This window comes from Sciurus vulgaris, assembly GCF_902686455.1.
Source record: "Sciurus vulgaris genome assembly, chromosome: 15".
Lineage (NCBI taxonomy): Eukaryota > Metazoa > Chordata > Mammalia > Rodentia > Sciuridae > Sciurus > Sciurus vulgaris.
The window spans coordinates 42,532,802-42,821,159 of record NC_136476.1 but is presented as its reverse complement, the minus strand read 5'-3'; positions in this window follow the sequence as shown (position 1 = coordinate 42,821,159).

The following is a 288,358-nucleotide window of genomic DNA, read 5'->3' as shown; positions in this document are numbered from 1 at the left end:
TTATACCTTGGTGCAACCATAAAGTCCTCTCAGGCAGAGTCAACATATACCAGAGGCTAAACACTACCTCCCAGAATTTCAAGAGGCAAACAATATCACAAAAAGGCTGGTCCTGGAGGGCCTCAAGCCTGCTGTGGGATTCATTCTGTTGAAATTTCAGATTATGAAAGTCATATAAACAAAGCAGTGACCTTTCAGTCTGCAGGATGCTGTGCCCTGTTGGTCATAATGCTGCAACCAAAGATTTACGGAGAAAGGCTGTGAGGGTGCAGATGAGAACGTGCAGCCATTTGCCACTGTTGGTAAGCCTGAGCGTAGCATCACTAATGTTGCTTTATAAATAATATCGGGCATGAAGCTCACTGTTTATTTCTAATGATAAGGCCAGGTACTTAGCAAAAAAGTTGGTTTGAGAAGCTCCCATTTTTGCACTGTGATTGAACTAATCATCAGATTGTAAAAGACAACAGGACCGTTCTCCCTGCCAGCACCCATCTTTTGTTTTCCTCACTGTTAATGTGTGGTCAATAGAATCTAACAGCACATATACTTCCACCAATTTTCATTATTTGACATTTGGCCATTGTTTTTCTTTTACCCTATGTAAGATGTACTCAAGGTTAAGTTGTATAGAAAATACAGACTTTTTATAAAGAATATCACTTTGAGTTTCCTTTCTTTCGTGTTCTGATATATAAGATTTAGGAGTGACTATCTCAGGCTGTAATGTCTTTTTCCTTTCTCCCCACACGGTCACATAAAGATAATTGCTATGAAGATTTATCTCAATTCACATTACGGCGATATATTATTATACTATGGTTGTGGGCTTTTAAGAAGAAAATACATATTTATTTAAATGCAAACACAATATGATCCTTGCTATAGTGGGTAATGGAATTAACATTTACATAATCCAGAGAAGGATGCTCTAACAGATTAGGAAAGCCACAAAATTTTTCATAACCTGTTTTTTAAAAAATGTGTGCTTTTTTAACAGAACAGAGAAACACTGCAAAAAGAAAATAACATTGTTTGAAATGGATTAACTAGCTTGGCATCTGGGTACATAGATATTGGGAAGATAATTGAAGAGAACAGTTACTGAGTGTCTTGAATATAGCAGAGTATTGTATTCTATTGTAATAGAAGTATGTTTTGGAATGAAATGTTTCTTTTCCTTAAGCGCCTTGATATACTGAAGACAATGATTTATTTGCAGCAGACAAATATGGAAAAGGGAATAATAGTTAAAGCCTAAACAGGTGAAATAAAATATTTGCAACTCTTAATAATACATATGTGAATATATATACAGACAGGTGTTTCATGAATGTACTCAGTGCATGGGGACGTGTCTTAAACATTAAAAGTAATCAAGTTTACCTAGACATCCGGATTTCTAGCTCCTATACTTTCAACCTTTTTTCTTTCTGTTACTCTGTTTTCTGACCCTAGTTGAGCATTTTATATGCTCACAAAACATTTACTATTATGAGACACTGGGGGATAAAAGATGTATAAAATATGATTCTTCACCTCCAGAAACTTACAATCTAGAGTAAACATCCAAAGTAAAACAAGATCCAGAGTGCAGAAACAGAGGCACAAACCAGAGCTATGAAGGGGAAAATCCAGATTAGAGAAGTTGTAGATAAGTGAGAAGTAAGATTTCTTAGGTAAAGAGGAGAAGAAAAACCAAGAGCACAATGAATTTCCAATATTTATAGCTTGATAAGGGAACTGCTTTGTAAGCTACCTTCAAATTATTTTGTTCTAAAGATTACATGGATTAAAACAAAGGAATAACTTGTAAATAATGACCACCAAATTAATTTGGCCATGGTCATAGAAAACCAGAGTGTAATATTAAGGTTTTCTATATGCAAGAAATAGAAAGGAACTGGTAAAGGTAGAAGGTAGAAGGTACATAGTAAAAGAAGGCAAAATAGAATGTGCTGGATGAGAGTTTTTAAATACCTTCATATGTTCTCCTTTCCCAGGCCTTAGAAATAACTGAACTTCCAAATTTTGTCATATCACCAAACTTATGTGATTAAAAATATTCCCCAAGAAAGAGAAATAAAGACAAATAAATTAATGAACCAATGGAAGTGAACAGATAAATAAATCTAAGGAATACAAAGAAATTGCCAATGATAAAAATTCTCCCTAGGGATTTCAAGAAAAAAATCACAAAAATTAGAAAATATATTTTAATTATTATATATAAAGATTTTACACACCAAAATTTATGTGACATACATAAGCTGATTTTAGACAGAGTTTTATAATTTTAACTGTGTATTTTACTTTAGAATAGATGCTAAAAACCAGATATCTAAGCATTTATCTCCAAAAGACAGAAGCAGCAATTTAAATTCAAAGATAGCAAAAGGAAGAAGCTGACAAAATAGCTATTAATTACATTGAAAGAATCCATAAAATACAAGGGATCAGCATAGTCAAACACTCATGTATATATTTGCTTATTTGAAAAAAAAAATCTAATAAAATTGATAAATCATGGTGAGACTATGAAGAAAAAGGAAACAAATGTCAAGAATAAAGAAGGGGAGATCATTATAGGTTACACAGATGTTAAGATAATCCTAAGGTGACACTCTTTACTAAACATTAGAAAATTTAGGTGAAACAAAGTTCAAGGAACCTACACTTAATAAATAGATTCAAGATGAAACAGAAAACCTCGAGTCTTATATTCTGAAAATATATTTACTCTAATATTAAAAGTTGCCTCACAAAAGAAAAGAAATCTCTGCCCAAATAGCTCCTCAGCACATTCTACCTAACACTTAAGGAAGAAATTATGTCAATCTTCCACAAACTCTCCCAGGGGGTAGCAAACGATGCTAACTTGTCCAAGTTATTTTATGCAGGATTGAGGCCAAAGCACAATTAGAAAGAAAAATTGATAAGCAAATCTCTTTCATGAACAAATGGAAAAACTTTAAACAAAGCAGAGAAATTCAAGCCAATAGCATTCAAGCAGGTTAAAATGTCATGAACAATTTCTGTACAAGCAATGTGGAATAATTTTTTCAAAATCAGTATAATTCACCATACAAACACAACACAGGAAAAAAACAGCATAAATGCTGTAAGGCCTCTGATAAAATTCAATGTCATTTCCTAATTTTTTTCAAGGGCTTACATGGAGTATTCGTAAAGAAATTTGAATCCTTAAACAATGTTGGTGAGAAAACAAAATGGCATAGATACTATGGAAAACAGTATGGCAGTTACTCAAAAAAATAAAGAATTAACATATGATCTAGCAGCTCCACTTTTGGGTATTTTCTCAAAATAATAAGGAAACAAGGATTTCTGTACTCATGTTCATGGAAACATCATTCATAATAAATAAAAGTTGGAAGCAATCCAAATGTTTATCAGTGAATGAATGGATAACCAATATCTGGTATATACTGACAATGGAATGTTATTCAGCCTTAAAATGAAAGGAAATTTGGATACATATTGTGATATGAATGAAACTTGATGACATTAAGCTAAGCAAAATAAATTAGACCCCAAAAAACAAACACTATATAGCTACATTTGTGTGAGTTACCTAGACTACTCAAATTCATAGCAACAGAAAGTAGAGGGGTGGCTACCAGGGATTGGGGCATAGCAAAGTGAAGAGTTTGGTAGGTACAAAGTTTGAGTCTGTCAGATAAAGAGTTCTGCAGATGGATGTTGATGATCATTGCAAAACACGTACCTACTTAATACCACAAAACTGTGCACTTAAAATTTTTGAGATAGTATATTTATGTGTTTATCATGATTTTTAAAATTTTAAGTTGAAAAATCTTAGCTAATTGAGAACAAATGCTATACAAAAATAATAATTTAATAAAGAAAATAAACATTTCATTTCATGATGAAGTGTTGGATGGTCTCACGAAAATAAAGTTGTGAAAATTAGAAAGAAAAAGTAATCTTATTCATAAAAGTTAACTGTATATAAAGAAAATCTTAAATATTCTACAACTACTTTACTAGTACAAATGACTAATAAAATTGCTTGATATAATGTCAATATATAAGAATTGATTGCATTTCTACATATCAGTCAATATTCAGAAATAAAGTATAAAAGGAAGCCATTTACAATATCATAAAAATATCAAATAAACATGAATTAATCTAGAAAAAGTGTAAAACCTTACACAAGAATTATGAAACACTAAGAAAAGACCTAATAAACAGAATGATAAACTACTGGTAGAAGTTCTAATGTTGTAAAGATAAATTCTCAGGCTCATCTATAGATTCAATCCCAATAAAAATCTCAATATCTGTGTTTAAATACTGACAAGTAGATTCCAAAATGTATTTGGAAATGCCAAGGAAAAGAATAGGTGAGAAGCTCTTTTAAGAAGTTGACAGGTATTATGGTACCCAATATTGTAAGTTATTTTAAAGCTACATATTTAAGAAAGTATATTTAAGATCAATAAAACAGAAGGACTGGACAAGCCCATGAAAATATGAACAATGGCTTTCTGATGGGAATGAAAATTGATATCATTTGTTTGGAAAACTGGTTCATCTAAACTAACAAAGTTGAAGATACACATATCCTATCAATCAACAATAATTATATAACCAACCAAAATCTGTAAAATTGTGCATCACAAGACAAAAACAATAATATTCATCACTGCTCTATTCTTAAGAGGTGAAAGTGTAAGAAGCAGTCCAAACACTCATCAATAGTATAAATGATTTTTTAAAGTGTGGTATTATCCAAAGGAATAGTATGCATCCATAACAATATGCTAACAGCTATGTGGGACACTATGAACAACCTCACAGAGATAGCACACAGTAAACTAGGCTAGACATAAAGGAATACATACCATATGGTTCAATTTAAGTTTAAAATAGGTAAAACTAGCATCTAGTGTTAATCAATGCATATTGAAGTGATGAAATTACAAACATAAGTAAGGATGTTATTAGCAACAGAGATATATCGATGACTAGGTAAAGGCATGAGGGGGCTTTGTTCTATCTTGGTAGTGTTTTACTATTTGATGTTGGTGATAAAGTAATCATTTTGCAACAAATAAAGAGCTATGTATTTTAATTAGTTTTTAATATTTCAAGAAATGTTTAAAAATTACTCGTAGAAAGCATGAGCTATTTCAGTTAAATCAATGTAAAGAGAATGACAGTATTTAAATAGTATGAGGGAATGTTGGCTTCGTTTACTAAAACCCTCTGTTACATTTTATTACTGGTCCTCCTGGCTATTAGAGGAACTGAGAGACACTAGCAGGGATTTATTGATACCTGAAAAACTCTAAAGTCCTAAAATGCCATCAATTTTTGCTCCAGAAATGGAGTTAGATTACACAATAAATGACTGGGGAGGAAGATTTAAATGTCTTTTCTTCGGCAGCTGCTACCTTTAAATTTCTTAATTGTGAACAAATATTCCTATTTCAAGGTCCAAAAAGATGATTTGGAAAACTCCTGACTCCTCTTCAGAAGAATGTAACTCTTGTCCCCAAAGACAAGAGGAGGGTGACTCCTTTCTCAGGTATGGAAGAGTCTATGGACTACAAGGTGCACACCATAGGCAACCTGGTTTACATATGAGCATGGAATTCTTCAAGTTCAGCACACAATTGACAGAGCTGATAAAAGCCACAAATAGTGGAAATATTGCCAGAGAAATGCAGCATTATGCTACCACTCAATGAATCACTTTAGCAGATACCCTCCCTTGCCAAAGTGAAAAGTATTTCTATGACAGTTCAACATATTCTGCCCCTTTGTTGTTTTTTAGGCCTCATCCCTCAGAGACTGCTTGTGTGGGTCATAACCCATTCAGAACAAGTCCAAGTATCAGCTCTACTCAACCATCAGATCCTAGGTCTACTCCAGTGGATGTTCAGATATTATTACACTGCTGCTCAGATGAAGACTGTCTAAGGCTATTCACAAACAACTGGGTTGCCTCCAAAGCAGAAAAATTCATTAATACTCTCCTAAGCTAGGAAGAGAAATAAGGATGGAAAATCCCAGCTTTTCATTAAAACAATACACTTATGAAAACAAGAGAAATGCATTTGTTGTGTGCACATTCTATGAGGTGTAATGGACATGTGGTGTGGAGTGGGAAGAAGCACAAAAACAGAAGTTGATCACAGGCAACCAATCACACAGAAACTGGTGGGTTATAACAACAGAAACCGTTTTAGACAAAGTGGAATGACGCGTGACTTAAATTTACAAACCCCCAGGTCCACACTGTATTCTGAAACGATAGGAGGGTAAAGTCAAGTTAAGAATGCCTTCATTTGTTTAACAACCAGAAATATGTTCCTTTCTTCGGGGCAAACCTATGGAGGGTTAAGCTGATCTGCTGTGCTGAGCAAACAGAGGGCTGCTCACCAACAGCATCTGCTGGGGATTTGGGAAAGCTGTTTTCTCTTAATAGATACCATTTTCCATTTTTATTTCTTATGGTGTGTAAACTCTTAAAGAAATGATGCATTGCACAGAAATTCATCCACAGCTGAGAGTGCAAATAAGGGAAGAAAAACAAAATCATAAAAAGACATTAAAAGGTACATTTTGGAAAGCAAGTTTACTCAGTTTCTTAGGCAATGAAGCATTCATGTTTTCAATTTTAACAGAGAGGCAGAAAATATGAAAACAAAGTGATTCCTAGGGGAAAGATACGCTTAACGTGGCTGAGGAAAGTTGGTTATTTTTAAACTTCTCCCCTAAAGATAAAGGGAGATGGTGTAGCTGTAGGTTTTAGATGTCTCCTGAGAGTCGGCATTCCTGCTGTATGTGTTTAGGAGGTGAACATTTGCTACACTATTTAAGAAGGAAAGTGCATATAGGATAGAGCAACAGGAAGCATGAACACCATTAACCATCCCATAGCTGAGAGGTCACTGTTACCTTGCACAAGCTCCACACAGCAAGGCTCTGGCCAATTCTGGAGAGCTCTATAATTTGAGAACCAAGTGGCTATGGTTCAAAAGTAATTCTCTGAAAATCAGGATGTGTTGCTGAAAATGCACACCTTTTTAATGTTTACACATATTTAGATGCCTGATGTGTAATTATAGCATGTTGGTCTTGAGAACACTCATCTAAGCAATTCCTTTTTTGCCTGAGGAATGAGGTTGATGAAATTTTCAGACATTAAAGCATTTTCTCTGCACCTACTAACTGACGCATAATGATTTGGAATTCATTGATCTCAGCAAAGCTTAAACATAAAATGAAGAATGGTAAAATATCTCCTTCAGTCTTTCCTTGCCATCTTTCAAATACATAGGTGATTTTTTTCTCCAACTAAAAGCACTTTAAACACACACATTTATGGCATAAAGTGCTAACTGGAAGTCATTGATTTTCAAATTGGTTTTACTTATAAAAGATTTGAATATCCAAAAATGTATGTCCATGCAAACATTCCCTTTTTAACTTTTACAAATTATATTTTCTAGATAAATAAGTACCCTATTTAAGAAAGTGTATTGATTTTATTTACACAAGTAATTAGTAATATTAAGCATATTGTTGGATCTACTTTATGCACTTGGTTCAACTAGATTAGTGTAATCTTTTATTTGTTCCACTTGAGAGCATAGTATGTTCAACTAACAACAACTCAATAACTGACAGCTGATGTTTCTTGGAAGTTTATTATGTGACATATATAGTGCTGTAAGTTTTACATGCATCATCTCAACAAATTTGTACATGAACTTAATAAGCATGTCATTTCCTCTTAAAAGTTTAATTTTGACAGGTCAGTATCTAGGTGTTGGTAAAGCTGGAATTTGAACCTAGATTGGTTTGATTATAGAGATTGTGTGTCACAAACTATACTCTCTATGGACACCTAAGTTAAGAGACATACCAGGGTAAAAACTTGCCCTGTTATAAAAAGAGACTGCACTGGGGCAAAGACACTAAAGCCAGTCTTGTTTCATTTAGACAACCAAAATTCACTGAAGGTACCCTCCACTTTAGAAAAAGGAGCCAAGGACATTTATAATGTGGGAGTACATCTGTCTGTAATCATCATGTTTATTTGAAAAAGAAATTAGGAATTTTTGAGGGGTACAGCACCTAAGTGCCAAAGATTGTTCTCAGAGATGTGGTGAGAGGTCCCCAAAATGTCTGGTCTTGGTACAGATGGTGAAATAGCCACAGCTTCAACAATATTCTAAATTTCACATGACACATGCAAAATCTTAACAAAAAGCAAAGCCAACTTACCAGAGCAACTTGATTTCTCTTCTATTCAAGAAAAAGACAATGGCAGAGAATCAAGTACAGAACAAAGACAATAGCTCCATGCTCTGAACCTCCTGCAGCTTCTGTCTCCAATCTTCAAAGTAGTGCCACCTCATTTCCCTGTTTTGTACTTACAGGTAACAAAGTATAATTTCTCTCTTCCAAGAAATAACAAACCTAGTCACAAGAGTTTTACAGTTTTTTCTTATAACAGTTATCGTTATTTTAACCCTTTCTTAAATAAAGGAAATTTAGTCAATAAGAATACTTCTCTTCCTACAAATAATGTTTATTACATATAACGTATGAGAAAGATACTGGGGATTGAATGCAGGGACACTCCATCACTCAGCGATACCACCAGAACTTTCACTGTATTTTATTTGAGTGTTCAATACCATTTGACACCAACATTGCAGTTTATGTTCTTTGTGGTAATCAGCACATATCTTTGTCTTCTTAAGACTCAGTTCCTGTATCTTAAAAATGGGGAAAATGACTAAGAATATCATTGTAGATTAAAATTGCCAATGTATGTGAAGTACTTGTCATAGTACCAGCAAAAAAAAAAAAAAAATTTCAAATATTATTATCATTACCCAAAAGTAGACTGATTATACTAGTTGAAACTATCATTCATTAAAGAGAATCCAAAACTTATGGTTCTGAGTTCTTAAATCTTCATCTAGAAGAGTGGAAATTTAATCCTTTCCTCATTCTCAGGAGTAAAATTTGTTAGCCACAGATTTAAGAACATGTTCATAAACATACCACGAAAAGGAAGAGCAAAGATTCTGGAGCCAGACTGCCTTGATTGAAACTGAACTTCACAGCTCATGAACTGTATGAATGTAAACTAGTATTTGGCTTTCTCTTTGCCTCTGGTTCTCATCTGCAGTATGGGAATGAAAATAGAACTTCTTTGATACCAGCTTTGTGGATTACATAGTATCAACATTGCATTTAATTATTCTAAATCATATTTATAGAGCATAATTTTACTTAATATCCCATAAATACATGCAATCATAACATCAATTCATACTTAATCATAAAACACTTAGAGTCTAAAACAAAATAATCTAAAACATAGTAAGCACTCAGTAACAAATAGCTAGAGGTAATTCTGTACTTCCAGTTGCTTGTTCATTTTTACCACCAAGTGTGGATTGCAAAGGAGATTCAATGGAATTGATTCAATAAGAGCTGACACTAGTATTCTGAAAACTCTATTACACTTGTTAGGTGTCAAGATAAAATTCTGCATCATGTTAATATGATATGCATAGATTATGGTTTAGGAGATTGGGTAAGCCTTGTAAAGGTATGGTATGGTATACAATAAAATCCCTTCAAGAATAGTTAAAAATGAGTGTTATGAGTGAATGTTTCTAGCTTCTTGGTACGATGAACACAGATGGAGAAAGTAGCACCTCTCAGAAGTCTCACAAAATTTCTCTTTTTTTGCACCCTATCCTTTGTGATTTAAAAGCAAACTTGGAATACAAAGTCCTTTCCTCTTATTTTCTCATGATTTATAAATCAGAGCCACATTGAATCTGAACAGACCTCTAGTTCTCTGGCCCATTTTCTTGCCTTCAAGTAGACAAATGTCTCCAAAACTTAAGACAGCTTTTTTCAATCTTCCTCACAATGTTATTTATAAATACACCTATTTTCTCCACTAGACTATAATTTGCTTGTTGATATCTCTCCACTACACAACAGAGTTTAAAAAATCTTTCACATAACAAGCAATCAACAACGGTTAATTGAACTGCATTCATTTATTCATATCACAACACCCCAAGCCCCAAAATATACCCGCCACAACATAGACATGGTACTTTGAAGCACAGGCAAATATGGAATTCTCTTTCAATGCCAATGAAAAATAAAGTTGTAACAACAGTGATCAAAATAACAACATTTAAGAACCACTAGACTGCTGAGTCTTTTACACGTCTCTTGTAGTTTTCTAAATTTCTTTATTTTCCTAAAAGCTAGGAAATTGTGTTTTGCCTAAGATAAGCCAACATATTTGAGTCTGTTTCATAATTCTGCACACATGAATTCTAAGCAGCTCAAAACTGGCAGAACATATCCTTCTGTCTGATGCATCACTTCTGCTCAACAAACGAAGACCCAAACAATCAATGGAAGGATCTGTGCTCTGCATAAAAGCAGGATGAGGAGGAAATAACACCGAGGTGCTTTTCTTTTCCTTCAGTTTTATTTCTGTCTATATATAATGAATGTTTTTATATAACTAGTACTTATTAACGCACTCAAGAAGTATTTAGATACTTCTATTCCGTCAGGGATAGTAAGTCAACTAGTAACTGTGAGGATGGATCAAATGACGTCCATTCAGAAAAAAATTAAAAGCCAAAAAACGGAACATTTGACATTCTGGAGGGTGAATAAGGCGTTCATTCACAGTAGTCTAATATAAGATATAGAATATATGGGAGAAAATTTCACAAAAGGTGCTATGACAAATAGAAGTAGAAGGAGGTTGGTCAAGAGGTACAAAGTGTACAAAATTACAATTAAGAGGAATAAATTCTGGTATTTCATACACAGTAGGGTGACTAAAGTTAATAATATAGTATTATATAAAGTTTGAGCATCCTTAATTTGAAATCCGAAATGTGCCAAAATCTGAAATTTTTGAGCACCATGATGCCACAAGTGGAAAATTTCACACCATGAAACTGTTTCATGCGCAATGTTCTTTTTTTAAATAATGCATTAAAGTTAACTGCAGGACTGGATGCAGTGGTGCACAATTGTACTCCCAGGAGCTCAGGAGGCTGAGGTAAGAGGATTGCAAGTTTAAAGCCAGCCTCAGCAATTGTGAGGTACTAAACAACTCAGTGAGACCCTGTTTCTAAATAAAATACAAAATAAGACTGGGGATGTGGCTCAGTGGTTGAGTGCCCCAATACCAAAAAAAAAAAAAAAAAAATTATCTGCAGACTATGGGTGCAAGTAGTACATAAGAAACTAAATTTGGTGTTTAAACTTTAGTCCTATCACTAAGATATCTCCTTACGTATATATAAATATCCTTAAATCTGAAATCTAATGTACATCTACTTCCAAATATCTCAGTGTCCCTCAGATGAGGGACACTCAACCTAAATTTTAAAATAGGAAGAGAGGATTTTCACTGTTTTCACACAGAGAGCAAGAGATGTTTGAGGTGATAGGTATGCCATTTAACCTAACTTGATCATTACACAATGTATATTGAAACATCACGTTTTACCTCTTTAATCTGCATAATTATGTGTCAATTAAAATGTGTAAAATAAAGCTTACAAATGTAAGTATTCTATATGTAATATTCAGGAACATTTTTTTATTCAATGTTGTATATCTAAGGAGTTTTAATGTTGTATGAAGTTGAAATTAACACACTTATGCTATATAATGTGCTATCATTTATATACTGTAATTAATCCATTTTAGTTTTCTGGTGTTTTTGAAGCATCTTTTTAAAAAAAAAAAAAGGAAGGTGATGATGGTATGACAATTCAGGGAGATCACCATTCACTAAGAGGACCAGGAAATCTTATCTGGAGCAGAAAACATTCAACTCATGCCAAGAAATACAGAGAAAATATTTTTCTTATCTACTCCACAGTTTTGCTCTAAAATGTAATTACTCCGGGCTTTCTTGACCAAGTAAATAAGTCATCATTTTGCTTTTCCAGCAATGATGATAAACAATGCTCTGATTTGTGTAGAAGCTTTATGTAACTCTGATATTCACTTTTCTAGGAAAACTTTTTGCATTTCACGTGGTCACTGGGCTTGTGTTTCGTTAATCTGGTCACACACTATAAATGCACAAATGACTGTATGGAACAAGACTATACTTGTGGAAAAATTACTTACTTAGCAATTAATGAGCCTATTTTCATTGATGCCTGAGGCACCTGAAAGAATGATGGGAACAAATTGAGGCAATTTATTTAGAAAATGCAAAATTGTTCACATGGATGGTACTTGTTACCTACTACCTTTTACAATAAGACTCTTAAATATACTTCAAAAACTACAGTGAAGTATGAAAAATATGAGGAATGAAAACATCAGAATCATGGAAAACAAAAGCATTTGCCCTAAATTCAAAACCTAGAAACCGTAATATGATCAATATTTAAGAGTAAGTCCTGCATGTGATGATACAATGAAGGAGGAACTGAGAAGTTAGAGGTGTTTACCCTACATAAATTAAAATGTATAATAGTATACAGGGAAGAAGAATAAATATAACAATAATTCATATGCTTAATTACAGCTTTGAAATATCTATAGATTTGATTGACAGGATAGATAAAATGAATATTGAGATAATGGAACTGTGTCTGTTGCTTTGAAAATTCCCTAATATCTTTTTCCAGGCATTAAAAAATACTAATGATTTTAATATCTTATCTAAAATCTAGTTCATATTTTTTTTTTCCTTTTGAGGAAAATTCCGTCCATAGCAGCCAGGAACAGGTGTTGAAGAATGCTTCTCAGGAGTGAGTCATGTCTTTTCATGGCTTCATGCTTTTGTTTTGATGTTTCTGGAAATGTGGTAGAAAAAGTTTTGACATACTCCTCAATCTGGAGGTTGGCATCTCCTGACCAAACTCATGGTATTGATATAGCTTATTGACTTCCATAACAGAGGAAGAAAGTGTCTATTCCCAGATATTACCTAAATATTTTTGAAGACTCCATGTCAAAGCAGTATTTGCCCCCTCACTATCTTATACTGCTTCATGTCCTGCACTGTATAGACTGGGCTCTAAGAAATCTGAACAGAAATGATTAAAGCTCCAAATACAGAGTAGATAAAAATCTTCAAATTTGAAATAATAAGTGTACTTTTAAATTTTCCTGGTACTGATTCAAAAAAGTGATTGCTCCAGTATGTATTACCAAAAATGGATAAGTTTAACACATAGGAGGAATCAACAAACTCCACACTACAACACTAAAAGCAGAGAGTCTAGATAATATTGAACTAACACTGATGGATACATTTCTGTTTGTTACTTCTAGATAAGAGTTCTACCAATTCCTAAGACATGTGGCAAAACAGTATTGTAACACACTGTTAAAATATTCATATAAGGGGACATGAGGTAGGACTCAGTGGTAGAACACTTACTTAGCATGTACAAGACCCTGGGTTCTATCCCTAGGATTATGAAATATATCTCCCTTGATTGATAGATATAAATATTAGGGAGGTATGCATATATGTGTATATATTATAATGTGTGTACATATTCATGTATGAATTTAAATTTTTCATTCCCACATACAAATATAAAGATATCTCCAGAGACAGTGATTTACAAAGTAGTTTAAGTTTATTGGCAAAACTCTCAAACACAAAGTCACTCCAAGTCTATTAGGTAGGAAATGTGATCCATAGCCTTTGATTTACTGCAAGAACATTGCAAGAATAAGGAAGGGATTTTCTTCCTAAATGGGCAAATACCTTTTCAACTTAGTCCCATTTGGTTGATGCTAAAATAGTCAATATTATATAATTGCTAAGGTATATACTACTGTGTATGAACTGTTGAACCTGAAGATCCAAGATTCCTAGAAATCTCTTTCTCTAGGCACAATAATGAATAAAACACTCATCTATATAAAAGTGAGTTAACTAGTGAATAAGACTAGGCAAGTAATTAATATTTAAATTGCAGCTTTGCTTTTGTGCTCTTATTTTGTTGTCAACGGGTACAGAAGCAGGAATAAAGACACCTCAAAAAATTTTAGTTATATTTCATTGTAATGTTTAAGAGTTACATTTCATGGTGATTTTTACAGAATTATGCATTTACAAATAATTAAAGGTCATATTGTTCCAAAATGTCAAGAATGGTGAGAGTTGTATGAAGGTTACAAATGTATGAAATTCAAAATTGTACTTGTAGTCAGGATTCTGGTGACCAAACTTGACCAGCTAGAAGAAAGTGCACCTTTAAAGTGATATGGTTAAACCAGGCTTATTTTTTAAAATTTCTGATTTTACTCAGATTCTAGAATAGCCTGGAATTATGTGGAACCCAACAATTTCTGAGTGAAAACTAAAAATTATATAACAATTCCGTCCCTACCACTGTTTGCACCTAAAATTCTGGCATTGATAATTCATCCTGAGTTATGAACTAAGAACTCTGCAAAAATAACCTGCCTGTGGAAATAGCCATAGAGTGATATGGAATATCACTATAATGTAGTGATACTGCACCTGAAAGTCTTCTTGTCAATTCAATATCAAAAATTTGAGTTTTCATATCCAGAGATAAGTGATTTAGTAGAAGCACTAGGTTAAGAAATGTATGCTCTCCAACAGCTGCAGATTTGATACCACATTTGAATTTTCCCCATAAGGTTTCATCCATGCTTTGCATTATGAGGTTGAACAAAACTACATGCATTTGCTGCAACTATGCCAAGAATATAAAATCATTTAGCTAAGTTCTATTCAATTTAAAAGAATTAGTTTTAAAATATGAGTTATAATTACTGTGGGTGCTGGCTAGCACTCCTTGATTTTTCTTCTGTAGCTCTACATTTCTTTTACCAACTCAACATGTTAGGGGAAAGAGTATACTAGGGGTATGTGTACATGCACATGGGTGTTCTCCTGCATGAGGACTGCTCATGTACTATTCAGTGGTCACACAAGTGAGTCTTGGCAGGGACACTCAGGGCCATAGCTTATTTGGACCAATTTCTTTCCACTAATGGTGACTGGAACCATAGTTGGCAAACAATGGGTTTCCATTCAACTCAGCCAATTTGGCTGTTGTGGAAATTGTCCATCAACTGCCAGAGTATCCAAGTTTGGTAATGTGTCTATTGAGGCCCTGTGGTTAGACTCTCTGTGAGGCAATATCTAGTGTAAAGCAACACAGGGCCCTGGAAGGTAAAAGATTAATTTCCAATTCCACAAAACTGCTTATTGACTTCTAGTTATGAATGCAGACTGACTCAGACACAGTAAAATTATGTTTGCCTTAGTGTTCTTTCCTGTTACAGCTAGAACATCTGTTCTCTAATAAATCCTTTTCTTTTTCAGTAGCATTTGATCCTGGAGTTATCATCAAGGAATTCCCCCCAAGCTCACATCCTAGCTGTCAAATCACCCAGAAGACTTGACATCTAGGTACATTTGAACAGCTGAAACAGAAAGCATCCGGTTTATTGCTCTGCTTCCTTCTTATAACAACTAAACTAGAGCTCCACCAGATATAGTTCAGATAAACCATCACAACAGAAACTTTTAACTAATTATTCTTCATATATCTCGTTAAGATGAAAAGAGGAAAAAAGACAAACTTTCAGATATTAGCTATTGTGTTTTGGTATTTATCTGTATCTAAAATTAAAAATCAAAATCTGTCTTCATCTGACTAACCTCAGAAAATAATTATACACAGTTACCTATGAAAAATTGACATCTATTGACCACATGAATTCTAATTTTCATTTATATCTGTGAGATTTTTTTCTCTAACAAAAGGCAGACATGATGGAATTGGCTTTTTAATACAAAACAGTTTTATCATGTTCAATAAAAGAATATTGCCATATTTAAGATGTTATCTAAGTCAATGTAAAATTATAATAAATTCTATCTTAGTCTATTACCTAGGTCACTTAACATTCTATAAGATATGATAAAGATTTAAATTGTTTATAAAAATATTCTTACAAGAAAGTGTTTAATAACATTAAAAATCCTAAATTTGTTCATTTTTTTTATTGTAAACAAATGGGATACATGTTGTTTCTCTGTTTGTACATGGCGTAAAGGCATACCATTTGTGTAATCATAAATTTACATAGGGTAATGTTGTTTGATTCATTCTGCCATTTTTTCCCTTCCCTCCCACCCCTCTTTTCCCTCTATACAGTCCTTCCTTCCTCCATTCTTGCCCCCCTCCCTAACCCTAACACTAACCCCTCCCACCCACTATTATGTGTCATCATCCGCTTATCAGCGAGATCATTAATCCTTTGGTTTTTTGAGATTGGCTTATCTCACTTAGCATGATATTCTCCAATTTCATCCATTTGCCTGCAAATGCCATAATTTTATCATTCTTTATGGCGGAGTAATATTCCATTGTCCTTGGCCTATACCCAAAGGACTTAAAATCAGCACACTACAGAGATACAGCCACAAAGTTCACAGCTGCTCAATTCACAATAGCCAGATTGTGGAACCAACCTAGATGTCCTTCAATTGATGAATGGATAAAGAAACTGTGGCATATATATACAATGGAATATTACTCTGTCATATTTTTAATTAAACAACCACTAGTACTAAATGGGTAGGAGGGAAGCTTGTAAATAAAACACCACTTGCTTGGCATGCATATTAATCCATTTTCTCAATTTAAACTATACGTATAAAGGGTCAGAGCTATTTTCTATCATCTGAAGAAATTTACAAACAATTCTAGTTTTAGCTTAAGTCCATATTCAAAATCCTATATTAGTTTACTTTATAAGAAATTACAACCAAGTTAAATAACCTGTCAATCCTTATAGAATTTCTATGTAATATTTCATAAGTACTTTGCTATTTACTTTCTCACTGACAAAAATATTTCATAAATACATAAACAAAGATGTTCCCATGTACTATGGTTGAAGATAAGGTTTTCCCTTATGTACAATTACAAGGTATGGTGAACAATAAAATCCAGTAATGTTTTAGGCAATATGGTAGGCTAGATCTGTGAAGAAATTACCTTACTCAGTACCTAACAAATAATTCTGGATAAAATATGGAAAACATTTTTCTAAAGTAAGGATATAATGAAGATAAAAAAAGGAAAAATATAAAGTCAGAAATTATGAAGTTTGATTCTATGTGAATAAGCAGTCTCTGAAGATAGCATTTACCTTAAGGAAATAAACTCCTTGTGACTTAAAGTTTTACTTTAAATAGCCACAGGCACTCAAGAGTAGGAGACAATGCACATACACCTGACAGACAGATCAGGTAAACAAAAAGTAAAAAGTCCATTTTCAGCTTTGTCTCTACCTAGACTGGCAAAAATAAAAATAGTTCTCCATCAGAATTCCTAAACCACCAGTGCACATCGATAGAGTTTGGGGATCTCAATTTATACTTCTTAAATAGATTGAATATTTCTACACTGAAATGTTAAAGTATTCCTAGGTTGGTACTATACACAATTGCCTGTTGGAATGAAACATACTTTTCTTGGTCAAGGACAACACTTTGTTTGTAAACAGAGGCCTAACAATCCATATAGAAACAGTTCCAAACAATGAATTTTTTTTTTTAATTTCTAGGACTTCCCTATAAACAACCATTAGCAAAAATAGTGAACTGTGAAATCAGACCAACAAAAATAATATTGAAAATGTCAGATATAGAATATAAAATAGATACTTAAAAAATAAAAACTCTTTCAATTATTATGGAAGAATAAATTTCTGTAAAAATGGACCAAGAAGATTGGGAAAAGTAACTAAATAGCAGTGCTATGATTTGGATATAAATTGTCCTAAAAGCTCCGGAGCTAATGCAGGTTACATTAGATCATAAGAATCATAATCTAATAACCAGATTAGTGCATTTGAATGGGTTGCTGGGTAAATATGTAGAAGGGTGGGGCATAACCAGAGGAAGTAGGTCATTGGGTACAGGCTCTGGGGATTATATTCTTATTGCCCTGGTTCTCTCCTCTCTTCTCTCCCCTTCACAGCCTCCAGGAAGTAAGTAGCTTTCCTCTGCCATGCCCTTCTGCCATGATGTTCTGGCCTCACCTCTGATCCAGAGCAATGGAGTCAGCCAACCATGAACAGAGACCTCTGAAACTATGAGACAAATAAAATGTTTTCTCCTCTAAGCTATTCGTATCATATATTTTTGTCAGAGAAAAAAATCTAAGTAAAACAAACAGTTAAAAAAAGTAATAACTGAACGCGGACAGCTGGGAGCACCGTAAAGGAGGCCGCTCGGCACAGCGCTGGGACTCGGAGCAACCACTGGGGCTCCAGCGGCTGCCCAGGGGAAGAGTGGCGAGGAGAGCTGTGTGGACTCAGGACACCGGGGCCTGCCCTGAGGAGGAGGAGGAGGAGCGTGGCCACTTGGATTTGGAGTGACTGCACCAGAGCTACAGGCGGTTGCCAGAGGAGAAGCTGCGCGGCGAGCTGTTTGGACTCAGAACGATGCTTCTGAACACCGGGGCCTGCCCTGAGGACGAGGAGGAGGAGGAGGAGCGCGGCCGCTTGGATTCGGGGTGACTACACCAGAGCTACAGGCGGTTGCCAGAGAAGGGGCTGCGTGGCGAGCTGTTTGGACTCAGACCACTTCTGAACACCGGGACCTGCCCGGAGGAGTAGGAGGAGGAGGAGGAGGAGGAGCGCGGCGGGGCGGGGTGGACTCGCAGTGACTGCATTAGCGCTCCAGGCGGCTGCTCAGAGGAGAAGGCGAGTGGTGAGTTGTTTGGACTTAAAGCGACAGCTCCTGAACACAGGGGGGCTGCCTGGAGGAGAAGCGTGGTGGGACGCTTGGTCTTGAGTGGCCGCACCAGAGCTCCAGGCGGTTGCCCAGAGGACCCGTGCTGCGGGTCACGTGGACTCAGAGCCACTCAGAGCGACCGCTCCTGAACACCCCGGGGGTTATCTGGAGAAGGAGGAGGAACGGGGAGGGTCACTTCGACTCGGAGTGATTGATTGCCCAGGGCTGCGGGTGGTTGGTGGAGGTGGAGGCACACAGTGAGTTTCTTGGACTCCTAGTGACCGCACCGGAATACTGGGCGGCTGTCTGGAGGAAGAGGCGTGTGGCGGGTCTCTGGGATTCAGAGCGATTGTACAGGGCCCCAGGTGGCTGCTCAGAGGAGGGGCCGCATAGCCAGGCGATTAGGTGCAGAGCAGGGTCCCAGGATGTAGGAGGCTTCTTGGTGGAAGAGCCGCACAGAGACAGGCTTAGGGCGGAGCGAAGGTTCCAGGCCTGCGGGCAGATTCTCTGAGGAAGGGCAGCCTAAGGAGAGTCATCTGCAAAGGGTGAGGCTCCCAGGCCCAGGAGGTAGGGCCGGGCCTCTGGGAACTTTGCAGAGGAAGGCAGCCCAGCCCAGGCGGTAGCTGTAAATTGAGGGGAACCTCTAGGAGGGAACTGACCAGCGAGACCTCCCCACCGGGTGAGTCTTCCCTTCAAACCAGAGACTCAGGCCCAAACAGGCCTTGCCTCAGCCCACAGCCTAGGTCCCCTTTGGATGACCATTGGTCAACAAGTGGAGGCACCTCTGCCCACTAGCAGGGATTATACCCCACCTGAAGGCCACCACTCCTACAGAGGCAGCTTCCTTGTGGAGCACCGCATTATCAACTTCCTCCAAGACTTCAGCCTACTGAAGGCTAAGGGGGGATATATATAGAAATCTTCAGGGACATTGTAAGTCAATAGAGGAAATCTGCAATATCTCAGCGGTCCACTGATACCTGAACAATATGAGAAAACAAGGAAAGAAAATGCTGCAAACAAATCTAGATGTTACATCAATAAAACCCAGTGACAGCATGGCAGAAGAAATGACAGAAAAGGAGTTCAGAATATACATAATTAAAATGATCAGAGAAGCAAACGATGAGATGAAAGAGCAAATGCAAGCATTGAATGATCGCACCAATCGACAGTTAAAAGAGCAAATACATGAAGCAAAAGATCATTTCAATAAAGAGTTAGAGATATTGAAAAAAAACCAAACAGAAATCCTTGACATGAAGGAAATAATAAACCAAATTAAGAACTCCATAGAAAGCATATCCAATAGGATAGAACACCTGGAAGACAGAACCTCAGACATTGAAGACAAAATATTTAACCTTGAAAACAAAGTTGAACAAACAGAGAAGATGGTAAGAAATCATGAACGGAATCTACAAGAACTATGGGATATCATGAAAAGGCCAAATTTAAGAATTATTGGGATTGAGGAAGGCCTAGAGAAACAAGCCAAAGGAATGAACAATTTATTCAATGAAATAATATCAGAAAATTTCCCAAATCTGAAGAATGAAATGGAAAATCAAGTTCAAGAGGCTTATAGGACTCCAAATACACAAAATTACAACAGACCCACACCAAGGCACATTATAATGAAAATACCTAACATACAAAATAAAGACAGAATTTTAAAGGCTGTGAGAGAAAAGAACCAAATTACATTCAGGGGGAAACCAATACGGATATCAGCAGATTTTTCAATCCACACCCTAAAAGCTAGAAGGGCCTGGAACAACATTTTTCAAGCCCTGAAAGAAAATGGATGCCAACCAAGAATCTTATACCCAGCAAAACTTACCTTCAAATTTGACGATGAAATAAAATCCTTCCATGATAAACAAAAGCTAAAAGAATTTACAAAAAGAAAGCCAGCATTACAGAACATTCTCAACAAAATATTCCATGAGGAAGAGATGAAAAACAAAGAAGCAAATCAGCAAAGGGAGGAATTATCCTAAAGGAATTGTCAAATAAAGGAGGAAACAAGTTGTGTCAATCATACTTCCAGAATCTATAAAGAACTCAAAAAACTTTACTCCAAGAATTCAAATAATCCAGTCGACAAATGGGCTAAGGAAATGAATAGACACTTCACAGAAGAAGATCTACAAGCAATCAACAAACATATGGAAAAATGTTCAACATCTCTAGTAATAAGAGAAATGCAAATCAAAACCACCCTAAGATTTCATCTCACCCCAATTAGAATGTCGATTATCAAGAATACGAGCAACAACAGGTGTTGGCGAGGATGTGGGGAGAAAGGTACACTCATACATTGCTGGTGGGGCTGCAAATTAGTGCAGCCACTCTGGAAAGCAGTGTGGAGATTCCTTAGAAAACTTGGAATGGACCCTCCATTTGACCCAGCTATCCCACTCCTTGGCCTATACCCAAAGGACTTAAAATCAGCATACTACAGAGACACAGCCACATCAATGTTCATAGCTGCTCAATTCACAATAGCCAGACTGTGGAACCAACCTAGATGCCCTTCAATTGATGAGTGGATAAAGAAACTGTGGTATATATATACAATGGAATATTACTCAGCCATAAAGAATGATAAAATTATGGCATTTGCAGGCAAATGGATGAAATTGGAGAATATCATGCTAAGTGAGATAAGCCAATCTCAAAAAGCCAAAGGACGAATGATATCGCTAATTAGTGGAGGATGACACATAATGGGGGGGAGGGAAGGGTTAGTGTTAGGGTTAGAGTTAGGGTTAGGGAAGGGGGCAAGTATGGAGGAAGGAATTACTGTATAGAGGGTAAAGGGGTGGGAGGGGTGGGGGGAAGGGAAAAAATAACAGAATGAATCAAACAACATTACTCTATGTAAATTTATGATTACACAAATGGTATGCCTTTACGCCATGTACAAACAGAGAAACAACATGTATCCCATTTGTTTACAATAAAAAAAATAAATTAAAAATAAATAAATAAATAAAAAAATAAAAAAATAAAAAAAAACTAATAACTAAAAATAAAATATTAAACTATGAGTTAAATGGAATTCAGAAAAAATTATAAAGAGAATTAGTGACCCAAAAGTTCTAAAGAAGGTATCCAAAATGGAGAATGAATACACAAACACAGGAAAATAAAAAATAAAGAAAAAAGAAGGAAGAAAGAAAGAAAAGATAAACAATGGAAATTTTCAAAGAATGGTTAGGACATGAAGATAGACTGAGGAGGTTCAACCTACTTGTGCCTGAAGTTTTAAAACATATATGAATATTCAATAGCTGAGAAAATTAGAAAATTGTTGAAGGAGAAGAATCTTCTGAATCAGGAAATCCAATGAATTTCCACAAGGATAAAATTTTAAAAATAAACCTTAATCATATCACAAATGACTGAAAAATAGGTGTGAAAATAAAACTCATAAAATAGCCAGAGGAAATAAGGGAACTTTGTAATACCAAGGAGTGATAACTTTACCAATGCCAACTTTTCAGCAACAGAAATGGAATTGATGACCATGACATGTCTTTAAGATACTTAAGAAAATTTATTTATTTGGTAATACTGTTTTCTAATGCCAAGAATAATGACAACTTCTAAAGAATACAAAATAAAAAACCTAATGATTTTAAGATTCTACCAAAGAACAAATAGGTGAGTTAACTCTTCCACTAGATACCAAAATTTATAAATAAGCTAGATAAGTAAAGAGTGAGGTACTAGCATCATTATAGACAAAGAAATGGGACAAAGCTGACACCTCAGAAATGGACCTTCATGGAATGGAGGATAGAAACATTGTACTGGAATTATTTATAATTCTTTTGTGGGAAAATAAAATTTGATTCCTATCTCACACATAATGTAATATCATTGTCAGGTGAATTCAAGACTTAACCATAGTGAGTAAATACTTAAATATTAATAACAAAAAAAGTAGGGAATATTTTATCCTTGGGAGAGAAGTAGTCCTTAAAAAGATATATAAGTCACTAATCATAAAGGAGAATATTTTAAATATTCAAATATATTTAAATTAAGGACTTCTATTATCAAAAGACTCCATAAATAGTGACTCAATTCAAGTTAGAGAGGGGGAAATACTTGTAACTTACATAACAGATAAGTCTTTCCTCTCCATTTTTTGGAGAACTCCTTCAAGTCAGTAAAAGGAAGATAATGCAATTAAACAATGGGCTCATAGAAGAGGAATGACAAAGGCATACAAGAATATGGAAAAATTCTTCAACCAATGTAGGAAATAAGGGCATTCCAAATTTAAAACAAAAAATAAGTTCACCACTATTTTATTTAAGAGTAAAAAGTCTTACAGAACCACCTTTTGGAAAGGTTTCAGAGCAAGAGGAACCCTTATACATTGCTGGTGAAAGTTTAATCCCTTTTGGAATTATTAAATGGGTTTTAATCTAGACCTAGTCATTGTACTTCTAGATATTTTCTTAAGAAAAATTTTACATGTACATTTGAAAATGTACCAAAAAATTCAAAGAATCATTGGTCATAATCCACATATAAAAACAAGCTAAATATACCACCTCATCCAACATGGTATATTTAGAAAATGAAATACTGTACAGGCAATGAAAATGAACATTATAGCTAAAATTTCCATATGGATAAATCTCAAACACATTGTGCTGAGAGAAGCAAATTCTTTTTAAAACTTTAATGCTATTTATGTGAAGTCTAAAAAACATAAAATTAAACAACGTTTTACTCAAGGATATATGCAAATATAGTCAATTATAAGGAAAAACAAGTAAATGATTTTCATAAAATTAAGGAAGTTATTATTTCTGCTAGGAAAGTTAGGGAATATGATTAGGAAGTTCCCAAAGTATATCTAATTTTCTCATACTATTTTATATCTTAAACTATGTAGGAGGTATATAAATGTTGGTTTTATTATAAATGAACTATGAATGCATTATATAGTTTAAATATGATTATTATTCAAAAATAATTTTTCAAAGAATGTAAACTTTGCTCTGAGTTTTTCATGTATTTTCCATTTTTTCTGTACTTTGAGATTCCAAATCATGAAATAAATCCAAAAATAGATATATTTTATGTTACTTAAGTATATTCATATTATTCCTTTCTACTTACAATCAAGGGTCCATATTGAAAATATATACTATTTGAAATTTTGATGTTATCTCAAACTACACTGCAATATTAGTAATGAAATATTCTCTGAAATATGTAATTCTATATTTCTAATTGCAAAACATTGTCCATTTTATATAGTGATGCACTATATTCTTTTCTAATGCAAAATCTCTACATACTTTTATGATTGGAGCTAAATACCAGAATTCCTTTTTAAACTATTAAAAATTATACATATGCTAGGACATATCTAATAAAAGTACCAATCTTTTCTTGCCCCATAGCCTAGACATGACTTTTTCTCTTGCCCATCATTGTAGAAGAATTACAATTTCACCTTCACTGGGTGGTCGCAGCCATAGGACTGTTTCCACAAAGATGATTTTAATAACATTGGAGGATCCCCTCACCAACGGTTAAGATTTACATATTTCATGTTCATGGAATCATCATTAAAGTAACATTTGTGCGTGCATGTTTGTTCACACATATTTGTGCCTATGTGTAAGTATACTTTATGATTGTCTATAAGGAATTTGATCAGGCTTGACTTTTTCTATAAAAAAATCAGAAGGTAAATATTTTAGGCTTTGGAGCTACACATCTTTTACCATTGCTACTCTACTCTGCTATTGTAGCACAGAAGCAGTTATACATAATAAATGAACAAATATGCCTGAAGCCTAATAAAACTTTATTTACAAAAAAGGCAATGAGCTAGATTTGATCTATAATCTAGATAAACTTCTCACTTTTCTAGAAACATAACTATATATGTATTATGCACTGGTTGCTAAATAATTTCAATTAAACTTTCATTTGTTAACGGTACCCATCACTCTACACCAAAAAGAACCTCTTTTAATATAAACACAGAATTCTTTCCTAAATCCAGTTGTTAGTCACAGACACCAACTGCTCTGTCTAATGAAATACTTTCCCTAAATTTTATCTAATTAATTTTGGACCCAGGGACTCTCTACCACTGAGTCACATCTCCAGCCCTATTTTGTATTTTATTTAGAAACAGGATCTTACTAAGTTGCCTAGGGCCTTGCTAACTGCTGAAGCTGGCTTTGAACTCACAATCCCCTGCCTCAGCCTCCTGAGCTGCTGGGATTATGGGCATGTGCCACTTTGCCCAACTTTTATACAGTTTTAATTTGAATTCTATCTAGTTAGGGAGAACTTCCTTATACTCACTCAGTTTTCACATGTATGCATGAGATATTTTTGTCTAATCTTTTTTCACTACCAAATTATAAGCTTCATGAGGGCAGAAATCATTTTTATCTTCTTAACTACTGTGCACTCAGCACCTAAGATAATGCTTGGGAGCAATGAGATAGTAAATATGAATGAAATGAAAAGATAACCTGTTTTCAGAGAATCTATTCTAAAGCTAATCATGTCTTTTCCACTTAACATTACTACCTTCAATTTCTTGTACAATAATGAAAAAATTACCGTATCAAAGATAGACAGTCCCTGACCACTCTTTCAGGCTCATCCTTTGCTCCAACACAGCCCCTCACTTCCATCCTTAAACCCATTCTCTGCAGCAAGATACCAACACAAAGCCCCAATCTCCAAAATTCTGCAATATAAAACACTTACTTTTTGGCCTTATGCCCCAGCTCTGTAAGGTATTTACACTACCTCCTTCCATTCCCTCCTCTGAATGAAATAGTTTTCTATCAATATTCAAATCCGAGAAGAGTTCTTTCATATAGTTGACCCCTCTACACCATTTCTCCTCTCTTCTTTAGAACAACTTCTGGAACCAGCACAGATTGTCCTGTACTGAATTCACATATTTGCTTTTCTGTTAGTCAGACCATACTCTAAGTCCTTCAGGGGACTCAGACTTTGATTCACTCATCTGTTTAAGTCCAACATAGCACAGTGTCTAAAAGAAAAACTATCCCAAACCACTGTCAAGGAAGAAGTCAGCATTCCTGATAAAAAGCTTGAGCAATTTTATGATGAGTTTTAATGGAATTATAAAACTAGTTCTGAGAGATTAATTACATACCCCACCCTGTCAGCTGTCACCACAAATCTAGTAATCTTTCACCAAATATACTCCAGTTTCATACTTAAATTAAATATTGCTATGTAGTTATTCTATTTTCTTAGAAAATGCTTGCACCAAGAATGAGTCTTTGAATTGGCCTGCTGTAGGGCTTTACTACAGCAGCAAAACTGCAGTGGTATGATTTTAACACATGTTCTTGAAGTGTTCTTACAATGGGGCCAGAGTATGAGGTTAAGCTTAAGTTGGTGACTTTGAAAAGAAAAGGACTGTTCACCCTATGCTTAAGATAAATGGCAGGAGGACCTCTCCTTACCATATCCATTGCTCAAGACAAATAGCAGTATAGCATAGAACCATAGAACCAGTGCAGGTATTTCTGTCTGGCCAAAACTGCAAATCCAAAATAACAGAAGCCCTCATTTAAATCCATTTACATGTTAAAAGGTACTCTCAGCAGGAAGACTTAACAAGATTTTAGGTACATTTTTGACCATGTGCAATTGGCACAGGCATGAAAGACTGCTATATAGAACATGAATATGTTAATCTTTGATTCAAAACACATATATGCGATCCACCCCTTGAATTCCTTACTATGCTGTCTATAGAGTAGACACCTTGCTATGTGAATCAATGCAATAAATAATTCTTACTAACCCTCTTTTTTGTTAGCCGTGTTTGATTTCTATCCTTCATGAGCTAAAAGACCTACTGAGCCAATAACAGCAGGAACTTTTGGTAGGATCTCAACAAATATCTGTTGAAATGAATAGCATCCTTAAGTAGAACTACTCTGAATTTACAAATATTCTTTACAAAAACCTAAGAAATACATACAAGATTGAAAACTTTTGCTAACCCTGCAGAGCCCTGTCCTGTATACTCTATTGGGATGCTGAGATATTCTTCTTCAATATAGGCAGAAATGCTAGTTTACAAATGACCCAGTGCAAAACATTGTACCAATGCTTGTAAACAAAGCTAGATGTTCAACCTAAAAGCAAAAAGCACACCAACTCTAATTCCCCTATTAACTTCCTCACCCTGTGAAATTATTCTTACAATATTTTAATTTCACTGAGTCTGAATGAGAAAGGAATGTGGCTGCTTCAGCAGATGGCTGTCACAGGCTGCATACTACAATTAAGAATTAGTACACAAATGGAAGCATCCTAATACAGCATAAACAGTTTGTGAATACCAATGCCACCTCATTTTAGCCACTAAGAAAATATAAGACTAGTTGGAGAAATAATAGGTTAGTCATTTTCAATGACCACCTGAAAGCCTTGTCTGAGTAAATCAATGTTTCGATTCCAGGTAAGGGGAAAATGTTTGCTTTCTTTTATTCAAGTTTTGCCCATCTGTGCTGCCTGTGATGTCGCTGGCCGTATAACAGTATGGGGCCCCCAAGGGTTGCCAAATGTTCCAGCATATGCAGCACTTGGTATATCCAAGGAAGGGCATTCCATTGACACAGCATGGGCTCCAATCAACACAGACAAGTTGTGCAGAGCACACTCCTGAGCTAAAATGTAATCTAAGTACAGTCCATTTTCCACATCACCTAAGTCACCATTCTTCACTCTTAGCCTTCATTTAAAGTGTAAAACCTCTGCCAGCATACCTTGTCTCTCTCTTAACTAACATGATAGCAAGAAGAGATCTGAAGTCAGAACTTTGCAGAAAACTCAGGCAGTGTCATCTCCATCAGAGGCCTTGGCTTTTAAGCCCTTTTTCTCAGATGGAATGCAAAAAAAAAGTCCTTCATGAACATATGGCATGACTATTACAGATATAAAAAGAAAGTTTCCTGATAACCCTGAAATCATATACTACATAAACTGGTTAGAATAAATTCTAAATTTTCCTCAGAATTTATTCAGTTAAGATTGAAGCTTAAAAAAATAAATTTTCAGAGCTCCATTTCTCTTTAGAATGAAGGTCACAAATTTCTTCAGATAACTGTATTACATGATGAAAAAAAGTATGTTTATTTTAGGAGACTTCAACTGAAGTCCCTTTTGAGTACAAAAGAAATTAAAGGCTTTGAACATGTAATTGTCTTTCTGGGGTCCCAATTTATTCACCTATAAAATAAGAAGAAAAAACACCCATTCTAATTACTCCATAGAGTTGTGTGGTAATGCTCAAACACAGATAATTCATGGAAGCAGATTGTGAAATGCATAAACTGTTATCTCTGTGTAAAATGCAATCACCCTGGTCTTTAAGGGAGAAGCAAAAATTTGCATTGAAAATTAAGTGACCATGCCCTGCTCTAAACTCCATCTTCTGCAAATTGTGGTTTCCTTTAAAACCCAATTGAAGAAGTTTTTTTCCTTCATATTTTCTAGTGAGATCCATACTTTTGAGGGTAGGTGCATTTTTCGTGCTATGACCTTATGCCATTACATTCACATCAGAGCATAGCAACATGCCATCAGTAACAGCTCAAGAAAGCGAGAGATGATAGCAGTCTTTTGGCCCTTAACAAAACCCTTGCCTCTGTGTAACAGAGGTAGCCTTTAGAGGTTCTTCCTTTTGGCTGTACCATTTTTCAACCCTGTTAAGGATCTGAGCAAGTAAGGTGAGTTTAGGTGACAGAAAGGCGATAGAAGAGGATAAAGAGAAAAAGGTTGGCAAAGGACATACATTCCAATCTCTAGAAAGAAAAGATGTCAAGGAAAGGAGATCTTGAGATTCCACAAATTGAGAAAGCTCAGACATAGACTGGGTTTGGGTCCTTCCAGTGCAAATCACAATGGGGCCCAATGTCTAAATTCAGAACTTTTGAAAAAAAATTAGCAAAGAATCAGAAGACTTGGCAGAAAGGATTCTTGCAGACATTTTGTTTACTTTAGCTCCTAGACAGTCTGATTTGCTATTTAATTTCCAAAAACTTTAATAGTATGTGGGGGCAGGGCTAGAGTCTGGGAAGAGATAATCTTACTGTTTCAGAACTAGAGTCCCACAGACCAGGTAATCATCTGCTAAAGCCTCTCTCTGCAGGAGATGCTATTCACAGAGCTGCCTAGCTCTCCTATCCAAATACTCGCTCTGATAGACAGCATTACCATCATTATTTAGCATATATATTGCTCTTTACACTCATATATTGCCTAATCTCAGCAACACATCCCTAGTGAGCATTATCATCTCTATTTGCAGATGAAAAGAATACAACACACAAAGGTTAAGTGACTTACCCATCAAGAAACAACCATTCAGTGCTGCACAAGAAACAGGAGCTGAGGTCTGGACCATAAAACAACAGGCACCCCATCTACCAAATTGTAAACAGAGGGCTCACATCTCAAACATAGGAGGAAAGGGCTCAAGTTCACTTTTTTTAATGCCTTGCCTCAAAGGGAGAATTAAATCATTAAATCTTGGCTTATCCTTTCCACTTTTTCAAGATATCTTTTTTATCTCTTTTTATCCTGAGGAGGACTGCAATAGTAATGCTTTCAAATCTGCCACATATAGTCCCCTGCAGGTTTAGACCAGACCTATTGCTAATGGGAAAGTGTTTCTCCATCTCTGGCAAAACCCATCACTCATGCCCTCCCTGCAAGACACAGTATTCTTCTTTCAGTCCTTACTCCATTAAGTTGTAACTGATTAATACCAACCATCTCAAACTGCTTCAATCAAACACCCTTGTAAATGAGAGTTCCCATAAACATCATTGTGTGTGTGTGTGTGCGTGTGTGTGTGTGTGTGTGTGTGTGCGTGTGTGTGTGTGTGTGTGTGTGTGTGTATGAGAGAGAGAGAAAGAAAGAGAAAGAGACAGCCAGCCAGAGACATGGTTTCTCTGGAACAAAGAGGAGTCCTTCTTCCATAAGACTGTACAATAAGAAAAGGTAAGAATTATATTTCTAATTCATATTAATCCTCTATGTTTTTTAAAAGGCAGACTATGAATACATAAATGAATAAAATTTTCCAGTTTCTATTTAAGTTAGTCTTAGAACTTAGTTTAGTATGTCCCATTCAATAATCCTTCATGATGTTACTGACCAAAAGATAAATTCAAACTCCATAATTAAAGTCACCACACATGACAGCTTCGAATTGACCAGATACATTTGGACAAGTTCAAATTTCAAGCTGTTTAACTTTGGAAAAGTGATTCTCCAGAATCATGAGGTTAAAAGGAAATTCAGAGGTCATCTAGTGCCTCTAACTTGATAATAGCAATATAAGGATTGAACGTCCACCTTTAGTTTATCTCTGAGCCAGCATAAATTTTAATCTGGCAGCAGGTAACCTCCAATCTCCCTAAATAATCTCTGTGAAAAGTAGTAGTTCTCTGCATATGAATAGACTATGTATATCCATATATTTCACAATATACATTTGTGGTTTACATTTTCAAAATTCAACCTATAGTTCTCATGATACATTACATTACCTTTCTAGGAGGTTTTCCACAAAGATATTGCTTTGTGATTTTCCATCAAACACCATTGATACTGGTGTACTTTTGGCAGAAAGCCTTATTCCAAATCTCAGACTCCATACACAGGCTTTTAAGTGGTCCCATTAGATGGGTAAGTATTATTTCCCATGAGAAATGACTGTTTCAATATCTGTCTATCTCTGAGTTTCAGGTAACAGAAAGATAATGCTAAAGTAGAAAAAGACGCATTGCTTTTTTTCCCATCAAGTGAGAGGCTCTTGAATTTTCAATAGCAATTGTGCAGTACTATCCCTCTGATAATATCAAGGAAACGATTTTAGTTTCTATCTATTGATGGATTCAAGAATCAAGAGAAGAGCAAAATAAACATTTTAGGACCTACCATTAATATAACAAGGCCATGAGGTATACTCCAGGGTGATAAAACCTCTAGCATGACACACATATAATTCTGTATCTTTCTGCCTTAGTCCAATAGTATTTACAAGCACTGATTTTCCTGACTGCAACATTTTAACTGCATCTCGATGAACTTTGAAGGTAGTTTTGTAAAGGTGCCTTCTCTTTGGGAAAATCATAGATATGCACAAATGGAGACCAGCCCGCAGATGGAATGCATTGCTGGCAATGAATTTTCTGCTCCTTAATTTCATAAAGGTCAGAAACACTACTTTAACAGAGGCCTATTAAAATTCTGCAGAATGCAGCCTGTTCATCTCCAATGTCTAGGTAGTGGGTGAGGAAGGAGAAAGAAGAAAAAATATCCCACCACTTTGTACAAGGTTAGATTAGACCCTGTGTACATATAGCTATTTGTGGGGAGGATCAAGCCCTAAAGATTTTAATTTCAGTGAAGTCATACAGAGCTAATGGAGCCACTGGCGATCAATAGCTCCCACTCTCCTGTGAGGAGGAGAGATTTATTGAGCTCTCCCCACTGATCCTGCATCATGTACAGCCAGCAATGCTGATTGCTGAGCCCCTAATTCCTGCAGTGTGCAAATGACTGACTCCATTCATAGTAGCAGCTCAGCTTTCATAGCCAGTATAAAGTTCCTTGATAATCTCTTAATAATGGAAAAATATCTTTGCAACATTTAGGCTGAGGAAGGAAACCAATAAATCACTTACCTCTCTCCCTCCAAGTTCAGACCTAATTTAGGGAGAGATACAGGAGTGAGGATAGTGGCAATCAAAATAGCAGTTTTATTACCAGTTACCTGAATATAAGATTTCAGTTAGGTGCTCTCTCCTTATCAAGTCCTTTGGACCTCAAAAATGATAAAATGTGGTCTGTAGCACACTTGCCCAACTTGTTGCTGCATGCTCAAACATAAAAGTGGTACAATGGCTGTTAGACCCTCATTTCTCCAATCAAATAAATCAATTTTTCCAAGTAAAGGTAGGAGGAAAACAGAGAAATGTTTCTCAAATGTTGCTACCTCTAATAGTGAAAGTTATCTCATTGAAGAGGGTTCTTCCAACTACTGAAAATAAACATGTGTTTATGGATAGATACTTTGAATAAATTTATATTTGTAATTATCCACTTATTAAATGATAGTTACTCATGAGCACTAGAGAAAATGGTAAGACGGGTTCCTTACCAGATTACCAATGGTGATTATTTCTGCTGGTAATGTATACACTGTTGCCATATGCAGTGCCTTCCAAAATAAGCAATATTCTACTACTTTCCATAGAGATACTCAGTACATGCAGGAAGATATTCACGTGGTGGTTAGCAAATGTTGCACGTACCTCATAAGAAAACCCTGAATCATTTACTGCTCCTTTGCACATAAGGGTAGCTTGGGTGTTTGCCATTCAAATTAAATCAGTTAACGGTTTTCACAAGTAAAGCAGAATTTGACAATCCTGACTTAAAACACTATTGCAACTACTGTTCACTGAGCTGCCAGAAAAGGGCCATGGAAGTGTCAGTCAGCAACCAGATGGCTTCCAGATCCCAATACATTTGCTCTCCTTTTCTTTTCTTACAGGTATCATTGCCACTGCTTGTCAAGTCATACACTCAATACTACGCAATTAAACTCAGACTTTCTAAGTAACTTCTATTTATTAAGAAATCCTATCCCAGCTTTTATGCATTTAGAGTGCTTAGACTTGAACTTTCAGGTGAGTTTACTGAGATTGGAATCTATAATTTTTGAAGAATCAAAGATCTCTGAAACAAATGAAGTAAGCAAGTATTTTGGCTTTCATTCAAAATTAAAACTTTGTTTTTTTATTTTTTAAATTTGCAAATTCAAACTGACATTTTCAAAGATCAAAGATCAAAGAACAAGTAGTCACTTTGTTCTGTTCTCAGCAATTGAAAACATTAGATCGATATGGAATCTATTGCTGAAATGAAATCTTCAGATCAAGGGCAAATTCACTAAACAGCGCACTCCTACCTCCTAAGCAGGATGGTCTACAAAGGTCATATAATCAGGCACATGAAGATTGTCTTTTGTATGGTTTCAGCTACAGAAAAATACATGCTACATAGACATGAATTTGCTAGTAAAGCAGAATGATAAAGAATAGACTGAACTCCCAACACTTGAATAAAATATCTTCTAAACCTCTTTTTCCTCAAGTTTTTCTAACTCTAGAAACAATTAGAAAAATGTCATGATTTTGGATCTCACTTTTACATTTTTGAGCATAGTTGAGAAAAAACACTCTAAAAAGATGAGCTTGTTAATTTAAAAAACTGAAAGACTCCCTTTAATGTAGCTCACAGCTCAAACGGTGGCAAAAGTATTTTCTCTCTGGCTAATAAGAGCCTTCCTTTCATTATATAAATATGGTGGGTCATTATCTGAAAAGCAAAAGTAGAAAGTTCTGATTAAAAACTATTATTTAATGAGAGATTTGTTATGTACTGGCATTGAGATAGATATTTTCATCCCTACAATTCCAAGTTTAAAGATTATGAAACTGAAATTTTAAAAATCACACAACCTGTAGTCTACAGCAAGTGATACAGTCAAGGTTTAACTTCACATCCTTTGATTTCACAGCCAAGGTTATGCTGACCATTATACCAGATTAGCTGTTATCAGGTTAGGGTATTTCTCACAAAGTCAGATTACATGCTTAAATTATTCCAGAGGAGCAACAATAAGATACCCACAGAAGTGGTTTAATCATTTTGAGAATTAAAACATTTTTAAATAGAGCTCTATGCATATTGAAATTTGCAGTTATGTGTATTATTTAGTTTTTAATCAAATAGAAAAATGTTACAGATGGAAATTACTTCACTAGTTAGTTTTTCATAATAGTGACCAAAAATACCAAACACAAACAACTTAAAAAGTAAAGGATTGTTTGGCTCACAGTCAGAGGTTACAGTCCATACAGTTGGTGGACTCCATTCTTTTGGGTCTGAGGTGAGATCATCACAGTGGAAGAAATATGCTCAATTTACAAAAACCAAAAGCAGAGAGAGAGGGAGGGGAATAGTCAAGGACAAGATACCCAAGAGCATCCACCTAGTGACTTAATTCTTCCAACCATGCTCCACCTGCCTACTATGATCACCCAAAGTTTCATTCAAATTATTGATCCATCAAAAGGATTAATCCACCAATGAGGTTGGAGCCCTCATGACCCAATCCTTTTCTAAAAGCCTTATATCCTGTGGTTGAAATATTGCCTTTAACACATATGTTTTGGAGGGACATTCCAGATTCAATCCATAACATTACCACTTATTGAGGACCCACTATGAACCAAAAATGTAAGGTCCATTATCTTATTGAATCTTCATGTGAATTTTTGTTACAAGGCATTATAATCCTTAATAAAAGAAATTGAGACTTCTAATTATTAAATTACTTGACTAATGTAACAGTAAGGGGAATGAATGGTATACAAATGAAAGTTCATTAACTCCAATTCTAAGTTTTCTTCACTCCAATATGCCAGCCTTCATACAATCATATGTGTGTTTACTACCTTATCAGTAGTGTCAAGGTTACGAAATTTGTGACAAACAGCCAGGGTACAAATTACCTCTAATGACTGAAATAAGATTTTTTACTGTCATTTTTAATGTTATAAGATATAAAAAACTGTAATATTCCTTTTCTGCCATTTCAAAGAGAAGAAATAAGATATCAATTACTTTTCATTTCAAAAATGTAAATACTTACCTAGGCAATATAACAAAACCAGACAGAATATGATTAACCATTAATATATGGTATAAACCAAAGTATGATAGATATACATGTTGACCATAAAATTACTCTAAGAGGTTTTTTGTATAGATTGTATTTTAATTATATAATTATGGTCACTGGCATTAGGTTTTCCTTTTATGGTGATACATAAGTTTTCTTTTAAACAAAATTTTTTTTTTGATTGACCATTTTGGAACATTATTTAACAGTGCCTATTGAACCTGAATTTATATGTGACATTTATGATCTAGGAATTTTATTCCAGAAAGGTATACAAATGTACTGAAGATATACATAAGAATATTTTCACTGCAGCATTATTTTCAAAAGCCCCAACCCAGAAACTTATCAATTAGCTAGCTACAGTAGAATGCATAAGTAAATTCAGATATATCCATATAATGAAACATAACCAAGCAATGAAAATAATGACACAAAAAATAAATGAATCTCACAAATATTGCATGACACATCATTCTAAAAATGCAAAGAGGTAAACTAATCAATGTTGTGGAAAGTCAAGAAAGTGACAAGGGCATAATGCCTAAAAGAAGGCAAAAATAAATCTTCCAGGTGCAAGAATATTTGCTTCTGAATGTACATGTGTTTGTTTTATAAAAATTCATCTAGCTATATATTTAGGAGTTTTATATTTTTGATATCTCAATAAAACTTTAAGACTAAAATATAGTTGAGTTGATTTAAAGGAAATATTCAAAAAGAGAATAGCTTGTGGATTCAAGAATGTGACAAAACCTTTAAAACAGTGGTAGATAAAAGACAGGTATTTGAGAATTATTAAAACAGTTGTCATTCACAAAGGGATACACTACGCACAGTGGTAAGAACAAAGGCTTTGACACCCAGGAGGCCCGAGCTTCAATCCCAACTCCTCAATTTAGGAATTGTGACCTTCAGCAAGTTACTTCAACTCAGAGCATTTTTTAGGTTTTTTTTTTTTTTTTTTTTAATCATCTGCAAACTGGAAAATGAATACCTAATAAAATGTAAAACTCCTAGAAAACCGTAAATATCCAATGAATATTCCTTAGGTCTTCTGAGTAGCATTTTCAGTAGTGTTATTGTTATTAGTCATTCCTTCAGCACTCATTGACATACCCTTCCTTTACTTAGAAGCAACATGGTAATATCCTATGGGCACACACTCAACTCATGTTTGGAGGAATATTGTTGTGTTGATCATTAATGGCTTTATATCAAGCATTGTACTGAATGGAAAGATGAAATCAAGCACATATCCTGCTATGGTCTTTGCAAAAGATCTTATCAGACTGGTAATAAAGACAGGATTTTCCCTTTCTCTATTGTTCCTCTTCTACATGCCTTACATTGAAGAGGTGAAAAGTTAAGGAACAAATGGAAATTACGAAAGATAAAAGTTAAGCCCAAAGTAAGCAGAAGGAGGAAAATAATAAACTGACCAACAATAGAAAATTAACAAAGCCAGACATTGGTTCTTGGAAAGATTAAGAAGATGGTCTAACCCATAGGAATGCAGGTCAAGAAGAGAGAAATATAAATGATCAAATCAGAAATGTTAGAAATCCTATAATTATAGATACTTAAAAGATTAAGCCAATATTATAAACAGATTTATGCAAAAGTTTCAAAAACTTAGGTAAAATGGACAAATTCCGTAACAGTAATAACTTATAAAACTGATAAAGGAAATGTAAAATTTGTTTAGTTCCTATATCCATTAAAGAAATTCATCAAAATATTTTACAAGCCACATTCCAAATATGTTTTCTCTGATTAAATCAATCAAAAATTTGAGAAAACACAAACTTTTCTATAAAGATCTCTAAGGTGGAAGTACTTTCAAACTATTTTTCAAAAATCAGAGAAAAAGACAAAAACCTATCAAATATTTCATAGAAAAAGGAAATTACTGACCAATATCCTTCATATGCAGACTCAATGAGATTTTACAAATAGCAAATTAAATTCAATAATGTTTAAAATATATAGGACATCATCAAGTGGTATTTATCCCAGAATGCAACGTTGGTTTAACATCTAAAATACTATTATAAATACAATTCACCACAGTAACAGAATCAAGTAAAAATTCCATATGGTCATTTTAATTAAAACAAATGATAAAATTGAACTTTATTCATAATAAAAATTATCAGAAAATAGGAATAGAAGATTTCCATAATTTAACAAAGGACAACTATTACAAATAGTGAAAGACTAGGTGAATTTTACCTAACACCAGGAACAGGGCAAAGACATATACTTATAACTTTCATTCAGTATCATATTATTATTCCTATTTATTGACTAAGCCAAAGAAAATAAATAAGACATAATTTTTAGAAAGAAAGAAGTTACTATTTTATGCAGAACATTTAACAGTTTACAAAGAAAATTGTAAAGAATAAATAAAGCAATTACTAGAATTATATGAATTTATGAAGAACATGGGATACAAGGTAAACATATAAAAACCGATTGAATTTCTATATGTAACAGTTGGAAAATAGATTTACCATACCATTTATAATAGTGTATGATAAGTATTCTTAAAAATAAGTTTAAAATGCCAAAAGATTCCAACAGTATAAAACATTACAAAATAACTAAAATCATTTAAAGTCTACCTAAATAAATGAAGAGATGCATAGTGATTGTTTTAGAAGATTCCACATTATGTCAGTTCTCTCCCAAATTAATCAATAGTCATACAACTCTATTGTTATATTATAACAACAATCAAAATCAACACTTTTTTGTAGAAACTGACAAGTTGGTTCTAAATTGTAGAGATGGTATGAATCTATTAACTTAGATAAAATTGTTCAAAAAGGAATAATGTTGCAAGATTCACTCCTTTATTACAGTATTTAGTATAAAAATAGTAAACAAGATAGTGTTATTGTCATAGAAATAGAAATTTAGATCAATGAAATAGAATCTATACAAAAACTTACAAAAATATTCAACTAAAATTGTCAACAAATACTCTGTCTTACTCAGAAGAAAAACTTATTTTGAAGGGAGTTATTTGATAAATACATAGAAGAAAAATGAATTCTTGACACCTACCTCAGATCACATGTAAATATTAATTCAAGATGGCCAGATACCAAAGAAAATTATAAAATCTTTAAAAATAGATAATTTTTGAACTGTGTGAAATTAGAGATAGCCTAGGAAGATATCAGAAAAGCTAGTAAGCATGAAAAATAAAAAGGTTAGGAATGGACACCTTCAAAAACTTTGTCTCCAAAAGACATTTTTTGTAACGTAAAGGCAAGTTACATATTTTGAAAAAATTGCAATAAATATTTCTAATAAAAGATTTAAATCCAGGAGCTACATATTCCTACAAATCAATATTATAAAACATATATCCCCTAAAAAGGTTTGAACAGATTTTTTTCCAAAGAATTGGACAATAAACTTAGAAAGGCATTCAATATAATGTTTACAGGAGAAAATCACAATTAAAATCACAAAATGATGTTATTTTCTATCCATAAGAATAGTTATAATTAACAAAAGAAAAGGTGCAGTAACTACAACTTTCTTTTATTGCTAATGAGGTTTTAAATTATTCAACTATTTTTAGGGTTATTTGGTAGGTTTTTTAATACAATTGTTATGGTTTGGATGTGAGATGTCCCCCAAAAGCTCATGTGTGAGAAAATGAAAGAAAGATTTGAAGGAGAAATGATTGGGTTATAGACTTACCTAACCAGTGAATTGATCCCTGATGGAATTAAATGAGTGATGACCGGAGGCAGGTGGGGTGTGGTTGGAGGAAGTGACTCATTACTTGTGTGGCTATGGGGTATATATTTTGTACCTGGAGAGAGAAGTCTCTCTCTGCTTTCTGATCACCGTGTAAACTGCTTCCCTCTGCCACATTCTTTCTCCATGATGCTCTGCTTCACATTGAGCCCTGAGGAATGCAGCTGGCCTTCTATGGACTAAGACATCTGAAACCGTGAATCCTTAAACTTTTCCTCCTCTACAGTTGTTCTGGTTGGGTTATTTTAGCCACAGTGGTGAAAAAGCTAGTTGACTAAAACAACAGTTAAACACACATCTACCTTATGGCAAAATAATTTCTTCCTTAAGCGTTTATCCAAGAGAAAACAAATGGAAAAAGACTTGTTTCAGAATTTTCATAGCATCTTTACCCAAAGTAGCTCCAAATTTGAAACAACCTAAAGGTCATCAACAGTGGAATGAAAATCCAAATTGCAGTACAATCATACAATGAATTCTTATTCTGGGGGAAAAATGCTCTACTGATCCATTGATTAACACAGGTGTGTCTGCAAAATATTATGTTGTGTAAAAGAAGCTAGATCCAAGAGTATCATTGAATTTTTATGAAAATTCAAGAAAAGCCAAAATGAACCCATGGTATTAGAAATCATAACAGTAATGTTCTACTATGGACAATAACTTGAAAGGGCATAAGAAATCTTTGAGGTGATATAAAAGTGGTATAATTTAATTGGAGTTATGGTTATATGAAGTATACATGTATTAGATTCTTTGAACTGTACAATCCATATCTGTTAATTTTCCCTAATATATATATTAATTTAGTGAAAATATCAAACTGATTCTGAGATATTACTGAAGGAACTGAAAAGTGGTACAAAGATTCTAAAATGCCATTCTGTCAGTCACCATTGAAGTTATGTGCATTTATATGCTAACATCTACCAAATCAATTGACAGGTATATAGCATAGGAATGTAAAAATGTTCACCAAATACAAGTGCAAAAGTTTTCACAGCACCATCATTCACAATATCCAAAGTTAGAAGCAATTCTTATATAGTCCATCAAGTAGATTGGATTAACTATGGTGAATTCACATATGGTATTCTAGACATCATTGCAAATAAATAAACTACTGTGAATTCCACGAACAATGTTGAACAAAAGAAGCCAACAGAAAAGTGTACAAGTTAATGATTCCATTTCAAACACAAACAAAATCAATGCCTAGTGTTAGGACTCACAATAGCAGTTATCTTTGAAGATTAGGAGGACCATAAAGGGGGCTTCTTAAAGTTAGTATTATCCTATTTCTTCATTTGGGTTCTGGTTATGTAGATATGTTTACTCAGGAAAATTCACCTAGCTATAGATGGGTGATTCATGCATTTTATATGTGCCGTCCATCAATAAAAAGTTTATTTATAAATAAAAAAGATGTGCAGTAAAGCAGAGAAATACATTCCATGCTTTGCTCATGAGATGTCATTCACAGCTGTCATCAAACAAGGTGGCATGAATTCATCTGCCTAATGGTAAATAGAGGTTATAGGAGAGAGGTGTGATTTTAAAAATCTTGTTTGCCATGTACTTTAGAAGTAAGTTTATTTTTATTTGAGCATCTGGCCATTTCAGGTGCCCCTGGGGCAAGACCAAAATTTATAGTTCTGTGGTTATATAGGCCACTTGTTTATATAGAGAATTTTATGGCTTAGTTCCCCAAGCTTATGTCAGTAATGCTGTCGGAGTTTTCTCTGTTAATTATCCTCCGGGACATCAGTGTGCACACAGATGTCAATTCAGATGGGCCAGCGTGTATCTTTCTGGAAGCAATGGACTCTGAGTTTTAACCAGATGGTTGAAGCAAGTTCCCTTAAGGCCAAGCTCATTCTAAACTTTGTCTATGGATTTAATTTGTGAAGAGGGTTCCGTTTTCAATGTCTAATCTCATTTAACAAGTCATTAGCTTTTTAAATTCCTTCCTTATATTTCTTTTTTAATTTCATGATAAATGCCTAGATATGACTTAACTATTTTAAAGGAATTTACTATGTGTCAAGCACTGGCCTAAATCTTTTACATGTACTTAATTGATCTAATCATTATAACTAAATTATGCAGTAAGAATTTTAAAAATTGTTTCCATTAAAATTTTGAAAACAAGGCATAGGAGGTAAAAATCTTGGCCACAGACACATGGAAGACCAAGGATTTGATTCTAGGTAGATAGGTTCCAGAATTTACACTCTACGCTATTAGTCTACATTGATCTCAAGGAGAAGGATAGGCATTTGTGATTGTGCAGAAAACACTCAGCTATCAACACTCATTGCTGCAAATCATTTCATATTGATCAACTTATTTATTACTATGTCTCAGACTCCTTATAGTGTAGATAATAACAACATCTAAATAATAAGAACAGTTTAAAGATAAAATGTACATATAAAGCAGATAAAGCACTTCACATAGACCTGGCACATTTTAAGAACTTAATAAATATTAACCAGGATTATTATCATTATACTTATTTATGGTATTAAATTATTTTTCTGGAAACTAACACTTCTGCAATGTCATTTACAAAAAACACATAAAATTAACAACAAAAAGATGCAGCTAGAAAATAAATTTTGTACTGAGCCTCAACAAAATTCCCTGAGTCATCAAACATCATAAACATGAGAGTTGAGCTTGTTATTTTAAAGTTCATCCATTGCCAGATCACGGGTGGCCAACAGGACTTCTGTGACCATTATTTTTGAAAATCCAGTTCCTCCAATCATGAACAACCAGTATTTCACTGGGCCTATATGTTAAACAAAATGGAAAACCTCAGGGACATTTCCCAGAGTTCACACCTTTTTAATGTTATTTTTGTACTTTGTATTACTTTTCAACATCAGCAGAAATTAAAACCAAAGAACAATTTTTTTTGTTCTAATTAGTTTTTCATGACAGTAGATTGCTCTTAAGCACTTTGATATATCATACAGTTATGGAGTATAATTTCTCATTATTCTGGTTGTGCATGATGTAGAATCCCATTGGTCATGTAGTCATACATGTATATAGGGTAATAATGTCTGTTTCATTCTACTATCCTTCCTACCCTCCTACCCCATCCTCTCTGTTCACTCCCCTCTACCTAATCTAATGTAAACTCTATTCTTCCCTAGACCCCTCCCTTACTGTGAAGTAGCATCCACATATCAGAGAAAACATTCAGCCTTTGTTTTTTGGCGGGGGATTGTCTTATAGCAGATATTCTCCAGCTCTATCCATTTAGAACACATTTTTTTAAAACAGATTCCATTTTCTTTGGAAAAGTAATTCAACATGTAAACTTGTATATGAGTAAGATAATGTAATCTCACCTATTACCTCCACTTCACTGGAATATAAACACATGAAACTTTTTCTTTGTATTTAAGTTGGTGACTCTAACTTACTTTTACTAAATGCAAATGATGTGCTCTGGGAAAATTCTCTGCCAACTTCACAAGTTAATACAAATGGAACTGCTAATAACTCTGGCATGTAGGTGGACAGAACATAGAATTTCCCTTGTTCAAGATTCTCCTGGTTAGGTTTAGCCCTCCCAGCCATGGTGGGTGCTACACCTGGAATGGATTGTACCTTTACCGAGAGTTGGAGGAGGGGCAGGGTGGGGAGTGGAAGAAGCCTAACTAAATAGCACTTAAAGCACCATTAAAACTGTAAACTTTGAAAGAAAAAAAAAAAAAAGTCTCCTGGACTTAAGGCATGTCCAGATATCAGAACATAATGACAGTGATATGGATGGTTAATACTTTTTTTTCTTGCTGTCTTTCCCTTCTTGTTATCTTAAGTTTCACTGAAAACAGTTAATAAGGCAAATATATATGCCATATATATGTTATATATACATACATATACCTTATATTTATGTGTTTATATTGTATATATGTATTTATATATCTGTGTCTGTATATAGTTTATATGCATGTGTGTTTGTAAATACTTTTTAAAATAGTTCCTTGAATGTTAAATATTATATCCCTTACTCTCCCTCCAGAGGACTAGTGATCAAAGAAGTATCTCACTGTTATTGCTGTTGTGATTCATATTAAAGCCGGCTGTTGGGTATACTAGATATTTCAGAAACTGTGTCCTGAGTCTACATTTTACATTTGTCTAGTATGATGTTCACAATAATCTTAATAGGCTACTGTCATTAAATATCGGAAAAAAATGTATGACTTTTTCAAATTATACAGTTGGAACTAGAGATGAGATAGGAACCTAGATGTGCCTACTTTTAAAGAGAATGTTTGCTTTCCCCACTACCAGCACTACGTAAGTTCCTTTTTACACTGAAGTTTGGGTGAGTATTGATATTGCTTGTATTCAAATAAGGGACATCTGGTTGTGAACAATGTCAGAATTTGATTGTATTTGAGACAGCAAGAACTATCCACCCTCATCCCATTTTGTTTTCAAAACAATGTTATAGCTTGGATATGGAAAGTCTCCCCAAAGCACATGTACTTAAGGATTGTCCCTGGTATACCATTGAATCATGAGAGCTCTGACCTCATCAGTGATTAATCTACTGATAAGTGTTTTGGTTTGGATATGAGGAATTCCTGTAAAGTTCCTTTGTTCATGCAGGAATATTCCAAAATATAAAGATTAGATTATTAGAGCTGAAACCAAATCGGTCCATCCTAGTTTGAATGGGCTAACTGTAGGTAGATGGGGTATGACTGTAAAAGATGGGTCAATGGGGGTGTACCCTGAAAGAATTCATCTTCCCTCTGATCCTCTTCCCCTATCTCCCTCTGCTTCCCCACTAACCTGAGCAGAGCTGTTCTCCTCTGCCATGTCCTTCTACCATGATGCTTCACCTCCACCCAAAGCAATGGAGTCTGCCAATCATAAACTAAACCTCTGAAACAATAAGACAAAATAAAATTTTCTTCTCTACGTTATTCTTGTTACATATTTTGGTCACAGCAATGAAATTAACACATTAGCTGAAAGGACTATTGGGAGGTGATGGAAATTCTAACAGAAGAGTGGTGGAGGAAAGCTGCTCCACTCATGCTGGCAAATAAGCAGAGAGAACAAAGGGAAGGGGCTTCAGGGAAAATGAACTCTTCCGGGGAATGTCCCCAGTGCTCCACCCCTTCTACTATGACTCTAGTCAGGGGGCATGGTTGAGGGAAGATCACCGGGTGTCATAGTCCCCCTTGGGGACTATTTCTTGTTCCTGGTCCCTTCCCTTCTCCCACCACCACCTACCTTCTCGCTCTCCTTTCCAGTGAGGGCAAGTAGCTTACCTCCACCACGCCCTTCTGCTTCACTTCAGTCCCAAAACAATGGAACCAGTCGATAATGAACTGAAACCCTCGAAACCATAAGCCAAAATCTTTCCTCTAAGTCATTCATAACAGGTATTTTGGTCACAGAGATGAAATGTTGACCCACACACTTATCATGGTGCCTGAGTATTTTGGATACTTTAAAATATGTCAGTTAACTGAGCTGACCCAAAACATTTGTTTTGAAAGCAAAATTAAAGCAGAAGTGAGAGGTATCTCTTGGGAATAATCAGTGGATGTGAAAGATAAAGCCAAGGTACATAAAGACTGGCTGTACTTTATGATACATAAATTTAACTACGATACCATTAAATAAGATTGAAAATTCAAGAAAATAATTAAGTGTGATATGAGAAAAACAGTAGGATAGTGAGTTCCTATATGAATATGCTGATTTGTAGATGCTGTGGGATATTGCTGAGGGCAAAGGTTATCAAGGAGCTTAGGATGAAAGTCAAATATAAAGTAGTAAAGGGGTAGTCATTATCTCTTAAGACGCTCTTGGAAACCAGGGTAGTAGATATGGGAGAGAGGATAAAGCAAAAAAAAAAAAAAAAAAGAAAGAAAGAAAAAAAGGCAGCAAAAATAAAGCTAAAAATCTAGATTCCTTGTCTGCTGTTACATTATGCTTTCTAGCAAGCCCTTCAAAAGGAAACTTATTCGCAGAATGAGGTAAAAGAATAAGTATGAAATCATTAATGGTACTATCTTAGACATCAGTGAATAGCTAACCAGTCTTCAAAACACACTGCTCCTCCCCACCATGTAATCCACTGAAATACAGGCCAGCTAAGTATCCTTTCTTCCTTTTCACCCTCTATAATATTCAGCACCATCCGATGAAATGTATTTTACTTGTTATTTTTGTACATTTCCTCATTAAAATCACATCATAAGAGAAGGGAATTTTGCCACTGTTGTTTACAGCTTAGAATAGTATGTGATACACTGTAAGTGCTCAACAGATATTTGTCTTAAAAAGAGAATCAAAGGGAAAACAGGATAAAAAATTTCTGCCTACCCTTGGGTAGCAAGCACTACTGAAGTGCTACATAAAATTTAGCAAAACTGGTTTGTCCTGTCTCATTTCAACTACAGCATTAGCAGAGAGAGAAAAACTTGTAGAAGCAGTTAAAACACTTCTTATTAACATTGAAACATACAGTCAAAAGTCATTCTATTACACAGTTTCTTTATTCTAATAGAGAAGCTATCAGAACATAGATAACGAGAATTAGCTGGCTTGTAATTAGACTTCTGGGACACTAAAGGATAACTGTTTCAGTTTGAACAGCCTATACTGAATGCATTAAATATACTGTATTACATTGACAAAATGAAAAAAGGTGGCATTAGCATGCACTTAAGCAGTACATGTTTGTTGAGAATTTCCCTGTTCACTGGTGGTACAAGCTGTTTACAAAGCACTTGTACAAAATATCCCATCATAATGCATAGCACGGATGGGAGACATGCCTTGAAGAAATTGGCCTTCTAGAAGCAATGTTTCTAATTGGTGATTATCCACGATATTGACCCATGAGTTAAAATGGTTAGAAAGTGTTTCAGGTGATTCTAATACACTGATTTGTAGTTGATGATGTTGTCTTTTAGTTCAATGTGCTTTTCTCTGTAAGGGGCTTGATGTTAGGATGATCAGACTCTATTCTCTGACATTACATCACTCTCCAGCTTTCATTTTCTAATCTCTCCTCCAACCTCAGAGCTGCAGGACCATTATTCTAGAAGTTTGAGCCACAGAAATAACATCATATGCAGATAGAAAATCACTCTTTGAATATTCACACAGCACTCAGAAGACCAGATTCCTCTCAGCTGGCTGAGAAAGTGTTGAAAATAGGTCAAGGGAGCTCCATTTCTACCACCTCCATGGTGACGGCCCAGCCCAAGCCTGCAGCACCTGCTTCGTGGGCCCATGTTCTCCATGTTTCCATTCTTGTCCCTACTTTGTTTTCTCCACACACAGAGAAGACCATCTTCTTACCATGATCCATAAACCCTATGCAATTAAGTCTGAATCTCCATCTTCCACTTGCCTTGACTTACAACTGGGTATTTTGAACATCCTGGGCTATATTTCTTGTTCTCAAATTTAGAAAAATTTCATTTTTGCTTCAGATATTGCTATATTAACTTTTTTATTCTCCCTGAGTAAACAAGATTCTCGCTACTTATGATCAACAGAAAAGCTTCCAGGGGTACCCTTTGTCCATCTCTCTCACAGGTTTTGCCTTTTATACGCTCACCTTCAAATCACAATCTCAGGGGTTCAGGTCTTTCATCTGTGGGTTTAGAGGAAGAAAGAGACAGGCAAGTGGTCAGAAGAGAAAAAATAGGAGAGAAGTTAGGGAGAAAAGTGGTTTAGTCAGCTTTTCTGCCACTGTCACCAAAAGACCTTACAAGAACAATGGGGGGAGGAAAAGTTTATTTGGGAGTTCAGGTTTTCAGAGTTCTCAGTCCAAGGACGGATGACTCCATGTCTTAGTGCTGAGGTGATGCTGAACGTTATGGTGGAAGTGTACAGCAGAGGAAAGCAACTGGGAACATGACACACCCCACCATGGACAAAATATAAACCCCAAAGGCACACCCTCAATGACTCACCTTCTCCAACCACACCCTACCTGCCTACAGTTACCACCCAGTTAATCCCTGTCCATGTACTAATACAATGATTGCATTAAGGCCTCTCATAACCCAATTATTTCATCTCTAAACTTTTTTGAATTATCTCACATATGAACTTTGGTTATAGATATGTGTCCCTCCAAACAGAAAGACTCATTCTCATTCACCCTCTAAGTATCTTGTTTTGTCCTACACTGAAACCCAATCATTCTCTGCAATCTTTTCTTCCCAGTCAACCTTTCAGTTGTTTTAAAATAGTAACCTTCTCACCTGGGCAGACCCTTGCACCGTTTGTTCCAGGGTCCATGATTTTACTCTGTTCTTAATCCCTTGACATCTGGTTTCTTTCCTACTGTGTTCTAAAAATGAAAATTATCCTCTCTCCTGGTACCTAGGAAACTCAGGTCTTTCTCTTGTTTCTCTTTTTTGGTTCTGTTATATTTTATAATGGAGTTTTATATTTTATATTAGCTTTTTATTATTTTTATTTATAAGTGGAGAATGATATATAATGGGGGTGGGGGTGGGGAATGAGAGAAGAATGGGGAACTCTAAAATATGTAGAAGGAAGAGAGAGGGAGAGGGATATGAAAAATGGTGGGATGAGACCGACATTATTACCCTACGTACACGTAATATTAGCTTTTAATGCCACATAACAAATGAGCACAAACTTAGCAGTTTAAATCACAGTTCTGCACATCAAAATTCCAGGCTGAATTCTCAAGTTTTCATTGAGGTAAAATCAAAATGTTATCATCTAGATCTTGAGGTTCTCTTCCAAATCTATTGGCTGTTGATAGAATTCCTTTTCTTGTGGTTGTAGGACTGAATTCTCCATTATCATTCTAGCTGTCAACAAGGAACTGTGACCTGCAAATCCTTGTCACGTGCCCACCTTTATCTCAGCAGAAGAGAACCGCCCCACCTCACGTTGACTCCTTCTGATTTCCTCTGAGACTAAGAAAACTCTGATTTCAAAGAGCTCATGATTAGGTCAAAGCTACACAGGATGGTCTCCCACCTTAAGGTCAACTGCACCTTATATCTATTTATTTATAGGAGTAAAACCCATCATAACCACAACCTGGAAGATTATATGGAAAATCTTGGAGGAAATTTAGAGTTCTGCCACCAATGCAATCAAAGCCCAAAATTAATCTATTTTTTTTAAATAAAATTTGAATTCTGATAGAGTCAAACTCAGACATATATCCTCAATGAATCTTTTTACTGTCAATTTTCTGGAAACACAATCCACCTTAGCAAGGGTATAATACACATTAGGTCACCAAAGCAAGTATGACTAAAAAGCTGCCTTTTTTTGTTTGATTGTTTTTTCACTATTTCCTCTACTCTCTCATAGCTTTACTTTAAGAATGCTTCTTTAATGTCTTATTTTGGATTATTTATATCAAAATAATTAGTTTTTTGGGGTTTTGTTCTAATTAACTATACATGACAATAGAAAGCATTTGACACATTATACATAAATGGAATACAACTTCTCACTTTTCTGATTGTACAAGATGTAGAACCACAAAGTCATGTAATCATGTATGTGCATATAGTAATAAGGTCCAATCCATTCTACTATCATCCCTATCCCCATCCCTCCCTTCACTTCCCTCTAACCCCAATACATTTGTTCTTCACTAGCTCCCACCTGCTTATTGTGAATTAGCATCCACATATCAGAGAAAACATTCTGCCTTTGGTTTTCTGGGATTGGCTTATTTCACTTAACATGATATTCTCTAGCTCCATCCATTTACCAGAAAATTCCATAATTTCATTCTGCTTTAAGGCTGAGTAATATGCCATTGTGTTTATATACCACATTTTATTTAGCTATTCATCTGTTGAAGTGTATCTAGGTTGGTTCCAGAGTTTGGTTATTGTGAGTTGAGCTGCTATAAACATTGATATGGCTGTGTCCCAGTAGTATGCTGATTTTAAATCCTTTGGGTGTAAACCAAGGAGTGGATAGCTGGGTCAAATGGTGGTTCCATTCCAAGTTTTCTGAGGAATCTCCATACTGCTTTCCATTATGGTTGCACCAATTTGTAGTCCCATAAGCAATGTATGAGTGTACCTTTTTCCTACATCCTCACCAACATTTATTGTTTATATTCTTGATAATTGCCATTCTGATGGGAATGAGATAAAATTTTATAGTAGCTTTGATTTGCATTTCTCTAATTGCTAGAGATGTTGAATATTTTTCCATATATTTGTTGTTTGACTACATTTCTTCTTCTGTGAAGCGTCTGCTCAGTTCCTGAGCCCACTTATCAATTGGGTTATTTGATTTTTGGTGTTAAGTTCTTTGAGTTCTTTATACATTCTGGAGATTAATGCTCTATCTGTAGGGTGTGCAGTAATGATTTTCTTCCCATTTTATAGACTTTCTAGTTTTAAAAAAACAAATACTACTATAAATCTTGTAATGAAAACTCGTTATCCAGTTCTATACTCTTCTAATTCCATTCTATAGGGAGAGCAGACTTCAACTTTTAGCTTCTTTGTGTGTGCGCACATAAGACCTCCATATTTCCAAAAAGTTAAAAAATGATCACTCATGGTAGCACCAATTTGAGCTCAGTGAGAACATGAGTAGACTATCTGGACTGGCCTTATGATGTACAAAACCATGAATTAGCAAATGAGTGTTGATTTAAACCATGAAGCTTTTGATAACATGTTACATGGAATCTCAGACACTAACAACACTCTATAACACCACCATCAAAAAATAAATGGACAAAAGAAAGAGACTGGCAGTTTCCCTGGGTATCACAGGTACCCTAACCAATATTACATATTGACTCATGCATTCAATTGCATGCATTCAGTTGGACACTCAGGTCCAACTCTTTTACACCACCCCCGGCACATATTCTTCCTACCCCCGACCTTCCCAATACACTTACACAGTAACGCTTTACTTTGAAATCAGTGTTTGGTAGTCACATTAATATAACTAGGTAATTAAATTTATTGATGAGTCAAAACTTACCCTAGGATTATTTTTATTTTCTTATAAATGCTGTTCAATTTCTTATATAGAATAATCTTATTTTCTATTCCCTTAGTTGTCTATTTATCTTCAATATATTCTCAAACTCTTGAACAGAATATTAAGACTTACTTTCATTCGGTCTAACACCTGAATGTTAAAATTAGTTCTTGGAGTCCTTCCAAATCACCTGTTTGGGGAATATTCTTGGCCTCAAGCCCGTAGGCCACCAAGCATTGCTGAGAAGATGCTGAGCCAGCATTCCAGGGGAACCCACATCACTCAGTTTGCCAATCTGCGCCTTTGTTCCTGGCACCAGAGGGCGCCATCATCTTGGGTCCCTTGCATCGTTTTGATATTTTTCTCCCTTCATCTCGACTATACTGGTTTTCAAAACATTCCAATATAACACAGTTATCTATCTATACATGTCTATGTGTGTGTGTATATATATGTATGCACATATATACACACATTCAAATACTCTTAAGCTTTTGATGACATTTAAATTTATAAAGTTTTTTTCCCCCCCCTTGGGATTGTGCTGTGCTGTTTTTAACTAATATGCTTTATATCATTATCAAAATGTATATAATATGCTACTATTCTATGAAAACATAAGCTATTCCAAAATTCTGGGTACTTTTAGATAAACTTATCTAGAAAACTTTTTTTCAAGTTCCAAAATAAATTCCATAATATCTAAAAATATTAATACCTTGCCAGATGTGCTTGTGCACATCTGTAATCCCAGTAACAGGGGAGGCTGAAGCAGGAGGATCACAAGTTTGAGGATAGCCTCAGAAATTTAGTGAAATTCTCGGCAACTAAAAATTCTGTCTCAAAAACTAAAGTGCTAGGGATGTAGCTCAGTGATAGAGTATCTATGGGTTCAATCCCCTGTACCAAAATATATATATGCATATACACATAAACAGACACATATATACATACAGACACACATACACATAACTTGTAATTGACATCTCAAAATTCCATTTTTACATCCAAAATATCATTTCTGATGTGTTGAATTCTTATTTGCATTTTCTCGTTAATAATTTTTAGTTTGTAAATTTCCTTCATGTTACTAATAAATCTTTAATTTATTTTTTTTGTGAACAAATAAGATACATCTTGTTTGTACATGAAGTAGAGGCATATCATTTGTGTAATCATACATTTACATAGGGTATGTTGTTTGATTCATTCCATTATTTTTTCCTTCCCCGTACCCTCCCACCCCTCTTTTCCCTCTATACAATCCTTACTTCCTCCATTCTTGCCATCATCTGCTTATCAACAAGATCATTTCTCCTTTGGTTTTTTGAGATTGGCTTATCTCACTTAGCATGATATGCTCCAATTTCATCCATTTGCCTGCAAATGCCATAATTTTATTATTCTTTATGGCTGAGTAATATTCCATTTTATATATATATATATATAATGGAATATAATTTTTTTAAAAATATAAATTTAAATGTCATTATATATATCATAGTTTCTTTATCCATTCATCAATTGAAGGGTATCTAGGTTGGTTCCACAATCTATTGTAAATTGAGCAGCTATGAATATCGATATGGCTGTATCTCTGTAGTATGCTGATTTTAAGTCCTTTGGGTATAGACCAAGGAGTGGGGTAGCTGGGTCAAATGGTGATTCCATTCCAAGTTTTCTAAGGAATCTCCACGCTGCTTTCGAGAGTGGCTGCACTAATTTGCAACCCCACCAGCAATGTATGAGTGTACCTTTTTCCCCACATCCTTGCCAACACCTATTTTTACTTGTATTCTTGATAATTGCCATTCTAATTAGGGTGAGATGGAATCTTAGGGTAGTTTTGGTTTGCATTTCTCTTATTACTAGAGAAGTTGAACATTTTTTCATATATCTGTTGATTGCTTGTAGATCTTCTGTGAAGTGTCTGTTCATTTCCTTAGCCCATTGTTGATTGGGTTATTTGTATTCTTGGTGTAGAGTTTTTTTGAGTTCTTTATATATTCTGGAAATTAGTGCTCTATCTGAAGTATGAGTGGCAAAGATTTTCTCCCACTCTGTAGGCTCTCTCTTCACATTGCTGATAGTTTCCTTTGCTGAGAGAAAGTGTTTTAGTTTGAATCTATCCCAGTTATTGATTCTTGCTTTTATTTCTTATGCTGTGGGAGTCCTGTTAAGGAAGTCTGATCCAAAGCCGACATGTTGAAGGTTTGGACCTACTTTTTCTTCTGTAAGATGCAGGGTCTCTGGTCTGATTCCGAGGTCCTTAATCCATTTTGAGTTGAGTTTTGTGCAGGGTGACAGATAGGGATTTAGTTTCATTCTACTGCATATGGATTTCCAGTTTTCCCAGCACCATTTGTTGAAAAGGCTATCTTTTCTCCATTGCATATATTTGGCACCTTTGTGTAGTATGAGAAAATTGTATTTATTTGGGTTTGTGTCCATGTCCTCTATTCTGTACCACTGATCTACCTGTCTATTTCGGTACCAATATCATGCTGTTTTTGTTACTATTGCTTTGTAGTATAGTTGAAGGTCTGGTATTGCCATACCCCCAGCTTCACTCTTCCTGCTAAGGATTGCTTTAGCTATTCTGGGTTTCGTATTCTTCCACATGAATTTCATAATTGCCTGCTCTATTTCTGTAAGGTATGTCATTGGGATTTTAATTGGAATTGCATTGAATCTGTATAGCATGTTTGGTAGTATGGCCATTTTGACAATATTAGTTCTGCCTATCCAAGAACATGGGAGATTTTTCCATCTTCTAGGGTTTTAATTTCTTTCTTTAGTGTTCTGTAGTTCTCATTGCAGAGGTCTTTCACCTCTTTTGTTAGATTGATTCCCAAGTATTTTATTTTTTTTTTCAAAGCTATTGTGAATCAGTTAGTTTTCCTAACTTCTCTTTCTGAAGATTCATCACTTATGTATAAACATGCATTAGATTTATGAGCATTGATCTTATATCCTGCTACTTTACTGAATTCACTTATGAGTTCTAAAAGTTTTCTGGTGGAATATCCTGGTTCCTCTAAATATATAATCATGTCATCAGCAAATAGGGATAATTTGAGTTCTTCTTTTCCTGTTTGTATCCATTTCTTTGGTCTGCCTAATTGCTCTGGCTAGAATTTCAAGGACAATGATGAATAGAAGTGGTGAAAGAGGGCATCCCTGCCTTGTTCCAGTTTTTAGGGAGAATGGTTTCAGTTTTTCACCATTTAGAACGATATTGGCTGTGGCTTAGCATAGATGGCCTTCACAATGTTAAGGAATGTTCCCACTATCCCTATTTTTTCTAGTGTTTTGAGTATGAAGGGATGCTGTATTTTATCAAATGTTTTTTCTGCATCTATTGAAATAATCATGTGATTCTTGACTTTAAGTCTGTTGATATGGTGAATGACATTTATTGATTTCCGGATGTTGAACCAACCTTGCAGCATCCCTGGGATAAAACCCACTTGATCATTGTGCCACTATCTTTTTAATATATTTTTGTATGCGATTTGTTAAAATTTTGTTGAGAATTTTTGCATCAATGTTCATTATGGATATTGTTCTGAAATTTTCTTTCCTTGATGTGTCTCTGTCTAGTTTAGGTATCAGGGTGATATTGGCTTCACAGAATGAGTTTGGGAGGGTTCCCTCCTCTTCTATTTCATGGAATACTTTGAGAAGTATCGGAATGAGCTCTTTAATGGTTTTGTCGAACTTGGCTGATAACCCATCTGGTCCCAGACTTTTCTTCGTTGGTAGGCTTTTGATGACTTCTATTTCATTACTTGAAATTGGTCTATTTAAATTGTGTATGTCCTCCTCGTTCAGTTTAGGTAATGCATATGTCTCTAGAAACCTGTTGATGTCTTCAAGATTTTGTATTTTGTTGGAGTATAGATTTTCAAAATAGCTTCTAATTATGTTTTGTATTTCACTCGTGTCTGTTGTGATATTTCCTTGTTTATTCCTATTTTAGTAATTTGAGTTTTCTCTCTCCTCTTCGTTAGTGTGGCTAAGGGTTTATCAATTTTGTTTATTTTTTCAAAGAACCAACTATTCGTCAATTTTTTCTATTATTTCTTTTGTTTCAATTTCACCGATTTCAGCCTGATTTTTAACTATTTCCTGTCTTCTACTACTTTTGGTGTTGCTCTGTTCTTTTTCTAGGACTTTGAGCTTAGTGTTAGGTCATTTATTTGTTGATCTTTTCTTCTTTTACTGAATGCACTCCATGAAATAAATTTTCCTCTAAGTACTGCTTTCATCGTGTCCCAGAGATTTTGATATGATGTATCTTTGTTCTCGTTTACCCCTAAGAATTTTTTTACTCCCCCCTGATGTCTTCTGCTATCCATTCATCATACAATAGTGTATTGTTTAATCTCCAGATGTTGGAATAGTTTCTGCGTTTTACTCTTTCATTTATTTCTAACTTCAATCCATTATGATCTGAGAATACAAGGTAGTGTCTCTATCTTCTTGTATTTGCTAACATTAGCTTTGTGGCATGAAATATCGTCTATTTTAGAGAAGGGTCGATGTGCTGCTGAGAAGTGTATTCGCTCTTTGTTGGATGGTATACTCTATATAATGTCCATTAAGTCTAAATTATTGTTTGTGTTATTGAGATCTGTGGTTTCTTTGTTCAATTTTTGTTTGGAGGATCTGTCCAGTGGTGAGAGAGGTGTGTTAAAATCACCTATCATTATTGTGTTGTGGTCTATTTGATTTCTGGAATTGAGAAGGATTTGTTTGACGTACATGGATGAGCCACTGTTTGGGGCATATGTATTTATGACTGTTATGTCTTGCTGATTTATGCTTCCCTTAAGTGGTATGAAATGTCCTTCTTTATCCCTTCTGACTAACTTTGGCTTGAACTCCACATTATCTGATATAAGGATGGATACTCCGGCTTTTTTTGCTGAGTCCCTTTGCTGAGTCCATGGTATGTTTTTTCCCATCCTTTCACCTTTAGTCTATGGGTATCTCTTTCTATGAGATGAGTCTCTTGCAGGCAGCATATTGTTGGATCTTTCTTTTTAATCCAATCTGTCAGTCTATGTCTTTTGATTGATAAGTTCAGGCCATTAACATTCAGGGTTATTATTGAGATATGATTTATATTCCCAGTCATTTGGCTCATTTTTGTGTTTTGACACGACTTTGTTTCTCTTATATTTGACTGTTCCTTTAGGGTAGTTCCTCCCTTTGCTGATTTACATCATTGTTTTTCATTTCGTCCTCATGGAATATTTTGCTGAGAATTTTCTGTAGTGCCAGCTTTCTTTTTGTAAATTCTTTTAGCTTGTGTTCATCATGGAAGGATTTTATTTCATCATCAAATCTGAAGGTAAGTTTTGCTGGGTTTAAGATTCTTGGTTGGCATCCACTTTCTTTCAGAGCTTGTGAAATGTTGTTCCAGTCCCTTCTAGCTTTTAGGGTCTAGGTTGAAAGGTCTGCTGATATCTGTATTGGATTCCCCCTGAATGTAATTTGATTCTTTTCTCGCAGCCTTTAAAATTCTGTCTTTGTTTTGTATGTTAGTTATTTTCATTATAATGTGCCTTGGTGTGGTCTATTGTAATTTTGTGTATTTGGAGTCCTATAAGCCTCTTGTACTTGATTTTCCATTTCATTCTTCCAATGTGGGAAATTTTCTGGTATTATTTCATTGAATAGATTATTCATTCCTTTGGTTTGTTTCTATAAGCCTTCCTCAATCCCAATAATTCTTAAATTTGGCCTTTTCATGATATCCCATAATTCTTATAGATTCTGTTCATGATTTCTTACCATCTTTTCTGTTTGGTCAACTTTGTTTTAAAGATTAAATATTTTGTCTCCAATGTCTGAGGTTCTGTCTTCCAGGTGTTCTATCCTATTGGTTATACTTTCGATGGAGTTTTTAATTTGGTTTATTGTTTCCTTCATTTCAAGGATTTGGTTTTTTTTTCCAGTATCTCTTTATTGAAATGATCTTTTGCTTCCCGCATTTGCTCTTTTAACTGTTGTGTGGAGCGATCATTCAAAGCCTGCATTTGCTCTTTCATCTCATTGTTTGCTTCTCTGATCATTTTAATTGTATACATTCTGACATTTCTTCTGCCATGCTGTCATTGGATTTTATCGATGTAGCATCTAGGTTTGTTTGGGACATTTTCTTTCCTTGTTTTCTCATATTGGTCAGGTATCTACCCCTCTAGTAGTGAAACTATATTGACTTATAGTGTCCCTGTAGATTTCCAATAACTTGCCTCTTAATCCTCAGTAGCCTGAAGTCTTGGAGGAACTTGATAATGCAGTGATACACAAGGAAGCTGCCCCTCTAGGGGTGTTGGCCTTCAGGTGGGGTATATTTCCTGCTGGTGAGCAGAGGCGCCTCCACTTGTTGACCAATGGTCAGTCAAAAGGGGGACTAGACTGTGGGCTGAGGCATGGCTGTCTGGGCCTGTGTCTCTGTTTCCACCACCCTGGCGGGAAAGCCTCGCCCAATGGGGAAGACTCACCTGGTGGGGACGTCTCGTTGGGCAGCTCTCCTCTGAGAAATTCCCTTCCGTCCTCAACTACCACCTGGGCTGGGCAGCCCTCCTTTGTGATATTCCCTGGGGCCTGGAACTACCACCTGGTCTGGGGGGCCTGGCCCTGCGAAGCACTCTCTCTCCGAGCAGCCCTCCTCTATGAAGTTCCCTGGGGACTGGACCTACTGCCCAGGCCTGGGATCCTCACTCTGGGTGGAAGCCTCTTGCTGGGCAGTCCTCCTCTACAATGCTCCCAGTTGTCCGGGTTCACAGCTCCAGCAGAGGAGTCTCACTGGGCAACTCTACTCCATGAAGTTCCCCACATTCCAGGGCTACTGACCCATCCAGGGAGCCTTGCCCAGTAGGAGAGACTCACCTGGCGGCTCTGAGGTGGTCCCAAGTCTCTCAATATCTCCTCCTCTTGAATCCTGAGTCTTGTCAAAGGGCCTCCAGTCTCCTGTAGGTGTCTTAGGAAGGGAGCCGCCCTTCGGATGATGATGGCCACACCCTTGGGAATAATTCAAAATGCCTGCACCAGCCTCCAAAGAAGCTGGGGAGCTCCAGCGAGGGTGCGCCGAGTCAGCACAGAGGCAAGTGCAGTGTCCCTGTACAGTAGGGGGGCAGACAGGCAGGCTCAGCGATGGCGTCCAACCTCAGTATGGGCGTCGGCAGGCCGACTAGCTCTGCAATAATAAATCTTTTAAAATCTAGCTTTATGTGACTATGAAAGGGCTTCGTAAACTTTAAAGTTTTTATTTATAATTTTTTTAGCTACTTGTATTATTATAGCTTATTTATTAGAAAGCAAACTGTGGTACATCCTAATATTTAGTCTTATTTCTATATGAACTGCTAATATTTTCAGAGTATATTTAATAACAGATATGATGATGGAAATTCTTAGCTTGTTTCTGATTTGTATGCCCCCAGACATACTGAATTCTAACAACCAAGGTGCTGTTATTAGGAGGTGGAACATTTTGGGAAGTGATTAGGTCATCAGGGCAGACCCCTCATAAGTGAAAACTAGTGACCTTATGAAACAGGTCCAGAGAGCCGCCTTACCTCTCTCACAATGTAAGGACACAGCTTGAAGGTGCCATCAATGAAAGTGAACATGGGCCCTCATCAAACATTGACCTGCTTTAATCTTGGACTTTCCAGTCTCCAGAACCGTAAATAAGCAGTTGTTATTTAAAAGCCACCCAATTTATGGAATTTGGTTAGAGCAGCCTGAATGACTAAAAGGATTTGTCTTTTACTATTATTAAAATTTAATATATTGATGGATTAAAGACCATTACTGTATTTCTAACACATTCAAATATCAATAAACCACTAAATGTTATTTACCATTGTATTATTTGGCAGTTCATGCCTTTTCAATATGTAAAATAAGTCCCTCTTTCATTGAACTAATGTGGTTTAATTCATTACTTTTTCTTGTGATATGTAATAAGCTACTAAACATTATGAGTTAGTTTCTGATATAAAAGTTTTCGATTTATAACCTTAATATAAAATGTTTCATCTTGTTTTTGCCTTGAATTCTTTATTGTTTATATTAACATGTTCTTGTTTGCCTGAGATTCTGCCAATGCTTTGCCTACTCCTATTTTTAAGCTTCTGTGGTCAATTGGTTTCAATGCTCTCTTTGCCAGAGAATATGTAATTTCACAGAATCTGAAGGTCTTGTTTTCAGTTGAAGAATATATTCATAATCTTTGTCAAAATAGATGTTTCATCTTATTTTTTAAAATTCTTACTTGAATCTGTTTTATTTTTTATGTTATTAGATTCCCCTCAAAGTACTCCTGAGTCCTTTGTTAGGTACAGGAGGAAGTAAGAAAGTAAACTTCAAATTTTTTTTTTAAATGCAATATGTCATATCACTATAGATTGCCATGTCCCTTTGTGGACAAAAGGTTCAGTTTTCCTTAAAATCTCTGAGACACAATGATTGGCCTTCAGAATTTTTCCATTGAGGAACTGGGGAGTTCTGAGAAACATAATGGTTGGATTTCAGAATTTTCCACTGAGGTACAGGGAAGTTAGGAATTTTATCCACTATTCACAGCCCTCATTTGATGAGAGTTGTCACTGAGAGTGTTTATGGATAGTACACTTTTGCTGCTTTCTAAACAGGCTGAGAATGTTCCTGTGGTTTCAAAGAAAACCATGATATAAAGGTAAGAGACAGGAGTCTTGGTGATGCAAACTGTCACATGTGTGGCAACTATGGTGAACTCAGGTAAACCTAGAATAGCTAGGACATTAGCAGTATCTACTACTTATGGGTATCGTGTAAGTAGATGTTGCCCCCTTTCTCTACAACATAAACTCTGCATATACCTTACATTTAATTCTAAAAATGTTTACCATTAATATTTTAAATACATGACTGTATAGGTTTTCCAATTATTGTAATAAAAACCAACTTCAGTTTCAAAAGAAAGTAAGTAAAATGTGAAGAACTCTGTCTACCTTGTTCTTACTGCTATACCACCCATTTTTGAAAATAGAAGAGAATACAAACTGGAGTTTTAAGTCATTTGCTATTATTTTATCTTAAATTATTCTTCCATAAGCATTTTTAATATATATACCATATTAAATAACTGCAATTGCATCAATTCAAACTAATTCATTATTTTTCATTTGGTTTTTCAGTTGGTAATAATATAGCTACACTTACATAATGGTTAATTTGAACTGTCAATTTGATTGGATTAAAAGATGCCCAATTAAGAGACTTCTGGGTGTGTCTAGGAATGACTGGAATGTGGAATAGTGAACTGAAGTGGAGACCCTCCCTAAGAATGGGCAGCACTGCTCAAGAGTATGGTGGTTTGCATGGAATAAAAGTTGGAAGAACAAGGAGGCAGATGCGGATGCAAGCTGGACTCTCCTTGAACGGGTTCTTGATTGCTGCTTGGATCATCTGAGGATGTCAGACTCTCCCTTCTTCACTTTTCCAATGTGAACCCTGCCAGTGATTCTCCAGGTAGTTTCCAGAAGCCTTGGTCTCAGACTAAAGTAGCACTGTTGATCCCTCTTGTTCTGGGTCTTCAGCCTCTCGGATTGCACAGCTATTGGTTCTTCCAGCTCTCCAACCTGCAGAAGGCCTTTGTGGATTATCCAAATTCTGGTCGTATAAACCAATCTAATAAATATCCTCTTCATAATTATACTTCCTGGTGATTCTGTTCCTCTAGAGAACCCTAATACAACTTACTTTAAGCAAAGTTGCTTGTGTAGTTTGTAAGTAGACTTTTAATCTTTTTTGTTTTTCACTGAACTTTTTCTTTATTTACATATGACTTACTACTTTTATATTTCAAAATATTTACTAGACAAAATCTACAACCGACTTTCCTTACATGATTATATTCTGGATGTATGAATATGAGATATAGATATATAGGTAGGCATATATGTGTATATGTTACATATATATGTCTATATAAATATATACATACATATATAAAAATTTAAGTGAAAAATATTCAATATGTAAGACTCTTGAGCTATTTTCCATATGATATAGCTTATAAAATGATAAGTTGTTTTCAGATTCATGGTTGGGGATTTTTATATATTTTTGTTTTGATTAAACTTTAAATTTTTCTTTTACTATATCTTTCTATATTGTTTCTGTTCTTTTTGACATTTTCTTCAGGAAAATTATTCACATTTCCATCTCACCCCTTCCTCGGCCTCTTCTCTTTTTCCCTTTCCTATGCATTCTATGGAAACCTTTATGCTTTCCCCATAAAACAGTTGCCTAATTTCCTTTCCTTTTTTTTTTTTCCCCCCCTTTCTTCTGGTACAGGGAGGAGATTGAACCCAGAGCCTTACCTTACTAGGCAAATGCATTACCACTGAGATATATCATCAGTCCTTTTAAATTTTATTTTGAGACAGAGTCTAAGTTTGCCTGGCCTTGCCTCAAACTTACCATTCTCCTACCTCAGCCTCCCATGTAGCTAGAGTCACAGGGGTGCACCATTGCCTGCTTGAGCTGATTTTCCCCTTTTCCCTTATGTTTGTCAGTCCTCAGTTATGCTGCTTCTTGGTCTCCTATTTTCCATCCATGTTGTTAAAACCTTACAATCATTCTGTCTCAATCTGTCTGAATTGCTCTTGTTTTTCCTAAGTATCCTCATCCTGAGTTTATTGATCTACATTAGTCAAGAATTTCTAACCTATTTCTTTTTTTATGTCCTACAGCCTGTCTTCAATCATAATTTCAACATTACATATTAGGAATATTAACTAGTTTCTTCCATCATCACCTTTGTTTGGTTCTGACACTCCCACACTGCTTTCTCTGGGAAAGGTTTGTAAGGGATTTCCCATTGCCTTCATGTAATACTGTCCCATCTTTGATGTTTCTGGCATATGGATGTCATCCTCCATATCTTCCATCAAAAAATGCTGAATTTTCCTTCTGTTTTTATATTCTTTTGTTCATTTGATGGGCAAGTTGGGAAAGATAAGATTTATATACTGATGCTCAACTTGCTTCTCATCCATGATTCTTGCCTATTCCATATTTTGGATGTCACCATGCAGATGTCTCCTGAAGTCTCCATCTGCTTCTCATAAAAAGTCACTTTCACATATTTGCTTTTATACTCTGTATATTCAGGGAAATGTTCTTTTTGTTTTGGTCAGCATATTTCCCTCTCTCCCTTTTTAAGGGTTTATTTATCTTCTCACTTTTGAATGAGAAAAATCTGTATCAGTCCAGGACTTAACAATAACAGTGCAGGTGAAGTGCTGTCTGTAAAGGGCTTTACTCTTTAAATAGGAGTCATTTTGACAGCTTCTCAATCTCATCTCTAACTTGAACATCAAATTGCTCTGAATAGCATGTAGTGCAATTTATGATTCCTATCAAAAATTTATCAGCTCTGGGTTCCCAGGATTAAAATGGGTTTTTTTTTTTTTCCTCACTCAAAATGGTACTTTATCTGAGTAAATAATAGAGAGTAAGACGCAGTTTCCCCCTCTCTCATCCATACACAACATGCAAAACCATCCTGGCATACATAATCCTGTACTCTTCCATCCTGTCCCTGTTTCTAAAGCTTTTTAAATATGTGATTAAAGACCAAGTATGCAACACACTTTCCCTCATCCCTTCTACCTTTTCAGTACTTGGAAGGACAGTCACTGAATGAATATACACAGAAGAGCTCTTAATGATAATGGAACAGAAATCTCAATTCTAACTGGTTAGTGTTCAATGAATTAAATGTTTTTCCAATTCAACAGGTCATGGTTCCTCTGCATCTAGAATTTTTGAACTTCAGACCATAGTAATGAATAAGTATTTCAAATTTAGTTTAAAATATTACTATTGTTTTGCTTATTTATACACTTTAATGTAAAGCCAGTGCTAATTGTATCAGTCACATCTAGTCTTTATTGCACAAAATGTTATTTACTATTTGATAGTTCTGTCATTGGGTCATTACCTCCTAAAAACTTAACTGAATAACATCTGATATCCAGAGTGTGCTATGTTCTGGGCATATTAGGACAACTTTTGTTTGTTTATTGTCATTTTATTTATAGAGACAGTATAGTGGGGAGAAATAATCTGTATACAAAGCTATGTGCACTCACTATGATTTCACTCATACTGTGAAATTTGTTTCGTTTTCACTTGTTTTTATTTTACAGTACTGGGGATTAAGCCCAGGGGCACCCTACCACTGAGCTAAATTCTCATCCCATTTTACATTTTGAGACAGGGTCTTGCTAAATTTCTCAAACTGGCCTCCAACTAGCAATCCTCCTGCATAGCTGGGATTACAGGGATGAGCCAACATGCCCATCTTCTTTGTGCAAAAGTTTTAAAGAAAAAAGTTCTCACCTTTCCAAAGGACAGAGAGGCAAAACAGATGAAATTTGAAAGGTAAGTGCTAATATACGTGGTGGGGGCAATTGCGCTCAGAGTCAGAAAGGGTATTTGAAGCAGTAAGAATAATGCCAGATATACTGGAAGAACTAGAGCAACTTGTCATGACTGAACTATAAAATGTGAGAAATACCAGCCTCTGTTAAGGCTGGAAAAGCAAATGTTCATTAAAAATGTGAAACGATAAGACAAGTCCAACATAAAACAACTACAGTTTGTGACTAGTGCTATTAGTATTGTTTTACACTTTCTTTCAGAGATTAATCTGCTTATAATACTATCTGCATTTTAATAATTATCATTTAGTAAATATTTGTCATATAATTCATACTTGAGAAATATTCTAAATATTCCCAGATGATCATTTTAGTTTGAATGAGTAAAATTCTCTGCTTTACATTCTTCTTCTCTTAACCTTCAAAAATCTAGAAAAATTAAAATGACCTAAATGGTTTTGATCTAGGTAAAATAGGTCATGGATATTTAGCCAAATGTGTAGCTGTGTATTTTCTAGATCTAAAAAAATACACAATCATAATTTTTCCCTGCATTGAGAAACAAATATTAGTCACTGAATGAGGTGGTGTGGCAATGCCCAAACGTATGGCCTATGGAACCAGTCAAGAAAATTAAAAGTGGGTACACAAGGAGTAAGTAGGTCATAATGTAGTGGGCATAAACAAACTATATGGTTGATTCGATTCCACTGTAGGAGTGTCAAGGAGGAGAATGGCAGAACAATGCATTTTATATCAGAAGTATTTATAATATCAGAAAGATAGAATTTGACAATGGATGGTAGGAAGGTAAAGCACTTTGGCTAGTAATGTAAGGAATAAAAATTAAAAAGCTCTAATGGTCATCTGCAAAGGACCATGACTATGAAAACTAGGTGACAGTGAAAAGCAAAGGCAGCACTGTACACTCTGAATTGCTCCATCTCATGTTCAAAGGGGATTTCTAGTCCTCTATATTTTTGAAGGTTGAGGATAATAAATAGTGACAAACAAGTAGTACTAAAGCAATTCTAAATTATGTAGAGGAAAACTTTATGACTCACAAAGCAAAAGATCCTGAAAAAAGAGGGTATTATGTCTCTTATATAGCAAGAAAATATTAGTGACAGTATTTTAAGCTGCTGTGATTGAGAGTGACTTTAACAAAAATATCATAGCCATCTATGTCAAATGCCTGCTCTGGGTCGGGCACCAGCCTTGGCACTTGGTGATGTGATACCAGTAACCACAACAAACAAAAACTCCATCCATGTTGGACTTGATGTTCAGGTGGGAAGGGCAAAAAATAGTATTTTGAATAAATAAATTGTATCTTGTATTCATAGGGATAAATACTACACAAATAGAAAAAGTGGAAAAACATAGTGGAGGATCTGAGTGCTAAAATGGCAGGGAGGACAGATTACAATTTAAGGTTTGCCAGAATTTACTTTATTAAGAAATTTGTATTTCAGTGACTATTTGAAAGAGTTAGATAAGCAGATATTGGTAGAAAAATTAGTAGCAGGGGAACCAAAGATCAATATGACACGTGGATTGAGAAATTGCAAGAAAGGAAATGTTGGAATGCAATATAGAAGAGGAATAGAAGATGAGAGCAAAGAGAAAAGTGAAGATGTCTCAGTATAGTTAGGGCTTTGAGGGTCACTGTAAGAATTTAAGATTTATATTGAGTGAAAATGGAGAGCAATCAAGTCTTGAGCATAGGCATACACTCTTCCATTGCAGGATCAGGTGGCTTCTGTCCTTGTAAAAAAGAAAAAAACAATTGTTGGAAGGCAAATTTTGAAGCCAGAAGAATTGTCAGAAGGCTACTGAAGTAAACTTAGGCAAAAGGATGGTGGTTTAGCAAAGAGTAGCTGTGGAATTTGTATTAGATTCTAGATATATTATTTTTAATACAATGTTATCATTTGGAGTATGAGAAAGAGGTTAGGATGATAGCATTTATTATTACTTTTTAATGAACACAAAGAATGGAGCTGCCCTCACATGAAATGGGGAAGGCTACAAGTAGTGCCAAGTCCGGGAAGAAGATAAAAATGGTGTTGTAATATGTTGGTCTTGAGATTATTAGATATATGAGTAGAGATGCTGAATATGCAGTTAGATATGCCAGCCTGGATTTTGAGATATTCTAAGTTTGGTATGTAATTTTGGGTATCATCAATAAGTATACAGAAATGAGAGATAGGATTATATCACTAAAATAGTGAGGATCCAAAGTGATGCAAAGAGGGTCAAGGATTGAGCCTTGAGGCATTCCTTCCACAATTAGGAGGATGCAGAAAGAAGACTAAGCCAGTAAAGAAGACTGAGTAGTCACTAGTATAGTAAAAAAGTGTGACTGGGCGTGGTGGCACATAAACCTGTAATTCTAGTGACTCAGGAGGCTGAGGCAGGAGGATCACAAGTTCAAAACCAGCCTCAGCAACTTTTAAGGCCCTGTCTTAAAATAAAAAGAGCTAGGGATTGGGCTCAGTGGTTAAGTGCACCCAGGGTTCAATCCCCCATATCAAAAAGAAGAGTATGGGCGGCATTGTTGACCTTGAGGCAGTTACTACTTCGAAAGAAATGAAAGATGAAAGTTGCATCAGAGAGTTGAGAGAGAAAAGACTGATAAAGCACAGACAATACTTTCAAGGAATTTTGAACCCAAAAAAGGCAATGAAATAGGGAGGTAGCTGGCAGAGTAACTGAGAGTTTTCTCTCCTTTAGTATTAGAGGCAAATAGTTGTTTTCTGCATTAGCCAAGATTCAGTGAGGAAAGCAAAACCACCAAAAGTATTACAGAGAAAATGATTTTAGGAATATGATTATACAATAATGGAAGAAGTTGAGAAAGTAAGTATACAAAAAGGGTAGCTGGAAAGTCAAATAAATATATCACTAACCAATGTTCCTGAAGCATTGTAATGGTCAGGCAATCACAACTTGAGAACAAATCTAGAAAACCAGGAATGTCCAACTGTCAGAAGAGGACCATAATGAAGAACTCATAAAAACTAAGGAATTCAAAGTTTCTGCATCTGGTGTTGGGCTTGGGGTCACTGTTGGTTAGCAAGGCTTGTATCCAGAAAGAAGTATGGAGACGGGAGAAGTAGAAAAACTGGAATAAACCTGAATCTCTCATCTGTTTCATGCCAAAAGAGGGAACAAAGAAAATATGGAACATACTAGTATCTCTATACCTTTTACCACATCTACTCTCAGTCATTTTCAGAAGTAATATCTGATACTTTACTTTAAGCCCCCAAACATCAAATACATTTCTTGTTTTCGCCAACTTTAATCTTGAGCCATATAAGGAAGGGGTTTCGAAAACTTCACAACCTAGACAAACCAATCATTACAAAATCCAACATGCTGATCCAGTAAAGAGGACAGGAATTGATAACATAGGTAAGAGAAGAGAGGAGACCTGCAGTGAAGTCCTTGAGTAGGTAAAAGCACGTCATAGATAGTACACATGTAAAGGAATTACATTCAGACACACCAAAGGCATTCAAGTTCAAGAAAACTTAATTACAGGAAGTGACAATAATCTCTGCTTAACACAGAGATAACAATTATTAACATAAAACCTCAAAATCATATTAGACAAATTTTGGTATATTTTAGAAGATAATTGTCACTTGGCTAAACGCAAATCTTCATAAAAGGTTAGTTGCTATTAGCAAGAAATGTGTTGGTATAGCTCAATACCATGGTATATTACAAGAAGGACAAGAACAAAAATATAATTGGTTTATTTCTAAAGAATAAACAATTTCATACATGGGTCTAACTTCAACTGCCATCTATAATCTTCATGAGTTAAATTATTTTCATCTTATTTTTTGGCTATTTGACAAAACCCCACCCCTAAATTCTCAGAGGCAACTGTGATTCAACCAGACCCAAATATACTGGTTTGTGTATGTCACACCTCATCTAATCATGGTCCTTCTTTTAATTCTAAGAACCACTATTTCAAGTCATAAATACAGTAGCACTCCTACATTTCTCTTTCTCTTGTACTGATTCCTCATGTAGCTGAATTGCCCTGTTTCTCTTACCCCATACACATCTATAAACTCTGGGAACTTATTTAAATTAGTATACACCATCCTAGGTCAGGCAACCTAAAATTTTCTCCTGGATTATTAAAATTAGCTTCCTGTGGATGTATCTTTATCTTGGTCTCCCCATCCTCCCCTAGACCATTCTCCTCTCTGTAGCTAATAACTTCCATTTGGAGTTTTCTTTATTTTTTAGTTGAATCACTTGTTCATAAGTGACATTCTTAAATGGGATTTTATTGTTCTCAGAATAATTACTATATTCCTTAGGCAAGAACTACCATTATATGTGCAATTTGTTAAATGGGGTCCACAAGTCTACCTCTTCGATTAGGGATTATGAGAGGGAGGTTGCTATATTTATAACTGTTTGGTAAAAGATATCCAAGTGGCAAGATAAGTCTTTTTTTCTATAGCAATTGAATAGGAAAGATTATTGTCTATAATAGATATGTGAAATCATCAATTTGATGATTAAGAAAAATGTTTCTGCACAGAACTCAAAATTAGTGTATTATATAGTCTACAGAAGATGCTTAGGGAAGAGGAAAAAAACAGGTTAGTCAACATTAAATGAAGGTTTACAAAGTTAAATGTGTTTATTATAGAATGAGATCTCATAAATGCTAATATCTGTTATAAATGTTAAAGAAACATACTGATTATATAGCACTTGGCAGAAGTACTGAATGAATCATAGAACTGCTAGAACACACATAGGGATGCTACCTGAGACATTTAAGGAGGAAATATAAGTCTGACTATTTAAGGTTGAAATAGTCTGTATATAAGCGGAGCTTGAATTACTCTGAGTATGAAGTGGGGACTGCACGTGAATTGAATAATCAAGGAAAGTTTGTGAGACAGTGCAAAATTAGAGAACAAAGGAATGGAATCAGATAATAATGAAGATGCACAATGTCTTGTCCTATTCACAGTGAGGGAAGAGTTATATATCACTGAGTACCCCCTTAGTACTTATGCAAACAAAGTGAAGAGTTTTGTTTCCTGGCTGTTTAAGATTGACACTTAGTTTTATGACTTGCTCAATTACATCCATTATTATATAAATATAATAAAGTCCTTACATCCATTATTATATAAATAAGTTGAACAAAACCATATTGTCCCAAACTGTCTGAAATACTAGTATGACTTTTTTAAAATTAAATAGCAATAGAACACATTTAAAAGGGGACAAGCACTGCAAACAGCAAATTATAACACAGGAAAAAAAAACAAGTTATAATAAATAATACAAACTGTAACACAGGAAAAAGGAAACCTGCATACTTGAGAACCTTGTTTTGATAAATTAGAAGGAAAAAAGAGGAACAAAAGCATTTTTTAAATAGGCAGGACATTACCAAAACATTTAAAAATATTTTTGAGATCTTCTAGTTTTCAATTCCATGTATTTGAGGCAATAGGGCTGTATTTGCCACTTCTAAAAAGAAATATGAACCTAGGAAAATTTTAGTGGCCCTTGTAGAAAAATTGGTTAGATAGCCTTTTAGAATATTCTTGGACCATTTCCTTAGCTTTTCCAAATAGTATAGTGCCACATTTTTAAAAATATTTAATTATGAAAATAATGAACTGCAAAGGACAAAGACAATTTGGACACTCTTCACAACAGAGCCAATTTTCTGACTCAAAATCTGAGCATGAGTAGATTGTGTCCTACGTTTGTTTCCCACGATATACACAAACACACACACACACACACACACAAACAGACACACCCTTCTGCACTACTTTTTAAGTTATCTCATGGATCATAAATTATACTTTTGAATGTTCATCAGCTGGTATCTTTTGCTGCATGGAGAGGTTACTATCAGAATATGAAAAAGAGTTACAAGAATTCCCTCCCCCACCCTCTGAATCAGAAAACAAAACCAAAGGTAAATAGATTTTTTATGATTAAAAATGCTTTGTGTATGTACAAAAATCAAAATTCATATTTTATGCATGCTGACTACAACAAGATAATGAAAACCAAGTTGTCATGGGGACTTCCACCAGATGAAAATGAGTTCCTCAAGCAAAAGACAGTCCTTTGAAGAAAGATTCCAAAAATGCCAGCTCTTTCTAATCTACCATGCTCTCACCAAATTGTCCAAGTGCAAATGAGTTCTAGAATGGTCCTACCATGAACAAAGTAGTTTCCAACTTGCCAAACAGAATGAATTCAGATGTGCCCGAGTATGAAAGGAAGAACATCCATATAATGTGGTTTTTAATTACTTTTATGAGGAAAATTTAGGAGACATGTTTTTTTACTTTCTTTCAATCACTTTTTCTATGAGAAAATTCTAAATATTCTAGAACAACCGATGGTGGAAGGAACAACAACAAACACAAGGCAAACTATTCTACCAGATTTCACTAATCACATTTCTCATAGAATATTTTATCAGGGCTACTAACAAGTACAAAATGATCAATCTGAGTTTCACCTTCATTGACTTCTCAAAGTGCTTTTTCCCTGCAGACACTCAAACGAGCAGTGAAATAGTGCAAAGATAGACATCAAGGAGAGGGGAAGAGGTAATGGACTGTACGACCTCAAAACTATAGAATCAGTTCCTGGGTAATCGAGTGTTGGCGCAGTTGGCAAAAAAAGTCACTAGCTATAATTCATTCAGACTTAAAAATAAACTCTTCTTCCAATATCAAAGCGTAATGAAGAACTGAGTGCAAAAATGTATTGCCAATTTATGATTATAGCATTCAGTGATCCATCCAAGGACTAATGCTATACAATCATGAATATTAGAGAAGGGCATATAATGGGTACTAAGAACTCTTCTAAAGGCAGGTCTACAGCAGATAGCAATTATAAGATATCATGGATTAGCACCAAAAATACTTTCATTATTTTTTTAAGCAATGATGAATCAATTCAGTAGATTCAGTCCTATTGGTAAGGCATTGTACTTTGTGGGTACAAAGATACATTTCTGCCCTTGAGAGTTTAAATTACACTGGGGAATATGGGCATGTACCTAATAATCTCAGTAAGGAGAACTTTGGAAAGTTCATAAGAGTGAACAATTAATTTGAAAAATTCTCATATATACTAATAATGATATCTTCCTAAATGCCTACCAAGATAATTAGAATATCCAAATGTCGTAAGTTAAAATCCTTTTATAAAGCAAAATAAGACCACAAGAAGAGCTTGGTGCAGTGACGCATGCCTATAATCCCAGTCACATCAGAGGCTTAGGCAGGAGTATCTCAAATTAAAGATCAGAGTCAACAACTTAGTGAGGACCTAAGCAACTTAGTGAGACCCTATCTCAAAATTTAAAAAATAAAATAAAAATGGCCAGCAATATAGTTCCATGGTAAAGCATCTCTGGGTTCAAATCCCAGTACCAAAACAAGAACAAAAAGACCAAAAGAAGAAACATTACTCCATTCATTTTGAAACAATTTTAGTTTGGCATCTACTGCATGCCAAACATTCTGCTATGTATGGGGATACAGAATGAACAAAATATCATCCCTCATATCAAGGCAGTTACTGTGTAATAGAAAAATGAGACTGATATATACTACTGCACAAAGATTTTAAATCCTTTAGAGCATCCCTTATGTTAGCTTTTTTAGTTTAATTTTCTATTTAGATTGAAAGAGATATTCTTTTTCTATAGATTCAGAGATAAAAAATTATAATTAATAAGTCATACAGACTAAGTGGTCTATGCTGTAAATTCTCAGGAAACTCTCTTGAAGTCCAGACTCTCTGTCTGCATTATGCAGAGAAGAGACTATAGGGTTAGTAGTGCCCAAACACGGATGCAGATCAGAGTTCTTTAGGGAACTTTTAAAAATGGCAGATACTTGTCTCCTGCCATAGTCACTCATGAACTACTTTGCAAACCACTGGCTAAAGCCAGGTGGAATGTCTGTTTCAGGAAGAACAGAGTCATATTGAAAGAGGGACTTGCCTACAGACTAGAGAGGGTCAAGAACTGTGGAGGAAAGAAAAATATCATAGCTCCACATCACCTAATTCTTTCCCTCAGCTACCTACTTCTTGTAGTTCATTGCCTGTCTTTATATTTGCTGTCTCTTTCTATGAATGATCTGAGAGCCATACTTTATCAGGAATTAACAAAACAAGATGACAGTCCAGATTTACATTTCTATACATTAGGAAACTTCCCTCAAGTACAGAAGATTCATTGAGTCTAAGAATGGGCACAAGACATTGTGCCATATCTTCTACTAATTCACTTAGAAAAATCACGGAATTTCTAAATGGAGGAGGAGGAAAAGTAAGCAAATGATCCCCGAGTTCTGTATTTTAAAATTTAGTGACTCATCTTGACACTTTTGAGCATCTCTCTAGCTGAATAACAAGTATTACCAAAATAAGAAAAGATATCTCAACGTGCTTGCGTACTTATTTGAATCACTGTGTATTTGAGTTAATGTTTAACTTGATTTGTCATTCTTTCATTACACAAATAATAGGTAGTATCGATTATGTACTAAGTATTCTGCTTGCACAAAATATTCAGCATTTCAGGCTTGCTCCTTGTTCTATTAAATAATATTATTCAGTGAGGGATGGCCAAGTATGGACACTGTAGCATATAGCATGTAAGTGGAGAATACCATGGAGGATCATTAGAAGGACATGCAAATTCAACTTCATGAGGGTAAGGGTGTCAGGACAGTCAGTGAAGGATTTCTGAAATTTTGATATATGAGTCCATTAGTATTTATAGGAACTATTCAGTAGAAAAGGAAACAAAAAGTACATGTAATATTTTGAAGCATTCAGGCAACTGCTAAGCAGTTCATAGCAAAGTGCAATGTGGATGGCAGGGAGAGATGCAGACTGGAAGGGCAAAAGTTAAAGTTGTGTTAAGTTGAATCATATTAGAAAGAGGTTTAAACCTTGGGAGTAAATCAATGTTGTGTTTCAGTAAATACATTCAGCCTTCCAAGTTTAGAGTTAAGTTGGCACAGTAGAAAGTGCAAACAATTAGAAGATTAATCAAGTAATCCAGGTGAGTGAGGATGGAGGGAATGACTTAGAGTAATGAAAAGGAAGATGGAGAAAAACAAGTAAATGGAGTCGTGTTCAAGAGATAACACAGAACAGAGTTGGTGCTGTTTTAAATATCAGTTTGGAAGAAGATGAGACATTGGTTTAGGAAAGAAAATGAGGAAGAAACTAGAAAAAAATATTTTGGATATTTTGACTCTTCAGTGACCAGGCAGATAACCAGGTTAAGATGTGGAATAATCAGTGGGATGTATGTGTGCGGCCTAAAATCTCAAGAGAGAACAAGCTGCAGATACAGGTGAGGGAACTTTAACCCATGGAGAGCAATAAGAGTCTGGGAAAAGAATAGTATTGCTCAGTTTTAATTTACAAAGGGTATAGAAGAAAGAGGATCCTTGAAAATGATTAAGAAGGAATAGTCATGGAGATAGGAGGAAACTTGAGACCACCAGAGGGGAAGGCAAGGAAAGTTACCAGGAAGGACAGAGTGCCATATATTTCCAGAAGGTAAGATGAGAGAGTGAGTCATCACCCTCTGCTTAGCATTATACCCTTTCTTCTTTCTGATACCTTCTAATATGCACCTAAGCCTCTTTTCTACTCAGAAAATTTTTTGTTACTTGGTTTTGCTTTGTTTTAAACTCCAAATAAGATTATTTGTACACTTCCTCTTCCCTAATAGAGTCATTACTTTATACCAATTTTGCAGTTGGGTTTTTAGTGCTTCCTATTTCACAGCAAATTTAAAAGGGATAATTATGGTCATTGAGCCTAGATAGTTATTTCTCCAAAAAACATGAATTTGTCATCAATTAGAATTGCTAAACCATGCTGAAATCCAGATACAGACTTACAGCACTGGGCTATGGACTCCATGTGGTCAAGAAACATTTAGTTACTCTACCATCATATGCCCCAGTACTGACCATTACAACTGGCACAAATTAGATGATTAAGACATATTTGTTTGAAGAAGGAAGTTTCTGAAGCAACAGATAGAATTACCTGATATTTTTATTATATCACCTACAAAAAAAATTAGAGATTTTTGGAGTCCAGGGGGAATAACAAATGAAATGCAAAAATAGTAGTTGATTTGACAAAAATGAAGGAATTTTCAATATAAAATTGCCAAAATAAAAATACTTGTCTTCAACTTTTAGATTCATTCACACATATATTCTCCAACAAAAGTATTCAGCTAACAACTTTATTAAGGATTATTAGAAACTATAAGAGACAAATAATTAGAAAAGTGACTGACAAGAAAACAAAATGAGCACAGAAAGGGAAAACATTGTGCATTATTGTGGATATTGTAAATTGTTGTGGAAGCAACAATTTAGAATGACTCATTTGTGATATGTTGTGAATTAATGGTAGGTCCTCAGAAATCATGGTAGTCACTTTCTGAAAAGCACTGGATCCTAAACACCAGAGAATGTCATCTCCTCCTCGTCTCAGTTGGAACCTATTAAATAATATCTCTATTGCTATGATTGCAATCTCTGAACTTTAGTTATTTGTCTTATAGTATACTGCAATCAATTAAATGTTTTGGCATCTACATATTCTGAGTGGACAGAACTACTCTATCAGACCATAACGGGAAGTGAAATACAGAACTAAATCACTCCCTCTGAGCAATCCCCTAGTTCCACCAACCTCCAAATTTTAGAGGAATAAATGCAGGAACATTGGAAACCTCCCTAGCATGAAAATAAAATGATGCCAAGGGTGAGCAAATAGATAGCTTTCATCTCTATCAAAAGCAAAAAAAAAAAAGTCAGCTATAGTAGCTTAATATGTAACATTATCTCTTAATCAGAGGGATCCAATGGCCCACCACTCCCAAGATTCAGGCTTTGTTTTCTTTGTGATCCCACTGGAGTGCTATCTTAGTCCTTTGCCTTGTCTGCTCATGTTGCAAAATGGTTGCCACAATTTCAGAAATCTTGTGTAGGTAAAATGTTTTAAGGGAATTTTCTCTCTCCCCCTTCCTTCCTCCTGTCTTTTGTTCTCCTTCTCCCACCTCACCCACTTCCTTTCTCTTTGATGAGATAAATATTCCCTAAAAGCCCCCCCAGAAGACTTTAGCTCAAGTTTTATTATCCAAGGGTGGGCCACTTGCCCACTTGCCAGCTGCAATCTAGTCTTAGGCTCTGCCAACCAGGGCAGAGGGAGAGAAGAGGTGCCCAACAGCAGTATCGCCTCGTCTTTTAGATAGACTGCAAAGCTAACATACTTGGCCGGTTTCTCCCTCTCCACCTTTTGAAGCTGGATTCACTCTCTTTTATATAAACCTAATAAAATTAGTATGTTTCTCATAGTTTATAAATGAGTAGCATTGAAATTTCCCTGATTAAATATCCTATCCCTTAAATTTTAAGATTTGTTATTAGTAACATTCACAAATAGTGAAATTAAGAAAGTTCAATTTCACAAGATAGTTGGAGAAAAGCTATTGTATGTATGGAACGGATTTCTGCTGTTGCCTAAATGGACCATGAACATTTTCAGCAATTTTAATAATTTATTTACCAAATACTACATTTCTGGTAATGGGAAAGGAAAAACTTAATATGTTTGAAATGTAGAAAACAAAGGTCTCATCTAGATCCTTGATGGATTTAAATAACACAAGATTTACTTAACATTTTTGGTACATCGGCATTGCTCTAGCTGCTAAAAGCTAAGGACCTGCTTATCTTATTTGTAAAAAGGTCACAGTCTATGAAGTGGAGAGGCTTTGTTACAAAGGAAACTAGGATGCTGACAGTGCTGTATAGGCACACAATTTCAAATCATTTCTAGCTAGTATAAATTCTTTATTTTGTAGACAGGGAAATGGAAGTTCAAAGATAGAGAGTGACTTGCCCAGGATCACTTGATAACTAAGAAACACAACTAGGATTTTAAGAAGTTGACTTACTGAAATTTTCATTTTTCTACCTTAGCACTGTCTCTTACAGCATGCAGATTCTCCAATTGCAATCTAAACACTAAGATACTAATAAAGTAAGGTGTCCTTTTCTGATAAGGAATATCTTTTACTTCTTTATATATCTTATTTAAAATGTTAGACTGATCATTATTTGGCATTTCCTTGGGTTATTTTTATGGCATCATCTGCTATCTTCATAAGGATCATCATTTTAATGATTTTACAGTTTAACATTTTAGTTTATAAGTTTAAACTGATTTTTTTAAATTACTGATCCTAGATCATTTCTTGGACAATCTTGTTTAGTGAGTTTTATGTTTATTTAGTTACTATGTTTCTAAAAACAGGAGTCATACTTATATTAAACAAGATCAAGCATAAGAAAAATGTGACTCAGAATTGCTCTTTCCATAGTTGAAATATCTTTCACTTGTTTGTAAGAAGTGGCATATCTCTGATGAATGATTTGAGGATATGAAAGATTTAGTCACTGTATTTCTGAATTTTGCACCCTGATGATCCAAGACCTGCATTAATAAAAGGGATCAAGGAGCCTGAAAAGTATTTGTTGAGAGAAAGAAGAGCTGAGAGAACAAGCAGCCCTTTAACTCTGTCCCTCTTAAACCTCCATGGTTAGGTGAGCTTCTGGGCACATTTCTCAGAAGGGGAAAATTATTCTTGTGCATACACACCATCATTTTCTGTAATTCTTAGTGAACCAGTTGTGGACATAGGCTGGTATGTTCCAGGGCTACAGATTCAGAATTAACTGCCCTTCCCCAATTCAAGTCAGGATTAGACATAATCAGGTTTGGTGGGCTAGGATAAAATTGGGGAGGGCAGAGCAGAATATAAGAATTTCTAAATAGGAAATTATTCTAAGAACTGTGCTCAAACTCAAAAAACATCTTATTAAGATGCAAATTTTAGTAAACAAATGGTATTTAAAACATACATGAATATACTTACCTTAAAACATTGATCCCTTAGTAAAATTTCACTCTCTTATTTTTCTGTGGGGTTTAGATATGGATAATATTGCCTTCAAATTAAATCCTCTTGTTATTTTTGTTATAAAATATAAATGTGTAAGATGCACCTGTTCTTGAGTAATTTCAGAATATTCTGAATACTTCTAGCAAAGTAAAACTGAAGGATGGTGGTATCTCCACTTCTACACTACAGGCAATATGACTGAACAGCCTCAGCCTAGGTGACTAAATGCCTATTGAACCAGGATATCATTCAAGATATCAAACATTCCACAGACTCTGACTTTTCTTCTGAGATATTACCTCAAATGAACTCAATATGATTCTTTGGTATAGAACTTCCTTTAACTCTAGCTATTTTTAGAATTTTTATTCTACTTCATAAGAGTTCTGAGTTTTCATTTTCCAAAGTGTATGCTTAGTTTACTCCATGTAATTGTTGCCTTACATATATTTCTAACTTTATAACTATTTCTCTATGTATATATTTACGTCTCATATTTCCTGAATGGTAGGACATCAATGATTATTACCTTTTTTAAGAAAAATAATATTCTCCCCAATTTTAAGATATTTCCCTTCTCAATCTTCAAAATGCATTGTTCAAGCGCATCTTAACAAAAGGACGTATGCATGATTGCAGCTCCTCATCTCACCCCCATCCTTGGAACAATTTACTTCTGAAACTATAGTGGAAGATACTGGGGGAATATTCTATAAATGAGTCCAAATTGAAAACTGTAAAGTAACTTGTTTCCCAAAAAGAAACAATTTCTACTCTCATCATAGATATTGATACATGTCAAACTGCAGGTTGACAACAGGCTAGACTAACTGATGATTTTTATCAACAATTTAATGATTAGAAAGTTCTAGAGCAAGCATTCTGGGCAACTCAGGGATAGTTAGCCAGCTTTGTACTTTCTCTGAATTGACATCTAATGAGTAGTTGTCTTCACTGTTCTTTTAGATCTTAGGAGGGTAGAAAATGAAAAAAAAAATATGTATCTCAGAAGTAGGGCATTATTTGCTACTACTACTGTTTCCTCGTGTTTCTTTTTACCTCAAGAGGGAACAGGTAGCTATCTTGTTCATTTACTATGATCTAACCATGCTTTCACTGTGTGTCAAGCAATTTCCTCAAATTTTTTCTGTGCTGTGTTGATCTAACATGATAGCTTGAGAAAATGTTTAACTCATCAATATGGACCATATATAGTGTCTCAAGTATGTAAATACTCAGAGGCTTTCAAATTTTTTTGACCCAGAAGCATTTTTCTGTGGTATTACAACTAGAATGAAATTTTAGAAAGTAAAAACCAAGAGGCCCAGTCGCTTCATTTTCCATAGAAACTTGGGTCTAACTAACTCAGTGGCTTTTGCAAGGCCTAATTTAATAAATTCCAGGAATCACAGCTTTCACATCACCTCATAGTCTATCTTTAGGCATACCAATTTACAGATTCTAACTGGAAACAGCAAGCAACAGAAACCAACTTTGGCCAAACTGAATCCACAAGAAGCTATTGGAAGACTATGACTGACAGAAATAAAGGAAAAGCTAAAGAAGTAGGTCACAAAAAGGGAAGAACAAAAGTAGCTCCATTTGTCTGGATAATAGGAACTAATAACTTCAGATGCTTCTCTGGTTATAAAAGGACTCCTATTAGTTTGGGTTTTCTTATCTCAATTCAAGTTTATAATTCCAAGACTATATTTTCTGAAATTTACTAAAAATGGGTGGGGCATGCCTTTTGACATTTAGTATCGCAACAGCGTCTCACAGAAAAGGTGTTGGGCACAAAGGAAAAAAATCAAGGGCTGACACCAGGAGAGGGAGGAAGGATACTACTTAAGCCAAGATAACATTTGCCCAAAACAAGTACAGCAATGAAACTTACACTGTGCCCAGAAAGTATTATCCTCCCAGATAGTTATTACTTCCAAAGTTACAAACAAGGACACTGGGGAAAATAGGGTAGGAAGTTAGAAAACAGTTAAATTAACTTTCATTTTGATGCTCTTTTCAGCTTACATTGGTACCTCAATATACAGTTAACAGTTGGCACAATGTTTAAGTGGCAATTCAGATTCTTAGCATAAGACTTAGAACAATGGAGGATTTACTAATACAACAAAGTCTACATAAACGAATTGTCTATTTTAGATAATTGATTTATTTATGTCATTGTCAAAAGCAAATTTTGAATCAAACAATATGTTATGGTTTAGATGTGATGTCCCCCAAAAGCTCACCTGTGAGAAAACAAAAAGGTTTGGAGGAGAAATGATTGGATTACATCCTTAGCATAACCAGTTAATTACTCCCTGATGGGATTAACTGAGTGGTAACTAGAGGCAGGTGGGGTATGGTTGGAGGAGGTAGTTCATTGGGGGCAGGTCTATGGGGCATATATTTTGTGTCTGGAGAGTGGAGTCTGTTTCTGATCACCATGTGGGCTGCTTTCCTCCGGCACACTCTTCCATCATGATATCCGGCCACACCTTGAGATGGGAGCCTGCTGTCTATGGATTGAGACCTCTGAAACCTTGAGCCCTCTAATAAACCTTTCCTCCTCTATGGTTGTTCTGGTAGGGTCCTTTTAGTCAAAGCAGCAAAAAAGCTGACTAAACACCATAATAGATAACTTGACTAAAATTTTCCTGATGTGTAAACAAGACCAGAAATAATGATTTACATTACTAAAAGAATAATGTGTTGCTAATAATTTTTTAAAATACTTTTAGTCATTGATGGACCTTAATTTTATTTGTTTATTTATATGTGGTGCCAAGAATCAAACCCAGTGCTCACACATGCCAGACAAGCACTCTACAACTGAGCCACAACCCCAGCCCTGTTGCGAATAATTTTCAAAAACTAACGTTTTAGAAGATTTGTATATGCCAGGTACTACTTAAGCACTTTATGGCATAAGAACCCATATCACTCACAATAATTCTGTGGTGCAGGCTCCATCAGTATCTCCATTTAGTGAATAAAAAATTGAAATACCAAGGTATAGGCACGATTATTATCATTACTCTACAGACAAGGAAATTAGATCACACAAGCAATAGTCAGAAAAGTACATATAATGACCTGACAATGATAATTTTGAACCTAACAAATCTTTTAAGTACCTGCATAGTCTGTCAGTCAAAATCACCTCAAAATCGTACTAAGACTTATTTTCTCAGCAACCTATTTCTTTGAGCAATAAGAATAAGTCAAGTTCACCCAATTTATTTTGTTAATTGTTCCAAATCAATAATCAGCAAGGTCTGAGCTAATGTAATATTACTGCATTCGCAACCCCTGTCGAAATCACCAACACCACTGAGCGAATGTTAGAATGGGTCACAGGCAGCTACACTGTGGACTAATGTCATAAAATGGTTCAAAGAAGGAACGACCTTGCCAATATTTTTTTTCCACTTAACAGTATTTCTTTAAATACCACTGAGTCATCTCTTAAGATTTCATTTGAGTCACCCTGGCTAATAAATCACAAAATCCTTAACAAAATTTTGAACCAAGTCTAAGGGTAGCGGTATGCCTGCCTGAAAATGTGAGTGCAAGCAGATTGAGAACATCTGTGAACTGTCATTAACCAGAGCTGATAATGTTCGCATTAGAAAAAAATCATATTCTTTGACAAAAGTTCAAGAAATAAATCGCACAGAATGCCTTTGTGTTTTTTTCTTGGCAGGGGAGGGGTGGTGGATGGAATGTGGAAGTTGTAGAACTTAAGAACCCTCAAGAATAACCCAAGAATAACTTAATAACCCTACTAAGAATAATTTCCTCCTTCGTAGGATCTTCATGACCAGTAATTTTGGGTTTCAAACTACTAGCCAGTGAAAAATACTGAATACCAACTATTCGTTTGCCATGGTATGGTGCTACTTAGGATGCAAAGGATTTGATTTCTCTTTCATCAATAGCTAGCTCATCACATCCATAAGAAATTATTGAGTATGTTACTTGGAAGACTGGATTTTAAAACTAGTGAAGACAATTAATTACAAAGTTTTCCCTTGTGAACTGCTCAGGACACTTCTGTCACTCAGGCTTTCTGAATTCAACCTGGTTTTTTTTTTTTTTTTTTTGTATTTATGATTACTTGGCATTGATGGAAGATATCAATAAATAATAAATGTTTGGACAATTAATTTTCTCAACCCCATTAGTAACTGAAATTTCAAAGTAGAAACTATCAAATGTTAAAAGATAATGTATTATAAAAGTATTATTAAAAGCAATAAAGAGCATTATTTCAATATTATAATAGAACATTTTTTTTCTACTTCTGGAGAACTTGATAAATACTGTATCTGCCAAAAGTTACTTGGTAAAATATTTAAACTTTGAAAAATTGCTATGCTTAGGTAAGAATCTAACTCAGAGAGGGTAGTTGTTTCCCATCTCTGGAAAGTGTACTCAATGAAAATTATTGAATGAATGAAAGTTTCACAGGTTACTGGAATGCTTCATTATAATAGCAAAATATTCTTGTCTTTTTCCTTTGTAACGAAAATTTGTAATGCAAGATAGCCTGTTCCTTGGGGCATGGTGAACCTGTGCTATGGAAAAAAAATCAGTGGAGAACACACCCATCTTTTCTTCTTTACCTGTAAATGAGAGTTGGAGAATTCAGATATCTACACTTGTCATCTCTAATGCTTCATAGATCTCCTGAGGGTTGCTTCAGTAAGTTGGGAGGAAACTGTGTATGATGTAGGGCATTTTACTAGTATCACTCCCCCTCCACCAGATTTGAACAAGGATAATGTCCTTTATCACTACATATGAAGTAACTACAAAAATTGTCTTTGAGGTAAAAAAAAGTGATACTCAAAATTTTAGAACACATATCTTAATGATTTCTCCTTCAAGGTAGTAAAGTTAAATTATATACTTCCTTAATTGCACCCGTCTATCCACTCTGGAAATTTTGAACATTTCTCTGAAAAATACCTTTAGATAGGGTGATCTGAGCTTTTTAGTTCCTATTCTTAAAGTTGACAGACTTACAAAGTAGTCAGTTCAAACTGATACTGTAGTTCAAGGTCACAGATTAAGCTGAACATCAGTACCATGTTTCCTTGAATGTGATCATAGAGCAATGAGATGTGCAGTTCCCAGGTGGACAAGGGCCGGGGAGGTGTGTGAAGATGGAATTGTGTTATTATGCGTTTCTCACCTACTTATGTAGATCAAAATCCTGCAAAGAACAGTTTCAAATTTTTGCTATAGTTTTTATATGATAAAATTATTATAAATCTGTTAACATATTGGGGTTTGAGAGGTCATTATTTTCTTCTTTAGAAGCAGAAATAATTTAGCTGACCTTCATTTTCCATCCTCTCACTACAGATTTCATTAATTCATGTTCTTCTTCAAATGGTCCTTAAAAACCATTACTACTACTGCCAATAGACTCTTTCACTTTATTGTTTGTAGTCAAGACTATGACTAATGACCTACAGATATTAAAACAGGAATAAGTATTGTTACAAGAGATTGCTACCAATCCCCCAGGAATTCAACAAATTAAAGGCAATTTTTAATAACAGAAAAGTTAGTTGATGTGCTCTAAAAGCATCTAAATTATTTATTTGGACTTATAAATAATATGTATTAATAGTAGCTCCCATGTTTTTTAAACTTCTACTCAATGCCATGCATTAGATCTTTACATACATTGCCACATTCAGTCCCCGCAAGGGGGGGTGTAACTCACAATTACATTGACTTACAAGTAATAGAAAATCTAAGTGAACCCACTTATATTGTCTCCTTATTCATGTCTCTACTCAAATATTGCTTTGCAAGCTTCTAACACTCTTTCATGTATTTGCTTTGTTTTCCTTTATAGGGCTTATCACCACTAATAAGTCTTATATAGATTTATTTCCTGAACCCCACTCCAGATTATAAGAGCAGTATTTTTTCTATTTTATTTTCTACTGAATTTCTGGTGCATTGAAACAGTGCCTGACCCATAAGAGATCTTCAATGATTCTATGTTAAATATGTGAATAGGTTCATTAATGAATGGATAATGAATAAATGAATAAATGATTACATAGAATACTTTCTCCTTAATCCCAGGTGTTTTACTATACCTTATTGCTTCACAACTAAGAAAACTCACTCATACCTATTACCCTGAAACACTTTTTTTCCCCAATAATTGCCTGCAGGGCAGGAAACCTGAATCTCTAACTGGAGGCTGCTGGATAACACTGAGGGCAACCATAAGGCCCTGTTGGTGTAGAGTCAAAACAAGGATTATGACAACTGCCCTGAAGGACAGTTGCCTCTTCAAAACTAGAGCAATGCCTGGGTGGTGAGACTTGGCTGCACTTTATGGTAGGGAAAAACGGTTGTGGTCAACATGATCCTCCAACTCACCAATACCCTGATTCTAACCCACCCAAAGGATGGCAGGTCAGGCCATCTACTGTTGTCTTCATTTCCAGGAAATTAAGACAAGCTCACAGAGAAAAGTTAAGTAACATTTAAGGAGAAGCACTATTAAGAAAATGAAGGGAACTACTTCTAAAGGAAGAAAATTAACTAAAGGTAGGGACACTATCAAATTTAAATTTTATATGTACAAATGCATAGATGGAGAATATTTATAACATAAAGCAGGATAATCAGTTGCTTTTTAAAAAGAGATTAAGATGTTTGAAATTTAAAAATCCAGTAGAGTAGCTGAATTAATACATCCCAAATCACATCACTTAACTGGAAGATTGGGTCAAGGAACCCTCCCAGAGGCATGTTAAAAAGATGAATAGTGGAAAAATGAAAGGAAAACAAAAAAGACAAGAATGTTGGAAAATAGAAATAGAAGTGTCAAAATCTATTTAGTTCAAAAACCAAAAGAGATAATAAGCAATATAGGCAGGAGATAAAATAGTTGATAAAATTATAACCGTGAGTTTTTCCCAGTACTAAGCAAGGCTCTCTGTTAGGCCTATATTTGGAAGGACTCTGAGAAGGAAAATCTGATTACACCCAATCATTTTACTGACCTTAAGGACACACAGGAAGATTGTGTTTTCCATCCCTTCCTCTTGCATCTAGGTAGAGATAGCAATGAATTCTAGATCAAAGGAGCCTGGGTACCTGAATGAGCATGTGGACAAGTACCTGCCAAACAGCTAGCTAGACAACAGTAAGAGTAAAAAACTGATTGTAAAGATCTAGTTTCAGAAGGTTTTGTTTGGATTTTTGTTTTAAATAGCAGCTAGCTTAGTCTCAGAGTTCATAGTGTACTAGCAGAGATCACTTCAAAAGAAAAATTATACCTAGGTATGTGTCCTCAAAGAAAATGCCGAAATTAGGTCACATAAAAAGAAATAAAAAATCATTAACATCAGTGTCTTCAATAGCACTATGATATGCAAATGTGGAAAAAATGAACAATTACTGTAATATGTGAACATACATATATATATATAAAGTTTTAACATAAGATTTTTCAGAAATTTTATCATAAATGTATGAATTTAAGAGAAGACCAAACCACATGGCAGTGTTTTTTCCCCTGGTCCACACAATTTCCACAAAATACATTAATAATAGCACACAGATTTATGGAAAAAAGTGGATTAAAAATTATAATTGGAGATTTTCATACCCCACTCTCAAATTGTTAGAATAAACAGAAATCTTTTCAAAAATAGAAAAGAGTCAAATACTACAATCAATGTATTCATTCCTATGATCTTTTGTGTTAAAATACATACATGAAAGAGGGGGAGAGAGGCAGGCAAGGAGGAAAAGAGGTTAAAAACAAAAGAGAAACCTAGACCAATAAACACTAGATATATATTTTTTTTAATGTACACAGGAAAGATTCCAAAACTGTACCGAATAATGTGCTACAAATAATGTGCTAGTATATCTTGACTCCACATCTCACACATTATATTCTTAAACTACAATGCAAAAATTTTGGAGATACCTTGCAAAAAGATAACTTTAAACTGCTAAAGGTTACAAATTTCTAAAATGAATATGCCACTAATGAACTGAGAAAAAACATGTAAGTGTTGACAATGAAAGCAATACATTTCAAAACATGTGACATACAACTAAAAATATAAGGGAAATGTATTCTTTTAAATACATTTATCAGAAAATATCAAAATGAACAAAACAATAAACCCAAGAGACTAAAATTAAACTCAAGAGAAAAAATTTAAGAAGTCAATGTAAAAACTTAGAAAAACTTAAGAAAAACACAGCAATCCCAAAAATGTGAAAAGAAAATCATAAGAAGCTATCATTAATTAAGTGAAGAAGAAAGATAGTTAACCCTTTCTCCCAAATAAAGCTAGAATACTGATATGAAAATAATAGTCAACTCTGATGGGATGAATCAAGATGAAAACATAGGAAAATTAGAACAAAGTACAAAATAGCTAGCATGAGGAATTGTTAACCATACAGGCAGACTTTGAAAAATCAATAAAAAATACTTTCTAGGAAAAAAATATGAACCATCAAGGTAAAACTCAGTATTTTTTTCAGAAACTTGAAAATAATTTAAGAAAATGAAATCAATCAGTACTTTCTATTCAAGTCACATCCCATAAAGAAAAGCCTGTCCCTAACATTTGAAAAATTCTATGAACATATGAGAAATAATACTATCTAATTTATAAATTGGCTCAAACTTTTTAAATTATTATATTAATACAAAAAAAGTTCAAATATTAAAACATTTTAGGTCAATTCCACTTATGAAATAAATGCAAAAAAAATCTCAAAAAAATAATTGAATCCAACAATATACTTTAAAACAATAAATCATGTCCAAAGAGTTTTATACCAAAAACAATGATTTAAAAAAAAAAAAATCTCTGAATATAGTTTAGTACAATAATAGAGTTTAGGAAAACAAATCACGATTATTTTGGTACACAGAAAAATCATCAATTTAATCTATTCACAATACTTTCTATTAGAATATTTAAAGGAAATCTGCAAAGTCCAATTAAAGCTATCCTCAAAGACATCTAATAATCAAATTTAATGGAAAATCCTACCATTTATTTTTAAATAAGATAAGCAAAGTAACCAAAACTTAGTGTGGAAACTTCACTTGTATCAGTGACTTCAGAGACTGAGGCAGGAGGATTATAGGTTTGAGACCAGTCTTAGCAACTTACTGGGACCCTGTTTCAAAATGAAAGAAAAAGAAAGACAAAAGATTAAACTGCTGAGGATATAACTCAGTGGTAGATGTCCCTGGTTTTAATCTCCAGCATCACTAGGAAAAAAAATTGAAATGGATTAAAAGAGAGGGGTCAGATGATATTTGCACACAATATAATTATTCACATGGAAAATCTAAATCATGATCAAAAGAAAATCATGAAAGTTAAAAATGATTTAACAAGAATGAAGGAAGCAAGATCAATATTTCTTGAATTAAAAGCTGTTCTCTATACCAGAAATGACCAATTATGAAATGTAATTTTAAAGATACTTTTACAATACAAAACAGTATCAAAAAACTGCAGACTTTTATGGGAAATCTTTATAAGGAGAGGGGAACTCTATAAATGTATCTTTAAAAATTACATAAGTAAATATACCATACTCAATAAGGGAAGTTAGTATCCAAGGTTCAATACCCAAATTAGTCAATAAATATAATTCAAAATAATATCTCAAAAATAATTTTCCCTAGAACATATAGAAGTATAAAGGCTTAATATTAAACAAGATAAAAAATTTTAAATACAGAATTAGGGGACTTGCTCATTTTTCCTTAAGGTATTTTATAATACAATAGTTAAAATAAATACCAGGATAAGAACAAAGAAAAAAATTGAAATTTAATAAGTGATAGCACTAGCATAACAAATCAAAATATATATTAAAGGATGTTGAGACAATTTGAACATTTAATGAAAAAATAATTTCAAACTCCTATGGTATAAAAAAAATTCTAGATGTATAACAGACAAAATGTTAAAAATAAAGCTAAACAGAAGAAAATGTAGGAAAACAGTTTTTTAGAATTTATCAAAAACGACTAGAAGTAAACATCGAAAGGGGCAAAAAAATTGATTATGAAATTATGATTAAAGTTTCCTCTAGTAGCAGACATTACAGAGGCTGTAAATACAAAGATGAGAGGCAATTTTAGAGGAGATACCTGTCATGTGAATTACTCAGTGAAAGCACAATATTTGTAATGCACAACACTTCCAAAAATTAGCAATGACAAACCACGAAACAATTGAATTTTCAAAACAAAAGAACAAAAAACACCAAAGCATGAATATTTAATGAAGAGAAGAGAAAAACAGCAAATGGCTAATAATTATATAAAGCAATGTTTCATCTCACTAATAAGAAAAATGTAAATTAAAACCACAATGTATCATTTTACATCCCTAAATAGGTAGAAAATCACATATTAAATAGCATCTGTTGGTGAATGTTTGAAATCTTGCCCTCTCTCTGCTGGTGTGACTACAAATGTGTATACATATTTTAGAGTGTAATCTGTTAGTGTTTGGTTTGTAATTTATTACACCGCAATCCAGTCTCTGGGTACATATACCAGAGAAACACACAACTGCACAAGGAAGAAGAAAACAATGGGAAGATATTAAGCAATATGTGCTATGTGCATAAAGTAGAAAGCAGTCATCTATGGAACTGAGCCAGATCTATATTTAGTAGCTAATACTTTAGTAATACCTTTTTGAGAGAGAAGCAATAAACAATGTTTGGAGTACATTATTCATGAAAATTAACTATACACATAAGAAACAATGTTATATATTTATTTTTGTATGTGTGGTGCCTGGGATTGAATCCAGAGCTTCACACATGCTAAGTAAGGTCTCTACTATTAAGTTTTATCCCCAACCCTGTTATACATATTTTTATGGTGATCATGCCTAGGTAAATTATTTTTCTGTGCCCTCAATGAAGTCATCATATGTCACTGGCTCTTTGCGGTACAAAATCTGTGGATATTTGTCACCGCTTGCAGCAACAACTTGCACGGGTCTTATGGGTGGTGGACTGGAAACTGAGCTACTTCTTTCTCTTTAGTGTGCTTTCATGTTTGTTTATAGAGGATAGAGGAAATGAGGCTTACTTGCTTTGAGAGGAGAGAGAGACTTTGCTTAAGAGAGACTTTGAGAGAAGGACAGGCTTTGCTTAGAGCTTAGAGGAAGAGAGACTTGCTACGCCTCACTTAAGGTCTGCTGCTTACTGGTGCGTCCTGCATCCTGTGAACTAACGGTACATCTACCTAAGGTACTTTAGTGATGCATCTCAGTTCTCCGTTCTGCGATCTGCCTTCCGCCGCTGCCCCTACTCGCTGCTTTTACCGGCTGGCTAGCCACTTCTTCCTAGCTGCCGTTCCGCTGTCTTTTCTTTCTGCTTGCCACTTCTACTAGCTGCTGTGTTCTTTTTTCTGGCTGCTGTGTTTGCTAGCTGCTTCCGTGTGTTTTTTTGTCTCACTCCGCCTATGCTTATATCACCTCCAGGAGGCGGAGAGCAGGGCCACGCCTCTTATGCAAAGATTAGGCCAGGTGCTCCAAGCAGGCACAATTAGGAGTGCTTGAGAACACATGCGCATACATTGTGTGCGTGGACGGTAAATCACCTGAGTGTGCTTATGTCAATTAACCTCCTCGCTGCCAATGTGATCAGGCGCTGCCCTGGCGCGGTCAACATGGCACAGCCCCCAACAATCATATGAATCCATATGATATTTAATAATGAATCTATATGATGATTAATCTGTAATCTAAATTAAGATAAATAAAATTTCAGTTGTCAGGCAGCATTTACCGTGGCTAAAATAAAACACTTCCTGTTGAAAAAATATTTTAAAGTAGTCAAATTACTTCTAGAAGTTATATCAATTTAAGAACTAAATGCTAGTCGATTGGAAATGTAGATGTCTTGAAACTTGATTTATATCAAGGTTTTCCTGATCTTTTTTCTGCTTGGAAACCTGAATAATTATAACACACAAAGAACAGAATTACTGAGGAAAGCACTATTCTTTATTATACAAATTTTCAGGTATCTGAATGATAACTTTGCACATGACAAAATTTTATTTTTTAATGAAACAGACATTGCGTTAGTCAGGTTTTCTTGCTGTGACAGAACACCGGATGTAACTTAGAAAAGGAAAGATTTACTTTGGCTTACTCAGACGTTTCAGTCCACAGTCACTTGGTCCCACTGCTGTGGGCTTGTGATAAGGTAGAACTTCATAGCAGGACGAGCATGGTAGAACAAAGCTGCTGACTTCACAGTGACCAGAAGCAGAGAGAAAAGGACCAGGGACAAGTCATACCCTTCAAAAAGCCCCCAGTGACCCACTTCCCTCAAATTCCTAAAGTTTCCATCATCTCCCAATACTGCCACCAGCTAGCCTTGAAAGCATGAGATTTTGGGGGACATTCCAAACTATAACAGGCATGAAATATATTCAGTACAATATGTGCTGCATTAAATAGAGGGAAACATGTGGAATTTAAAATCCATTACTAATTTGTACTGAAACAGCCAGGAGAAGAGCAAATAGGTCCATTTGCAGTTGTGCAATAGAACTCTTCCTGTGTCCCCCAGACTTGATTTTCTTTTAAAATCAGTAATGCCATAGTCATTGTCCTACCACATGGTCATCGCGCTATTCTACTATTCACCAGAAACTCTTCTCCTTTCCTCTTATCTCTTACCTTCTTTCTACTTTTCTTTCTAACTTTCTTCTCTCTGCTTCCTTGACTGCTGGGTCTTATGACTCATTTCCATCTCTGAATGTTCTCCTACGTCCTTGGCTTTTGTTCTATGTTTGTTTTCACAATCACCAACAGGCAATTTGGTCAGCAAAACCAAAATTTGAGTGTTCTAAGATCAGGGAAGCAACCATTCATAGCTTCCAGAATTGGAGTCAGAAAAGAAATGGACATTTCAGTTCTGCATCTTTATAGCTAGATACACTCAAATAAGTTGATTACCTTTCCTAAAGCTTCAGTTTTCTTTCATATTTAAAAGGGGACTAAAAATAATACCTATCTGTAAAGCACTTATCTCGGTGTCTAATTCATACAATTATTAATATTTTAAGTATCATCACCACTAATTTTAACACATTTTTAAACATTATTTATAAACAATTACACAACTTTTCTGGGTTCTATTAAATTTTAAGATCTTAACATAGCCATAAAGCTGACAAACCAATAAACCGAGACGGTCTAGGTAACTGAGATGTTAGTTTTTAGCCCTAAACTTCAAAATCCTTTTATATATAATTTTATGTAAATATATATAATCATCTATACTTTGATTATATATAAGAATGCGCCCGCAGCGCACACACACAGAATTAAATCCAAGGGTACTTAACCTCTAAGTCACATCCCCAGCCCTTTTTATTTTTCATTTTGAGACAGGGTCTCTCTAAGTTGCTTGAACTTGTGATTCTTTCCTGCTTCAACCTCTCAAACTACTGGAATTACAGACATGTAAAGCATGCTTTTTTTTTTTTTTTTTTTTTTTTGGTACTGGGGATTGAACGCAGGGGCACTCAATCACTGAGCCATAACCCCAGTTCATTTTTGTATTTTATTACAGACAGAATCTCACTGAGTTTAGAACTTCACTAAGTTGCCCAGGCTACCTTTAAACTTGCGATCCTCCTGCCTCAGCTTCCCCAGCCACTGGGACTTACTGGTATTCACCAGCAGCCCAGCTACATTTTTAATAAAATTAGAAAATGTATAATTATCCTAATCTGTCACTCAAGTTGTATTTCCCTGAAAACATACTTACTAAAATAAATAATAAACTGTAGAACTAAATATTCTCTAGATATCACTAAGGTTATAACACTTTATATGTTCATGACATTGTTCTTTTTAAATATTTCAGCCCTGAGTCCTTTAAACCTTTATTACAGTAAGCTATATGTGTATTTCTTCCAGTTGGACATTCACTTGAGAAAAACTAAAATATACAATACAACCTAAAATATGAGGTTGCGTCCAATGAGGAATTTGCAAGTATTTGCAAAGTTAGCAATTGTCACCATCTCAGACTTTAACTGAATCAGGATTTAACTTGATTTCCCCTCTAAATAAAACAGAAGTCCATTTTCTGTTAGGGATACATTCAGAGACCCTTTGTGGGTACCTCAAATCACAGGTTATACCAAAATCTATAAATATTGTTATTCTAACATATACTTATGAAAATTTTTAATTTATAAATTATACCCAATAAGAGATTAACAATAATAAACCATAGAACAATTAAAATTATAATAAGAATTATGTGAATGTAGTCCCCTCTGTCTTTTAATACCTTTTTACTATACTCACCCTTCTTGTGGTGATGTGAGATGACACAGTGCCTACGTGAGGAGATAAAGTGAAGTGAATGAGGTCAGTATGGTGATGAGCCTTACACTCTTACATACGTGTTAAACTCATGCACCATGACACAATAGTTGATCTGACAACAGAGAGGCTGTCAAGTGACCAGTGGGTGAGAAGCTTATGCAACATGGATTCAAAGGGATGATTTACATCCTGGGCAGGACTGAGCATGAACATGTGTGATTTTGCCATGCTACTCTGAATGGCATGTGGTGTAAACTTTGAATTGTTTATTTCTGGAATTTTCCATATAATATTATTGAATCATGGTTGACTGTGGAGAACTGGAAGAAGAAACATGAAAGAACATGAAAGACTGTGGAGAACAGAGAATGAAATCATGGATTAGGTGTGGACTACTATATTTAAGATTACACAGAAAAGAGAATATAATATTATTTCCACCTGATTTACCACCAATCCATTGTTAGGGGAAAGGAATTAAAGTTAACTAAAATTTTCCAGATACCTAAAGCCCAAGCAATCTTTCTGTAACATTTAACTTCATAAACAGACAGTGTTCATTGGAGGGTACTTCTCTCTGTGTCAAAAGAACAAAGGTCATAGATATACCCACAGAGAAAGGCTGAAACATGGTTAAGATAGGTGAAATCTGGGCTGCATGTCAAGTTTCATACATTGGAATAATCTAGGTTTGATCTTGAGAACATGCCCTAATGATATTTCAACACATTATTGGTTAATTAAACGGAAGGGATAAGTTTCACAGGTTTTGGAGCTATTTCCTCCAAAACCCAGATAGATCTACAATAGTTTATCTGCAAGTAGCTTATTGCGGAAAGTAATTCCCAGAAGTGAGAGACAGGAATAAAATTGGAAAGTAAAGGGAGAAAACCAATAAAAGTGTGCAGTTGTGCACTGCTATGGGAACCTGGTCACTCTATTCTTCAATAACCATCTTCAGAACATTAAGAAATATGTCTAGCAGTCATCTGTCCACTGGAGGAAAAAGGGAGACATTTACATATTGACTTCTATCCTTCACACTTCCAGGCTGCACATATGTGAGTGCAAAGTAGAACTAGATAGGTGACTGGAGCAGTAGAAGAAATAGAAAGTCTGGGTATCAGTCAACTTTTCATCTCTGCAACCAAAAATACCTGACAAGAGCAACTTAGAGGAAGCAAAGTGTATTGGTGCTCACAGCTTCAGCGGTCTGTCATGGTCACCAACACTTCTGCTGAGCCCACAATGAGGCAGAATATCACGTGGGTTGGGGGTGGTGGAGGAAACCTCTTCAGCTCATAACAGCCAGGAAGCACAGAAAGCAAGCACACCAGGGACAAAATATTACCACCTAGTAATCCATTGAACTGGATTGATCTACTGATTAGATTACAGCTCTCAGAATCTCATCACTTCATCTCTGAACATTTTTGCATTATCTATCCCTCAGATTTATTGATAGGGCACAATTCCAAACTATATCATGTGGCCAGAGGATTTAAAATGCTGCACAAAAGGTGTCCATTAACCTTATATTTCATAGAGGAAATAGATTAATTTCTCATATGAGAGAACTACTTTTCCAAGTTGTCAACTTGCCAACAGCATAGTTACCAGGAGAGCAGTCCTAGTTTGGAGACTTCTATGCCCACAGTGAAGAGCAGAATATAGCAAAGACAAGGGCAGAGGTTAGAACATAAATCCTTACTCTTTGAACTTCAATATCAATGTCTTGAGAGATTATCAGTGGAATTAATTTAGTTCCCTAGTGCTTAACTCAACAAATGTCAAGGAACTTTGTTAAAACATATTTTAGCCTAAGTTTGTTACACATGTTAGTTTATTAAATGACATCGCGTTTTCATTGGAACGCTCTTCCAGGCTGCTAATTCAAATCAGCATATTTGATATTGAGTAGTTAATGTCAATTTCATTTCTGAGCAATTCAGCAGCTTGGAGCAAAATAATAACCAACACCTACCAAGAGGAAGAATTAAATAAATAAACAGAAAAGCAAAACCAAATAGGAATCCCAAATGCCTGTTTCATAATTAATATAAACAAAAACATGTTTAATCTGCTCTCAAGTGTAAATAACACCAACAGCATATTCACAGCTCACAAATGCAATTTGTGAATACTTTCACAACAATAAAAGAAGAAAACAAGTTTATCACAACATGTTTCATATTTCAAAAATAACTTGCCATAACTTTAAGGAAATCCAGAAGACTTAAGGAAGGGTAGAAGAGATGTAATCAGTTCGGTTTTCCATGAAAAATTGCAGCAGTGACGCCCTTCACTGTGTTTTAAGGTATCTTTTGAAAATCTAAAGGAATTCTAATTAAACACTTCTCTTTGAGTTAAATTATTCCAATGGAAAGAATACACAAATACATATTAACTTGAAAGAATGGCAAATAGAATTTGTCAGTATAATTTCTATCATGATTAGAAGTGGCCATTGGCACTTCCTAGTGTAGTTTCTGTTGGGACTAATGACACATTAACTCAGGCTGACTCCTTACTCCCTGGCAAGATCAAGGCCTCAAAGGCGGTTTCAGTAGTTAATGACGATGAATCAAACCACCGTTAGGAATTGGTTAACAACAGTTTCGCCAATGTGATCAGCTAGTGCTTGCCATATAGTCCAATGGGACTCTTGCCTGCATGAACCCCCCCCTGCCTTGATGACCTTTAAGCTAATTGGTTCCCACCTAGCCCCCACCCTACATAAAAGCTGTGTGATTCCCTCAATAAACGAGTTCCTGCTGTGACGGGTCTCCCTGACACATCTGACTGTCCTCCACCGGGAGGGCTGGGAGCAGGCAGTCAGTCGGTCCTACCTAGCCTGGTCTGATCTTGTTGGAGAGTGTCCCCTTCCCTTGTCGCTGGTCGAGAAGAGCAAGGGGGCTTAAGACCCCGACAGTTCCAGGGAGGGTTCCACAAATAATACCTACTTCCAAGCCACAAGTAACCTATGGACTCAGTTCCTTATTGTCCTATTCTGGTGGGCTACTGTGATTAGAAGCAGTCTTAAACAACCTCTCCCTAGGGTAAAACTGCCTCAGGTGCTCCTCCTGTTTTTGTTCCTTTCATCATTACATGCCTCATTCTCTCACAGAGGGCACACCAGACATCCCTTGGCCTCAGATGCCCTGTCTGACCACCTATCTTCTCATGTAGCTCCAAGACATTGTAATTGTCCTCCCTATATGCCATCCCCTTGGAATTTAAAGGGATAACTTACAATAAATTAAGAGGATATTGTCATGTATGAAAGAAGTTTACAAATTCTTTAACACTTCTGCCTTAGAAAGAGGGGTCCACTTTCCCTACCCTCTCTGGACAGGCTTGTGAAATCTTCAGCCAATATGGAAGAGTGGAAGTAGCATATGCCAGATCTGAGCCTACACTTTAAGAGGAGTACTTGTGTGCAAGAGTCCAAGCCACCACACAAGACCAAACTAATCCATAAAGTGTTCAACTCCCTTACCTGAAAAACTGTAAGGAGAATTCCTGAGACATTATGGAGAGGAAGAAGGACTCAGCTGTTACCACCAGAGGCCAGGTATATGAGTGAAGCCACCTGATATTCCAGATAAATGTAGTCACCACTTAAGTATCACCAAGTTGCTCTAGTGAACGTCTGGTGACACAGAAGAACCACCAGCAGAGACCTGCTTGAATTCATTATCCACAGAGTTGCAGATGAAATAAAAATTGAAAGAGTGAGATTTGACAGTTTGTCATCCAGCAAATGAGCCAGCATCTACCTTTTCTGATCTACCTCAGCATCACTGGAGCCAAGAGTTCTTATCATTATTGTTATTTTTAATATAAATCACTTGAATCATCCTTAGATATATTTATTCAATGGACCCAGAGAAGAGTACCAAAACATAGACATCTTAAATTCTAACATGAAAATCTTTTGTGGAAGAAACTTCTCTAAAACAAACTTGACAGACACCTATTCTTTCTTTAGACAGACAAACTATAGGGATATCCCTAACTCACAAGTGAACCCAGTCCTTACAGAAATGCTTTTGCTGAGGGTAGAAGAGAATGATTCATAGGCCAGGTGACTCTGAAAAACCCCAGGGTAGGAATTCATGAGCCAATAATGATTCAATTGCACTGCATGTTTCCTTTGATCCAGTTTTGAACTGAGACCCCTAGTTCAAAGTCTTAAGAGAAAGATTTAGCTAAAATTCTTTATGTTTGGGGAAAATACTTTTTACTAAACTTTACCATAGAATACTGAATAGACTGGAATCTCTTATCCCCTAAGGTAAGTGCCCATCCAGGTCTAAGCTGGCTACAGAACCAGTTCACATGTTCCAGAATGACTATTTATGGTGATAAAAAGACAGAGACTCTCCATCAAGTAGATTCAAAAACCAACTTTCCAAAATATAGTTAATATGTTTTCTTTCATATTCAAACATTTGATAATCTGAAAAGATCTTTCAATTATCCATCCTTCATAATGTGCTCATCTGTGGTTGCGATCTTTAGGATCCAGTCAGAATACAGAAACTACATGAATTTGGGCTCCCCTCCCCCACCTCCACAGCCCTGGAATTAAATCCAGAGATCCTTTGCCACTGAGTTACCCGCCCCCAGCCATTTTTAATACTGAGACAGAACCTCACTAAGTTACCAATACTAGGTTCAAACCTGTGATCCTTTTACATCAGTCTCCCAAGTGGCTGATAGGTATGCATCACTGTGTCTCGTTTTAATTGTTTGAATAGAGAGAATTTTATGAAAATAATTTTTACCCATTTTTACCCAGGTGTTAGAAAACTGAAAACTCAAAAGAGAACACAAAGGTATCTCAGAGGCAATAACTGTAGCTACTACCCAAGGCTGAAGAAACAAAGCAAGAAGACAAAATTATGAAAGCTTAGAAGTTGATGAGAAGGATTCAACAGAGTTGGAACTAAGACCTCAGAGAAAGGGACATTAGCTTTATCAATACTAATGTTTCAGGAACTCCAAGGAGTGAATTTATGAAACCAGGAAACATTCTTCTAATGAGGTATTCTGAGTATTGATAGATTATTGCAGCAATAGAACTAAATAGAAATAAAACAAACAGATCTACAACTAACTATATTGCTCCATTTTTCATGACTGTAACAACATACCTGAATCTAGGTGACTTTATAAAGAAAACATGTTTATTTAGCTCACAATTTGGAAAGCTCAAAGTCCAAAATCAGACAACTACATGTGTGAGAACTCTGGCAAAAGCCTAACAATAGGTGGCATCGTGTGGAATGTGCACTTGAGAGTGAGAGAACACTCCAAGGAGAAACCCACAAGAGTAAGAGCAATTCAGGAGCCGTACTACTTCTTAATACAACTGAGCTTTAAAGGAACTAGCTCAAGGTCATTCAAGAACTCCCTTAATGCCTCCTAAAGACACCTCCAGTCACCTCCCACTACCTACTGTCTCTCAAAGGCCCATCACCTCCCAACGAAATCACACTGAAGACAACTTTCCACCCATGAACCCAGGGCAGCAAACCACATCCAAGCCACAGACATAATTGAATGTTTAAACAAATCTAAATAGAACTAAAACAATGGAGCTAGTACTGCATTCATTCAGGCCACTATACTCTTCCTATACACTGTGATAATCATGCCACATTGGAAATTTATATTGACTTTCAAGTGAATACTAGAACTTGTACATTATTATATATAAATTGTTGCTATGCAAGGTTTCACCCAGCTGTTTCTTAGTTTGCTTTTTAAGCATAGGTTCTAGATTACAATTTATCTCTAAAAACTGCATGCTTAGTTTTGTTTATTTTATTCTACAGAGTATTTAATCTCTCCTTTTTCTTTTTCATTTCTGTTACCCAAAATATATATAATTTCCCCCAACTTAGTTCATTTAGAACAGCTTGTTGCTGGATTGCTGGGTCCTCACCTTCATGGCTCTTTAATTCCTCTCCATGCGTTGGATGATAATAAAAAAGCAAACTAAGTGTTAGATCACTCAAATTATACTGAAACCTTTTCCATAAAGAGAACCCATCTCTTTCTTGTCCTTTCTCACTTCTGAATAGAGCTTAAAATATATTTTGTGACATCCTATGTTGTCAAAAGTTTTTAAATAAATCATTTGTCTTAACAAATTTTGATCATTATTTTGTTTATTCCCTATTGGATAAAGACAAAATAGACATGTTTTTGCTGTTGAAGTGACTGTATATTCTTGCTTAGTTCTTTGGTTTAATCATTGAGAAGATTAATAAGTGCCTATCCATCTTAAACACTAGATATGTAAATGATTTGATCTTACTTATTCCTGTTAAAAAGTTAATTTAAAAAAAAAAAACCCTTCCCATAGTTTATATATTGAATGAGAAATATTTGTAGAAAAGACATATATCTAGTTAATTGTAATCCACTGCCTTCTAAATGTATATGACAAAACAGAATTGAAATGTAAGTTTCTAGCAAATATTATATCTCGTTTTCATTTTTAATACTATAACAATATATCAAGAAACAAGTCCTATAGAAGCACCACAGAAATAGATGTGATTAACAGCCCTTAAAGAATATGGTCTCAGGTGAAGCGGAGACAATGGAGATGGTAGCCCCTTCTAATTCACACTCTTCTGAAAAGAAAACTAATCACCTTCTATCACCAGGGCAACCATAACAACTTCATCAGTCATTTTTTGAGTCATATTGACATATGTTTGCCAGGACATTCATTTTTCCTCACCAATGTATCCCTGAGAATCAGAAAGAGCCACTCTTATGTTGGAAGAATGACTTTCCAAACTTAGGGACTGCCACCAGAACAGAAACAGGTAATCAGAGAGTTAACTGGAATATACCAGATTCACATCCATTCTTGGCTTTATTGGAAACTTACCAGCAAAATATGAGCCCATTAGCTGCAAACATTAAGTCTAAAAATTACCCAAAGAAACAAAACCTTTACAGGATGTCTTGCAGATATTTTTTGTGGTTTTGTTTTGGTTTTTTTGTTTTTTAGAGACAGGGTCTCACTGAGTTTGTTAGGGCCTCACTAAGTTGCTGAGTCTGGCTTTGAACTCACAAACTTCCTTCTTCAGCCTCCCAAGCTGCTGGGTTTACAGGCATGCACCACTGCACCCAGCCTGTCTTGCAGATTTTTTAAAAACAAATACGAAATATTTCCTTACTGCTTGCCTTTTGGGAAGAGTTCGAACAGCATAATAAAAGTAGCCAAGGTAGTGCTTCAGCATTTACTTTTCTGATTATTAACTCAACCTTTCAGTCCCTAGCAAAACCTTGTTGGTGGGAATTTAAAATGGTAAATTCACTTTGGAATACAGTTTGGCAGTTTTTCAAAATGTTAAACACCGAGTTACCATATGAATATAAAATTACCATGTGAAGCAATTCCACTACTTGTATTCTACTCAAGAGGAATGTAAACATATGTCCATATAAAAACTTACACACAAATACTCCAAGTAGCATTATTCACAACAGTCAAAAAGTGGAAACAATCCAAATGTCCATCAGCTGATGAATGGAATTAACAAAATGGAACATGTCCATTCAATGGAATATTATTTAGCTAAAAACAAATGAAATACTGATGCATGTTGCAATGTAGATAAACTTTGAAGACACTAAGCTAAATGAAAGAAGTCAGGAAGGACCACAATGTATATTACTTAAGAAATTTATGCAACAGGAAAATCTAAATAGAAAGAGAATTTTGGTTTACCTAGGGCTGGAGGGGGGATTGTGAGAAGAGATGGGAGTACTAATGGCTACAGTTTTTTGTGGGGGTGGCAGGGGTGTAATGAAAAGTTCTGAAATTGAATTATGGTAATCCTTGTACAACAGTTTAAATTAAAACCCTTTTAAGATACACTGTATGGTGTATATATTCTACGCCAATAAAACTATTTAAAAAGAAAAACTTCATTGTTGGGTTAGGTGCCTTTCTCATTTATGAACAAACAAAAATGAAGAATCAGAATAAGTACCTTGTTCAATTTGCAAATACTAATTTTTTTAAAAAGGCAGAAAAAAGTCTAGAATTCACAAAACCAGTAATGTTTTAAATTTGGTTGAAGTCTAATGCCATTACCTCTTTATAAGAGTTTCCCTGAGGCTAAAAAAAAAAAAAAAAAAAATCAAAGCTTATTCATAGAAACCATCAACACATTGAAAGTTTGCAAACCACTTCCTTTACAAAAAAAAAATTAAGGTGGTTAAAGGTAACACACAAAGATAATTATAACAACTTTAAATTATTTATAGTGGTGTTCTATGAGAGAAAAAGTAGAATTATTTTGTTTTCTTGCAAAAGACAGAACTAGAGTGAAATAGCACCAAGTTTGGGACCAGACAGGGGAGTTAAGTTAATATCAGATGAATCAAAACTTGAACTTTGGAATAATCAAACTAGGTTTGTAGCTCAGCTCCACCTGAAACTGAAAATTACAGGTAAACTAATTCTCAGCATATCCATCTGATATAACTTAACATTTTTTGATAATCAAGTAAGAATTCTCCTAGTAGTCTTTAAGAAGTGCCCATGTAGGTGTTGGGAGTGCTTGGTAGGGGGCACCAACTATGCCTTTCCAAGACTGAATAGAGAATCCAGATTGTTGATACTACCAATCACCAATGGTGAAGGTCATTTCTTTCTCCAGGTAATATGCTCAGAGAACATACAGGTGACCTTGACCAAAATACAGACTTCATGGTTAACACTTACAGGGATATATACAACCTTTTTCAATAAAAGAGAGGAAGCATATGGTCAAAATAACAGAAGCTATGTTATTGCTAACACTTTAGTCGATAAACATTCATTAAAAAAGAAGAAAAAAAAACATTGTCTGAAAATATCTGAAGAAACCCATAGGAACTATATAGATTCTTTAAATAAATATTCCTGTTACTACATGGTTTCTGGGAGGAATTAGACAAAACACAAGAATAGTGATAGGAGGAAAGAAAACAAACAATACGGTTTAAGCATTTTTAATAAATTTTAATTATTATATGGTGCTCAGCATTGGACCCAGTGCCTCACATGTTCTAGGCAAGTGCTCTACCACTGAGCCACAATTCCAGCCTGAAAACTTCATATTCTTGAAGAGGACCTCACCTACTTTGCAAATAGATACCATCAGATACAATTACCCTCAGATTCCTACTCAGACAGACATTATCTATCCCTGTGTTCTATGTCCCTACCTCTCCAGCAGGTGAGCAAGAGACTCTAGGCTTATTGAAAATTAAGTCTTTTATTTTGGCTCCCATTCATTTTCATATCAAAGGAATTCTTTAATTGTATTATCTGTTTCTTTTATCTCCCTCTTCTTCTAGTGATCCTTTTCCCTTAGCATATCAAAGCCCTGAAGTCTATTTTTTATTAAGGGGAAAAACCCCTCTTTGCTATGTCCCTTCATAGTCAAGCTATTGATAGTATTCTCTATTTGTCTTCACTTCCTTCTGTATTTTTCAATCTTTCAGAATATTTTCACTAAGATGACTGATAACATCCCACTTTTAACAACCCTTCCTTGACATTTATTTCATCCTTAGATTCTATAACACTTTCTTTCCCACTTCTTGTACATTTCTTATGTCTTCTTTTCTGATTTTTCTATCAGCCCATGAGAATATGATTGTTTAGAATGTCATCCTTTGCCACCCACCACACAGCATCTGCCCTGCCCTTTAAATGTGTTCCTCATATCTGATAATGCTGTCAGTTTAATTGTCCCAAACATCAATTTGAGCATCAATCTAGAGCCCTCTCTTCCTCTATTTCCCCTTTGTACACAAATGATGCCCTAGTACTACTCAGCCAGCCTCTGTTGTGTATCTGAATTGTGTCCCTTCACTTCTATTTCTATTGCCATAATCTTATTTGAGGCCCTAATCAGCTCTCACATGACCAATTATGAAAGCCTTCTAGCCCCAAGTTCTACCTCCCCCCAGGTAGCATTCTAATTCATCTTCCACACTTTAGGTAGAAAATCTTTCTAAAATATAAATCCAATCACATTAGTTCCATTTTTAAAAATCCCTTTATGGCTTTCAGTGCCAACAATGATGGAGTCCTGAATTGGGACATCTCTAGGGGCTCTTTGACTTTACCTTCTATTCTACACTCCACTCCCAATCACACACATGGCCTCAGCTACAGTTTTTTGAGCAAGACATGCTTTCTCAAACCTTCCTGACTTTTCTAATGCCATTTATTCTGTCTTGGATGCTACTTCTTTTCCAGTATACCTAGTGAAAATACTATACCTTTCTCAAAAATCTTATTCATTTTCATGGCCCCTAGAACAGCTTCACTGGTGTACTGATGAAGTTTTGTACTCCATCCTTGTAAACATATCTCTTATACTTATTTTATAATTATGATGCATGTCACAATAATACACTAATGTTAATAACAACACTATGTAAAATTTATTGGGATATTTTTGCCTGTAACCATCATAATTGTCTTATATGTACTAACTCATCAAATCCTCACATAAGCCTTAATGTAATATTTACCACTCTCCCTATTTTACAGGTAAGATCATTGAGACATAGAAAGTTAAACAATTTAATATCCAATAAATGATAAGGAGAAGATTCAAACAGATTGGTGAAAATAAGCTGTGAGCACCACTCCGAGCTTCTCTCACAGACTCTGAAGTCTGTGAGCTCTGAAAAGGTAGGCCCATCTTAGTTATTTTGTAGAATATGGTTCACCACATAGCTGGTGCCCCATATTTCTTACTTGAAGCCCAAAGGGATTCATACCAAATTCCAAATATACTTTTCCATGAAATTAAGAAAAAATATATTTTATATGAACAAATACAAGCACCTGTATAAATATTTTAAAATAAAGTTGTAGGAGACAAATATATATATATATATATATATACACACATACATACACACGCAGGTATAAGTCATTGCACATCAACACAGTAAAGTGTATCACAAAACAGATAGCAACTCCAAAAAGTCATAAGATTATTGATCAGATAGGCACTGAAACAGAAATTCCGTTACTCCGTTGGCCTTCAAGGACATGAAATAGGAGTCTGCCATGAAGCATTTCTGCAAATACACTATGAAATATAGTATTCCTCTAAGCAGCAAGATGCTTCAACCCAGAATCATTGTCTTAAATCATGACTAGGTCTTTCCTCCCCTCTTTTTTCCATCCAATACAGCATTAAAATTTGAGAAATAAGACACTGCTTCAGTGGACACAATATGAAAGAGGCTTTGCTCTTTACAGGAAGGCATAAGTAATGTTAAAGAAAATAGTGTTACTACCTACAAAGTCCATCCAGTGAAAATTAGAGCAAATGTCAGCCCTGGAAATCCTTCATGTCAAATATAAAATGGTTTAAGTAGTATTTCTCACGTAGAAACTCTATCAGAAGAATGCATCAGTTGTATAAATTGCAACTTGTAAAGTTTCAAGTCATTCAAGGGGGCCATGTTGGGAGTGATTAACAACTCAAGAAGCCAGCCTTGGTCTAAAAACGTACGTGTACATAGCAACACTGGTTACCTTCACACCCTCACCCTGCATCTCTCCCTTCCCTTTTTCTCTCTTGTACACATATTTACCAACACATAGTGTATAAATGAAGGCATATGTGATAATGGAGAAACCATAGGTGATACAAACATATGGATTCTCATCTGCTTCCACAATTTGCTGTAAAATGTGGTGAATTACTTTCCTTGTTTTTTTCCCCACTTTTAACATGAAAGTACTTTATAAAATTTTGATCAGAAATAAAGATGCTTTTGATTTCTACCCTTGTACTTCATAGATCTTATGTATTCATTGTTGTCATTGTTATCAATAAAAAGTCAAACATATGACCAAATAAAAGGAAGTATTGCTATAAAACCAGTGTGGGCATGGAGTGGCAGTGTTTCATGGTGATAAATGGCTGAGCTTGGCAATTGTGTGCTGTAGGAAAGCTGGCCTTACACCCCATTCCAGCTTTATAGCAAAGCCAGCTTCTTTCTACCCTGCTTAGAGTGTGTAAGCCTTTCCACCATCCTTTATTTAACAGCCTTAATTCACACCAAGATGTAAATAGCTGATAAAGGGATCTTACCTGCTCTGAAGTCTTTGCATTTTATTGTGGATTAGAGTCTTGGAGTCCTTCACCAGCAATCCCAAAATCCTTTGTGTAGGCAGTATAAAAACAGACAAGGGTGAGGCAGCAAAGAGGGCATTATATTGTAACATTAAAAATACTGTTGTGCTCAGTCTAACTGCAAAACTGCCACAACTCTAAGAACACAGAAACTTTATCAAGCATTCCTAAGGAAACAATGCTTTTAGCTCCAAGAACCAATGGGGATATTACACACAGCCATTTGAGCTCTAGACACTTCTATGACCTTTCTAGAAAAATAAGTAACAAAATAGCTACTAAGTAACCAAGGTAAGAAATAGATAACACACACAGAGGTTACGTAGGGGAAAAAAGGACAGGAAATTTTGATGTCCAAGGTAAGTAAAGATGAAAAGAATTACGAAGAATAAAAGTCAAGATGTGTGGTGAAGTTAAATGTCACACTGCAAGTAAGTCAATATTCATGTATAATCAAAAATGTCCATGATAATCCCTTAGAAGATTCTATATTATAGAGAAACACTATCTCTTAAATCCAAAGTCAGTTTTTTCCTCTAGCCTTGGAACAGATCAATGTTTATTTGAGCAAGTTTGAATTTGGGGCCATGTAGTATAAAAAGATATGTCTTTAGAACAACAGAAGAAATCACAGCATGAGATGTTCCCAAGATGAGTCATGACAGAGGTACTCCTTGAATGGAGAGCCATGAGGAATCAGCTATGCTATTAGAATTCTTTAAGCGACTCATTTATTTTCTTTCCCTTTCAGCCCTCCTCTATTGCTCCATGCCATTGTGTATTTGCAGCTGAATTTCTATCAGCTAAAAATTCTCATAAGAACCCATTACATTAAAAAATTGGAAATAGAAAAGGATTCAGACAATTCACAATTTATCAAACCCAAGAATTCCCAGAACACTATGCTTGTCCCTGCATTATCAGGACTTATTTTACCCTGTCTTCCATTATTATTAAAGTATTATAACTCATTTATATAAGCATGAGATTGTCAGATCCAAGGAAAGGCCCTGAGAACAATCACTTCTTGAGGAAGTCCTATTAGGTGCATCTCATTTAGTCATGCTCAGGCAGTTGCTTTCCTTTTACATAAAAGGAAATTCAGGATCAGAGGTACCAGTCTCTACATTAGAGCTTTCAAGGAGCAGAGTACAAATCAGAATCTATATCTGCCTGACCCCCAGCTGCATACTCCTCCCACTCTCTGAACTGGTAAGGCAATGAGCCTGATTATAGCAGATGCACATAATTGAGTAGATCATTCTTTATCCTCATCATAGATGCTTCCTTAAGAAATCTCCTAATAGTGAATCTAAAAACATAAAAGAAGAACCCTGTGGACCATGCAGACTGCCATGCTGGGACAGTATCATTCATTTTTGTGCCTCCTCATGTCTAGGGATACCACAAATATTTGTTGAAAGAATGAATAAAGCACTAATACTGAAAAAGAGAAAAACAAGTTTGGGAATAAAAATGGAATAGAAAACTAACAATGCATATGAATAGAAAGGAAGTCTTTTGTTCATTTCATACGTATTGGGATTTGCATGAAATGAATAAGATGAATAGTCCAGCAAACTCTGTATTTTAGCAGAGGTTTGACTATTCACAACATGATGAATATTTTAAGCTAAAGGCTCACCACATTTACTTGGATGATACCTCCTCTTAGATTACCTCACTTTCATGCTAAGAAATGGAAAGGTCAGAGTATTTCTAGAAACACTTTCCTCTAGGGAGACAGTATTTCTTATAATGACAATCAAGCAAGAATACATAGCATCCCAAAAGTTTGATGGCACCTACAAGTCCCTTTAGAGCAATGGGTTATTTTAATTTGCTTCTTAATTATCTCTGAATTTGCTTACTAAGGATAGATTTCTGAAAACTATAATTTCCTTAACCATTGGGATTAATGCCAAATATACTTGGGAGGGTGGTACAGAGGGGAAAGATTAAGGGTTAAAAATAGGTCAAATCATATTTAATAGTAACAATTATCAGGGCCACCAGTAATTACCTACCATGTAGTTGGTATGAAAAACATTAATATCCACGGATTTCAGGATCAATGTAAGATAATGCATATCCCAGAGCAGGGAATGTACAGTTAAATTTCTTGTTTCATTAAGCATTCTGTTAAATAATTCTAAGAAAAAATGCATACTTCAGTCTTTTTCCTTGTATTGCTTGTAATCAATTACAACCACTAGTTGTTACAATAATCATAAAAGGCTAATACATACTTGAAAGAGCTGACGTTTCCCCAGGTGAGAGACAGGTATGGTTAAAAAGAAAAAAACAATGCATGCCATTTTGTGACATATGGAATTTGATGTTTTTGAACCTGTAGTAAACATTACACTGAAAGAAATGAATTAAGAAAAAAAAATATATATATATCTTTTTTTTTAACATCTCCAGGTATAGAGTAGAGAAAGAGGAAACAGTAAATCAGTTTCCTGGCCCTTCCCCTGTTTGTAACCCACTTCTGCCCACCCACTCCCCTGAGCCATTACACATACTAGCACTGGCAACACTACTGTGCTTGCTTGCTAATGGGTGTTTTTTCCTGTATTCTAAACATTTCCCAGGCAAAAAAGAGTATGTCTTAGTTGTCATTTTATTTCCAACAGAGTCACTGGTTCATAATATGAATGTTTTCCCTGATAAGTGGAGAATGATATATAATGGGGTAAGGGTGGGGAGGGAGAGAAGAATGGGGAAACTTTAGATTATGTAGAAGGAAATGAGAGGGAGGGGGTATGAAAAATGGTGGAATGAGACAGACATCATTACCCTATGTACATGTATGATTACACAAATATGAATCTACATTGTGCACAACCATAGAAATGAATGATGCACCCCATTTGTGTACAATGAATCACAATGCAGTCTGTAAAAAATTAAAAAATAAAAAACATATATATATATATATATATATATGTAAAAAATTGTCCCTAAGCCACTTATGAATGAAAAAGTCTGAATAAAAGGATTTCCAGTTCCTGGATGTTCATAGGGCACCAAGATTCCTAGTTCAGTTCCTATTTTAACCCAACATTGTCTCCGCAGAGCTCCTTTGGGCTCTAAACCTCATGAGAGAGGAAAGAAGAGCACAGCGGCAGATGAGTGCCGTGTTCCTCTGCTGTCTGGCTGGACACAAAATAAAGCAGGGAAAGGCAGAGGGAGCAAGCTGAGGGCGGTCTCACCCTTCACCCACTGTATCAGGACTTACCTTTGACACCTCCCATGTTAGACAGCTACAAGAGAAGAGGTAAACATGTCACTAAAGTTGTCCCTCTACTCAGGAGCTGGCTGAACAGTGCCTTCAACTCTGCCGTTGATCTTTCTCATACCCATATCATACACTCATACATACAGAAAGCACAAAATCCAACCATTCCTTAAATTACTGCTCCATCCCATCATCACAAAATAGATTGACTTTGATAGGAGCCACATAATAAAATCCTTACCCTCTTTGTTAAAAAAAAAAATAATAATAATAACCTGTCATTAAATTTCCTTCAAATTCAAGGCAGAATATTTCCAGGGATCTGTTCTCACTCATGAATATTCCATATTCATTATATCACAAATACCATATTTATAATTCAGTATACAATGGTATGTTTCTTTTTTGAGTGTGAGGGAATATTTGTCTTTATGATTTTGTTGGTTTTCTACCAATTGATTAGAAAACCAAAGTAGAGCTTTATAAACAACGTCTGAGGCAATCCTGTTCTGTCATTTTTTTTTAATGCACATGCTGACTCAATGTCATAGAATAACTGTGTTGCTTTCTGCTTTCTGTGACAGTCCAAAGAAAGAGTAATGCATACAAATCATTTTACTGTTTAAAAGTTTTGAATAAAACATGCTAACCTTGTCATACTAAGTGACAGACAGAAATGTCACCATTGTTTGCCAGGGACAAATAATCCATATACTTCATGTATAATTCATCTGATCTTTAAGAATGTTTAACAATATTGAATTTAGATAAATTTCAATGTTATGATGCATCAAACTTCCTTTATCAATTTACACATGTGCCTCATCAATTTAAGTCTTCATTTGTATTACTCTATTTCTGTATTAACTATGGCAGATTTAGAGGAGATTCTTATTCCAGGAAAAATTTATAGGTACATGGTCCATGTTAAAGCTGTCTCTCCATGTTCCTCTATCCAGTCTTACCCTGGAAATCTTCCCATAACCCAAGGGATATAAATCTGCCCAGACATTCCACTTGCAAGTTCAGGTATTCACCAGGTTTTTGACTCGGAGCCTTTGGTCTCCAAACAGATTGGAGAACTCATCAAGGTAAGATTCTAACCCTTTCTAAAATAAGATTCTAGTGACTTCCAAAGTCTTTCTGTCATTCAAAGGCAACCAAGGGTAAGTATGAAAATGAATTGGCCTGGAGGTAAAATAGATGGGCAAGAACTTTTTTACACAGGTTTCCAAGCAGGGTAGAAGTCTTAGTTGTGAATCAAAGGAAATTATTCTCCTGCAATGCATGTTCTCTAAACCATTTTGTGGTTTCCTTGACATCAAGTGTAAAAAGACTTCTCCCTGATATCATGTCTAACCACACCCCAAGGAAGAGAGGGAGCCATTTGGTTGATAGTGCCCTCAACACAGAAAATAAAATACAACAGAAATGTTTAAGAAATTACTTCCTGAGTTTAAGAACAAATTGAACACCTGAAAGTTGAAACACATTGAGATTTCCAGAAGCATTTATTAAAAGTCTATTTCTTGTCTTGGAAAGACTAATCATTTCCAAACAACTTAATTACCAAATGTTCTTCTCGTGTAGTTCACAATGTTTCCTTCTCTGTGAACCTTGGAAAGTTCTTTCTGCCCTTGAGGTTTTTGTTTGTTCATTTTGTTTTTTTACTTCAATTAAAATCACATGATAAGAAAATAAAATTTTCATGAATCAGAGGATAAGAATTATGGGATTCTTCCCCTTGGAAGGAGGTAGGAGGCAAGAGCTAACATACACATATATATTATATTGCATAAATTAACAGTACATATCTTGAAACTATCTTAAGATTATTATCATCCCTACGTTATGCTAGTTCATCTCTGAATTATACCTAGGTATGTACATGGGCACATACAAACATTCAATTAAACATATACATATTTTTTCTTTCTTGGTATATTAGAAAAGGCAAAACATTTTCCACTAGTTGAGCTATCTCCTGTGTGGCCCATTCATAGAACAGTTGGATATTATATGAGAAATTCATTTAAACTTTCAAAAATGAAAAAACCAGTAACAGAACTGAGTAAATGAACCTATGGGAAATTACTTAAGTTTATATGTTGGATTTAAGAAAGAGCTTCCTTCTGAGAAATGCTTATTGTATTTTTAAGGGAGTCTGTAGAACACCTCTTCCAAAAACCCATTTGAAATAGGGCATTTTTTTTTAAACTGCTAAAGTTTTCTCTAATTTTTTATATAGCACGTTTTTCTGGGTTAAACATCTACAGTTTCCATCGGCTCTCCCAAGGGGTTTGTGACACTCACCAAAAATATTTAGGAATCACTGTTTGGCAATGTGGGGCTTCCTATTTCTCTAAAATGGCTTGAATTCCACCTGGACATAGGAAACTATATCCACTGCAATGAACTCAAGATTTACTGGCCTAAAAAAAGTTAACATTGGTACTTAGATAAGTAATTTACACCAGATATCACTAACAAATTTTGTATTTCAGTCATAGTATACATATGCCCATAGATTTCCATTATTTTCCAACAGTTCTAATTTCATTGTGGAACATTTACCAGATGGAAAGGGGCCATTTTATGAGCCTTTGGCAGATAGAGTAAACTTGGCTCTGTTAATGAAAATCTCGTGTTTGAGGAGCTCATGAAATTGGCAATAATTGACTTTTGAACACACAGAATTTTAAACCTGTTTTTATTTGCAACAAGAGATTCCTTCAGAGAGATTTTTGTTAACCCTGTAAATATTTCTTTTTCTGATAAATCTGGGGCTTTAACTGGCATAAATTAGGATAGAAGGTGTACTAAATGAGTTCCATTACTAATTCTAATCCTTAATATTATTGTGACCATTATTCTGTTTATACTACTTTGTGAATGTTTAAGGATGGACAGTGTAATTCAATGAATGGTAATTGCGAGCAGTTACACGTTTCTCTCAGTTCCTATTTTCTATGAGATGAATATTTTCTAAGTATTCCGAAATACTAAATACCTATTACTGCTTAAAAGGTAAAGCTACTGTTTCCTCTCACTAACCACAATTTGCTTTCCTTTTTCCTTTCTTTTTTTCCCCTTACTTCTGTTGTTTTAAACCTACCTCTTCCTCTACTGTCATTTTGTTTGGGGGATTCAGTAAAGTACTTAGCATTTCTTTAGGACAGACTGCATTTAAAATTATTGGTATCATGGGATTTTACTCCACTATTTCCTACTTAGACTTCTAAGTATTTTTCTCCCACTTATAAGTAGCTAGTGACTCCCCCAAAAAGTAAGTACCCCTAAGTGTGTATAGGGCAGGGATGACCTAGCAAAAGCTAACAGTTCAGCAGAAAGCTGGATGACTTTGGCAATGACATTTTGGTAACTTCTGTGTGTAATTAATAAGACCATGGGGAGGAAAATGTATTGTGGTTATGACTCTGATAACTATAAATAAGACTAATACTTTTCAGAAAATCAAACAACCAGGAGGATAAAAAGTGATGACAGATGTTTCATAGCATTCTCTTTGCCATTCTAATGGTAAATAAAATAGTGATACCCTTCCTTCCATCTGAAGGAATAATTTCTATTCACCAAATTCTAAGAGAAATGTTCACAGAAGCAGTTGTATGGAGAGCAGGCTTTCAATCTACCATAAATATTTTTCAAAACCATAAGCCTCTATGAAATTGATTATTTAAAACCCATCATTGTTCATACTTTCCCAAACATACACTGGTCAAACACTGAGCATGCTGCACGCAGCCTTAGGTGTCTTGCCCAAGTCCGTGTTGGAATCCCCAATGTCGAAGCTTCATTTTCTGTGCACACATGTTTTGGTGGACTGGTTCATCCAATGTTTCTCAACATATCCTAATGAGAAGGTCTGATCTTTCAGATGAGAATATTTAATCTGGGTAAAAAAGTATAAAAATTAAATAATCAAAAGAAATATGAGGAGAAGGAAATGAAGGCTACAACTAATGTAACAACAAGGAAACCCCATTAGACAGCAATTTAAAATGTAAGTATGCGGGAGAATGATTTGTAAACTGCAGTTGTAAGATGAATCAAATGGTGAGAATTTGATTTTCTTCCACAAAATGTCTTGATAGGCAATTTTGATATGAAAATATTAGCCCAGGGAAAGAATTGGGCTTTAAGAAAGAAATGGGTAAGACCTGAATTCTTTTGCAGATGAAAATAAGGCGGACTTTGGTTTGGGGTTTGGAGGAAGATTTTAGAGATTCTCAGCCAAATATCATAGACTTCTTTCCAAAACCCTACATAATTAACTGACTTTTCAAAAGACATTGATAGAAGACATAGAACTCCTAGAGACAGATATGGGGCAAAAATGGGACCAAAAAAAATGTTTTTCATTGGAATCTTATTAACTTTTTACTCAAGAGAATATTGAAGAATAATGGGATGTTACCTGCACAGCCATCCCTGCAACCTTCTGGTAAGAATCCTTCCTTTTGGTTAGGAAAGAATAGTGAAGACCCCACCCTCTGGGTTAAGGATGGACAGGCAGTGGGAGTTAACTTCATGGTCAAGGGCAGTGAAGATAACATTCCTGGTGGGATCCTGGGGGTGTTGGGGGGGTGACTCAGTGCTTTCTTTTATAGCCTACACAATTATATACAGTAACTTCCAATTACAATTTTTCATTTCTCTTATGGGTTACTGAAAGACTTCTTTCCCCTATACTATAAAATAAATAATTCAAAATAGCAAGCCTGCATGATATCTCAGAACCCAGACAATATAAACATTTTTGAGAACACTTCACACATTTCTTCTATCCTCATTGGAACTTAAATAAACGATCTTTTGGAGATGAAACCATCAAGGACACAAGGTTTCCATTCCAGAAACACTGATAGTACATCAAATCCCTCTTTTGCAGAGAAAGGAAATGCTGTCATGTGGGAAGCCCCCAGGGGCTGTTTTCTAAGAATTTGCAAAAAGGACATAGAAATATGGGGAAAAGAACATGAGAATTGGGTTAGTTGTGACAATCTCAGAAGAATGGAGGCTTCCTATCAAGAGAGCCAAAACTTGAAACCCCGAGAAAAAAATGACCATTGGTGGCTGTAATGCCTGTAGGTATTAAAAACAAGTCTAAAATATTAACAGAGTACATTTTCAGTGCAAGGAGACAACACCTTCTTCTGACATTCCAGAATCCTCAAGAAAATCTTGATATGGAAATGCCTTTGCTAATGTTACTTTGGAGAAAGGGCAAGGATAGCACAGTAGAGATAAAAGAAAAGTTTCAGGAAAGGAAATACCAAAATACTTTAGAAAGAAGCCAAAATATTCAGAGGAAAAGAGGAAATCAGGCAAGGGTAACTTGAGCCATCCAGGAAGACTCAGGGTGGAGCTGAAAGGTGTGATTTCTAAGTGTGCACATCAGATCATTGCTGACAATGGTAGCAGGACTTTTGTGGTTAGTTTTGTGCACTTGCAAGTTTATACCATCAGAGGTGTAGGCTACCTGGCCAACTGATGCTCAAGTAATGAATCACGTCTACCTCTTAATTTTGGTGATCACAGCAGTCCCCAGTGACATGGACAGATAACAAAATTGGAAATATTAAAAGTGAATATATTATGCACCAGAAAGCAATAAATATGAATCTCTATTGCAACATTGTTTTGACTAGATATCATAGAGGAAAATTTTGTTGTTGTTTCACCTTTTTGCATTTTTTTCCAAGGTTAATGCTAGAAAAATAGCACAAGGAAGGGGGATATTGAACAAGAAAGCCTAACATCAAGAAAGGAGATTCGTATATATAGATTAAGAACCAGAGCAATAGGAAAATAAATCAAGCCACTGATAGATTTAATGTTCCTGCAGTTCTATCCACAGCGGCTGCTATTTTTGCCTTTGTCTCTTGCTTCTTTTAAGAAAAAAGTTTTGTTCAGAGGTGTACTCATGAGTCATGTTATCAATGACCAGCCCTCTTTTCAGGAAAAATTCCTTGTACTCATTAAAAAAATTTTTAAAAAGTCCATTTTTTCTTTTATCCACCTATACACAAATTCTAGAGCCATCCCACAATTCATTTATGACAAAAAATATTTAAAAGCAGGGACTTAGGATCAGGGTGCCAGTGTCTCAAACTAGACTCAACCGCAAGCTAGCTTATGATGTTGAAGTTACATAACTTTGCCTCAGTCACTTCATCTGTAAATGGTGAACATTATGACTTCCCCATTGTAAGGTTTTCATATGAACTCGAAGAGGCGATACATTTAATACACTTAAGAACAGTGCCTGCCATAGTATACACCATAAGCTTTAGTTATTACTGTAATTTTCAGTAATAGTGGTGGTATACAAGGCAGCAAAATACCTGGCACGTAATAGGTACTGAGTAAAAGTGAGTTTCATCTCCTTTCCCACTCCTTCTCCTACCACCTGATCCAGACCAATTCAGGGGTCCCTTGGCCTTTCCTTCTATCTGCAGAGTGCCTAGCATGTTCCCCATATCTGGAAACACTAATACAGGTATACTAGAACTCAAACACATGTCATACTTTGATGGAGGCAGATGATAAATGGTTGTACAGGGTCATTGATCTCAGCACCACTTAAAGTCTCAGAGTTTGAAAGATGGAAAGGGCTTTATACATCATTGGTTAAATCTGTGACCCTATATTCCTGGACTCCAGATATCTCTCACTTTGGCCCAATACTCTACATTATTCTATACTTGACCCCTGCATCAGATTTTTTAACTCTTAAAATTGTTGTTTCATTCCTGGGTACAAAACAGAATCAAGGGAAGCGTCAAAAGTATCAAGTTTATTATGGTTTTTAAATGTGCCTGTCTATTAACATCACCAGGTAAGTTCTTCAATATTATATGTTGCACACATGACCAACAGAACCAGTGTATTGGGGGTGGAGACTTTGGATTTTTTTCCCCCAAAAAAAAAGACCTAAAATAATTCTACTGCTCATGTTAGTCTAAATGCCACGCTTTCTTCACGGAGCCACAAGAGGCTGCCCTATGTCTTACCTCATGGAATCATATCTAACACTTGAACTCAAAATAGGTAAAGGAGGAGGAAAATCCCCACAGGTAAGAGGGGGCAATAAGACATTCTATCCTTTTTTTTTTCCCCCATCTTGATATTCTTTTTGATGTCTTAAATAAGAAAAAGACATACTTAACTATAGGTAGTATCTTGTTGAGAAGGGCTGTCATGGGGCAGCCTTGGGAATAATCATGATTTCTTTAACTTCCACTCCTGGTACATCACCAGGTTCTCAAGTCTATCACTGTGAAACAACCCTCTCTGATAAGAACACCCCTAGACTAAGAAAAGGAGTAAAAGGCTAAGTGTGAAAATTACAAATCGATAGGACTAGAGTCGTGATAAATATGCACACTGGAGATATAAAAAGGAAAAGCATGTAAGACAGTCATTGAGGATGTACCTGCACTAAACTAGACTTTTTTTTTGGTAAGTCTTTTTCCCAACTCTCACCTCCTCCCTCAAAGTTTATTTTTATACATATCACATTCTGAAAAGAAATGAGCTATCCTGCCAAACAGGTACTTGCTAACTGGCTGGTTGCCAAAAAAACCTATTCATTCATGTTCTCTCTCATACACACACACACACACACACACACACACACACACACACACACACACGAGAGACTTTGCCTTAAATTAGACTGGATAAATCATATTAGAATATTTCATTTTGTATATATTTGCTTTCTGTTATCTTGGGGATAATTTGTAGGAATAAAGTAGTTAAATATATTAATAGTAACTATTGAAGACATTAAATTCTATCACTCAGTCTCACAGCTATGAGATACTTGGTTTAGAACACAAGAGCAACAAGAGAAAGGTACAAGTATGAAGCTTTGGAAACATTATTTAGGTCTTAGTGTCCTAAGCCTCACATTAGGACTTCTCTAAATAATTTAACTTTTGTGCCAAAACAGAAACAAAAAATTCTTCTTTAAAGAAACATAATCAAACTGGGCCGGTGGTGCTCGCCTGTGATCCCAGTGGCCCAGGAAGCTGAACAGGAGGATTGCAAGTTCATAGCCAGTATCAGCCAAAGCAAGGGGCTAAGCAACTCAGAGACCCCGTCTCTAAATAAAATACAAAATAGGGCTGGGGATATGGCTCAGGGGTCGAGTGCCCCCAAGTTCAATCCCTGGTACAACACCAAAACAAAATAAAGAACATTCTCAAATAATATGGAGCCAGATGTGATGGCCCATATCTGTAATCCCAGCAACTCAGGAGGCTGGGGCAGGTACCCTATTCAGGTCTCTGACATCATTGGAATCACTTGATGAATGATTAAAGAAACTAATCCTTCTTTCAATTTAGGGGGAAAATTCTTTAATTTGCGAGGGGGAGTGGAATAAAGTGAGAAGGTGAAGTGCTTTAACACACGCTTTCTATGACTTGGCTGCCTGAATCAAGTTCCCATTCCATTTACTAGTCATCTATCATAGTCCATTAGGCACTGCTATAAGAAAATAATCAAGACTGGGTCATTTATAAGAAACACAAATTTATTTTTCAAATTTTGGAGGCTTAAAAGTCCAAGATCAAGACCCCAACATCTGGTCTGGGAAGAAATTTCTTGTTGGAGCTTCACAATACAGAAGGTAGTAGGGCAAACTCACCAAATGCTACATGCCACCTCTTTCATAAAGACTTTAATCTCATTAATGAAGAAGCATCCCTCATGACCTAATTTTATATATATATTATATATATATATATATAAATTTTTGTGTGTGTGTACTGGGGATTGAACCCAGGGTAACTTAATCACTGAGCCACATCCCAAGTCCTTTTTGATAATTTTGATGCAGGCTGTTTCATCAAGCTGATGGCTAACCTTGAATTGGCTAAGTGCTGAGGTTAACCTTGAATTTGCAATCCTTCTACCTCAGCCTCCCAAATCGCTGGGATTACAGGTGTGCCCCACCACACCCAGTTTGCCGAGTCCCCTCCTGCAGGCCCCACACCTTAACACTATCACATTGGCCACACCTGATTTTTGGAGCCAATACATTCAAACCGTAGCTACAAACTTGGGCAAGATATTTACAACTTCTGCACCTCATTTGCTCCTTCTAAAACCAATATAATAATGTGGTGAATAGAACAGGGCCTAACATTTGTCTCATTATCATTTAGCCTGAGTATGTATTATTTGTGTGTGTTACTTCAGTCTTCCGGACAATGATCTGACAGATCCTGTTAGCCTACCTTATTGATATGAAAAACAAGGACTAACAAAGTTAAGTGGAAGATGTCTTTTCTTAAACTGGTTTCACTTGCTACTAAGCTTTTTCTTTGTCCTATTCCAGAATGTCTCCCTTTTGAGCATCCATTAATGAAATTGAATTTACTGAGGTTCTACTAGCGGTAAGATATCGCACACAAGCTACTGAGACAAAGATGAACAAGGCAGTGCAATGTGTGCTACAAGAGGGGGTAAAGTTAACACTAAAAAAGATGGAAACGCAATTCATTTTAGTTGGAAGAAAACTCTATAATGAATGTAGCAGAATGCTGAGGTTCTAGAAATGAAATTCAGAAGGATGATTCCTGGCTAAAAACAAGGTAGTCTTCATATGAAAGGTAGTTTTTCAACCGAGTTTGTAAGATTTGTAAGTGGAAATGACAGGCAACAAACAGAAGTGAGGAGAAGGAAAGACATCAGATGGAAAATATAGTGTGAGCCATAAGAGAGAAGCTCAGAGTCCACACATTCACCCACATGCCCCCTTGCTTGGGGAGACCAAAAGCAGTTAAGTTTGCTGCTATTAAGCACACTTAAGCTTGGAAGAGTAGAACATGGCCACTGTCAGGAAGGCCCTGAAAGTCATGCTAAGAATATGAGGAGTTAGTCTGGATTTCTGAACAGTCTTTTGAGAAGGAAGGGGTGGAGGTCCTCGTGTGACCCAAGCTATAATCCAGTATACACCCAGGATAAGCAGGTTACACTGTGAAGGGAGAGAAGAGGGAATATTAGAAGCACCAGGGGAAACAATTTCAAAGGAAAAAAATACGTCCTGAATCAGGGAAGCAGCACTGAGAAATATTAGAGGAAAAGAGGGCCAAAGGAGATGTTAAAAGCAGGAACTTGTGAATGACTAGAAGAACAGCAAAGAAGAGGAAGGCCAGACATGATTCGAATGTTTACAAGCATTCACTAAAAGCCTATTAGTACTAGGTTAACTCATTAAATTCTTACAGGAGTCTTTCAGGATGTGAGAAATTTAACTCCATTTCTCAAAAAGGGAAGTAGAGGTCTGAATTTAATTATTGACTTGGAAATTCATTTGAATTGCTTAGCTTCCCCACCTCCCCCCCCCAGTGGTGGGGATTGAACCCAGAGCCTTGTACTTACAAGGCAAGCACTCTACCAACTGAGCTATCTCCCCAGCTCATTGCTTAGCCCTTTTAAGATGGTTTCTTCAAATGTACTCTCTATGGTGCTGTTAAAATTAAATGAGATAATGTTTATAACTTGCTTTACAGTTCTGTCACAGAATTATAAGTTTTTGTGAAAAAAATTGTTAATGGATATGAGTTCGTAATTTGTTCAAGATTACATCATGGATAAGAAGTCACTGGAAAATTTCTATTTCACTTCCTTCTAAAGTCTGTCTTCTTTCTAACATTCCATGCTTACCTCTCAATATTGGGAAACTAATGTCTCCCCTTATGCAATGAAGAATGGGAAATGAAATAATGGATAGGAAAATGGAATTGGAGTTCTTAAGTGAATCCAAAATTGGCATTGAATTACAGGATAATTTGTTTTGATTAGCATTGAATTAAAGGTCTGAACATTGGTTATCACTTAAAATAGACTATTTAAAAATAGCATGATATTCTATATGTAAAAGTTACAATTCAAATACTGTACTAAAACATTAGAATTCACCTACTGATGAAAACTTCATGGAACAGTACTTAGAGGAAATTTTTTAAATTGACAAAACCCATTCATCAGAAGTTTCCTTGTTTTCAACCCCATTATCCAATAGTTGACAGGATTTTTGACATTTTGTCCCAAGGTGTTTTTGAAGTGTTATCAAAATATTAAAGCTGGTACTCACTGTGTATGTCATGACTTGGAGAAGGAACAATTGTCCTTTATCGGCTGGAATGACATCTGGAGTTTTCTTTTTTGCAGAAGTGCAATATTTAATCAGATTAATTTTTAATTTTCTAATTTCTTAAAGGGCAAATCTTAGAACTAGATTTTTTGCCTTCACAATACTGAAAATGTAAAAATGTCAGGATCATCGATCAAATGGCCGTAATTATAGAAGGATACAAAGTCTGTGTTAAGTCTAAATCACTTCAGGCTGAGCGATTGATGTTTGGGTAATAGAACACCAGCTAATCATTCCAACAACAGAAGGGAAGGGCACCTACGGTTTCGGGCAATTCTGATGAAAAAGCATAATTTTTCTGCTTCAGTTTATTTGGCTCATTTCCATCTCAATGTTCAGAGAAATAAAAAGCCAACAACAACTACCAATGGAAGACCCCGATTATCAGCAGTAGACTAAAGTTACTAGATGGCAGAGAGGGTTCTATACATGGCCAAGGAACTCCTCACTTGTTCTGCACTGCCTTTGTGGGGGTTCTCCTCTTCTATACCCGGCCCGGAGGGAAATCACCATCCTCTGTCAGAAGTCACAAACACCAAGTAAGAATGAGAACAAAGAAAATTCCACTCCTGCAAACATCATCCAACTCATCAATCTGCCAACAGGGATGAAGGAAAGGAAAAAAAAAAAAAAAGGAGAAACAAGCCAAGAGAGTAGTTTCATCAAAAACAATTAAGGCACCCATATATCAAAACATCTTTCTGTACACCATGGATAAAATTTTGTCAATTTGAAAAATAATGAACCCCAACCCTCTTCCAGAAGCATGATTCCCAAGTGTATCCCATGCCCCTCCAGTCCTGTGCTCTACCTGGGAACACGCTGGGTTTCACAGCCCAGGTTGTAGAATGACTCTCCTGAATCAAGACAGGCGGCTCCAGTTCCAAGGAGGAAGCAGAGATGCCTTAACCAGTATCAGTCTGAGTAACTGGATATTAAGCAAGCGAGGAAGCAACTTCTCTTAGGAGAGAAAACAGGCTAAGGTATTGCAATCAAGAGCAGCAGTAGGATCATTTCAGGAATCATTGAAGGAGACTTCTCAATGTTCAAATCAAAGTAAAACGTTTCTGATAAAAAAAAAAAAAAAAAAAAAAAGGTTCCCATGCTTAAATCTGTAAAACTCTCTCAAAATTAAAAGTTTTGTATTTTGGTAATTAAGCATCACCCCCCCACACACCCCCACCCCATGAACAAGAAAGAGAATCCATTTTAATTCTGATTTCTATCTATATAAAACAAATGAAAACGTTTGGAATGGAGTCTTAAAAATCCTCTATTTCAGTGTGGCATAAAGCAACATAGGAGACAAAAAGCATATTTAACATTATTTAAATATCATATACTGGGCTGGGATTGTGGCTTAGTGGTAGAGCACTTGCCTAGCACATGTGAGGCACTGGGTTAGATCCTCAGCATCACAAAAAAAATAAAGATATTGTGTCCATCTGTAATTTAAAAATGTATAAAAATAAATAAATATCATATACTCACTGTTTTCTGCAGTGTGCCATTCTCTTTTGCTTTAGAATGAGGGACTTCACAGGAAACCCAGATGGCCTGTCTGAAGGAGATGGTAAACAGAGGTTAGGCTGTTTCACTAGGAACAAGCAGAACAGAGAAGTTGCTCCACAAAGACGAGTAGCAAACTGAAAGAAGACAAGCTAAGTAGGGAAGAAAGTGAAGGCAAACAGGTGTTAACTCTTCAAGAGATCAAGAAGTCGAAAACAGATAGTGATCCCTGCAGGTGAACAGCTTATTGTTAAGTAAGGGCCAGCAGGCAATAAGCAGAGATTAAATCAACCAGACAAATCTCTGGCACCTGGGAGTCTAACGGCTAGAGTGAAGAATCAACCACAACTACCAAAGATCAGCAGCAAAGCACACCTAAGAGAACCAGAGCTCATGATAAGTCTAAACCCATGAACTCTGGATACAGAACCTAATATTTCCACAACTGAAGCAGATTTTTCCCTGAGCTAAGAATAGGGACCCACATGCAACAGGATAAAAAATCTCCAGATATTAAGATTGGAACATGTATCATTGTGGAGCCCAAAGATTGTTTGTGTTTGAGAGAATGACACCAGAAACTATTTGGTGCTCATTCACATATAAAATTCCTACCAACTGGAAGCTTCATAAAATTGGAATAGAGAATACCAAACATACTTGATGCCTAAAACATCAGAAATCAGGGGTATTATTAAATAGTTCATATATTTCTATCAAAATTATTAATACATATGAGGTAATTGAAGTGTTCTTTAGTTTGGGACTCCCTTTTGGTCATTGTTCTAACACTTTTCCTCAGACTGTAGGAAAACAGTTTTAACAAACATAAAGGCTGCAGGGCAATGGAGTATCAATCAGGGCGCATGACCAAATAGGGGTCCTCTTTCAGCAGATAAGTAAATAGGTAGGTAAGACCTTCATTTACTGAAAATTATCAGTATCATCATTGATAAATAGTTAGATCCTCTCTCTGACGGAAATCAAAATCAAGAACTCAAATTGAAGTTATAAAAATATATTGTGATAATCCAGTTGGCTCTTTCAGAGAAGGGAGCGGGTGATTCTAGCAGCTGTGGGTTTAAAGATTTTCTCCCTCAAGAGCCTTCCTTTCCCAAGCACCTTCAATATAACTCATCAAATGTTTCTTTGATTAATCTTAATAGGCACACATAGAGCAGACACAAAAGTCTTAGCATGGGTTTTGCCAAAAGTAGAATCTTAAACTAATACTGCTATGTGAGGAGTTAATCTGGGAGTGCCACCCAAGGGGGCAGGGATGAAGGACATAGAAATCAATCAGGAAGGAAGGAAAACCAATATGAGAATGCCTCATTGAATCGGGCCATTTGGTTCAGAAAGACTTTCTGAGGAGCTTCATGAAATTTGTTGGAATCAGGTGAGCATAATAAGAAATGAGAAATATTTTTAAATATTTTATTTGTTCATTTTAGTTATACATGACAGTAGAATATATTTTGACACATTATACCTACATGGAGTATGACTTCCCATTCTTGTAGTTGTATATAATGTGGAGTTACACTGGTCATGTATTCACAAATGAACATAGGAAATTTATGCCTGATTCATTCTACTGTCTTTCCTATTACCATCCTCCCTCCATCCCCTTCATTCCCTTTGTTCTAATCCAAAGTACTTCTATTCTTCCCTATCCTTAACCCCTTATTGTGTGTTAGTATCCACATATCAGAGAGAACACTCAGTCTTTGGTTTTCTGGGATTGGCTTAAGGAAATGAGGAGTATTTGCCCACTCTATTCCCAATTTGTGCAGGCCCCAACTTGTATGTTTCTGTACCTGGAAGTTTCCTGCAGGAGTCCTAGATAGCTTCATCATAGAAGCCCCAGAATAGAAAGCAAGAGAAGCAAGGAGCATCCCACCGGAGCCTACTTTAAGCTGAAGTCTTCTGCCTGACACTCCTTGCCCCAGTACCTGAAGTAAGAGTTGAAACTGAGCAGATGGGATATGGTACACAGGAGCCATCTGATATACTGACTAAAGGATAATCCCCAAGCACAAAATAATTTCAGACAGTCTTAATACATGTACATATTTGACCAAATAAGAGGAAAACATGGAAAAACCATTCCAGTTTAAGTAAGATTTAGCTAGAATAGGAGAGGCCCATATTATTACTTTAAGCTTATCAGTGACTGACCCCCACCACAAGTGGCAAGAAAGACTTAGAAGAGTTTGTTGATTATACCTGCTATTCTGGAATCTGGCCATCAACAGCCAGACGAATGAGGGTAGGAAATAATGAGCTATCTTTCATTCAAACTAAGTAGCAGCAGTGTACATACAGTGTTATGACTTTAGGTGTCCCAGCAACTCTTAAAACTGGATGCTGTACCTCAAATGATCTTAAACATAATAAAATGCACTCACATCACAAGAAATGAAACTTAAAATATTTTAAGAGTTGAGTAAAATTGCATTTAACTACATAGCACTGTTACATTTTATGTTATCTGTTTAAATCTTTAATTTTGATTTTTTTCCTAATTGAAGTACTTGTATAGGCTCTAGGCCTGATGATGTTTTTGTTAGTGCAATTAACTAACTTATTTTTCTAAGTAACATATTTTTGTAATACCACAAGAGGCATTGAGTTTAATATAAGGAGAGGAACTTAGTGGATGAAGGACTCTGAGCCACCTACAGATATACCTGGTCAAGGTGCAGTAAGCAGCTCAAGTGTTGTGGGTGAGTAAATTTTTGAAAGAATCAGACTTCAGGTGGAGTATCCATTCAACTCAGACCAGATTGAGTTCCAGTTCTACCATTTACCAGTATGACTTCAGAGAAGTTACCTAACCATCTTGAGTCTTTGTTTCTGCATCTGGAAAGTAGGTATAACAATAATATCCACCTAATGAGATTGGGAGCTAACTGACATAATGTAAATGAAGTTATGCATATTGACATAAGTACTGAGGATGTACTTATAGCTGCTGCTGCTGTTGTTATTTCTACAGATGAAGATATTTCATCTGACTTCAAGAAGGAAAACTGGGAAAGACGATTGAAAGGGCATTTGAAACTATCCAGATGAATAAAGCTCTTATAGAATTATCATGTAAGCTCACAGTTCTTTCCTTCTGAGACTACATGGCACTTCAAGTAGAAGAATGTTATTAATCTCAACCCTTCAAGAGTCAAGCAGTGATAATACCTCTTTGTGAATCTCTTTCAAAATAAACTACCTATGCACAAAACTCTTCATTACAATGTTTTTTAAAATGTTGAGGAGTTTCAAGCAGCCCGAATGTCCAATAATAGGACATATTCAGGCAAATCTTGCCATTTCCATTAGCTAGATAAATATAATATTGATATTATAAAAACTCTAAGTTGTAACATGAAATATTCAGTGTATTTTCTGAAATAGTATCAAGTTAAAATCAATATATAAAATTATGATCACAACTACTTAAAAATACATGTGGAGAAAAACTTAGTTCATATCAAAATGGCACCAGATGTGATAGAAAGGTGTTCGTTGAGTTTTACTCTTTATCTATTATTTTATAATGCCTCTCTGGCACTTTTGCATTTAAGACAATAAGTTCAATATTTTTAAAATTAGCACCTGTACATCATGCTCCTGATAGTAAGATTTGGCAACCTATAAGAGGGCTAAGAAGACTTCTGAATATTTAGGAGCCCAAGGAGGATGCTAATTATCTGCAACATCACTTCATCACAGTTATTGTTACTTCCTTCTTAGCATCTATGAAAGATAAAACTGATATATCACTTAGACTTAGCTATGTGGATTGTACTAATGCCAGTGAGTACAGCAGGCTAAAAAAAAAATCAGGTTAACGACACAATGAACATATATATTCAGTCCTCAATAAGACACCCATGCATACTGAATTCTTATTGGCAGAAGTGCAACTGATGTGCCAGTACTCTGAATACTAATTTTACTCTGGTCAATATTTTATTAATTATTAATTGATAACATTCATGACAAATTTTTCAAATGAAATTCTCCCTCAAAAGAGAAAAAGAGAGATATCTCAACAGTCCTCTTTAGAGTCTCCTGGGGACTTATTACTCTTCTGAGTTAACTGAAGTGGCAAGAAGAGGGTGAGGGAAGCAAGCTCAGAGCACTTCGGAGCTGAGGGTGCCAAGCTAAGCAGATTTGGAAACCAAATGCATTTGTTAATTCCCAAAGTGATTTTAAGAGCAGAATCTCGAAAGGACTGCCAAATAAAATTAATCCTTTAAAATGATAATGCAAATTTTTAAATCACAATGCAGGCCTGTAAGTTTAAAGAGAACATTTTAATATTGCATGCATCTTAACTTGAAGCTCAGCAGGTCACCTATGGATGGATGCTTCCATCCTTTCTCACAGTTACAGAAAAGGAAGAAATATTTGGAGAATCCATTGTTAATATCATCCTAAAAAAATTTAAAAGTCCTTATCTATCTTTGTGTGCACATGCTTATGAATCAACATATAACCTTGCAATTTTTATCAAAAGATTAATTCTAAATACCAGTAGTTTGCAATAAACAATGCAGACAACAAAAAGCAGTAATGACTACTTCCTATGCTTGGTCAATGAAGTCAACAGGAAAATCCAAACATGAAATTGTTCTTCAACTAAAACATAATTAAGAATAGATTACTGCATATTTGCAGTTCTTTGCAGATTTAAAAACCTTCAAAGTAAAAATAAATTTTAAAAAGCGGTATTCTCTCAGTGGTTATGAAAAATTGTCTCTTTAGTCAGCCAAAGAATATTTATTACATTACTACATGCCAAATACTCTGTTGATTCTAAAAATCTCTGTCCTTACAGATATGGTCCCAAGCCTCCCAGAGTTTTTGGTCTGGTAAAAGGCAGCTGTCACACACACATTGAAAAGATTACTTAAACTTTGATGGAGGGAGAAACAGAGAGAAATATAAAATATGCAACAGGTGGATTTGCCATCACCTGCTGCAGCAGAGAAGGTTCTCTGAGTTTGAGCTGAGATAAAAAGGATCAGTAGAAATTAACCAGATAAAGAGGGGAAAAGCAAGGACACAGTAGAGGTACCAGCTTTGCCTGGGTAGAACTCAGCCTTAAAGGATGAAAAATTAAGGTTAGTGACAATGAGATTGACTGTGGGGTAACAAGAGAAGTCACTAAGAACAAAAATAAAATTCTCCCCATTCTTATGTAAGTAAACAGAGGTTAGTATTGTTTATCCATAGGTCCAAGTAGTTATTTTATCTCTATTTCATTAATCTCCGTGTATACCCCACCCCTCTCCCTACCCTATCACCCCAGACTCCAACCCCAGAGTCATTATGTGGTATTAGATTGACTTTTTCAAAAGTAGGGAGAGGAGAAGGAAAGCCTTGCCATGAAGAGGTGGATGCTGCCTGAGTCAATCCAGGGAGGCAGGCATACCCTAACCTAAGGGAGCGCATGAGTTTAGGGGCTCAAGGGGGTTCAGCCTCCAGCAGAGTCTCAGGTGTCAGTTGTTTAGTGTAGAATGTCTGTAGAGATAGAAAATATGACTCATGACCTGGAGAACCTCAGTGAAAGTTCCGTTGGGCATGACCAAGCACAGAGGTTCTGGATGGAGGGTGCAGTGGTAGTACCCCATGGAAGTCCTAAGAATGGTCTTGTTTCAGTCATCTTTGCATCACTATGACCAAAAGACCCAACAAGAACAACATACAGTTTAGTTTGGCTCCCCCCGGGGTTTCAGAGGTTCACTCAATGGCCAACTCCACAGCTCTGGGCCCAACGTGAATTAAGAACTTCACAGAACATGGACATGGTGGAGGAAAGCAGCTCAGGATATGGCAATCAGTAAGTAGAGAGAGCTCTGCTCACCAGAGACAAAATGTAAACCCCAAAGGCACACCCTCAGTGATCTACTACCTCCAGGCACCTTATCTGTCTAGAGTTACCACCCAGTTAATCCATATGGGTCAATTTGATTAATCTACTAATGAGGTTAAACCTCTCATAATCAAATCAACTCACCTCTGAAAATCCGTGCATTGTCTCACACATGAGATTTTGAGAGACACCTTATACATAAACCATAACAGATCTTTACGACCTCATATCCAGCACTGCACTGAGAGCTTTACAGAGATAATCTTATTTGATACTTACAAGTGCTTGTAGATTCAGTATTTGAACTCAGACAGTATGACTCTGGCTCCCCTGATCTAAATTCAATGTACTATCTGAATTTGCCAGTGCCCAAGTAACCGGGTCCTGGAGCAGAATCAATTTGTTTATAGAACTAAAGGTGTTCTTACACTCCAGTTTTATACAAAGAATCTATACCAGCTTCATTTGAAAAGATAATTCTGGAGAAAGACTAGGAGATGGGCAAAGATAAATATAGTCAAATCAGTTAAGATACCATTAAAATCCAAGGAGAGATTCGCAACTTGGACTCAAATTAGGCCTAAGGCTATGGACTGTGCATTCAGAGGGAAATGTCAGACTTTAGGAATATTTAAGAAGTGAAGTCATGGAACATTGTGATGGTTGGTTATGGAAATATCAGAGACAAGCATCAAAGACATCCATCTTTCTTGTTTACTCCACTCCAAATCTCCTGTGCATTAGGACATATACTCTGGAACTCAAGGAGATATTGGTGGTAGAGATACAAATTGGAAGCCAATCACATAGTGATGGATTTTAATTTATACTTTAAAATGGTATTTTCCATCCATGAAAATGTATGAGTAATTTTTAACATAAATATGATGGTAAAAATCTCCTGTTGAAAGTAACAAAGTAAGAGGTCATATAGTTATAAATCAAAATTTAAGGCAAAGTATAAAAATATCTTTTTTCACTAGAGATACATATTTTTCAATGCCAAGATTGAAAGTGGAACTGAATGACTCATCACCAAAGTGGGCCAATTGTCTGTAAACTGATGAGAAAATTTCAGTATGGTCAGGCACCCAAGTATACTTAGATTCAGAAATAACTTTAACTGTATTAGTCTTCTACCATTTTCTTAAAAGCCAAGAGGCATGTCTTCTACTGTCTCTTTTAAGATAGGATATTTCCTGTCTGTGGTTGATAGCACTAAATCACTTATCATAATATTAATGCTGTCCCAAAATAACTTACTCAGCAATCAGTGCTATCCTTACCAATCCGGAACATAGCCTGTCACTTACCTGATACCTAATAAGATTTCCTGCTGCATTACTTCTATTTCAAAGTGTTTCTTTTTTTCTCCTTCATTTCACCAGTGAATATTTGGAGAAAAGTTCATCACTACCTCTCTATTCTGACCCCGTATTCATGCTTCAACTTTCCTAAATAAATTTCACCAAATGCAAGCATTATATGAGTTTCTAAAAGATGAGTAGGAGTGTTTGTGATATTAAGTTAAAAAGATAAATATACAAGATTGAGAGAAGGATGAAGGAAATATATTATATATATATATGCATATCATTATCATCTGCCACATTTCAAAATCAGAAATCAGGTAAAGGAGTAGGTCATCAAATTCTTCCAGATTAAGTAGTTACATTTTGCATATCATGACTAATTGGAGCAGACCCAGTCCACATACTCTGGTTTGAAATGTTCAGAAATACCTACTTTACTTGAATACTACAGAGACAAACTTATTACTTTTAAAGAAGAGCTTCAAAAATACACACATTTTATTGGTGGCACTACTGTATTCGTTTGGAAAACCTGGACAGTGATGTGGTACAGTTCCGGAAGTGGCACTGGAGGCTATTGCGTCTCTTGGGCACCTTGAAGACAATGTGAGACCAATGGGTGGTGGTCAGGAAACCAGTTATCCAAGAAGCAGACTGCATTCCAGTATTGCAATCTTGTATCCCTGAAAGCTTCTAGTGGGCACATGTGGGGCACGTTCTGCTTCAAGAGACCTGAGAGCTCCCATTTTCTTGTCCAGATCCCACCTTTTTCTCTGGAAAACAATAAAGATGAGAAGACACCACCCTCAGGCCTTCTTAGGAAGACCAGCTGAGGCCCTCAATGTCTAGGGTTGGCACCTCAGTACAGGTCTCAACCCACAATTGCTGCAGAACTCTTCTCTCTCCCCATTAAGGTCCACACTGGGTTATTTAATGCTTCTTTGCAACATTTGATTGTGGGGTTCTTTTTCGGTGGGGGTGTAGCCATTTTCTTTGGAAGACCCACATAGGACTCCTCCAAGGTTGGCCTCCTCATAAGCCCTGCCTACACTGTCCAGTAAATGTTGCCACCAGGGAACTATGTTGAGCTGCCACGGAGGTGGAAAAGTTTCTTGGTCTGTCACTCGAGTTGTATGGAATGTGAGGTATGTGCCTAAGTTAACAAATGCATTACATATCACTCTGACTCCTCCCACTTACAGAAAAGACATCACTAGTCCATTCCTGCACCATTTCCCTCAGATACTAGATACAGTGTAAAAATCCCAAGCAAGATAGCCTCTATTCTTTAATCAGAAATGGAACATGTGATGGAACTCACTCATCATCTCTGGAAATGTGAAGAATTACTGAATGTTCTACACTATATATTGCCACTTAACAGTGGGGTATTTTTATTGACAGGGTTCATAACCTTCCTGAGCACACAGATCTCTGCTACATAAGGTTGTCATGAGGAATTAAATATTTGTAAAAAAAAAAATTAGAAACATTTTAAAGTGTTATGTAAAATTATTTCTTGCTATTTTTATCTAGAGCTGCAGAGCAAAAGAGAATATAATGAAGTTGAATGCAAATAATTCTAACAAATACTTTATTCAATGTCTCTGGGATAAAATCTCTTAACTTGAAAATACATATTCTAAAATTTGATTCCACCTGAGATGGTGAAAGTTCTAAGAGCCATCTGGGGGCTTGATGTGCACTGAACATTCCTTTCATACTGTTCCTTTTTCATATTTGCATTTATGTGATTGACCATGTGTGCACTTAAGTAAACAAATCTTCTTGTAACTGTGTTCCTTGATTGGTGTATGCAAGCTCAAAAGGAAATGGTGCTGAGTAAACAGGCATCTTAGCTTCTGCAAGGAAGATACAGGAAGGAATCAAGGAGGAAAATCTCTGCTTTGAAGAGATAAAGAAAGCCTATAATCAGAGTTATCCAGGCAAAGGCATTACCTGTGGGAGGCTGCTCTACTTTGTACTCACGTAACACCTTTCATCCAGAAAGCTCAAATCACATACTATTTATTAAGCCCCTTCATGTACACGTACCTCATTGATCCTCTCAGCAGGGTTATAAAAGCACATTATGGACCCCACTATGTGAGTATGAAAACTAAGGCACTGGGAAGTGAAGTGCCTCATCAAAATGCACAAAAGTAAACAAATGAAAAAATTAAGAATATAAGAATAATTATGGGTGTTAATTTACTTCTTTAATATGAGTCCTGATTTTTAGCTACTTATTCCCATTATACCACAAATACAAATAGTAACAGTGCATGCAACTGAGACTCTTTAAACAGTGTTACCTGAAATTCTCCTTCCCCTCCTTTTCTTCCAATTGAGAGCACATAAAATGCCTCTCAATTGGGAGTGGGGAGCCTATCAGATCCTTCACAGGAAATCCAAAAATTATATTTATTTATTTATTTGGACCTGGAGGTAAAATAAGGACAAATGTCCACAAAGCATGTGCTAGCCAGTTTTGCAAATTGCTATTCACTTTTCTGGCATAATATGCTTAAAAATTCAGTGGGTGCATTAAATCATAACACAAACAAAGCAGGCGCTGCAGTTGCTATATGTCAACCCTTTCCCACCTCAGAATTCTGTTTCTGTTGTTTCCCCAAACATTTCTGACACCTTCAATCAAAGTGATATAGTTATTCTTCCTTCATAGCAAACAAGATCTATAAGGCTACACCCTCCATTTCCTAAGCCAGAAAAAAAAAAAAAAATGTCTTCCTTCCTCACCGAAACTGATAAAGGGAATAAATATAACCCCCCAGTAATTCTTATCTCTGTCTCGGGCAAAGGCTGAAAGGTCTCAGTGCTGCAGGCTGGTGGTAATAAACTTTGGAGAAGTAAAGGGAATTCACAATTATGGTTATTTCATCTCAACACTGACAACTGACTTGAAGAGAAATTCCAGTTTTCCCTCCATTTAGAATCCTATCATGGTCAATAACCTGAATGACAAGTCTCTGAGCTAATTGTCTGTTCCTTGCACTTTAAAAACATGGTGTTTTAGAATTTCTCATAAACATTTAATAAATCACCTGCTTTTTTCCTCTTTCTACATACATGATTTATAAAGTAAGCAACAAAAAAGCACACTTATAAAACAGGCCACAAAGCCTGTCGATCTACAACAGGGCATTCTTGTGATACTATCTCCAATTCTGCTGAAATTTGTTTTTGCAAGACATAGTTTTCATAAATGATACATATGCAAAATAAAATTAAACATCATCATCAAACACTACAATGACAAAAAAAACCTAAGATTCTATTGCCACTGAGTTCCTGGGTGCTATGTAATCTGCTTCCTCCATATATAAACTTGCCAACACACATACACAATGAAAGCAGCTCATATTCCAGAGAGTAGCTCCACCAAACCAAAAATAAAATTGCAATTGCTAGTCACACATATATACACACAACTGAAAAAAAATTTTAGAAAATCATAGAATACATCACTGGAACAAAATCTACTTATGGGAAAGTACTTTTCAAATTAAACTAATGTCTTTTGACAATAAGATGGCCTGCTTGGCTTTAAGAATGATGCTGCCAAAAATTAATAAAAGCCAGAAAGTTTATTTTGGATTAGAAGATTCACCTGAATGAGCAAAACTCACAATAAATAGTAGCAAACCATTCTTCATGCTACTTTGAAGCAATCTTAGAGACAAAGAAATCTGAAAGAAAGGGTAAAAGAGGAAAAAATACTCCCCAGTCTATTACTGGCAATTCCTGTGGGTGTTCTGATTTCTCCACGTAGATTTATCCATTCCTACACATTGCTACCTGCTTATGACTCAGCACTCTATGCTCCCAATATCTTAGCACCAAGGAAGTTAAAGTTTTAGTGTTTTAAATGTCAAAACTCTGAATTAGGTGCTTCAATATGAACACTTCATTGCACACTTGCATGGCCTCTTGTTTGGAAGACAGGTACATGGACCAAGATTGGAGATCAATGAAAAATAAGTTACCCATCTGGAATTAGCAGGGATACTTACAGATGTTGGATCTAGAGAGCAGGACTGATGTCCCAGCTCAAAGACAAGGTAAAGCTATGCGTGAGCGAATGAAGTCTACGTCATGGGTAAACCAAGCTCTCCATAACCCGCTAATATTACAAGGATAAAGAGTGCACATAGATAAACAAACCACATCCCCACTTTTAAGAAAAATGGAAAGCAGCAGGCAAAAATGCATGAGCTTGTATCAAGAGAGAAAAAAAAATCAGAAGATATGTCAAGTTTAATAGTCTAATCTGAGAGTACCAAGTCAATCTGCCGAAAAGAAAGGTTGTACAAGTGGTCTCTACGTGTGTTACTCACAGACCTGGACTTTTTTTGTTGTTGTTATTTGCCTTTTCAGTCCTTATTGCTTATTGTTCACCCTACACAAAGGAAAAAGTCTGTTTCTCTATTGTTATAAGCTTTTATTAAAATATTACCTTGATGAAGAGATTGAAATGAAAACAGAAATCAGATATTAAAGTTGTAAAGCAATTTATTTTATCTGGGATATTATTGCTTGTACTTTTTTTTTTTTTTTTTTTGCAGTGCTGGGGATTGAACCCAGGGCCTTGTGCTTGCAAGGCAAGCACTCTACCAACTGAGCTATATCCCCAGCCCAACTTGTATGTTTTCTTTAAAAATGATTTACTTCTCAACTAAATTTCTATGCATCCATTATCAAACTTTCAACAGCTAAATCTACTTCTCAATCTCAGCTGTGGGACTTGCTTTCTATTTCACTGAGGGAATGAAGACAATTAAAAGAAAGTTCCACAAGCTTTCATCACACCCACAAACACCGCATATATGCACATTCACCTGTTCTGCCTTTGTGTTTTTGTATAAACTGTCTATACAAATCTCTGCTATTGCACACTAAATGCCACTCCTTCTCTGCTGGTCAAAAACATCACACCAGCTATGGCTCCTTTCCAGACCATCAATTTTCCCACTCTACTAAAGCATTCTAATTCTCTCTCTCTCTCTCTCTCTCTCTCTCTCTCTCTCTCTCTCTCTCTCTCTCTCTCTCACACACACACACACACACACACACACATACATTTGTATAGTAAAATTTTATTTTACCATAGGATTTAGAACTCTGTGTTAGGGTTCTCCAGAGAAATAGAACCAATAGAAAATAGAGAAAATGATTATAAGGAATTGGTTCACACAATTATGGAATCTGAGAAGTCCCCAGACCTTCAGTCTGTAAACTATAGAGCCAGTAGAGTTGATGCTATAGTTCCAGTTCGAATCTGAAGCTGGGAGAACAGGGAAGCAAAAGGCATATGTTCCTCTCCAAGTGTGAAAGCAGAAGACTAATCTCCCAACTCAAAGACAATCAGATGGAGAGAATAAATTCCCTCTTAGCCTTTTTTTTTGGTTCATTCAGGGCTTCATTGATTGGATAAGATTGGCACATACTAAGAAGAACAATCTACTTTTCTATCAACTCAAATGTTAATATCATCTAGAACCACCCTCAAAGACACCCCCAAAATAAATGTCTGAGCACACAAAATTAACCATTACATTCTCCCACCAGAAACAAAAGAAAATAAATCCTTCCCTTCCTCCATATCTCCTCCAACTATGTTTCCATTTCAATTTGTCTTTTGTAGTAAAATTTTGCTGAAGATTTATGGAAGCCACCATGTCTAATCATTCCCCTCCCATTCTCCTCTGAAACCTTCCTAGTCAGTAGGCCAGTATAAAATGCTCAACTCCCCCTCAACCTCCTTATACTGCTTAATTTATCTCCATAGAAATTATCACCATCTGATATATTTACTTATTTTTGACACCTACATTAGAATTTAATGCACATAGTGAATGTTGGACACTTTCAATGAATAAAGGAATTAATATGGAAACATATGGATGAGATCATGAAATAGTGGAGCACACAGCTATTTGATAGCCCATAGTAGGTACTCAATATTTTAAGTGAATAAATGAAAATAAAAATCCTTGAGCAAGCACTCATTTATTATCTGTATGTTCACTCTTAAGATAAGCCGAATAAGAAAACAGCATTGGTACAGGTTCAGAAATGAAAGGTATATGTCTTCAGTGGCAGTGTTAAAAACACATAGACCTTTAAAACAATTCCAGTTCACCCGGAAATTCAAGCAATTGTTAGGATTCACACAAAGGAGCAACTTTTTGCTCCTCTGAAACTGACATATAAGAGAACACAAACCAACTTTGGGCTAGAAGACATAGGGAAGTCTAGCTTTCTTGCTGCCAAGTTATGAGGTTTCTTTTAATTGATTTAATCTTTCTCAGCATTGTGTTTCTATTCTCTGTGGTAATGTAATATCTTAGTTCTTTTACCATTTTACAATTCTCTGGACATTTTAAAAAATATTTTCTTCTCCCTTCCAATTTTCCAACAGTCTGTTTCCCAAGAATGTCCTCAGCCAAAGATTTCACTTCAAACATCACAGAAAAGATAGAAGCAAACAGAGAAACCAGCTCACATTCAACCACCTGATTCACAACTTCCAGAGATACTCACCCTCCTGTTTCCCATGTTTCCTCTGAAGAACAACATATAAGTGAGAGCTTTGCATATCCTTTCCTCCAGCCTGCTGAAGGACTTTATTTCCCTTACTTTTTCTTTACTCTTGCATCATCCATTTAGCACTCTTTTTAATTATTTGTATAAGTATACTAGCATTTTTTATCTCTCGTGTTAAACAACATATAAAACAATTCAAAACATTAACTCTGCAACAACATGACAATGACAAGTCTTCCATTGTATAAATACATTGTCATTTATACCAATGAACAAGTTGGGATATTTCCAGATTTGATTCCCTTGTTCAATTAAAATGTTTTTTTAATTTGCTATAAACATTTCATAAATGTCTTTTGGTAAAGAGACATAAGAGTTTCTATTTAGTAGTGATATTGATGGGACCTAGGTTGTACACATCTTCAAGATAATACCAAAATTTATTTTCATAATTGTACCAATTTGCATTCCATGAACAGTGAAAGTCACACCATATTCTCACCAAAATATTATTATCAGATTGTTCGCTGTTTGCCAATCTGCTCAGTATCAAATGATTACTTATTTTATTAATTGATAATATCATAACTATTAAGAAGATTGAATATCTTAATAAGTTTATAAATGACTTATTTTTTTCTTTACTAAATATGCTTGTTTGTGTCTTTGGCCTTGTTCTCTGTGGCAATGTCTTCTTATAATTAAACTTTTTTAGAATTTGCTATATTTTAGGTAACTAGTCACTTATTAGATGTACACTCCCAGTTTGAAGTTAACTTTTTTTCTCGTATGCTATAATTTGATTAAAAAGACTAAATTGAATTACTCAAATTGATTCATGTTTTGGCTTATGAAACATATGTTTCCATCACGTCTTCGAGACTTGCTAAAGCAAGGTGGTTAAAAATATGATTTCTATGGTTCAACTGCTTTGGTTTGGTCCTGGTTCTACCTCTGATCAACTGTACAGCCTGGGAAACTAAGCTTTATATGTTTCAGCTGTCCCATTAGTACAGTAGGGGTGACCTTATATCTAGGACTGTTGTTTATGAAGATTAAATGTTCTAATATATTTAACTTATTGAAACTATTCTCAATATCTTAAATATTTGACAAGGATTGGCTATTTTTATTTAAGGAATCATTTTCCACCTATAATTGCTCCCAATATATTTTCTTCTAAAAGACTTAAAATTTGAACTTCAGATATAAATGTTTGATCCAAATCAACTTAACATTTCTGTACAATGTGAGGTTATGGGCACACAAAAAAATTTATATAGCAATTCACAAATGTGCATTTTTGCATAGGGACAAGAGCTCATCTTCTTACATTCTTCTTCTTTTTTTTTTTTGGTACCAGGGCACTTAGAGGCACACAACCACTGCATTCCCAGACCTATTTTGTGTTTTATTTAGAGACATGGTCTCACTGAGTTGCTTAGGGCCTTGTTAAATTGCTAAGGCTGGCTTTGAACTCTCAATCCTCCTGCCTCAACCTCCAGAGCCCCTGTACCAGGAACATTCTTCTGATTTGAATATACATGCTTCCAAAGAAGGTGCTCCTATAACATTTGAGACCTTAACCTCCTGTTGGTTAACTTTTCTAGGCATGCACAGCTCATCCCCACTTGGACTCTTTCCCTTCTCACTGACTGCTCCTTTTTAGTTCTCTCACAAACGCTAGCTTCTTTGATTTGATCTCAAAATGTTACTTTACATTATAGAGGACTACCAGTCACTCTTTCTTCTCTATATTCTTGTACCAATAAACTGGGATCAGATAAATACCTAGGCCAAACTCGGATTTTTTCATGAACCAGGGAAGTAACTGAACAAGTTATTTAATGTCTATATGCCTCTGTTCCCTATCAGTAGATTGATAAAATAACATTTCCTATCTTGTAAGGTTGTCATAAGCATTAAATAAACAAATTAATGCATATGAATCACTAAGAACAATGCCTAGTCTTCACTAGGTGCTACAAATACTATTATTTCCAAAAACAGATTTCAAATAAAATTTTAACTTTACAATTAACCATTGAAGATTCCAGATTGCATACATTCTGTTCACCCTGAAATCACCCTAAAGTCAAGACTCACATGGCCAACTGCTCACTTGGCTGCTTCTTGTTCAGCTGTGTAACAAGGGTCTTAACCTTAGCATGACTGAAGCATAACTATTGTTACAGTGCAAGTTGTACTCTGAGAAAATGGTACCACCACACATCCATTTGTTCAAGCTGAAACCCCTGACTCGACCTTAATTTATTTTCATATTTTCCTACCATATATCTAGGCTGATAAATTTTATCTCCAAAAGTCACTCAGGTCTGACCTTTCCTCCCTAACTGTTACCCCTGTAAGCAATATCTTCTCTCACTTGACCCACTACCACAGAGGCTCAGCCATTCTCTCTGATTCTCAGAATCTATCTCATGTCTACTCTCCTTTCTGAAGCAACAGTGATGTAATGTAATCTAATACAAATTCCATCACGAACTGTCACCCCCAGCCTGCTTATTTTGTCATTCTGTGTTATGGGGCACAACTTAAGAAAATAGACCAATCACCACTGAGAAGTCCAAATTTGAGAGCCTTTATTAAGCCAGCCAGCTGACCATCTCACACAATGCCCCAAAAATGGCTATTGGGAGAACAGCCCCAACCATAGCATTGGAGGGGTGTTTATATCATAAATCAGTTTGTCAATCGTAAGTGTCTGTAGCTATGATTCAAAATTACAAACTAACATCATGGGATCTGAAATCATTAGCACAGGGGGAAGTGGGTCAAAATGACCTTACTTAGGTACAAACTAAAGAATGGTTACCAAATCTAAACTATCACCATTAACATGGTACATTGTTTAGGAAACTAAGAATCAAAAAGAGAACAATTTTTCATTATACAAGAATTGCCATTTTGTCATTCTGTATTGCCAAACAAGTCACGCTAAGCAACTGTTGATGGGTACAGAGGCGGGGCATTCCCACAGGAGAAACATTTCCTACATAACATGGAGTCTCAAGGTAAAATGGAGTCTGTTTAGTCATTGCTCACATAACCTGGCCTATAACTTTTCCATTGAGTTACATCTGTCAGCCCATCACATCTGTAGCTCTATACAGAAATCACAGAAAAATTCAGACTTCTTTCCATGGATTGGAAGACCCTCAATGACTCCTTACTTGTCTTAGCTCCTCATCTGGCACTTACCTGCAGTCAATGTTCCAACTACAGGTCTTCAAACACATAAACTTGTCCTTACACTATGAAGGGCATTTGCTCTATTAACTTGGAATGTCTTAACTCCAGGTCCTGGCATGGCTTTCTCCTTCTCAAGTTCCAACTCAAAAGGGCACATCATCAGAGATGCCCTCCTTGACTACCCTAGTTAAAGCTGCTCCACTGTATTAGTCAGGGTTATCTAGAGGAACAGAAACAACAGGAAGTATGATAACAAAAAGGGGATTTATTAGGTTGGCTTACATGACCAGAAGCTGCATAGTTTACAATGGCCTTCTATAGGCTGGAGAGCTGGAAGAACCAGCAGCTGCACAGTCCAAGAGGCGGAAGCCATAGAACAACTAGTCTGAGACCAAGGCTTCTGGTAACTACCTGGAGAATCACTGGCAGAGTCCTCTTCGGAAGAGTGAAGAAGTCAGAGTTCAATATTCGTAGGCAATCAAAACAGCAGTCAAGAACCTGTTCAAGAATTGCTGAGCTTGGAGCTGAAGAAATAGCTCATTTTCGAGAGCGCGCCCCCCTAGCATGCTCAAGGACCACAGTTCGAATCCCAGGCCCCTCAGAGGGGTTGGGGGGAGGGGAGAATAGTCGGGCTTGGGTGTTGTGGCTCAGTGGCAGAGCACTTGCCTAGCAAATGTGAGGCACTGGGTTCAATTCCCAGCACCACATATAAATGAATGAATAAAATAAAGGTCTATCAACATCTTAAAAAAAAAAAAAAAAAAAAGAATAGTTGAGCTTACATCTGCAGCTGCCTCCTTGTTCTTCCAACTTTTATTCCATGCAAGCCACAATCCTATTGGGCAGTGCTGCCCACTCTTAGGGAGGGTCTCCAGTTCACTAACCCACATTCCAATCATTCCTAGACACACCCTCATTGACACACCCAGTTCCTAGACACACCCTCATTGACACACCCAGAAGCCTCTTAAACGTGGGTATCTCTTAATCCAATCAAGTTGACAATTCAAATTAACCATTATACCCACCTTAACAGTATTTAAATGTTTATATACCTTTCTGCATTGTTGGTGTCCTTCTACCAGAAGTAAACTCTTTGAGGACAACAACATAGCATTACTTGCATAATCTCTAGAACAGTGCCCAATATATGCACAATTGGTTCCTAATTCTAATAATTGAATGACTTACTGTCATATATTGTTTTAATGACTTTATATGCAGTATTTCATTGATTAGAAGACATAATATCCCTAATTAAACATTGAGGTGGAAGATATGTAATTTCTACTTTATAGATAAAGAAACCAAGACACAAAACGAATAAGTGACAAAAGTAGAATTCAGAACTATCTCTTACTTATCATTTTATCTCCTATTGCTTAGTACATCCCTAGATGTTGAATTTAAAAAAAAAAAAAGTAAAAAGTATGAACAGAACCATTTTTAGAGTCTTCAAATGAACTTCAAGTCGTCAGATCTGGGTTTCAGAATTCACACCCCAATAGGATCTATAGGAAAAATAGCTGCAACTTCCTGTGAAGTGCCTCAGGATACAATGATCTTGAAAAATGTTATAAAAATGTAAAGTTGTTCTTCACAACTTTGCTTAGTGCTTTTTTGTGTCTGTTTGTTAAGTTACAGCCTACACAAGACCACAGAGCTTTACATAATTTAGGCTTAGAGAGTATGAATCTGATTTGTCAGAGAAAACAGATTTTCAGAAAGAAAACCAAAATGAAGAGATCCCATCAATTGTGTCCTATGAATTTATGTCAGAAATCCACATGGTGCCCTGTCCATATGGCTCTGGATCACTTATCTCTCCAGGGCTTACTATCAGGAGCATGAGTAACCCAGGTAGAAACTGCTGTGCAGTGAAGACCAGGAAAAAGAGGCCCCCAGTGCATACAGAGGGCATGGCTGTGCTGAAGGACAGAGGCCTGCACAGCTCCTAAGTCTCAGTTTTATTTTTTACCATGTTTTGAAAGTTTTCAATAGTCTTTTAAAAAGTTTCATAAAAACTCTATGACATAAAATAACTTTCCTAAACCCTAGCTCTATGCACAGAGGGTTGCTACTACACCTAGAAAATGAAACTGGTCTGTTGATTCTCTCCCTGCCTTAGTTGTCACTGGTTCTGGTGATTCAGCCCCTGGGATCTGTGACTGCTAATGGAGGCAGGAATAACAGGAGGCACATTTGTGACAGGGAAACAAGGAGACCAAATAAGGCAGCGGAAAGAATACATAGGTATCAGAGGGATCACTACCCAAAGTTCCAGTCCAAATCTGAGAATCAGGAGAGGTGATGTTTCAGTTTCAGTCTGAAGCAAGAGAAGATGAATGTACAAGCTTATTCAAGACAAAGTCTCCCTTACTTAGCCTTTGACTCTATTCAGGTCTTCAATGGACAAGGTAAAGCCCACCTATGTTAGGAAGGGCAATCTGTTTTACTCAGTTTACCTATTAGAATTTTAATCTCATATATAAACACCCTCATAGACACACCAAGGAACGATATTTATTCAAATATCTGGGCACCCAATGACCCAATCAAGTTCACATATAACATACTGTGAAACTTGAGGAAGTAATCCATTTCTGTGTTCCTTCATAGAAGACTAAATATAGAGGGTAGTTCAGGGAACTGAACAAGTTCAAACATCTAAAGTGCTTATAATGGTCCTTGGCACATAATAAATACTCAATAAATGTTAGTAAAGTTAAATCTCTGACAGAGAATTAAAATACAGAAAATATTACATCTCTACCCCTCAGAAGTAGAGAGTAAATATAGTGAATATAGTAACTATAAGATTGAGAACTACTCCCTTATAGATTCTTTGAAGAATATATAACCACAATTTTTTTTTTTTTTTTTTTTTTTTTTTTTTTTTTTTTGAGTATAGAACAAGAATTGAGGGTATAGTCTCAGGGAAACTCATGGTAGTTTAGAGACATGGAACTTAAGGCAAGAAAGCATTGCCAGATGTTGCAATGGGTTATTGAGCAGGCTATGAAATCTCCTGCTTCTGTAAATCTTTAGGCTAAGACAGAACCTTGTGAGTCTGGAATAGCTTGAGTCTACTTTTGCCTAAAGGTAGGAATGAGAAGCAAATTATAAGCCCCTTCCCACATGTTTCCTACTGTTAATTTTATCACTTCAGCTTCCTGAGAATCTGAACAAAAATAGAATTCTATTTTCCTACCCATGTTCTCCTCTCTTTGTCAGATTAATAGTTTCTTTGAAACAAGTAAGGAAACTTCATTTACTTATTTATTTTTGAAATCAGAAGGTTACCCTGGCCTACCACCTATGAATAGAGAAAACAGCACTTTAGGTTGTGGCTGTAGCACTCACTATCAATGACACCTCCTACAGTCACTACGTCCTCTGATGGAGTTGGTCACAACAGTCCTGTGTTACTGCTAACTGCTATGTGGATCTTTATTTATCCTGAGATGTCTGAAAATTATCTAAGGTTTATTTTTCTTGTGATATGATATACTGATAAAATTTAAAGATTAGTAAATCATAAAATGGTAGTATTGCAACCATATTAAGAAAATGGGTTTTTAATTTGAAGGGGCCTGTACTAGCAAATGTGGGACAATTGGAATGTCCAAGAAAATTATGACAGACATCAATTATACCCCAAAATATAGGAAATCATGAGTTTTTCGTTGCCTTATAATCTTAATACTTAAAACAGTCTCAGAGTATTAGTATCCTGAGGTTATTCATGGAAAAAATTAACTCAGAAAGTTGAAGTGATTTGTTCAAGCTCACAGAGCTATTGCAGGATAGTTTATTTCCCCCTTTTCTTCTATTTTTTAAACAAATTTCAAAGTTATGGGGAAAAATTAAATGTAATATAAAAAATTATTTTTCTTCCTGACCATTTGAGAAAAAGTTATTGACTTGATATCATATCACATCCAAATATTTTAAAACAAGGTCATTTTCTTACATAGCCACAATACACATTAGAACTCAGGGTTTCCACTAAGCAGTAGAAAGAAGCACCTTGCACACAACAGACACTTATTATTTCCAAACTTTATCTGAACAAAAGGTAAGTGGAATACAAATATATCTATTCCCAAGCTTAGGTATAATGAATGGCTGTCCTAGTAATAATGATAAAAGAATATCTCACAAAGACTTGTTCATTAATACAAGAACATATTATAAATAAAAAAAAAAATCTTTGAATTAAATTTGCATACAGACATTACCTTTATGAAACCTCAAAACTGATTTCTAGGGGCTGGGGAGATAGCTCAGTCAGTAGAGGGCTTGCCTTGTAAGCACAAGGCCCTGGGTTCGATCCCTAGCACCCAAAAAAAAAAAAAAAAAAAAAAACTGATTTCTAATTTCACAAACAGGGTGGAAGTAAAGATTATGACAAGATGGTACAATGTAAGTTGTCATTAATTTCATGGATGAGAGTACACTACCATGCACATGTAATATATAGTCTAAAAACAAGTTATTATAAATTAGGACTTTATTTTTGTTTAGAATACTTAAGTAGGGGATAAGATCTTAACATTTCTGGACATATAACAGATCCTTCCATATTTTAGATTGACTAATTGCTGACATTTCTTGGATTAGAATATGATTTGTATTTCATATGGCCCTTTTTGTATAAATGTATGAGAGTCATTTTGTAAAAACAAATGAAGATTTCAATTTATAGAAGAGTAAATAGAACATCCAGAAATTTCCACCCAATTGTACAACTGTCATTTAAACTCTTATAATGTTTCAGAGCCACAGAAATAATTGCATATTCCATGCTGATGACAATTCCTACTGGGCATGTGCAAAAGCAATTTTTCAGACACTTATACCCTCATTATTCTTTAATATTTAAATTTATATTCAGCGAATATGCTATATCCCAAGTGTCAGCTTTATTCATGTCAATAGAGCTGGATGCTACTTCATTTCAAACATAATAGGGTTCCTGACTGATACTCAACAAAATCCCTACAGTATTTATCTGAATACTTGTTCCTTATTAAAGCTATTGGTTTTGTTTTTTATTTGGGGTTATTTGTTTAAAAAAATGGATTAGTTTTCATTCTTAAACCTTATGCATCCTGAAAGTTTACAAAATCCAAAGTACACATATACAAACAGCAAAGAGGGAGGGTGGGTGGTAGGAAAAAAAATAAGTTGCACAGCCCAGTGTATGGCAAAGAATGGAAAACTGTAAAAAGCACTGGAAAACAGAGATTCAGCACTGGGAAACAGAGATTCAGAGTTCAGAATCATAGCTCCTCAATGAATACTTTGTATCTACCATATGGAATATGGTATGTAGGGTCATCCACGAACTCTCAAAGCATGTCACAGAGATAGAAAAAAACATGAAAGGAAGGAGGAATGTACCAAAAATTAGACAAATTCCATAATCCCAATTAATTTTTTAGGAAAAATAAGCTAAAGGGACACAATTAATCTGAGATAATCCATAAGAAAAATAGATTCTAGGTTATAATTTCAAATTTGTATTAAAAATAAAACTGCAATACCTATGTATGTGTGTTTCACTCTCTATTCTAATCCCATCAATTATTTTGGGAGCAGAATTATCTAGAGTACATTCTATCCAATGGAAATATAGTATGAGTTGCAGTTGTAATTTTTTTTCCTGTTTGAAGATAAATGTTTGGATTAACATAAATTTCTTTTGACATACAAATAGCTGGTTTAACCAATATGTGCAAATTGATGAGTTTGGAGATAAGTATACATTTGTCAAACAGTCACTTCCATCTATGCCTTAAATCAATCCATCCCCTCTGAAATTTCTTCTTGTTCTCTTGTTGATGATGGTGATGATGATGGCAATGATGGTACTTAATATAAGATCTACCCTGTTAGCAAATTTTTAGCTTTACAACGCAATATTGTTAACAGTAGGCACTATGCCACATGGTGGATCTCTAAGACTTATTTATCTTGTATAACCAAAATTTTGTACCATTTTATACCTACAAATTTCCATCTCTCCCCAGTCTCTTGAAACCACCTTTCCAACTCTGTGCTTCTGTGAGTTTGGCTGTTTTATATTCATCATGTAAGTGGCATCAGGTAATATTCGTCCTTCTGTGTCTGGTTTATTTCACTTAGCATGGTAACATCCTCCGGGTTCATCAAGTTGTCATAACTGGCAGAATTTCCTCATTTTTAAGGTTGAATAATATCCCTTAGTGTCTGTATATCATATTTTCTTTATCCTTAACATCCACTGGAGGACGTTGAGGTCACTTTCATGTCTTGACTATTGTGTACAAAGTTACAGTGATCATGGGAAGACAGATACCTGTTCAACCTGATTTCAATATCTTCTGATATACACCCAAAAGTAGGATTGATGGATCATATGCCTGCTTTTAGTTTTTTGAGGCATCTCCCTATTGTTTCCTATGGTAGCTGAACCAATTTACTTTCCCACCAACAATTTACAAGTGTTCAAGTGCCAACATTTTTTTTATCTCTTGGTTTTGGTTTTTGATGTTTAAAGAAACCATCCTAACGGGGTGTGAGGTTATATTTCATTGTGGATTTGATTTTTGTTTCCCTGATGATTAGTGATATTGAAGACCTCTTCATATATTTATTAACCACATGTATTTCTTCTTGGAAGAAATTTCCTTCCAGGTCTTTTGCCACAACTTTTCAATTGTATTACTTCTGCACTTGAATTGCAGGAGTTCTAATACATTTTGGATATTAACCCCTTATCAGATATAGTATTTGCAAATTTTTTTTTACAGTTTTTCTTTTCATTTTGTTGTTTCCTTTACTCTGCAGTTTTTAGTTGGCTGTGATCCATTTATTTTTTTCATTGTCCATACTTTTGGTGTCATATCTAAGGCATCACTGTTAAGGCCAATGTCTGGACACTTTTTCCTCCGAGCTTACAGTTTTAAATGTTATGCAAGGTCTTTAAACAACTTTGAGTTAATTTTTATGAATGGTCTGAGAGAAAATTTCATTCTTGTGCATGTGATTGATCCCAACACCACGTATTGAATAAACTATTCTATTTAGTATTATTGGCAACATTACTAAAGATTGGTTGACTATATTTGTGTGGGTTTGCTCTCTACATCTCTATTCATTGGTCTACATGTTTGTTTTTACCTGCAATTATCATTTGAAAATTCTAATAGTCACAATTAAAGAAAGCAAAAATAGCCTTCATTCTCCTTTGAATGTGTATTCCTGCTTTATCTGAAAGGCATCTCCCTCTTGAGATCATCCCCATTCTCCTTTCAAAATGTATGTATATATAGTTTCCTAAATAAACCTGTTTGAGAAAAAAAAGTAAGCAGAAGAAACTAGTGAAATTAATTTTAATATTTTATTTAACCCAATATATGCAAAATAATACTTTTTAAATATGTAACCAACATAAAATGTTAATGAAATATTTTATATTATTATTATTGTAATTCAAACTTCAAATTCCTCTGTATATTTTATACTTAGTACCTCTCAATTTGCATAGGTGTACAATCAAGTAGGAAAAAGATAATACAGACTTTTGGTGTGAAGAGCCTGATCCTTTTAAAATGGTAGAATTCACTGGGATTAATACTCACATATGAGGTGGACTCTAAAAATTAAAGACATGTACCCAGATATTATTTGTTCATTTTGTGATCTTTTTCCTGAATCTAGACAATTTTTTTCTTCAGTTTTCTCAGCTAAACACAATGAAAGGATTGGTGAATAAACTATTGCAAGTATGAGTGAATGAATGAATATCCAAAAGACTGATGTTCCTAACAATGGGTAAAACATTTTGCTTCCTGGTCAGCCATCTTCATCCAGCAGCCCTGAGTTTGGGTACTTTATTCTCAATGATTATTTCCTTTGGCAACTTCCCTCTTTCTGTATGTGTTTGTGTGGCCACAATTAGAGTAACTAGCTTGCATGGTCATACACAAAAGTTTTCATTTATTGCTGCCATTTTTGTACCTATCTTTCCCCCTGACTCTCCTAAGCTCACAATCCCTCTACCCTCAGTGGCTATTGAACATGTTCCTTCCCCTCCTTAAACACCCAGTATCTCTCTCCTCTGCTTACTTTGCTCGCAAGGCAAGACACTTTACCAACTGAGCTATCTCCCCAGCCCTCCTCTGCTTACTCTTGCATAATAGTCTTACCTTGTCCTGCACTGAGATAACAGGAAGAGTCTTCCATTATCTCAGAAGATCGAATTGTCTTCAATTCCCAAAACAAACACACAAGCAAAAATGAGCCCACATCCTCTGCTTTCTCTTCTTCTATGATGGGATGCTAATCCCTTATCTATCAAATGCCAAGAAACACTTGTGTTCCACAGACACCACCTCCTGCCCTCAAAGATTCCACTCTGTCAATGAATTCCTCTCTCCTGCTTCATTAATTTATTCTAGATTTTTTTTAAGGCAGACATAGGAACTGTCAGGAAAAAAAAAAAAAAAAAAAAACTTCATGGACCTTTTATGTCCTTCCAGGGTGTCTCTTTTTAACTTCTCTCAACAGCTGAAGTTCTCAACAAAATTATCTATACTCCTGTCCAATCTTTAACTCACTGAAATTGGGTTTTTATCCCCTGGACTCCAGTGAAACAGCTTGATAAAGATCTTATCAATGATCTCCGTGTTGCCAAATTTTATAATGCCTTTTCTTTTCTTATTCCATTTCTCAGCAATATTTACATAGTCAAACACTTCCAGTTTTTTGAAACACTTTTTAAAAAAAATTCCAGAACATCATACACCATCTCATTTTTCCAACCTCACTGATTCTCTTTCTCAGTCTTTTTTACTTTCTCCTCTTCTGTAGTCAACACATAAAATTAGAGTAGCCTAGTGGTTGATCTGTAACAATTTCCTTTATCTCTGTTTCATATTCCCCTATATTTCAAATTCTTTGCTCTAAATAGCATGTACGTTTTTCAGACTTTCAAATTCAAAACCACAACCCTTTTCTGAACCCTGAATTTTAGACTTTTTCAGCTAACTTCTAGCTATCTCCAGTTGGATGCTGAATTATAAGCATAGCATAGCTTATTCCAAGTAGAACTCAGGCTCTATACCACACTACCCTGCCCCCACCCCAAGATCATTTTATTCCTTTCACATTTCAGTATATATTGCTAAATTACTAAACCTATGCACCTTTCCTGAATCCTTGTTCCCCTTAACCTCAGCTAACAAGAGGAAATGTCAATTATATGTCAACACAGACTTCAAATCCCTTACCTATCTCTCCTTCCATTTCCTTAACAAAGACAAGTATCATTTTCTCTTACTCAGACTATGATAATAACCCAAATATTCTTGCTCCTTCTATCACTAGAACAATATTCTTTCTCAACCACAATTATCTTTTAAAGAAAGTAAATCAGATCTTTCAGCTTACCTGTTTACAATCTTTCCAATCCTTCTACTTGCCTTGTAGTTTCCAGAAAGGCCGTATTTGCTCAGCCCCTGCACAATGCTCAGGCTACCTTTGCAGCACATTGTCATTTCTCATTGTTTTACCTATATTCCCTTTTCCTCAGTTGCTCTAACTTGGTTGCTCTTTCTCAGAACTTTGCATTGGTCATTTATTTAATCTGGAATGTTTTTCCTTTCCCTGAAATCATCACCTGGTAGTTCCATCTCACCATCTAAGTCTTAGTTCAAATATTAACCCCTCAAAGACTTTCCAACGTCTCCAACATTGTTTCCTTGTAACACCGTGGTAGTCAATTTCTACAGGATTCCTCTAGTTTTATTTCCTCTGGGGTATCTTTTTCTTTTCTATAATTATTTGTATATTTTGTCTGACTCCCTCATTCCCATCTGCCATCATCTATAAGCTGTATGAAAACAGGGACCTCATCCGTCCTACTCACCACACCACACGTGCTACAGAAAATCCTTGCACAGAGTGGGAACTCAATTTAAATTAGTTGTTATGTAAATAAATATCCTGAGAGCTTGTCAGAAAGAAAAGAATGAAGAAACTGAACAAACCTACATGTAAGAGAGAAACTGATGTTATTTTCACAAATAATTGGAGCCTGTTTTAAGGGATCTTTCATACTAGTATCAATTCACACCATCATAACATGGGAATTAAGGGAAATGAACCTCATTTTATACTCACAGAGAGCAAAAGCCTGGCCATTGTAGTTCTTCTGCAACAATTCAAGTTGTTGGATGTTATTACCTGCACTTTTATACACCATTATAAAGTCTAGGAAATAAAATACTTTTCCCAAATCCACATAGCAAAATAAATGGCAAAGCTGGGATTCCAACCCCTCTGTGTTTGATTTTAAGGTCCATGTCCTTCCTTTTAGTCTAGAAATAATATACTGCTAAGCACAATGTTCAAGTGTCTTCTATCCTGAAAACATTGATTGCTATTCATGAGCCCAAAGAGGAGTTAAAGATATGAGTTGGTCCTTAGGGTTAAAAGAGTGAGGAAAAGAAGAAAACTGTGTTTATAAAAAATGCAGCTTATGGGTGTCTTTTTCAAATACCATGGTGTTTCAATAGGGCCTGTTGAATCACACACACATAATCAGTGTAATTCCAGGAGCAAGCCCGCTTGGCTCAGCAGTTTTAATATACAGATCAATTTTGCATTACCTCCTTCTGGCTGTGAGTGCTCATAGAGGGAGGTCATAAAACATTTATTGGGCCAAGGATGCAAATTGAGCAAAGAGTGAATCTTCAATCTGTGGACAGGCTCTTGAAAGAGACTTGTCAGATGAGTCTGTGATGAGCATTTGCTCTGCCCTATACCCTATGAAATTTTTATTTTCATTTCCTTTAAAGAATTCACCTCTTTGGGGGATAGAAAATTTATATATATATATATATATATATATATATATATATATATATATATACATACATACACACGCCCCACACACACATTTACACACACAGAGGTATGTGTATATATATATATATATATATATATACACATGACTAAAGCATAATTCATGTACCATTTATATCTTAAAAATAAAAATTCATGTGATGAAAAGCTATTAGAAAACTCAACTTGGGATATTATGACAGACATTCTCATGTAGGTAAAAACAATATTTGAGGACTTCAAGAAAAGCATAGAACAAGTGTTAGGCCAGAAGTACATATTGTGGCACAAACTCCTGATAGCCATCTAGTTAATTACAGAGAGAGGGGGAGTTTGAGGCATGAATTGGAGCTCAGAGATATGAAGCAACCAGGATAACTTCCAGGCTTGCTGTGTTACACTTAATTACTCTCAAGGTGGCATGGCCTGTTGCTGCCCTTCTTAATTCAGCTTAACCATTTCTCCTAATGCAGCTAATGAGAAATGAATAATGGCTCACTATAATGCAGTCTTCTTGGCATAAAGAAGGAAGGAAATGAGACAAAATGACTAACATCAAAGAAGGGAGAAAGAAAGGTATTTCCTAAATGTGGCTGGTTCTCAACCCTTGAAAACCCTGTATACAGGTAGGACTTTATTCTGAGTAGGGTCTGAGCTTTACCACCATGAAACCTGGCTGCCGGGTCCAGCCAGGAGTGATGACTGCTTGCTATCCTAATCTGCTGGTTAAGTTAGATCTGAGATATTTTCTGAAATGAACAGAGGCTACTGTGCATCATTATTTTCTTTTCTTAGGACAATACCCTAGGTGACAAGCTAGAAGTGAGATAGAGTATGTCATCTACTATTTTTATTTTCTTAGTGACTGGTCAATATGCTCCAGAGAACAAAAATTTAAGCAATAGTTATTATTGAAGATAAGAATTTGTGTCTGTATCTCTCTCAACAGATGATGACAAACTTATGACAATGGTCATGTTTCCCATATCTGGCTACCTTCAATGACAGGTAAAATAAAGTATAAATTGGAGGAAGCAAAACGATTTTTAACAAAGCTAGGTTATTTGTAAGATAACCACCATTCAGGCCATACACTTCTTGGAGGCAAGAACAGAGTCTTATTTTTTCAGTATTCCCAGTAATTGGCACATAACTGGGCCCTAGCCTCGTCCTATCTCAGCAAAGTTTTCTTCTATGAAAGAGGAAAGACTTAGTTACCCTAATCAGTCCTTTTATTTCAGAGCCCCCAATGCAAAGAACTTCTTTATGAAAAAATATGTCCTTAATGACACCCCTTTTAAGTCATTTTGTCAAAAGTCACCTAGAAAATAACATAAATCATGTCAACCAAGCAACTAGTTGTCACAGGTTATGCTAAAAGGCACAGAGCTGAGTCTAAAATACACAAGTGACATTCCTTCAAGCTTCACCGGTGTTCTTGGCAAAAATATCTCCTTTAAGGATCTAGTAAGATCCAAATAAAGTGCTGCATTTAGTCAATAGTAGTGTTCTAAACTTAGCCCTTATTTGGGACAAACATACTATTGTAATGTAAGATATTAATAAAGGACATCAAAATATTTTCCCTGAAATACTCAGGACTGAGTTAAAGATAATTAAAGTTATAAAAAAGAAAAAGATTTATTGCTTTTTAACTGTCTTGAACTAAACAATCCTTAATTTTCTAAGGAGAAACATTTTAGGTTGCTTCATTAATAATAGGGAGACCACAGTGAGCAGAATAAGAGAATTATTTACTTTCTTTTACAACTTTCAGTAAGTCTAAAACTAAAATAAAACACTTTCAAAGATTTTTTTTTTTTAAGAGAATCACAAAATGTTGAGAAAAACTCAGACAACTTGGGATATATTCCAATGTTTTCCTGAGAAACAAAGTTCTTATAGGATGGAGAACAGGGAATGGGAACAGGAAGGATGGCCCCCCGAAGATTCGATAGCAAAGGTGGTCAGATTCAGAGAGAACTCAGCACCTGTAGGACAGCCATTGAAAGGTGAGAAGGGAGACTCTCTTGGCCTTAGCAGGACTTGAAGCAGGAAAAAGGTAAAATTTCACCTAAACTTACACTAACCTCTTCCTCTGTCTACCTCCTCTCTGAACTACTTACATACCTTTCAGAGGAGAGAGCCACTCTTTTGAAACAATCCTATTTAAGAGCTGAGTGATAAAATTAAACCAATTGTATTATTAGGGATTCTGTTAGAGCATATCCAAGGACAGAAAGGTTTTCCAACACATTAAAAGGATAGATAAGTAATGCAATCCTTGTGCCAAGAGAGGGAGTTCCAGGCTGAGCAGTGTGAAAATGGACAACACTACAGGAAGGTCAAGGGTGAGAACAAATCAGAATCTTAATTGTGAGAGAAGCTGTAGGGGTGAGGGAGCCAAAAGAAATTGTATGTAGGGCCAGCTTATTGTACAAAACACAATGAGCATCACATCGTGGTGACCCAAGACCAGGGTAACGATGGGCCTCAGTGAGAAGCTACTAAAGTGACCTTCCTGGGATCTTGTAGATCATGAGACCTAGAGGTTGTTTAGGATGTTTTAAGGTATTTCATGAGGGGATTCTTGAAAGTCTTAGGAACTCAGCAGTCAAGTCAGTTAGCCAGAAGTCATGGAATTTAGGAATAATGCTAATGGACATGCCTCCTCAACCAGTAAAATTGGTTCCTTTTTAGTGACATGACCCATCCAGATGAAGGCTTACCATAGACAAACCACCTCAAACAGTCCTGCCCACCAGCCTCTGGGCATCCTGAATTTTTACAGGCCTGGTGTAGACCCAATTTACCCATAATAGAAGGGTAAGGAGTCTGACCATTTCTTATGAATTACAGAACTAATTTCAGTTACATTAACATTCTATAATAACAGAAGTCTTGGGTCCACTGAGATTAAACTAAGCTATTCATGAAATGGACATTGGGACAAAAAAAAAAAAAAATGTCTGGAAGGAGCTATAAGTAGAGGTATTTTCCCCAAGTGAGACGTGGAGAAAATGTCTTCCTATTGTGATAGTATGCCACCCTGAAACCTGAAATAAAGTATTGAGGCCAATTTCCCTTTCAGATGTCAAGGCTAAACAATAAAGTATGTTTTAAAAGACTGCCTGTGTATTTCCATAATGGTATTCTAATCCATACTTTGAATCAGCCATTAGGAGAATCCTTTCGCCTTCTATAAGGAGCAAGGAGGGATCAACACCTATCTTATCCCTGTGTTTTATCTAAAACTTTTAAATTACTTTTGTCTGTACTTTAATATAGTAGTCCTTGTGAAGATTTTAATATAAACTACATAAAATAATAGTAAACATTTTTAGTTTATTCTCACTTTGGGATATGCCACCCTTAACAACATAGTAGCTATGTACCCAGGCATTTTTCTTGTAAATACAATCATAATATAATCATAAAAATAAACTTACTTTTATAAAAATGAGCTTATACTCCACTTTTGTAATCTGCTTTGATATTTCAAACTTTCTTTATATATTGAATCCTACTAACATAATATAGTTATTTCAAAGTAATATACCTATTTCAAAAATGATTAAGGAGGTCTCAGGAGCATTGTTTATTCTGCCCAAGTTCAAACAAAATGTATTCAAGCCCAAGTCTATCATTTTTTAGCATGGGGTTTATATAAACAGCCCCAAACAAGGGAGATTTGGTCCAAAGGGTCATCATCTTTTAATTCTTGAGGTTATTCCAATTGTACAATTTAACAAAATCTACTTTTAAAAGGCCAAAATTTGCTTGCTTGCCACTGAACATATCTTTTCTTTTGGATAGACATAGACATTCTTAAAATACAAACCAAGCTTTGGAAAGTTTGGGATCACTGACTCCATCCATGTATGTGCCACTCACCATGACACCACCCATCAGGCAGAAAGTTACAAGGCTTCTCACAACCACTCAGGTCAAAGAGAAGTAGAGTTGTGGTTTGCCTGAAAATGACACTTTAGAAAACAAAAAGACAAAAATATAGAACTCTCACATAGAAATAGCACTAGAATCCTAATTCAAATTGTTTGTGTTTTGCTTTGGGTGTATGTGTGTGAAAGAGAGAAAGAGAGTTGCCAAGAATTCGCTTAACAGAACTGAATTTTTTATTCTGAGACACTAATGAGCAGGCCACTGGAAGACTGGCTGCCATTTATTATTGCAATGAGGTCTTATGGCTTCATACTGTCAAGTCACAACTCCTTCATGCCTCATACTTCCCGTCTCATAGAAGAAGAAAAATAATTTAGGATGACATTTATCTCTATGAGAAGGTAGTAGGATATATTAGAAAAAAATAGGATTGTAACAAACTTAAATTTGAGTATCAGTATCTTTATTTATAGTTTGGTCATACTGGGCAAGTTACTTACACTCTGAGTCTCATTTAGTTTATCTGTAAATTACAAGGTGTCAAAGAATTGTAGATCTATACATATGTAAGATAATTTTAGTTGTTATAAAGCAATAATTAAAACCACAGATAAACAAGAAAAAAATCACCCCATAATAACAATACTTAGCTGGCCCATGAAATACAAAATCCAGTATATACATTTATTTTTATACCACGAAGACCCATCGGTATAATTGGTTTTAAATTTCTACCAAAACTACCAGAGAGCAGGAAACAGATTTTAGAGAATTTGCGAGACTATTCTTTGCAATGCAGTGTTGACATACACATTTTTCTCATCTAAAAACAATTGAAAGTATATTATGTCTTATCAGGAATCTTGTCTTATTTGTAAGTGCACACAATTAGAAAAGTAATATAGCTTCTTTAGCTACATCCGGCACATCTATTCTCCATCAACCTGAGCGAGAACAACAATGCTAACACAATGTCTGTTCTCTGTTTAATAATAGATTCAGCAAAGGAAGAATACATCCTAAAAGATTAATAAGAAGCAAATATCCAGGACAGTGAAAAGACAAACAGCAGAGCGGCTGTTTTGCTTAACCGCCTGTCAGTAAATATTCATGCCTGCCTTTGGTCTTTCACTGGGCCCATGCTGCTCTGCTTGGCCTCTGTCTCAAATTTCTGTCAATAGCCTAAAAGCTATATCCAAGCAAACAATCACACGTCTGACTCTACCTCCTTCGGACATACTGCCACAATGGGTTTCCATTTTAATTGGTGACTTCTAAAACAATTTACAATAGAACTATACAGGGCTCTAAGCAAATGATAAAGATGGGAACTTCCTTAAATATTTACATTCATATTGTCCTAAATTGTGGGACAGCATGATTTGAGGGAGCCCAAAATGCAAAAAGTCGGAATATAAAATTCTTTGGTAACCTGAAAATCACTTAAAGAGCCCCAAATTATTAAATACTGATCAATATCCAAAAGGTAAGATATTTTTCATTGGCATCACTCAGTCCTATCAGATGCATTACAATTCCCCAGTTGTCATATTTTTTCCCAAAATGAAAAAAACAGAGATTGTCCTTAATCAGAGGTGCTATTTCTGAAACTCTCAAGTGTCACCCAGATTCAGAATGTTAGGATCTGGGCCAACCAGCCTAGAAGTCCACAGCTCTCCTCTTTTCAGTCCATTTGACCTGGTTTCTCAGTCATCAGATAACAGATATTTCCACACATTTGTGCATGCACGTGCACACACAAACCTTTCAGTAGGTCCTCAGTACCTACCAGTTTTTAGCCAACCACCCTTCAATCTGTAATCAGAGAGCTCCTTTTTTTCCCACCTACTCTACATTGCTCTGTGCACCCTGTTGTGCTTGCCATTCCCTAAGAATAAGGTTTGTATTCATGCCTTAGTCCTTTGTTCACACCATTCCTTTGGCAAAGCCGCAAGGACAAAATTAGTAACACTTTGAGTGGCAATCATGACTGACAGGTTGTCTTTGGAGGTATTCAACGGGCATCATTTTTGCATATAGGTTGGAGATTAAGTGCTGGAGTACATGTGATTTGCCCTGGAAATAGTAACACTCTGTCCTCCCATCTATCAGCACCAACTTGGAGCATTAATGAAATTTCATACACTGAATATCTAAATTTATTGAGTACTAAGTAACAAAGAACTCTCCTTTTCACTATCTCTACAACGCCCACCTATGCTATTAAACACAGTAGTACTTAAAATTAAGGCATTCAGCCACGCAACAAGTAGCTGTGTGGGATCCCTCCTACATATTGGAATTTCATTAACATGATGATCTTGTGATGATTAGAAATTCTGTACTGTGCTCAAAACAAAGCTTTGATCCAGTTGTGACTAAAAATCATTCACCTTGCTGATTATTCAGGGTAATGACAAAATCACAAGTAATCTCAGATAAAAACCTCAACATAACAGAAAGGTTGTGTTTAGCAACTCCAAGCCAATATCTGATCTCTCTGTTATATGCTCTCACAGAGGCAGTCATTTACTTTTCAACAATTTTCAATTTTTAGTATGAATTTTTAATGTCAGTTTATTAGTATCTGTTCCTCCCACAAAATTGAAGGCTCTGTGGGGACAGGGGACATGTGTATCTTGCACACCATTGTATGCTTAGCACTTAGCACATTGCCTGGTACTGATTGGCACACCATGAATATGTTGAATGCGTGAACATACATACATTGAAACACTGCTTGATGATAATTTCTATCCATGAATCCAGAGCATTAGCTGAAGGAAACAAAATGCCCTTTTTGACTAAAAAGGACAATATTCAAGGTATCAACACTTGATTTGAAAATCGCTGTGGTTTGAATGTGTCCCCCAAGTTTCGTGTGTTGGAAACTTATTCCTCAATGCAACAGTTTTGTGAAGTGATAACTTTAAAGGTGATTAGAGCCTAAGGGCTCTGTTGTATGAGTAGATTAGTGCTATTATTCAAAGTGGGTTCATTATCCTGAGAGTGAGCTTGTTTAAGAAGTGGGTTCAGCCCCCAGTTACAGTCTCTCACACACTTGCACTTTTGGCTTCCACCAGAAAATGACACAGCATGAAGATATATAGCGAAAGACCCTTGTCAGACATGAGCCTTTCTGTCTTGGATTTTCCAGCATCCAGAACTGTGAGAAATAAATATCTGTTCTTTGTAATCACCAAGTATCAGGTATTCTGTTGTGACAGCATAAAGCAGATTAAGACAACATAGAAGGCTATTTCATTGTCCAGTCAGAAATATCCTACTAGGACATGTTATTTCATGTTGGTCTTACAAGAAGACACATTAAAAAAAAAAAAAAAAAAAACTCAAAAATGCTTTCAATGTCTTCAGGCTGTGTTAGACAACACTTTATGCACTGGCTAGTTCTTCCAGAGATAGTAAATTTACTGTATATTTGTTTTAAAAATGCATTATTAAAAAATGGGGATACAGCTCAGTGGTACAGCATGTGTTTTGCATGTGGGAGGTCTTGGGTTTGATCCGAACACTGCAAACAAAAATAAATAATACAAATTAAACCATAAATCCACTTTTGATAACCACTGATTCTATATTATGTTGAGATAACATATTTAAATCTCAACTGAATTGATTCTCCATTGATGTTCTATGACTTGAAATTTTCCTTACTAAAAATACTGACATTATTCCCTTTTATATACTCACATCCCTTATATTTCTGTCTTCAAAACTAGTAGGTGGAAAAGTAAAACCTAGGAAAGTAGAACAGAAAATGGGTCATTTACTGTGACAAAATACCTGAGATAATCATCTTAAAGGAGGAAAGGCTTATTTTGGACATGGCTGCTTGGTTCCTCACTACATGGCCACAATGTGTGGCAGAAGAGACCTGGACACCTCATAGTAGCTGGGAAGCAAAAAGAAAAAAGAAGAGTAGGGGCCAAGAACCCAGTATTCCCCTTCAAGGGGGTGCCTCTGATTCCAACGGTTACCAGTGACAGGTCTGCTTCCTCAAATGTTGAAGTTTGAACATTAGAGAAACATGACGATAAAGCAGGTTTTATCTGAAGGTAGTAACCCAGACTTTTCCTGGGAGGGAGAAGGGGGCCATGGCTGGTATTCTGGTATCCCACAAAGTGTGAGGGCCCTGCCCCTCTTCCTGCGTTCTCCTGCTCTTCCCCCTGCCCCCCTTATCTTGCTCCTTCCTGCCTACGTGACTAAGCCCAGAAGATGCTGGTGGGATGGCCATGAGGTGAACAGGTGGGCTGGAAGGGTCAAGGTGGAGTGTTAGGGAGGAAGGGAGTGGCAGCCCAAGGGGCACTGATTAGTAGCTCTCTGTCTGCTCAGGAGTTGCTTCACTAACAACCTTTTTTGGAGAGGTGGTATCCAAGGGCTCTGGAGACACGAACGTTCCAATCCCCTAGGGGCAGTTTCCAACTTCCCAGACTCAGATGGGCCTCCATTTTCTTGATTCAACCCAATTACCTATTCTACACTAACTGCCTGTCTTCATTTCTGGCTTCACTTCTACCAGTGACCTTACTTCCCCCTAGTAGGCCCCACCTCTTAAAGATTCAACCACTACCCAACAGCACCACAGGGTGGTGACCACCCTCCTAACACATAGGCCTTTGGGCGACCCTTATCCACACCTTAGCAGAGGTGAAGTAACATTGGAAGTGTTCTGGGAGTTGTGTGACCATGTGACTCATTTTTCACATAGAACTAACTGCAATATATAAACATGGCTACTGATGTAACATTACTTAGAATTTAATTATGCATATTTTTATTTAATTACTTTTAAAAGCAAAAACGTTTTAGATCTATTGCAGCAATGACAGACACTACAGTTAAGCCTATAAGACTTGAGTGATAATAACCCCATTTTCTATCACTTCTCAGTCACGATGAACTCATCCTCCTGGGTCTAACCAGTTCCTACCTGGCCTCGGACTTAGAGCAAATCATTTTCAAAGTTAGAGCAAAAAGTCCTGAGTACAAATATCTTGGTTGGAAAGCAACTGAGAACATTAGAAAGGCACAGAAACTTCAAAATCAATTGAATTTTAAGAGACAACAAACTTCCCATTGTTCAGTTCAGGCTAAGGAATGGTCTTTTTGGGATTTCTATAAAAAACATTTTATAGAAAATATACACAAAATACAACTTAAAATATAATTAGAAGGTCCTAGAGCCTATCTGTAGATGACATAAGCCCTCCAGACTTGTTCTTCACTTCTTTGATATTTATAAACATAAATAATACTTAGCAAAGTCTGAAGATACCCAGGCTTGCATTGCTTCTGAAGCACTGCAGAGAACTTGTGTAGCAGGGCGAGCCTGTGCCGTGCTCTGGGCCAGGTTTAGACACTGTAGTTGGAAATATGATTTCAGCTGGTACCACGGGGGTGTCGGCCCCAACCAATCCAAGTCATCCTACTGTTTCTTAGAAGAAAACATTTCTGCCTTTGCCCTTTGTTTTTTTCCCGAGTGTACAATTGAAATTAAAAAAAAAAAAATAGAGATGGGATGGGTACTGCATTTAACATAAGCAAAACCTATCAGCGATGTTCAGCCTTGCTCTCTTAAGGAGGGAGGTACATGAAATGGTCTTTTCCTGCCCTGATACTTTTACTGTGAAGTAGATCCAAATCCCAGGATTGCTACCTGCAAGCTTGAGATCACAATCAAATTGATTAAACTTTCTGGAAGTCAGTCTACCCATCTGTAGAATGAGAAGAAGAATAATTAACAAAGATTGGGTCTTGATTGGGATGATGGCCCTAAAAAAATTCCTAGCATATTATCTGTCTCATACTAGGTCTAGATATTATTGAAAGATTATTTCAATGGTGATAAACCCATATTTATTTGTGTGCACATTTAATTAAATCATTTAATCAGGTTTTTAATCACTTTAAAGTTATAGTTTTCCATTTATCTCTAGCAGTTGCAATTTGATTAGGTTTTTCCAGTAATCTAGACCACTTCTTTCTACTTATTTTCCTTCCAATTAACTTCAATTTGAACATTGAACATCTCATTAATATCACCATGATTAGATAGATCTGTAATAATAAGGAAGAGAAACTCGGCCCAGTCAAATTTGCACTAAAATTTAATTAGATGGTATAGATGAAGATGCTTCACACTGGTAAATTATATATGTCTTAAATATTCTTCAGAGAGGGACAGCTTCTTTGTGATAATGTGGGCATACATACTAGGATCAGAACATTTTCTCTGCAATGGGTTAGAGAGCAAATATTAAGGTTGGTGGACAAAGGGCTATCATTGTCACAGCTACTCAACTCTGCTCTTGTAGCATATATACAGCCATAAAAATAAGTTGATAAATAGACGTTGGGGTTTTTTATCCAATAAAATGTTATTTACAAAAAGAGTCATTGGGCTGGATTTAGCCAATAGGCTATGGTTTGGGCAACTCCTCCTCTTCAATCCTTCTATTGCTTGGATCCTCCCCACAATTACCCCACCCCCAAATCCTAGTACAAATAAGGAGACCATCTAGTTCCCAGGTGAGGATCAGAGGACAAGGGAGCTCAGCAGGGTATCTGCCCTGGAGATGATATAGATTGACTGGAGGCAGCCAGCTGAAAGATGCAGCTTTGCTTTCAGTGGACTGCAGAGCTGGTCTGCAGGGCTCCACCCAGGCAGAGAGAAGTTGAACTAAATTCCAATGGATAACTGAGATGTCCCAGAAAAACTCTAAGACTTGACCCTCTCAAAGAGCTTCAGAGAATGTAGCACATCCACTTTACTTGATTTTCTGCCCAAACCTCTATTCTCCTTTTCTCTTCCCATTCTTTGCTTCAAGATCACTGATCCTGACTGAATGCATCATCCGTGCTCCCTTGTCCCTTGTCTCCCTTGTCCTTACTGGCTTCTGATTGACTTGGACAAAGGGAAGAAAGATAAGGAGACCAGAAAGCCAGAAGACAGACACTTCAGAGCACTGCTCCTTCACTCTGTCCCTGTGTTGCTGCACATGCCTCGGACTGCTCTCCTCCTGCCTGGCCCTTCACACTCAGCAGATGGCTCAGTAGCTCAATAGCCCTTGGTGGTGTCCTGACCTCAAAGCTTTGTAGATAGCCCCTGCATTCAGTTAATCCCTTTCAAGCATTCTACTGCTGTCATGGACCCTATCTTCTCTCAAATGATAAAATAGTGTTCTGGACCTTAATGTTTTTCTTAAAAGTAATTTTAATATAATTTCTAACAACAAGATAATGAGACACATAATGATATAAGATGAGCCAGACCTGCAGGAACATTAGGAATCCAGATATTGGAATTAATAGGTATAGATAATAAAATAGCATTTTCACAATAGATGTGGAGATTTAAGCTCAGAAATGCAGTAAGGCATGATAAGCAAAGAAAATGATACTCAATTGGTAAATTGAAATAAACTTTGATATAGAAAACAAAAGTAAAAGTGTCTTGGGAGGTTTAAATACATAGAGATAATTGAAACATTAAAGCAATAGCATATATAATTGGGAAGATGTTATCGAATAAAAGGTATTCTAAGATCCTTGTACTTTCTGAAAGAATAATGCAGGTAAAGATACTTATTAATATTTTAAACATAAAGAGTGCCTATTATTATTTCTAGGATAATATTCACAATAGGAAAAAAGTCTATAACTTTCAAACTTGTAAATACTTGGTGTGTTGAGGTGTGTGTGTATGTGTGTGTAGGTATAGCAAGCAAGAAGAAAGAAAGGGATATAGAATAGGCAAAACAATTACTAATCACATAAGAGTATAATCAGTTTGAACCACAAATAGTTAAAAAATTGCATTACATGTAAATCAACTAAATGCTCCAGTTAAAAAGCAATGCTTGTTACACTTATTTTTAAAAATAACAGCTAGTTATAAATGTTTTATAATATACACATTTGAAACTGGGGAGTTTACAGAAAGTTTGAAAGTAAAATGATTAAAAAAAAAAGTAAGCCAAACACCAGAAAAAGCTAATGTTACTACTAAATATGTCAATTAAAATAGATTTTAAGGCAAAAGTAATTATAGAGAAATGGTTTTGCATGTGGAAAAAATGGTAACTATGCCAGAAATACAGATTAACAAACACCATGTGTTAGAATAAAAGTAAAAGAATTCAGATTTTTTAATATATTGGTGGAGATAAGTAGTAGGCAATTGTCAGAATAGGGTTTAAGAAACAGAAACATATGACACTTGATGACAATAGTTTGGTACCGGGGTTTGAACCCAGAAGTGCTTAATCACTGAGTCACGTTCCCAGCCCTTTTTATTTAGACACAAGGTCTTGCTAAGTTGCTTAGGGCCTCCATAAGTTGTTGAGGTTGACTTTGAACTCCCAATCCTCCTTTCTCAGCCTCTCCAGTTGCTGGGGTTATAGCTGTGCGCCAGAGCTCCATGCAGGAAAACAATTTTTAATACATGATGTTGGGACAAACAAGCATGCATATGAACAGAAAGAAATTAATTCTCAATCTTATATCACACATAATAATCAATTCTAGGTGAAGCATGAGTCAGAATGTGAAAGACAATTCTAATGATAATAATTTTTAAAAAAGCTTTGAGAAGATAACAAAAATGCAGCATCACAACCTTCACCATGAAGTTTTCATAACAAAGTCCCAAAGTATTAACCATTAAGGAAAAGATTAAAATTGGAACTCTGCTAAAATTAAGAATGTCTTTTTTGGGGGGCTGGGGTTGTAACTCCATGGTAGAGCACTTGCCTAGCATGTGTGACACACTGGGTTCGATTCTCAGCACCACATAAAAATAAGTAAAATAAAGGTCTATTGACAACTATAAAAGTTTTTTTTTTTTAATTCTCTTTTTTAAAGGATTCCACTACATGTAAAAAAGAAAGCCAGAGTGGAAAAGATGTTCACAGTACTTAAAATCAACTGTGTTATATTCAAATAATATAAAGAACTATATAATAAATAAGCAAAATAACCCAACAGAGGGGGAAAATAGGCAAAGAAAGAAATAAAAAGAAAAAAACTTTGAACAAGAATGTCACAGAAAAACCCAAATGTTATAAAATAAAAATGTAAAAATATACCCAAACTTTTATAATTGTGGTGATACAAATTTAAACTACTGTGGTATCATTATAGTTTTATTAGATTTTTTTAAAATTGTAAAGATCTGACAATTAGTATTAGGATATAGGGCAATAAGAATTCTTCTGCATTGCTTGTGGTACATAAAATGCTGTAACTCTGGTACACTACTGGTATTAATCCACTAAACTGAAGATGTGAAGACTCTTGACCTTGCTATTCCACAGCTAGGAACATGGTAGTATTTGCCCAACTGTGGACCCCAGACCAGAAGCATCAGCATCACCTGAGAAAATGTTAGGATGCAAATCTCATCTTCTGGAACAGAAACTCTAGGTCTGGGTCCAAGCAAACTCATCTATGTTTTAACAAGACCATCCAATGATTCTTACACTTACTAAAAAGTGAGATTATATGTATCAGGATACATGCATAATTATTTTCATAATAGCATAGCTTACAATATCAAAAAAAGGGAAACCAATATTAGCAATATGTCCAAAAATATAATGAACAATGCATTTTTATTAACTCAAATGATACTCGGAAATAAAAATGAGTAAATTACAGAAGAATCTTAAAAATACAATAAATTATGTTTAGAAATGGGGTATGCTTATGAAGAAGAATGAGAAGGGAAAACAAAACAGATAAAACAAACACAAAATACATTGCTTTAAATATATAAAATTTTAAAACTGTCAAAACTAGTCGAAATTGACTAGGGATGCATGACAGACTGTTTTTATTTTACTTTAAATTATTTGTTTAATTAGTTGTACATGACAGTAGAATACATTTATACCTTTTGATAGATCATACATAATGGAGTTTAATCTTTCTTTTTTCTGACTATACATATTGCAGGATCACATCAGTCATGCAGTCACACATGTACATGAGGTAATAATGTCTGTTTCACTCTACTATCATTCCTTCCCCCATACCACTTCCTCTCCCTTCACTTCCCTCTACCTAATATAAAGTAATTCTGTTCTTCACTATTCCCCCACCCCCTTATTGTGAATTATCTTCTGCATATTAGAGAAAATATTCAACCTTTGGTTTTTGGGTTTGGCTTATTTCACTTAGCATGATATTCTCTAACTCCATCCATTTACCAGTAAATGCCAGAATTTCATTCTTCTTTAAAGCTGAGTTATATTCCATTGTGTGTGTTGGGGGGGGGGGTGTATGTGTGTATCAATATCACATTTTCTTTATCCACACATCTATTGAAGTGCATCTAGCTTGGTTCCGTAGTTTAGGTTTTGTGAGGTAAGCTGCTATAAATATTGATGTGGCATGACATATTCTTAAGATGCCCCATGATCTCTGCCTTTTGATGTTTTTACTCTTGTGTAACTCTTTCCTTTTGCATGTATATGAGACATGTAACTCACTTTTAACCAATAGGGCACAGCAAAAGTGATAGGAGGTATGTAATTATGTGCACACGATTACATTATGTAAGATGCTAGTGTCAGTAGGATGACTAGATAAAATAATGTACTGTATATTAAAAAAAAAAAACTACAAGGATTTTGAATGTTTTCCCCACAAAGAAATGATTACTGTTTAAGTACACAAATGTATACACCCTGATTTGAACAAAATACAATGTATAGATGGATCAAAACACTACACAGTATTCCAAAAATATGTAAATTTTACATGTCCATAAATTAAATTTTAAAAACCTCGCTTACCATTATCTCTCTTACCAGTTCTAACCATGTTGGAGATCACATGTGAAAAGGATTTCCAGGTCAGTGCCTGTAAAAGATGAATGACAGCCAGTAAGAAAAGGAAGCCCTCATCCCTATGACGGGACGGTAAGACATTCTGCCCACAATCTGAGTGAGCAAAACCTTCCAAAGTCATACATTTAGATAAGATCCCCGTCCCAGCCCACGTTTCAATTGCAGTCTTGCAGAGGACCTTAAGCCATGACTTAACTACTCTGACCCAAAGAAACTGGGAGGTAATAAATATGTGTTGCTTTAAGTCATGAAGTTTGTTGTCATTTGTTAGGCAGCAATAGAAAACTCACATGGGATGTGCATAACTAAGGTAAAATTTGAAGGAACGGTAGAAAGTGAAGAACAAAAAACTCAGCAGGATTGGGCTGGGTCATGGGGGGACTCTAATTCTGAAAATGTTTTATCTCTTAACCTAGATGACAGTGACTTAGATGTACTTTTTCACAACAGGGTTATTTGTTTTTTGCATTTTCTACATGTCCACTATATTCACAATAAAACAGTATTTTAAAAATTCTGTCAGTGCAGAAATGGAATCTCTAAGCTAAGGAAATTTGGAGAGTATCTGAGGATTTCATTGGCTTCTGTGATATTGTTGACATTACACTGTACTTTGGTACATCTAATACATTTTAATTGTACAGTCCTCCCTAGTATACTCTGAATCTTGCCAGATCAAAATCTCAGAAAATTTTGTGACACTATTAGGGGAAAAGTTAAAGCCACATCCCTAAGGGACTGGACGGGAAGCTAACTTTGGGGTGGAGAAGGAGAGAAAATGCTCCAAGGGTAAGTATGTTAACCAGAAAACAAAAGACCCATCACCATCCTGAGATTGCTGGCACTCATCAAAAAGATTTTCTGAATGAAGGTGATTCTTTTCATTATAATTATTCCAATTCTCTAATAAAAAATAGAGTAGAGCAAAGAAATGTAGAATAAGCAAAATAGAGCACAAATTTTTGGCAGGAAGATTTTACCAAATAAAGTTTAAATCACAAGTCTCAATTTTTGTATTAAAAATGAAAAATGTCAGACAGGATCCAACTTAAGCCACTTGGGTCATTTTAGACTGAAATTCTTAATAGTTTCTAGCTATTTCTCATACTATTTTTGCAACATGTTGGAACCCCACCAGACAGATTCTAATGTGATGGCCAGCCATATTCCACATATTCTCCAGAAAATTCCAAGCAGTTACCATCAATCACAGGCAGGTAATTGGTGACTCCCATAAACTATTATTTTTCTTTAAATACAGAAAATAAATTAAAAAAGTAAAAGAGAATGAATATCTAAGGAAATTAATATATTAGAATGCTTCTACCATGCAAAAAATAATTAAGAATTTTTTTTTTCAGCTAGATTATCAAGTCAGGATAGGAAGGTAAAATACACAGAGACAGAAAGTATTTCAGATGAAAGAAATAATATGTGATGTCAGTGGTGGTGAATTCTCATAGAAAGAGTCTGAAACTTGGAGTCAGAGAGCATGATTTGGGACATATAATAGCCAAGTCAATGTAGTCAAGTCACTTCCCAGAATCCTGGTTTTCTTGTCTGTAATTTAAGAACCATAATATTGGTTGAATCCCTTTTACAAGACCACTATCTATCAAATAAGATGGTGCACAGAAAAACATTTTCCAAGCTACTCTATTTTAGAAACATCAAAGATATTTTTGTATACCTCTTGAATTCATTTTTACTTTAATAACTTGAGAAAGAGATTTTTCTGACTTGTAAGTCATGTTTCAGAACATTTTAAATAAAGGTTAGTAGAAAAAAATAAAATTGTGATGATAGTCGAAAATTACCAGTTTATCTGTGGTACTAGCATTTCACACAGAAGTATGAGCCACTGTGTCAGAAGCATGGTAAAACATTTTCACTCAGGAATGCACTGTGAAAATATTCCAAGCCACAACTCAGGACACAGTGTTGGAGGAAAAGATAGCTCCCCAGGTAAAACTTTTTTCCTTTTCCACTAAGTGGATCATGAATCAGTTTTAGCCTATGGTGTTCTCCTTCATTGAGCTCAGAACATCCAGCAGCTTCCAGAATCTGCCAAACCATCAAGCACAGCAGACAATTCCCTTTAAGCCAATTCGAGTACTGAAGAGCAGTGGGCTAGAACTTTTCCCCAAAATCTAGAGCTCAATGATGTGTGGGCTTCATTCTTCTTAAGAAAAATAACTCAAACTCTCTAGTACTTCTGCAGCATTCTTAAGATATATTTCTATTTGAGTACTTTCTATTTCATGCTTTTCTTTTGTTTTATTTCTAGGTGAATATAAAATGTTGGAATTCTGATAATGACATTTGCTACTCATCTTTCTAAACACCTTTTAACTATATATTTGCAAAAAATATTTTATTTGAATGAGATAGTAGAAATAGAAGAAAATTAAAATAATGAAATGGAAGCATTCAATTAGGAAAATGTATCAAAAGTGATGCAGTGCTGAGCGGTAATCAAATACCCAGTGAACATACCAGTAGCATGTAATAGGTAGTAGATAGATAGATAGATAGACGATAGATAGATAAGAGATAGATAGCTGATAGATAACACAGCTCAATATATATATGAAGTAAAGAGCTTAATAGAATTAAAATAGCACAGGAATAAAAATGTAGAACAGTTATAATAGAATATTATGTCATAGAGAGAAATGATTAGAAAGCTGAATAGAAAAAGTAATCCTAAGAGAAAGTAGAACTTACTCTCTACCAGTTAAAGAAAAATAAAATTGTCAGGGACACACATAGAGTAACCAACCTTTGATTTTGTGATTTACCATGATTGCTGTCAACAATAATTGCCAGTATTTGCTTTTATAATGAATATTTAAACATCAAAAAGGAGACAAGATATTTCAAAGTTTTATAAAAATGGATTTAATTTAGCTTCATAAGAACACACCACACTGTTTTTATTTTTCTGACTCCTTGGCTCACTGGACTCTTTTGTCAGACTCTCTTCATCCTCAGATAGTCATTTTAGTTTTGGAGCTACCATCCTAAACCATATGAGATATATTAGAACAATGAGATAAGCATCCTAGCTGACTCAAAAGCTGATCTGTGGTGCAGTCCCAACCTTCCAAACACATGGTTCGGTTGAAAAAGAGCATCAACATATGGGAATTTTGGAGGTGTCAGAAATTTGGACTTTCCCATGGAATAATTGGTTTTATAGTTGTCATACACCCTGTTTAACTATCATACATTCATAGTCAGGTAGTTACATTGCTTAGTTTGCTCAAATCTTATTTTAAATATTTTCAAGGTTGTCTAGAAAGGATAGCTTAGTGAAAATTTTTGGAAATTTGAGAGTACACTGACCTGGGCATTATGTTCAGAAGTTTCAAGTTAGTTTTGAGTACCTTCTCCAATAATGCAGTTTCTTCAGATCTAATCATATGGGTGTGAATAAAGTAGTAGCTATTGACTAATACTTTATAATCCAAAGGTGCCAATTCAGTACCCATTATTAACTAAGACATTGGAGAAATCTATCTGGCAAAGCAAATGAAAATTTTCTGGTCCTGTCTTTGAAAGAAAATCTTTGATTCACAGTATTCAATTATCCATCATTATTTCCCCATTATAATATGAATGAAAGCACTAAAGCAAGTGTTTTATTGCTGTCACTATAAAGAAAATCATCATCATAACAGTTAATATTAATTGAGCTTTTACTATGTGCTTGGAAAGGTACAGAATGTTTTGCCTATATTATTATTATTTTTTATTTTTTGTTTTTACAGACTGCATTTTGATTCATTGTACACAAAAAGGGGTACACCTTTTATTTTTACACTTGTGCATGATGTAGATTTAGTCCATTCATGTAATCATACATGTACATAGGGTAATGATGTCTGTCTCATTCCATCATTTTTCATACCCCTATCCCCATGTAATTCTCACAATAATCTTTTTTTAAATTTTTTATTGTAAACAAATGGGATACATGTTGTTTCTGTTTGTACATGGAGTAACAGCATACCATTTGCATATTCATACATTTACATAGAGTAATGATGTGTGATTCATTCCATTATTTTTCCCCCTTCCCCCCCACCCCTCCCACCTCTCTTTTCCCTCTATACAGTCCCTCCTTCCTCCATTCTTGCCCCCCTCCCACCCCCCATTACGTGTCAACATCCGCTTATCAGTGAGATCATTCGTCTTTTGGATTTTTTAGATTCTCACAATAATCTTATAATTTACTATTGTTATCTTCATTTTATACATGAGAAAATTGAAGGCTAGAGTAGTTCTAAGCAGATTGTCCAAAGTGCTCCACACGTCTTTGTTTCTTATTTTGTTCTTTTATTTATTCAGCAAATACAGGGAATAGGTTCCAGGACACTCTCCCCTCTGGATACCAAAATCCATAGATGTTTAAGTCCCTTATATAAAACAGTACAGTATTTATATATGACCTATACACATCCTTTTATATACTTTAAATTATTTCTAGATTATTTGTAATACCTAGTACAATGTAAATACTATTTTATTGTTGTTGGTCAGGGAATAATGACCAAAAAAATCCTGTATATATGTTCAGTAGAGATGGGATGTTAAAAAATATTTTCAATTTTCACTTGGTTGAATCCTCAAATGCTGAACTCAAAGTTACGGAGTGTCAATTGCACTTATTGACCACTTAGAATATATAAGATCTTGAAGTACTATAGCGATTCTAACAACTCTTGAATAAGGATCTACCTGAACTACAAAACTTTTTTCTTCTGCAGACCACCTGCCCCTAGTCTATCAAACAAAAGTATAATTTGAAGTTTTCAAGAAAATGATATTCTATCTCTGTTTGGAGTTTTGCTCCCAAATCAAGCTGCTTATCAGCAAAGTCATAATGCAGAAGTAAATTTTGGAGGCATTCTGCAAATCCATCTACAAGGAAGAATTCCTCTTGACCTGACATGGAGAAGCCATGAATGCCACAAAATAATGGAAGATCATTTGTAGAGCATTTATACTGATTGCAGTTTACTAAATTTGGTCACTATCTTCTTTCCAAAGATCTTAATTTTTTTCAAAGTTTGATATGTTTTTAGAAACTTAAATTAGAAGAAAACATAATTGTCATCTAAATCTATCAAATATTTACTTGAGCCAACAGGAATCATCAACTTATGTTCATCCAGAAATCTTTCCTATATCTATACGTGTGTGTGTTTTATGAAAAAAAGCATCTTAAAATGTTCTTGATGAAATGATAAAGACTAGGAATAATTTGGCATTTGCAGATATGCCCTGAAAAAAATAGAAGTAAAAATTTAGGTCTGAGAATAACAACTGTATAAATTTTCTTCTTTGTTGATTACTAGCAATTGTTGCAGTGACCTTTTTATAACTGCATATAATCAGGCTTCATCTCAAGAGCACAGCTCTGGCACTTCAAATTTTCTTGACATGTTGCCATTTATTTTAAATAGTCTTTAAAGTTGTTTTATTATAAAAATAGTAATAAGATAGTAACAAATAATAATAAAAATCAGTAAAATATTAGTTTCATCTGACAATCAGTACAGGAAAATCAAGTTAAAAATTGTACTGTGACTGATGAGATTGTAGGCAAAGGCAGTTTCACATACTGTTGATGACATTGTGAATTAGTACAACAGAATCAGGAGAGAAACAATGGCAATATCTATCAAGAATTTTTAAATGCACATCTATTCTTAGATATGGCAATAACACTACCAGAAATTCAGCAGATACACTTACATGTATATGCAATGATAAGTAATCATGGATTTTGCAGGTAAAAAAGGCTGCCCCAAGCAAAGGGAGCTGGGTAGGTAGTTGGGAGGGCTGGGTAAAAGGACTGAGTTATTTCTCACTATATCTTTCTATACTTATTAAATTTATTTCATGTATATGCATTACCACTTAAAATAGATTAGCTTTAATAAATAATTTAATATATAATGGAATGAAAAAGGAAAGCATCGCTTTAGAAATTTGTCACCAACCATCATTCCATCTCCATCAATTAACACCTTCTCACCTGTAACCACTTATAAAATGAAAGCATTTGGATCTATTTTTATAGCATTACTCATCACCATTTCCAACATATGCTATTAAGTCATGTTAATATTATTTCTATTACTTTGAAAACACATCAAAAGTTGTGAAATTGTTTCTATTTATAGGTTGTCTATTTGTACTGAATGGTATTCTTGGAAACACTTGCAAAATTTTACACTAACAATAATCCTGGAAGGAAGGTAATATAGCTTATGATTTGTGATGAGTGAACTATGCTCCGTAATGCCTATTACTAAACTACTCTGCTGTGCACATGCCATGGAGAACATGTTTATGTGACCGTGCTCCCTGATTTCTATTTTAAACATCTACACAGGTCCACTAATTATCTGTTTTATGTTGTGCAGCCCATGGTTTTCTAGCGTGAGTGGGAGGCAGCAGATAAAAAATTTCCAAACATACCTCACCAGAGAAGGATTGATTCTACACTGCCTCAGTATACTATGACCCAAAATGTAACTAATTTAGGTGAAATTTATCTCCAGCCCCAGTCTCACTTTTCAGTTCAAGAGTGACCTCTCCAATCACCTATTCAATAGTTCAACTTAATATGGAATACATATGGAATACAACTTAAATATGGAATACATACCTCATATATAACATTGCCAAAATTCATCTTCTTTTCTTATGCCCTTTACTCGTGTACAACAGAACCAATCCTACTCACAGTCTTTCCTATCTTCTTCAAGAACAGCGGATCTCTTTTACTAGTTGTTTGGGTACCCCTCTCTCTCTCTGGAGAGAGAGAGAGAGAGAGAGAGATGCTTCATTTAAAAACAGGGTAGAATGGGCTCATGATGAAATAAATTTGGGAAGTTTTACCCACTATATTCCCTTCTTTCATATTTTCTCTCTACATAAATATAAGTAAATTTATATGAAAAAATGGTTATAAAATTAACAGTATATAAACTTATTCTGTAATATTACATAAATACATCAAGTATTTGCACATAAACATATAATGTATTCTTAAGCATATATGCATAATATTCTCGAGAGAGAGAGAGATATACATATATATATCTTTTTCTCTCCTCTGTTAGCCCTCCTCCTTATTTCCCTCCCTTTTTCTCTTCTCCCTGTCCTACATGCAACTTATTAAGATGTGCTGATTATTATCTGAACTTTTCTCACTAGTTCACCAACTATTCCTCTGGTCCCAACCATCACTAACTCTTGCCTGGATTACTGAAAAAAAACTTTTAAGAAGTCTCCCTGTTTCTACCAATGCCCTCCACCATATATCTTTTATTCAGCAGCCAGAGTTACCCATTTTAAACATGTGAGATCACATTATCTCCATGCTCCCAAGCCTCCAGTGACTCAGAGAAAAAGCCAGATGTCCCGACTCCACATACTGTGACTCCCTCCTCTCTTCATCTCCAGCTCTGCAACTTGTCCCTCCAGGCCCTACCATGCTCTAGCCATGCTGGCTACTGTGCCAGTTCTCAGGGCTTCCCAACCTCAAGCCCCTCGCACTTGCTCTTTCTCTTTGGAAAACACCGCAGCACACACATGCTGGCACAACTTTCTCCACCACCCTCTTCACATCTCTGTTCAAATGTCACTCTTCTTAAGAAGAATTTCAGGATCACTTATTTCAGACTCTAGTCCTGTTCCTGGTACCCTTGTGTGGTGTATTTCACACCTCAGCAGCTCCCGTCACCTTATAATATTCTTTATCATTTTCTTTGCTATTTTCTTTATTGTCTATCTTCCCCACCAAAACACAGTTTCCAAGAAGCTAAGAATTTTTTTCTACTGTTTTAATTTCTGTTGTGTTTCTAGTGCCTGACACATAAATATTTATGGATAGAATGAATGAATAAGTGGCACTTTTTCAAAACATATATCACATTACATTATTCTTATGAGATGCTTCATTTAAAAACAGGGTAGAATGGGCTCATGATGAAATAAATTTGGAAACTTTTACCCACTATATTCCCTTCTTTGATATTTTCTCTCTACATAAATATGAGTAAATATATATGAAAAAATGGTTATAAAATTAACAGTATATAAAATTATTCTGTAATATTACATAAATACATCAAGTATTTACACACAAACATATAATGTATTCTTAAGCATATATGCATAAATTTTAAACTACTTTAAATCAATTTAAAGATTATAAATGTGCTGTTAGAGTAAAAATAAAATCTTCAATTAATGAAATTAGAAGAAGTCAAGAATTACAACAGATATTAGAAATGAGAAAGGAAATAGTAAATGAAATTAGTTAAGACAAAAAAAAGCATTGTGAATGTAGCTCAAATATTTGAACTTTTATACCAAAAAGTCACTACAAGAATGGAGAGAGAAAATGTAGATAATGAACATTAAAAATGTCATATGTCTAGAAAGTACTCTAAATTCTTCTTTATTTTTCATAGAAATTATTTAGTGACATATGCTAACAAATTTTACTGTTTAGAATATGAAATAAGGGAAGTAGATACAGGGACCCCATCTGTCAGTTCATGAGAATCTGAAGTTTTTACAATCAGATATATATGGACTAGACAGAAAGGTATATTAGCACATTAAGGACAATTTAGGACTTTGTGTTCTTCCCAAATTATGTCATCACCTAAGACTACTAGACACAAGAGCTGATAAAACATTTTTCAAGCTTATCTTGAATTAGACTGCACTGGATTTGCTTACATTAACATTGATTATTTTCCTTGGTCTTAAATGAAGAAGTCTTCTTTATAGATTGGAGACCAGAAAGCAAGAGACTTTCCTCTCATTGACAGTTCCCCACTTGGTTCAATAGAAGATAAAAAAAACTTTTTTTATTCTTGATAGAAGTCTCAACCTAAGGCTAAACACAGCAACAGTCCACAATCATTCTATCAGAGTCCATGATGTGGCTACAAGTTGTGAGTACAGAACTACACTAGATAAAAGAGCACTTTTCTGCCATCTGGGGGGAGATTGACAGTTGATTTAGTAAAACTGTCCATTAAAGATTAGATAGTACTTATAAATGAAAAAGAGGTTAGATAGAACTTAAGTCCTAGAATAGGGTATGACTTAATATCATACAAATTTGAAAAAAAAAAAAAAACTATTTGCCATACTCCTGTTATGCAATTCAGAACGTTAATTTTGAAAAATAAAGAGATGAATTGTATTTGCCAAAAATGAAAACAGTTGTGTATTACAAAATCTAACCCAGGTTTAGAGGTGATGGAATTGATCACATGCTGACTTTGTTAAAGGTCCTAAGAAAAACAAACAAACAACAACATTAAATAAAACCATAGGCTTTAGTTAAAAGGGCAATTTATTTCCCAATAAATCCAAAAATCATGGATTAAAGTAACACCAAATTAGAAAGGCACATAAATTAGGTCCTGGAAGCAACACCAGGACTTGGAATAAAAAGAAAAGAAAACCCATTACTTACAAATTGCCAATTAGCTTGAAGTCACTAATAATCGAAATTCATTTGAACTCATTTATTCATTGAGCAACTTCTGTGTAGTAGGAGCCTCAACACAGTACAGTAAAGGCAAACTGAAAAAATGATCACTGGTTTAGGAAAAATAAGAAGGGGAGGGTTGATAATGCAACAGACCCTGTGAAAGAAGGGTGACTCTTTTTCATGACTGGTTAGACAAATAGCTGGCTGCTGGTTCCATTTCCCAACAGAGGAAGCCCAGCAGAGAGAGTTCAGTGGCAGAAGATCAGGAAAAGATGTAAGTACACTTTTGAACACACTGAGATGGGGTTCCTGTGGGGTATTCAATTGAGGATGTCAAGAAAATTAATAGTAAGACATTATTAGTAAGAAAATTAATAGTGGGACATCTGCGTGGCCAGCACTATTTGGGAGTCTTCATCAGTGACTGGTAATTAAATCATGAAAATAATGAGATTGCTCCAAAAGTATGCTTACAGAGAAAAAGAGTCTAAGACATAATAATAGAAATATCAACGAAAACACAAAAATAAGAGAATCCACAAAGCATCATAGAACCAACTTAATTTCCATCAAGGGACTGGGGAATCAGGGTTCTGGTCTTCTGAATATAGAATTACAGAAATTACTTCACTCTCTTGCCACCATGGGTGATCATAAGTGTGTTCTACTGACTTAGGGGTCATTTAACTTGGGTTTGGATCAATTAGAGAAATCCTTTTTTTGCAAAATCTACTTCTTATGAAGCAGCAATGAGCAGCTATGCCATTTGCAACTGGAGAGGTAACTGGCTGCAGAAGGAAGAGTTCTAAATTGCTCAGTTCTCAATGTTTACAGGAGCGCTTTCTCCATTGTACCTTCTCCAAGAGGTGAACTTTGGATGTTTAACTTGAATAATTCACATGAAAATAAAACGATTCGGGGCTTGTCACTGCTTAATGTAGAAATCCATCATGATTTTAAACAATTGGATACACTTAGTTCTTCAGTTTTACCAGAGAAACTCAGGAGGCTTGTAACTATATATTCATTCTCAGTAAAACTCTTTGTTGCCAAGATGAAGTATAAAAGCTGAGAGGTCAGAAAACGGGTGCATTCTCCCTGTGTTTCAGTTCTGAGGTGACTTCACTAGATTGCAGAACACTTGACCCCAATCACATCTGGCCTTCTTCACAAGAGTGGCAAGCAAGGCTTTAGATGTACTGCAATGATTTCCCAGAAGCATTCCCATGTCTGCTGGGATTTGAAAGAAACCCAAGTCTTGAATCAAATAAAACACCCTTGGCAAGAATATCAGCATTGTCATCAGAGGTGGCATTAAAAGAAGGCAGTTTGAGAACTAAACTAAAAGAGACACACAGTTCAACTGGAGATAAAGACATGTAGTTTTATTGATAGCTGTTTCTAGGAAAATTCCCCTTCAAGAGTCAGGACCTTCTAGAAAATACTACTTCAAAGGTTTTTCTTTCTGTCACAAGATGGTCTTCTAATCCACATTAAGTGAAACTTATTGAAGCTCTACATTATTGGGATAAAAACAAGTGAATTATATTAAGGTAAGATAATTTGAACTGAGGTACAACTGCTATGTTTGATTTATATATGATCTTAAAATGATATATATATATATGATCTTAAAATGATCCCCAGATTATTTACATGCACTTGTGAATCATCTCTGGAATCCCTCTCTGATCCCCAACAGAACAGCAGCAATTATACTCAGATCCAGGTAGGAAAAGTCTGACATTCCTCCATTGCTGACACCAGGAATTGAATGAAGATCTTAAGATGAGCTTGCCCTGGAGCAACTTAACCAAGGATGGCACATAATTCTGTCCTTGGCATTGCTGATGCAGCTCTGGGGATATGCCAACAGAAGAGACTTCTCTGTGCTGCCTGAACAATACTCTGCCCAGCATCGGCATGGGCCCAGCCTGGAGTGGTGAAACACTACCTCTCCGCCCCTCTAAACGGTAGAGAGACTGGAGGTGGAAGAAGCTTACTTTCTGTTTTGCTGTTATTGTTCGAGTCTCTATTACTTCTCTGCTTGATTAGAGGAAAACATCTGCTTTGAGTTTCATCTTCAGATTTAAGAAATCCTTCTTCAAGCTGAACAAAATAATAGTGCCTTAATAGAAGCATGTATAGATACATCATGGCAGGGAGGAGGCAGGGAACCTCTAAATCTGGGAGAAACAGAGTTGAGTACTTCATAGAAGAGGTATATTTAATAGAATTCACCTTCCTATGTCTCTCGAGGAACTTGTCCTTGAACAATAAATAGATATTTTCCATGAGAGTAAAGCAGTAAGACTACAACCAGCAACAAAACCAGCATTTGCAAAGGGATTAATAAAATGGCAATATTTTCCTGAAGAAATAAAACAATTTATTAGTGAGCCTAACATATAAAAGAAGGGTGACTCCAGTCGTGAAGGACTCCCACTGTGAGCTGTATGCAATGCAAGTGATACTGGACTTTAGTTTCTAAAGGTTATAATGATGCACCTCAGGGGGTGCTCTAGCACTCAGCTCCATCTCCAGCCCTTTTCATTCTTTATTTTGAGAAGGGGTTTCTCTAAATTGCCTAGACTGACCTTGATCTTGCAATACTCCTGTCTCAGTCTCCAAGGAGCTGGATTACAGGTGTGTGGCACCACACCCATCTTCAATGAAGGGTTTTAATCAGGAAAGGGTATGATTAGATTAACATTGTAGGCTGGCAATGAAGATTGTCACGATCAAAATGCTCAGGAAAGCAGCTTCTCACATCATAGAGATAAGTGTGTTAAACTACTTCTTGCCTTGCTATCTATTTCACACAAAAAAGGTCTATGATCGTATAACAAATTATCAAAAATAGCCTAAGCCTATATATGTATGTCCTTTGGTCTCACTTCAGTATCTAGAGAAAGATGTAATTTACAAGAAATGCCAGCGAGCATATTTTTTTGGACCGAGAGGGGTGACATTTGTGTACAAGGAAATGCCAAGGTAAATAAATTAGCACTATCTCCCCCTCTCAGCAAAAAAGCATACAACATAATATGTACTCCACAGGGATTTTAGAGTCATAAGACTTTGATTTTACACTAAGCACCATTCTTTCCTTTGTTAATGACAAAAATATTATCATGTTCCTTAAATAATTATAAATAAGTTATTTTTAAGTTTAATCTATCATATAAACAATATGACATCCCAGTGAGTAACTGGAGAGGTAGACAAGAAGTATCCTGTTTTTTTTTTTTTTTTTAGACATAAATATAAATATAGATCTCAGAACTAAAGCCACACAGCTCGAATGTAGCAACATCCAAATAGTAGTTCTAGAGTCCATGTCTAATTTGGGTTTATTGCTTTTTCGACTACTCAAAATAGTATAAAAATAACAGACGTGTGCACATCTCTTCCTCTAGCAACTGAGGATTTTGGAAGAACCAAGCTAACTAGTTTTCAATTGATTGGGCAAGCTCATCTTAAGATCTCCATTCAATTTCTGCTCTCAGCAATGAAGGAAGGTCAGGTAAAGTAGGTCATCTCAAAGACAAACCCACTGGACACTCCCTGTGATCTCTGTAGCACTTTTCCCCCAACCTTCCCTTGCTATCCCATTATCTCCTCCCATGGAGTTATTACTCTTTCAATGGGCTAATTATACTCTTCAGAATACCAGCATGATAATAAAAACAACCTTTCATTTATATAGTATTTTTTTATTTCGAGAAAGTCAAAGTACTTTTGTAATTGCTTCAGAGGAATTGGTGGGGAGTTTTTATACTGAGTCTGTCTTTCCCTCTGTGCCAAATTGTTTGACTCTGGTATTTTCCATTTCTGACTCCCTGCATCTACTGAAAAGTAGAAGATGAAATGGAAAAAAAGAAGATGGCATACAATCATCACATAATGAAAATCCCCACCACTATCTTCTATCAAACGTGGTTTATGAGAGAAGAATGCCTAAAAACCTGGATATTAATTCAAAAAATGGAGTGTAATCAGAGTACTGGGCAGTTCAGCTTTCTGAGTTTGCCTATGGGGTGGTAACCATCGCTCTTCTGTCTGCCACAAACACCATTGTGTAGCATAAAAGAGCTGTGATAGCTAGCGTTTGAATTACACAGTAGTCAAGCTAGATAATTAAATTTCCCTTCCAGAAAGAATATGTCCCTGCTGAGTAAACCTTATTGCATACTGCTGTTCATGGTGACCATTATTAAATTTGTAGGACATGTCCCTGTATTATAACGATTCATTTGAAAGTTATCATTACACAACCCAATAAGGTTAGAAAAGGGAGAAAAATTCCAGCATAGTCTGATAAAGAATCTAAAATTCTCCCAAGATCTTCTCAACAAAGTGCATCCTAGTTCTGCATCACCAGCAAAGAGAACAATTGCCCAAAGAGTTCTGTCTTTTCTTGATGGACGATACGTGGGAAACCTTCTGCCTCAGGAAAAGCATATCCCTTAGCAGCTTCTTTTCAACTGTTCCTTTGGGACATTTTGGTGAGTTTAGTTGATTCCGTATGGAAAGAAGGCATGATGGTGACGTATAACATGAAAATTAGTACTATTTATGTTTTAGAGAATCAAATTCCTATAGAGATACCATTTTGGAGCATAAGATACTCTATTAGTGTGACTTCTTTCCTCAAATATTAAGTGGGCACACTATTACACTATATTTTTACATATGGCACAAATGCAATTTCATTAGAATCATAATGATCTCTCAAAAAATTTGGCTATTGTGAATATTACTCATTTTCTTTAAAGAAAAATAAAGATACAATGTCATTATTGTACAGTGTGACCTTACAATTCATATGTCTGTCAGCTCTATTTATTTTGAAATAAATGTAACAGCTAATGACCAGTAGCTATATCATATACCTTTATAAATATATCCTCAATAGCATCTAGTTCAGAGTTAGTGCCAAAAAATAAAAATAAGAAAGAATTCATCAATCACTAAATAATTATTGACTATCTTCTGTATATCATATAAAATGCTGTGCATGATGAAGGATAATAACTCATAAGAAAATGACCTTGTTTTTAAGAATCCTATAATATTCTTGGAGAAACAAGTACAAGTTACATGTAGAAAAATTCTAATATTTCCAAATGTCAAGCATTTTAATAATCACAAAAGTCTTAACCTACACCCACAACTATACATGTAAATTGGATCTTTGAGGGTATACACTTTTTTGAGTTCATCATATCAAATATTTTATTGCTCTATTTTTTTTCTGTATTCCTCATATCTTTCCAAAAAGTAGCTCTTTTCCTATCAGTAAGAGTAATTTAACTAGTTGTGAAATAAAGGGAAAGTTTTTAAAAAGGTACTGTTTGCTTAATTACTGTAGGACATTAATAAAATATATGCTCGCAGGTGTTTTTCCTGCTCTGGATTCAAATGTCATTTATCAGTGAAAGAAAGTATATCACATTGTTAAAATGGTAATAATATTCTGACACATTTTGGGATGAGATTAGAGATATGGTATATTTTCAATTACTGAAGGGGCCTTAGTTGACTACCTACAATCTGCTTTTGGGGTTCATCATTATAATTTGTTACTCGAACCAGAAATGCATCACATCACTCCTGTCTTAAAAAATTCACCTGGCTAACTGTCACACAGGATAGGATCCAAGCATTGCACCTTGGCAAAATAAAAGGCTTTTCATAAATGAGCTCTTATCTACATTTCCAGTCTCATCTTGGGTGGAGGAAGATAGCAATTTCGAGGTTGACTTTGGGCAAGTAGACAAAGAGGGTCACTCCTATTTTGGCTGAGAGTGGAATCCAACATGTTGGAAATTTTCTCTTACAAAAGGCTTGTAGCTGTACTCGATTCAAAAGAGATTAATTTAACAGCACAAAAATAGGCAAGGAAGCCTAGATGTTATCAAGGAATCAAGAGCATGGATTTGAGCAAATTCTGCAGCTGATTGCTTTTTATTAGAATGCAACATATATCAAAGAAGTAGAAATTCCAGACAGCTCATTATTAAACAGAAAGATGAATAAAAGCAGACTGCATTTTATCTAAGTTATCCAGCTGATCAATCAATTCAAATGAGACTTTCTATTACAAGGATATCAGCCAACCTGGCACTCCAATCACTGATTGATAGGGGAGAGTAGGATTAATTTTGGGTTATAAGGAAAGAATGAAACCACCATTCTCTTTTTTACTTATAAATCTCCTAAAGGGATGATACGTTCTTAGACAGTTACATAAATAAGCAAGCATATCTAGGACAATGTTTCTGAAAATTTCACACCACTGTTTGTACAATTCAAGTGCGAAAGAGTGATCATATAATTCTCTTTATTCACTCATAAGAATTTAAATTCCCAATGACCCAACTCCAATTCCAAGAATCATAACATGTGTCTTACAAAAAAAGTTTGGGGGGTCTGTCTTCACCCTTCATATTTGATACCACCCACTTAAGAGGTCTTTGGGCTACCCATGGTTTTGGCTAGCTTTGTGCTTCCTTATCAGTTCTTCTGCCCCTTTGCCTAGCTTGAAGGTCCCAGGGATGCTATGTTGATCTTAAATGGGCAGTCTGAAATGTGCTGCAAGTGACAGATTATGGTCAGGAGCCAGCTGTTCACATATTTGATCAGCCAGCAGGAAATCTTTCAGCAGCTCTTAAATAAAAAATACAGTATGGTGTCGGTGTTTGGTGACACTGTTTTTAATCTTCACATTTCTCACTGACAGGAGGTAATGGTTATCCATGGGAGACCTGTCACATGACAGCAGCTTCTTTACTACCAGGAGAGTCACAATATGGCCTCTCAAACTACTTTAATAGTCATAGCATTTGGGACTGTTTGTTCTGAAAAGAGCTTCTCAGGCCAGGGAAGAAAGAGAGAGAGAGGGAGAATCACAGAGAAAGACCTTTATTAGTTTTTGAATTTCTTTTCAATTTCTAAATAACCATAAAATGCCTTCCCTGATATCACTGTTACTATAATCACAGAAATTGAAACAGAACATAAGGTTGCATTTCTATTCTAATGGCCTTAGAATTAGACCATGGAGCAAGCAGAGTTATTGGTAGGTCAAAGTTATCAAATAATTAGTAACACTAGGCTGACATCTACAATTCCAGTAACCATCTACAGGAAGAAAAACCTTACTTCTAGTATTGATCAGCATGGAACAGTGGGTTTCATTAGAAAGTCCTGTGCTAAGCAATATTTTATTCCTAATTCCCAAACCATTTCAGTAATGCTTATCATCAATTTATAGAAGATCCAGGGATGACTTAATTGTATTTCTGTAGTCAATCACTAAAAATCAGCACATCTAATAACAACACAAACTATCCTGACATAATGTTGTATAAAGCCATAAGTTGATTGATAGTTTTTTAAAAAGAAAGCTTAAAAACAAAACAAAGCATCAAATTGAGACCAGACCAGAAAGAAAGAGAGTCCTATTCTTTGTGACCATAGTTTTAACTTAAGCTTTACTAGTTTGTTTCCATGTAGTGGTGGGACAATAAGATGTGAGAAAAAATTTCAAAGTTCAACATTGCCATATCAATGATAAAGAAGATAAGTGAGGGAGAGTTTATTTCTGATGTGTGTGAGTGTACGTGTGTGCATACACATGTGCAGGTAGTTTACTTTGACATTAGAATGTGGAGATTGATGATAGAATATATTCTTTTAAATATATCAACCACAATTTATTTCAAGCTTTCCCAGGCCCACAAAATACCTAAAATCTGGTGTTTCTCAACCTAAGCACTAATGACATGTTGGATCTGATCATTTTTTATTGTGAACAGCTATCTTTTGCTTCGTAGAATGTTCAATAATACCCCTGGCCTCTATCCACTAGATACCAGTACATTTCCTTCCTCTCACCCCAACTTGTGATCATCAAATATATCTCCCAGCAGAGCATGGTGGTGCATGCCTATAATCCTAGCAGCTCCAGGGGCTGAGGCAGGAGGATCACAGTTTCAAAGTAAGTCTCAGCAATTTAGGGAGGCTGTAAGCAACCTAGTGAGATCCTGTCTCAAAATTAAAAAATAAAATAAAATAAAAAGGGCTGGGGATGTGGCTCAGTGCCTTTGAGTTAATGTACCAATCCCTGGTACATTAAAAAAAAAAAAATTCCCTGGGCATTGCCAAATATGCCTTTGGTAACAAAATCATTCTCAGTTGAGCCCCTGATCTAAATAACTAAAGATTAGTTCCTTCCATTCTTTTACCACATAAATTCCCTATAGAAGGACTGAAACCAAGCCATTACTTTTATTGAAACATCACTGAAGGTTTGAAGTTTTAAAAACTAATGTAGTTTCAAGAATAACTTAAGAGTTTTATATATAGCAGTTCACAATTCTCTGATTCCCCTCCTGGAAGTCATCCTGCCTAGCTCCCACATGATTCTTACATCAGAACCAATTAATCCCCCACTATGGACAAGGTTCTGAACGTATTTTACCTCAAACATCAGGGTTTCAAAATGCCCAACTAAAGGAAGATTTTCTTAACCACCATTCAATCACCCTTCAGAGCTGCCCTTTCTCTTCAGGGAGGAAAGGAGGAGGAAGAAGAGCAAAATTCCTGAGGAACAGACTCACAAATTGCATTCTCACACACAATCTCTTAGTACTTTCTACTCAGAATCATTTAAAGACTGGGGTTTCAAAGCATCAAAACTATTTGCAGCTTTGAAAGGGAAGCTTAGTACTCTAACTTAAGATTTAAAAAATTATAGAGGCTGATCTCAGTCACATGCCCTTTCCATGTGTGCTCCAGTGAACACAGTCTGACTTTTCTTAAGTATTTATCAACTATTCATGAAAACTATGCAGGTAGCAAACAAAAGTTTTAGGGTTTGAATAGATGTATAAATATCTCTGTGTTTGAGCAACAGGGAACATGAAAATGTCATGCACTGAATGCTATCATAGAGAACTGCCTTAAACATTTTTAAATACATAGAAAATGACTATTTATAATTATGTAGTTGATCTAAGTTAAACTATATTTTGGTTATTTTTATCAACAACTTTCAAATTTTTACAACTACTGGAGTTTTGAATTCTATGCTTTTAACATATTTACAGTGTTTAGATATACAACAATATAACTGACACTGGAATCATCGGAAGAATAAAAATATTATTCACAGTCGACAAAAGTAGAAGTCTTTCCATGTCTTTCAAACTGCATTATTGTGTTGATAAAACAAATTTTCTCATTTATAGTGGTCCAAAGGCCTATTTAAGGTGAAGTAGACAGAAGGTGGATAAGTAGATAAACATGTAGGAGGAGGTAAATAGAAAAAATGGGTATTTTCCTTTTTGAACTCCCAGGACATATGTTCTTCGCTATGCTCCTTTCCCTAGTGAAAGCAGGGAGATGGAGTAATCCAGGAAGATCAGTCCACTATCTCAGCCAATAACTCTTTAAAATAATCCCATTCTGGTTTTGCCTCAGGTAAGCACAGAGTTTGGAAGTCATCATTTTTATCTTTAAAAATAAAAGCTGAACAAACTGAAAGTGAATGACAGAAATATCATAAGTAATGGAAAGAGGGATTCAGAATACTCTTTTGTAAGTGCTTGGTATTATATATTCAGCAATTCAGCATTATTTAATGATATTTTAATGATGGAAATGTATCAGTTAAAATATGTACTGCAAAATCTGGTAGAACCAGTAAAACAAACAAACAAAGGAAAAGAAACAGAATAAGAAGTATCAATATCCTGAGAAGAGATAAAGTAAAATAATACAAAATACTCAACTAAAATGAGAGAAGTCTTTTAAAAGAACAGGGAAAAGAAACAACAAAATATAAATGGGACAAATAGCACAGAGTTTCAAATACAAAATACAGTATCTAAGTATGTTAACAATCACTTTAAATGTGAATGATCCAAATTCACCAATTAAAAGTCAGAGACGTCTGAGTGCTTGAAAAAAGACCAAGATACGTTTAAGAAATCTTTAAAAATGAATATTCAAAGTTATAGGGTAGGGAAAGGTACATCAAACTAACATGAAACAACAAATAAAAGCTGGAAAAAATGAAATAATTACAAGCAATGTGAACTTCAAAACAAGAAAAATTATCAAAGATAAATAGTGGCATTATAAAAATTATAGCTATATTACCATAAAGATAACCATTCTATCAAATATTTTTCACCTTCTACAAAGTCACACAGTTATAAACCTGAGTCTGTGGCTTCAAAACAATAGTATATCATCACTGTGCTCTGGATTATTCATTCTTCACTAATACCATGGATTGACTATTTATAGTCCAGTTCCTTTTTCATACTTTTTACTCCAACTTGAGTTGAACTTACAGCTGTCATTTTCATTAAAGATGATGTGATCACCATCTGCAGTCATCATCTTCTGTTAATTTGGAGCAAATGAAAAACAAGCGAAACTATTTGGACAAGTCATGGCTTGCATATAGAATGGCGTATTCTAAAAAAGACAAAACAAATTTTCTTTTTCTCCACAAAACAGAAAGAGAGAAGGAGGAGGAGAGAAGGGAGGAGATGAGGAAAGAAGAGAAGCTCCTGAGGAAACTCACAAATAGTACAGGGAAGTTATCCACAAAAATATAATAATTTCTAATGTATAAAGCAAAATTTGATAGAACTGAAATAAGAATTAGATAGGACTAATTTATATTAAGTGACTCTCTTTTAGTAATTGGTAAGTAGAGCAAGCAGTTAAACAGCAAGGACCTAGTTGACCTAAGTAGCACTATCAAACAATTTGATCTAATTTATATTTATAGAACAGTCTATCCAACAATACCAAAAAATACATTTTTTTCACATGAAACATTTATCAAGACAGATACATTCAGGGGCCATAGAATATATCCTAACAAATTTTAAAAAGAAAGTATACAAACATTATTCAGAGACCACAATTGAATTTAACTCAAAAGTTAAAAAATAGTTGAAAAGGCCAAATAATTTGGAAATTAAATAGCATACTTCTAAAAGCATATAAATCAAAGAAAATGGTCAAAGGAGATATTTTAATTAAACTAATGAAAATAAAAATACAACTCATCAATATTTGTGGGAGACAGGGAAAATACTAATTAGTAGAAAATTTATAGAATCAAATGAGTATATTAGAAAATAAAAATGAACTAAAATCAGTGATCTGAACTTCCATCTTGGGAAAAATAGAAAAAAAGAATCATTTAAGCCTTATGCTTGCAGAAGAATAAAAGTAATAAAAATTTGTGCGTAAATAAAATTTTAAAAAGGAAAATTGATAGAGAAAATCAACAAATCCAAAAATTTTTCTTTGAAAAGACTATAACCAAGAAGCTAACCAAAGAAACAAAAAAGAGAAGAAATAAATTATCAATATCTGACATGAAAAAGATCATCAAAAGTAATCACATGGAAACTAAAATAAACACCAAAAATAACATTTTTACCCAAATTTTGATACTGTAGATTAAATGGACCAATTTCTTGAAAACCACATTCTATCAAAACCCACACAAAGAAAATTAGATAATCTAAATGAGTTTATGTCAACTTAAAACTTTGAATCAGTTACTAATAATCTTCCATAAAATAAAATACTAACCCCAAATGTTTCCACTTGTGAATTCTACCAAATATTTAAGATGGAAATCGTACAGATCCTCCAAAATCTCTTCCAAAGAATAGAAACCGAAGTACCATTTCCCAACTCATTCTATGAGGCTTGAATTATCCTAATTTCAAAACAAGATAAAGTTATTATAAGGCAGGAAAACCTGAGACCAATGTAACTCATGAACATATATGCAAAAATCATCAACAAAATATTAGTAACAAAATATTAGCAAATTAAATCCAAAAATGTATAAAAAGAATTATACACCACAACCATGCAGAAATTATTCCATGTAGTTAAGCTGTTCCAACATGTGAAAATCAATCATATCACACATCAACAGAATAAAGAAAAATCACATCATACTGATTAATGCATAAAATTTTGACATAATCAAATACAATTCATGATGAGTGTGTATCTCAAACAACCTTCCTCAAAGTCATAAAGAAAATTTACAAAAATAACTGTAGTTGACCTCATTTTTAATGGTGATTAGCTTTTCCCTAAAAGTGGGAAAAAGACAATGATGGTCACTGTACCCTTCTATTCGGGATCAAATAGAAAGTGCTAGTAATTTAAGAAGGAGGAGGAGGAGGAATAGGGGAGGGAAAGTTTCATGGACTTGGAAGAAAGAAATAAAATTTTCTTGGTTTTCCTATGACATATTGTCTATGTATACAATCCCAAAGAACTGACCAAAAAAATTCCTGGAACTAAGAAGCAAACATAGCGTGAATTGTAGGAAACAAGGTTCATATACCAAATTCAATTGCTTCCTATAGAGCAGTAGTTAACAACTGGAATTTGAAAATTGAAATGTGAAATATTGGGAATGGTATAAAAAGGTAAAAACTTGGTATAAATCTAGCAAACTAGGTACAGGCTCCATATCCAGAAAACTATAAAACAATGATGAAAGTAATCAAAGAGTATTTAAATATATGAAAGATAGTCTATATCTGGGGATTTAAAAACTCAATATTTTAAGCTATAAATTCATCTAAATTTGATCTATATCTCAATGCAATCACCAATCAAAAACCCAGGTTAGCAAGATGGTGGAATAAGAGGTTCTAGACTTCACTACCTCCTACAGAAAGTTCAAGAACACCTTTGAGTGTTGAAATTTTAAAACTTGGGAATGAGACAGAGACATCCATGTGGGCTACAGAACCAAAAAATAAACTGCATTAGGAAAGGTAAGTGAAACAATCTCACTTTGACTGTGTCATACCTTCCCCAATTTGGCACAACTTTACACAAAAAGGATATATTTGACCCAAGTTTTCTGTAGCTAGAGGCAGACATCTAACTTCCTCAGCATTCTAGGATACTTGTCAGGAGGCCCATGCCTGAATCACTAGATGGAGACCACAGGGGATGATGGTAAGACCAGATCACCTGGGGTAAGGTGAAACACAGAAAAAGGATGGAGCTCTCAGCAACCATCACTTGGATCTTGGATGTAGCTCTGTATCCTTACAGTGGTGCTACCTAGAGGTAACATCCAACATCATAGCCCACAGGCAAAAAGTCAATCCAGTCACGGCCAGAAGCACAGTGAGAAGTAATACCTAGCCTGGGATTCGAGCCATCTAGTCACCTTCTCACTTTAAGACACCCCCAACACACACACACACACACACACACACACACACACACACACACACACCAGACTCCACTCAAACAGGAAGATACCTGCCACTATGCATTTCTTCAGATTATAGTGACTGACCCCTCCCAACCTAAGAGTCAACCAATGACTCAAGCAATGACCCGGCATTGGAGCCTATTCTGAGGCTCCACCCAGGAAGAAGGGGAAACCACAACCGTGAATTTCTATAAAGCATATCCTCTAGACCTACCTGTCCTGAGCGGTGACTCCATCTAACCTCAGAACCTTATCCACAGCTCTGCTGAAAAGAAGAATCTGAAAAGTGAAAAAGTATGTCCAGGAAATATGGGCTATGATGCTGCCCAATCAGAGATTACTACAATGTCCAGCCAGCAGCTCCACCTGACTACAGATCCCAACCAGTGGTCTTACTGAACAACAGAGCCTAGATAGCAGCCCCACTAAATCTCAGAGGAAAGGAAGTGGCCTAGCATAACTAGAGAACCCAACATTAAGTTCTGCCTGACCATGGTCATTAACAGCAGGCCCACCAAACATCCCAAACTAGACTAAGTAGTAACCATCTGTCCCTGCCAAAGAACACCCGTAAAGATATTGAGAGGTGGTGACTTCTTTGACCACATAGAAATTAGTGTAACAACACAAAGTTAAAAGGAATCAGAATTCTAATACCACTCAAAAAACTAATAAAGCTCCAATAATGGGCCCCAATAGAGACCTACTACATGACTACCAAAGAATTCAACATAATCCCCTTAAAGAAGTTCAGTGACAACTCTAAGATTTTATCTTACTCCAATAAGAATGGCTATTATGAAGAACTCAAACAATAATAGATTTTGGTGTGGATGTGGGAAAAAAGGCATACTTTTACATTGCTGGTGGAGTTGCAAATCAGTGCAGCCACTCTGGAAAACAGTATGGAGATTCCTCAGAAAACTTGGAAGGGATCCACCTTTTGACCCAGTTATCCCAGTCCTCAATTTACACCCAAAGGTCTTAAAATTAGCATACTACAGTAACACGGCCATATCAATGTTTATAGCAGCTCAATTCACAATAGCTAGATTGTGGGACCAACTAGATGCCCTTCAACAGATGAATGGATAAAGAAACTATGGTATATATACACAATGGAATATTATTCGACCATAAAGAAGAATAATATTATGGCATTTGCAGATAAATGGATTTGCAGATAAATAGAATATCATGCTAAGTGAAATAAGCCAATCCCAAAAAAACAAAAGCCGAATATTTTCTCTGATAAGTGGATGATGATACATAATGGGGGTGGGGGCAAGCAAGAAGAATGGAGGAACTTTAGGTTACATAGAGGGAAATGAGAGGGAGCAGAGGTGGAGGTATGAAAGATGGTGGAATGAGACAGACATCATTGCCCTATGTACATGTATGATTACACAAATGATATGAAGCTACATCGCGTACAACCATAGAAATTAAAAGTTGTACCCCATATGTGTACAATGAATCAAAATGCAGTCTGTAAAAATAAAAAATAAATAAATAAAATTTTAAAAAAATTTCTATAGTCTGTAGGGTAGAGAATACAGGTCACATTTCATTTTATACATACAAAATAAAAACATAAAGTAATATGTTAACTTTTATGAAGGGTGAAAATCTTGGGTAAACTTTAATCTAAGATTGCATCTGCATCAGCATAAACTGATGGTTCTCTACCGACTTCATTTATAAAGTCTCTATATCAAGTCATCATTCACTTTCATGCTCCCACAAGGGAAGTGGTTGGGGAAGATCTGAAGGAACACAATTCATTTCCTGTGCCTCCACTTAGAAGTAACTGAGTAGAGAGAGAGAGACAGATACATAAGAAAATACAATGATTTCATCTGACAGTTAAGCCTAAATAAATACTAATAATTTGATTACAAAGGGAATTACAGATGTTCAGTTAACTTACATGGAACAGTAACACTTATGGGGACCAATTACAGAAAATTTCACTACTATTTGGGTTGAGCTCCCCTAATCCAAAATATGGGCTGGGGAGGTACTTCAGAGAAGAGTGCATGTAGGAGGCCCTGGGTTTAATCCCCAGTACTGAAACAAAACAAAAGCAAAAATATACACTTCAAAATGCTCTAAAATCCATGTTTTGAGCATCAACATGGTGTCACAGGAGGAAAATTCTGCACCTGACCTCATGTGTTGGGTCAGGACAAAACAGGCATACCAAAAATCATTGTGTAAAATTACCTTCAGGCTATATGGATGATTGACTTATATATGAAATAAAAATGAATTCTGTGTTTTAAAAAAGAAGAAGTTCAGTGACCACAGAAACTGTGAATAAAAAATTTAATGAAATTTGGAAAATAATACACAAAATTTGACATCAAAAGATAGAAATCCTCAATGAAGAATACAATAACTGAAATGTCTTACTACATAGGGTAATGATGTCCGATTCATTCTACTATCCTTCATACCCCCATACCCCTTCCCCTCCCTTAATTCCCCTCTGTCTAATCCAAAATACCTCTATTTGTCTCTAGTCCCACCCCCATATTGTGAAGTAGCATCCTCATATCAGAGAAAACATTCAGCCTTTGATTCTTTGGGATTGGCTTATTTCGGTTAACATGATATTCTCCAGCTCCATCCATTTACCAGAAAATGCCATAATTTTATTCTTCTTTAAGGCTGAGTAATATTCCATTGTGTTTAGGTACCACATTTTATTTTTCCACTCATCTGTTGAAGGACACTTAAGTTTGTCCCGTAATCTAGCTATTGTGAGTTGAGCTGCTATAAACATTGATGTGGCTACATCACTACAGTATGCTGATTTTTAAATTCTTTGGGTGTGAACTGAGAAGTGGAATAACTGAGTCAAATGGTGGTTCCATTCCAAGTTCTCTGAGGAATCTCCAGACTACTTTCCATAAAGATTGCACCAATTTGCAGCCCCACCAGCAATGTATAAGTATACCTTTTTCCCCACATCCTCACCAACATTTATTGTTGCTTGGATTCTTGATAATTGCCATTCTGACTAGAAAGAGAAGAAATCTTAGTGTAGTTTTGATTTGCATCTCTCTAATTGCTAGAGATGTTGTACATCTTTTCATATATTTATTGATGGATTGTATTTCTTCTTCTGTGAAGTGTCCATTTAGCTCTTTAGCCCATTTATTAATTGGGTTATTTATTTTTTTGCTGTTAAGTTTTTTTTTAGTTATTTATATATCTTGTAGATTAATGCACTATCTGAGGTGCATGTGGTCAAGATTTTCTCCTATTCTGTAGGCTCTCTCTTCACCAGGTATACCAATTTTTAAACTACATAATTTTTAACATCAAGGTCATAAATTGGGGGAAGAGTGAAATTTTAAGTTTTTTATAGTCAATCAAATTTAAGTTGTGGTCAGTAGAAAAGAGTTTATTATGAGTATAAGATGTTTTCTTAAGCTTCATGTTAACCACAAAGTAAACACTTAGGAAAGACGCACAGAACATAAAAGGAATCAAAGCCTACCGCTACAGAAAATCATCCAACAACCAAGGAAGACTGCAGGAGAAAAAGACTGAAACAAAAAATATATATAAACAACAACAAAACAAATTACAAAATGGCAGTAGTATGTTCTTGCCTATCAATAATTACTTTAAATGTTATATTGGTTAAAAGTGTAAATGACATAGAGTGTCAGAATAAATTTTTTTTAAACTCAGTTTTATAGGACTCACTTCACTTGTAAGTCACATATGGAAAGCAAAGGGAATGGAAAAAGATATTCCATGCAAATGGAAACCAAAGAGAGCTATGGTAACCATCCTTACAACACACACATACACAAAAAAAGACTACGTCAAAAACTGGAAAAAGAGATAAAGTCATCTTATAACGATAAATGGTCAATTCTTCAAGAAGATATAAATATTGTAAATATTTTAAAGCCCAACATTGGGGAACTTAAATATCTAAAGCAAGCATTAAAATATTAAATAACCTGAAAGGATAAATAGACTGTAATAAAATAGGTGATTTCAATGTCCAACTTTTAACAAAGGTCAGAGCAAACAAAAAAGCAATAAGGAAACATAAGATCTACTCTCTTTTCCTTTTTTCTTTTCTTTTTTTGGGGGGTATAGGGGATTGAACCCAGGGCCCATTTGTGTACAATGAATCAAAATGCAGTGTGTAAAAAATAAAAAGAAAAAAAAATAAGGGAACACTGGATTTCTAGGTATATACACAAAGAATTGAAATAAGGGTATGGAAGAGATAGCTGAACTCCAATATTCATTTTGGACAACAATGCAGGTGAAGAATCACCATGAATGTCCATCATTTGATGAATAAAGAAAATGTGGTATATATACACAGTGTAATACTATCCTGACAGTTTTTAAAAAGAAGCAAATTCTATCATTGCTGACATCCTGAATAAGCCTGGAAGAACTTATGCCAAGTGAAATAAGTCAGGCACAAAAAACCATCACCCTGTGATTTCACTTATACAGAGTATCTTAAAAGGCAAATTTATAGAACAGAGAGTACAATGGTAGATACCAGAGGCCTGGGCAAGGGTGGGAATGGGGAATGGCGAGAAGTTGACCAAAAGTATCAAAGTTCCAGTTAGACAAGTGCAATATATTTTCAAGATCAAGTGCACAGTAATGGGTTCACAATTAATAATAAAGCACAATTTTGAAATGCTAAAAGATTTTAAAAGTTCTTACTACAAAACAATGATATGTGAGAAAATAGATATGTCAATTAGCATGATATAACAATTCCACAATATCTATCTATATGAAATATCACATGATATCCCATAAACATATACAATTATGATTTGTTAATCAAAAATTAAAATTTTAGTTAAAAAGCCCCAGTAAGTTATTCTGTAGATCTCAACAAATTGATTTTAAAACCTGTGTAAGGTCAAAAGATCAATATAGCCAATGTAATACTAAAGAAGGTAATTAAACTTGGAGGACTTACTCTAATCAAATTCAAATTTTATTATTACATTTAAATAATCAAGACAATATGGTAAAGGAAAAACAGCCACCTAGATAAAGAAGCCACAAATAAACCCACACAAGTGTAGTCAACTGATAAAGAGGGCAAAGACCTCATGAGTGGCATTAATGCCATTACAGGGTCCCACAGGAACCGTTTTGTCCCTTCTGTGCTATAAGCACACAGCAAGAAGGCTCCATTTATGAAGCAGAGAGCAAACCATCACTAAACACCAGACCTGTTGCCACTTTGAGCCCAGACGTAGCAGCTCCTACAACTAAAAGAAATAACATTTTTGTTGTTTGTAAGCCACACAATTTATGAAACTTTTGTTGTATCACATCCTGATTTGACTGACCCCACTAACCTGCTCTAGGAGAAATGCTAAAGGGAATTCTTCAAACTGAAATGAAAGGACACTAACTAGCACCGTGAAAAGACATGAAAGTATAAAGCTCACAAAAAGATAAGTGTTTAGTCAAATATAGAACACTTTAATGTTATGATGGTAGTGCATAAATCACTCCAGGATAAAAGTTAAAAGACAAAAGAAGTAAAAACAACTCTCAGTATAATAATCTGTTGAAGGATGCAAAACATAGAAAGTTGCGATTCGTGACATCTGTAGCATAGAATGTGGGAGGAGGAAAAATAGTTTTTGTATGCAAAGTTAAATTGTCAGCAGCATAATACAGCCTGCTGAAATTCTATAATGTTCTCTATAGGCCCCATGGTAACACAAATAAGAAACACTAGAAGGAAAAATAGTAGGGGACTTTGGTAACCCACTTTAAATAATGAGTAGATCATCTGGTCAGAAAATCAAGAAGGAATCAGAACGTGAATAACATTATAGCCCAAAAGACCAGAAATGTACAGAACATTTCATACAACTGTATCAGAATACAGATTCCTCTCAATGCACATATAATGTCTTCAGGATAGATCATATTTTAGGCCAAAATAAGTCTTAACAAATTTAAGATTAGATTCATATCAAATATCTTTTTTAACCACAACAGTATGAAACTAGAAACAAAAACTGAAAAATTCATGGACTCTAAACAATATGCTTCTGAAAAACCAAAAGGTCAAAGCAGAAATCAAAAGGGGAAACTCGTCATCAAATAAGTGAAAATGGAAACACAATCCATCCAAACTATGTGCTGTAGCAAAAGCAGTTCTAGGGGTGAAATTTAGAGAAATGATTGCTACTTTGAGAACAAAGTAAAACCTCAAGTAAACCACCAGACATTACACACCAAGAAACTAGAAAAAGAAAAACAGACAAAGCAGAGTTAGCAGAAGTAAGGAAATAATATATATGGGAGAAGAAATGAATGAAATAGAGAATGGAAACACAAGGAAAACGATAAATGCCACTAAGAAATGGTTCTGGAAAAGCTAAACAAAATTGACAAATCTTAGCTAGACAAGGAAAAAAACAGGCAAATAAATTAAATAAAAATCAAAGATGAGATATTACAACAATGCCACAGAAATATAAAAGATCCTAAATGATACTATGAATAATTATATGCCAGCTGAGTATATAAGCTAGCAGAAAATGCATGAATTTCTAAACACAGTAAGACTGAATCACAAACAAATAGAAAATCTGTGCATACCAATAACAAGTAAGAAGATTGAACCAGTAATCATAATTTTCAAAAAATTAAAGAAGAGGAACACTTCCAAATTTATTTTATGAGATTAACATCTGACATCAAAGTTACAAAAACGTTCTACCAGAAAAGAAAATTATAGACCAAAATTCCCAATAAACCCAATGAAAAACTAATCCTCAACAAAATCAAACTGAATTCAACAGCACATTAAAAAAAATGATCATACATCATGATTAAATGTTTTCCCCTGGGATGCAAGGATAATTCAATATATGCAAATCAATGTGTGATAGATCACATTAACAGAGTAAAGGATCAAATCACATGATCATCTCAATAGATTCAGAAAAAGCACATGACAAAACTCAACATGCTTTCATGATTTAGACATAGGAGGAGTGTACTTAAACATAATAAAGACCATATATGGCAAACCCGCAGACAACATCCTACTCAATGATGAAAAACTGCAAAATTTTCCTCTAAATTCAAGGGCAAGACAAGGAGACCCAGTTTACCCAGTTTCTATTCAGCACATACTAGAAGTCCTAGCCATAACCAAATGTTTCCATATTTCTGGTTAAAACTTCAGTATCAAACCCAAACAAAAACTAATAGGAAGCAATGGTGTCTAGAAAAGTCTCTTGACAATTTGCTTGTTAAAATTGTAAAATGAATACTGGACAGGAAACACATTGCAGTTGGAATTTTTCAAGGCTCAGCTCAATAGCTATACAACTTAGCTACTTTTTCCTTCAAACCAAGAAAAGCATCTTTATTGTCATTATTATGTATCCCCCCTTAAACACACGCACACACACACACACACACACACACACACACACACGCGCGCAAACATACACACAGTCTTTAAGGTATATTATCTAACTGAAACAGCGATTGCTGAGATGGCATCATTGATTTTTAGGCCATAGGGTGTATTGCAGAAGTCTGTTTTCTCTAAAGGTTGGAGATCTCATTGCCCAGTTTTCAGTTCATAGATGGGTCTCTGTTCCACTACAGAAAAATAGCCTCACTGTAGGTATAATAACCCTTTGATCCTTCAACGAGTTTCCTAGGGCCTCCCTAGAAGAGTGTCACAAATTGAGTGACTTAACAGAAATTTAAGAGTCAGTCACAATGGCACACACCTGTAAACCCAAATACTTGGGGAGGCTGAGGCAGAAAGATAGCAAATTAGAGACCAGTTTGGGCAACTTAACAAGACACTCTCTCGAAATCTAAAACGTAAAATTAAAAGGGTTGGGTATACAACTCAGTGGTAGAAGATTTTTTCCAGAATGTGTGAGGTCCTGGATTCAATCCCCAGTACCTTGAGAAAAGAAAAAAGGAAGGAAATGTATTCTCTCACATTTTGGAGGCTAAAAGTCTTAGATCAAGCTGTTGGCAGGATGATTCCTTTTTGAGGCTCTGAGGGAGAATCTGTTCCAAACCTCTCTCCCAGCTTCTGATGGTTACCAGCAATCTGTGGTGTTCCTGGGCTTGAAGATCATCATGGCAGTCTCTCTTCACCTTCTCATGGTGTTCTCCTCTGTCTTTGTGTCCCCATGTGCTCACATGACCTCCTTCTAAAGATATCAGTCATCAGCTTCAGAGTCCACCCTCATTCAGTATGACCTTACTTGACTACATCTGCAGATATGATCCCATTTCCAGATAAGATCACATTTTTAAGGTACCAGGAATTAGGACTTCAACACATCTTGGGGGAGACACAAGTGAAGTATTTAAATGATGATTGATAGTTGTAGTTGAGTGTTCCTCAGTCATTCTGTTCTGGCACTTTCTCCCAAATAAAACACACAAGATTACCATGCATAAATATGAACTTCTTTTCTGAGTGTTTGGAATAGAGTACATCATGGGTGAGACAGAGTTGGACTCTTCATCATAACCTCCTGAATCACACAAGCAAAGGACCCTTAGAGGTAAGCCTTGAAATAAGAAGGTGATCTCCTTGGACACTCTGTTTCCTTTCCTCTTTACTATTTTCTTGGGCAGACTTCTGAGTCCAACCTTCCATTTCCCTCTAAGGGTAAACTCCAACGAAGTTTTTCGATCTTCTTTCTTGTGATCTATAGTTTTAAGTCTCTGATAATTCAAATCCTGCTCAGCTGCAGCTAGCTCTAGAGATGGAAAGTGGTGCTCCAAATAGGTCAGCAGATAGGTTCTCCAGCCCTGCTTTTATACCAGCAAGAACAGAAAGTTCTTCATCTGAAAAGTTAAAACATCTCTCCAAAGCACATGTGGATTTTTCTTCAAGGAACAAAATCTAGTTCTCAAATCAAGGAAACAATAAACCCCTCTTGAGCACACTCTCATCTCATTTTGGAAAATGAGATGTAAGTTCCTTAAAGTGACCCTGCAAGACTATATACATACTGACCTCCTGGTAACTACAATTTCCTCTTCTATCAATCACCTTCTCTCACCCTGTGACAGCACATTGCCCCCTTTTGTTTTACTTGAATAAATGAGGCACACTCCAACCTCAGGGTCTTTGTACTCGCTGTCCTTTCTGACTGGATGCTCTTCTTCAGACTGTGCATAAAGTCATTCCTTTACTTTCTTGAGGTATTTCTTATATGAAATCCGAGATCCTTGTAAAATAGCAACACCCTTACACCTCCATCATCACAACTTATCCTCTTTATATGCTTTTTCCCCTCAGCACTTATGTCTTTGTGGTATATTAAATATTTCACGTGTCATTTTCTGTCTTCCCTCACTTAAAAATTCCATAACAGCAGGAAGACTATCACATATTTTTTCACTGATGCATCTTCAGCAGAAAAGAGCCTTATTATTGTAGGTGCTCAATGTATAACTGCAATTGCTAAACAGATGAATGCATTGTGCAAAGATCATTTGACTTCTTTCTAAACTTGGCTTACCTTGGAAAGAGCTAACTCAAGAGCTGTCAGTAACTCTGTAGGAGGAAAGACACAAAACTCTATAGCAGAACTTACTCCAATTTTTCTCCTGAAGGAACAGTGATGTGAGTGTGCATGTATCTATGGAGGTGGGAGAGGAAGGGTGCAGCCCATCATCTTGGTGAAATCTCACCAAGATGTTGTATTTAAATCATTCATGTGCGTTCAATTATATAATTCTTTTATATTTAATATATTACTCTATAATGTCAATTAAATTTCAGTATATTAGCCACATAGTGACACATGCTTATAACCCCAGCAGTTTGGGAAGCAGAAGCAGGAGGATCACAAGTTCAAAATTAGTCCTGGCAATTTACCAAGACCCTAAGAAACTTAGTGAGATCCTGTCTTGATATAAAAAGTTAAAAGGACTGGTGATGTTACTTAGTGGCAAAGCATCCCTGGTTCAATCCCCAGTACCAAAAACAAATTGTTATGGTTTAGATCTGAGTTGTTCACCCAAAATGATGTCTTAGATAATGCAAGAATTTTCAGAGGCATAATGATTAGGTTATGAGAGATTTAAACTAATCAGTTTTAATCAGTATTAATCTACTTATATGGATTAACTGGGCAGTAATTTTAGGCAGGTAGGATGTAGCTGGAGAAGGTATGTCACTGAAGACATGCCTTTAGGATTTATATATTGTGTCTCTGGTGAGCAGAACTCTCTTGGCTTCCTGATTACCATGTCCTGAGATGCTTTCCTCATCCACACTCTTTGATCATGCTATTCAGCCTCATGTCAGGCCCAGAGCTATGGAGATAGCCATCTATGTACTGAGAACTTTGAAATTGTGAGCCCCCAAAGAAACTTTCCTCCCCTATATTGTTCTCAGCAGGTCTTCTGGTCACAGTGACAAAAATGTTAATTAAAACAAAATTCTAGTATACTATAGCATGATGTTAAATGTAATAAATGTTTAACACAGTTTCCAGGTACTTAATAATTATCAATAAAGCTGACCACAGTGGCACATACTTGTAATCCCAGTGACTCAGGAGGCTGAGGCAGGAGAATTACAAGTTTGAGGCCTGCCTCAGTAATTCAGTGAGGCCCTACGCAACTTAGTGAGACCCTATCTCAAGATAAAAAATAGAAATGGCTTGGGGCATAGTTCAGTGGTTAAGCACACCTGACTTCAATTCCCAATAACAAAAATAAATAAATAAAATAAAAATAAATAATAATTTCTCAATAAATGTTAGTTGCTGTGTCCTCTGGGAACATGTATCTGCTATTTCTTTAAATTGTCACCAGATGGCACTCTGGTTCACTTTGGATTTGGTTCACAATTTATGAATTTCCTCTGGAGAAAATTGAGAATATTAAGAAATGTTGACCTCCCCTTTTGCTAGTCAAGCTATTTATTATCAAACATTAAACATCAAAATTGATATAATTAATCCCCCACATATACCAGAAACAAAAATCCATTACCATCACTCTGCCTCAACAGGGCACAAAAAAATTCTACATTGTTTAATTCCCTCTCTCTTAAAGTGCTCTAACTCAGTGAGTTTCTCTCTCTCTACTTTGCAAGCCAAATACCTAGAAATCATACTAGTCTCCTCCCCCTGCCACACATCAGATCCATCTATTTCCAAATGCTGTTGACTTGATTTTCAAAATATTTCTCAAACCCAGCTCTGTTGGGATCATACCCAAACCCTGGATCAATGAGCTATGGCCAGAAATTTAAGATTAGGAATAGAGAGGTGGTTACTGAGGGCTCACATATTTTTCCTAGATATGCAGAGATAACATAAAGCCAGAAGCTCACCCAATAATTATCCTCTATGAATATGTACCACACAGGAGTTTTACAAGGAGCTCATAAGCAGAGTGGTATAATAAATGCAAACAATCATGAGAAAACCATACCAAATACCACAGAGATCCAAAGTGAGAAAAAAATGCCATAAGGTGCAGGCAAGCAGATTTTTTTCATGGCTATTTAAATGTACACATGAAACATTCTCCTGCATATACTGCTGTCGGGTGTTTTATTCCTTCACAGGACAAATATGGAAGCTGCTCTCCTTTTCACTTGAAAAACCTTACAAAGGTCTATCGAATTCATAACTCCTAGCATCTATTAGCTATAGAAAACCCAGGCTCAGGTAAACATCTCCTTTTCCCTACAAAAGCCTATTTTCTTACAATTTAATGGTGAAAGAGCTTCCCTAATAGTTTAAATTTTGTAAAGATTAGAATGGGAGGCAGATAGTGACTTGTAAAGACTACACCATCTGTGATAACTTTCAAGTATCGATTCTCTCTTGCATTCCTTGATTCCTGAGTCTCCAGAGTGAAATTGGATTTTTCCTCCCAGTGACTAATATTCTAATTTTCTCAGGTTAAAAGAAACTAGCTAACCAAACAGTTGAAATACCAACTTTCAAGCAATTGTTAAAGTCATGGGGCAGAGGGAGAATGTGAATCTCAGTAAGAACTAGTTCCAGAACAGTTGATTGGGCATAAAATATTTCAGGCAATTACTTGAGTTTGACTAATTTTTCACGTATTTTTTTCTTCCAAAATTATGTATTGAATCAAAATCTTTAAAAAGCTAGGACTAAATCCTCTGAGAGAGCACCCAAAACTCCCAAGCAATAGGCTTCCCTTTTATCATTAGGTAAACTGAAGTTCCTCCACCCAATCTGAATTGAGAATTTGTAATAAATGTTAAAGAGTTACTTCTAAGAGGCTAACATTACATATTCCATGGTGAAGACAAATCCTATTTATTTTTGCTATCTGTAGTTCTTCCTGTTTCCACTCATCTCACACACACACATGCATATATATATAGATATATATATACATGAATACAATATGCTTAGTACGCTTTGTAAAAGCAATCAATTCGTTTTAGAATACATTGCTCTTGCCAAACCTTTATTAGTCTATCACTTAGGAGTAGAAAAGATAAAGTGTACTTTCTTTGAATATTTTGCTTACAATAGATATACACTAACTTTGAACTGAAAAAAAAAAAAAAAACCCCTCTGATCAGGTAGAATGTGATATTAAAATGGATGTGGTGAGCACACAATCAAGCCTGAATAAACAAACACACTATGCTCACATGATCACAAGTACACACTGTTGATCAACTCTCTGAACACACACACACACGTCAGTGCAAACATTCGTAAATTTGCATTCACTTCTGTCGCACCATTGATCTCACCTTCTGAAAATGCTTGCTTCAGAGACAAAGCGAGTCAGCCATGTTCAGAATCAGCAAAAAGAAATAAATGAACCACAATCACACATCGCTGGGAGAAAAAAAAGATCTGTTGATTTAAACAATGAAGTGGACTATCGAGTGCTCCTAAAAAGGCCCAGAATGGCACACAAGACGAACTCCAACCCCAAATGCACAAGTGACACCATTAATGGAAGTGAAGGAGGTATTCTGACAACTACATCTGTTACCAAAATAGATATGGTGACAAATAAAAATAGCAAGAACAAGCCCTGTAATGGGATTAAGACAGAGCATGGGAAACTAATGACTGAGGATAAAGACAAACGTGGAGACAATGGCAGGTGGTGTGACAAATGAAATGCTTGGATAAGCAAAATCCAGGAAACCAGACAGCTGAAAGGCCCAAGACCAAGACTAAGACAAATCTGTCAGCAATACAGATAGCATCACACTGTGCCAGAAGACAATGCTAAATTATAAATGTTAATGATAGATGGATTCAGCAAAGCCATAAGCAGAACAAAAGAAATGAAATGGAAAAGTACCCATGCTGCCGTGTTTGATTCAGGTCTTCATTTTAAGGAAGATATAATAGTCATGCTATGCTCTCTTGTGAAGGGGATTTTGAGTCCAGACAGAATGGCAGCATGCTATTAAACACCACAAACCCTTTTCTACCATCATCCTTTAGACATCAGAAAAAACTCACTTCCATACAGAGTCTTGAACTCAGCATTAAGAATCTTTAGAAAGTAACATGAGATAGGTTTAGAGGGGATGAAGAATAAAGTTAACAGAGAAAAAAAAACGGATTCAAAAGAACTAACAAAGAAATAGCTTAAAGAAAGCAGGAAAAGGAGGGAGAATTTTAAAACCAGCTAGTCAAATATTTATTGAGCAACTACTGTGTGACAGATACCCTACAAGGTAGTAGAGATAAAGTGGTAGGGGAATAAAGAATCACAGTTTCTGGTCTAAGGAGATTTATAATTTGGTAGCAGGAAAAAGATAGTAATTAAATAGCCACACAAAGAAATGCAAAATTAAATGTTGATATGTTTGGAAGAAAGGATGTATGATACTACAATTGCACATAACGGAGATTATAAGAAGGTCAGGGGAGGTCCTTCTCTAAGGATTCATAATGATGCTGAAATATAAAGGAGCAGTTTGGAGATGTTGGTTCAGACTTCTCCAGGCAGGACTAGCATACAGAAAGACCCTGCAGTGAGAAGAACAAAGAGAAAGAGAGAGAGAGAGAGAGAGAGAGAGAGAGAGAGGGGAGCCAAAAGAGGCTGGAGGAGAGAACCTGGGAGAGCATGGCATCCAAGGAGGCTGTTGCGGAGGTCAGGCCATGCAAGCTTTCCCATCTTCATCCTACAAGCAATAACAGCCGCAGCAATTTTTAAGCCTAGAGCATTATTTTCCCTTACTAAGCAGCTACCACTCCCAGTCCATGGGGCAGCCCCACTGTCCAAACTCCTCACACCTCACTCCTCCATTAGTCACACAAAGTCTTCTCACTTTTCTTTCTTTCTTTCTTTCTTTTTTTTTTTTTTTTTTTTGAGAGGGAATACTGGGGATTGAACTCAGGGGCACCTGACCACTGAGTCACATCTCCAGCCCTATTTTGTATTTTACTTAGAGACAGGGTCTCACTGAGTTGCTTAGTGCCTTGCTTTGGCTGAGGCTGGCTTTGAACTTGCAATCCTCCTGCCTCGGCCTCCCAAGTCACTGGGATTACTAGCATGCACCTGTGCCAGGCATCTTCTCACTATTCTTTCAGCAGGCCTGATTGTTTCTTAACAGGGGGACTTGGCACTTGCTGCTCCTCTGCCTGCAACCCTTTCTCCTAACATCCACAGGTCTCACCCCTTCTTCACCTCAAACCTCTGCTCAAATGTCTTCTTGTACATACCTTCCTAAAATTTGAAACAGAAGTCTCATACTTCCCCTACACTCCTTCATCCTCTTAGTCTGCTTTGTTTTCACTATTTGTTAACTTTATAAAACACATGTGTATGCATATAGGTGCATGCACAAGTGCACACATACAAACACACACACACACACACACACACAAATATATTTTGGCTCCTGGAAGGCAGAGAGTTCACAACTAGTGCATGAAGTATTCAATAAGTATTGAGTGAATATGCAAATGATTCATCCAGAATGCACATAAGACCTGTATATTCTAACTTGACAATATTATTATACACATTCTCTCCACAACTTCATCTAAACAAAATAGCCTCAAATTTAGGAAGAACTATCAGGATTGTCAACCTACGTTTCCTAGTGGCATCAGAACATAGGGGAAAAAAAAGATGTACATAAGATCAGTCTGTATTACACAAGCCAAAGAAAGAATATTTGCAACATCACATATGGAACTAGTAGGAATAAGTAAATATTATTTGCAAAAGAACAAAAAAAAAAAAAGAAAAAAGAAAAGAGATGTCACTGTCCTAATTTAAAAGAGCACAAATATCTGAAGAACTAAGAATATGTGCATCACCAGCATTAGAAAGGGGAAACCCAGAACCTGCTTGTATTAGCCTTATGTCACTAAGAACCACTGTGGAACAGTTCCTCTAAGAGCCAAGAACACTTATACAGTGTGTATTCATATAATGAGAACTTATCATACAGACAGTATTAATATACAAAGCACCATTCTAGATACTGCAGCAGAATTAAGCCATATTGTTAGACACATTCTGTAAGATTAGTTGAGGGAAGAATTTTTTTTTTACTCTGATTTTGAAAAGACAATCACAGAGAATAAGAAAAGCACAGTAAAATACATGTGTTAGAAAAATAGATTGCCATGGGGCTGGAGGGAAAAGAAGAAAGAAAACAAATCTCCCAAGTTAAAATAAGAATCCACTACTCTGAACAGCTAAGAAATAAAGAACATTTAGTGTGTGTGTGTGTGTGTGTGTGTGTGTGTGTGTGTGTGTTTTCTTTGTGAGACAGGTAAAACAAAATCAGCATTCTGTGCATGAGAAACTCTAAAATTAAATTTGTGTTTGTGTGTGTGAGAGAGACAGAGAGAGAGAGAGAGAGAGAGATAAGAGAGAGAAGAGAGAGAGAATGAAGAAGTCACCTGCTGGTGGTTGAAATTCATGATGTAAAGGGAGATTTGCTTGATCTTCTGGACCATCATAAAATGAGCTCCGAGGGGTTTACAGAGTGGACCTGATTGAGAAGCATAATAAGCACCTGACCAGATGCCAGAATGCAAGGATTATAAACAAACAATCCTGCCTAAAAGTTTCATGCTGTCATTTTTTAGCTTAAAATATTGATGTCCACTATTAAAATACAAGTATTTTATCTACCATAACAATTGCCAATTGGCTTGTTGCTCAGGGTGTGATCAACGTTCCAACAGCAACAGCATCTCCAAAGAGACAACAAAAAATGCAGAATCCCAGGCCCCCTCCATTCTGCATTTAAGTACAATCCCTAGGTTACTGATGTGCACTTTGAAGTTTGAGACACACTGGTCTATTATCTTGGAAGGTAATTCATTAAAGGGTTGTTTGTCTAAAAACCTTATAAGACTTTTACACTATCCTGAGAGAAGCAAAGAATTCCAGAATGACTTAGAAAACAAATATAATGTTTGTGGATCAAGAACAACAGGAAAGTTATGAATTTTGGGACAGACTCAAAATGATACATTTGAATCTAAGATAATAGTAAATGTATGCAAAGATCCAGGGTCTGAAAGTGAGCACGAACGCCTGCATGCAGGGTTGGAATGAAATGGGAAAGGAAGGAAGGAGAAGGAATGAAATAGAAATGAATGAATATCACTTTATTATTTACTTTATGGATGTCCTGGGTCTTATGCAATTTACCAACTGATTTGTTTTGGGGAGCCATTTTACAATAAATCGGCAGTTCCCTAATTTGCCCACACGTTTGAGAGAAGTTAAGCAAAGCATAAATCCCCCTGTCCGAGGAGTTCTCTGGCTTCTCTCATCCTCTCTGGGGTACTAACACTCGGTACTTTAAAATACAGCATTTATCTTTCTGTGTTTCTCACCTGCCTAGAGAAGGGTTATGCTACAAGCTCTCTACAGTGGTTTCCAGCTGTAGTGTGCCATGATTCTAAGTGCGATGTTACCAAGCTATGTCAATTCATGTTGGAAACGGACATCACTAGCCAGTGTATTCAGCTGTCAATGAAGAAACTTTCCTCTTTCAAAAGCAGTGTGATGGCTGGGGTTGTGGCTTAGTGGTAAAGTGCTTGCCTGATATGTGTGAAGCACTGGGTTTGATCCTCAGCACCACATAAAAATAAATAAATAAAATAAAGGTATTGTGTCCATCTACAACTAAAAATTATTTTTAAAAAAGTAACGTGACTATGTATCTCAAGAAAATTCCAGTGTGTGGAAAGGATGCCCTTAGCAGGGCAGGGCAGGTCATTTTGTTTTGTAACCATTTACTCTTTTCTTCTCTTCTTCAAAGATCAACCCTCACTCCCAAGATAAATTCGCAGTCAGTAGCTAGGTGAAAGATGGCATAAAGGAATTAAAGTCATAAAGGAGATCTCAAGTATGTATGTATTCAACAAACTCAACAGATATACATCCATATGCAAGTATGTATTATTTAGAAGCCGGAACACTTTTCTTACATTATTCCTAATGTTTCACGAACTTTTTACGTTAATTTTACACTTGTTTCAGTTATCACAGAAAGAAATTGATGGAAACTAACTCTCTTTTCATGTGGAAAACACATTAGCCTGAGGGAAGTCTCACCTACAGATAACTGCACAGGGTTATTCACAGAGGAGGCATAGAAGAGGCTTGGCTCGTGAGTGGAGCTGAACGATATCCCCAGAACAACTTTGCATAACATACACATACACACATCTGGGGCTGGAGAGATAGGTCAGTCGGTAGAGTGCTTGCCTTGAAAGCATAAGGCCCTGGGTTCAATCCCCAGCACCCCAAAAAAAAAAAAAAATACACACATCCTCTAAGAAGTCCCCCACATCCCATGAAGGTGATCCTATTAAAAAAAAAAAAAAATCTCCTTTACTAATGAATGATGAAGACCTCAAATTTCAATTTGAGGTTTAATTACAGATATTTTACAAAAGTATATTTTTTTTTCAAAAGCACTAAAGCAGTTTGGGATTGTTGCGTGTGTATGTGTTTAAATTAACTTCAAGTTTCATAGGACTAGGATTACTGACAATTCACTCAACGATTTTCAAAATCTACACAATGGGAGAAGATTATGCTTAGAGGGGTGGTGAATTGTTGAATTAGGATTCTTATACCTGAATTGTTGAATTAGGATTCTTTTTTAAATGAATGATATATCTGTGTATATTGTAGTAGATGTAGAGATGACTCAAACCCAAATAAAACCAAAGTCTCTGCCCTTTCTGCTGGTAGCTGCATGGGCTAGAAGATGTGAATGAGAATTCTCCCTTGAGAAATAGTTTAAGTTTCTCTCTGTGTAGTATTCCCACTCTAGGATCTAAAGTTCCCAACTGTGGCTTCTGAAATGTCTCTTTTTGCTGCCATTTGGCAATCTAGAGAAAACCTTCTTGAGTTAATATGCCACCATATTCTTTCCACATTTTGATTCCTCCATCAATGTAGTTATTAAGACGGCCACTGACAAGTCTCCCTATATTCATCAAAAACATCAGCTCCTGACCCACATATCTGCACTCCATGAGCCAACTACCTTATTTTGTAGGTTATGCACTCTTTTCTTTGGTAGTCTGCCTAATTGTACAACAGTAAATACCTGGGTAGTAGCAGAGCCTGCTGATCTGAGCACAAGTCAGGGAGTCAGATACTTGGAGTTCACCACCATGTCTGTTTTCCACCATGTCTGTTGTGAATATAGGGGCGATCCTATAAAAGCACACACCACGGTGGCATTCAAATAAGCATGGAAGCTGATGTGCTAACACCATGAAATCTTCCTTGAAGCTGTGCTTATGGCATTTTTGAATAGTCTTCTAATGGAAGTTTTGATCTGCCATGATAAAAAAACAAAAAAGAAGAAACAAAAGAGAAAAAAAAAAAAAAAACATAGTAGAAGACAAAGAAAACACGTGGCCTAGCTATTCCTTTAGTCAGAATAACTGTGACCGCTCAGAGTCCAATAGGCAGCAAAAGGAAGATTTCAAGGTCAATTTCCTCACCTTTCAAACCTCTGATTTCATATTAGAGGAGCAGGCTGTCAGGCTTCCTGTGTCGACAATTCTCTCTGGGAAGGTTAATGTCACTTCTACGTTTAATAATGGCCCCAAAGTTAGGAATGTACTGTAAACATCCCGAATGTGATGAATAAGTCAAAATAAACAAGAATGATAAATGTAGACTGTTCCTGAAATTCTTTAAAGCTTATATTGGTTACAAAAGAAGAGGAAAAGTAAGCTAAGACTATAACTATCAGGGGTCAAGTTTGTGTATGAAAATGAGAGCCACTCCATTATGTAGAGTTGAATGTGCATACTTCCACTAGGAAACTGTTGCATTCCATAATGCAAACCTTCAGGAAATCACTAACAAGTACATAATGAAGTTTGCAAAATTGCTGGAAAATTTCAGCATTCTCTTCTATCAAATGAGTATAGCATCATCTTTCTTGCTCAAGTCACAAGATCTTGGTGGATTTAATTGTGACGTTTATATTTGGGGAATGAAACGAATTATAAATTATTATGGAATCATCATATTTGGCCACTGGTCTTGAAAACTTGTCGAAATATGTTTTTTCAGTTATTTGAAGTGCAATTTGCTTTCCTCTAGTACAAAATTGAATGAATTTTATCATAAATTCCACTTTTCTCTAATGCAGTGGTACCTGGCCTGGCTGCACATTACAATATTCACAGAACTTTTAGACTTTTCCAGTTCCCACTCCTAATAGAATGCTTCCTTCCCAGATTCATAACTGCCAGTGAGACAGGATTATGAAGAAGGACAATTGGGAGATGGTTTGGTCATAGAGCAGTGCCTTTGTGAAGAGATTGAAGCCCTTTTAAAAGAGGCCCTAGAGAATTTCTTTGCCCCTTCCACTGTATAAGGACAGGGCAAGAAGGTGCCATCTATAAACCAGAAAATGGACCCTCTCTGACTATTAAATCTGCTGGCCCCTTGATCATGAACTTCCTAACCTCCAGAACTATGAGAAATAAATTTCTGTTATTTATAAGCTACCTAGGCTCTGGTATTTTGTAATAGCAGACTACACAGACTAAGACACCCATCCTAGACCAAGATCTAGAGGAGAGACTAAGGAATTACTACTGTCATAAACTGCTTTTAATATGTGCCACTGATAGAGAATAAATAATTCTCAAAACTGCAGAATCACTGCTATAAGGGTTCAATAAAAATTGAAGAGTAATAAATTATATTAAAGGGCGCTAAATTATTAGTGTTCTCAAAACACCATCCTACAGACAGTATCCCAGTGTCCCTGTCCTTCTGTCTTCATCTCTAATCCATAAGTAAGGCTGAGATCCTGCCACTATCTAGTCATTACCATGCCTCTATTTCCAGGAATGTGGACCCTAGACTTACGTTTATTCAATTACCACCTGGAACAGTCATGAATGAATGTACCCATTACCTCAAGCAGCAACCAATCCTTCTTTGGACTACATCAACTTCCTCAACAGTTTGAATTATCCTAGTTTGTCCATCTTATATAGCAGTGATTTCCTTAAACTTGAGCTTTGTACAGAAAAGTACCTTACTACAGTCTGTAGCTGAATGTGTCAAGTTATCCTCAATATTAAATCATTTTCCTCATCCTCCTGCACATTACCCAAAGGTCTGGAATGTGTGAAAATAGTTAACAACCCAGCATTTGAGGAAGAGTTGTCCTGATCTGTAGTGTTTTAAAAGTGTTGAGGTGTAAATATGTCCACTGTGGCTGATTTCATGCTACTAACATGATGCTACTAACTACAGAGGAGCAAAGAGTTTTGCATAATCACCTCTGAAAAAACCATGACCCCTAACTGCAACCCACCCTGCCAGAAGTTCACAGTAAATCCACATAATCCCTAGGACCAAGTCCACCCAATTTACAAATACAGAACTATTAAAATGAACATATAAAATAATAGCACATATGAGAACATGAGACTACAAAACCTCTGGTTAGTATTCCATGTAGACAATTGATGTTAGCAGACAATTATTGAGTATCTGCTGGGTAGACAGTGATGAGTGATATGGAGAAATTAAAGAAGATAGAAAATATCTAGGGTCTGGATTTTCGATAGTGTGATATCAGAAAGTCTCTATGAGAAACAGGCATTTGAACAACAACAAAAACAACAACAACAACAACAACAAAGAAAGTAAAGGAAAAATTGTCCGTGGGAAAGAATAGCAAGTTACAAAAGTCAGAGTCCTGGGGGGGAAAAAATGTCCAGAGGCAGAAAGACACTTGGTATGCTCAAGGCACAGCAAGGAGGCAAATGAGTTCTGAGTGGAGTTAACAGAGATAACACTAGGGAATGGTGAGAAAGACCATTGGTATAGGGCCTTAGAGTCTTTTCACAGTGACATGGGAGCCATTGGAGAGTTTTGGGTGGAGAAGTGACATAATCTGAAATATACTGTACAGAACCACTGATTCACCTGTAGGGACTGTACCTGTGCATATTGAACTGTGTGAAAACAGGGAGAGCCTGGAGAAAGGTATTACAGCAACCCAGGGGACAGACAGTGGAGACTGAGCCTGAGCAGTAGCAGTGGACATCCAGAGAAATGTCAGATTCTGAAAATGTCCTGAAAATAGTGGCAACAGCTTTGCTATGAATTATATGTGGATAGAAAATGAAATCAATGATAACTCCAAGGTCTTTGGTTTGACTTACTGGAGTGATTCAGGTAGCATGAGATAAGATGGAGAATCTTTGTTAGGAGCAAACTGAGGAATTCAGTTCTGAGTATCTTATGTTTCAAATGACTATTAGATATCTAACAGAGGCTGTAACGTAAAAAGTACTCAGAGGAGTCTGGAGTTCAGGGGGAATTACAAGTTGGAACTACACATGTGTGAATCGTCAGTAGACAGATGGTACTTAAAGCCACAAGACTAGATGAGATCACTCCTGTTAGTTCAGGTATAGACTGGAAGCCCAGTGCTAAGCCTTAGGAAAAAAATCAGTAAAGGACAAGGGCAGGAACCAGACAGATATGAACTCTGGGCTCAAAGCTTTCTGCCACTAGAACGTGACAGAAAGTCAGTAGAGTAATAAACATTGAGTACTTACTATCTGCCAGGCACAATTCTGTGTCAAGTGTAAACATCTCATAATACTAAGTTGAATTAATAATGAAGATAAGGTTTTATGAGGAAATCCTACCTTTGCTAAGGAGAAATAATTTTGTTTCAGTTAGCCCAGATTGCAAATAAATGATATCTAAATCAAAGAAAATTCACTGTTCTCATTGTAAATTTATAAAACAAATAATAACAAAAAACAAATCTGATGTAATTTTAAAATAATATTATACTTCCACTAAATGCCCAAATGCCAGATCCTCCCTGAAATATGTCCCAATTGTAAACCTTCAAAATTCTTCTTATTTCTAACCAACTACATAAATCTCTCTGTGTTCCTCCTAACTATATGTTGATTCTCCTTCTTAACTTTCTATCACTATGGGGTTTGTTGGCCTACACTTAAACATCCAATTCACTTCAACTTGTAATAGTCATTAACATTCTGCATTCATGAATGTTCTCACCATTTATTCCATCAACCAATAAGCATGTGCTAGGTTTTGTCCTCAGGAGGTGACCCATATTTCACTTGCATCTTTGACCTTCCATAGACCCTTGCATTTTTCAGGACAACAACAAATATAAAGTAATTTAAAGAATAAATATCTCAACCATTTTTATGAAAAACGTCTTCCTTGTCTTTTTCCTTAAATTCAAATATCTGTATCAATCCATAAGCAGAGTCCAAGCAATGGAACAATAAGAGAGAGTTTGGCAGGTGGAAGGAACTCTTTTATACCACAGCTTAGTAACTGTAGGTCTCCTAATTTTAGTACTGGTTTACAAAAGAGAAAACAAAGAGTCGATATGGGCCTCCAATCTGCACAAATTCAGTCCCAGTAATACAATCAGAATTCAGTCTTCAGAATTCAGAATTCAGCAGAAGCTCATTCCCAATTGGAAGCCTTACGTCTAAGACTAACTCATTAGTAGCCATATCTGCCTTTTGATTCCTTGTTTTAACTTTTTCTTTTTTAAAAAATCAAGTACAATTTAATTATTTCATAAGAAAAGAAGCAAATACCCTCTATTGTATGTATGATCAAATGGTTGCATGCTTGACCAAGCATCTAACTTTTTAATGTTCTTCTCTTTTCCTTTTTCATTTTAAAAATAAGAATTAATGTTAAAAATATTAATAAAATCCCTCTATAATTTCAATTTCCAAAGATCAAAACTTACTATTTTATTTATGGGTAGAACTATTCTGTGCAAAAATATCCTACCATATGGAAAATAAAATAAGTGAATACAGCATATTGTATTTGTGTTGGATGCTACAAACAATATAATAATATCATAATAGTCTTTTAAATTTCTTCATGTAAAATATCAGGGTTGATGCAAACAATAAACTCTTCATATTTAGATTTGGAATCCAAGAATATAGTCCTAAAGCAACAAATCTACAATTAAATATGTGGGGATAAAAAGATGACTTTCCTTTTCTGTTGACAGAATGATCTAAGTAAAATTATACTCAGTTGAAAAATATGTGATAAATATTTGTTGTAAGGAATAAAAGAGTAAAAGTTTGTCAAAAATATGTTTCATCCACTTAAGGGAATGTGAAGTTCTTATCTCTCTCTATGTATGATCTCTAGACAATAGAAACCAACCCCTGAAAAGCATTTGAAATTACTAGTTGGGTACAGTGGCACACATGTGTAATTGCAATAACTGTGGAGGCTGAGGAAGGAGTCTGGCAAGCTAGAGGTCAGCCTGAGCAACTTAGTGAGACACTGTCTCAAAATAAATATTAAAAAGGACTGGTAGTATAGTTCAGTGGTTGAGTAACCCTGGTTCAATTCCCAGTACCACAAAAAGAAAAGAAAAGAAAGAAAGAAATTAAAATTACCTTGCTTTTTAGATATTTTACAAAAATTTACTTGGCTAGTTATGCCAGAAGAATAAAAAAAAAAACAAAATAAGCAAGTCATTCTTATCTTTTTATATTCTTCTTGTAATTCAATACATATCTAAGTAAAATATTTATCTTTCCTGGAATATGTTACTTACAAGTATGGTCTATTACAAGTACCACTTGTTAGAAGCTTATATTAAATTCGAACCAAAAAAAGGAAGTTCCATATCCTGAAACTTTCAGAAACTTCAGAGCATTAGAAATAATAATGCATACAATTGTTCTAGCAATGATTTAAATCTATTATAACTAAAAACTATGAAAGATACCACTTTACTTTTAATATTTGTCTTTTATGAAATATTTATATATGTGTATATAAAACACATAATTTTACTGTCTATAATTGCTATAACTTATGAAGCTAATTCCTGTGTATCATCCCAAGGTCAAGAAAAGGGCATTGCCAACATTCTATCAAATAAAGAACTGCTGTCCCAAAAGAAGGAAAGAAGGAAGAAAGGAAGGAAGATGAAAGAGTTGATAGAAAGACGAGACAGAGGGAAAAATTTTATTACTCTTAGTTAATTTAGTTCACTAAAATGCACTATCTTTTGGTATCAAAGTTAAAGAGGAAAATGTAAAAATTCATTAAAAATAAAAACATATTCATGAAAAATATTACTATATAAATAAAATTATGAATTTGGAACCAAAAATGATTCCTAATAATAATAATATAAGTCAATTTCTTAAATTAGTACTATAAGTTTCATATCATCTACTGGATACATGTTGATAGAGTTCTAGGTAATGAAAGACAACTTTTCATAGTTCTAAGTCTATCTAATGCACTGAACTGAGAGGAGAAATCTTATACAGTTCAAAAATTGCAAGATTAATGGGCTACAAACAATAGCAAAACAAGAAATCATTATCAGATAAATCTTATCTTTGGCTTGAAATATAGTCAATCTAAAATTCCTAGTGTCTTTGTCATAAGCATGCACAGTGACCACGTATCACCTGGAAGGCACGCAGGCATACTGTACTGGTTTGAGAACAGGATGAAAAATTGTCTCAAGTCTTGCCCTGCAGTGGTTATAATACCTTTGTTACTCACTTAACCTTGCCTCAGTTTCTTCCCCTTAAAATGAAGACATACATTTTCTAGTGATTCACTCAGACAATCACAAAACAAAGACTTATTGAAAATCTACTCAGTACCTAACACTGAGTGAAAGCAGCGATAGAGGCACATATCTTGCCTCCCAAGAAATAGGCAGAGGGGCAGGGAAGAGACCCTAAGCAAGTGAGCAAGTGACAAAAAGAAGTGAGGTTCCATGAAGAAAAATCAGCTTGGAAACCAATTTCTCAGAATTTTTCTCTTTGAGTTTAAAGAGTTTCGCACTAGGGCAGCAAGGTTCACATTTATTTCTGGCCATATTTATATTCATCTCAATTGATGTCACTCCTTCCCAGAGAAACATGACATCTCACTCAAGGCATTCCATTTGCTTACCCAAGATCTACATGATTTCTAGAGTATTGCACCCAGAAAAACGACTCCTCATAAACATAAAAGAGTAAAAAAGGGTGCACTTTTCATTTATGTGTTTAGAAGACTATATGTTGCCTGAGCTTTCCATAGAGAAAAGTTCACTCTACTCAACATGAACAGGAAAAGTAAGTACCTGATTTCAAGAGCAGATGCTTTAGGAGCATCTGTGTGTTCATAGATTGCTTTTAGAAAATTCAACTTGCTCTTCTACCCCTCCCTGCCCCTCTCAGAACTTTGTTTCAGGATATTTATCAATATTCTCAAAATGTAGTTTCCAGAAATCAGGGATATGTTACACATTTGTTGTAGAAACCAGTTGGCTTTCTGATAAATTGGTCTACTTTCAATAGCATTGCAGGCTTAATCCAAAGCAAAGACTATTTAGGGAAATTTAAAACAGTATAGGAGGAAAAGCATGTGAATAAGATAATACCACTTGATCTTAGAAAAATAAATAAACAAATAAACAAACTTCCACTACCATAACCACAATGAAATTGTGTCTTGTGGAAAGAAGGGCCCAGCCAGGGAAATGCTAGCTTTCTACAAATGGACCACAAAACTTGATAATTCCAATGGTGTTCCATAATTGTATATCTGATTCATTCTGATTCATAGAAATGTCTTGATAAAGAAGGAAGAGGAAGCAGTGGAAGTACAGAAAAGTGTAGAGAAGCATGAGAGAGAAAGAGGAGAGGAGAGGAGAGGAGAGGAGGGGAGGGGAGGGGAGGGGAGGGGAGAGGAGGGGAGAGGAGAGGAAGAGGAAGAGGAAAAGGGAGAGAGAGAGAGAGAGAGAGAGAGAGAGAGAGAGAGAGAGAGAGAGAGAGAGAGAGAGAGAGAGAGAGAAAGAGAAGAGGAAGAAAAAATACCTAACCTGAAAAACACTGATGTGACTTTAGCTCTTCCCTCCTCTTGACGTTTCCCCTGTTTTGAAGATGACCAGCCTTGTTCAGTCCTCTGGTCCTCCCAAGGTTCACACATCTCCAGCTACTTTTTTGAATATTTTCTGTATTTGAAATCGAGGATCTATGAAATCCTTTAAAATGTACTACTTTTTGGTATTCAGCTGTTCATAACTATTCAATTAGCAAAGTCTACTCTGACTTGTAAAAAGTTTTTGTATTTTATTAAAAACCAGACACAGGTTTTGCCTCCCTTCTCTATAATTACTTAATGGACTGAGCCTTAGTGTCCAGTAAGTGGGCATAATTTTAAATATATAGAGACTTTCATCAAAAGCTTTAGACATTTTTCTTGAAATTCCAATGGAATCGTAGTTCCATTCAGAGTAGAGGGCTGGATCCAAGCCACAATTCACTTTCTAAACCAAAAACAACTTTTTTTTTTTTTCCATCTGCTAGGTAAAATTCAGCAGAGTAGGGGAAAGAAGAATAAACTTCAGATTCTGAGACAGCAACATACATAGCATGTGACCTTGAAAAGTCTGCCCACCTCTGTCATGCTATTTTCTCCTCTACAGAAGATAACAATCTCTATCTCATAAGTGTGAAAATTAAGTCAGTGATAAGCCAGGGAAAGGCATGAGCTCTCACTGAACCAGAGACAACAGAGCTGAGTGCAGGGAATGAGAGCCACAAGGTGCCTACAGGTCCTGCACTGGCTAGTCTCGTAATAAGGTCAGTGATACCTTTGCCAAGGTGATGGACTCGAGCAGAATTTTTACCAAAGACTGCCCCCCAGACATGACTTCCTAAAAAGGACAACTCTTAAAAAAACAAACAAAAAGATCCATAATCAAGTGAAGTCTGGAAACAATGTTTAACAGATACTCATCTGAGCGATTCATCACATGCTAATTAGTTTATTAAGCCTAGAAATGTTGCAGTAAAAAAAAAAAAAAAACTGACCTTTTTGATTCATCTTTCCTGAATTACTTTCGACCTAGAACACATTTTTGTCAGAACTAAATTAACAAAATTTTATAACACTAAATAAAGCAGTCTGTAGCCTGACTTAAGAATTAATAATGCTTCTTTTACTTTCCTCTGCCTGTGAAGGGTTGTCTTTCATATCTGCTTTTGCCCTATGGAATCCACAGCTGATTCAACTTAATGTAACTTTAGACTTGTTTCCTCTCACCAGTAAATGAAGCTTCACATTTATGTTTTTATGACTACCTATTTAAATATTTTGAAAAGTGCTTTCATTAAACTATCTTTCCTTTTCAATTTCTTTTTATCCAAACTTCAGATTTAAGACACCTCCTCAAGGACTTTTGAAGTATGTTCTATCACATTAGAGCATTCTAAAGAAATATTTCCTTATCCCTATGAGTTTATTTTGCTTCATTAACAGAATCTGAGAGAACTTCACCTTTGCATTTGACGAGGCTTCTTTCAAGCTGTGTTGACATGTCAGTTGATGGTCTAGCAATTCTATTAAAGATCTGTAGCTGTTAAAGTGCTGCTTTTCTAAAAATGTATACAGCACTTGAAAAATCAATCCAGAGGGTTCTCTAGTTTGACTCTTGCATCTGTGCTTTAATATCAGTTTCACTGCCGAAAATGGAGTAACTGGAAACTTGGTTGACCAGATTACATCAGAACCCTGCTAGACTCAGATACCAAAGCCCTACCTCATTTTCAATTTATAATTTTCTTGCTCTCTCCAGACCTGGAGCTCTCAATACTTTCATACTCTTGCTTATACCCTTCTCCACTCTTTCTTGAAATATCAAGAAATTTAAGTGATACAACTAAAAGCAAATTTAAATAATCAGAAAGTTAACTATGAATATTTCAAACACTTACTTGGGCTTCTCCTGGAAGTTTATAGGAGGAATGAAACTATTGAAGGGGATGTTAATTAATATTTGACACAGCCTATTTACAATAGCCTTTAATTGCTGCCAGAATTTTCCTTTCTGATCTTACCTCCTGCACTTTCTCTTCATATTCACTAGTCATTCACTCTTTGTTGTTCTGAAGTCATCATTTATATTCTTAAATACTTCATAAATTCAATATTATTTACAAATAAAAGGTAAAAAGAAGAAAGTTCTTTGAATATTTATTATTTACTAACTATTACTCAATCTAGACCATTCTTCACTTCTAAATTGGTAGTATGAAACTCTGCTTATCAAAAGACGTAATCTGTTGCCAAATGATCTAGGCATGTGGTCAAATGAGTTTAAAAACATTAAGGTAAAGTCAAACTTATTTCCTGAGCTAAGGACCTTCCAGATTATTAAATATGCAAAGTTAATTATGACTCTCTACAAGAGGCTTAGAAAATACACTTTGCCTAGGTCGCTTTTATTTTATCATATATTAGTAAATCACAGAAGAGAGTTCAATAGAAAAGTAACTCAAACCAAGAACAATGCCTTCCAGGAACTGGCTATATCAGGCCTCCACAGTGATTAGTCCAGCTATAATGAAAGTAAAAAGAGCAGAACTCTATAGGAATTCATATTTATTCCAAAAAGAAGGCATAAACTAAAAATAACATTGAAATATTTTCCAAATGGGTTCAAAGTAGGCTGAAATGAGCTACTGAACTTGTCATTTAGTGACTTCAAACTTTGAAAGAGTAGGGAAAGTAAAGCGAAATTGAAGTTTTCCATATAAAATTAAATTTGGAGTGAAATATTACTTATAAAATGTAAAGTATAAAAATCATGTTTATAATTTTTAATAATCTGTATCCTTCAGGATATGACATTTATTCTTGAAATTTTTCCAATTGCTTTTCTTGCATGGAAAAAATTACCCCCCAAATTTAGTGAAATTAAAGAATTATGCTCACGGATCCTGTGACTCAAGAATTTCATGCGGAGCATAACTTGTTTCTTCTCTTTGATGTTTAGGGAGTTACTCAAAAAGCTAAAAGCTAGGACAGCTGGGACTGGGAACTCTCTGAGGTGGATTCTTCATGGCTGACCTCAAGTGGGATGATGATGAGCTGAGTCCATGCACCCTTAGCCTCACCAGAATGGGGCAGGGCAGGGATGGACAAACATCTCCTGTGTTTCTAGAAACAATCAAAAGACTCAAAATCTTTTATGCTCTGGTCACAGGAAGTCACAATGTGTAACTTCTGTCATATGTGTGTGTGCACATATTTAATTTCAGCAATCACCAGCTCACCAGATTCAAGGGGAGTAAAAAGAGTCTCCATATCTCAATAGAAGAATTGTCAAAATTTTGTTTAGACCACCGCAGAAATATTTTACAAGAAGTTCCTAACATTTTCTTCATGAAAAGAATCTCTGGATTTCATTGCTCAGATCCTTCTGAAATGAAGTGAAATGACATGACAGGATCATTTGGAGCCACCTGGTATATAAAACGCCAAGAGAAAAATGATATAGCATGAGAGTTGGAACTTGATAGAAAACTAAGTGTGAGCACTGGGTTGGGGGGATATTTTCATTTTTGCAAAGAAGAAAAAAATAGACAAACATGAAATGTGAGTCTTGTTTGAAAAACTAAGAAGAGACATTACAATTCATGTGAGCTCTATCCCAAGTTCTATTACTGACATTAATCAAATTTGTTTCCAAAATATATTAGTAAAAAGCACAAATTGTACTGGATCAGAAATTTATATCTGGATGTAACAAAGTAATTCTTATTGAGATAAGAATGAATCAATTCAAGTGACCATAAGCATTTGTGCTTTTGTTCTGTATTAGTATATTTATTGGAGTCCTTCAACAAATACATACTGAGCACACCTTTTGTGCCTAAACTGTACTATTTATTGAAAACACGTGTTGTATTAGTCCATTTTACATTGCTGTAACAAAATACCCAAGGCTACATAATATATAGAGAAAAGAGTTTCTTAGTGCTTAGTTCTAGAGGTTCAAGCTTCTAATGGGCTCTGGTAAAGTCCCACTTGGCTACACGACAACATAGCTGATGGCATCATGGTAGAAAATGAGAAAGGGAGAGATTACCTAACAAGACAAGAAGCCAAGAAATGTGAAGGGGTCAATCTAGCTCTTTTACAGCAACTCACACTTGGGCAAAAAACTAATAATCCACAAGACCAGCATCATTCCTTTCAAGGGCAGCAATCCCAACGACCTACTGGCCTTGCACCGAACCATGAAGCATGGCAGGAGTTATGAGACAAAGTAGTGTAGCACCCTAAGAGTAGTGAGAGAGTCCTGTAGAGACAAGGAAATTAAGAGGACTTCATGGAAGCGTTTTGTAGATCTTTCTCTTAAAAAAGAAGAGAACTCACCAAGGACCAAATATTTATCTCTTCCTGTACCATTTATACATTTTCAAAAGGATATGACAATTCAGAATTATGCCACAACACACAAGGTACAGGAAATATATGCTTGTAAATTATCTAAACCAAATTATATTTGACTCTCAGTCTCCCCTGGCCAAGCTTGGTGAAAACACTGATATCAATTCACAACTACATTCTCCTCCTCCGGACTCCCATCTCACTCTCCCCTCTCCCCTCTCCCCTCTCCTCTCTCCTCTCCTGCCCACTCCCCTGCCCCATTCCCACTTATTCATCTTATACTGTATCAGAACAGAAAACTTATGAAGTCCAGGACAAATAGAAGTTCCTGACCAAAAGTCACTCATGGTTAAAACAGTCATTGTCCTAGTTAACATGGTTCATTCAAAAGTGGGCGACGCCACTGCTAACTCCATTCCACGTTATCAAAACTGTCTCTATGGACCTTCTCCTCACCTGTCATGTCAGGGCTTACTACCTAGAATCTCAGGATGCTTCCACATAAACAGACTGGTATAAACTTTTCTCTGGAGCAAGGGAGACTAGAACACAAAAACACAAAGGACTGGTTGGTTTTTTTTTGTTTTTTTGTTTTTTTTTTCCTTAATTCTGTTGTTGGTAAATCTATCCTGGCAAAAAGGCTAAAGGCATGCTAATAAAATTATTAATACATTGCCCTGTCAAAAGTGATAATTGCACTTTTTAATTTGCTTAAAGGTTACCAACTTCCAGAAAAGAACTACTTGGTTAAAAAGTGGAGATTAAAGCACATGCATCTTGAATACCCACTAGCTGCACAAATATGAGAGGAAATGTGTAAATGACTCTGGTAATAAGAAAATAAAAAGGCATTTCTGTTTATTTATGCATCTGATGCCTAATATCAACCATTTTACTCCATGCTGTCATTTTTCAACTATTTGGTATTCACTATAACTTATCCAATCATAATAAATTCATTTGACATTTGGAGATTGTAGCATACATATTATCATCCAATTTCTATATCTTTTAGGATCAATTGCTAACTAATGCTATGAATTTTAATTCCTAATTTGAAAACTCTGTTGAAACAATATTTCATATGGGAAAAGAAACACCTACCAGTAACTCTGGGGTTTTTTGTTTGTTTTATTGTTTTTGCCTTTTTGATGGAGACACTTAATTTGCAATCTCTCAGTGTCAGAGATTTCTACTTTCATCAGTTGCTGCTTCAGTCTGTCTTCAATTTATACCACCACCTGGAGGATATTAACCATATCTTGCATTTCAGTAGTCAATCTGCCTTTTCTATTTGTATTGTGAATAAAATTCCTAGATAAAATTCTTACCTGATCATATTAACAAATAGTATCATTATGGACAGAAAAAGAATGTTATTGAATTTAAATGTGATTCCTAGGTTGAGAGCCTTATTTCGTAAAAAGTCAAAATCACTCCCATCAGGGTTATAAAAAATTGTTTTGCCCAAAACCTGAGCTAAGATAATTAAAAACATTTTTTTCCCTAGGTTCCAATTTTTATATGCACCTTCATCCCCCATTCTCACTGAGTACCATCTACAAATGATTAGAGTCTGCATGTTTTAACTGCATCTACCAAAAAAAAAAAAAAAAAGCTATATAGACCCATGGACTCCTGGAACATTATTGCTAAAAATTTCTTTGAAGGTTTTAAAACTTGGTTGCACATTGGAATCACCTGGGGGAGCTTTTAAAAATACCATTGTCTGGGTCACACCCCAGAGATTCTAATTTAATTGGTATAGAGTGAGGCCTAAGCATCAGGATTTTTCTAAAGGCTCCCCAGGTAATTCTAATACACAGCCAAAATTGAGAACCACTGTTCTACACCACTTGTTTTATAGATGAAACTATTAACCCTATCAGTGACGAACACGAATTTGATGTTAGAATGCTAAACTTGAAGACTTCGAAATTCCAGTTCTCTTTTCACTGACCCAAAAGTTTCAAATGTGTTTTCCCAGACCTGGGATTCCTTGGAGCTTCTGCAGGAGCGTGGAGATGAGAAGGATAAAAGAGCTGACAGAGGTCTGGACCTGCTCACTCCTCTCCCACGGCAGCTCTGATTTATCTTTTTCATATGCTGGAAGACTTTGTGAGGTTCTTTCTAAGGAAAAAGGGGGGGAAATAGAGGGAAAAAGTCTCTGACTAAAAGTAAAAGCTTTAAGCTCTTGTAAATAGATTATTTGTACATCAATAGATCCCCTTCTGAAAAGGGGGTGGTAAAAAATCCTCACATTTCAAGAATAAAACCCACCAGTGAATAAAGTTATATATTTTATAATGTACATCTGAGAATTTTGATCAGTTTAAATATAAAAGGATGAACTCCCCTAAAGTTATAAGGCCATTGCTTTTAAGATAACTACCAATATGTCTTTTGTTGTTCTTAAGGAAGATTGTGTCCTTCTGCAGTGTGAGCTGCATTGGGAACACCCCTAAGGGACCAAGCTTTGAGAAGGGAAGAGAGCTTTTCAGGACACTAACAAGAAAGGGAAATTGGATAAACCAGGAGAAGAAACCAGAGAAGGAACAAACTAGAAACGAGGGCAGAAAAGGTAGAGAAAGAATGCTTAGACTGAGAACTGGTAGAAATAGACTCCTGCTGACTCTGTGTGCTAAAAACCAAAAGCCAGAGTCCGAGAAGAGGAGAAAGTGCAGGGCGGCTGCTTTGCTGTCATACTTGCTATCTGGAAAACTTCCATCCATTTGTCACTGGACCAGACTGAAGCGGAAAGTTTCGTCACGGTGCTGAACACAGCTATTCATCAGCTGTGAGACCAACAGAGACTCAGTGGCATCTAACAAAATCTTGCAAGTTGCTACTTAACATCTTGTGTTTGTAGTTTTAGTTATTCACATCTTTCTGCCTTAGAATTTGCAGCGGTAGTTCATTCTTTTATTTTTATTTTGACATGTTTATACTAGTTCCTATTACTGCATAGAATATGGAATAGAACTCTCTTGATATATTTTTATTATTAATAACAGGAGATAATGTATAATTTATAGAAAGAATAGTTACCCTACACTGATCACCCACCACATGCCAAAAATATAAATGTCACTCTGTAAATATTATTTTTTAAACCTCACAAAAAACTATGAAATTGATATTGTTATCTTTTTTTTTTCTACTCACAGTGAACCTTGAGATCAAAAAGGTTATTTTGCCCAGCGTCACACACCTTTACCTTACTTTTTAAATTTCTGAAGTCCGTGTCCTTTTCTCTACTACACCACGCTGTTCTGTTCTCTCTCTAAGACCCCTAAATCAAGTACAAGAGCCCCCATACTGCTGAAATATACAACCCCGCAGAATTAAATACATTTTAAGCTCCTTTCCCTCCTCAAATGAGGCCCCTTTTCCAGAGTCCCTTGGAAAACTTCCAGTTTACCATGAATGAAAACTACAGTTTTTTTTAGTAATTATATAAATCATTATATGACATAGAAGGACATATATTTCTGAATGGAACTTTACAGAATTTCACCAAATTTTATAAGCTTTAAGTATTGTATAGTAATGAATCCAGAAGTCATCTCCACTTAGCTACTTAATACAAAATCTTCTGCATATCTACCTCATAGCAGTCATTAAATATACTTATTTTTTTAAAAAAAACCTTTATTTCATTTATTTTTATGTGGTGCTCAGGATCGAACCCAGTGCCTCACATATGCTAGGCAAGTGCTCTACCACTGAGCCACAACCCCAGCACTAAATATACTTACTTTTTAAGGTCATTTTTCCCTTATCCTGAAGAATATCTAGTAAAAAATTCCAACATTACAATTATGACTCAAAGCTTAAAATGCTAATTTTTTCATTTAAAATATTTAGAGTATAATGTAGAGGTCCTTCCTTCCACCTGTTTATCAAGGATACAAATCTTAACTAATCTCTACCATAAATCTGCCATTGTATAAATATTACCCATATAACACTAAATTAAGATTTTGCTGAATCATTTTGCATTTCAAAACATGTTTGTTTACAGTTGATATAGGCTTTCAGTATAATTTAAAATATTCAACTTCTTAGGGTGACATTGCTTCCAATTCTTTCTTCTTTGCTATTTAAATCATGTTCCAGTCGTCTCTGCTTCCTGAAATGAAAATAGATAACAGTTATTGAGCACTTAACTATCCTATGCATTTCAATCATATTAGTTAGGATATCTTGATTTATCATCATGACAAATCTACAAAAACAAGTTTGATCCCCGTAAGGAAGCTGAATTTAATAATATATTCAAATCAGTTAGCCAGAGGACAGTATTGATTCAACCCAGGTAATCTAACTCTAGATCCCTTTAGGACTTAGCTACTCTTGAACATGCAACTTTCAATTCCTTTAGCCCCATCTCTCATCATTCTACCTTAAATTATTGTGTGTGTCATTGCCTTCATAGTATAAGTTTAGGATAGAGTCTCTGTCCCTCGTGTTCTTTTAATTACCTTACTATATCTCATAGGGCATTGTACAAAATAAGTGTTCAATAACTCTAATGTGTTAAATTGAATTAATTTGATTATAAGTTTGTAAATATGTACTAAGCTGTTGTACTGAATTATTAAAATTTTGTGTTGTCTTGACATCCATTCTGAATCTATGTTTAACTTTCTCATACCAGAAGCAGGGCATGGCCATCCCAGACACAATTTCAAGTTCTCTTCCTCCTCCCAGTTTTTCAGTGTGATCAATTCAGATATCTGCTCTAACAAGAACCTCCTGGTGACCACCTCCCTATGGGAAATTCAAACACAACCTACTTGACTGATTTCATTAAACCTCATAACCTGCATGGACTGTGCATCGATGCCACAATAACCAATCTCAGTTAGAGTGTGACCCTACAGAACTTGTGCCTGTTCACTCCAAACCCACCAATTAGAACTCCTGTGGGGAAAAAACTGTTTGTGTGATGCCCTGGACCCCAGTAACAGCTTCAATCCATAGATCTATCTCCCTCTAGCTCCCCATCCGTTGGTTGAGTACCTTGCTCCTGTGTCCTTTCCATCAACCTCATCTCTCATGTTCCTAGGAATAATAGCCTGCATCTGTTATTTTATGTGTTTTTCTTGTATAGCTTCCTTCTGTCTCATAGGACCAATACACCTGAATTTGACTTTCCTCTCCTACAGTTTCTATCATGGCAGAAATAAGCTGGATACAGCTCAGACAAGAACCACAAGGATGTCTGACAGTATATATGAGTTTTCAGTGAGAAGGACACAGGGTTGGACACGTTGGCATGAGGCTGTCCACTTTTATAAAGAAGGATCCTGTGAAAAGCACATTGTAAACATCCACAACCATAACCCCTGAATCTCTGTCAGGATGGAGTTAGAGTTTATAGTCACTCTCCAGAGAGAGACTTCAAGAACAACTGGAGAGAAATACAACATGTGTCTGTGTGCCAGTCACAGTGACGTGGTAGAGTGGTAAGCAAAACAAGAAAGTCTTTCCTTCCCTCTATATTAGACCATTTTGCATTACTGTGACAAAATACCTGATATACAAGCTAACTTTAGAAAAAAGCAAATGTTTATTTAGTTCATACATTCATAAGTTCAAGAGCAGGTGTTGGCATAAGCTCAGCTGTACTAAAAGCCCCCTTGCCCACATCATATCATGGCAGTGGTGCATGTATAGGAAGAGATCACATCTCAAAATGGGAGGCTAGAAATGTTGGAGTCCCACAATCCCTTCTGAGGGCACCCCCAGTTTACCTAAAAACCTCTCACTAGACCCCACTTCTTAAAGGTTCCATACCTCCCACACTGCCACACCGTGGAGTCAGCTTCCAACACATGAGCCTTTAGGGAACATGTTAAAACCACAAGCAAACCATAGCATCCTCCCAAAATTGATGTCTTCCTTCTGTAACACTCATGTGTGTGTGTGTGTGTGTGTGTGTGTGTGTGTGTGTGTGTGTGTGTGAATTACTATGGCTATTATGGTATGGGTTAAAATGATTATAATTAAAATAATCTAGGAGAAACAATAAAATATTTTACTCAAATTTTGTTTATTTTTCAGATTATTACAGATCCATGACAGATGAGGGTTGATGAAGAGGATACAGGGGAAATGAGCTATATATATCTAGATGTGCATATAGATAAATAATTAGATAGATAATTATATATATATGTATGTGTGTGTGTATGTGTATATATATATATATATATATATATATATAGGGGGGAATTCTGGGCAGCCAAGTGACTTTGTTGAAACATCAGTTGTCAGTGAAAGATATTCAACAAAACCCAGCTCAAATTAAGATATAACATGAGTAATTACATTTCCAAGAAGTTTAAGAAGTAAGTAACTTTTAAAAATCAGATCCAAAGTTTCAAAAATGCTACTAGGAAATTGTATATCTCTCCCTCTTAGTTCTGCTTTCCTCATTCTGGTTTTTCCACAGCAGAGTTCTCTCCATGGGATGGCATCAAGACCTCCTGACAGCTCTAACATTCATTGTTTCTATAGTATTTCTGGGAGTGGAAATGGGAAGAAGAATAGTTTTCTCTGGAAAACTTCAGCAAACAGTAGCTTCAACTGGCATGCTTGGGCCACACATTCTTCTAAATAAACAATCAAAGTGATTAAGCTAACTGGCCACATGTTGGTAATACACTCCTCACTTATCCCTGATTTAGAAGAGGAGGTAAGGGGGAAATTCGTAGAACACAGGAGAAGGGAATACTTATGTATCCATTACTGTCATGGAAACAAAGGTGTTAACTATTCCATAAACCCACTGAGGAAGAAGAAGTTTTCTAACCATATCCTTCAATCCTCCAGATTCCTCCTTATACAATGATGACCATCACCAAGAAAGATTTTTAAAAAAATACACTGCAGCCTAACTAAAAATTAAAAGGTTGGTTCATTTCATTGCTTTGGTAACTACAAAATTCACCCATCATATTCAACCCATTCATTTATAAGAGACAATCCTATCAGAAAAAGCAGCTAACCTCTAAACTGATGTGTGTTAAAACATTTAAATAGCTGTATTTGAGAGATATTTTTATTAAGGTATCCAAATTTGTGCAAAATGTTTTATTGCTTTTCCTAGATTATTTGAATTATAATCTCTTCAATTCATATCGCCATGGAAAAGATTGTCCTGAACTCAGCGTAAACAGTCTTAATTTGCACAGCACTGGCTGATGCCAAAAATGCTTGAAAAAGATTGCCACAAAATAGAAAAGAAAAGGTGAATTGAAAGTCAGACTGATTCACATATTAAAATTCTGAAAGGTGAAACTCTACAAAATACAACTATAATATGTATAGCACTCTGGGAGACACACTCAGGGGAAGGTCAGGGAATGGGGAGTAAACAGAAGTAATTGAAGTACTTATTGACTCCTTTCACTTTGAAAGACTAAATATATAAATAGTGGAAAAACCACCACCAAGTTGATTATGGAAACATGGGGAGCAGTCAACATTTTAAAAAAGGAGCAAAAAATCAAGGTGGCCAAAGGGAAAAACTTTGAAACAAATAAGAAATAAAAATTTAAAACTCTGCCAACAAGTTGAGAAAAGTACCTAGCGAGTCCTTAGGGAAAAATGAAGGAAGAAAGCATGACTCCAGAGATATTGACTTTGAGTCTAATACTTAAAATCATGAATGCAGTGGTAGCTTGTCAAAGTACAGTAAAGACCATCAATTCATTAGAAAGCTAATTCCTTAAGTATTATTAGTAACAATTTTTTAAATATCAAATTATATATGCATATACCTGAACTCAGCTAAATATAGACACAGTAAGTAGGGCAGATTACATCATTAATTATTTTACTCAGCTTTTGCATCACTGTGACCAAAATGCCCTACAAGAACAACTTAGAGGTGGAGAAGTTTCTTTGGGCCTTATGGTTTTAGAGGTCTCAGTCCATAGATGGCCAAATCCATTGCTCTTGTCCTCAGTCCAAGGTAAAGCAACACATCATCGGGGAAGTATCTAGAAGAGGAAAATTGCTTAGTTCATGGCAGGGTCAGGAAGCAAAGAGCAAGACAGGACAGGAGAGAGAAAAGAGAGGAAGGAGCCACAGGCAGAACAAACCATCCAGGACATATGCCCAGTGACCTACTTCTCACAGTCTTGCTTCTCCTGCCTACAATTACTATCCAGTCCATCCAAACTAGGATGGACAATTAGGTTACAGCTCTCACAATTTCATCACTTTACTTCTGAGTATGCCTGCATTTACAGGAGCTATTAGGCAACACTCCATATTCAAACCATAACAATAATATAAAGAGAAAATGAAACAGAGGAATAAAATTGATGGGAGACTTCTCCTTTTAAGGGATCTATGATTATCTTACCAGACAGGAAGGTATGCTTAAATTGATGCAATCATGTATGAGAAAAATTTCTAATGAAATGCTAACTAGGAAATGAAGAACCAGATCAGGCCTACATAACAAAACAACTCAGTATTTTTAAATGTGTGGCAAAAAGAATCCTATATATTCATCAAAACACATTTCACATTCCTGAAGCATACAGCCAGATTCATTCTGAAGTCTCTTTTGCAATTAAGTAGGAACATGTGAATGTATTCTAAGATTAGGAAGAGGAAGTGGTAAGTCATACTTCCAGGCTTGGTCCTAAAATCTCCTAAGCCACCCTCCAAGTTCCTTCTCACCTATGTCCAAAGAGATGTTAGAACAACTACAGAAATTGGATGTAGTGCCCTGAATGACTACGTGGAGCAGCAACTCTCTATGAACCCACAGAAAACTATGATAAAAATATTAAATGTTCATTTTGTTAAATCAATAATATCAGCCTACTCTGGATAATATATAAACACAGACTCAGAGTTTACTGAAGAAAATTGATTTGTCCTACACTATAAAGTCAGATGATTTTTGAAGAGAGTTAAAGAGACAAAAGTTCTGCAGTACAACTAAATTCAGTAAGAGGTTGGATAATCACTGTTTGAAATGGCAGAGGCAGTGAAGAGAAAGCACATCAAACATATATTTCAGTTGTATGTTATGCTGTGCTACATTACATGTTAAACCCCCTCTTGAATATCAAATATTCAGTAAAATGTGCTAAATAAGAAGTTTTTTTTTTTTTTTAAATACTGTCTTGGAAGTGAAGGAATCTAATTAAGGTAGTATTCAACAAGCAATGTAAAGGAGTAAGAAGCAGTGTTTGCAGAAGGTGAAATACTGAGTAAAGATTAAGAATTTAGTAACCTACAGAAGATTAGAATTTCAGAAACCTACAGCCTTGGGGGATGAGAGAAAAACTTATTTTTCACTTAGATACTGCTTTGTGACCATGCGGTTAGAAGTCTTTAAGAAGTTCTAAATGTGACTACTCTTCATTTCCATTCCCCAATTCCTAAATAATACTTGACTTATAGTAAGAGATCAATAAATGTTTGATGAACAAATGAAATATTTACTTCAATAACAATGTTTAAGACAACATCTAACTGATGACACATTTCCCTGATACTGGCAATGTTAAATTAACCAAAGCATTCCTCCTGGACACCTCACACTTAGAAAATAGTTAAAACAAGCCATATTGCATCTACATAAAATTATATTTATTTCTCTTCTTAATCATGCTAGCTCCTACCATTTCTTCCTGTATTATTCCTGGAATATTCCTAGATGACATTTAATCTATTGATTAAATGGTTAAATTATTAAGACATAATTTGAAATCACCTTCCAAGTAGAGAGAGAAGATTAAAAATTAACATCACTTTCACTACTTCCTAAGCTCCCATTAAAATTACATTAAAGGGGTTTTTAAAGCATAAACCCGGATTGTTGGGAAAATAAGAATGGAGACAATAGCAAGAAATTTTTAGAAGATAGAAGTAAAATGGTTGAGTAAACTGAGTGCTAATCAAGTATTGTGTGGGGAAAAAAATCAAGAACCAACCTGATTCACATTGGAAAACCAAACAATGGAGGTATCAAGAACCTACAGAAATCAAAGTGAAGGGGTGGTGGCTAAAATAAGGAAGTAAAGCTTAACATCTGTTCAAGAAACATCCTAATAGTGTAACCTGGTTAGAAATTTGACTATTCCTACCCCTAGATGGCAAAAAAAATGGTCCATTATCTAGTAATGGTAGAGCAAAGATAACCACTAGACTGAGAAATCCCATTTCGTTTGGCTGTGAAAGAATGGGAGTTAAGTAACAAATGTACACTTTATTTTAGGACTTTTCAGCCACTATTTAGGTCCCAAAATATTGGGCATCCTTAGATCTATCAGAAAAGTGAGGTCCTGAGTCAAACCATTACCTTCAAAGTTGAAGAAACAGAATGGTGAATAAAGAGAATTACAACTTTACCAGAGTAGAATCCTACCTTCATGGGAATAGGGTAGGAAAATCTGTTCTCACCTGGAGGAAAGGACCCACCCACCCAGTATAAGCTGTGTTACCTTTCCAGATGGGGGAAGAGATATTTTGCAATTAGAATTCTCTGGAGCCATCCAGGACCATCTAATGGAGTGAAAGAAAGAGCAAACTTTGGGGTAGGGGTTGTGGTTCAGTGGTAGCATGTTCACCTAGCATGTTCGCCTAGCATGTGTGAGGCCCCGGGTTCAATCCTCAGTACCACATACAAAAAATAAAGGTATTGTGTCCACCTAAAACAAAATATATATTAAAAGAAAAAAAAAAGAACAAAATTAGAAGCCCTTGTGAAATTCTCAGCACAGAGACACAGATTAACTAAAAAATGGACACCTAACCCTAGGACTGTAAAATATTTTTCCTTTATGCAAGTCAGTATGATAAAATCAAAGTCCTAAAAAAAAAAAAAAAAAAAAAAAAAAAAAAAAAAAAAAAAACCTGCAATCAGAAATAACTGTATTCAAGTAAACTGTCTTTCAGAAATTGAAAGAAAGTTTAGGCAGGTAATGCTGAGGGAGTTCATCACCACTTTCCCCTACTCTACAAGAAATGTGAAAGGGACTTCTTTAAATTGGAATCTTTAAATTGAATGATAATTAGGAGAGTTTTCAAGATGGCAGAATAGGTCACTTTCCTGACTGCTCCATGGTATGAAACCAAGAAAGAAGGTAACCTGCTTCTCAGCAAGGTAGGTGAACAAAAAAGGGGGTGGGGAGGCTTTACCAGAATTTAATACATTTAAGGCATATCAGGAACTCAGGAGGTTGGATATAATAGAATAAGGAAGAAATCCCCATTGCCACAGCTGCAACCACAGCTGGAGGCACCACCAGAGTGGTCCCTCCATGAGCAAAGTGAAGGGATACAAGAATTAAAGGAAGCCACATTTTTAGGAGGCCTGAGGCATGTCTGGGTACGAGAGAGCTTAGAGATCAAAGACACTGCCCAATAAACTGAAAGGCACACTACAAAATATCCTTGTGTGGGAAAGAAGCCCCATTTCTCCCAGCTGTGTCAGGAAGACAGAGGAAAGAATGATTTTGCAGCCATGGCAAGTGGACCAGCAGCTGAGGGAGCTGATGCCTGGCAAACCCATTTGGTTTGAAAGGGTGGGGAAGGGAGAGATTGAGTTTGGACCAAGACCAGAAAATATGGGGTCCGCATGTGAAGTAGTAGACAAAGAATTGGCTCCTCCATCACATGAGTGGAACCCAGGGGAGATCTCTGGGGTGGATCTTCCAGCATGGACTGGCAATTGCTGGGACCTGCAGGTACATTGATATAAATTGGTATCCAGATCAAATGGTATTTAGCAGAGAGCCCAGAGACTACCTAAGCCTAAACTCTGCCTTGAGGAGCTCCACGTATGGGATTACCTCTCTCCCTCAGGGTGGAACAAGCATCATACTCCAGATGACCTGACATAACGCTGCTGAGAAGGGAAGCTGAGAATCTTGAACTTCAACAGAAACAATTCTTTAACTTTTCACCAAGATCTTTTTCTTAATTTCTTTTTTCTTTTCTGTTTAATTGTGGTCTTAATGGATCATGGATATTTATACATATTCACATTTGGGTTTTTTCCTCATTCTGGCATTTTTGAAGTCTATTTTTCAGGGACCGTTTTTTTGAGTACTAGGATATTTGATTAGTATGTTTCAATTTTGTTTTGTATTCTTTTACTTTTATTTTTAATTTTTAAAAGTTTTACTTTATATATATTTTTCTCTATTACTTATCTGTTTGCCTTGAATCCCTTTCACTCTTTTCTTTTGCTAATAATCAATATCTATTGTTCCCTTTCACCCTTTCTTCAATTTTTTACTTCTATCTTCTCTTGTCTTCCCTCTTAATCATCATATCCTACATCACTTCTGTTCTCTCCCTGTCCACCATTTGAAATTGTAAACCCATTTACAAACTTACTGCTTTTATTGTTTATTGTGACAACATTCTGGACATCATAGGAGGAACCATTTGGTTTAATGCTGTATATTGTTTGTATTGGCTGTTGTTATTATTTGTCTCCCCTAAATGATAAGGTACTAGAAAACTTCAGGGACAATATAAGTTGACAGGATTGAAAGTCTACTGCCTCAGATCCATACTCTTAAGTGGGTAGACACACAAATGACATGACAAAGCAAGGGAACAAATCACCCCAAACAAACCAAGTTACCTCAATAACAGAGTCCAGTGACACCACGGTGAAAGAAATGTCAGAGGAGTTAAGAATGCATATATTTAAACTGATCTGTGAGGTAAAGAAAAATGTAAGAAGTAAAATCAGAGAGAAAATACAGGAAGTGAAAGATCATTTTGACAAAGAGATAGAAATTCTGAAAAAAAAAATCAAGCAGAAATTATCAAAAAGAAGAAATCAATAAACCAAATTAAAAATTCAATGGAAAGCATCACCAGCTGTCTAGACCACTTAGAACACAGAGTTTCGGGCAATGAAAAAAAAAAAAAAAAACATACTCTTCAAAATAAAGTTGACCATGGAGAAAAGATGTTAAGAGACCATGAACTCAACTTCCAAGAAATATGGGAGAACCTGAAAAGACCAAATTTAAGATTTATCAGGATGGATGAAGGCTCAGAGATATAAATCAAAGGAAGACACAATCTTTTCAATGAAATAATATCAGAAAAATTTCCAAATCTAAATAATTAAATGGAAAATCAAATATAGGAGGCTTACAGGACCCCAAATTATAAAATTACAACAGACCCACACCAAGGCACATTATTATGAAAATGCCTAACAGACAGAATAATCATAGAATTTTAAAGGCTACAGAGAAAATCATCTGATTATGTTTATAAGAAAACCAGTTCAGATTTCAACTGATTTCACAACCCAGACACTCAAAGCTAGGAGGTTTTAGAATAATATATATCAATCTTTGAATGACAATGAACATAAGCCAAGAATAATAAACCCTGTGAAATTAAGCTTCAGAATTGATGATGAAATAAAAAACTTCCATGATAGACAAAAGTTAAAAGAATTCACAACTAGAAAACCTGCACTACAAAACAACAAATGGTGCTGGGAAAACTGGAAATCCATATGTAACAAAATGAAATGAAACCCCTATCTCTCAAAAAACTCAACTCAAAGTGTATTAAGGACTTAGGCATTAGACCAGAGAACCTGTGCCTAACAGAAGAAAAAGGAGGCCCAACTCTCTCCATCATGTCAGCTTAGGAACTGACTTCCTCAATAAGACTCCTAAAGTGCAAGAAGTAAAATCAAGACTCAATGAATGGGATGATATCAAACTAAAAAACTTCTTCACAACAAAGGAAACAATCAACCATATGAAGAGAAAGCCTACAGAATGAGAGAATATCTTTGCCACCTGTGCCTCAGATACAGTATTAATCTCCAGGACATGTAAGAGCTCAAAACATTTAACAACAAAGGAATAAATAACCCAATCGATAAATGGGCTAAGGAACTGAAAAGACACTTCTTAGAAGAAAAAATATGAATACATGAAAAAATGTTCAACATCTCTAGCAGTTAGAGAAATGCAAATTAAAGGTACACTGAGATTTCATCTCACTCCAATGAGAATGGCAATAATCAAGAATCCAAGTAACAATAAGTGTTGGCAAGAATGCAGGAAAAAAGGCACACTAATACATTGCTGGCGGGACTGCAAAATGGACCACTCTGGAAAGCAGTATGGAGATTCCTCAGAAAACTTGGAATGGAACCACCATTTGAGCCAGTTATCCCACTTCTTGATTTGTACCCAAAGGACATAAAATCAACATACTATGGTGACACAGCCACATCAATGTTTATAGCAGCTCAACTCACAATAACTAAGCTGTGGAACCAACCTAGATGCCCTTCAACAGATGAATGGATCAAGAATATGTGGTACATATACATAATTCGATATTACTAAGCTATAAAGAATAATGAAATTATGGTATTTGCAGTTAATAGATGGAACTGGAATCTATCATGCTACATGAAATAAGTTAATCCCTAAAACCCAAAGACCAAATATTCTCTCTGATATGTGGATGCTAACACACAATAAGGGGGGCATGGAGAATAGAAGTACTTTGGATTGGACAAAGGGAAATGAAGGGAAGGGAGGTGTATGAGAATAGGAAAGACAGAATGAATCAAACATAACTTTCCTATGTTCATATATGAACATATAACCAATGAAACTCCACATCATGTTCAACCACAAGAATGGGAAGTTATATTCCAGGCATGTATAATATGTCAAAATACACTCTACTGTCATGTATATCTAAAAAGATCAAATAAAAAATATATAGTCAAAAATAAAATTTGCAGGCTGGGGATATAGCTCAATTGGTAGAGTGCTTGCCTTGCAAGCACAAGGTCCTGGGTTCAATCCCCAGCACGGAAAAAAAAAAAAAAAAAGAAAGAAAAATTAAAAAAAATAAAATTTGCAACATATGGAGAAAAAGGAAGGAGGGGTTAAAAAAGTGAGAAAGAAAGGAAGAAGAATACATTGTGTTTTTCATAAGCATCAGGTGGGTTTAACATTTCTTCAGTATTTATTAATATGGTACTACATTATTCCATATTTTATATTTATAACTTTGTTACCCCTAGGTTTACTATTTTATTTTTTATTGAGGTACTTTTTTTATGAGTTACATATGATGTGTATTGTAAGGTGAATAATTTTATGAGACTTGGCAAATATGTACGGTCATGCAATAATCACCAGAATTATAAAATGTTCCATCACTAAAATTTTCTTGTGGCCTTTTTCATTCACTTTCTTTCCTTCATTGAATTCCAAAAAAAGCACTGATTTTACTTTCTTTCTCTATTAAAAATAATTGATAATTAGTAAAATGAACACATATTTAAAATATAAAATTCACTATCAAATGGGTAAGTATATAATCAAATTAAGAATACTCTAATTCATTTATGGGTGTACATAAATCACCATTAACTCTAGTACAAAAGATAAAAGATGAATCAAGAAAAAATGTGAAAAGTTTAAATTATGATATTAGTGACATAAAAAGGAAGGGACAGGAAAAATAAAGATATAGAATATTTATATGTGACTGCAGTTAAATTTCTATCAATTCTAAATGTAATGTCAAAAGATATTTAAAGTCATAGCCATAGAGTTAAAAAAAAAACTCTAATTTATATGCAAAAGAGAAAGAAAGGAATAGAAGCATACCCAATAAAACAATTATCAACTCACAGGGAAGACAGACCAAGAGGAAAAGGCAAAGGAATTATAGAACAGAAACTAATTAACAAAATAACAATAGTAAGTTCTCACTATCAGTTAGTTTAAATTAAGCAGATTAAAATCACCTATCAAAACATAGAGAGGCTGAGTGAATTTTTAAAAATAAAATGATCTAAATACATTCTACCAATATGAGGTTTATTTTAGCTTTAAGGATACTTGTAGAAAGTAAAGAGATGGAAAAATTGCTCAATGTAGATGAAAAGTGAAAGAGTAAGGTGGCTATACTTACAAAATTCAAAGCAGACTTTAGATCAGAAACTTTCTTAAGATTTGAGTGCAGTGGCACAACTGCTGTAATCCCAGCAAAGCAGGAGGCTGAGGCAGGAGGAGCCTAAGTTCAGGGCCAGCCTCAGCAACTTAGTGAGGCTCTCAGTAACTTAATGAGACCCTATCTCAAAATCTCAAAATAAAAAATAAAAAGGGCTAGAGATGTAGCTTAGTGGCAAAGTGATCCTGAGTTCATTCCCAACTACAAAAAGAAAAAAAAAAAAAAAAAAAAAAACAACTATCACAAGAGACCATTAGTTCATTGTACAATGATAAAGGAGTCAACTCACCAAGAAGAGATAAAAATTATAAATACATTTACACTCAACATCAGAGCATCTAAATACATAAAAAAATAGTAATAGATATATGAGAAACATAGACAGCATTTAAACAATACTAGGGGCCTTCAATACCTCATTTTCAACAATGAACAGATCATTAAGACATAAAATCAGTAAGAAAACAGAGGACTTGGATAACACTATAAACCATAGGGAATTAACAGGTATATATAGAACATTCCACCCAACAGTAGAAGAATAGATAACATATTGGGCCACAAAATAAGTTTTAGTAAGTTTAAGAATATTGAAATCATATTCAGTATGTTTGCTGATCATAATTGTAGAAAACTGGAAATCAATAATGGGAGAAAAATTGAAAATTTTACAAATATGTGGAAATTATACAATACACTTAGGAAAGACATGTCAAAGAAGAAATCAAACAGGAGATCAAAATTATTCTGATCTCGTTTGATTCCACAAAAATGGAAATACAACACACCCAATCTAATGAGACGCAGAAAAATAAGTTACAAAAAAAAGAGGGAACTTTATGGCAATACATGCATACATCAAGAAAAACTGAAGATCTCAAGTAAACTACCTAACTTTATTCTTCATGGAATTAGTAAAAGATAAACATCCCAAAATCAGCAGAAGGATAGAAGTACTGAAGTTTGGAATAGAAACAAATAAAACAGATAATAGAAAAAATGTAGTGAAACTAAGAGTTGGATTTTGAAAAGAAAGACAAATTTGACAAAACTTTAGCTCAACTAAGAAAAAAGAAAAAAGATGTAAATAAATAAAACAACATAAGGAAGGTTATAACTGAAATTGCATAAATACAAAGAATCATAAGAGATCACTAAAAACTATAATACACTAACAAATAGGGTAACAGAAAAAATAAGAAAAACTCCTAGAAACCTACAACCTATCAAGAGTGAATCATGAAAAAATAGATAATGTGACAGATAAACAATGAGTAAGGATATTTTATCTTAATCAAAGACCTTCCAACAAAGAAAAGCCCAAGAACTTTATGGCTTCACCAATAAATTTTACCACTTAAGGAATTAATTCCAACACTTCTCCAACCCTTCCAAATAATTGAAAGGGAAAAAAAAGGAATATTTCCAAAAATCATTTCACAAAATGAATCTCAGCCTAATACCAAAAAGCCAAAGAAGGACATCATAAGGAGAAAAAAAAAACCTAGACAATAAAATTCCTAATAAATATAGATGCAAAAATATTCAATGAAATATTAGCATACTGAATTCAACAGTATATTAAAAAGGCTTTTATATAGTAATCAGGCAGATTCATCTCAATTCAACAATGATTCAACATATATAAGTCAATGAGAATCATACACAATATTAACAGAATGAAGGGTAAAAATGAAGTGATCACCTCAACAGATGCAGAAAAATTACTTGACAAATATCCAACACCTTTCCATGATATAAGAAAAGCTCAACAAATTAGGTATACAAATATTAGAGAGATGTTGTTCAAAGGGTACAAATTTTATTTACTCAGGGATGAATACATTCTGAGGATCTCATGTACAGCATGGTGACAAAAAAACTGATAATAATGTGTCAAATCCCTGAAATTAAATAGGTTTCTTGGAGATAGCACATAATTGAGTCCTCTTTTTTTTAATCCAGTAAGATAATCTCTTCCTTTGTGCATTTCTTTGTGTATTTGACATTTACAGTAATTATTGGCAGTTGGATTAGTATCTATCATATTTGTTACTATTTTCTATTTGTTACCCTGTTCATTGTTTCTATTTTTGTCTTTTCTGCCTTTTGAGGTTATAATTGAACATGAGTGGAGGGGTGGGGGTATGAACATGAGGAGAGAGGTGGGGGAGAACAGTGGAATGAGACAGACATTATTACCCTATATACATGTATGATTACACTACAGGTGTGACTCTCCATCATGTACAGCCATAGGAATGAGAAATTCTGTTCCTTTTGTGTAACAGTGTGTCAAAATGCATTCTACTGTCATGTATAACTAATTAGAACAAACAAAAAATAAAATAAAATTTTTTAAAAATTGAGCATTTCTTCACATTTGTAGAACACTGTTTTAAAAAGTTATTTTAGTTGGTGCCCTATAGTTTTCAGGACACCTTTGCAGCTATTCTAAGTCCACTTTTAAATAACACAGTAGAGCTACCCTTCAGTATCCATAGGGTATTGATTCCAGGACATCCTGTGATACCAAACTGCAGGAATGTTCAAGTCCTTTACATGAAATAGCACAGTATTTTCACATAACCTGTGCACATTCACCTGTATAATTTAAATAATCTCTAGATTACTTATCATACCTAATAAAATGTAAATGATATATAAATAATTATTATACTTTATCATTTAGGGAATAATAATAAGAAAAAATGCTATATCCATTCAGTATTAATGCAATATTTTAAATATTTTTAATTTATTTAATCTGAAGATATGGAATCCACAAATATGGACACCAACTTTTCTGCTTCCCACGTATCATAAATACCTTAGTAACAAAATATTCCTAATTCCTCTCTCCTATCCCTTGTATAATTACTATAATTTGTTTCATGTATATATGTAAATTGCAATCATCAAAAACATTGTTGCCATTATTATTTTGATCAAGTTGTTAGCTTTAATTTCAATTAAAAATAATAAAAATGAAAGATTTTATTTCAGGAGATGGGAATGCAGCACAGTGGTAGAGCGCTTGCCTAGTGTTATGGTTTGAATATAAAGTATTCCCCAGACTCATGTGTTGAAGACTTGAATCCCAGCTGGTGGTTATATTGGGAGATAGCAAAAGCAATAGAAATTGGGACATACTTGGAGGAAGTAAGTCACTGGGAATGTCCTCAAAGGATATATCTTGTCCCAGGCTCCTTTGAGCGTTTCCTCTCCTCTCTCTCTTTCTATCTCCCTCCCTCTTTTACTCCTATCCACCATAAGGAGAGCTACTTTCCTCCAACAAATGTTCCCTGCTATATGATATTGTGCCTCACCATGGATCCAGTTGACCATGGAATAAAGCCTCTAAAACTGTGAATTAAAACAAATCTTTCCTACTTAAAGTTGATTTTCTCAGGGGTTTTGTCACCATGATAAAAGATTAACATGGAAAATTGGCACTGATAAGGGGAGTCATTACTATGACTATACCTGACAATGTACCTCAGAAGTCTTTGGTTTGCCAAAGGAACTTAGAACTAAGTTTGGAGATACATACTAGAGAAGCCCTAAAATGTTGTAAGCAGAGTTTAATGGACAAGTCTGATGTGAGGTTGGAAGACCATAATGCTGATGGAAATATGGACAGTAAAGTACGTGCTCAAGAGGTTTCAGTTGAGAATGATGATTTTCTGAGAATTAGAGCAAGACCATTAGCGTTGCATTCCGGCGAAGAACATGTCTATATTTTGAACATGTTCTAAGATTTTGTATGTGTCTGTGTTTAAAAAGATAACAGAATGATTCATCTATTGGAGGAAATTTCAAGGCATCAGAGCATGCAGGTTGTGACATGGATATTGATGGAAACTTTCAGTCAAATTTATAGTAAGAATTGGCAGTAAAAGGCAGAGCAGAAAGATATGAAAAACTTGTAATTTGGCCTAAGAAAACCAGTATAAAGTTGTGACCAAGGAAGTCATGATTGCTGAAAATATTAAAAAGAATATCAATACTTTGCACGTAATGATGGGAAAGATGTCTTGATGTCATCTCAGGAATTGCCCAGACCCCACTCTTTACAGGACCAAGGGTATAAGGATAAAAACTCATTTGGAAGAGTTTGCTTTGAGAAAGAGTCCCTGGGTGTCCTACTTCCACAAAATCACCAGTAGTTGTTTCCCCAGGATTTATTTTGATACTTTCAGGTTTCTAGGCATCCAGAGGTCACTGTAATTATGACCTAAATGGGCTTAGCTACTGCTCCTTCTTGGAGTAGACCTGAGCATCATCCATGAAGTGGTGGTTTTGCAGGCATGCAGAATTCAAGAATTGTATAGTCAGGGAGGCTTCCAACAAGATTTCAATGGAAGGCCTAAGAGACCAGGCACTGTGTGGCAAGCTCAGGGTCCTTGCAGGTAGCTCCTAAAATGGTGGTGTGCAAAGCTATGGTAGTGAAGCTGGAGCTTCACTGGAGACCCCAGAAGGTTGGAGATGCTAAGAACATGGAATGTCTCCCAAGGAATGCCACAGGCAATAAGTAGAGTCATCCCAAATTAGAGGCCATCTGGGTTACAACTGACAAGGCCACAGGGAGAGGGTTGCCCAACCCTATGGAGTTCATATCTCACTACCATGTGCCCCAGATAACCAGATAAGGAGCTAAAGAATTTATTTTCCCTGGTGGGTTTTGGTTTTGCTTTGATCTCATCCCTTCTTTTTATGTCCCCATTCTTCCTTTTTGTAATAGTAATGTTTAGCCTATTCCTTTCCTACCATTATGCTTTAGAAGTATATAACTTGCTTTTTAATTTTTACAGTGGCTAATAGCTGAATGCTGCCTTGAGTCTCAGAGGAGACTTTGGAGTTGGACTTTTAAGAAATGCTGGAACTGTTGAAACTTTATGGATTCTTGGAGATGGAGTAAATGCATTTCATGTTATGAGATGGACCTGAGCCTTTGGGTGCCAGGAACAGAATGTTATCATTTGCAAATGAAGTGTCTTATATGTTGAATGTTGGTCCCTAGTTGGTAGCACTACTGGAAGATGATAAAAACTTTAGGAAGTAGGGCCCAGTTGGAGGAAGTAGTTCATTGGGGGCATGTCCTTGAAGGTTATATCTTGTGCCTGCCCCATACAGGTGTGTCTCCTCCCCTCCCCTCCCCTCCCCCCATCCCTTCTATCCCCTTCACCTCTCTATCTAGCTTATCTCTCTCTCTCATTCCTGTCTACCATGAGGTGAACCACTTTGCATTACCATGCTTCTCACCATGCTATTCTGCCTTACCACAGACCCAGAAACAATGGAGTCAAGTGGCCATGGACTGAAACCTCTGAAACCATGAACCAAAATAAATGTTTATTGATTTAAGTTGATTTTCTCTGGTATTTTGTCATAGTGATGAAGGTTGACTAACACACCCAGCATGCTGTTTTGGTTATGATATGTAGTGTCTTCCAAAAGTTCCTTTGTGAATGCAGAAATGTCTGGAGATGAAATGACTGGATAACAAGAGATTAACCTAATCAGTTTATCCTACTTTCAATGGACTGGGTGGTAACTATTGAAAGGTGGTATAACCAGAAGAAGTGGGCCACCAGGGACATTCCCTGAAAGGATTCACCTTCCCTGTGGTGACTTCTCTTCCCTCTGCTCCTTCTCTCTTTCTGCTTCCTGACTGTCAAGAGGTAAGCAGTGCTCCTCCACTCCATTCTTCTGCCATTATGTTTTGCCTCCCCTTGGGTCCAGAGCACTGGACTCAGTAGACCATCCACTAAACCTCTGTAACCATGAATCAGAATAAACTCTCCCTCCTCTAAATTGTCCTTGTCAGGTGTTTTGGTCACAGCAATGAAAAGGTGACTAACACACATGCAAAGTTCTCATAAATGAAAACAGTGTATTTTACTTTACTTACTCCTTCTTTAATGTTCTCCCTTCAAGTACGTCTGAGAATCTGACCTATATAATTTTCCTTCTCTCTGAACAAATTCTTTTAACCTTTCCTGCAAGTAGATATATTGGCAAAAAAAAAATCCCCTGAAGTTTATTTTTACTATTTTTGAATATTTTTTCTTGCAGAAAAATATACATGATATAAAATTTACCATCTTAACCATTTTAAGTGTACAATTCGGTGCAATTAAGTATACTCATGTTATTATAATATCATTACAATTCATCTCCAGAATTCTCTGAGCAATACAATTTTACAAATGCAAAAATAGAATGGAAACCAGCATTTATCTTCAAATCATGGAGATCTGGTATAGCCTAAAAACTCAACTGTGACTGGCATATGCAGTTTTTGAATGATGTTTGAATGATTAGATCCTATTCTAATATGTATGGAAGACAGTCTTAGCAGAAGAATGAGATTCTTCCTGGTGCTGGTTGTCAGAAAGGAGATAGGACATTAGATGTGAAGCCAGACCCATGCAGGTAAGTCCCCATGGGAGGGTAGGAGCAGAAAATCAGTCCACCCCTGCACTTTTAGGAGATGACAACTCTGTAAAAGCAATTCCAGTAGAGATATTTAAAGGTTATATGTACTTTGTAAAGGCAAAATCAAAATCAGGAAAAACATTAGTACGTAACCCCTAATGCAGGACCATAGCATGTGTGTACCCTTCACAAAGGTGCTCAGGTCAGGGGCATGAGCTGGGGTTAAAATCATGTGCTGCCACCATCACTCTGACTTGGAATTGACTCAGTCTGGAGAATGTGGCGTTGCAGGTTTTGGTAATTTATATTCCAAATGGAATCACCTCTTTATAATTTGTTATCCCACAGGGGACATATGCCTAACTGCAGAAACTTACATTAAATCCAAAAAGGTTCTGATGTGCGTGAAAAAGTCCCCAAAACTGGAAATGAATATGCCATAACTCTAAAGTCAGAATACAAAAAGTCATGACTCATACCATCCTCTGGGTTTTCATGACTTCATTAATCTGTAGTATTTAAAAAGATGTATTTAAACATGACAACCTCGTCTCCTTTGACATATGTTGTCTATTCTTGGGACAAAGTGTTAAAGCAGTATCAACGCTCATTCCTGCAAAAGACAAACTTGATGGTAACAGCTATAAATAGCAGAAAACTGTCAGGAAATTGAGTCCTTGAGATTGACTCTAAGCCACCTGGTCCAGTTGTTCTCTTGGTCTATAGAAACTGAACTGCATGGTCTGGGCCTGATTTTCATTAGGTAAACGTCATTTCCTTGAAAATGGTGACTACATGGATTGGGTGATATTTCAGAAGGGGAATATTTATAGAAACTCCAGAGGAACTTCCAGAGGAAGTAGACTTTGGAAAATAAATGTTTCAGCAGAGAAAATGGAAAATCATTTGAACATCATGAGATACCTATGAAAACTAGAAACTCTACATAGCTTTTTTCACTCCAAACAATATATAGGTACATTTTGAAATGTCTTCAAAAGTTTATGTCATAAAGATATATAAAGTTACATCCTATTTTATCTAATTAACCCTAAACTTCACTCTATTACTGTAGTGGTTTAGATCTAGGATGTCTCCCAGAGGTTCTTGTGTTGAAGGCCTGGTCCCCAATGCAGTAGTATTCAGAGGTGAGACTTAGGGAAAGGTGATTGAATGAGGGCTCTAACCTAGTCAGTGAATTAAGCCATTGGTGGAAAGTGGTGGAAACTATAGGAGGTGGGGCCTAGCTAGAGGAAGTAAGTCCTGCATCTCTGGAAGGGTGCATCGTATCTCTAGGACACCTTTCACCTTTCTCTCTCTCTCTCTCTCTCTCTCTCTCTCTCTCTCTCTCTCTCTCTCTCTCTCTCTCTCTCTCTCTCTCTCTCTTTCTCTCCCTCCCCCTTTTTCTCCCCCCACCCCCACTCTCTTACTCTCCTTCTTCATGACTTTCATGAGGTGAGTAGCTTTGCTCCACCATGCCCTTCTACCATGATGTTCTTCCTCACCTCAAGCTCAAAGCAATGGAGCCAGCTGACTATAGACAAACTTCTAAAACTGTGAAGCAAAATAAATTTTTCCTCCATTAAGCTGTTTGTTTCAGGTATTTTGTCACAGTAAGGAAAAACTAACACAATCACTAACCTTTTATAGGAAGATTTTGTTTTTGTTTTACTTAAAATATTTAGAAATTGATGAGAGCCAAAGTTATAATGTGTTAAAGTATTACAAATTCCCCTCTCCCTCAGAATTAAATAGATACAGTACAAAACTAAATCTTCCATATCTTCAAGCCTATTAACCTCAGATTAAACAATAAATTATTATAATCTGTCTGGATACTAATACATAAAAGCAGCCTTGTTTTTACAATGTTTTTTTTTTTTTTTTTTTTTTTTTTTTTTTGTATCAAGGATCGAACTGCATTCCCAGTCCTTTTTATTTTTTATTTTGAGACAAGGTCTCACTAGTTGCTGAGACTGGCCTTAATCTTGAATTTTCAATCCTCCTTCCTCAGCCTCTCTGACTCTGGGATTATAAGTATGCACTACCATGCCTGGTACCATTAAACACTTTTTAAATCAATGTAATTTCAATAGAGGGAGTTTATTAATAACCATTGCTATCTACTCATTCTCCCAAAAGAAATATTTTACCAGTATTTTTCATTAAATATTACCAGTTAATGAAAAATACATGACACAGATTACCTCATCTGGGCAGAGCTCACCCAGAATTTTACTAGTCAACTTTTTGCTACTATACATAAATGAGATATTTATCATTTTGGCTCAAGATTTAGAGGTTTCAGTCCATGATCAATTGACCCCATCTGCCTTGAGCCTGTGGTAAGGCAATATATCATGGTGGGCGTATGTAATGTAGAAAGAAATGCTCACATGATGTGCCAGGGAGCAAAAAAGATAAAGACAACAGGCCCTGCAACCTTCTTCAAGGAAATTCCTCCAGTGACCTAAGGACATCTCACCAGTTCCACTTCCCCAAGGTTTAACCATCTTCCAATAGTGCCACCTTGTGAACCAAGCCTTTAACAAAAGTATATCTTGGTAAGCCAATTGACTTTCTCCTTAGTTTCTGTATTGAGCTTTACCATCTGGCCTGAGGCATTAATCTATCTACAACCGGCTGTATTCCTGATTACATAACTTCAGCCTCGGATATGGTCTAGGAAATTACATCATCCATGATAGAACACTGGCCAGTGAATGACTGTCAGGACCGAAGTAGCTTTCCTTTAAACACTTAGGTCTCTTACAATCACCCTTAAGGTATAATAAATGAAATACTAACAGTAAGTATTCAAAACAAGTTCTTACCAACTGACTAGAAAAGCCAAATAGGTAATTGGTAAACTAAATTAAAATATTGAAGAGAGGATCAAAGACAACAGAATATACAGTAAGAATATTTATCACATATTTAATTGGACTCCAGAAAAAGCAAAAACAGAGAAGGGTGAAAAGGCAACATCTGAGAATATCTTAGAGTTTTTAGAATCTATGGAACATACCATTCCAGAGACTTAAGGAGCCCAAAGACTAAGAAACAGATAGATGAGTGAATGAATGAATACACACATATATAAAAATCTATAACCAGACACATTAATGTGAGACTACAAATACCAAAGTTAAAAGGAATAGCATTAAAGAAAGTCAGAAAAATAAAATCATCCAAAGAGTTTCTAATTAATGTTAGCTTCTCAGTCACAACAAGGGAAACCTCAGACAGTGGTATGATACCAACATTCTAAAGAAATAACTAACAAGCTTATATTCCATACATAGAAAAAAAATATTTGAGGAGTATGAAAAGTAAACAATTTGGACAAAAATAAGAGACAGTTTTCAATAGCATATCTATACTAAAAGTATACTCAAATCAGAAGAAAATGATTCTAGGTGGAAACTTGGAAATGTGTAGGTAAATACAAATAAATATTAACTGATTGTTGTGTTGAATTGTGCTCCACCCCCCGCAAATAAGTTGAAAACCTAAGCTCCAACACCTCAGAAACTTACCTTATATGCAAACAGTGTCACTGATGATGTAACTAGTAGTGATGAGTAGTAGTGTAACTAGTAGTGTAGGGTGGGCCTCTTATTCAATATGACTGATATTTGTATAAGGAAATACACACACACACACATACACACACACACACACACACACACACACACACACACACACAAATGGAAGACAGCCAAGTGAAAAGAGGGTTAGAGACTGGAGATTTGCAAGCATGAGCTAAGGAATGCCTGGGGCTACTAGTCAAACTGGAAAAGAGTCTGCCCCTAGAGGCTGTGGAGAGAATTAGCCATGCTAGCACCATAATTTCTGATTACCAGCCTCCAGAACTAAGAATAAATAAATTTCTGTTGTCTTCAGCTACCCTGCTTGTGGTACTTTGTTACAGTAGCCCTAGGAATAATATACTTAATAAAGCAAAATTTAAATAAAATTACTTTGTGGTTTTAAGAAAACAATGGAATAAAAATTGAAGGAGAAAAAAAGTGAACAGACTTAAATATCTATGTCATTTTTGTTATTCAGGAAGAGCAAAAGATATAATTCTCTTTGATAAGGATTATTAACCACTAAATGAATAAAAACAAGAAGCATAAATTCAAAGCTAGTGAAGATATCAATACTATACCCATATAATCAATTCAAAAGAAGGCATAAAAGAACTAAGTAACAAACACAATACAGACAGGATAATTAAAAAGGATGAAATAAGACATAAGACTTAAACCCAAATATATCCATACTTACATTGATTGTAAATGCTCAGGTTAATGAACAAAGGATGTCAGACTAGATTTTTAAAACTTATTTACCTTCGGTTTACAAGAGACATAGCTAAAATAAAATGGTATATAAAGGCTGAAGGTCAAAGGATGGAAAAATATATAACATGAAAACACCAATCAAATTAAACAAGCCCTTCATTCATGATTAGAGAGATGAAATGACTTTCCTATCCAGATTTTTATACCGGCTCAGTGTAGAGGGAGTCTATGGAGCAGGAGCTGAAAGATAGACTGCAGGGATAGTGAGAAATCAGGTGAGCCTCAGAAAACAGTGTGGACTTTTGAAACACAATCAGGAAGAACTCCAAACACAGAAATAAATCATCTAGCTTAACAGTTCCCCCTCCAACCATACTGCTGATTTTATCTGTTAAACAGTTTTGAAGGATGTGGTATTGGAGATTGTTATGGTTTAGATATGAGGTGTACCCCAAAAGCTCATGTGTGAGATAATACAAGAATTTTCAGAGGTGAAATGATAGGGATATGAGAGGTGTAATCTAATTGGTGGATTGATCCACTGATATGGATTAACTGGGTAGTAACTTCAGGCAGGCAGTGTGTGGCTGGAGGGATTAAGTCACTGGGATGTGTGCCTTTGGGGTTTATATGTTGTTCTTGGTAACAGAGTGCTTTCAGCACTTCCTGCTTGCCACCTCCCATTCTGCTTTCCTCAGCTACCCACTTCTGCCATGATGTTCTGCCTCACCTCAGGCCCAAAGCTATGGAGTCATTTAGCCATGAACCTAACCGCTGAAACTGTAAGCCAAAATAAACTTTCCTCCTTTAAATTATTCTTGTCAGGTCTTTTGATCACAACAATACAACACTGACTAAAACAGAGATCAATTGGACAAACAAAGTAGTAACTTATGTTACAAAATCCTGTGTGGTCCTTAGATTTTGAGGTATTGCTGGACTTGAATGTAAGTATGAACCCAAATACCTGAAAGTATAACCACAGACATTTGAACTCAAATATTGAAAAGAATAAAAGGGAATGGACTAATCATAGGTTAACTCAATCTAATTAATTTTATACCTCAGTTCCAGCTCTTCTTATCTCTAAGAAGAATATGAATAATCCATCCCTCATTTAATAACCTGACAAGAAAATGGTTTTGTACTCTAAGAATTAAAATAGAAATCACAATTCAATTTTTCTATTTATAAATTTGTTCATAAATATTTATTTATAAATACATTCATTTATATAACATTCACACAAGCATAAAAATAGGGAAAATAAGAAAGGCCCAGAAGATATGACCTATAATCAAGAGAAAATGGTCCATAGTAAATCCATAGATGCAACAGTTATTAAAATTAGTGACCAAAGTCTTTTTTAAAAAAGCAATTATAACTATGTTATAAAATTTATAGGTAAACAAATACAATAATTGAATGCTTGGGATATTTCAGGAGAGTATTAAGTAGTGTTAAAAAGCAAATGGAAACTGTAGAACTGAAAATTACAATGTGAATGAAAATTCACTGTGGATTCTTAACAAACAAAAGTCTGGAAGAAATAACCAAATGACTAGAAGACAAAGCAACAGAACTTATTCCAATCAAAGAAGGTTAGAAAGAGCAATGAGCATCAGTGATTTGAGAGGCAATATCAAGTGACTGAGATACCTCAAGTATAGCTCCTCAGGCGCAGAGTACCCTCACCCCTACCTAGAATGGCTAAACTCAAAATGACTGACAATGCAAGGAAGTGACAGAATTGGGACAACTAGAATTCAAGGAAGCAAGACCATGAAATTTTTATATATTGCTGGTGAAAAGGTAAGTTGGCATAGCCACTTTGGAAAAGCCTTTCAAAGTATTTATTGAAGCTAAACATACTGTTTTAATCAGATTTTTCACTGCTGTGACCAAAAGACCTGGCAAGAATAATTTTAGAAGTAAAGTTTATTTTGGGGTTCACAGTTTTAGAGTTCTCCATTAATATAGAGTTGGCCCCATTCCTTGGGCCCTGAGGTGAGGTGGAAGAACATCATGGCAGAAGTATGTGGAGGAGGAAAGCAGTTGAGGACTTGTAACCAGGAAGTTGAGAGAAAGAGAGAGAGAGAGAGAGAGAGAGAGAGAGAGAGAGAGATCTGCTCAACAAGGATAAAATATAAACCCAGCTCCTCCAGCCACGTACTACCTGCCAACAGTTACCACCAAGTTAATCCCTAAAGGGGGATTAATGCACTGACTAGGTTATACCTCTTACAACCCAATCATTTCATCTCTAAACTTTGATGAATTGTCTCACACATGAGCTTTTGGGGGACATCTAATATTTAAACCATAACACATACGCACAACCAATAACCCCACAATTCTCCAACAAAAATGGGCATTTATGCCTATCAAAAGACATGTTTATAGTAGCTAACCATAATAAACAAAAACTTGAAACAAGCCAAATGCCCATTTACAGTAGAATATATTAATAAATTAGGACTTATTCAGATAAAGTATGCATAATAATTAAATCTTGATTACATGCAATGACAAAATTGATGAATAAACATAATGTTGAATGGAAGAAGCAAGAAACAAAAGAATACATTTAAAATTATTAATCCATCTATATATTTCAATAATCACATATTATCTATGGTGAAAGAATTAAGTTAAATAGTAGTTACTAGGAGTGATAACTGGAATGAGGCATGAGAGATAGTTAGAGAGTGCTTAAAATCTATTATTTTAATCTGGTGGTAAAGTGAATATACACTCTGTAAAAAGTACTTTGATAAGTTTTACTTATCTATACACTTCTTATGTTTTTAAGTTGTACCTCAATAAAAAGTATTTTTTAAATATTAATGATTTTAGTAATGCTATATCTAAAAAGAAATGCTAGCTTGAAGTCAAGAGGAATGCTGTAAAATACTAAAAAGGTTTGAATTTTTGCATACATTGTAATAATTTAGAGAAACCACAAAAATCAGGAAACTATAATGATCAACAACCCAAACCCAAGCACTCAGAAAACCACTATAATTTTTACAAGTATAATGTAATTTAATAGTTGAGATTACTTTCTACATCTCTTTTTTTATTATTTAATCTTTTACCACAGCCTAATGCTATATCATAAAAATATGTTTATAAACATTATTTTGAGATGAATATGCCACACCTGGAAATACTATAAGTTACATAACTATTCCCTGAAATAGTACTATTTCTATTGTTTCGAATTTGGTTAATTTTTAAGTGATAGGGCAATAAAAAAATTATATATGAACATTTTTCATAGTTCCCATTTTCTTAGCATAAATTCCCAGAAGATGAATTTTTAAATCATGGTAAATCATAAAACTATAGGCAGGAAACATACAGTGACTCTAGGTGCTTACTTTTCAGAGATATTTTCTTCCAGTTGCAATTATAACACTCTTAAAGAAGCTATATAAATCTTACTAAACTCAGCAACGGACCAAACATATTGACATAGTGCAAATTAATGGTATTTTCAGGTAGAGAGGAATTATTTCTGAAATGTAACATAAGAAATCATAAAGGTGAATATTTATCTTGTGGAATAGATTTTTAAGTCCTCATACTGTTTATTGAGAATGATTTATGTGTCTGATGTGGCATACACCTACACACACACACAAAGCTGGTATTTCATTCCAAATGTCTAAAATTGCATAATCACTAGTCTTTTCTAACTAGGAAGTAGACAATACTTCTCAGTCTAAAAAAATTCTGGAAAGATGCTGTTATGGATTAGATATGAGGTGCCCCCAACTGTGCTCACATAAGACAATGAAGGAATGTGAACAGGTAAAATGATTGGATTACATTAGATGTAACTTAATCAGTTCTTTCTAACTTAAATGAACTAACTGAGTGGCAACTATAGGCAGGTGGGGGATTACTAGGAGTGTGCCTTTGGGGTTTATATTTTGTCCCTGGTGTCTAGATCTCTATTCTCTCTCTCGCTCCCTCTCTCTCTATTCTCTCTTTCTCTCTCTCTGCTTTAGGGCCTCCCTGAGCTCAGTAACTTTTCTCATCCCAGCCTTTCCATGATGTTTTGCCTCATCTCAGGCCCAGAGCAATGGAGTCATGGAACCATGGATTGAACCTCTGAAACCATGATCCAAAATAAACTTTTCCACCTCTAAGGTGCTATCAGGTATTTTGGTAACAGTGTCACAAAGGGAAATAACCCATAGATGCTTCAATAAACCACAAGAAACAATGATAAATGTTTCACCCAGACTCCTTGTTCTATACTGTCTGCTTGTGAAATCAGTCAGTTTTGCATAGGGAAGTTGTCAATCCAAGACTTATCCTTCCCCTTGAAATCCAGCTGCATCCTACAATGATAATAATTGAAAGATCAATTGCATCATAGGCCTGGCTAAATGTCATTTCTAGTGGCACTTTGCCAAGATGGCAAAAGTTATAATATTGACTGAAACCAAGAAACTGCTGAAATTGTTGTAATAAAGAGTGACAAATCTATGTGTTATCTTTCCAGAAGAGCACCAGCCTCTGATTTCACTTTTAGGCTATATTCTGAAAGTAAAGAGTTGGGACTGAACTAATCCTTTTTTTTCCCCCTTGTGAAACTTGGGATTGAACCCAGAGATATTATATCTCTGAGTTACATCCCCAGCTCTGTTTATTTTTAGTTTGAGCCAAGTCTCATTAATTTACTCAGGCTGGCCTCAAACTTTTGATCCTCTTGCTTTAGCCTCCAAAGTAGCAGGGATTACAGGCATGCCCAGCTTAACAAGTCATATTCTAAAATACATATACAAAAACATTGAATAAAAGAAATGAGATGACAAAAATATAAGTCAATAAATTAGCACAAACACAGAAATGCAGAAATTTAGAATACAGAAATTAAATATATGATAAAAATAAGTCAAAGACTGATTATCCCATACATGGTGTTACGAAACACCACAATGTTGTGAAATAACTGGGGGAAATAGTTTTCAATACCTCATACCAGTAAATATTCTGAAATATAAAAATTTAAATGCAAAAATGAAATCATAATAATTCAGAAACAAAGGTGGGGAAAACTTGCCTAACCCAGGAGTGTAAGTCTTTCTAACTGTAAAAGCAAAGAAACTATTTGAAAAAGATGGACAAACTGGATCAAATTTTTAAAAAATAAACTCTGAGTGATAAATAATTTAAAAAACAAAAACAAATGGAAGTTAAATCAAGAATATCAACAAAGTAACAACATGAAAAAATATTTGCAATGCATATTACATACAATGGATGAATTTTCTGATATTAAAAAGTATTTACAGGTTGATAGGAATAATATCAAAAGCAGTAAGAAATATAGGTAAAGAATATAAATTTACATTTCATAGAACTATAAATACAAATGTTTCAAACTAATAAAAAGATGCTGGTGAAGGAAAAAGAATTGTTGACTTTAACTTCAGAATTTATCATTATTCACAAATAATGTACAAGGCAGTGTCAACTTTTTAAAAACAAATCATTAACAAATTCTGAAAAGTACAAAAGGCATAATAATAATAAATCATAAATCATACCTTAAAATGGTACATTTAACATTTTAATATAATTTCCCCTTCCATTTTCTCTATAATTATAAATTCATTTAAAGACACCATATATACAGTATACATTGTGTATAAAAAATGCAATATACACCATGATTTAGCAGAATTTCTAATCTGAAAATTTCACTGAATGTATTATGAGCTGATAAAAAGAGTTTTAAGCAGATTGGAAGAAACATAAAGGCAATTTGATGTATGAAATACAAGTTCCTACCTTAAATAAGAATGGGGATTGAGAAAGAGTGATTGATCTGAGAAATCCCATCTAAGGAATCATATCTGAGGAATATATATGTATCAGTTGGGGAAACTTACTGTTCCTGATTTCATATTTCTTTTCCATGCACTAAGGACTTCAAAAAAAAAAACTTGCTTTTTCTCTCCCAGGTTAGGTAAAGTGACTTATCAGATTCTTCAGTTTAAAAATTGAATTGGTCATGTGTAGCTCTGCTTTTTCAGGGTTCTCTTAATCTCCCTTCAAGAAGTATACATTCTCTCTGTTCTCTGCCCTGCAGTAAGTTAGCTGTTCCAGTGGGTAGGACTTGTACCTACAGAGACATGATTGTACTTATGCAGGTAAGATTAATTTTAGAGTAAAGCATTAAGAAGCACATCAAAATAATAACTTTTAATCCAGCTTTAATCAGTAAATTGCTACCTTGATCTTGAAGTGACTGCCTTATCTCATGAGCTTGAATTTACAAGATGAAGAAAGTGTACTATGTGTTCTAAAACTCCAACTTCATATGTTCCTACCTGTTTCCAACTGAAAAAGCAATTTCATACTCTTTGTCTTATGTGATGTTTATAATAGCCCTTAGATACTAACATTTACGGAGTGAGTGCCTACTCTTTGTCATAAATAAGCCAACAGATTTACATTTTTATCTTAATTAATCCTCAAAACTTCACAAAACAAAATACATCTTTATTTTAAAAATCAGAGAATGGAATGTCAGAAAGGCAAAATGATTTGTTTAAGACAGATAAGTGATAAATTGCAAGGCTCAATCCAAATGTAAGAACAAGGATTTTGTCCTTCATTTCTTCTTAGTCCCAAATTCTGGCCTCATGCTTGGTACAAAGAAGGTATTTGATAAATACGCTGAATAAATGATTCTGAATCCATGTTCTTTCCTCTGCACCATTGTGAGGAAAAAAAATTGTTTTTGTTTTTGTTCAGGGAGCCTTCAAGCTACAAAACCATGTGGACAGGGAAAGTGACATAAAGCTCATATTTGGAGATGTTTTTGGAAATTCTATGAGGCTGTATGTGGCACAGCAAAAACACAGAGTGAACCATAAAGTTTGAAACCTCATATTTCATACTAAAGTAGCAAGATCTTTGATAAAACATTTGCTTGCCCTCATTCACATCTCTCTCATCTGTAAAATGAGTATTAAAAAAAATGTATGTAACCTCAATAATCTACCAATTTATAAAGCCCAAAGTTCAACCTTATAAAGAATAAGCACAGCTGTTTTCCAAGGAACAAAGCTGTGTATTTATTGTGCAGTTATAGAGAAGAATAAGAATTTAACATATTAAGGCATGTATACTTTTAAATATAACGTTGTTCTTACTTGTCCATAAGTCTACACGTCCAGAAACTCCTGGGGATAGGAAGACAAAAGAGGTTAGTTCAATAAAATCAGAAGTTTCTAAGCAAGCTCTAGCATAGATTTTGTTTGAAAATGTGTTCCAAAGTAAGTCATGACTTCAAGCTGACAGTTAACACTAAGCAGAACTAAGACTAAATAAGAAAACATTTTTGCCTAAGGAAAATAAGATATAAATACATATATACCTTTTAGATTTTCTCTCTGCTTTGTGTTATATATATATATATATATATATATATATATATATATATAAAATCTCACAAATTATATTTTGCCAGAAATACATATCAGTTAGTCAGAAACATTTAGAACTATAGGGAAAAGGAAATGAAAAAAAAGCACTTTCTTTTTCACATCTGACAATGCCCTTCATCCCCATGCCCTCACCCTCCACTCCACCTGACCCCACAGACCTACCCCGGATTCTCAACCCCCAAAGAGGTAAAAATGAAGGAAACTTGAAATGATATGCATCCTGCTTTATCTTTGCTGACCTGAATCTTTCACACTCAAAAAAAAACCAAAAACTAGAAAATGCCCCCATTAGCACAAGAAAAGCTTTAAAATTGCTCAAGGTTACCAATATCATTATCATGCCATGTCATTTTTTAAGATGTAAGTTTAAGATTCAAAGTGACAATAGAATATACATGTCAAAAATATTCTTTCTGATAGTTTGAGGAAATAGAAAAGCCTGAAGATTAAGTTGGTCTGCTTTTTACATATTCAAAACCACAAAGTTCTAGAGAAAAATACGACACAAAATTATAATTTAAAAGTTCATCCTTGCTCATATCCAAAGGCATATACATATTTGTTTATGGATACCAATTTTAGCCAAATCATTCCTAAAAAGTCTCATCAAAGGAGGGTTTTTTTTTTTTTTTTTAGGTAAGAAACAACTATTGCCTCACCAACATTCAAAAGGAAAATGATGGTAAAAGTTCAATGTATTACAAACGTCAGCTTATGAGTGCTAGAGATAACTTAAAATTATTAAAAAAAAATTTTAGAACAAACTGAAAAATCAAGGAGGGAGTAGTAACCCAAGTAATATTGATATGTGAATTATTATTTAGTTCAATTATTATATAGTTCTTCCTCTTCATTCCATGTTTAAAAATCTAACCAACATCAGTTATCTAGTGTTAATATCAATAAAACTTTCTTCTGCTTTAGCAGCTTACTAGTTATATAACCATAATTTGAAAATAGTCCCTTACATTTGTACTCTTCAACATTCTAAGTACTTTTACATATATTACCTAATATTGTAGAATATACGACAAAAATGGAGGTTAAGTATGATTTTATAAAATTTCCTTATTTGACAAAGTATTTAATTCAATAAATACCATTTGCATACATATCACATAGATGTTATCATGCAGATATGGAGGAAAACAAAATATATGAAAGCTATTTTCATGGAGTTTACGAACTTGTTCAAGTTCATCTATTTTACAAGAATCAGCACTTCAGTGAGGGTCCCTTATGCATTCATTATCCATGCTGTAGTTTAAAAGTTTGTGTACTTTTACATTGTTACAGTGTGTATATGTACAAATATATGATGATGAATCGCACTATCACATATAATTATAATGCATTATTTTTTTTAAAAAAAACTTTTTAAAAGTTTGTATACATCAAAAATTCATAGGTTGATTCAAAGTCCAGCTAGGACACTAAAAGAAAGGAAAAATACAGACTAATATCCCCAATGAACAATGATACAAAAATCTTCAATACAATACTAGTAAACCAAATTCTGTAGCACATTACAAAGAACAATCTTCATGATCAAGTGGTATTTATCACTAGAATGCAAGGATGATTCAAAATATACAAATCTATAAATAAATGTGATTATAACAATGAAGTACAAAAAACACATAATCATCTCAATATGAGCAGGAAAGTTTTTTTTTTTTTTTAATTCAACGTCATTTCATGACAAAATCTCTCAACAAATTAGGTAGAGAAGAAATGTGTCTCAACACAGTAGAGGTCACACAATGACAAATCCACAGCAAAAATCACATTTAGTGAAAAAAAAAGATTGAAAGCTTTGCCTTTTAAGATACGGAACAAGACAAGGAGGCCACTACCACCACTTCCATTCAACATAGTACTGTAAGTCCTGGTCAAAGTCATTAGGAAAGAAAAAGAAATGAAAGGCATTCAAATTAAAAGAGAGGAAGTGTACTTGTCCCTGTCTGCAGACAACAAGGTCTTATAATAGAAAACCCATCAGACTTCACCCAAAACTGCAAAAACTAATAAACAAATTCAGTGAAGTTGTAGAATACAAAATCAACATATAAAAATCAGTGTCATTTCCACACACTACCAATGAACCATCAAAACCAAAAATAAAGAAAATGATCCCATCTATAGTATCTACAGAAATAAAATAGAAACAAATTTAACCAGAAGTGAAAAATCTGTACACTAAAAACTAAAACAATGATAAAAGAAAGTGAAGAAAATATAAATAATCAGAAAGATAGCCCATGTTCATGGACTGGAAAATCAATCTATCAAATGTTCTTATTATTTAAAGCCTTCTAAAGGTTCAATAAAATCCCTATCAAAATTCCCCAATTGCATTTTTCACAGAAATATAGAAATATCCCAAAATTCATATACAAACACATATACCCCAAATAACTCAAACAATTTTGAGGGGGGCGAATAAAAGGAAAGTTGGAGGCAACACACTACTTCACCTCAAAATATACCACAAAACTATAGTAATGTACATGCCATGGTACTGTTATAAAAACAGACACATGTATTAGAGGAAGAGAGTAGATGGCCAAGAAAAAACTACACATAGTTTATGATCAATTGACTCTTAACAAAGATGTCAAACAGACACAATGGAGAAAGGACAATCTTCTCAATAATTTTTATTAGAAAGACTGGGACTCCAGACATGTGCAAGAATGAAATTAGGCACTTGACTCACAACATATGCACAAAAAAAAAAAAAAAAAAAAAAAAAAAAAAAAAAAACTTAAAGTATTTTAAAGATTTAAATATAATATCTGCAATTGTGAAACCACTTGAAGAAAACAGGAAAATCTCTAATCTCTGTGATATGAATCTAGGCTATGATTTTTCAGAATATGACCCCAAAATCATAGGCTACAAAAGCAGGAAACAAAATGCCATTGTATCAATTTAGAAATCTAAGGAAACAACGTAGTGAAGAGATAACCTATAGAATGAGGGGAAATATTTGCAAATCCTACATCTGATAAGGAATTAAGATCCAAAATACATAAGAAGCTCAATAGCAAGAAAATCTTATTTTTAAAAAATGGGAAAGAGACATGAATAGATATTTTGCCAAAAAGGACATGCAAATAACCAACAGGTATATGAAAAAAAATTCTCGACATCATTAATCATCAGTGAAAGGCAAAGTTAACCACAATACAATATCAACTCATACCTGTTAGAACAGCCTTTTATCTAAAAGATAATAACAATAAAGAAACCCTTACACACTGTTGGTGATAATGTAAATTAGTGCAACCATTAGAGAAAACAGCATGCAGGTTCCTAGAAAAATAAAAAATAGAACTATCATATGATCCAGCAATCTCACAACTGGGTATATAGCAAAAGGAAAAAGAAATAGTTAGCTCAAAGAGAAATTTGCATTTCCATGTTCAAGGCAGCATTATACTCAATAGCTAAGATATGAAATCAACCTGTGTCCTGGAGGAATGCATAAAGAATAGGAATATATAAAGAAAAGGTGACACACACACACACACACACACACACACACACACACACATTCACACACAGTAATGGAATGCTCTCTAGATTTTAAAAACAAGGAAATTCTGTCATATCCAACAGCATGAATGAACCAAGAGGACATTAAGCTAAATGAAATTACCCAGACACAGAGAAATACTGCATAATCTTACTTATATGATGAATCTAAAAAAGTTAAACTCAAAGCAACAGAGAGCAGAATGGTAGAAATCAGAGAAAAGATGGGGATTTATGGGGGTGAGAATGGAGGGATGTTGATAAAAGGATACAAAATTTCAGTTAGACAAGAAGAATAAACTCAATACAATATCGCATCTATAGTTACTAACAATGCACTGTACTCTTAAAAATCACTTAGATCAAGTAATTAGATTTTAAGCATCTGACTACAAAATATGAGGCAATGCAAGTTAGTTAAGTGGATTTAGTCATCCCACAATGTGTACATTTCCCCAAACCATCATTTTGTACAGGATAAACATATATATTTTTGTTAATTTATAAACAAACAAATGTTTTTCAAACCAAAAGCCAATTTAGAAACTGGGACAAAGAAAAAATAAATATAATTTTTAATTAAAAATTTTTTTCACAGAAGATCACTATCACACCCTCTTGAATCCCCCAATTAAATAGCAAAATTATTGAAATAACAGTTTTAAAGACACCTGAAATTGGGCTGAAGGACAATGATTGCTGGGAGAGGCAAAACCAGAGGGTTGAGTCCTACTCTGGCCACTACTTACTTCCTTTAGATAGTTTCCAGGCATCCTCACAGAGAGAAGAAACCAAGGCAGAGCCTCACAGACTCCAGGAGCTGAAGAGACAGTACTGAAAGTCTGCCAACCAAGACAGCTGGAGTTTGCAGGAGAACAGAACAACAGAGGGGAAGACTTCAGAGAACTGCAGAGAAGACTGAGTCTAATCAGGACAAGCAGGTAAGGAAACTACCTGAGACCAAGGAAAGAAAGTCGAAAGAATTAGAGGGAGCAATGTCTGATACTTATTCAGGACCATGAATGCTTCCTCTTTCCTCCAACAAAAATGCAAAAATCAAAGTCATGATTCACTAGCAGTAAGTGAATAAGGGAAATACATAGAAGTGTTTCATCTGCATAGCAAGGAATAATTTACCCTATCTGTGCATGGTTCTAGCCCCATCTAACAGACCCTAAAAATAATAGCCAAAAGATCTAAACTGTTTCTAAGTAATTTAATGGCATCCCAGAAAAAGCTAAAGAATACTTAGAGAAACAGAAAAGTATCCAGGACTGAGGAAGGTAAAATTCACAACAATCTGACACCCAACCAATGATTATCAGTAATGCAAATGGGCAGAATAATATTACCCATAACCAAGAGCAAAACAATCAATTAGAAACTGAAGTAAACCAGAACTGACACATGTTAGAATTAACAGATGAAATTAAAGTGATAATGAGAACTGTATTTATTATGTCCTAAAAGTTAAGTAGAGATAAAGATATTAAAAAAATCAAATTGACCTTCCAGATGAAAACCATAATTCTAAAGAATAAAAAAACGAAATAGATGTAATTGTGCACTGATTTAAAAGCAAACCAATAAGAAATATCAAAAATGAGACAAAGAAATAAGTATCTTAAAAAATGAATTAGAAGATCAAGGGCGGTTGCCAGAGGAGAAGCTGCATGGCAAGCTTCTGAACAACGCTTCTGAACCCCGGGGCCTGCCCTGAGGACGAGGAGGAGGAAGAGGAGCGCGGCCGCTTGGATTCGGGTGACTACACCAGAGCTACAGGCGGTTGCCAGAGGAGGGGCTGCATGGCGAGCTGTTTGGACTCAGACCACTTCTGAACCCCGGGGCCTGCCCGGAGGAGTAGGAGGAGGAGGAGGAGGAGCGCGGCGGGTCGTGTGGACTCGCAGTGACTGCATTAGCGCTCCAGGCGGCTGCTCAGAGGAGAAGGCGAGTGGTGAGTTGTTTGGTCTTAAAGTGACAGCTCCTGAACACAAGGGGGCTGCCTGGAGGAGAAGCGTGGTGGGACGCTTGGTCTTGAGTGGCCGCACCAGAGCTCCGGGAGGTTGCCCAGAGGACCCGTGCTGCGGGTCACGTGGATTCAGAGCCACTCAGAGCGACTGCTCCTGAACACCCGGGGGGTTATCTGGAGAAGGAGGAGGAACGGGGAGGGTCACTTCGACTCGAAGTGATTGATTGCCCCGGGCTACGGGTGGTTGGTGGGAGGAGGAGGCACGAAGTGAGTTTCTTGGACTCCTAGTGACCGCACCGGAATCCTGGGCAGCTGTCTGGAGGAAGAGGCCTGTGGTGGGTCTCTGGGACTCAGAGCAATTGTTCGGGGCCCCAGGTGGCTGCTCAGAGGAGGGGCCACACAGCCAGGCGATAAGGTGCAGAGCAGGGTCCCAGGATCTAGGAGGCTTCTGGGTGGAAGAGCCGCACAGAGACAGGCTTAGGGCGGAGCGAAGGTTCCAGGCCTGCGGGCAAATTCTCTGAGGAGGGGCAGCCTAAGGAGATTCATCTGCGAAGGGTGAGGCTCCCAGGCCCAGGAGGTAGGGCTGGGCCCCTGGGAACTTTGCAGAGGAAGGCAGCTCAGCCCAGGCGGTAGCTGTAAATTGAGGGGAACCTCTAGGAGGGAACTGACCAGCAAGACCTCCCCACCGGGTGAGTCTTCCCTAGCGGGTGAGGTTCCCCCACAAGGACGGTAAAACCAGAGACACAGGCCCAAACAGGCCTTGCCTCAGCCCGCAGCCTAGGTACCCTTTGGATGACCATTGGTCAACAAGTGGAGGCACCTCTGCCCACTAGCAGGGATTATACCCCACCTGAAGGCCACCACTCCTAGAGAGGCAGCTTCCTTGTGGAGCACCGCATTATCAACTTCCTGCAAGACTTCAGCCTACTGAAGGCTAAGGGGGGATATATATAGAAATCTTCAGGGACTTTGTAAGTCAATAGAGGAAATCTGCAATATCTCAGCGGTCCTCTGATACCTGAACAATATGAGAAAACAAGGAAAGAAAATGCTGCAAACAAATCTAGATGTTACATCAATAAAACCCAATGACAGCATGGCAGAAGAAATGACAGAAAAGGAGTTCAGAATGTACATAATTAAAATGATCAGAGAAGCAAACGATGAGATGAAAGAGCAAATGCAAGCATTGAATGATCGCACCAATCGACAGTTAAAAGAGCAAATACATGAAGCAAAAGATCATTTCAATAAAGAGTTAGAGATATTGAAAAAAAAAACCAAACAGAAATACTTGACATGAAGGAAACAATAAACCAAATTAAGAACTCCATAGAAAGCATATCCAATAGGATAGAACACCTGGAAGACAGAACCTCAGACATTGAAGACAAAATATTTAACCTTGAAAACAAAGTTGAACAAACAGAGAAGATGGTAAGAAATCATGAACAGAATCTACAAGAACTATGGGATATCATGAAAAGGCCAAATTTAAGAATTATTGGGATTGAGGAAGGCCTAGAGAAACAAGCCAAAGGAATGAACAATTTATTCAATGAAATAATATCAGAAAATTTCCCAAATCTGAAGAATGAAATGGAAAATCAAGTTCAAGAGGCTTATAGGACTCCAAATACACAAAATTACAACAGACCCACACCAAGGCACATTATAATGAAAATACCTAACATACAAAATAAAGATAGAATTTTAAAGGCTGTGAGAGAAAAGAACCAAATTACATTCAGGGGGAAACCAATACGCATATCAGCAGATTTTTCAATCCACACCCTAAAAGCTAGAAGGGCCTGGAACAACATTTTTCAAGTCCTGAAAGAAAATGGATGCCAACCAAGAATCTTATACCCAGCAAAACTTACCTTCAAATTTGACGATGAAATAAAATCCTTCCATGATAAACAAAAGCTAAAAGAATTTACAAAAAGAAAGCCAGCATTACAGAATATTCTCAACAAAATATTCCATGAGGAAGAGATGAAAAACAAAGAAGCAAATCAGCAAAGGGAGGAATTATCCTAAAGGAATTGTCAAATAAAGGAGGAAACAAGTTGTGTCAAACAAATAAATAAACAAAATTTTTAAAATGAACCAAATGACCGGAAAACCAAATCATTTCTCTATAATAACCCTGAATGTTAATGGCCTGAATTCATCAATCAAAAGACATAGACTGGCAGACTGGATTAAAAAGAAAGATCCAACAATATGTTGCTTGCAAGAGACTCACCTCATAGAAAAAGATACCCATCGACTAAAGGTGAAAGGATGGGGAAAAACATACCATGCACATGGACTCAGCAAAAAAGCTGTAGTATCCATCCTCATTTCCGATAATGTGGACTTCAAGCCAAAGTTAGTCAGAAGGGATAATAAGGTCATTTCATACCGCTTAAGGGAAGCATAAATCAGCAAGATATAGCAATCATAAACATCTATGCCCCAAACAGTGGCTCATCTATGTATGTCAAACAAATCCTTCTCAATTTCAGAAACCAAATAGACCACAACACAATAATACTAGGTGATTTTAACACGCCTCTCTCACCACTGGACAGATCTTCCAGACAAAAATTGAACAAAGAAACCATAGATCTCAATAACACAATCAATAATTTAGACTTAACGGACATTTATAGAATATACCATCCAACCAAGAGTGAATACACTTTCTTCTCAGCAGCACATGGATCCTTCTCTAAAATAGACCATATATTATGCCACAAAGCTAATGTTAGCAAATACAAGAAGATAGAGACACTAGCATGTATTCTATCAGATCATAATGGATTGAAGTTAGAAATAAATGAAAGAGTAAAACACAGAAACTATTCCAACATCTGGAGATTAAACAATATGCTATTATATGATGAATGGATAACAGAAGATATTAGGAAGGAAATTAAAAAATTCTTAGAGGTAAATGAGAACAAAGAAACATCATATCAAAATCTCTGGGACACTATGAAAGCAGTACTTAGAGGGAAATTTATTTCATGGAGCGCATTTAATAAAAGAAGTAAAACTCAACAAATAAACGACCTAACACTACAGCTCAAAGCCCTAGAAAAAGAAGAACAGAACAGCACCAAAAGTAGTAGAAGACAGGAAATAGTTAAACTCAGAGCTGAAATCAATGAAATTGAAACAAAAGAAACAATACAAAAAATTGACAAAATAAATAGTTGGTTCTTCGAAAAAATAAACAAAATTGATAAACCTTTAGCCACACTAACAAAGAGAAGACGAGAGAAAACCCAAATCACTAAAATTCGGAATGAACAAGGAAATATCACTACAGACAGGATGGAAATACAAAACATAATTAGAAGCTATTTTGAAAATCTATACTCCAACAAAATAGAAAATTTCGAAGACATCAACAGGTTTCTAGAGACATATGAATTGCCTAAATTGAACGAGGAGGACATAAACAATTTAAATAGACCAATTTCAAGTACTGAAATAGAAGAAGTCATCAAAAGCCTACCAACAAAGAAAAGTCCGGGACCAGATGGGTTCTCAGCCGAGTTCTACAAAACCTTTAAGGAAGAGCTCATTCCAATACTTCTCAAAGTATTCCATAAAATAGAAGAGGAGGGAACCCTCCCAAACTCATTCTATGAAGCCAATATCACACTGATACCTAAACCAGACAGAGACTCATCAAGGAAAGAAAATTTCAGACCAATATCCTTAATGAACATTGACGCAAAAATTCTCAACAAAATTTTAGCAAATCGCATACAAAAACATATTAAAAAGATAGTGCACCATGATCAAGTGGGTTTCATCCCAGGGATGCAAGGTTGGTTCAACATCAGGAAATCAATAAACGTAATTCACCATATTAATACACTTAAAGTCAAGAATCACATGATTATTTCAATAGATGCAGAAAAAGCATTTGATAAAATACAGCACCCCTTCATGCTCAAAACACTAAAAAAAATAGGGATAGTGGAAACATTCCTTAACATTGTAAAGGCCATTTATGCTAAGCCCATGGCTAATATCATTCTAAACGGTGAAAAACTGAAAGCATTCCGCCTAAAAACTGGAACAAGGCAGGGATGCCCTCTTTCACCACTTCTATTCAACATCGTTCTTGAGACTCTGGCCAGAGCAATTAGACAAACCAAAGAAATTAAAGGGATACGAATTGGAAAAGAAGAACTCAAACTATTCCTGTTCGCTGATGACATGATTATATATTTAGAGGAACCTGGAAATTCCACCAGAAAACTCTTAGAACTCATAAGTGAATTCAGTAAAGTAGCAGGTTACAAGATCAATGCCCATAAATCCAACGCATTTTTATACATAAGTGATGAATCTTCAGAAAGAGAAATTAGGAAAACTACCCCATTCACAATAGCCTCAAAAAAAATAAAATACTTGGGAATCAATCTCACAAAAGAGGTGAAAGACCTCTACAATGAGAACTATACAACACTAAAGAAAGAAATTAAAGAACACCTTAGAAGATGGAAAGATCTTCCATGTTCTTGGATAGGAAGAATTAATATTGTCAAAATGGCCATACTACCTAAAGTGCTATACAAATTCAATGCAATTCCAATTAAAATCCCAATGACGTACCTTACAGAAATAGAGCAAGCAATTATGAAATTCATCTGGAAGAATAAGAAACCCAGAATAGCTAAAGCAATCCTTAGCAGGAAGAGTGAAACAGGGGGTATTGCAATACCAGATCTTCAACTCTACTACAAAGCAATAGTAACAAAAACGGCATGGTATTGGTACCAAAATAGAAAGGTAGATCAATGGTACAGAATAGAGGACACGGACACAAACCCAAAGAAATACCATTTTCTCATACTAGACAAAGGTGCCAAAAATATGCAATGGAGAAAAGATAGCCTCTTCAACAAATGGTGCTGGGAGAATTGGAAATCCATATGCAACAGAATGAAACTAAACCCATATCTCTCACCATGCACGAAACTAAACTCAAAATGGATTAAGAACCTCGAAATCAGACCGGAGACCCTGCAGATTATAGAAGAAGAAGTAGGTCCAAATCTTCACCTTGTTGGTCTAGGACCAGACTTCCTTAACAGGACTCCCATAGCACAAGAAATAAAAGCTAGAATCAACCACTGGGATAGATTCAAACTAAAAAGCTTTCTCTCAGCAAAGGAAACTATCAGCAATGTGAAGAAAGAGCCTACAGAGTGGGAGAATATCTTTGCCAATCATACTTCAGATAGAGCACTAATCTCCAGAATCTATAAAGAACTCAAAAAACTCTACTCCAAGAATTCAAATAATCCAGTCAACAAATGGGCTAAGGAAATGAATAGACACTTCACAGAAGAAGATCTACAAGCAATCAACAAACATATGGAAAAATGCTCAACATCTCTAGTAATAAGAGAAATGCAAATCAAAACCACCCTAAGATTCCATCTCACCCCAATTAGAATGGCGATTATCAAGAATACGAGCAACAACAGGTGTTGGCGAGGATGTGGGGAGAAAGGTACACTCATACACTGCTAGTGGGGCTGCAAATTAGTGCAGCCACTCTGGAAAGCAGTGTGGAGATTCCTTAGAAAACTTGGAATGGACCCTCCATTTGACCCAGCTATCCCACTCCTTGGCCTATACCCAAAGGACTTAAAATCAGCATACTACAGAGATACAGCCACATCAATGTTCATAGCTGCTCAATTCACAATAGCCAGACTGTGGAACCAACCTAGATGCCCTTCAATTGATGAGTGGATAAAGAAACTGTGGTATATATATACAATGGAATATTACTCAGCCATAAAGAATGATAAAATTATGGCATTTGCAGGCAAATGGATGAAATTGGAGAATATCATGCTAAGTGAGATAAGCCAATCTCAAAAAGCCAAAGGACGAATGATATCACTAATAAGTGGAGGATGACACATAATGGGGGGGAGGGAAGGGTTAGTGTTAGGGTTAGAGTTAGGGTTAGGGAGGGGGGCAAGTATGGAGGAAGGAAGTACTGTATAGAGGGTAAAGAGGGGTGGGAGGGGTGGGGGGAAGGGAAAAAAAAAGGAATTGTAAAGTTAGGGTTGTTTACTCTTCAATGCATTCTCATGTTTTCAAAATAATGATGACATACTTAAAGATCAAGTAAGATGTATTTTTTTGCCTAAATGTGTGGCTTATTCTGGACCATATTCCATGTACACTGAGGAGATCGTGTATTCTGCTGTTGTTGGGTGAACTGCTCTATATTAGGACTATTAGTTTATAGTGTTGGTCATTCTATTTCCTTATAGATCTTTGTATTTTCCTATAACTTTTAAATGCTATCAACATACAAATTAAAATTTAAAACCTGGAATCTGGAGAATGACAATAAATGATATTGAAAATTTAAAAAAAAAAAAATGAAGTAGAAGATCAAAGTTACCTACAGCAACTTCAAATAACATTATTATGTAAAGCAAAGAGTCCCAGGCTGGAAGAAAGAAAATATGAATTTTATATACATTTTTAATATTTATCATATATTACATAAATATGATATATGCAACAAACATCTGATAAAATCTAAAAAGCACATGAGAAGATACTTAAAATTTTTAGATATTAGGAAAATAATAATTAAAATCAGGAAAAAATACTACTACACACTTACTAGAATTGCTGAAATAAAAAACTGACTATACCAAGAGTTCATGAACATGTAGAGGTACTAGAGCTCTCGTATACTGTGGTAGGAATATAAAATGGCATATTTTTGAAAAATCGATTAGCACATTTTTAAATTTATATGTACACACACATCCCTTTTATCTGATTTAGTCATTCCTACCAAAGAAAGATGAAAACAAATGACCATAAAAAAGACTTATTCATGAATATTCATAGCAGATTTACTGATAATAGGCAAAAACAGGAAGCAACCCTGCAAGAGGTAAATGTAGCAAACCGTGTTGAAAGAAACAGTCCAACCAAAGATAAACAGATAAACCCATGTATCTAAACAGTGAAATACTATTCATCAATTAAAAGAAACTATTGATATTGATACAAACTGCAACACAAATGAATATCTAACTAATTATGTTGAATGAAAGAAGCCAGGCAAAATAAAATATACACTGAATAATCCATTTACCTGTAATCTAGAATATGCAAACTAAAACATAGTGACAGGATATTGCCTGGGATCAGGGTAATATGATGAAGTAAAAGAAAAGGATTTCAAAGGTGTAGGATATGTTCACTCTCTGGATTATAGTAATAGTTTGACAAAAATGTACATATTGTAAAACACCAAATTATTTCACAATTTCTATAAAATATTGATATCAATTATACCTCAATTAAAATGTTCCCATGAAGAGTATCCTCCAAGCCTACGTGGCTTCAATAGTGAATTCTACCAATTATGGTTGAGAAATGAGGCAAAACCCAAAGCTCATGTGTAAGACAATGCAGGAATTTTCAGAGGTGAAATGACTAGATTAAGATCATTGTAACAAAATTCACTCATTAATCTACTGCAATTGATTAACTAAGTGGTAACAATAGGCAGGTAGAGTGTGACTGAAGGAGATAGGTCACTAGGGATGTACCTTTGGGGTATACATTTTATCCCTGGTGAGCAGAGCTCTGTCTGCTTCCCGTCACCATGTCCCGAGACACTTTCCTCCAACATACCCTTCTGCCTTGATGTTCTACCTCACTTTGGGCCCAGAACTATGGAGTCAGCTGTTTATAGACTAAAACCTCTAAAACCATGAAACTTTTCCACCTCTATGTTGTTCTTGTCAGGTCTTTTGGTCCCAGAGAAGAAAAAGTTTAATAAAATAATTTCATGCAGAAATTTCTGAACAATACCAAAACAAAACAAAACAAACACTTCCTACTGCTCCTGATACAAATTTATCTCTGATACCAAACTTGGCAAGAACACTATTTGATATAAAATCGCAACTAAGTATGTTTTATTAACATTGATGAAAAACCCCTAAAAAGGATATTAAAAAGTTAAATTCAGAAATATTAATATATACATTGTTGAAAAGAAAGAGTGTGTTGGGCTGGGGTTGTGGCTTAGTGGTAGAGCACTTGCCTTGAACATGTGAGGCACTGGGTTTGATCCTCAGCACCACATAAAAAAAAGGAATAAAAAACAAAGGTATACAACTAAAAATATTAAAAAAAAAAAAAAGAAAGAGTGCACAGCTGAATTAACAGATGAAAACTTATCAGAATAATTTACCATTTTAACAGAATAAAAAGATCATCATTTTAATATATACAAACTCTGTGATGAAATACAAAGCCTCTTCATGATTAAAAAAAAAAAAAACCCCTCAGGATAACAGTAGTAGAGGGGAATTATCTAAATATGATAAAGTTTAGCCATAAAAAATCTACAGTCAACATTTTAATGTTAAAATATTGAAAATTTTTCTCTTTGGTTAAGAAAGATTATCTATTATCCTTCTATTCAATATCATACTCTCAATAATATAAAATAAATAAATAAAAATTTTAAAAATAGAAATCACACTGACAATCTTCATGATGATGTGATTTTATACATAGAAAACTTAAAGAATCTGCAAATTATAAGGATTAATAAATAAGTTATACTAATCACAGAGAATTAATGACCTGTGTATACCAAGTTAACATGCAAAAATGTATTTTTATACACTGGCAAGAAACAATTGACAAATGGAATTTTAAAAAGAATACCACTTAGAGGGCATCAACAATATCCAAAAAGTAGGAATAAATCTTATAAAATTTGTATAAAGTCTTTACAATGAAAACCCTAAAGAAATATTGAGAGAAGTTAAAGAAGCCTTAGATAAATGCAGAACTGTGCAATATTTATGGATAAAAAGGCTAGATGTTAAAACAACAGTTCTTTTCAAACTGATCTACAGAGTTGATGCAATTCTAATCAAAATACCAGTATGTTTGTTGTGTGACAGAGAAATGATGGTAATTCTAAAATTTATGTTAAAATTAAGAGAACTTAATAGTCAAAACATTCTTAAATAGAACCTGAGGTCTCATCCATGCTAGTGGATTCCAAGATTTATGTTAAGGACTGCATTGAAATAATATGGTACTAGCAAAAGGGTGTACAAATACACCAAATACACAAATTGTACAGATTGGAGTCCAGAAACAAATTCATTAACAAGTAGTTACCTGATTATTTAAAGGTACCTCAACCTTTCAATACAGGAGAAATGGTTTTCCAATAAACGGTGTTGAACAGGATATAAAAATGGGAAAGAAAAAAATCCATAGCTACTTCCTATCATACACAAAATTAATTTGATATGGATCATAGACCTAAATGTCAAATAATAAATCTTCTAGAGGAAAACAGGATAATGTCTTCATGACCTTGGGCTAGGTAAAACTCTCTTAAACAACACCAAGACACTACTCATAAAAAACGAAAGATTGAGAAATTGAGTTTCATTAAAGTTAAGATATTCCAGCCATCCAAAACATAATTAACATAATAACAGCATAATCAACATAAAAACATAATTAAGAGTGAGAGGGAGAAAATTGATAAAAGGACTTACATCCAGAAAACAAAGAATGCCTATAAATCATTAATAAAGAAATAGACAACCCACTTTTTAAAAGGGCACAATGCTTAAATAGTACTCACAAAATGGGGTACGTGTTTTACATGTGATATCCATTTGATATAAATGTAATAAAAGTATATAATTAATCATCAAGGAAATTAAGATCCTTCTTACACATTAACCACAATGATAAAATTTAAAATGATTTATTATAACAAGTGTTGGTAAAAAAAACAAAGCAACTAGAATTCTCACATGTTGTACCTTGGAATACAAACTGGTAAAAAATACTTTGGAAAACAGCTGGTATCAGTTAAAACTAATCAAATGCTATCATATGGCCCAGCAATTCCAACCTAGGTATATATCCCACAAATGTTAGTGCATTTGTAAAACAAAAATATTTGTAAAACAAAAAATGGTTAAGAATGTTTATAATTTCTTTTTTTTATTCTAATGCAATGCTAAAGATATCAAAATAACTCAACTATAGAATAAAAACAAAACATGATTAACACGTGGGGTATTACATACTAATTTTATAATAACTGTTTTGGAAAATTGCCATTTTGCATCAAACCAGATACAAAAGAGGTAATAAGGCACAATTCTGTCTGTTGGAAGTTCGTGAATTCCTACAAAATTAATTAATGGTGATAGACATTGAAATAGTGGTCACTTCAGCAGAGGGGTAGAGATGTTATTGACTGGGAAAGTATCCAAAGAAGTTTTGTGTGGTGCTTTAAAAGTTTTATACCTCAACGTATGTGACAGTTTCATGGGTATATACAAATGCAAAAGTCATCAAGTATGTACTTAACAGTTCAAAACATTATATGATTGTGCCTGAATAAAAGCAATAGAAAAATTAAAACAAATTTTAACAATTTTAACAATATTTTGAAAGTTAAAATTTTAAACAGAGACAGGGAGCTTCCATCTCAGTTATGGTAAAGGGTGCACTTTTATTTTTTAAAGTAAAAATCCAGTAAATACTGGTATAGAAAAAAATCACAAGAAGTCAATTTCTCCAGCAATCAAATGGATCTGCAAGAGCAATGGGCAAATTCCAAATTCATTTTGTCAGCAAACATTAGATCTGAATAGGTTTTCTCTTCACCTACAGATGAGTAAACAGAAGAAAGTGAAAAAGAAAATTTTTTTAAATGCTGCCCTAGAAAACAGAGTATCACCCAAGAGTTTCAGAAAGAGGACTTATTGTTCAGTGACGTATTATAGGAACATTTGGGCAGCATATAAGGAAACATAATTTTCATAAGCACAAGAGGAAGCTATAAAAATAGACTAACTTAAAGGATTTGAACAATTGGGTAAGATGAAATGGTAAGTTTGCACTCAACTCAAAAATACAAATTAGGTAAGCATAGGAAGTTCTAAAATTGCTCATACGAAAATTGTAGTAATAATAGGGGTTTATTTGATAGAGAGGATAGGTGGAGTTAGAAAATAATAGATAATAAGGCAAGTGTGAAAATACTTGGAGATCCATGAAACTAAGGTTTAAAAACAACTGAGAGCTAAATAAGGTTATTAACAAAGACGGGGCAAATACTAAAGTTAACTCACTCATCAACCATTAAGCAAGCAAGAAAAGTAATATAAAGCAAGGAAGACAATATAAAAGTGCACAATAAAATTCTTCCATGAACAAATATCTAGGTCAAAAAAATTAAAGTTCAGGGTTATGTTGATACAAGGTTGGGAGCAAGGTGCCCAGTCTAGTTGCCAATTAGCACAACTAGTCTCTCTAGTTTAAATAACAATGGGGATGCATCTGGGTCCTGGAAACTCCTAAGACTTGTAGCACAGGGACAGTTATTCCAGAGACTCCCAGTTGGTGGCTGTACTTTGTTATCTCTGCCAGGGAGATGGGGGCAGCCTGGGAGGTAGGACTAGCACTCTATTCCCGCACTAAACCAGATGTGTTACCAAGAGCTTCTCTCTTGTCCTACAATCACCACCACCACCAACCAACTGCAAAAATAAAAGACTTTACTCTATGTTCCTTGACAGAGAATGTGGAAGGACACGTGGAAAATGTGTGCTAAACGAACAGTGGCATTATATCTGAATCCACATTGTCAGGGAAGATAAAAACACTTTCACTTACTTCTGTAGACTTTGGGACTATGCCAATACTGGTTCTGCAAAAATATCTCAGAAATAGGTAACACGGATGTTCTGGTTTTAGTTTGTCTGTTTGTTTTGGGTTTTGTTTGGTTTGGGGGTGCAGGGCATTATTTCATTTTGGCACCAGGGATTAAACCCTTAACCACTGAGTCACATCCTCAGCCCTTTTTATTTTTAATTTAGGGACAGGGTCTTGCTATGTTACTTAGGGTCTCATTAAATTGCTGAGACTGTCTTTGAACTTTTGATCCTCCTACCTTGGCCTCCCAATCCATTCTGATTGCAGGTATGCGCCACTGAGCCTGCCCACACAGATGTTCTGAGGGAAAGCACATGAATTAGAAAACAAGAGAGCAGAAGAATGGAATAGGGAAATGGAAGAATGATAAAGTATAAAGAGACTTAAGAAAGAAAAGGTATTTGTAAAAAGTTATTGATCCAAAAGAGATAAAACAGAAAAAAAAATTAGAAGAGAAAGTGAGAAAACAAGGAAAATCAAGAAGGGAATATGGGGGAAGAAAACAGGAGGAGAAAGGGAGAAGGAAGCTCACACCATCACCCTGCACTCTAAAGGAATTTGCCTGGCATAACAGAAGTAGGCACCTTAACCTCATGTTAGAGTTTTTACCAAATAATGTTTCTCAACTTCTTTCTGTAAAAATACTGTCTCCATCCTCCAAGATACTTTGAGTGAAATTGGGAAAGTAGTAGAAGTGGTCTTTTCAAGGTACTCTTCATTGTCTCACAGGACAGAACAAAACAATGGCTCCTTCAGTGAGGAGAAAGGGAATTTCATTGCGTCTTTTTTCTCAATCCATAAAAAATTGCCTATGTCTTCAACAGGGTCAGATAAAAATCCACTAAGAATTATATGAAGATTCAAATTTATATTCATAATAAAAGGAAAAAATAGGAGGTGAATTCTAAGAGTTTTAAAAAACAGAAGTCAAGGAAATGTTCAAGATTAATAGGGTCCACAACAAGTGAACAGGGAGATGGAAATATAAACAAACTGATTCAAAAGGCAATTTAAAATACACTTGGTTACATGAAAGATAATTATGAAAGAGGATGATAAATTTCCATTGTTTACACCTTAAAGTTTATTAAAAATTACTGAACTAGAACACTTGGATAAGAGAGAGTTGAGGGAAGAGAAACAAAGTGTTATCAGAAATAAAACAAAACCAGAAATTAGATTTTAATGTCTAAGCAATATATAGTGAAACTTTAGCAATATTTGGAATTCACAAAGAGACTAGCTGCAGCAAAAAGAAAGAGGCCTATCTGTGAACACCTTCTGTTTGTTTTGTGTTTTTTTCTTAAGAAAATCATCCATGTTTCTTAACAGAAGTTAATAGCATTACCTTATCTGTTCCTACTGATGAATGTTTTATGGCCAAAGGCAAGGATAGAAATGTTCTAAAGAAAAAAACAGTTCACCCTATTAAGTGAACCATTGATACATCAGAGACAAAGCAAGCTATGACATTGAAAACTAACAATTTAAGGATATAATCATAATAATAATTGCTACTTTCTGAGATAATTATTCAAAGCATCCACAAGAAACACCTCAGGCACTGAACGTTCCTCAGGGCAGCTGGTCATCTCAATCCAAATTCTAGCTGTCATTACAAAGTCCTTTCAAATTGGAGATTAATAAGAAAATGATGCTGTCAAACTGACAGGAAAGAAAACAAAAGACTTATCCACTTAGTTCTATTTTTTCAAAGTAATAAATTGTTGCAGAAACAAAAGAATTTCTCACTGTATTCATTTTTCCTATTACAGCTGTAAAATATATCAAAAACTTCAAACAATACAAATCAAGGTTTTTTGCAAGTCTGGAGACTCTCAGGGATAAGTTGTCTCCTTTCTTTATCCAGATTCCAAGGATGACTGCCTCCCTTGGCTCAAGAACTCCTTTCATTTTCTAAGACAGCAATGGTCAAGTCTTTCCTCAGGTAACATCACATGGATACTGATTCTGTCTCTCTCTCCCACTTTTAAGGACCTTTGTGATCATATTGAGCCCACACAAATACTCCAAGATAATCTCCTATCTTAAAGTCAGTCAGTGAGCAACCTTAATTTCTTTGGCAAAGTTAATTCCCCCTTACCCTGAAATGTGATATATTTATACGTTCTGGAGATTAGAATGGATGCATATTTGGGGTCTCTTATTCTGCCTACCACACCCAGATACACATTCATGAAATTCCTTTACATTATCCATTCAAGATGTGAATAGTTTTCTGACCTTGAAGTTTATAAAACCATGAAGGTTTTAAGCTGTTCTATATACTTATAGAGATAGCAATATATAGTGCTAGGTGTTCTAAAGTGTTTTATGTTTTATATATTTAACTCTACAATTTCCATTTGCACTTGATTTCGTGCTTTTGTACAGCCCTACTTCATTTATTTTGAGAGGTACAGTACATCCCTGTCATAATGAACATTGTTATACATACCAACGAGTCCGTGTGTGAAAGTTCTCCTAAGTAACTAAAAGTAGAATTACTAGATGCAGTTGCTCTCCAAGGTGTTTTTGCCAGTTTGTTTCCATGAGCAGCACATTAAGATTTCCCTGTTCTCCAGATCCTTACAGAACTTTAAATATTTTTCATACTCACGGGGCTAAGTCATGCTTCCCCACTACAATTCATATTTTGAAGTCAAAACTCCTAATGCTTAGAATGTGATCATATTTGGAGACAGGGATCCTTAAAAAATTACGACGTTAAAATGAAGCCATTAGGGTGGACCCTAATTAGTTTTAATTCTTTCTTTCCTGAATTCTGAGTGTTTTTCAGTACCACCTTCCAATAAACAAATTTCTTTTTGGACCATTGACATTTATTGAGTCTTTCCCGTTTTGATTAATAGTTTAGTGATTTTTTAATTTCCAAGATTTATAATTCATTATCCTTAATGAATTATACATATTCTTGTTTAATTTCCACTAGTTTTATAGTTTCTTACTCTTTGTAAAAAGAAGGTATTTTTTCATTTATCTCATTGCATGGTTTAAGTTTGTTTCATGCTTTTTGTCTGTTCCATAAAATTAAGTTCTTATGGAACAAATTTACATTTCTATTCTTATGGTCATTACTGCTTAATATTTTCATGAGTTTTAAATTTGGGGGGAGAAGTTTTAACGTATTCTTTTTAGTCTCTATTTATTCTTTGTCCTCTGTGTACACCCCTTTCTCTCCAGTAATTTGTCTTCCCAGTCCCTAACTTCATGTCAGAAACTAGGTCTTATAATGGGATTTGACAGCTTTTGCCTCTTGGTGAGGCTGAGAATATCACAGACTCAGTCAAACACTATTTGAATTTCTTATAGTTCCTCATCCTAAAGTGATATTTATAAAAATCTTCCTTGCAGGACAAATAGCTTGTTAAATTCTACAGCCACAGTCATTGATCTGAGGAGAGCTTTTTGTCGATCTGTTTTAATTTCCTTTACCTATAAGACATTCCTTTCCAAGACCCTAATCTCAAGTAGTACCCCTTAGTTCTCATCTGCCCTTTGCCTTCCCTCCTTTCTGTGTGGAGAACTTTGAGTCACCTTCCCTTTAAAGGCACCCAATCCTGGCTGCACCATCTGTACTCCATCAAGAAGCCATTGTTTGAAATTATTTCCATGGGTAGAGTTTTAAGGAAGAAGCAATTCATAATAGCTTGAATTTATGCATCTATTTTATTTTCATGAAACAATTGATAAAATTCCTCCATTTTCTCATTATACAAAACCATTCAGGAATTAAACGTACAATATAAAAGATCCCACAATCCTGTGTGAAATGATGTCGGTAGGATTTTTTCCTTAAAAAAGAATAATCCATTTAAATCAGTGATTTTCAGAATTTCAGAGTTTTTAAATAGCCTAAAGATCATGTTTAAAGTATGAAATCTAGATCCTAATTTCCAAAGTTTCTGATTTTGTAAGTCTAGAATTACACCATGGGTGGTGGAACAAATTTAGTGTACTATAGATGAGAGCCCACAAGGATGATTTTAAAATAACATAAAGTTCGACCTTAACTCTAGTGACTGGTTTTTAAAAACCAACCTGTTCCAAAGCCACATGCCTTAGAGCAAAATAAGAGCAAAAGATCTTTTTTACTGGAGAAGTCTTTTTTCCTTGCCTCTTAGAGTTTCTATTTTTCTTTTAGTTTATGTAGTTCCCGCCCCTGCAAAAAAGTTGGTTTAAGTATAAATTAAATCTAACAAAACTGACGAGAAATGAGATTGTAATTCTTACCTTGATCATAAATGCCCAGTTTGCACTTCTTACCGAAATGAGACACTTCTTTTTTCATAATGACTGCTTCCCAATGTTTAGTGAAGTTAAAAATATCCCTCTTCCATGGATGGGTAGGTGGTCCTCCATATTTTGAATCACTTAATTTTTTTTATTTTTAAAAATTTTTAATGTATAATAGCAGTGTTAAAGGGAAGGGCTATATTAGGTGCAATGAAATATATTCCAGCTTAAAGGTCATTGATTTAGGTCAGAGCAGAGAGAGAAACAGTAATAAATGCTAAGCTGTGTCGAAAAAGTCAAAGTGACTGACTAATTACTCCATACCCTTCTCCTCCAGCCTCACATTTAGTGAAGCTCTGTAGTTTAGTACCTTAGTACTGCCAAAGCCAATTACCAAAGCCAATTTCATGCATGGACAGCACTGAGTTTTACCCTCTCTCTTCATTCTCCGCCCTGCTTAAGCCAGAGAAAATGTATTCCTAAATTATTCCAAATTCAAAGGAGCACAAATACTAGGCTTCATATTTTAAAATATTTTGCTATCACTATGGCTCATGTTTCACCAAACCAACCTGGATGTAAGGTGTGGTTGCTTATTGTGGGTTTTCCCACATTGAGGACAGGCACATTTCAGAAAGGACATTAAACATTCCACCCATGGAAGTGAGAAAAAAACTAATGCCACAGGAATGAAAATGTCAAAAATGGTTTAGAATAAAAATAACTTTATAAAAAGGAAACCAGGAGAACCTCCTTTAACATTTATTTTTATTACATATAACTATGCAGGATTAATAGGGCAGAAAATAATTATTTCTCTGGTCCCCAATAAAACATATGAGCATATTTTAATAATACAGAAGACATAAAGAAAATGGAGAGGCTTACACTACAAGAATTTGATAGCTTTATGAATGTTTTAATTATCTTGATTCCTTTCCAAAATCAAGACAACTACTTGGCAATTTTTAACCAAGAAGATATGTCATTCCTCTCTAGAAAGAAGTATTGACGTTTCCAGCTTTTCTAAACAGAAAGCAAGATAATCACTGGATCAAACTTAGACATGAAGGGGTTTTACACAGTTTATTAAAACATGACATTATATCAGAGTTTATAGGTTCTTTCCCTGAAAGACTCACATCGATTTTGGATGTGAAAAAACTGATGCGGCATGATAGAATTAGGTGATGGGAATTTAAAACATACTCTTAAAATCTGAGTCAAATAATGAGCCTCAGCTACTTTGTAAAGCCAAGAACTGAACAGGGCATCTTTTTTTATCCTAAATCATATCTTCCTCTTATTCCAACATGAATGTCCTGCCTTCTATCCCTTGTGTCCAATTTAAAAATTTTTGACACTAGGTAAAAGTCTGCCTTACATAGCTAGAAGTAATCTCTCCCTTGCATGAAACACAACAGCAATTTATCCATATCTCTGTCTCTTCACAGACTCAAAACTTATTAGTCTAGTATTCTAGTTATGTTGAATAAGTGATAGTTAGTAACCTCTGCCAGAAGGCAATTTTGTTAAAGGTAGTCTTTTTGTCACATCTTTATAGCACCCAATGATTTAAAGACACTTCCTTCACTCTAGTAGGTTCATAATTAATATTTTTGAAAAAGTGAATGGAGACATGAATGAAACCATACCAGACTTCAACAAATAAGATATACAATTGACAAATAAGCATAGGAAAAGATGTTTCACATCCACATGCGATCAGAGAACTTCAAATTAAAACAATAATGAGATATCCATATATTAAAATGGTCAAAACCCAGAACTTTGATGAGTGTTCAAAATGCTGGCAAGGCTGTGGAGCAACGGGAACTCTCATTCACTGCTTGTGGGAATGCAAATGGTGCAGTCACTCTGGAAGAGAGTTGGGCATTTTCTTGCAAAACTAAACATACTGTTACCCAATAATCCAGCAGCTGTGCACTTGGTATTTACCCACAGGAGATGAAAGCTTTTGTCCACACAAAATCCTGCACAGAGATATTTACAGTGTGCTTATCCACAACTGCTAAAACTTGGAAGTAACCAATATGTCCCTTTGTCATTGAAATGAATAAATTGGACCATAGAATACTATTCAACACTAAAAAAAAAAAAAAAAAAAATGATGTCTCAAACCATGAGAAGACTTGCAGGAAAGAAATGTATATTATCAAGCGAATTAAAACAATCTAAAAATGCTACATACTGTATGAATCCAAGTACATAGCATTATGGAAAAGATCAAACTATGGAGACATCAAAAACATCAGTGACTGCCAGAGTTAGGTGGGAGGGAAGGGATGACTAGGCAGAGCATGGAGGATTTTTAGGGCAATGAAAAAATTTTGTATACTAGTATGGTGGACACATTTATGAAAATTCATAGAATATGCAACACTAAGAGCAAACCCTACTATAAACTACAGATTTTGGTACCAATATGTCGATGCAAATTCATCAGTTGTCATAAGTGTGCCACTATGATGAAGGACATTGTGAGGATTGGAGTATTTGAGAACTGCCTATACTTTCCATTCAATTTTTCTGTGAATCTAAAACTAACCTAAAAAAAACTTATTAGTTTAAATAAATAAACAATATGAAGATCTAAATGAGTGAAGCCATGTATCATGTGCATGAATATGAAGGTGCAATGTTTTTAAAATATCAGTTCATCCAAACTGATTGATACTCTCAGTATAATCCCAATCAATGCACCAGATATATTTTTTATGAACCTCACTAGCTAATTCTAAAATTTATGTAAACAGAAAGAGTTGAAATTATAACTAAAAAGAATATTTTTTTTTAAATTTAAGAAAAAGAAAGAATCAAAATTGCCAGAAAAATCATTAAAAAGAACAGCACTAGGTAACTTATACTACTATCAAGAGTTGCTACAAAACTATAGTGATTAAGATAATTTGATATCAGTGAGAGGATAGACAACTAGAAAAAATGGAATAGAATAGAGGGTCCAGGTGAAAACAAATATTGCACTTGATTAGCAATAAAGATGGCATGAAAGGGTAGCAGAGTAAAAAAAAGTTCTTAAATGAATGATGTTGGTTCAGTTGTGTACCACATAGAGACAAAAAATGAAACTTGGCACCTTCTTCACACTAAATATAGAAACCTATCCCAAGTCAACTATTGATCTACATGTGACCTAGGAGGAAATATGGCATAGAAGAATATTTTTATGACACTGAACAAGAAAAGGTTATTTTTTATTGGATGAAAAGTCAAATCATGAAGAAAAGATAAGTTAATTTGACTACATTAAGTTAGTTATTTCTGTTGAATAAAAAATACCATTGAGTAAAAATGCAACACACAGATGAGAGGAAATGTTTGGTATAATATAAAACTGTCATATAGAATTCTCTTTCAAGAAAATATTAGAATAATGCTTTCTAAATAATTAAAATATTTCACCCTAGAAAATAATATGTTTAAGTGACTGAAAATAATATGAAAAGTTGTTAACTTCAGTAATTATTAAGACAAAACAAATTGAAACCAAAATAAGATGACACAATAGAACCACCAGATTTGTTAAAATTTTTTAAATTTAAAATACCAGTGTTTGCAAGGATATGGAGAAGCTAGAACCCTCACACACTACTGGAGGATATGTCAATCTCACATTGGAAGACGGTCTGGCATTATCTTATAAAGTTTAAGGTTTATAACCCAGGTTCATACAATAAAATTTATATACATAAGCATATGCATAAGAGATATGTATAAGAATATTGATGCTCATAATAATCCCAAGCTATGATAAACTCAAATATTTATCAATACATAAATTATAAGAGATTCATACAATGGAATATCATTAACAGCTATGAAAATTTAATAAAGTTCTGAAATATTCACTATAGAAGAATCCCACAAACATAATGTTGAATAAAGAAAACTAGGCACAAATGAATGTATAAATTTATAAGCTGGAAAGCAAGCAAAACTAATCTATATTTTGTAATTCAGAAATGTAGTTAATTTTTGAAGTGGAAGCTGGAGGTAGTACTAAGAAGGGTCACCACCAACTTTTTCCTTCTTGACCTGATTGTGTTCATTTGTGACCAAAGACTTAATTTTTGCACATATGTTATCCTTCAATTAAAATTGTAAAATAAAATCTCCATTTTATAATCTACTAAACTATTCTGATTAACCAATATTTAAAATGAGATAATTTGGGCATGACTTGTTGAAGTGAGTTCATATATATATTTCTTAAATGCATATGAAGTTTCTGCTTAATAATCACTTTCTTTGTTAATAATTAGTTTCTTTATACCTACTATTAGACTAGCAAAGAGTGACCATTAAGTATAATTTCTATGGTCCACTCTTCTTGCCATTTTGGAAATTGTGTTTTTTCTGATGGCTTTTTCAGTGCTTATAATTAAAAGAGTTACAGATCCAATATGCAGGGATTTTTTAAAATGCAGGAATAAAAACTAAAAGAAGGTAAAAGTAATAACTACAAATACAACTACTGACAGACATTCTGAATAAAAGTAAATAAAAATGGGAGTCTACAGGTTGACCATTTCTGAGCAACCATATTCTATGAAAAAAATAAAAGGCAAAAACTCAAATACCAACTCATACTTTCTAATTCAAAAGTTATAGGAGGAAAGGTTATATAAATATCTAGGTACATAAGAAATACAATTAAAAGATTATCTGTAAGAGACAGAAAATAGAGGCCTTCCCATTTCTAAACAACATAGAAGGCAAGAAAACAATGGCTAAGAATTGCAGTCTCGACTCAGTAGAGGAAAGATTCTTCTCCAAGGATTCTCTTCCAGTTGGGCTGTTACTACTGCCAAAGAAACAGAAGACATGGTTAGATTACAAAACTGACTACATTATCCAAGCCCCCTACCTAAATGCCTATTTCTGACACATTCCATCTTACCAAGAATCAAAAGCAAGAGCTCTTGCCCTGTCAATATTCACCCAGACAAATGGACAGAATTGGAGAATATCATGCTAAGTGAAATAAGCCAATCCCAAGAAAACAAAGGTCAAATGTTTTCCCTGATACATGGATGATGATATATAATGGAGCAGGGGACCGGGAAGTGAGAAAAGAATGGAGGAACTTTAGATTATGTAGAGAAAAATGAAACGGAGGAGGGGGGTATGAAAAATGGTGGAATGAGACAGACATCATTACCCTATGTACATGTATGATTACATGAATGGTATGAACTACATTGTGCATAACCATAGAAATGAAAAGATGTACCCCATTTGTGTACAATGAATCAAAATGCAGTCTGTAAAAATAAAAAAGTAATTAAAAAATATTCACCCAGAAATGAGACTACTAGATCATTGTAGTTCTATTTTTAATTTTTTAAACTTTTTCCATATTTTTTCTATAATTTTGTGCTAATTTACATTCTCACCAACAGTGTACAAAAGTTCCTTTTCTCTACATCCTCACCAACATTTGTTATCTTTTTTCATTCTATTAATAGACACCCTGACACATGGGAAGGTATCTTTGTGTTAGATCTACATTTTCCTAATGACTAATGACATTGAGAATTTTTTCATGTATCTGTTGTTCATTTGTATCTTCTTGTGAGAAATGTCTATTCAGATCTTTTGCTCATTTTGTAATCAGGTTATCAGAATCTCAGAGAGGTATTTGCACTCTGGCATTTATTACAGTCAAGACTTTTTATTCAATTGCCAAGATATGAAATCAACATAAGTGCCTATCAACAGAAGAACTGATAAAGAAAATGTAGTCTATGTACATGTATTCCAACATTGCATACACACACACACACACACACACACACACACACACACACTAATTATTCAACCTTAAAAAGGGAGGAAATCAGTAGGGCTTGATGGCACACTTATAATCCTAGTGACTAGGGAGGCTGAGGCAGGAGGATTGCAAGTTCAAGGCCAGCCTCAGCAATTTAGGATGGTTTTAAGCAACTTAACAAGATAAAGAATAAAAAGGTCTGGGGATGTGGTTCTGTAGCTCAATCCACATCTGGGGATGTGCCCTAAGTTCAGTCCTCAGTATCAAAAAGAAAAAGAAGGAAACCCTATCTGTGAATCTGTAACATATGACATATTCTCACGTAAGTGTAGAATCTAAAAAAGTCCAGCTTATAGAAGCAAAGAGTAGAATAGTAGATGCCAATATTCCAGGATGGGAAAAAAAATGAAGAGATGTCAGTCAAAGGACACAAAATTTTACTTATAAAAAAATGAATAAGTTCTGGAGAACTAATTTACAGCTATGTAGCTACAGTTAATAGTGGTATTATATACTTGAAATTTGCTAAGAGAGCAGATCTTAAGACTTCTTATCACACACATTTTAGAAAATATATTAACTGTGTAATGTTATGGATATGTTAGCCTATGTGTGCCGATCATTTCATAATGTATACATACATCAAGAAATTATGTTGTACACCTTCAATATATACAATTTTTGTCAATGACACCTTGGTAAAGCTGGAAATGAATGGAAGGAAGGAAGGAAGAAAGGAAGGAAGGAAGGAAGGAAGGAAGGAAGGAAGGAAGGAAGGAAGGAAGGAAGGAAGGAAGGAAGGAAGGAAGGAAGGAAGGAAGAAAGGGGTTCAAGCATGAACAGTTTGCAGATGTAGAACCCTATAATGAGGACATTGTTGCTACTTGAACCACTGGTGTCAAAAGAGTGACTATGAGCCCAGGGGCTGTGACTCAGTGGTAAAATACTTACCTGGCATGCATGAGGTGCTACATTCAATCCCCAGCACTGTGAAAAAGAAGCGTTACTGAAATTATAGTGAATTCAAGTAAAATTTTCAGAAATAATTCTTCAAAGAAAAATAATATAAAAGTAATTCAAGCATTTTGGAAACTTTTCAAAGTAGCAAGCATGTTTTCAATCATGTGTCTCGCTTTACATATCATGAGTAGGAACAGGAGTGTGGAGACAAATGAACTTGACTCTAATCCATCATTATTACATCCTTACTATAATAATTGAAGCAAATCACTGATCTTTCTGGATTTCTGCCACCCCAACTATAAAATTACCACACTATCTGAGGGATTAAATGAACAGACTAAAACACTTAACCATAGTAGATCTTTAGTAATTAAGAGTTCAAATTCTCTCTTCTCACTTCATGAATTCTTTCTTCTAAATAGCAATCCTTTTTAGTCAACTGACTAGAAATTTTTCTCATGTCCTTTCCTCCTCTACATCCTGGGTCAGGCACTATTCTTCCTCGTCACTCTTCCTCATTTGTCCTGCTTCCTATCAGAACCAGGTGCTTAGAGGCAACCATTGAGTAAGTACCTCTCAGTTTTCTTTGAATGACAGCAGAGCTTTTGCCATGTAATATGTAGTATCTGCTAAAGTAATAATTATTTTTCACATCATATGTGTTTATTATTTTTAAAAGTCTATCTTTTCTGTTCAAATGAAGTTAAATCCTTCATAACAAATTTGTGATTATGGAAATTCCTCATAATGTATATATTTTACACTGATTTAAAACTAACAAAAACTCAGATCATCTACCTTGCACAAAATTCTAGAATTCAGATTATCTCTGTTTTCAGTAAGTGTTTCTTCAGATATAATAATCCCAAATTACAAAAAAAAATTTCACCAATCTTTATACAAATCAAAAGACTGACACTCATAGCCTTTTTTATAGTAAATAGGAAAACTATAAAACTAAATATTTGAGTCATGCTTAGGGAATATTTAATTTACAAATGTTTGTTGATAAAGAGTATACCTGACATTATACTTATCTTGGTATATCCATTTGATTAAGTTAATTGTAGAAATTTCATCAATATCATAATCTGGAAGCTAATTCCAAACAACAACTAGAGAAAGCCCTACTTGTTATGATTGATTATTATGTCAAAAACAAAAAGAAACATGTATTTGATAACATCAAATTCATCTACAGATTCGAGTTAAACTGCTATTTTCATAAAGTACAAATCATAAATTGGTGATTTTTATAATTATAGAAAAACAATTTTTCATTTTCAGAATCTACCCCAAGACTCTACTACTATCATGAATTTTTGAAAAGGATTAGTCTTAAATTAATCTTTCAAAGCACTGCTCTTAAGCAGAATAAAGAATCGACCAGCATTCATGCTTCTCAAAAACTCACATAATGACTCATACCTTTGCTCTCTGAATCCTTTCCTTTCTGACCTCCTGATGCACAATAAAGGATAATTCCACAGAACATGAATATTTACTGGCAGTAGCTTATTCAGTTAATTTGAGCAAAGAGTGAGACATCTCATTTTTATAGAAAATAGACACCATGGTTACATACTCTGGCACAAAATGACCTAATGTATTCTGTTGAAATAAATACAACTGAACCAATGATCTACATGGTTTTGAACACAAAATAAATACCCAAATATTTACTATTTTAATATAGTTATTATTAGCACCTGTTCTTTTTATTAGGGAGGTTTCAAAACATGTTTTTCAGACATTGCTAAAATCATTGCTTCTTCCATCTGAGCAACTTGCATCCAAAATCACAAACAGAGAGTACTGTCAGGTCTTCTGGCTATATTGAGATAGCTCATGGGAAAATACAACCCATTCTTCAAGAGCTCAACTGTAATGGCTAATCTGAATTATCGGCTTGATCGGATTAAGAACTGCATAAGATTAAGAGGCTTTTGAGTGTGTCAATGAGGGTGTGTTTCTAGGAATGATTGGGATAGAAAACTGAAGTGGAGTCCCACCCTATGTATGGGCAGCACTGTCCAACAGGTTGGAGGTTTGGGTGAAATAAAAGTTGGAAGAACCAGGAAGGAACAACAGATGTAAGTTTGATTCTTCTTGAATGGTTTTTGTTTGTTTGTTTGTTTGTTTGTTTTTTCAGTATGAGTGTACCTTTTCCCCCACATCCTTGCCAACATTTATTAGTATTTGTATTCTTTTTGTTGTTTTATTGGTTGTTTTTAGTTATATTGATGGGTTCTTTTATTGCTGCTGAGATTGTGTGAGGACTTCAGACTCCAGCTCCTTCACTCTTCCAAAAAGGACTCTGCTAATGATTCTTCAGCATCATGGATCCCTCTTGTTCTGAGGCTTCAGCATCTACACAGTTCCTGATTCCTCCAGCTCTCCAGACTGTAGACAGCCATTGTGGGACTATCCAGCTTTTATAATCCAGATATATCTATCCTTTTGGTTCTGTTCCTCTGGAGAACCCTGATTAATATAACAACATTACCTGCAAATAACTGGGCAATGCCCACTCTAATGGGAACATTTCCACTAATATTAAATACAAGAAGCAGCAATATTCTATTAGTTCATCTTAGCCTCTTATTAGTCATAACAGTTGATTTTAATTACAAATCTTGAACTGAGTAAAGAAAGTATCACAGAGAAATTTTGAGGTGACAAAACTTTGCAAATGTAATATTGTAAAAAAGACAACACATAGAAAAAGTTCAGTAGTTGGGATAATCAGTAAATGATTCCAGAAAGAAATAAATGTGCTGAGTCAATTTTAGATATGTGTTTATACCCAAGAGGCAGAATTTTAAGTAAGCCAAAGCTAGTAAGATATTGTCAGTTGAGGATAATATAATACAATCATAACTCAGGGCAAATGCATGAGTTTGCATAATTTTTCTCATCACTTGCTGGATTAAAAATAAATAGTGATCTGGGTAGAAACTCACATTTCTACCTTTTTATTATTTTTAATCACAGTCTCTTCTGGTACCTCAATGATAAGAGAATTTTCTAAAGTTTTCCACATATTTCCATGAGAAAAGCTAAATACTGTATTCTAAATAGAATCTAATTTTCATCTCTGCTCTAATAGTTTATTATTAGTCATAAGCAATTGATTAGGGCATATTTATAAGATATATTATTTTTAAAGCATGTCACAGAACAAATATGAAAGCAAGCAATTCAACTTGTGACACCTCAATGGCTAAGGGGAGAGTGAGCATTAATGGAGCACCTCACCCTGGGTCACCAGTTTTCATCACAAGCAACTTAGTTGTAACTTCAGAAGTTCTCTGCCCTCTGGAGATGGTTTTGATACCGCTGTTTACCGGTGACGAGTTCTGCTCCTTCTAATGTTGAAGATTGAACACTAGAGAAGCACGCCAAGGCAAGCGTATTAAGCAGGTTTTATTTAAAGGTAATAGTACAGACTTCTCCCGGCAGGAAGAAGGGGACCATGGCTGATGTTCTAAAGTCCCAAGAAATGAGCGCACCCTACATCTTTTATAGGTTAAAGTCTCTTTTGTTCTCCAGTTCCCTCCCCCCTTATCTCTCCTTCCTGCCTACATGACTAGGCCTGGTTTTGTATGAAGTGAGAAGCCCTGGGCAGGGGGAGGGCCAAGGTGATTCAGGCAGGTAAGGGCCCAGGGGGCATTAATTAGCAGCTCCATGCTTGCAGTCCTTGATAAAGGCAGGTAAATTTGGTAATCAATGGACTCTGGAGATCCTTGACATTCCATTCTTCCAGGAAAAATCTCCAACTTCCAGAAGCAGATGGCTTCATGGTTTCATTTCCTCGATTTGATGGGATCCCCTCTTCCTACACTAACTACCTGTCCTTAATTCTGGCTTCAGTTTGATGACCTGTGAGAAGTGAGTCGCTCTGTCTATTCCCTGGGCGTAGGTGTCCAGTCAGCCCTGATGGTTATATGGCAGGCTCCTCAGGGCAGACCCAATACTAAATGAGCACAGAGTAGGGTGCCCTTTCACACTCTGACAGTGACTTCTTCCAAAACAGGCTGGAATTCACTGATCCCTGAAGAACTGAATGGAAAGGGAATATTATCATTGTCATCCGTTAGCCATATTCACCATAATGTGCAACAGGTCTCAAAAAAAAAAAAAAATCAAACTTATGCATTGAATATAGTTAATAGTTGAGTGCTGTATGCTGTCTCTGGAAAGTAGATCATAAATGCTCCTGTCACCAAAAGTGTCAAATGTCTGAGGTGATGAATGGGTTGTCTGGCTTGCTTTGGTCGTTCCACATTGCTTTCAAAATTTGTAGCATCACTTTATACCCCATAAATATGTAGAGCTATAATCTGTCAATATAAAATTTAAAAAGGAAAAGAATGACTATGAATTCAACAGAGGGAAATTAGAGCTCATGTTAAATGGGCATAAAGGCCTCATCACTTTCCCCATTTTCAAAGTAACCTTTTTGAATTAACCAATGTAGATCTTGTGAAATTCATATAATTCTTTTCTTCTATAATTATGATTTTATAGAAATTCCTCAAATTTCTCTTGAGAGAATAAAATGATAGTCTATGGTCATATGCTTCAGCTATTCTAATCCTTTATTCATTATAAATTCATCATTCCTTCTTCCAAACAATGCTTAACACACACTATTCTTTTATTGAATAACTAAACATGTGGGACATATAAACATATTGAAGTTGAGGGGAAAAGAGTCTGGGATATATATCTTTCTCCTAATATTCTAGTGCTACCCCATAAACAAAGAATAAATGTGCAATTTGAATATATGTTTCCTTATAAATTGAGAAAAAATATGGCAATAGAAAGGTATTAAATTTTCTAAATTTTGTTCAAAAATAATTAGAATAATTTTAAGAGATTTCTCCAAGTAAACAGAAAAGTTCAAATCAATAAAAATTAATTTAACATTTTCAAAGCTCAGAATGTTTTTCATCATGCTTTCTTAATTTTTTTAACTAGTAATAATTGTAGACTCTATTTCATATATCCCGAGTTTCAGAAGAGAGCACAAGGAACCCAGCACTCAGTTAACATACACAAACAGACCAGGACCTTTTTTTCCCAACATTGATACTATGGAATGGGATAACAGCTGTTTCATAAAGTTTCTAGGTTTGAAAGATGTATTAGAAACCAAAGTGCATAAGGTGGATAAAATTGAACCCAGAAAACAGTCAATTAATTCCTACATTAAGGTACATTACAGAAAGCTTTTATTTTATGGATACATCCACCATAGTATACAACAATTACCAATTTTTTATGTTTTACAAAATCTCCACTGTCTAATCAAAAGGTGATTTTGTAAAATGCTACTAACAGCATTCTTGTCCAGACTGGATTCATATGGATTGAATCTTCTATTTAGTGGTACATTTTTCTTTCTGAAATGTATAAACCCGATTACAAATCACTGCTGAGTGACATTCAGAAGATATTGCAAGGGCGTCTACCGTACCTCTCTTGTCAAGTGTGTTTCAGTGGAAGGATTATTGATGGAAGCCTGAGACACAGATGAAGAGAAATTAGAGCTGTGAGGTATAGAATTGCAGAAATTGCATCTATACAAACAGCTGAAAGCAAGATGATATTCTGTTCAAATGTTTCCTATTTCAAAGAACTCTCTAGAGTCCCATTTCCTCCTGACAAGTACTAACAGTGCTTACAAGTTTTCTTCAACCCAGAGAATTGCTCAAATTAAGAAAATAGTTTTAGTTAAAAAGAAAACTGCATCAGAACTTGAAAACTATGGAACAAAACTTGGAAAGGATTCTGTCAGACAACACGTTCTCTTTCTCTGAGGCCTTAATATGTAAAATGGAATGATGAAATAACTGGCTCTTACTTAATTGTGTAATACAAGAAAATTATTTTAACCAGTCATAAGCAAGAACCAAAAAATTCTAATATATCCTCCACAGATAATTCTAAAAAAAGGAAGCACAGTTCATACATTTTAATAGATAAAAAATTATAAATGTCTTTCTCCCCAAAACAGTTCACTTCTTCATATTATTATACATGTAACATTTTTTGCTAATAGCTAATTACAGAATTTTCCAAAGTGTGTTTTCCAGGTTACTAACTCAACAGGATGTTTATAAAAATACTTTGACAAAGGGGTTCATCAACCATTCCCTAATAAGTTGATTTATACTGCAGGATTTCCTGGAGTTTTTAAAATGCAAATGTATATTGTGATGGTTCGTAGTGGGAATGTAATGTACATCATTTCGAACTTTATTTGACAATGAAAATGATTTTATTTTCCATGGAATGACTCTGACTATTTTTCTAAGGGTATATATAACAATTTTGTAGGCTTGGAATTGAGATTATGAGCATAGAAATTTACCGGCTGTTTTCCCAAAGACCAACATCACCAGTTATTTGACTTTATGGGAAATATACAGCAGGATAAAAACATTTTGTCTCAGTGACTGCAATTTTATCCCCACCTCTCCACATCAGCTCTCTCCACTTCTGTCAGTCACATTAGCAGGCTTACTATCAGTCAGGTAATCATAGCGTATTCATGTAATCACAGCTGCTCATGCTGACCACTCATACCAACATGTTCTCCTGAAAACATACCCTAGACATGAAAAGTAACATTCTTTTCCATTTTTTATAATGGCTTCTCTTATTTGTGTTTGCAACATACTATTACTGTGCTGAAAGACTGTTACTTATGTCCCATAAATCTTTCTGCCTTCTCTCAGTAGTTGCCTTTCATGTAATGACCAAAAACTTTCACCAACTTCTATTTTACTGAGGAAAAATGTGCAGGTTTTCTTTTTAAAAAGAAGTCCAGTTTTACTTTACATTTTTGCCTATTTAACAAATAGTTGAGAGTTGAAAAGCCTACCCATTCAGAAATAAGAATTTGACCCCACTGAACATACACTACACTCATTTGCTTGGGAAACAGAACCATCACTGATATGACTGACACTTTGTACTCACTTTGGTTGTTTGTGTTGGCTTCCATTTAATGAGCATCTACTTTGTACGAGAGACATTGTTCAGGAGTATACGTGTATCATCTCAATAGATTGTCACAACATCCTGAGCCAAGGTTATTATTAGCTTCATTTTATAGATGAGGAAACAGCCTTGCAGAAAGTAAGCTTATCATCTAAAATCACAGTTACAATCTAAGCTTTCAACCTACATCTATCTTACTTTTAATTTGCTAGTCTTCCCAGGATATTAAGCAGACATCTACATCATTGTGCAACAACCTCTTAATAAAGGAATAATCACTCACTATCAATGCAAATGGAAGGATCTTTCCCATTCCCACCAGAAGTGCCCTTCTCACTTCTTCTACCAGGAAACAAAGCATTTAAACTTGTATGAATATGGGTCTGAATTGATGGATAAATGGAATCAAAAACTGAAAGTCCCAAGATGTACTGAGTATGGTGGAGTGACTTATACATTCATTAGTTCTTAGAGATTCTGCACTCAGCTTCTTTTAGAGACTAATGAGCTATACTGCCCCTTGTAATATTATTGATGGTGCTTTTTTTTTTTTTTTAAACATAGTACAGTATGTCCTTATAAAAGCACCGAAGTCTTATATAAAGACTTCTCCCTCCAGACACTGGTTCATAAATCTTGGTTGTGAAGTTAGGAGAATTACTGTGTGTAGGAAATGCCCCTTGATCGGCAAGTGCGCTGACTAATCAAACTGTGTGTTATCAGTGTTAATAATTAGGCAGAACTGAAAGGTCATGAGAGAGAAAAGCAGCTGAGGTTACTATGACATGAATTTGTTAAAGATCTTCCCATTGAAAGAAACAACACTTATCAAATGTCAAATATGTTGACTATGTGATGCCTTAATTCATTTCTCTGCTTCACTCAATCTAGCAGGCCTTTGCCATGCCATGAACGAGGCAATCTATGTGTTTGAGAATAATCAGACTTTAGTCCTGAGTATCTGAGGTTTTTCTGTAAGAGATTGAGAAGTTTCTGTTAAACAGTAAAAGGAAAACCGAAACAGAAACTAATATTTATTAAATACCTACTATGTTCCAGGAATTCTGCAGTTACTTTGACCACATGATTGTATGAGTCCTCACAGCTATATAAAATAGGTGTTCTGCAAATGAGATTTACTAATGAACTGAGGCCCTTGCTCCCTAGATCTATCAATTTGTATGAAGTTCAGCCAGGGTCAAAATAAATTTGCTGGCTCCGACAACTGTGCTTATTCCATTACCAAGACTGCCTCTCTTGCATTATTTTCATGCTCTGACCATTCTATAGAATCAAAGGATGCTTTAAAAACTGACGGAGACCCTAAGAATCTCCTAGTTAACACCTCAGTTCACACACAAGAACACACAGACCCTCAGAGGAAACAGACAAACCAAATAAAAATTGTCTTGGTGCCAGAATGATTTAATTTTTGTCTTCTTATCACTTCTCATTGGATTCCTTGCTGACATGATTGGTATTTTTAAATGTTTACCTCTTTTCACAAATCCACAAGATGCCATTCATATTGCTGTACCCAGAACCCCGGATCACAGCTGTTTCTCTCCTAGTGTATGTATGCTTCTAAAATACAATTGCATTAAAATTTCCATTTACTTAGGAAAGAGTGAACATGAAAAATTATTTGTATTAAAATAGCCAAGATCAGAAATATATGCATAAGAGTATCACAGGAGTTAAATCAACGTCTCCAGCATTCTTCCCTCTGCCTACACTCAACCCCATCCTGAAACTCAACCTACTTTCAGTCATCTTTGAAAATCCTGTTGTATAACATTTTTTCCTGGTAATGCTCCTTGAGGATTCCTTCACCATACCTCCCCTCAGCACACACACAACTCCTTCACCCTTTGGTTACTTCAGCCATTGTGTACATGATCCTATTGTTCTTCTAACTGAACTACATTTCAATGTGTTTTTTTGTCTGCTCACCTTTATTGTTATGTAACAGCAAATATAGTGTATTCACTATGTAATCAGAAACTAATGTAATATTTGGACATACCGGTGCTCAGTATGGGTTGAATTGGATTGGTTTGAGTTGAACTGAATGGATTTTAATGTAATTGGTTGGCGTCACCATCTAATCAATCTGGCTTTGCCACCAACAACCCAGTCACTTCAAGTCTTACTAAGATAACACAGCACTCTGAGTTTTTAGAACTACTTTACTAAGAAAACAAGAAGTCTTTGCAATGACAGGCATGACTCAACAGCAGGTTGACAGGGACCCAGCACAGGGCTGCAGGTTGGGTTGTCCAAGATAGAATGCTCTCTTCACATTTTGGCCTGATACTTTAGCTGGATTATGTTGCTAGCACCAAGACGAGGTGCAGGGCTTGAAAATGAGACATACCACACATCTGAATCCAGAACAGGAGAGGAAATCCAAGGTTCCAAAGAAAGCAATATTGAGGAATTCTATACTTTGTTTTCTCACAAGTATGCTATCAAACATCCTTATCAGACACTTTTATGAAATTATTCTTAAAATCTATTTTAATACATTTTGCTAATTTCTATTTCAAAAAAATAGTATGTTAAAAATATATTTTATGATTAAAATATATAAGTTTTTCAGTTAAACCACAGGCAAGTTATATGAAATTCTGGTGATTACTGTGGTCACACCACGCAGCAAAGGGGGAACTGTTTTTATGTAGATGGAAAGCAAACACCTCATGGACCAGTGCCAGAGGAATATGTATTTTTTTTTGAAATTAATAAAACTTGTAATCAAGCCTATTGTGGTGATAGGAAACTAGGAAATTAGGCAAAAATAAACCCTAGGTATTGAATGCTTACAGTACAGAAATGATGATAGGGATGGTCTCTTGTCTATGACTCCAGAAGAAGGCACGTGTTTCTAGAATACCAAAGGTCAGCAAAATAGGACAGTGTCCTCCCTTTGCTACTGTTACCACCAGGGCACTGGGGGATTGATGGCTGCAACAAAGACAAGCACCTTGTAAATGAGAAATGTCTGTCCAGAAGGACATTATCCTCCACAGAAGTAAAGTTCCAGCACCATGGATCATATATCTTTCAGGTATTTTATAACATAGATGGATGGACATGAAACATTTCATACATATTTCAACTTCATTTCAAAACTGAAATTTGGGTAAGTCAGGGAGATATTTCAGTAAACTTTGGTATAAAACCAGAATGACTAGGTTGTAGCTCAGAAAAGTTAAGAATTTCTGACACACATATAAATACTTAAGAATGGTTGAGATAAATAATCCCTAAATATGTTTTATCAAAAACATACTCTTTAGATATAAAATTTAAATGTACCATGGAAAAGTTTTAGTAAAGTGCTACCCTTTGACATTTTTTAAATATATTTTTGTTGTGATAACTTTTCTGTTTTAAACCTGATGTTTCAAGCCATATGATTATAAAGATGAAGATGAAAATTTACTAATGATAGAATAAGTTATTTTCAGAGTTAAGTTCCAGAAGAGAATAATTATCTTAATTTTGAGTTTGTACTCTTGGCATTAAAGTATACATGTCTCACCAACTTGGTGCATTTATTTAGGAGATAAAAAAAGTAAGCCAGCAAATTGCTCAGGCATTCCCTTCCCAACCCCCAAAATAATTCAGTCCACTTCAACATATCTGCTAAGAAGAAAAATGTACAAGTCCAATTCATAAAGTTTAATAATTTACTTTTTGAGAAAAAAAGCAAAATGAGATATGGTATGTGATTTTTTAAAAAATTCTATTTGTTCTAATTAGTCGTACAGGACAGTAGAATGCATTTATATGTCTTGATAAATCATACATAAATGGAGTGTAATTTCTCATTTTTCTGACTACACATATTGTAGGATCATGAGGTAATAATGTCTGTTTCACTCTGCTATCCTTCCTACACCCAGACCCCTTCCCCTCCTTTCACTCCCCTCTACCTAATAATAAAGTAACTCTATTGTTCCTTAGTGCCCCCTCCCCACTCCCCGCATTGTGAATTAGCATCCACTTATCAGAGAAAACATTTGGCCTTTGGGGGTTTGGCTTATTTTGCTTAGAATAGAATGGGATTTTGACTCTCTGAAAATCTATACCTGTAAAGATCAAAATAAGCAAATTTTATTAAATAAATGTTTGGTTGAGATGCAAGAGAGTGGCAAGGACTGAGAAAGTTGTGACCTGACATACAGATTCAGGAAGATACCTGTGCCCGAGGTAACAGGTGAAGTCTCGAGTGAGTGGGAGAGCTCCAAGGGTGAAGTCCAACAGCATGGCCTTTGATTTTCAGACCAAGGAAGGTGAAAAGCTAGGCACACAGACTCAATGAAATACTGTAGCCACTATGTTTCACCAGGGTAGGGGTAGAGAAAGAGACCATTAGACAGTCAATTTCCTCTTTATTGAGTCCATTTGCTGGGCTGGTTCCCTTTCTGATTGTTCTCACGTAGCTTTTCAGCCACATACAACTTCTAAGTCGTAGAAAGCTTATGTCAAACTCAGACAGGAAGAGAAATGTGATAATAATGATCTGGGCCGGTCAGGCAATGCCAAGGTACCAGAAAAGCCATGTCGGAGGCAAACCATACCTGAGGATAATTTTATTGTCTCCAATTTTTACTTCCTATAGGGCTAATATTTGGAATATTCTGTTAAAACTAACCAATCTTTTTTAAAGAACACCTAGAAATTTTAACATCTTTAATTTTGTCTTTTTTTCAAATAAGTATCTTTCCTTGAATTTGGTCAAGAAAATAACCAGACATATGGAACTTTTGTTTTGGATAAGATGAAAATCTCTCTCTTGATGCATTAGGAGTACACACATACAGACATGTCTTCCTTCTTTCTAGGTTCTTTCCCCATGATGATTGAAAAGTGAGCCATACATCATTTGACATTTCTGTGGTTATAAATTTAAGCACTTATTCATTCATTCACTCATCCATTCAACAAGTACCTTTCCCTGTTATTATTGTAAGGCAATATCCTAGGTATATGAAAAACATGGAGTGTTTCCCTCATGGACTTTACATCTAGCGAA